We start from the raw sequence: 288,358 nt of genomic DNA, 5'->3' as shown, positions 1-288,358 counted from the left end.
TGGTAACTGTATCTACTGGTGAATTGGGAGAGCATGAGGTGATTGCAATCTAAGAGCCAAGATATTTTTTTTGCGGCTGTGCTGCTTGCCAGCATTAATCATCTCTGATTGAGATATTCAAGGGAATATCATTGTTAAGTAACGTAGCAGATGCAAAACATTGAATACTTAAACTCATGCGCTTCTAAATACATTTTGTAACTTTGTCCAAGAAGCATTTCACTGCAGGGCACTTAGACTATGTCCTACATCATATGAAGGAATGTGCCTAAGGGACACAGTGATTGGGAATTTCATTGTAAAACTTCTTTCTTTTGAAGAAAAGTGTAGAGCAGAGGGGCACAGAAGGAATACATCTAGATGGTATTCACTGTAATGTAAATGACATCTGTCTGTTTTCTTCCTTTGGAGACAGATTTGAAGTGCTCAGGGCAAGGTCTCCGTCCATTCAGCTGGTAATACTAAGAGACAGCAAGGTGAGTTCTACACGAGGCTTTGACTCTGGTCTAAGAATAAGCATCAGCAAGACATGATGAAAATATCTCTCAAATGGTACGTACATGGTATGCTGAAGGATATACATTACTCTCCGTATTTGTTAATTAAGACAGTGAAGCTTAAACTTTAATTGTGGCTCTATATTCAAGCTGTTTGGGATTTGGGATCTAATGTTTCATGTGACCTTTTCTTTGAGGGTATTTTCATACATATCTGTTTTTTATGTTTAGAAATGAAAGCACTTGTATCTAGTCCCCCCATTTGACGGTGTCATATTTGGGCAAATTCACTGATATTATATTAAAGTAGCCGAAAGTGTATTATTTGGAGCCATATTTCCAGCACGCAATGACTAGCTCAAGCTTAGAGTTGCAAAATTCCAGGAACTTTCAATAAAATCATTTCCTGATTATTCCCTCCTGATTCCAGGAATCCTCCAACCGGGATATCAGGAAAACCAGGGAATTTATTGAAAGTCACGCTTGTGACTCCACAAACATGTTGGATGCATTTGCAGTTTTGTTTTGGTTGTGTTTCAGATGATTTTGTGCCCAATAGAAATCCATGGTAAATAATGTAGTGTCATTTTGGAGTACCTTTTTTTTGTAAATAAGAATAGAATATGTTTTTGAACACTTGTACATTAATGTGGATGCTTCATTAATGGGGAAGGGGGTATGTTACTTATGCGTCAGTAACTTTCTCACTCATCATTATTGGGGCAGCAGGGAGCCTAGTGGTTAGAGCATTGCGCCAGTAACCAAAAGGTTGTTGGATCGACTCCCCGAGCTGACAAGGTAAAAATCTAATGTTCTGAACAAGGCAGTTAACCCACTGTTCCCCAGTAGGCTGTCATTGTAAATAAGAATTTGTTCTTAACTGACTTGCTTAGTTACATATATATTATATATTCACAAAACAAACAGCAAATGCATCCAACAAGTTTGTGGCGTCACAAGCTTGATGTAATCAATGCGTGCTAGGAATATGGGACTAAATACTGCTGGAGTATAGAGCCAAATGAAAGGTTTTAGCTACACTACCTCAATACATACGGAGGGGATTGTATAGCACTGATGAACAGTTGTAAAAGCATTATGCATTCTACCCAATGACATAGAATACTATGTGTATTTAAAATGAGACACACAATACACAGATCATAGCTCTAAAGGCTTCTAAACCACCATCACAATCAAACAGCGTTGTGGTAGAGGCTGGTACAGTAGTCCTTAGAGGAACGGCTGGGGCAGTAGTCGGTAGAGGAACGGCTGGGGCAGTAGCCGGTAGAGGAACGGCTGTGGCAGTAGTCGGTAGAGATACGGGTGGGGCAGTAGTCCTTAGAAGAACGGCTGGGGCAGTAGCCAGTAGAGGAACGGCTGTGGCAGTAGTCGGTAGAGGAACGGCTGGGGCAGTAGTCGGTAGAGGAATGGCTGGGGCAGTAGTCCTTAGAGGAACGGCTGGGGCAGTAGCCGGTAGAGGAACGGCTGGGGCAGTAGTTCTTAGAGGAACGGCTGAGGCAGTAGTCGGTAGAGGAACGGCTGGGGCAGTAGTCGGTAGAGGAATGGCTGGGGCAGTAGTTGTTAGAGGAATGGCTGTGGCAGTAGTCGGTAGAGGAATGGCTGGGGCAGTAGCCGGTAGAGGAACGGCTGGGGCAGTAGTTGTTAGAGGAACAGCTGAGGCAGTAGTTGGTAGAGGAATGGCTGTGGCAGTAGTCCGTAGAGGAACGGCTGGGGCAGTAGCCGGTAGAGGAATGGCTGTGGCAGTAGCCGGAAGAGGAATGGCTGTGGCAGTAGCCGGTAGAGGAATGGCTGGGGCAGTAGCCGGTAGAGGAACGGCTGGGGCAGTAGTCGGTAGAGGAACGGCTGGGCAGTAGCCGGTAGAGGATTGGCTGTGGCAGTAGCCGGTAGAGGAACGGCTGGGGCAGTAGTCGGTAGAGGAATGGCTGTGGCAGTAGTCGGTAGAGGAATGGCTGTGGCAGTAGTCCTTAGAGGAACGGCTGTGGCAGTAGCCAGTAGAGGAATGGCTGTGGCAGTAGTTTTTAGAGGAACGGCTGTGGCAGTTAGCCGGTAGAGCAATGGCTGTGGCAGTAGTTGGTAGAGGTATGGCTGGGGCAGTAGTTGGTAGAGGAATGGCTGTGGCAATAGCCGGTAGAGGAACGGCTGTGGCAGTAGCCGGTAGAGGAATGGCTGGGGCAGTAGCCGGTAGAGGAACGGCTGGGGCAGTAGCCGGTAGAGGAATGGCTGGGGCAGTAGTCGGTAGAGGAATGGCTGGGGCAGTAGCCGGTAGAGGAATGGCTGTGGCAATAGCCGGTAGAGGAATTGCTGTGGCAGTAGCCGGTACAGGAATGGCTGTGGCAGTAGCCGGTAGAGGAATGGCTGTGGCAATAGCCGGTAGAGGAACGGCTGTGGCAGTAGCCGGTAGAGGAATGGCTGGGGCAGTAGCCGGTAGAGGAACGGCTGGGGCAGTAGCCGGTAGAGGAACGGCTGTGGCAGTAGCCGGTAGAGGAATGGCTGGGGCAGTAGCCGGTAGAGGAACAGCTGTGGCAGTAGTCGGTAGAGGAAGGGCTGTGGCAGTAGTCGGTAGAGGAACGGCTGTGGCAGTAGTCCTTAGAGGAACGGCTGTGGCAGTAGCCAGTAGAGGAATGGCTGGGGCAGTAGTCGGTAGAGGAACGGCTGGGGCAGTAGCCGGTAGAGGAACGGCTGGGGCAGTAGTTGTTAGAGCAACTGCTGTGGCAGTAGCCGGTAGAGGAACGGCTGGGGCAGTAGTCGGTAGCCGGTAGAGGAACGGCTGGGGCAGTAGTCGGTAGAGGAACGGCTGGGGCAGTAGTCGGTAGAGGAACGGCTGGGGCAGTAGCCGGTAGAGGAACGGCTGGGGCAGTAGTCGGTAGAGCAACGGCTGGGGCAGTAGTCGGTAGCTGGTAAAGGTACGGCTGGTGCAGTAGTCGGTAGAGGAACGGCTGGGGCAGTAGTCGGTAGAGGAATGGCTGGGGCAGTAGTCGGTAGAGGAACGGCTGGGCAGTAGTCTGTAGCTGGTAGAGGTACGGCTGGGGCAGTAGTCGGTAGAGGAACGGCTGGGGCAGTAGTCGGTAGAGGAACGGCTGGGGCAGTAGTCGGTAGCTGGTAGAGGTACGGCTGGGGCAGTAGTCGGTAGAGGAATGGCTGGGGCAGTAGTCGGTAGAGGAACGGCTGGGGCAGTAGTCGGTAGAGGAACGGCTGGGGCAGTAGTCTGTAGCTGGTAGAGGTACGGCTGGGGCAGTAGTCGGTAGAGGAACGGCTGGGGCAGTAGTCGGTAGAGGAACGGCTGGGGCAGTAGTCGGTAGAGGAACGGCTGGGGCAGTAGTCGGTAGAGGAACGGCTGGGGCAGTAGTCGGTAGAGGTACGGCTGGGGCAGTAGTCGGTAGAGGAACGGCTGGGGCAGTAGTCATTAGAGGAATGGCTGGGGCAGTAGTCGGTAGAGGAACGGCTGGGGCAGTAGTCGGTAGAGGAACGGCTGGGGCAGTAGTCAGTAGAGGTACGGCTGGGGCAGTAGTCGGTAGAGGAATGGCTGGGGCAGTAGTCGGTAGAGGAATGGCTGGGGCAGTAGTCGGTAGAGGTACGGCTGGGGCAGTAGTCAGTAGAGGTACTGCTGAGGCAGTAGTCGGTAGAGGAACGGCTGGGGCAGTAGTCGTTAGAGGAATGGCTGGGGCAGTAGTTGTTAGAGGAACTGTCCCTTTTGTACACAGAGCGTGCAGAGTGCTCTGTATTTATGGAGAAAATCTAATTCTACAAACGATGCGGAGGCCCCTCGAACACCGCTGTAGCCTCCTTGTGAGTGCGGAGCGTGGTTGGCGAATACGGGAGGAACAGCTTGGCTGCATCCCACAGGAGCAGACCTGACGACTATCTGCAGCTGGTGCTGAGAATTGTAATTTTTAAATATTCACATATTTAATCAGCTGAAAGTGCTCTTATGAGAAACCCATTCTCAGAGGCAGAGGCAGCCCGCTGTCGCAGCCAGTAGCAACACAACCACAGCAAGACTGGGCTATGTTGAGAGGTTGATGTGTGTGTGTGTGTTTTGGGTGAAATTGTTCAATAGTCGTTCATAGTCTACATCCAACATCAGAATTAGAATGCTCATTAGAAATATTAGAGACATGCACTTGGTTGTAAATTTGCTGTAAATTGGATATAATAACTGCGTTGCTGTGAAACCATAAATGTGTGTATTTCTATATTACCATTCCAACCATAGTCATTCCACATTACTCAGTCCTGGTGGACAATTAACACTATAGTTTTAAAATATCACTGGAGGTAGCAATGATGGAATGGAGATAAACTAAGTGGACAAAAAATTAAGAACACCTGCTCTTTCTTTGACATAGACTGACTAGCTGAATCCAGGTGAAAGCTATGATCCCTTATTGATGTCACCTTCCACTATTGACGTCACCTTGTCACTAATTCCACTTCAATCGGTGTAGATGAAGGGGAGGAGATAGGTTAAAGAAGGATTTTTATACCTTGAGACAATTGAGACATATGTGTGCCATTCAGAGGGTGAATGGGAAGTCAAAGGATGTAAGTGCCTTTGAATAGAGTATGGTAGTAGATGCCAGGTGCACCGGTTTGTGTCAAGAACTGCAACGCTGCTGGGTATTTCATGCTCAACAGTTTCCCGTGTGTATCAAGAATGGTCCACCACCCAAAGGACATCCAGCCAACTTGGCAACTGTGGGAAGCATTGGAGTCAATATGGGCCAGCATTCCTGTGGAACACTTTTGAATTGAGGCTGTTCTGAAGGCAAAAGCGGGTGCAACTCAGTATTAGGAAGGTGTTCTTAATGTTTTGTGCACTCAATGTATAATGATCCTTGAGTGTGTACATCATTTGTATTTAGTTGTTGATAACTGTATGCATGCAAGACTGAGTCGCTTTGGGTAAAGTATCTGCTAAAGAGGTAAGAGATTGAGACATTTTGAGTGGGAAGTTTACCCTGGAGTATATCATTATGGGTAAACGTCCTTGGATGCCACAACTTTTGTAGATTTATTTTATAAATGTTTTATTGAACCTTTATTTAACTAGTCAAGTCAGTTCAGAACAAATTCTTATTTACAATGACGGCCTACCCAGGGCCAAACCCGGACGACGCTGGGCCAATTGTGCGCCGCCCTATGGGACTCCCTATGGGACGGCTGGATGTGATGCAGCCTGGATTCGAACCAGGGTCTGTAGTGATGCCTCTTGCAAAGATAAAATAAGAGCAAAAACAATGTTCAATGTACAGCCTTGCCAGCCAACACTAACAATCAGTATTGCTATTTAACAAAGTGTTTGCTTCTAGTGGAAGTAAAAAATCTTCTGTTTTGTTCTCCAAATCGCTTGTGCTAACAACAACAGCAGTGCACTGCAGCAAAACCGAAACATCTCAAAGCAAGTGACACAGCCCATGGAAAGAGGGATCATTTGCAAACTAATTTATGCTGTTATAAACTGAAAGTAAAATCACACTTCTAATCCAATGACATGCATATGTAATAACCTAAACGTGACAATACGCTGGTACTAAATGAACACACGTACAACCACAACCCTGACCTTTTTTTAATCGTTATCGCACAGGAATGAAGTGTGACAGGCAGACTGGATGAATCGTTATCGCACAGGAATGAAGTGTGGCAGGCAGACTGGATGAATCGTTATCGCACAGGAATGAAGTGTGGCAGGCAGACTGGATGAATCGTTATCGCACAGGAATGAAGTGTGGCAGGCAGACTGGATGAATCGTTATCGCACAGGAATGAAGTGTGGCAGGCAGACTGGATGAATCGTTATCGCACAGGAATGAAGTGTGGCAGGCAGACTGGATGAATCGTTATCGCACAGGAATGAAGTGTGGCAGGCAGACTGGATGAATCGTTATCGCACAGGAATGATGTGTGACAGGCAGACTGGATGAATCGTTATCGCACAGGCATGAAGTGTGGCAGGCAGACTGGATGAATCGTTATCGCACAGGAATGAAGTGTGGCAGGCAGACTGGATGAATCGTTATCGCACAGGAATGAAGTGTGGCAGGCAGACTGGATGAATCGTTATCGCACAGGCATGAAGTGTGGCAGGCAGACTGGATGAATCGTTATCGCACAGGAATGAAGTGTGGCAGGCAGACTGGATGAATCGTTATCGCACAGGAATGAAGTGTGGCAGGCAGACTGGATGAATCGTTATCGCACAGGCATGATGTGTGGCAGGCAGACTGGATGAATCGTTATCGCACAGGCATGAAGTGTGGCAGGCAGACTGGATGAAGCTGTGAGAACAACTGGAGCGGTTGTGTGTTCAGCCTCCCTCCCTATGGGAATAACATATGTGCATTAACGATATGGAACTTGAAAGATAAATATATAAATACAAATATTCCTGATACTGAGGTAGAGCTACCAAGCTACCGAGGCAACGTCAATTAGCTGGGTACGCTGTTTAAACCTGTCTACAGAATATCTGAGCTGGCTTTTATTACAGAGCACAGGGAGTGTGAGATTGAGGAGGCATCATATTTCATTATGCGCTGGTCGTTTGTTTTTTTGGGAGGGTGTTTTTTTTGGTGGCAGGGTAAAAATATGTCCCGGCTGCAGAAGCCATGCAGTCCCCAGACACCCAGCATGCTGTGTTGTGTACTGCAGATTAACAAAGGGAAGACAGAAGTCAAGACTGTGACACTGTGAGGTACAGGGAACAAGGTGCCACAATACCACAGATAGAAAACTATAAACAGCAGGAATACGAATAGAGGAGAAACACAATTGAACCCAACCAAATCATGTGGAAATAAAAAGATAATTATTTGACACATTGGAAAGAATTAACAAAAAAACAGAGCAAACTAGAATGCTACTTTGCACTAAACAGAGAATACACAGTGGCAGAATACCTGACCAGTGACTGACCAAAACTTAAGGAAAGCTTTGACTATGTATAGAATCAGTGAGCATAGACTTGCTATTGAGAAAGGCCGCCAACGGCAGACCTGGCTCTCAAGAGAAGACAGGCTATGTGCACACTGCCCACAAAATGAGGTGGAAACTGAGCTGCACTTCCTAACCTCCTACCAAATGTATGACCATATTAGAGACACATATTTCCCTCAGATCACACAGACCCACAAAAAATTAGAAAACAATGTTGATAAACTCCTAAACTCAGCAAAAAATGTTCTCTCACTGTCAACTGCATTTATTTTCAGCAAACTTAACATGTCTAAATATTTGTATGAACATAACAAGATTCAATTACTGAGACATAAACTGAACAAGTTCCACAGACATGTGACTAACATAAATGGAATAATGTGTCCCTGAACAAAGGGGAGGTCAAAATCAAAAGTAACAGTCAGTATCTGGTGTGGCCACCAGCTGCATTAAGTACTGCAGTGCATCTCCTCCTCATGGACTGCACCAGATTTGTCAGTTCTTGCTGTGAGATGTTACCCCACTCTGCACCAAGGCGCCTGCAAGTTCCCAGACATTTCTGGGGGGGAATGGCCCTAGCCCCCTCACCCTCCGATTCAACAGGTCCCAGACGTGCTCAATGGGATTGAGATCCGGGCTCTTCGCTGGCCATGACAGAACACTGACATTCCTGTCTTGCAGGAAATCACACACAGAACGAGTAGTATGGCTGGTGGCATTGTCATGCTGGAGGGTCATGTCAGGATGAGCCTGCAGGAAGGGTACCACATGAGGGAGGAGGGTGTCTTCCCTGTAACGCACAGTGTTGAGATTGCCTGCAATGACAACAAGCTCAGTCCGATGATGCTGTGACACACCGCCACAGAGCATGATGGACGCTTCACCTCCAAATCGATCCCGCGCCAGAGTACAGGCCTCGGTGTAACGCTCATTCCTTCGACAATAAACGTGAATCCGACCATCACCCCTGGTGAGACAAAACCGCGACTCGTCAGTGAAGAGCACTTTTTGCTAGTCCTGTCTGGTCCAGTGACGGTGGGTTTGTGCCCATAGGTGACGTTGTTGCCGGTGATGTCTGGTGAGGACCTACCTTACAACAGGCCTACAAGCCCTCAGTCCAGCCTCTCTCAGCCTATTGCGGACAGTCTGAGCACTGATGGAGGGATTGTGCGTTCCTGGTGTAACTCAGGCAGTTGTTGTGGCCATCCTGTACCTGTCCCGCAGGTGTGATGTTCGGATGTACCGATCCTGTGCAGGTGTTGTTACACATGGTCTGCCACTGCGAGGACGATCAGCTGTCCGTCCTGTCTCCCTGTAGCGCTGTCTTAGGCGTCTCACAGTACGTACATTGCAATTTATTGCCCTGGCCACATCTGCAGTCCTCATGCCTCCTTGCAGCATGCCTAAGGCACGTTCACGCAGATGAGCAGGAATCCTGGGCATCTTTCTTTTAGTGTTTTTCAGAGTCACTAGAAAGGCCTATTTAGCATCCTAAATTTTCATAACTGTGACATTAATTGCCTACCGTCTGTAAGCTGTTAGTGTCTTAACGACCGTTCCACATGTGCATGTTCATTAATTGTTTATGGTTCATTGAACAAGCATGGGAAATAGTGTTTAAACCCTTTACAGTGAAAATCTGTGAAGTTATTTGGATTTTTTACAAATTATCTTTGAAAGATAGGGTCCTGAAAAAGGGGCGTTTCTTTTTTTGCTGAGTTTATATTTACTGGGGGTAGACAGCAGAATCATCCAAGTGTTTATCAGAATCTGATCTCCATGACGTTGTCTCTCAGTGGAACCATTGCGAGAGAGACTGAGTTGGTCACATTAGGAAAAACTTTCTCTGAATCCTACTAAGAGTATAGCGATGCTTTAACAATGGAACACTAGTCACTTTAATAATGTTTACATATTTTGCATTACTCATCTCATATGTATATACTGTATTCTATCCTATTCTACTGTATCCTAGTCTATGCAGCTCCGACATTGCTATTCCAAATATTTATATATTCTTTATTCCATTCCTTTACTTAGATTTGTGTGTATTGTGTGTATTGCGTGTATTGTTGTGAAATTGTAGGATAGTACTTGTTAGATAATATTGAACTGTCATGACGTTGGCCTGTGGGTAAGGTTTATGACCCCCCCATAAATATCTTTCTCCCTTCTCTCTCTTGACTCTACTGAAGGACTCTTGAATAGCCTTTGTTAAACATAGAGAGTCTGGGAACATCAAACGGTGGGGGGAAAGGAACCATATTTCGGTAATCCAACCAGTTGAAAATATGCGTTGGTACTTAATGAATATGATGTCAGTTCCGTTGTCATCTGAGACATGACTGATGACAGGATAACATAAACTGTATCTGGGAAAGTCTACACATTCTAGTTATCAGATTCACATGGAATTGTTGTGTAATTTAAATGTTTAAATATAAAATTATTTGTGAAAAGATTAAATGTAATTTTAGCTTCCAAATGAGAGAATTGGGTTTTCATAAGGTTAGAGCGCTGCTCAATCAGTGGCCCGCCCCTGTGAAGAGACATGGGTTATAAACTATGAAACACACCCTTCTCTCCCTCAACTATATAAGCCCTTGACGAAAATGTAACCTTCTGTTCCGAGGATGATAGGACGACGGTCCATACGTTAAAAAGGACTAACATGTCAACTACAGAACTAAGCCAACCTCAGCGTGAGCTTTGCTTGTGAATGGTATGAACTTTGAACTCTTATTCACTAAAGACGTGAGATATCCTAGCCGTTGAGTTAGCAACAGCAGCTGTAAACGTGGGCTAGGAAAGGACGGATGAGGTAACCAGGCTAACACACAACGAAGATACTACAACGTATCCAATTTACCACCAGAGACATTCTTCCGAGGACAGCAAGATCTCTGTTGGGCAACACGACCAGCATCTACGACCAACCTACCGAAGCGCAGCTCAGAGTAAATATTTATTGCATTTCCCTTTTCCAAATGGGCGGTAATTTAGAATGCATAAGATAATGTATTTACGAAAGCTTAGCTTCTCCCTTTGTTCCTCAGTCTTCCCGCTCTTTCATTCAAGCCCAACCCCCTTTCCTTTGTGTAACCAGCCATGATACAGGTTCCGTCCACCAGGGACGTTTTCTGTATGACATAATTTGCATTCTGTGTATATGTAATTCTGTGTGATTAGTTAGGTATTTAGTAAATAAATAATTAAACCCAATTTTGTATTGCTGATTCAACTTGTTAGCCAGGGTTCGTGAAGATAACCAAGAATGTACAACTTTCAGATGAGATTGAAATAAGGTGACGATTAATATTGACTGCTGTTGATGTAAAATATGACTAGGTCTTTAAGAGTTTATTCAGAAGTTAACAGCTCTATAAACATTCTTTCATGATGCCCCAACTTTCTAGTTAATTACATTTACATGATTAGCTTAATCAGGTAATATTAATTACAGAGAAATGATTTTATAGTATAAATAGCATGGCATATCACTTAATCCGGCATAGCCAAAGACACGACAGAACTTTTGGAGATAGAAACACAAGCATTTCACTACACCCACAATAACATCTGCTAAATATGTGTATGTGACAAATAGAATGTGATTTGATTCGATGCTTGGTTAACCCTATCCTTTCAGACAGTTGAAAGGGTGATAGCCCATCAGTGATCTTTCAAGTCTACAATTAGTAATCGACTCACTGTTTAGACGTTCTAACTGTACATGATGTCAATAGTAATTAGGCAAAATGATTTTATATTCATTAAAATCAATAGTTGTAATTTCCTTCTTGCTATCTAAATAGAAGCATCCTACCTCGGTAAACACAGGACTAATGAAGCCCTAACGATACAGAAGTTGTCCGTCAACCAGGGTATGACCATACATGTCACATACACATGGGCCAATCACCACGCTGGACATGGAGCTGTTCTGTTTCTGATGAGAGAAATCAGCAACACATTTGAGACTACCGGTAATCATAAATGTCATGGTGATAAGAACGCATCTTTAGGATTACCGTACTTACTCTTATATTTTCCTATCTCCTAAAAACACCCTTCCACCGGAACACCCCACCAGGCCTCAAGCTGCCAGAGGATCAATCGGGCACAAGTGGTTGTCCAGCTGGTACCATGGAGAGGCCCGTGGATTACTCTATCATACCGCCATAGGGTGAGTGACATAGAAGGATGTCAGAGGATAAGTGATGATAAGAATACGGATGATGAAGGGCAGCTGAAACATTGTAGGGGAAGATTGGGAGGGATTCCATTCCGTTTGTTTACAATGTTTTGAGGGATCCGATCCACCACCTTGGAAGTCAACAAAACTCCTGATTGGAGAAATTGAGCTAGTTTTATAGTCAGTTGTAGTTTATGTTTTGACCACAAAACTCCACAGTATTGAAATCAGCCCACTTTTAGCTGTAATACCCTGGTATATCCACTATTAGCTCTAATACCCTGGTATATCCCAGTATTAGCTCTAATACCCTGGTATATCCCACTATTAGCTCTAATACCCTGGTATATCCCACTTTTAGCTCTAATACCCTGGTATATCCCACTTTTAGCTCTAATACCCTGGTATATCCACTATTAGCTCTAATACCCTGGTATATCCCACTATTAGCTCTAATACCCTGGTATATCCCACTATTAGCTCTAATACCCTGGTATATCCCACTATTAGCTCTAATACCCTGGTATATCCCACTATTAGCTCTAATACCCTGGTATATCCACTATTAGCTCTAATACCCTGGTATATCCACTATTAGCTCTAATACCCTGGTATATCCCACTATTATCTCTAATACCCTGGAATATCCTCTATTAGCTCTAATACCCTGGTATATCCCACTATTAGCCCTAATACCCTGGTATATCTACTATTAGCTCTAATACCCTGGTATATCCCACTATTAGCTCTAATACCCTGGTATATCCACTATTAGCTCTAATACCCTGGTATATCCCACTATTAGCTCTAATACCCTGGTATATCCACTATTAGCTCTAATACCCTGGTATATCCACTATTAGCTCTAATACCCTGGTATATCCCACTATTAGCTCTAATACCCTGGTATATCCACTATTAGCTCTAATACCCTGGTATATCCACTATTAGCTCTAATACCCTGGTATATCCCACTATTAGCTCTAATACCCTGGTATATCCCACTATTAGCTCTAATACCCTGGTATATCCACTATTAGCTCTAATACCCTGGTATATCCACTATTAGCTCTAATACCCTGGTATATCCACTATTAGCTCTAATACCCTGGTATATCCCACTATTAGCTCTAATACCCTGGTATATCCACTATTAGCTCTAATACCCTGGTATATCCACTATTAGCTCTAATACCCTGGTATATCCACTATTAGCTCTAATTCCCTGGTATATCCCACTATTAGCTCTAATACCCTGGTATATCCCACTTTTAGCTCTAATACCCTGGTATATCCACTATTAGCTCTAATACCCTGGTATATCCCACTTTTAGCTCTAATTCCCTGGTATATCCCACTTTTAGCTCTAATACCCTGGTATATCCACTATTAGCTCTAATACCCTGGTATATCCACTATTAGCTCTAATACCCTGGTATATCCCACTATTAGCTCTAATACCCTGGTATATCCCACTTTTAGCTCTAATACCCTGGTATATCCCACTATTAGCTCTAATACCCTGGTGTAGCCCACCATTAGCTCTGGTAATAATTCAGTATGAGCTCAGGCCAGACGATAGGGGGGGAGGAGACTAGGGCCAGACGATAGGGGGGGCGGAGACTAGGGTCAGACGATAGGGGGGAGGAGACTAGGGCCAGACGATAGGGGGGAGGAGACTAGGGCCAGACGATAGGGGGGGGAGACTAGGGCCAGACGGTAAGGGGGGAGGAGACTAGGGCCAGACGGTGGGGGGGAGGAGACTAGGGCCAGACGGTGGGGGGGGGGAGACTAGGGCCAGACGGTAGGGGGGGGAGGAGACTAGAGTCAGATGGTAGGGGGGAGGAGACTAGGGCCAGATGGTAGGGGGGGGAGACTAGGGCCAGACGGTAGGGGGGGAGGAGACTAGAGTCAGATGGTAGGGGGGAGGAGACTACAGTCAGATGGTAGGGGTGGAGGAGACTAGAGTCAGATGGTAGGAGGACGAGGAGACTAGGGCCAGACGGTGGGAGGAGGAGAGAGAAGACTAGGGCCAGACGGTAGGAGGAGAGAGGAGACTAGTGCCAAACAGATGGAACTGTAAGAGGATAGGGAGGAAGAGGAGGAGGAAGAGGATCAGGAGAAGGAAAGTATTAGGAATTGAACAAATCTGTGGTATTTATTGACATCAATCAAAATATGACCACAGATATACGAACACAGGTTTATGGATGAACTATGCAGTCGGGTCACACTTTACATTGTACATAGCATTGCTATTAGTGTCAGCACAAACCAGACATCTATCTGACAGTTGATGATGGTAAATCTACCCTACCCCATTTCCCTTCGAAGCTGAGGTTCCCACTGACCTGCAAGAGTCGAACAGAAAATTGCTTCTGATATTATCCAGGTGCATTTAGTGAGAAGAAAGCCCCCTAAACTGCTACCGTGCCGCAAAAAGAGTCCACCTGTTTGTTTTTTAAGAGGAGCTCACTGAACATAGAATTAGAGAACAAATCTATTTCTAAAAGAGACAAATCAATTTACATAATAGGTCAAAAATTGTGCTTTTGTGCTTACATGCTCTACATTACTGGCAACGCTTTGACTTAAAAGTAGGAGGGGAAGGAGGACAGTCAGTCACGATTCAAATGGCAGTTATTTCTCTCCAGAGGAGAAGAAAATAGAAGAAAATTCATTGTGTCACTCATAAGGCTCTCCTTTTAATTCACATCCAATCAGAATAAGAGATCTCACTGTTGAAATATTTATAATTGCCTTCGCTAATATGCTATGTCTGGTTTCCTTTCATAAGGAAAGCATTTGTCTAATGGCAGGAAGAGGTATTTAAGTCGACATAAACTCTCTGTCTTGTAAATGTGAACGAAAATACAGCTCAGTGAGAACTCTATGCAAATACAAGTGTAAACCTGTTCCGACTGTCACTTACACAGAGTGGTTAATCCCCCTCCCCCCGATAAACAGCTCTTACTCTGTTAGCTTTGTTTGACTCCTTCCTGTAACAGATATCCATCAGCTCAGGAGCATTCTTTATTTATATATCTATTTCATCTTTCATTTTATTTCTGAAGAGTTTTTAAATACCACCACGTCTGTCCTACCCTTCCTCCCTCGTCTCCTCGGCTCTCCGGTTGAGATTCCGCTAGTCCTACCCTTCCTCCCTCGTCTCCTCGGCTCTCCGGTTGAGATTCCGCTAGTCCTACCCTTCCTCCCTCGTCTCCTCGGCTCTCCGGTTGAGATTCCGCTAGTCCTACCCTTCCTCCCTCGTCTCCTCGGCTCTCCGGTTGAGATTCCGCTAGTCCTACCCTTCCTCCCTCGTCTCCTCGGCTCTCCGGTTGAGATTCCGCTAGGCACCACAGCACCGGCATGGCTGCTGACAGTTATTTACCTCTGTGATTCCTAGATCCAAACCCTGCACGTATTGTACATTTCTGTCTGTGTTCTAAATGGTGGGTTTGTAGGCAGCCAGTCTGACAGAGAGGTAAAGTACCCCAGACAGGGAGTTAAGCACCCCAGACAGGGAGTTAAGTACCCCAGACAGGGAGTTAAGCACCCCAGACAGGGAGTTAAGCACCCCAGACAGGGAGTTAAGCACCCCAGACAGGGAGTTAAGCACCCCAGACAGGGAGTTTAGCACCCCAGACAGGGAGTATAGCACCCCAGACAGGGAGTTAAGCACCCCAGACAGGGAGTTAAGTACCCCAGACAGGGAGTTAAGTACCCCAGACATGGAGTTAAGCACACCAGACAAGGAGTTAAGTACCCCAGACAGGGAGTTTAGCACCCCAGACAGGGAGTTAAGCACCCCAGACAGGGAGTTAAGTACCCCAGACAGGGAGTTAAGCACCCCAGACAGGGAATTAAGTACCCCAGACAGGGAGTTTAGCACCACAGACAGGGAGTTAAGCACCCCAGACAGGGAGTTTAGCACCCCAGACAGGGAGTTAAGCACACCAGACAGGGAGTTAAGCACCCCAGACAGGGAGTTAAGCACCCCAGACAGGGAGTTAAGCACACCAGACAAGGAGTTAAGTACCCCAGACAGGGAGTTAAGCACCCCAGACAGGGAGTTAAGTATCCCAGACAGGGAGTTTAGCACCCCAGACAGGGAGTTTAGCACCCCAGACAGGTAGTTAAGTACCCCAGACAGGGAGTTTAGCACCCCAGACAGGGAGTTAAGTATCCCAGACAGGGAGTTTAGCACCCCAGACAGGGAGTTAAGTACCCCAGACAGGGAGTTAAGCACCCCAGACAGGGAGTTAAGTACCCCAGACAGGGGGTTAAGCACCCCAGACAGGGAGTTAAGTACCCCAGACAGGGAGTTTAGCACCCCAGACAGGGAGTTAAGTACCCCAGACAGGGAGTTTAGCACCCCAGACAGGGAGTTAAGCACACCAGACAGGGAGTTAAGCACCCCAGACAGGGAGTTAAGCACCCCAGACAGGGAGTTAAGCACACCAGACAAGGAGTTAAGTACCCCAGACAGGGAGTTTAGCACCCCAGACAGGGAGTTTAGCACCCCAGACAGGGAGTTAAGTACCCCAGACAGGGAGTTTAGCACCCCAGACAGGGAGTTAAGTATCCCAGACAGGGAGTTTAGCACCCCAGACAGGGAGTTAAGTACCCCAGACAGGGAGTTTAGCACCCCAGACAGGGAGTTTAGCACCCCAGACAGGGAGTTTAGCACACCAGACAGGGAGTTAAGTACCCCAGACAGGGAGTTAAGTATCCCAGACAGGGAGTTAAGTACCCCAGACAGGGAGTTTAGCACCCCAGACAGGGAGTTTAGCACCCCAGACAGGGAGTTAAGCACACCAGACAAGGAGTTAAGTACCCCAGACAGGGAGTTAAGCACCCCAGACAGGGAGTTAAGTATCCCAGACAGGGAGTTTAGCACCCCAGACAGGGAGTTTAGCACCCCAGACAGGGAGTTAAGTACCCCAGACAGGGAGTTTAGCACCCCAGACAGGGAGTTAAGTATCCCAGACAGGGAGTTTAGCACCCCAGACAGGGAGTTAAGTACCCCAGACAGGGAGTTTAGCACCCCAGACAGGGAGTTAAGTACCCCAGACAGGGAGTTAAGCACCCCAGACAGGGAGTTAAGTACCCCAGACAGGGAGTTTAGCACCCCAGACAGGGAGTTAAGTATCCCAGACAGGGAGTTTAGCACCCCAGACAGGGAGTTAAGTACCCCAGACAGGGAGTTTAGCACCCCAGACAGGGAGTTTAGCACACCAGACAGGGAGTTAAGTACCCCAGACAGGGAGTTAAGTATCCCAGACAGGGAGTTAAGTACCCCAGACAGGGAGTTTAGCACCCCAGACAGGGAGTTTAGCACCCCAGACAGGGAGTTAAGCACACCAGACAAGGAGTTAAGTACCCCAGACAGGGAGTTAAGCACCCCAGACAGGCAGTTAAGTATCCCAGACAGGGAGTTTAGCACCCCAGACAGGGAGTTTAGCACCCCAGACAGGGAGTTAAGTACCCCAGACAGGGAGTTTAGCACCCCAGACAGGGAGTTAAGTATCCCAGACAGGGAGTTTAGCACCCCAGACAGGGAGTTAAGTACCCCAGACAGGGAGTTTAGCACCCCAGACAGGGAGTTTAGCACCCCAGACAGGGAGTTAAGCACCCCAGACAGGGAGTTAAGTACCCCAGACAGGGAGTTAAGCACCCCAGACAGGGAGTTAAGTACCCCAGACAGGGAGTTTAGCACCCCAGACAGGGAGTTAAGCACCCCAGACAGGGAGTTTAGCACCCCAGACAGGGAGTTAAGCACACCAGACAGGGAGTTAAGCACCCCAGACAGGGAGTTAAGCACCCCAGACAGGGAGTTAAGCACACCAGACAAGGAGTTAAGTACCCCAGACAGGGAGTTTAGCACCCCAGACAGGGAGTTTAGCACCCCAGACAGGGAGTTAAGTACCCCAGACAGGGAGTTTAGCACCCCAGACAGGGAGTTAAGTATCCCAGACAGGGAGTTTAGCACCCCAGACAGGGAGTTAAGTACCCCAGACAGGGAGTTTAGCACCCCAGACAGGGAGTTTAGCACACCAGACAGGGAGTTAAGTACCCCAGACAGGGAGTTAAGTATCCCAGACAGGGAGTTAAGTACCCCAGACAGGGAGTTTAGCACCCCAGACAGGGAGTTTAGCACCCCAGACAGGGAGTTAAGTACCCCAGACAGGGAGTTAAGTACCCCAGACAGGGAGTTAAGCACCCCAGACAGGGAGTTAAGCACCCCAGACAGGGAGTTTAGCACCCCAGACAGGGAGTTAAGCACACCAGACAGGGAGTTAAGCACCCCAGACAGAGAGTTAAGCACCCCAGACAGGGAGTTAAGCACCCCAGACAGGGAGTTAAGCACCCCAGACAGGGAGTTAAGCACCCCAGACAGGGAGTTAAGCACCCCAGACAGGGAGTTAAGCACCCCAGACAGGGAGTTAAGCACACCAGTTAAACTCTTAGAAGAGTATTGAAAAGGTTCTGATGTCTTTGAAAACTGCTCACACACTCATCCAAGTTAGACCGGCGCAATACGGCTTGCCAAGAATCAGAATTCATATTCAATCAAATCTCACACACAGACAGAGAAAATAATATCAGTTAACTGTTCATGTTTCGTGTGAAAAGAGCCATGAGATATGAGCCATGTTTTTACTGAGCCATGTTTTTATGAGCCATGTTTTTACTTTTCGGGTATTTTCGAACTGTTACAATAACAAACAGACACTCGAGTGTTTTTGTCCATAGCTGCACGTTATCGTGTCCCGACTCTGTCGCTAATCAAACAGCTCTGTTTTTGTTACCTTTTATTTCTTTCATATGGACATAATTCAGTTTTAGAGCCAGGTTTAGGAATAAAAGGAGGAAAAATAACTTTCTGAACAGGACACCCTAGACATCTAGGGTTGAAGCAAGGTTTTGCAGCATTGAGTGAACAGTGACAGATACCAGTCTTAATAGAAATTTCCCCCTTTCAAGAAAGGTGGAAAGAACATGGTTTATAGTTAGAAATACAGGTAGAGCAGAGAGGCCATGTCTGATTGGCAGAGGACTTAATACCCTGATTAGAAACAACTGGACTCCTAACTTGTGTTTCCTACAAATGTTGTTTCTGGTGTGACATTTGAACCTGCACACTTAAGAAGGTGAAAGCTTAAACGTCTGCGTATGTTACCTTCCTGATACAGTCAAAATAATACAATCCAAGTAAGCTTTACGTGACGTCTATAAAAAATGTTTAAAAATTACCTTTATTTAACTAGGCAAGTCAGTAAAGAACAAATTCTTATTTTCAATGACGGCCCAAGAACAGTGGGTTAACTGCCTTGTTCTGGGGCAGAACGACAGATTTTTACCTTGTCAGCTCGGGGATTTGATCTTGCAACCTTTCGGTTACCAGTCCAACGCTCTAACCACTGCCGCCCGGACCCATCTCAATTTGTTTTACTTATCTGAATTCCAGGGTTTTACGCACCAACCAAATTTCGGGGAGAGCGCGATAGTCCTCTTTTGATTGGTTTAGAGTTAAAGGCCTTTCTGGGTCCCAAGGTCATAATAAAAATGTCATAATTTCTCTACAAGGTGAACATAGTCACTGAATCATGTTCTATTTTATTGTGGTCATTTTAACAACAGACCCATTCAACAGATTCCTCAAATTGCAAGTGCACGTTAGATGTGTTTGACCGTTCATTTGCTTGACCGTCAAGAAAGACACTAGAAATAGTTGAGTACATTTACCAGAGTACCTATTTTACTCAACTCGAATCAGCCCCTATCAAACAGTAGGTGGTATTGATTATGATTCAAGAGACCACTATGACCTGCACAATGAAAGGCTCTCGGGTCAAAAGGGCTTGAAGGTTTTCAAAAGATAAAAAAACAGGAGATTAAATCGTTCTAAAGATGATGGAATAGAACAGAATGTAGAATTGTTAGAACACCTTGTTTTCAATCATTGTTCAATCATTTTGGATTGAAGAACAACAGGTATTTTGATCAACATTGTTGTGTGCTATTTAGTACACAACATTTATGACAGACCCCCTACCCTGTTAGTTGATGGGGTATTTTTTTCCCACTCTCATGCATTCTTGAACTGAAGTGAAACCATCCACAGCATCTTTAAAAAGTGCTTAGTTGACAGTTTGTGAGATGAATAAATAAAGTGACGCATTCTTTAATCCAGTGCTCTCTGTCCCTGCAGATCCGTCCCACAACAGCTGTGGGTTTTTAACTGTTACCCTCAAACAGAATTATTTTCAGTTCTGCTCTAGCCTGCTCATTACTATTGCATGGTCCACGGCCACTTCTACTCATCAAGAAGACCATTACATTATTTACTAACTGGTAACAACTGAGGGGGCCCCTGATATTACAGCACCAGAGATACCATGAAAAACCACTAAATGCTGACTAATGGATGAATACGTCATTTAGCCACATGCTGCATCTTTCCATACAGAAGGCCCCACCGTACCTCCCTCCTAACACTACGAAGGCCCCACCCACCCACCTCCCTCCTAACCTCCTAACGCACCTCCCTACGTTAAAGGTGTATTTTATAGAGGCAACGTCAGGTAGCCTAGTGGTTAGAGCGTTGGACTAGTAACCGAAAGGTTGCAAGATTGAATCCCCGAGCTGACAAGGTAAAAATGTGTCGTTCTGCCCCTGAACAAGGCAGTTAACCCACTGTTCTTGGGCCGTCATTGAAAATAAGAATTTGATCTTTACTGACTTGACTAGTTAGATAAAATAAAAATTAGTTTTAGAAGTAGAACGGGAGTAGACAGATCTAGGAGCGCATTCCGGTGCTCGGAGGGGAGTAGACAGATCTAGGAGCGCATTCAGGTGCTCGGAGGGGAGTAGACAGATCTAGGAGCGCATTCAGGTGCTCGGAGGGGAGTAGACAGATCTAGGAGCGCATTCAGGTGCTCGGAGGGGAGTAGACAGATCTAGGAGCGCATTCAGGTGCTCGGAGGGGAGTAGACAGATCTAGGAGCGCATTCAGGTGCTCGAAGGTGAGTAGACAGAACTAGGAGCGCATTCAGGTGCTCGAAGGTGAGTAGACAGATCTAGGAGCGCATTCCGGTGCTCGGAGGGGAGTAGACAGATCTAGGAGCGCATTCAGGTGCTCGGAGGGGAGTAGACAGATCTAGGAGCGCATTCAGGTGCTCGGAGGGGAGTAGACAGATCTAGGAGCGCATTCAGGTGCTCGAAGGTGAGTAGACAGAACTAGGAGCGCATTCAGGTGCTAGAAAGGGAGTAGACAGATCTAGGAGCGCATTCAGGTGCTCGAAGGTGAGTAGACAGAACTAGGAGCGCATTCAGGTGCTCGAAGGTGAGTAGACAGATCTAGGAGCGCATTCAGGTGCTCGAAGGTGAGTAGACAGAACTAGGAGCGCATTCCGGTGCTCGAAGGTGAGTAGACAGATCTAGGAGCGCATTCAGGTGCTCGAAGGTGAGTAGACAGAACTAGGAGCGCATTCAGGTGCTCGAAGGTGAGTAGACAGAACTAGGAGCGCATTCAGGTGCTAGAAAGGGAGTAGACAGATCTAGGAGCGCATTCAGGTGCTCGGCTTGGCTTCCCTGTGTTGGAGACACACACAGAGACACACAGACGTTAGGCAGACAGAAAGGAACTACGCAGCTCAAAGGCTGGAGGGTGAAGGATTTGTACGAGGGAGAATGTGTGGCTACAGGAGAGTTCAAAGAGGCACACAGAGACACAGAGCACGGACAGAGCTGAGCTGTACCTTGAACGTGGATTTCTATGCAGTGATTACAGGAGTAAACTGACTACAAGAGGTTACGGAAGTTTAACTTCCAGACAAGCAACTAGTCAAGGCTTAGTAAGCAAATGTTTTCTTTAGTAACAGTATGGTTTAGTTATTACTTTGATTTTCAGTTGATACCAAGCAACATAGGGTATGATAAGCTGTGAATCATGGTTCCCAGCACCAAACCCATGTAGGAAACATTGGTATGCTGAGGCAGATGTGTCTGGAGGTGGAATAAACCACCATCGCTTCAACACAAAATGATAGCAGAACTCAAGCATGCCCGACTTTGGCTCCTGACTTGATCGTTCAGCCAGTCACTGATGGCCCCCCTTCAACCCTACTTTCAACATCTCCCCTTCAGCCCTACTTTCAACCCCTCCCCTTCAATCATAATTTCAACCCCTCTCCTTCAAACCTCCTTTCAACCCCTCCCCTTCAATCATCATTTCAACCCCTCCCCTTCAAGCCTACTTTCAACCCCTCCCCTTCAATCATCATTTCAACCCCTCCCCTTCAATCATAATTTCAACCCCTCCCCTTCAAGTCTACTTTCAACCCCTCCCCTTCAAGCCTACTTTCAACCCCTCCCCTTCAAACCTACTTTCAACCCCTCCCCTTCAAGCCTACTTTCAACCCCTCTCCTTCAATCATAATTTCAACCCCTCCCCTTCAAGCCTACTTTCAACCCCTCCCCTTCAATCATCATTTCAACCCCTCCCCTTCAATCATAATTTCAACCCCTCCCCTTCAAACCTACTTTCAACCCCTCCCCTTCAACCCTACTTTCAACCCCTCCCCTTCAATCATCATTTCAACCCCTCCCCTTCAAACCTACTTTCAACCCCTCCCCTTCAATTCTACTTTCAACCCCTCCCCTTCAAGCCTACTTTCAACCCCTCCCCTTCATGCATACTTTCAACCCCTCCCCTTCAACCCTACTTTCAACCCGTGCCCATGTGTTCCCACTCCCATTTATGTGACAACTGGAGACATGTGCACTTCCTCTGATCTCCCCCATCAGATGGGATATGTGAATAGAAAGACAGCAACTGAACACCACCTAGAACTTTCTATGGATCATCCTGTAAATGGAATGGTGCCATTAAAGCATCACCACGCAACCAAAGTGACACGCCAGGGTCTGATCGGCAGTCAGGAATAAAAAAGATGCTGTGAAAGAGCACTTTGAGACAGCAGCCGTTTTATTTTCTGGCATTTTTCCGTCTTCTTTCTTTGTCATCAGTTAAAGTAACAGGTATCTTCCTTTAATGTGAACGTTTAAGATCCCTCGTGAAAAGAGCGTCCTTAATCATTTGGCAGTGTAAGCGGAGGAATCTTATATTCCAAGAGCTTTAAAATCATTCAAGTACGTCTAAACATCATTCAGGAACAAGAATAAGAACAAGCTCTATACAGTAATCCCCCTGCAGATTGTCAGCTTTCCCTCCATCACTCCCCGCTATGGATGGATGTTTATAAAAAGGAACGCCACTATGCCAAGAAAGCCTATTTGGAAACAGTGAATCACCTACTCTGGCATTGCATTTTGGGAAGCGTTCAAGAAATCTCCAAACTCTAATAGCTGTCTGATTCTGAATAAAACAGGAGGGAGAGGGAGAGAGAGAGAGAAAGAAGCTGGGAACTCAGGCCCCTCAGTCTTAAATCAAATCACGAACTGACAAATCAAATCATTCAGGTAAAAACACAACACACGCTTAGCTTTCAAGACAGAGCACTAAAGTGTGGTGTTGCTGACAATGTAAATCAAAGAGTAAGATGAATGTTTGTTCTCTTAGCTGTTAATTGTCAGCGAGCGAGGCTGTCATCTTTGAGCGGCGATGGTTTAAATGCTAACGAGCTTGTCATGGTGCTATTAACCCCAAGGGCCGAAAAACACTTGAGCTGTGTGAGAAGCTCTCATGCCCCCCCGAATACTGTGCTGTATGTGCAAATATGGCATAGAGAGGGAGTAATGTATGTGTTGGGGAGATTGTAAGGTTCCGTCTTTCGGATGGGATGTTAAACGGGTGCCCTGACTCTCTGTGGTCACTGAAGATCCCATGGGAATTATCATAAGAGTAGGGGTGTTAACCCTGGTGTCCCTGGTTAAATTCCCAATCTGACCCTCATACCATCATGGCCACCTAATCATCCCACCTGTAACTATTGTCCAGGTTGTTGCTGTAAATGAGAATGTGTTCTCAGTCAATTTACCTGGTAAAATAAGGGTAATAAAATGCAGAATGTTGGGGCGATGGTAATGTTGGGTAGTTGGTAATGTTGGGGACATGGTAATGTTGGGAAGATGGTAATGTTGGGGACATGGTAATGTTGGGGACATGGTAATGTTGGGTAGTTGGTAATGTTGGGGACATGGTAATGCTGGGAAGATGGTAATGTTGGGGACATGGTAATGTTGGGTAGTTGGTAATGTTGGGGACATGGTAATGTTGGGTAGTTGGTAATGTTGGGGACATGGTAATGTTGGGGACATGGTAATGTTGGGAAGATGGTAATGTTGGGGAGTTGGTAATGTTGGGGACATGGTAATGTTGGGTAGTTGGTAATGTTGGGGACATGGTAATGTTGGGTAGTTGGTAATGTTGGGGACATGGTAATGTTGGGGACATGGTAATCTTGGGGACATGTTAATGTTGGGTAGTTGGTAATGTTGGGGACATGGTAATGTCAGGGAGTTGGTAATGTGTCAAGCACTGTGAAATGTATTCCATACAACAAATGTCTCTGAGAGAATAGTACTGGAAAATAGCAAGCTTATATGGAATGAATATAAGGGAATGCAAGGCCTTAATGTTGTCTCTGTAACTCTGTAAAGTCATGTGTAACCATGACTGAGAATCCAGCCAGATGTGTGGTGGTCTCCATGTTCCCAGTCTCTCCACAGCGACACAACTTTATTCTCCATTTGATTTTATGATTCACGTCCAGTTATGATGTGAAGCGCTACATTTAGCATACCTCTCTCTCTCTCCCCGTGATGTGTGCATATCAAATGAGAGCAGCCCACAGCCGTGATTTAAAAGAGAAGAGACATGGGCTTCAACTCTGAACACAAAATCAGACATGAAGAATGTGATTTTCCTTCATGAAAGTGTCCTCTCCTGTCACAGCGAATAATAGCAGAGTAGTAATTACTGGAATGCCATTACGTCTCTCAAATAAAACACATTTTAGGAATGAAATTAGGCTTAAACACACACACACACACACACACACACACACACACACATGGTCAATATTAGCATGCCCCTTTCACACTACAGAACCATCTCTTGGCAGGCTTATAGTGACAATAAAACAGTCTGAATACAGTAGCCTACTAAAGCAACAGACTGGGGCACAGGGTGATAACCATGGAGAACAGCACTATTGAGGTACGTTTTTGAGGCACACGGGCTGGTTGCATGGCTGCTGGCTCGTGTGGATTGAGAGATCCCCTGGTCATCCAAGCGCTAGAGGACCTCTGCAGTCAGCACGGCAGCAGGCTAAGAGCCCAGGAAAGGAAAGGTAGAGCTGCACTGTGGAAGCTTTGTTGGTTAATTGCCATGCGACATCTTGGATGTGGGATCTGGAGGGAGGGAGGGACGCAGGGGAAGGGTAGGGGCCTCTGGGACGTCAGTAGTTCAAAGTGTGTGCGATGAGGGGGCAATTCAATCAAAGCACAAAGCAAAGGCACTTTGGCCTGCCCTAAAAAACAGATTGGAGGCAGACGAGTCATTAATTATAAATTTGTCACTTTTGACAAAAGGGGGTGGCAGGATTGCCTAGTGGTTAAAAGCGTTGTCCCAATAACTGAAAGGTCACTGGTTTGAATCGCAGAGCTGACTAGGTGAACAATCTGTCTGTGCCCTTGAGCAAGGCACTTAACACTAATTTCTCTGGATAAGAGTGTCTCCTAAAAAGGTCAATGTGAAATGTTTATATAAACACAACTCAGTTTCTGTCATTGTTTGTTGCGCAGGACTAGGTTGGCAGTAGGCCTACTAGGTAGTGTTGTGTATGAAATTAATTAAAAGGCTACTTCCTGATTTGACCTTGTTTACATTTTAAAAACACTAGCGGCCATGACTAAATTCAAACATGAGTTGGTTTCGGGGTGTGGTTTGATGTGTGTTTTCGCAGGTGGGAAGAGTTAGCCAATTAGCTTTAGTCTGCTGGTGTGGGACCATGGCAAAAATTGGTTTAACTTTGGATAGCCTATCTCCGGGCTAGTTAGGGACCATCAATAAATTATACAATGTAAATGAGACAATATTTTAATGTTACACGCCTTTTAGTTCTCATGAAATGCTTTCAATATTTGTATTTGAATTTCTAAAATGTATATTTGGTTTGAGGTTTTTGAAGTCATTGAAATTTAGAACTATTGAAGTTAACATATTGTCCCATGTACACTGTGTAATTTACCGATGGTCCCTAACTAGCCCCATAGGGATATCCAAAGTCAACCCAAATTTACCAAAGCCATTACAATCGGATCGGGTGGAGATGCACTCCTAATTGATGATTACTTGTGTGCTGCCAGCTATGGGCAGTGTTAAAACAAACTCAACCTTAATTTACTTTGTGATGCAGTCAGGAAGACAAGTCTTAAAACTCATTTTTGTATGAGACTGACTTTATGACCAAAATTCTCCTATTTACACTTTGTAGTAAATTCGGACTGGAGAATAAATGTTTAACCCATATCAAGATGCATAGTAGGACAGCAGGGAAGATAGCTTTATGTTGCTTTCAAAACCACTTTAATTTCCACGCAAAGAACATTGTAGAACAAATGTCAGTACTGAGACTTTGGTACTGGTGGGAATCCCATTATAAAAGGTACAGAGCTATACAAAACATACTCTGTGGACTATCTCTCCTCTGCTTTCCCCCAGACGTGTAGGGAGCAACCTCCTCACCACACATGACAAGATAACACCTGTTCCCATTTCCTCTACCCGTCCTCTCTGTGCCTCTTGGACCACTGAAGGACAGCTAGCCTACCCAGGAGCTCCTTGAGGGATGGGGGAAGAGGCCACCTTTCAAAACACTCCCCATCTATTTCCTGATGGGCACCACCTGTTCCTCCCCCCATCCCCCTCCACGCCACCCGTCTGAGTGAGGGATGGGAGGAGAGAACGCTGTCAATGTCACAGAGAGAGAGAGGGAGAGAGAGAATGCTGTCAATGTCACAGAGAGAGAGAGGGAGAGAGAGAGAACGCTGTCAATGTCACAGAGAGAGAGAGGGAGAGAGAGAGAACGCTGTCAATGTCACAGAGAGAGAGAGGGAGAGAGAGAATGCTGTCAATGTCACAGAGAGAGAGAGGGAGAGAGAGAGAACGCTGTCAATGTCACAGAGAGAGAGAGGGAGAGAGAGAGAGATAAGGGAGTGAGAATAGAGAGTGAGAGACAGAGTTGGGGAAGAGGGAGAAAGAGGGGAATGAGAGAAAGAGGCGGGGAGAGAGAGAAGGGTAGTCTCTGAGCTACCTGGTGGTTCCAGATGCCAGGCGTTTCAATGGTGCAATTATGTCTGTCTTATGACTCCCACTGGCCCTGGCTATGGCCTTATGGAAATTACACTGGCAGGGGTACACACCCACACACACGCTCAATTATGCATGTGCAAACTCATCCCATGTTGTATGTGAGGAGACATACAAGGCGGTGGGTACCATCTACAGGGATGATCCATGTCTTCCACATGCCAGGTGTGGGTACACTGCTCAGTGTGCTTAGTGAACAGTCCTCTCCATCATGACGACTTTAGTAGTACTTTCCCTGTTGTCCACTCCGGATCGCTGAAAGGGAGAGAAACCACCGATCGATCAAACAGCAAACTGTGTTAGATGTGTTTTCCTCCTCGGAGCGGCTGCCATCTGGCAGGGAAAGCTACCGGTCGTTAACATTACCCACTGCCAGGTGACAGAGGCTGCTACCGGTCGTTAACATTACCCACTGCCAGGTGACAGAGGCTGCTACCGGTCGTTAACATTACCCACTGCCAGGTGACAGAGGCTGCTACTGGTCGTTAACATTACCCACTGCCTGGTGACAGAGGCTGCTACCGGTCGTTAACATTACCCACTGCCAGGTGACAGAGGCTGCTACTGGTCGTTAACATTACCCACTGCCAGGTGACAGAGTCTGCTACCGGTCGTTAACATTACCCACTGCCTGGTGACAGAGGCTGCTACCGGTCGTTAACATTACCCACTGCCTGGGTGACAGAGGCTGCTACCGGTCGTTAGCATTACCCACTGCCTGGTGACAGAGGCTGCTACCGGTCGTTAACATTACCCACTGCCTGGGTGACAGAGGCTGCTACCGGTCGTTAACATTACCCACTGCCAGGTGACAGAGGCTGCTACCGGTCGTTAACATTACCCACTGCCTGGTGACAGAGGCTGCTACCGGTCGTTAACATTACCCACTGCCAGGTGACAGAGGCTGCTACTGGTCGTTAACATTACCCACTGCCTGGTGACAGAGGCTGCTACCGGTCGTTAACATTACCCACTGCCAGGTGACAGAGTCTGCTACCGGTCGTTAACATTACCCACTGCCTGGTGACAGAGGCTGCTACCGGTCGTTAACATTACCCACTGCCAGGTGACAGAGGCTGCTACTGGTCGTTAACATTACCCACTGCCTGGTGACAGAGGCTGCTACCGGTCGTTAACATTACCCACTGCCTGGGTGACAGAGGCTGCTACCGGTCGTTAACATTACCCACTGCCAGGTGACAGAGGCTGCTACCGGTCGTTAACATTACCCACTGCCTGGGTGACAGAGGCTGCTACCGGTCGTTAGCATTACCCACTGCCAGGTGACAGAGGCTGCTACCGGTCGTTAACATTACCCACTGCCTGGGTGACAGAGGCTGCTACCGGTCGTTAACATTATCCGCTGCCTGGGTGACAGAGGCTGCTACTGGTCGTTAACATTACCCACTGCCTGGTGACAGAGGCTGCTACCGGTCGTTAACATTACCCACTGCCAGGTGACAGAGGCTGCTACTGGTCGTTAACATTACCCACTGCCTGGTGACAGAGGCTGCTACCGGTCGTTAACATTACCCACTGCCTGGTGACAGAGGCTGCTACCGGTCGTTAACATTACCCGCTGCCTGGGTGACAGAGGCTGCTACCGGTCGTTAACATTACCCACTGCCTGGTGACAGAGGCTGCTACCGGTCGTTTACATTACCCACTGCCTGGTGACAGAGGCTGCTACCGGTCGTTAACATTACCCACTGCCTGGTGACAGAGGCTGCTACCGGTCGTTTACATTACCCACTGCCTGGTGACAGAGGCTGCTACCGGTCGTTAACATTACCCGCTGCCTGGGTGACAGAGGCTGCTACCGGTCGTTAACATTACCCACTGCCTGGTGACAGAGGCTGCTACCGGTCGTTTACATTACCCACTGCCTGGTGACAGAGGCTGCTACCGGTCGTTAACATTACCCACTGCCTGGTGACAGAGGCTGCTACTGGTCGTTAACATTACCCACTGCCTGGGTGACAGAGGCTGCTACCGGTCGTTAACATTACCCACTGCCAGGTGACAGAGGCTGCTACCGGTCGTTAACATTACCCGCTTGGCTGCAATTAAGACCAGTTTTTTGCCTAACCTAGCAGCCTGATGACTGGTGAGGTTGGAATGATGGAAAGGTATTGGAACATGACTGAGTATATGAACCAATGTGGGGACATTTGGGGAAACCTCACATTCATAGCAGATTAGTCAAATACACATTATGCAAACTTACCTAAACTATGTTCATAACTCCAAATGTCAAATGATTCTGTAGCCCTTTATTTTAATGTGTGCTTATACCTGTGTATTAATACTGTAATTATTACAGTAACAGCATTGTATTAATGTGTGCTTATACCTGTGTATTAATACTGTAATTATTACAGTAACAGCATTGTATTAATGTGTACTTATACATGTGTACTAACGCTGTTATTATTACAGCATCATTGTATTAACTCTAAATATTACAGTAACAGCATTGTATTAATGTGTGCTTATACCTGTATATTAATGCTGTAATTATTACAGTATCATTGTATTAATGTGTGCTTATACCTGTGTATTAATACTGTAATTATTACAGTAACAGCATTGTATTAATGTGTACTTATACATGTGTACTAACGCTGTTATTATTACAGCATCATTGTATTAACTCTAAATATTACAGTAACAGCATTGTATTAATGTGTGCTTATACCTGTGTATTAATACTGTAATTATTACAGTATCATTGTATTAATGCTGTAAATATTACAGTAACAGCATTGTATTAATGTGTGCTTATACCTGTATATTAATGCTGTAATTACAGTAACAGCCTTGTATTAATGTGTGCTTATACCTGTGTATTAATACTGTAATTATTACAGTAACAGCCTTGTATTAATGTGTGCTTATACCTGTGTACTAACACTAATTATTACAGTATCATTGTATTAATGCTGTAAATATTACAGTAACAGCATTGTATTAATGTGTGCTTATACCTGTATATTAATGCTGTAATTACAGTAACAGCCTTGTATTAATGTGTGCTTATACCTGTGTATTAATACTGTAATTATTACAGTAACAGCATTGTATTAATGTGTGCTTATACCTGTGTACTAACACTGTAATTATTACAGTAACAGCATTGTATTAATGTGTACTTATACATGTGTATTAATACTGTAATTACAGTAACAGCCTTGTATTAATGTGTGCTTATACCTGTGTATTAATACTGTAATTACAGTAACACCCTTGTATTAATGTGTGCTTATACCTGTGTATTAATACTGTAATTATTACAGTAACAGCATTGTATTAATGTGTGCTTATACCTGTGTACTAACACTGTAATTATTACAGTAACAGCATTGTATTAATGTGTACTTATACATGTGTATTAATACTGTAATTACAGTAACAGCCTTGTATTAATGTGTGCTTATACCTGTGTACTAACGCTGTAATTATTACAGTATCATTGTATTAATGCTGTAAATATTACAGTAACAGCATTGTATTAATGTGTGCTTATACCTGTATATTAATGCTGTAATTATTACAGTATCATTGTATTAATGTGTACTTATACCTGTATATTAATACTGTAATTATTACAGTAACAGCATTGTATTAATGTGTGCTTATACCTGTATATTAATGCTGTAATTATTACAGTATCATTGTATTAATGTGTGCTTATACCTGTATATTAATACTGTAATTATTACAGTAACAGCATTGTATTGACCTTGTCCTGGCTCAAAGTAGAGGAGAAATTGACTTTAGGGATGCATGATATAAATCGGTAAGCATATCGGAATCGGACGATATTAGCTAAAAATGCCAACATGGGCCCGATGTCAAGTTTAACCGCGATGTTCAAAACCAATGTCAAAGCTGACGTGCAAACCTATATTACGTAGGTATACGATGTAGTGATATTGCGCTACTAGTGCAACATAGCATTCCTAACCTAGCCCACAATGTCTGCTGTGTGGATCGAGTGGTCAGCAAGTCCAGCAGTCATTTGAAAGAGTAAGAAAATCTCAGCGAGACAACTCAAAGGCGAAATCCATTAAAACGCCAAGATAATGGAATTCATTGGCGAATCAACCGTTCTTGAGAATCAACCGTTCTCTGTCGTGGATGATGTTGGCTTTCGCCGACTGGTTGAGCCCCGCTACACATTACCAAGTAGGCGCTATTTTTCAGATGCTACTTTACCGGAGTTACACAGTATTATTGAAACGCACATTCATGAGCCACTTGCTATGGGCGTCACTGCTATTAGCTTCAGGACTGACATCTGGACCGGCGATGTCAGCCCCATGAGCATCCTGAGTCTGACAGCACAGTGGGTCGACAAGGATTTTGTACTGAGGAAAGCCGTATTGCATGCTCAAGAATGTGCTGGTTCTCATACCACTGCTGCCATTTCAATGGTATTTGTGAACATGTTTGAAACTTGGAAACATGAACACACTCCTAGCTCCATTCGAACAACTGACTGGAGAAATAAGCTCATCAACTGCGTCTGCAGTAGACGTGATACCCTCTGTCATGGCATTGAAACACCTGCTCAACAAAACTGCCCACACAGACCGTGGGGTTAAAACTTGGAAAAGTACTCTACTAGAGGCTGTGAACAAGTGATTCGGTGGCATCCTCTCTGAGCCTCTTTACTGTGTCGCCACCATGCTCGATGCTAGGTACAAGGACCACTACTTCGATGCAGACAAGAAACAGTGTTTACGTGAAATGTTAGACACAGCTGGACAAGATGGAAACGGACACAGTGACAGTGCGCACCGAGGAAGAGAGGCCACAGACAGACAGAGCTGAAACTTCCCTGCTAGACTTGTATGATGAAATCTTACAAGAATGAAACGACTGAACAAATGAACAACGAAACAGCACAGCAAGTAAGTGAAAGAATTAGGTTTTGATTGTTTTACTGCTAATGGGGACATATGTAAATATCAACAAAATAACTTTTTGGTCAGTGTGTGTGTGTGTTTCAACTATTTAACTGTATTAGAATGCTTAAACAGACGCTAAAATATCGGTATCAGCCAAAAATGGCATATCGGTGCATACCTAATTGACTTCATCGCTACTTGTATTTTTGAGAAGTATTGACATGTTGAATACACCAAGTCCAGAACAGACTATGGGAGACGCACAGTACTTCATAGAGCCATGACTACATGGAACTCTATTCCACATCAGGTAACTGATGAAGGCAGTAGAATCAGATTTTTAAAAAACAGGTAAAAATACACCTTATGGAACCGCGGGGACTGTGAAGCAACACAAACATAGGCACAGACACATGCATACAAACACACATACGATAACATACTCACTATACACACACGTAGACATGGATTTTGTGGTGTAGATATGTGGTAGTAGAGTAGGGGCCTGAGGGCACACACTTAACGTGTTGTGAAATGTAATGTTTTTATTTGTATATAAACTGCCTTAATGTTGCTGGACCCCAGTTAGAGCAGCTGCTGCCTTGGTAGGAACGAATGGGGATCCATAATAAATACACGGTTGTTACTACAGCAAGCAAAACTTTACTACACCTATAGGACCATCTTTATGTAAAGCATAACAAACAAGTCTTTCATTCAGAGGAGGAGGCCTGTCACCAAAGCAGTCCCTTCAACTAACGGAGCTAATTGAAGTTTAGGCACAGCTAACGCATGATGGATGGTAGAGGAGCCTGGTGGTGTGGTGGGGTGTCTATGGATGGTAGAGGAGCCTGGTGGTGTGGTGTCTATGGATGGTAGAGGAGCCTGGTGGTGAGGTGGGGTGTCTATGGATGGTAGACGAGCCTGGTGGTGTGGTGTGGTGGGATGTCTATGGATGGTAGAGGAGCCTGGTGGTGAGGTGGGGTGTCTATGGATGGTAGAGGAGCCTGGTGGTGTGTCTATGGATGGTAGAGGAGCTTGGTGGTGTGGTGGGGTGTCTATGGAGGGTAGAGGAGCCTGGTGGTGTGGTGTCTATGGATGGTAGAGGGGCCTGGTGGTGTGGTGGGGTGTCTATGGATGGTAGAGGAGCCTGGTGGTGTGTCTATGGATGGTAGAGGAGCTTGGTGGTGTGGTGGGGTGTCTATGGATGGTAGAGGAGCTTGGTGGTGTGGTGTGGTGGGGTGTCTATGGATGGTAGAGGAGCCTGATTGTGTGGTGGGGTGTCTATGGATGGTAGAGGAGCCTGGTGGTGTGGTGTCTATGGATGGTAGAGGAGCCTGTTGGTGTGGTGTCTATGGATGGTAGAGGAGCCTGGTGGTGAGGTGGGGTGTCTATGGATGGTAGAGGAGCCTTGTGGTGTGGTGGGGTGTCTATGGATGGTAGAGGAGCCTGGTGGTGTGGTGGGGTGTCTATGGATGGTAGAGGGGCCTGGTGGTGTGGTGGGGTGTCTATGGATGGCAGAGGAGCCTGGTGGTGAGGTGGGGTGTCTATGGATGGTAGAGGAGCCTGGTGGTGTGGTGTCTCGGGACTGGCTGGCATGAGATCACAAGCATCAATAGAGCTGAAACTTTCACTCTGCCAGTCTGCCTGCCGCTGAAAGACATCTGTTGCCAGCAGGTATCCCCCTCCATCCTTCAGCTCCATCATGCCCAGACCAGGCTGACCCACCACCTCCTGCCCTGTCATGTTCTTTTAAAGAAAGTATTCAGCGCCCCTTGACCTTTGTCCATATTCTGTTGTGTAACAGCCTGAATTTGAAATTTATTAAATTGAGATACATTTTTGTTACTTCCTTACACACAATGTCAAAGTAGAAATAACTCAAGCCTAAATAAGTTCATCATTGAAAATTTGCTTAACAAATCACATACTAAATAACTTGCATGGACTCACTTTGTGTGCAATAATAGTGTTTAACGTGGTATGTGCTTAACATGACCACACATTCTACAATTATCTGTAAGTTCCCTCAGACGAGCAGTGAATTTCAAAGACCAGGGAGCTTTTCCAATGCCTCGCAAAGAAGGGCACCTATTGGTAGATGGGTAAAAAAAAAAATATATATATATATCCCTTTGAACATGGTGAAGTTATTAATTACACTTTGGATAGTGGATCAATACACCCAGTCACTACAAAGATACTGGCATCCTTCCTAATTCAGTTGCCCGAGAGGAAGGAAACCGCTCAGGGATTTCACCATGAGGCTAAAAATGCCTTTTAATCAGTTACAGAGTTTAACGGCTGTGATAGGAGAAAACTGAGGATGGATCAATAACGTTGTAGTTACTCCACAATACTTAACTTAATGACAGAGTGAAAAGAAGGAAGTCTGCACAGAAATAAAATATTCCAAAACATGCATCCTGTTTGCAACAAGGCACTAAAGTAATACTGCAAAAAATGTGGCAACGCAATTAACCTTTTGTCCTGAATACAAAGTGTTATGTTTGGGGCAAATCCAATACAACACATTACTGAGTACCACTCTCCATATTTTCAAGCATATCGATTGCTGCATCATGTTATGGGTATGCTTGTAATCGTTAAGTACTGGGGAGTTTTTCAGGATAAAAAGAAACAGAACGGAGCTAAGCACAGGTAAAGTCCTAAAGGAAAACCTGGTTCAGTCTGCTTTCCACCAGACACTGGGAGATGAATTTACCTTCCAGCAGGGCAATAACCTAAAAGACAAGGCCAAATCTACACCGGAGTTACTTACCAAGAAGACAGTGAATGTACCGGAGTGGCCGAGTTACAGTTTTGACTTAAATCTGCTTGAAAATCTATGGCAAGACCTGAAAATGGTTGTCTAGCAATGATCAACAACCAATTTGACAGAGGTTGAAGAATTTTGAAAATAATAAAGGGCAGATATTGTACAATCCACATGTGCAAAGCTCTTAGAGACTTACCCAGAAAGATGCACAGCTGTAATTGCAGCCAAAGGTGACTAACATGTATTGACTCGGGGTGTGAATAATTAAGTAAATTTACAAACATTTCTAAAAACATGCTTTCAGTTTTTCATTATGTGATAGTGTGTAGATGGGTGAGAGAAAAAAATCTATTGAATCCATTTTGAATTCAGGCTGTAAAAGAAAGAAATGTGGAATAAGTCAGTGGGTATTTCTGAAGCCACTGTATACTGTATGTAGGCTGGCTAATTTGAGCGGTCTTCATCATGCCGGTTTGCTGGTGACAAATGGGTGCGGCACGCAACGCGGCAGATGGCCCGGCCTCCTCATCAATCTGAGGAGCCAGGCGGGTGATGGATGTTTCCTCGGGTGTAAACAGTCTTTAACTAAGAACCATACAGAGAAGGAATTTGCTCAGAGACAAGCACCTTTTGTCATAAAGGCTGGTATATCGGTGCAGGAAAGAAATGGCGTAAGCAAGGATTGAGAGCATGTAGGTTTGCTTCTATGACTGAATGTTTTTGGCTGAACAGTGAAGGACATTTTTCTTGGTTTCAGTTCAGTTTAAATTCAATGGGAAAAATAGTCTAAGAGTCTTATTGAGTTGTTTTCCTGAGATGTGCTTTTGGAACAATCGCCGAAACATGTAACAGGCAAATGTCATCTTTCCATCACTACACTCAAATCAGTGTTTTTGGAGAGTAAACAAAATAACAGTGAGTAAAAGTATTGGTATTCCGAACTGGGGCTGAGAACTTATTCCTAATACTGACTGCTATAGGTCACATCAATGTCACACAGACACCCCTGGAAACAACAATCACTAACTGCAAGACTGTGACACTGTGTCACATTGAGACGTCATCAGCTCTATGCCTACGACTTCACTTACAGAAAATAAAAGTTAAACTTCATTCCAAAAAAAAAACATTTTGGATACAGATAACAGGGAGGGAGTGAGAGAGAAGAACAACTGGAGGAATCTCACTTTGCGACCACCAGTGTCTGCTATGAATAAATCTTAAAGGCTCAGCATTGCGGGCAGAGAGAGAGAGAGAGAGAGATCGAAAACATTGGTGCATCTTTTACCTCAGAAGCCTGGAGAGGCCCGTCAGAGACTGCAGATAAATATACTTCACCTCCTCATCACCATGCGAACTGTGTAAGAGCTGATCTGAGGTCCAAACCTGACACCATTACCCCCCCCACCTCCTCATCACCATGCAGACTGTGTAAGAGCTGATCTGAGGTCCAAACCTGACACCATTACCCCCCCCACCACCTCCTCATCACCATGCAGACTGTGTAAGAGCTGATCTGAGGTCCAAACCTGACACCATTACCCCCCCCCCCACCTCCTCATCACCATGCAGACTGTGTAAGAGCTGATCTGAGGTCCAAACCTGACACCATTACCCCCCCCCCCCCCCCCACCTCCTCATCACCATGCAGACTGTGTAAGAGCTGATCTCCTACTCATCACTCCTCCAGGATGGCTCCCTCTTGTCATCTTCTGCCTTCCAACTCCCTCTTTCCCCTACTCCTATACACTTCCTACTCCTTGTACTCCTTGAACTCCCACAGCCACTACACTGGTCCCACCCTTCTGGAAAGGGGACTATTTATTTTGCAGCTTTTGAGAACCAAATTAAGTCCACAGTTTTAGATTGTATTTCTAAATCAATCAAAAACAGCACATTTTCACAGAACGGCAAGGCAGTACAGCCCTCCGGACCTCGATGAGGACCGAATGTGTCCACCGGAGCAAAATGCCACCACTACTCTGATCAGTAGGAATAAAACAGGGAAACAAAGTTCAGGCAATGGCCTGAGAAAGTTCTCTCCCGTTTCATACCGACTGAACATGACCCAGAAGTCATCCAGTGCATCACAACAGAAGTCTTAGATCATGTATGTGTGGAAAGCGCAGACTTCTCCCCAAACAGCTCAATTTGTACTTCAAACACACGGATGATTGACAAGTAAAAGAGTGGTAATTTGAGTGTTTGAGAAAGTACTGTCAGAAAATGAGGAAGGAGCTTCTTTGTTTTAATTTATTATAGAACGAGAAGTCTTTATTTGGCCCTTCAGTCAATACTATACAAGAATTAGGCTGATCTTCACACAGGCAGCCCCATTTTTATATTTTGTTTTCCACTGGTATATTGACCAATCACGTCAGATCTTTTCACATCAGATATTTTTCAGAGCTGATCTGATAAAAATACCAATTAGTGGGGGGAGGGGGATCAGAATTAGGCTGCCTGTGTGAATACAGATGGTGGCTGGGCGCCTCACGGTTAAGAGCTTTGGGCCAGGAACCAAAAGGTTCCTGGTTTGAATCCATGAGCCGACTAGGTGAAAAAGCTGTTGATATATTCTTGAGCAAGACACTAAATCCTAATTGGTCCTGTACGTCACTCTGGATAAAAGCATCTGCTAAATGAAAGACCAACGGCTGAACGCAGCGGGTGGCCACCGTGTGTTAGTGATCACCTGCTCAACATGTAGAATCGTTGGGAAATTAACTGAAACTGGACAGCCAACGTTCTGTGGTCAGAGGCGATAAAGTAGAACAAGCCACTGATTTTAAAGTACACTGGTCCGTTGGTTGCTCTGGTGTTTCCTCTAAAACACTGGAAACAAATAGAAAAAAAATGTATTACCACAGACTCGGAATATAGTTTTTATTTATAATTTATACAAAAACTTCAACTGTATCCAAAGTGTGCAATAAATCACTACCGTTTATTTTTCAAAAGAAAAGAAAATGTAAACTGAAGTTGTTTTTTCCTAATAAAAGGACTTACTAATAGCTACTAATGATATTTACATTGACTAAAACTGTTTACAAATCTACTTTGTTCTCCCAAGATGATAAAAGTCATTGTGTGTACATACTTCAAAATGGCGACATTCTCTTTCCCCATAGTTTAATACAAGAAAGGCAATATCATGTTCATGAAGTAACACAAATGTGTAAAACACACACAAAAAAAAAATATATATATTTTTTTTAATTGTACCAAAAGATGTCCATGATAGGAGCGAGGATAAACAAGATGGGGATAAAAACAGGTATTTACCAAATCATTGTAAACAATCACCTTCATTTGCAGAGATGCGCAAACAAACAAACAATATAAAATGGGTGAAGCTTGTTCGCTAACTGCTAAACAACTTATGAATTCAAAAATGCTTCAGCAGTTTGAACAAGCGTCAACCCCTAAAACTCACACATAAGAAGGCAATGACACAGAGTGATAATGAACAAAACAAATCACGGGCTACTGAAGTATCATAATAACGTCTCAGTGAGTGTTTAGCCAACTGGGGATCTGTTTGTCTGGCTCTGCCACACAATACATCAGGGTTCATACAGACAGTGGTAAGTCAAAATCAAGGACCTAAGTACTTTTTCAAGCACCAATATTTTTTTCAAGGGCCATCAATTTGTAATAGTTCCTTTTATGCAATTGCTTCTAGTCACCACCAGATGGCAGTATATCACCACAACCTCATGGAAAAAAACAACTTACTATTTCATCACTACCTTACAAATTCTACTCAATAATACATTATTTCTCTACTTATTTATTACATACATGAACGGTAAGTCAGTACTGATGTTGTAATTTGTGTAGTGATGAGCAGAGTTTTGGGCAATTCCTAATGGTGAACGCATTTCCTAGTCACATTACTACACGATTCCAGCTTTAGGACTACTGTGTTTTTATTGGGCATCTACTACTTAATAGCTACGCAAAAGCGTCTTGTTTCCGAATGGCAGCTCTAGAGTCGCGGGTCGGGAGAAGGTTGGGTGGGCTGTGTGAGGAAAACGGCACCTGAATGGCCACCAGAATGGCAGGAGCACGGCTGCCGCTTAATAAAGCGTAATTTCGCTGGCGATGCGTGAATGAGGCGGTTGGTAAAAAACAAAGCTCTGGAAGTTGTTGCAGAGAAAAAGTCACGATGTAGAACTGGTGCCAGAGCAGGATGCAGCGTTGTCTTCCCCCCTTCATGTCGCTCTTCAGGGCCGATTCACCCATGCTCGCCATGTCAAAGTCTGAAGCATTGTTTGCACCTTACACGGTGTGGCTTGATTGGGTCCAGTGATGTAGTGATAAAACTTTTTTTTTTTAAAAGGTGGGTAAACTACACTGATCAAAAATATATAACCCAACATGTAAAGTGTTGGTCCCATATTTCATGAGCTCAAACAAAAGAACCCAGAAATGTTCCATATTCACAAAAGGCAGGATTTAATCTACATTTGACCAGCGTTTTAGCTATCGACGTGACGTTTGGCGGCGCATAATCAGTCAGTTCTGCACCAGCCTGGCTGAGTGGCTGGTGTGGTCGCCTGGCAGCCAGAGCGCCAAACGTGAGGAAATAACACTCTGTAGTCTGCCTGGAATTTAATATGCAAGACCAATACATTTTTTTGCAATATTTTTCTTAAACATATTTGATCAAGTACTTTTCATGTACCAACTGGAGAAATTGTCTGATTTTCAAGGTATTCCAGTACTTCAATTTCAGAGTGTCAAATTCAATTACTTTAAGCACCTCAAGCACTTTGTGCGGACCCTGAATAAAATAAAAAAATACAACTAAGCGTACATTCGTCAAACAATTAAACATTTTCATTTCACATTTGTTTTCTTCAATTCAATGTTCCACATTCTAGTCATCGTTGTTCCTTGATAACCTAACAACAGTCTTAGATATGACACTGGTGTCTTACCCTTTGTATCCCATAGACATAACAAAATTCAGTTAATTTCATTAACAGGTACCCCACCTGTGTGTGCTCTGGAGAAATCATACGTTGGACTGTGTGTTGTGACATTTTTTAATGCTGTCATTCCAGGGACAATATCAGTAAGGGGAAACAATGGAGATTTACCAGCCAACAGTACAGTGAAGAACCGTGCCCAGAAATGTGGCTTTATCTTCAAGCAAGTGGAGATCTCTGTCTTATATGAAGCAAAATATTTTACCTTGCTAAAACATGCATACAGCCATTCCCTTGGTATAACCTCTCACACAGCCATTTCCCTGGAACAAACACCCTACTAGTCCCCAAAATGACAGCTGAATGTCACAAGTCACAGGAAATAAAACAAATATTCAAAACTCCATTGCACACAGAACACCCAGCTGGTGATATAACTGAGTAGAACAATCCTTCTACACCAGACTGACAACATTACCTACATCCTTCATTCTTATACATTTCAAAGCAATAAAAATGCCAACAAATCTTTATGCAACACTTTTGAAAACGTGCGGACAACGTCTGATCTTATCTACCCTCTGCTATCCGGGTGTCATGGTAACCACCGTAGATACCAACAGATCATTACTACCTAGGTCTAGACTATACATATCTACCAGCCTACCAAAGTAGTCAGAGATCCTTTTAACATACGTAAAACTTTGATTCCTTGTCAAAGTATCTGTTCAGAAATCACTTGCATAGCATACCGAGTATTATTTTCTCCCTTTTGTTCTGATGCAAACAGCCCAGCCAGACTGTGAATATGTAGGTTAACATTGACAATAAGCATGACAGTGGATCCATTTTAAAATTGTCAAACTGGAAAACTGCCATGAAGTCGAGAGTATGACATCACTCATGCAAGTCATTGGGCAAACTTCCCACAAAAGCCTCAATCTCATTCTCCATGGAGCAGGACATTACTGCACTGGGAGGGAATTCTGTCACGTACATCTCCTCTCTCCCACTCTCCTTGCGACCTCCCAAATATGATGAAGGGGCTCCAATATTCATCTGTTCTGGCTTCCCCCCTCAAACGCCTCAACCTAAGCAGCCCCATTTTTGAGATTCCTTCTCACAAGGTTTCCTTAAAATGTGTTTAGTGATAAATGTTGCTGTAGAAATGAAAATGTGACTTTCCCTTTTTACAGTCGATACTCCTGTCCCGTGTACTGAGTAGGCCCAAGTTTCTACAGCGTCTGACCGTTCAAACACCCTTCATGCACACAGAGCTAAGCATACTGCACTGAACATGGCACTTAAATTGATCCTAGGGCAGCCTTTTCTGACACTCCTAATAGAGAAGCAGTTAAATGTTTATCTTCAGGTTAATTACTTACTGATATTTGCCTTTAAAAAGCGATGATATTGATGCATGCTTATTAAGTTGAAGTGCATGGCGACATAGAAACCATCCTGTCTCTTTCCTAATAGTACCATTATAGTGGGAGAGAGAAAGTTGTCTACATGCACCCACATACAGCTTACACTTCTTATTAGCAGTTGTCATTAACCAACTTGATGGATGACAAATAAGGTTGAATTAACCCTGTTTAAGAACTCAGAAATTAAGAGGATAAAATTGTTTATGCCAAAAAAAATTAAATAAAAAAAAGTGTTTGTCAAAAGATCCGCCCCACCGCGTTTAGAGTTGTTGGAGATCTTTCAAATAAATTGCCAAATGAAGCATAAAACAAATCTGACTGGATATGCATTTCATTACGGTTTCACTTAAAAGCTGGCTTGGGTTTGACATCTTAAAAGGCTGCAGTGAATTAAATGAAATGTATATTTTTAAATCTGTAAATTTCAGTCAGAAGGCAAAATATTGACATTATTCAGAAGGCTGAACTTGCCATTCTAGCGTTTACAGTTTTCTACAGCAACTGGGGAGAAATATTGATCTTTAGATCTCACTGCTGATAAATGTTGTTAGCTGTAACTTAGTCACGCCGCATACTTCCTGACAGATTCTATGATATGTCACTCTGGAGGCGTGGCCGCAATGACTTAACCCTTTATCTGATAAATGGATATTCTATTATACGTCTCTGGAGACTTGGCCACAATGACTTAACCATAACTGAGAAATGGAGGACTGGACACTAACAAAAATAACCAAGGGGTAATCTGAAATGACACCCTATACAGTACACTACTTTAAGCGAGTGCTCTGGGCAAAAGTAGTGCACTACATACAGAATAGGGTTCCATTTCAAACATCCCTGGACACAAACAAAGAGCCAATGGAACCCAATCGATCGTCTCCGAACTACGAATGTCTGTAAACCTTTGTTGAATCTCTTAAACTGAACACAAAAGTGCAAGCTGCTAACGTCGTCTGTCCCATCTCACGTCTGTGTCAACTGAGTCAGTAGTGCTTCTCTTGCAGGTAGTCTTTCATCTTGTTGGGCAAAGGCAGGTTCTGAATTAGGTCAATCCTGGTATACTGTCTGATCACAAACCGACACAGGTACTGCAGGGAGCGCACGTGCATAAACCGAGACACGGGATTGGTCAGCCTGACGGGGTAGGTGGCGGACCCAGGTAAGCGAGATCTAGAATAACAGAAGGCTCCGTTCTCAGAGTCTTTGACGGAGAATTCTATCAGGTCCACCATGGACGTGTGTCCCTCCACATCAGGCTGCTCATAGAAGCTGAAGCGTCCGTTGGAGTGTTCAATGCGGGTGTGGAGGGTCTTGGTCTGGGAGCGGAAACTCAGGCTGAGGAGGTACCTGTCGTCCGAGCTGTCCCTGACCAGAAACGAGCCGTCAGGCAGGTTGACCAGCTTCTCCTCGGCCTCCCAGCGTGTGATAGGTCCCCAGTACCAACCCTGCCTGGCTAGCTTCTTCAGCTCCTCAGTCAGGCTGGTTACCACCATTGGTCCACTGCTCCGGACTGAGTCATACAGTCGACTCACCCCTGGAGCAGAGTCAAGGTCAAAGTTCAGATGTTGCCTCACCCGGGCCGCCACGTGGCCGTCTGCCCCGCCGAACCTGGAGTAAGTCCTGGGGATGTTGTTGCTGGGTAGCGCGGGCAGGAGAGGGGAGCGCTGGGGAGGAGCGGGGTGTTGTTGAGCGTTGACCCTGTCCCTGCAGCTATGGAGCATCACACCGTTAGAGCCGATGAAGAGGCCGTTCACCGACTGTGACTCCATGAAGAGGTCCGCTGGAAGGTTCCGGTTCAGACTCACCAGATCCATGTCCTCCTGACTCTGGTGGTCGGCGTGGAGAGAGCTACTGTCCACCTCCGTCACCACCTCCATGGGCGAGGACCTGTCCAGGCAGAAGGAGTGAGAGACAGAGTGGGACCCCTCTGGGTACATTCCCTCATCTAAAGGCATGGTGTACTGGATGTAGTCCTGCGGCGTGAGGCCCAGGACTACAGGCACGTGTTTGTCAATGTTCAAGTCTCCGTTCTGCGGCTGCTGGAGGTTCTTCAGGGACTCGGCCTGCTCCTGGAAGATGTTCTCCATCTGAAAGTCATGGTGGTGGAACTCCTTCCGCACGCCATTCAGGTTTGGGCTGGGGGAATGGACCATGGCTTTAACCTTCACCTCCATTTTGATGCAGGCCTCATCTGAAGCGACAGGCCGCAGGGGCCAGGGAGATGGGCTGTAATGGTGGCTACGGAGCGACGCGGATCGTAACGGACGCTGGGCCTTGACCTCGTTGAAGCTGATTGGGACCGAGGAGGAGGAGAAGGTGTCATCATCGTCAGCCGACCCCATGGCTAATGAGCCACCTTTGACCTTGGCCTTCTGCTTGGCCGACAGCCTCCTCTTCAGAGAACCCATCAGGCTCTCGCTCTTAGACCGGCCCTTGTTGTGTCCCGCCTTCTCCTCTCCCACATCACCAATTCCCAGGTTGCAGCCCGCAAGATCTTTAGTGTAGCAGCCCCCAAAGAGCGAGTCCTCCTTGGAGAAGTCGGCCGCTAGCGAGGGCTGCTGGAGCATGACAAAGTCCCCCCCTCCTTCCTCCTTGACCTTGATGTTGAGGGACTTGCGGATGGTCTTAAGGCTGATTTTCTTCATTCTGAACGGCCCTCCTTGGCAGGGGCGGCTACTCTCCTCCTGGAGTCCTGAAGACGGTGCTGCTATCCACAGAGTCCTCCCATCAGGCTGGAGACAGCTGGTCATATACACTGCAGAGCGCTCATCCCCTTAGAAAACACAAATAAATAAATAAAAAAATCACTACAGTTCCACTTTATTTTTTCCTTCATAATACAGTAATTTAAGTGTTTCTCATACCAAATAATGTGTTTCTATAATTCTTGGATGGGCCAACATTAGGCCTACAGTTCCTCTACCTACATTATATTAGTAATCACTACCCTCATTCAATGCAGATAATCCTGGTACAACACAGGCACGCCTCTACAGACGTTTCAAGACACACCCTGATGTTTACTGATACGCTGATCCTTTTATTAGTGCACAGTGTACAAAGTGATTACTCACCATTGCATGACGAGAATTGGTGACTCAGTTGGACTAACGTTCCATCAGCTTTCCCTTGGTCTAGAAATAAAAAAATGTGATCATGTTGAATCTGATAGCAATATTGTGGGGATTGAAAAAAAATAGACCTACATTTGTTTTGTAGGTAAAACTATGAATGTCACCAACCATAGTGACATAGCAGAAACATTTTCAAGAAAATGATTCAGCAATCGTTCACCTGGTGTCTTTACACGTCCCTTTTACAGTGTTCATAAAGCTATTGTTGGCTAAATATTATTTACAGACTGTTTCAAAATGAAATGGTGTTGTTAGCTAGCCAGCTAAAATATGAACAGAATGAATGCCCATAGCTAGGTAACGGTAGCTAGGTAGCTTAGGCCCTCGTCATTGCTAAAAAGTCAGGTAGTTTATTGATTACGTTTCTAGCCTCAAAAAGCTCATGTTTTGACAACACATACAGTAGTTGCATGTTAAGTGCTGGTCCCATGTCTCATGAGCTGAAATAAGAGATCCCAGAAATGTTCCAGATGCACAAAAAGCTTATTTCCCTCAAATGTTGTGCACATCTTTGTTTACATTTCTGTTAGTGAGCATTTCTCCTTTTCCAAGATAATCCATCCACCTGACAGGTGTAGCATATCAGGACGCTGATTAAACAGCATGATCATTACACAGGTGCACCTTGTCCAAGGCATCTCTAAAATATGCAGTTGTCATAGAACACAATGCCACAGACGTCTCAAGTTGAGGGAGCGTGCAATTGGCATGCTGACTGCAGGAATGTCCAACAGAGCTGTTGCCAGAGAATTGAGTGTTCATTTCTTTACCATAAACTGCCTCCAACTTCATTTTAGAGAATTTGGCAGTATGTCCAACCGGCCTCACAACCACGTGTATTGTCGTGTGGGCGAGCAGTTTGCTGATGTCAAAGTTGTGAACAGAGTGCCCCATGGTGGGGTTATGGTATGGGCAGGCATAAATTACGGACAACGAACACAATTTAATTTTATAATAGGCAATTTGAATTCACAGAAATACGGTGACAATCCTAAAGTCAACTGTATTCCCAGTCATGTGAAATCCATAGATTAGGGCCTAATGCACTTATTTTAATTGACTGATTTCCTCATGTAAACTAAGTCAGCAAAATATTTGAAATTGTTGCATTTTTGTTCAGTTTCCTTGCATTGCTATTAAATAATTTGCCAAGTTGGCCGTGGCGCTAAACTGCATGGTCTTGTCTGTGCCAGCTGCCAAATTAACAATGTTAGCTCATTCGTTAGCTACGAAGCTAATAGCTAGTTAGCCATCTGGGCCTACCACAGCCTTTAGTTCTGCTAGCCATCTAGCTAACTAGCAATGTTTACATTGTTAAAACGTTAAGAGAACTGTAACATGAACGGTCTAAATGAATCATAGTTAGTTATCCCAAATACGACATCAGTTTCACCTTGACAGCTGAATATCAATGTAGTTGACAAATGTTAATATTGTGTTGACACGTAATACTGCATTTAGCTGTCTGGTCAACCAAGTTAGCTCACCTAGCCAAATAACGTTACTATAGCTAGCTAACTTGGCTGCCTAGCTACATTCATTAGCTATGAGTTTATTAAACGATCTGTATAATGTATATTTGGGTACTTACTTCGTTAGATGAACATCTGCATACGTGGTAATGTACACTTGAATTGTGGTTTTCCCGAAATCTGAAAATGGAGCTAACGTTAGCTATTTTAGGCCGGAACCGAGCTGAGCTAACTTGCTAGCTACTTAGTTTAGCCAGTCGGCTAGCTTAGCAGTCGAACACATTTCGTGAAAGCAACTGTATCTCGCTAGCTATAAAAAAAATAATAAAACCAAAGTGTGTTGCAATAGTTCCCCGTTTTAGCTTTGGTTGTTTATGTTGTATTGCAATACTTCAACAACAATCTATTTATTTATTTAAATACTTTCTGTCGCCCTCTACTTCTCTCCTTCTGGTGCCTGTTGAATTGTGGGAGAGAGCAAGCTGATAAATACAGCGAATCACATCCAGCCTCCAGGCTGCTGATGTATGAAACCATTTCTGAAATTCCTTCCAGACATAGCTGGAGAATGGGTCACAGAATGGTGTGTGTGTGTAATACAAATAATGTTATTCTATTTGCCTACACATGCCCCAGACCAATGAATAAAGAACACACACACACACACAATGGGGAAAAGAAAGCAATGAACATGTCAAATAGTATTTTTTTTTTTATTATGGTTGACTGTTTTGGTTCTATTACCTGTTGTGCTCACCATACCATTCTGTTTGGCTCTCAGAATGCACATCCTACGCCCATTCAAATGCCAAGCCCTGAAGGATGTTACAACTAGTAATAATATTTTCCATATCAATATTATGAGTCCATTTTCTGTCACCCGCAAAATTGACTCTATTGCTTTTCCCCAAAGCAGTGTTACTTAGAGAATTATGCAAGTAAGCGCATCCTAATTTGTATTCTGAAACATATCATATTGGGCTGTCCAATTTTTCCAAACTGTTTTTCTGAGTTACCTCATATCAGAGCTACCAGCTCAAACGTGATCTAATTAGTGGACTAATTAGTGTCAGTTTTGTTTTAAAGGGGCTCTAATTGTGTTTACTGCTGCTGGCCTAATTTGGGCCATACACTGTTGGTCATTATTATATTTTGTCTGGCTGTTAAACTGTCAAGCTCATACAAGGCATACCATGGCAGACTTGCTTAGAGGTGCAGACAGGCCCTATGCAAACACAGTAATTACTGAACCCTATTAGGGCTGATCAAGCTGCCTAAACTTGATATGGGCAGAGAGGGAGGTGGTGTTTGTGTGGGTGTGTGTGTGCGCGCGTACATGCGTGTGTGTTGGGTAGGACAGGGAGAATTTATGCGGTTTCATAGGGCACAAGCACCACGGACACCGCCAGTAGCGAACCAGAGTGCCATGGTTTGACATGTCAAATTAGACCTGACAAACAAAGTGTTTCTCTAGTGATGGGCTATTTACTCCCTGGCAGAATGAGTAAACATGTTGCTATTAGCAAAAAAGTGGTGTTACATTTATTTGAGCGAAATCAAGCAGTTTTTGTAAATTTATATTATAACTGGGTTAAAAGGTATTATTTTGTATCAAATGAATTCTGAAGATTTCAATAGACTATCATAATTTGATGAGAGATTAAATATTATTATTGGCTGAATAGCACTGCAATGTAGAAGGTAAATGGGATTTAGGGAGCATTTATGTCTATGACAAGAGATACAAGATCAATATTTCTACGGAATTTGAATGTATGTATAAGCACAGGAAGCTAAAAAGAAAATGTAAAGTCAGAACAACAACCAGGGAAACCTGTCTTTCAATGAGATACCTCTACACAGGGGGCACATTCTTCTTCCTTTGTCTCCTCTTAATTCCAAATGAAAGCTGCATCAGCCATAAATTATTTGCTCAATAGGTCTGCGGCATCCTTCAACTTGACTCAGATCCATAGACTTGACTGCTCTGCCGAGGGGGTTTGTCGGGGGTCCCAAGGTGCCCACCCTCATATCCTCAACACTTGCAGCGGAGCGGAGGACGTCTGCAGCAGGCATGTCAAGCAGAGACGGCGCCGCTGGGACCACTTGGGTTTTTTGTTTCAGGAATTACTAAGGAATAACACAGGGGGGTGTGTGACTCTGCACCATGCCAGTGCCCGCCCTCATGCCGCTTGCTCCCTCTCTCAATGCAGGCAGCTAGGGACATGTATTGAATGGATCGTGTTTACCTCTTCAGGCCTACTACTAGGTTTTGTTCTATAGAACCTTTTATGTTTTTTCCAGCCGACGAGAGCAGTTCTGCTGGTTATTTAGGATTCAGAGGTCGACCCTGTGCTAAATCAGTCCTTCAAGTCGCCCCAGCTCTCCTACGGGAGAGGTTGTAAGAGGTCTTGGAGGATTGGGCATTAATTACATTTACAACAGTTGTATCCACACTGAATGTAATGAGTCAGCTATAGTAAGACATGAGATGAATGCAAATACTGTATGTTCTGTGAAGGAAAAGGGCAAAGAAGATATCATCCATGTTTGCTTAAAAGGATCGGTGGGTCCCCCGCGGGACAGTTGAGCTAATGTAGGCCTTCCCTGTGGCTCAGTTGGTATAGCATGGTGTTTGCAACAACAGCATGGTGTGTGCAATGCCAGGGTTGTGGGTTCGATTCCCACGGGGGGCCAGTACAATTTTTTTTTAAATGAAATGTATGCATTCACTACTGTAAGTCGCTCTGGATAAGAGCGTCTGCTAAATGACTAAAATGTAAATGTAGGCTAATGTGATTAGCATGAGGTTGTAAGTAACAAGAACATTTCCCAGGATGTAGACATATCTAATATTGGCAGAAAGCTTCAATTCTTGTTCATCTAAATGCACTGTCCAATTTACAGTAGCTATTACAGTGAAATAATACCATGCTATTGTTTGAGGAGAGTGCACAGTTATGAACTTGAAAATGTATTAATAAACCAATTAGGCACATTTGGGCAGTCTTGATACAACATTTTGAAAAGAAATGCAATGGTTCATTGGTTCCTACATTAATTTCACATTTCCACAAACTTCAAAGAGTATGCATATCCCTGCTTCAGGTGCTGAGCTAGGCAGTTAGGTTTGGGTATGAACGTAAGCGGGTTTTTTTATGCGTTTTTTTTATGGGAAATGCCTTCTCAAACGTGAAATTTAATGTGCCTTAATAACAAACTTGTATGCCATCTGTGAATATGAATAAACTTGTTTAATTACGAGCCTAGTTGGTTTAGCCAAAGGAAAAATCAGCAACCTTCCTGCTAGCCATGATTGGCTAAGACAATGAGTGGGCTGGACATGCCGAGAGATGAGTTTGGATTGGTCTGCCATGTATCATCATTCTGTCTATTTGAGCTGGTCAGTATGTCTAGGTAATCCTATCTAACACTGCTATTTAAAAACATGTATTGTGTCTTAGAAGTGCAAAAGTGTTGCTCTCCACTTTCTGAGTTTTGAAATCAGTGGAATTAGAGTATGATAGTTAAGGAGATGGAGAAAACACCTGTCTCCGGATTACATCTTCAAACTAAGGGCAACCATGGCATCCGACAGCAGACGCGTCCAACCATGAATGATGTATACAGGTAAGATAGTCTAGCTAGCTACATTTTCAGATATTACACGGTTCTAATTTTGACAGAAAGAGCTTGGCTAGCTACAGCCTAACCTGGTTGGTTAGCTACCTGCCGATTCATGCAGTGTAGTAACGTCATGAGTTATGATTACAGTTCATTGTTTACCTAGCTAGCTAGCTAACGTTATGTGTATGACCTTATTATTCGTATCTCAGAGCCATTTGCTTAGCTAGCTATAGCCTAATGTTAGCTAACATTGAACCTGGTTGGTTAGCTACCTGCAGATTCATGCCGGGTAGTAACGTCATGAGTTGGGATTATGGTTCATTGTTTACCTAGATAGCTACATGTCTTAACAAGACTCCACCATGCAAGTAACCATTTTGGGTATGTTTGTAAATTCAGTCTGGCCATCTACTCCAATTTCAGAGCACTCTCGTCTGAGTGCCAGAGCGAGCAGAGTAACTAATGAATTTACGAATGCTCAACACCCATTGAATATGGCCGGTGTCAGAAAACGTAGGCAAAAAAGCATAATAAAATTGTTGCCAGCAGCACAGTTACAGTCACCAATGCTCTGGATAATATGAAAATAGCCTAACCATCTCTGCTAGTAAAATGATCAGAGAGGGGTGTTCTCTCATTGTGTGTCTGGAAGTAGCTTGCAAGCTAGCCAATGTTAGCCAGTTAGCTTGGGTGCTTGACTGCCGTTGTAAGGTCAGAAAGTACAGCTCAACCCTACTCATCGGCCAGAGCTTCCGATGTGCGTTCTGAACGCTCCGAGAGGGACACGTTTTGAATTTACGAACGGACAATCTGACAGAACAGTTGCAGTCACCAACGCTCTGGATAACTTAACAGCCTAACCAGCTCTGCTAGGGCGAGTAATGTTCAGTGAGCTATTCTCTCATTTGTGTCTGGAAGTAGCTAGCAAGTTAGCTTGGGTGCTTGACTTCTGTTGTGAGTACAGACTGCTTGGATCAACCTTTAAAGAGATGGGTGGGGCTAAAGCTTAAGAGGGTGTGAACGATGCTGAATGGGTGTAGACAAAGGGCTCTCCAATAGTACTACCAAAACATTCAAAGGCCATTTTCTTAAAAGTTAGTTTACAAGTTTATCATCTTTCAAAGCAAAAATACTTTCCCATTGTTCCTCAACTGTAGTGTATGATTTACCATTTTGTAGCTCTGAGTCTCCACTTTTATCCAAACGTAAGTTTTCAAATTTTTCTACATAAGACCGATTTAAGCTGGTTGGTCACACATATCATTCACAGGTGATAGGCTAATATTGTCACACATCACACTTTTCTTGATTTAATCTTGTCTTTACATATAATAAATAATATATGTGTTAAATTAATTTTGATTGAGAATGGACCATTAACATGCTCTCGAAACAAGGGCAGGGGGAAAAATAGATGTAATCTATGCACATAGCGAATGGTGGAAACTTTTCCTGTGGTTCATTTTCATGCCAGCCAGGTAGGCTATACCCCTGTTGTAAAGATAAACTGCACTTAATATTAGGAAAGTTGAGAAATAAATATAGTAGGCCTAGCCTATAGAAAGCTGATGGATCCTCATCTTTTTAATAGAGGCCATCACTGTTTTCTCACGCAATTGCATAGCCTATGGAAATGTTGCGCAACGTGAGCTCATGGGCTCTCATCAAGTGTTTGATTCGATTTTCAATTACATTTGCATTGATGTCAGAATGATTAGGGTGCGGTCACGAGCCATCATGACTCATGACCGCTGGTGTGGTGGTAAAGCTGTCACCATAACAGCCCTAGATGGGCCTTCCCCTAAGAGAGTCAGATGAAAGCTTTGGCTCAAGCAAACAAATGATGTCAGCAACATTTTCTTTCTACATGTGGAAATGGTCACGGAAATTGTTTTCATCAAAATCATTCACTGGTTTTGCTCCTGTCTATAACCACTCTTCTGTCAGGTCTTGGTGGTGCTCTTTGATCATCATTATCATCATTGAAATAGTCCAGGTTATCCATTCACCTCCATTTCCAAAGTCAACCTGGGGGCCTTTGTCTTGCATTTCAAAGATGGTATTATCTTTTACCATATCTAATGTGTTAAATTCTCCTACATTCATTTCACATTTCCACAAACTTCAAAGTGTTTCATTTCAAATGGTATCAAGAATATGCATATCCTTGTTTCAGGTCCTGAGCTACAGGCAGTTAGATTTGGGTATGTCATTTTAGGTGAAAATTGAAAAAGAAGGGGCGGATCCTTATTAAGAGGTTTTAATCTTATAGTCAGGGTGAGATATGTCTTGAACTATGACTGCCACAACATATCATGAATTCTGGACCTTAAACTTGGTCTCCTGTTGCCATATGTTCAATTACAATGATTTTAAGAAGATGATTTAATACAGGCCCAACCAAGCATTACACCATTTGCCTTCATACTCAAAACACCCCAAAACACAATAGTCCCCCAACATACTGTATTCACTTTCAGCATGTGTACAGCATGTACTCTTGATGTCGGCCTATGTGTTACTGTATGTATGTATGTATGTATGTATGTATGTATGTATGTATGTATGTATGTATGTATGTATGTATGTATGTATGTATGTATGTATGTATGTATGTATGTATGTATGCCCGGTGCTACATGTAATCACAAAACAAACGTGTTTACCTTTTCATCACACCGACTTCACAACTATGATGTTTATGGTCAGGGCTTCAGATGATACCGACACCAGATTGGACGAGGAGTTTAACATCAAAGGGTTACCACGACAATGAGGCCTGTATATGACATCACATAACCATAGCCTGGTGTTCTGGAGCTTTACTATGTGCAGGGATAATATTAGTTTGTGCTGTATAATAAAGGTGAAGGAAATCAACCTACTATTGATAATGTGAACAGTGCACCTAAGTCAGACAGACAACCATGGAAAAACTGAACAAACAAATCATTGCGGTTGTCTCAAGGTTGGCATCCGCTCAGAGCCAAATGCGAAGGATTCAACATCAGGCTTGGGGGGGAATGAGTCGGCAGACTTTGGACCAAAAGGAGGGTGATTACAACAACGATGAGGCTCAGCGAGAGACAAGGGCAGAGGACTCACAACAGCACTGTTGTCATTTATTTGAAGTGAAGTTTTGCTCCCTGCACACTACTGACATGAATGACTGATCCAACAGACACACTGACTGGCTGCTAAACAGGAAAGGGCGTAAGGCGAAACATTTAACAGACCAGCCTCAGTCATCACAGACCACACACAGTCTGACTTTTCAGTAAGGTATTTTACATCCAGATAAAGGGACCCCCCCCCCCTCCTCTCTTCTGGGTGAAGAATCTCCCTCAAAATGACACCACTCGAATGTCCTTTCAATTCCATCAGAGCTGAGGTTGTGTTCTTGTTGGACATCAGTGAAGTGGAAACGTGTTTTATTGCTGTTCTCTCAACATGCCCAGCCTCTATGCTCTCAACAAGCCTCTTTCAACATATATATATATTTTTTAACTAGGCACGTCAGTTAAGAAGAAATTCATATTTACAATGACAGCCTAAGAACAGTGGGTTAACTGCCTTGTTCAGGGCCAGAACAACATATTTTTACCTTGTCAGCTCGGAGATTCAATCTAGCAACCTTTATGGTTACTGGCTCAACACTCTAACCACTAGGCTACCTGCCACCCCAAAATATTGAGAGGGACTGAAGAGACTAATTGTTGAGAGTGTCTAGGTTTCCAGGAGGAACCATAGGTGAATTGGATTGTAAGAACAGTTTTGCGCAACAGAAAAATCCACTTCAGAGAGGAGGAGGCTTGGAAATCAAAACTGGAGACGCTTCAGCCAAGTCAAAAAAAGGAAGTAGGGTCTTCGGTGTGGGAAGAAAATAAACTTTACATCAAAACTCAAATAAACTTTCAGAAGTATGCAACACCCTGCAGGTTTCTCAAGTACTGTGTGATTATTTTATTTTTCATGTCAAATTATCATCTTGTTAAGTTTTTTTAAATTATAATCCTCCTGATTGATCAAATATCTGCATCCTCTCTTAAGAGTGAGATCTCAAGTAGTTGCATTATTACAGACCACAGGAGGCTACTGAGGGGAGATAATCAAATTGTATTTGTCACATGCACCCCAAATACAACAGGACCTTACCGTTACCGTACCTTACCGCTTACTTACAAGCCCTTAACCAACAATGCAGTTCAAGAAATAGAGTATAGAACATATTTACTGAATTAACTAAAGTAAAAGAATCTCATCAAAAAGTAACACAAGAAAATTACATAACAATAACAAGGCTATATACAGGGGGTACCGGTACCGAGTCAATGTGCGGGGGTACAGGTTAGTCCAGGTTATTTGTACATGTATGTAGGGGTAAAGTGACTATGCATAGATAACAAACTGCGAGTAGCAGCAGTGTAAAAACAAAGGCAGGGGGGTTCAATGTAAATTGTCCGGGTAGCCATTTGATTAATTGTTCAGCGTTCTTATGGCTTGCAGGTAGAAGCTGTTAAGGAGTCTTGGCTCTAGACTTGACGCTCCGGTACTGCTTGCCATGCGGTTTCAGAGAGTGACTGGAGTCTGACCATTTTTGGGGCCTCTGACACCACCTAGTATATAGGTCCTAATAAATGGTCAGAATGGAACGGCATTAAACATATGGAAATCATGTGTTTGATGTATTTGATACCATTCCACTAATGCCGCTCCAGCCATTAGCGCAAGCCCATTCTCCCCAATTAAGTCGCCGCCAATCTCCTGTGGTACAGACAGAGTGGCTATGAAAACAAATGAGGCCTATACTTTTTTTGGAAAGGCTGTATAACATCCACTCCGATTCTTTGGCAAACTAATGATTTTTTTTTTATATATATCAGATGAGTTGAATGACAAGATCATTTGGGTGCTCTCAAAACTTCACTCGATCTGTCATGAATGAATAAGGTTCCCTGATTTTGAAATGCTTCTTTAAATATTGACCATCCCTAGTCAGAGGACTCTCTTTACATTTCAAGACTGTTTACATTTCTAAAGCCATGAGAGAAAAGATATGACCCACATTAAGGTGCCATTGGATTATTGATAAAATGGACAGTTACATTTTGATCTGGTGTAAGACCTGTGTAGAAATGCCGCTCGTCAAACATTTACCAGAAAGGATGAGATAAGGACAGCTCTCATTTTAAATTTATGAAATAATGACCAATTCCTAACCCTATGCATGAAAGCCATAATTCATAATTGAACAGACCTGATTGCCAGCATTCGACTGAAGTGTGAATTCAACCTACGATGACAGTTTTGCTATTTGAATTAATCAATACACCGTTTTTGCTGTGTATGCAAACACTACATCTGCTTGGTCATCAGCTTGGTCATGGAAAATGTGGTCACACACTGACAAGTTATATGATCCCTTCAATCATTCCAGACGGGATATTTATAATTGAGCTTGACTTGAGAAGCACAGGATAGCTGTTCAGACTTACCGTGGGCTAACCTTTCTTGATAGCTGGTTGGATTTCCAAGATGCAAAGAGGACATTCAGAGGAACCTGAATTAAGAGCTTCTGTACTGTTCTAAACAAGTAAAAACCAATGCATTTCGGTCCTTGGCCTTAAATCAGAGTTAACAGACTGAAAAATATAATAATGTTTAATTATCACGTTTTAGGGATGACCCAGATGCAGACAGTGTTGAAGTAACAAAAGTTTATTACTAGAACAGGGGGCAGGCAAAATGAAAGGTCAAGGGCAGGCAGAGGTCAGTAATCCAGATCAGAGTCCAAAAGGTACAGAACAGCAGGCAGTCTCAGGGTCAGGGCAGGCAGAGGTCAATAATCCAGTGTGGTGTGACAAGGTACAGAACGGCAGGCAGGGTCAGGGCAGGCAGAATGGTCAAAACCGGGACAACTAGAAACAGACAGGAGCAAGGGGAAAACCGCTGGTAGGCTTGACGAACAAAACTAACTGGAAACAGACAAACAGAGAACACAGGTATAAATACACTGGGGATAATGGGGAAGATGGGCTACACTTAGAAGGGGGTGGAGACAAGCACAAAGACAGGTGAAATATCAGGGCGTGACATTAATATACATTTCAGAATCGGCCTCCTATGGGTTCAGGGACCAATCACAACGGGATTATAAAACAGCAAGATTTGATTTATTAAATAAATTGGAGATTTAATCAATAACATCATGCTTTCGTTTGTACTTGCATTGTCATTGGTCCCTGAGCCCATAATAGGTAATTCTGAAATATATGTATATATTTAAAAAAGTTACTCATGTAACCACGGTTCTATGAGTGGAGTGAAGCCCCATAGGAGAGCTCTTAACCCCATAACCTGAGGCTTCTTCAACTGAGAAATGAGTTAAGCATGCACCTGTAGCCAGTGAGAGTACAAGAGCCCCTATATAATGGGGTGCAACCTCTCAATCTGTCTCCTGAATATTATCTTCAGCAAGACAACTGAGGTCCGCAGGGCTCATAGTCCTATGGGGCTTCGCTCCACTCAGAGAACCATGGTTACGCGAGTAACCTTTGTTCTAACTTGTGGAGCTCGCCCCCGTAGGAGGGCTAGCTCCTATTGGTATAGGGCGTAGCTCCACGAGCCAAAAATGTACTCCCTGCCAAACCAAACACTTCCCGCATAATGAAAAGGTCCGATCCAACTAAGGCCAAGACTTAGAGTCAACAGTGAGTAAAAAACAAGTGCCTCAATCACTGTGTTCCCTGGTCAATATACCACAACCAGTCAATAACTGGGGGACCGAAAAAAATCATTGATCAGAAAAATTGTACCTGCAGTCCATAACCATGAAAAATGCCCCTCTCTGTTTGTCCCCCATGGAGAGGGCTGTATCAAATACATATTTCTAACAGCCCATAACCCACACTCCGCGCTTACATCCTCTCAACAGCAACACTGAGTAGAGACTGTGCGAAAGAGCTTGAGGACACATCCAATAAATAATAGCGGATGAAAGGTGAAGCTACGACCACATCGCTACCATACAAATATCCTCCACTCCCACACCACAGAGACCGCCATTCCACGTGGCACACAAATGACTGGGGCGATGACCTGGCTCAGCAGCTCCCGAGTGGCTCAGCGGTCTAAGGCACTGCATCTCAGTGCTAGACGCGTCACTACAGACATCCTTGTTCGAATCCAGCTGTATCACAACTGGCCGTGATTGTGAGTCCTATAGGGCGGCGCACAATTGGCCCAGCATTGTCTGTGTTTGGCCGGTGTAGGCCGTCATTGTAAATAAGAATTTGTTCTTAAGTGACTTGCCTAGTTAAATAAAGCTAAAGAAATATATATATTTTTTTTAACTAATTGTCGCCGTGCATTCCACATAGCATTACCAAAGCACGCACTGGACACAGGTTATGAAGCCGTTTCTCTCATTCCTCATTGTGAGGAGCGAGTGAGAGAAAGCCTGCAATTCCAAGATCTGTGAGCTCTTAATAATCTTAAACAAAAAAGATGTATTAGGACATAACCCCGCTCTGCTCAAATCACCATTGATGGCAAGGCAGTCAGGTGAAGTGCTCTGCTCCCCCCGGGTTTCTAACTGCTCCCCCCAGGTTTCTAACTGCTCCATCTGGTATCTAACTGCTCCCCCTGGTATCTAACTGCTCGCCGTGGGGTCTAACTGCTCCCCCTGGTATCTAACTGCTCCCCCTGGTATCTAACTGCTCCCCGTGGGGTCTAACTGCTCCCCCTGGTATCTAACTGCTCCCCGTGGGGTCTAACTGCTCGCCCTGGTATCTAACTGCTCCCCCTGGTATCTAACTGCTCCCCGTGGTGTCTAACTGCTCCCCGTGGGGTCTAACTGCTCCCCCCAGGTTTCTAACTGCTCCCCCTGGTATCTAACTGCTCCCCCTGGTATCTAACTGCTCCCCTGGTATCTAACTGCTCCCCCTGGTATCTAACTGCTCGCCGTGGGGTCTAACTGCTCCCCCTGGTATCTAACTGCTCCCCCTGGTATCTAACTGCTCCCCCTGGTATCTATCTGCTCCCCCTGGTATCTAACTGCTCCCCCTGGTATCTAACTGCTCCCCCTGGTATCTAACTGCTCGCCGTGGGGTCTAACTGCTCCCCCTGGTATCTAACTGCTCCCCCTGGTATCTAACTGCTCGCCGTGGGGTCTAACTGCTCCCCCTGGTATCTAACTGCTCCCCCTGGTATCTAACTGCTCGCCGTGGGGTCTAACTGCTCCCCGTGGGGTCTAACTGCTCCCCGTGGGGTCTAACTGCTCCCCCTGGTATCTAACTGCTCCCAGTGGTGTCCAGACTAGCAGGTAATGTTGATGTTCCACCACAGAGGATAGCAAGTATGTTGGACTCACCTGGTTCTGTAGTGGGCAATAATAATATTTTATATGTGTACATACAGTAAATATGCTCCACTTGCAACTCACAATAAGACTAAAATTATTATTTTTTTTATTATAAGAAAACGAGTATACAGATTTGACGATATTCTTGCAGAAAAATGTAATGTGAATGTGAATGTCTCCTTCACGATTTGCCCAAATGTACCTGGGTGACTTCACACTAAATGTCATGTAGTTTGCTCATACTTCAAGTTATCCGTCTGAAACTTTGCACATACACTGCTGCCATCTTGTGGACACCATCGGAATTACAACCAGAGTGATGGCTAGATGTGGGACCTTTCTGTTGCATTTCAAAGACGGTGGTGAAAAAAAATGGTTGGTTTTTTCATTGTATTTTCTTCTACAAGATCTATTGTGTTACATTTTCCTACATTCATTTCACATTTTCTCAAACTTCAAAGTGTTTCCTTTCAAATGGTATCAAGAATATGCATATCCTTGCTTCAGGGCCTGAGCTACAGGCAGTTAGATTTGGGTATGTCATTTTAGGCAAAAATTGAAAAAACTGGGCTTTTTTATTTAACTAGGCAAGTCAGTTATTGAACAAGCTCTTATCTACAATGAGGGCCTACCTCGGCCAAACCCTAACCCGGACGACGCTGGGCAAATTGTGTGCTGCCCTATGGGACTCCCAATCACAGCAGGTTGTGATACAGCCTGGAATTGAACCAGGGTCTGTAGTGACGCCTCTAGCACTGAGATGCAGTATACTGTATTTCATTGATTCTCCACGTTCTGATGTCATCTATTTGACAGTGAGTAAATCTGTGCGATGCTTGACGTTTTCTATGTTTCCAAGGTTGGCAGACAGACAGACAGACAGACAGTATACTGTCATCCAATGAGAGGTGGGTGACACTAAAGTGTAGACATTTTTGTCTCATTTCAGCATTTTTCTCTTTTGTGGAACTATATTTAAGTCAGTGGGATGAGCATCTGTCCTTTTCAGTGTCCGCTATGCTTATACAGCTCTCTGAGATGCAACAACCGCAACCAGGTGTTGATCACGTGAGCTCCTATGTGACGTCACCATGCTAAATTTCCCAGCTGAAGTCTTTGTCCAGCGGCCCAGTATTATACTACTGTATAAAATCACATATATAGTTAGAAAGAACACTCAGTTCTTCTGTCCTTTCTACCATAGAGCCAACAATCAGTTACTACCCCTGGCCAAGGCCCACGACAGGGTCAATAGAAGCAATTAGAAGGATTGAATCACTGGGATTTAGAGCCGTGACATCATTAGCTAGCGACAGATAATAACTCAATTCCAAGTGGCCTTTTATTTAGTGTGTGGTTTTATGTACGGCTCCTATATCACCCAGTTGTTTCTGGGCCTTGAGCAGGAAATGTGCAATGGCTACTGTCACTCTTCATTAAGGGTTATAAACCGGACTATTTGTCATTGCTGTCCTCTGGTATGACGTCATGGAAGGATAGCATCTGAATGCCTCCAGGATCAACCTAAAACCTAAAACCGGACTCTAACCAATAGGGTTAAAACCACTAAAACTGATCTTAGATCATTGTTTAAGTGACAACTTCATACAACTCCCTTTGAAACCTAGTTACTGTCTTGACCATTCCCACACTGAACCTTCCTAATGGAAGTTTGACCATAGTACTGGTTCTAATTCTCTGATTTCTCCTGTGTTCCAGAACCTTCTGGCGAGAGTGAGGCAGGCTGCCTGTGACTGCAGGCAGTAGCCTGTCTACAGCAGCTGTGTGTGGGGCTGAGGAGCAGACTACTACCACAGAGACCCCAGCTTCTTCTCAGCAAACCAAGGTTGGATTACATCTGGATTATTATTGAATGGTCATTTAATCAGGAAGTATAAAAGAGATAAGAATTTCATTGTTCAAGGCTGAGATGACCTCATAGGTATTACACCTATGTGGGCTTAATGTTTGCTACTTGGCAAAGATTTTACATACCGGCTTTGCATAGCATTGTATGAATTTTCTATTTTGTTTGAAAGACAACGCCTAAGCTTGATCACACTGATATTAGTTTCATTTTGATATTAGTCATGCAACTTCCTCAGCATATTGAATTACTATTGATAAGTTGAGTATATGATATGCAGTTGATGTACCAATTATTACTTGGGACCCATGTGTCTGAGTGCATCTTAGTTCACAGTACGTCTCACTTATTAAGAACTATCTTGATTGTTATTTTCAGGATCCATATCTAACTTCATGGAGCCAGTTCCTAAATTTAGTCCAAGTCTCTTTGCTCAGTCAGACCTAATCCTGTCCTATAGACTCCATGGCACGTATCTCAAGAGTAGAGGTGTTCAACTCTGGTGTCTCTGACCAAATTATTGTTCAATAAAGGCAAATTCTAGGGAACTAATGATGATAATTCTCTCTCTTTCGCTTTCTCTCCCTCCCTTCATCTTTCCCTCTTCCCCATGGACCCAGTGTTCTAGAACTCGTCTCTGTCCTACTCCCAGGAGGTGTGTGGAGGAGGAGGGCAGCGCTCCTTGGTCTCGTCCTCAAGGGAGTGCTCTCCTCGGCCCTCTGTGGTGGGGCGCACCGGCCAGAGACCCAGAGGGGACGAACAAGATGGGAATGCTGCCTCCAACCGGTCTGTATCTGTTGGTGTGGTTTGTCAGTGTTGTTATTCTTAAAATTACTAATTTCTAACTTACACTCTTAGAAAACAAGGTTCCATCTAGAGTCCAAAAGGGTTCTTTGGCTGTCCCCATAGGAGAACCCTTTAAATATTTTTGGGGGGTTCCAAGTAGAATCCTTTTGAGTTCCTGGAACCAAAAAGGCTTATCCTATGGGGACAGCCAAAGAACCCTTTTGGAACTCTTTTTTCTCAGAGTGTACTATAATTTTTACCGCTTGCCTGTGATCTCATCAGCAGTATCTGATGGTGTCCTCTCTCTCTCTCTCTCTCTATCTCTCTTCCTCTCATTCTCTCATACAGTGTGGTATGTCCTGTCGTGATATTCGGTAGCTATAAAGGATGCCACTGAAGTGTCTCTAACCACATCAGATGGTGTCACCCCCTGACTATAGAGAGCCTTTTTATTCTCTATTTTGGTTAGGTCGAGGTGTGACTAGGGTGGGTAATCTAGGTTGTTTATTTCTATGTTGGTCTGGTTCCCAATCAGAGGCAGCTGTTTTTCGTTGTCTCTGATTGGGGATCATATTTAGGCAGCCATTTCCCCACTGTGTTTTGTGGGATCTTGTTTTTGTGTAGTTGCCTGTGAGCACTTTATTTGCTTCACGTTTCGTTCATTCTTTATTGTTTTTGTGCATTTCACTTAATAAACATGTGGAACCCATATCACGCTGCACTTTGGTCCGAATGTTCTTACGATGATCATGACAGAAGATCCCACCACACCAGGACCAATGCTGCGTGCCCAGGAGGGGAAGGTATCCTGGGCTTGGGAGGAGATCAAGGAGGAGAATATATCCTGGACATGGGAGGAAATCATGGAGGGACACAAAAGCCTTCCTTGGAAGCAGACGCAAGGTGATAAGGGCGGTCAGCGATGACGCTGGGGTTCGCGGTCACAACGAAAGCCCAAAAAACAGCCCCCAAATGTTTCTGGGGGAGGGCACATGGCGTGGTCGGCGGAGCCGAGGAATGAACCAGAGACCGTCAGTGAGTTGATGGAGAAGTTGGAGAGAGAAAGGAGAGTTGTTGTGTTGGTGTATGATGCACGACATTCGCCCTAAGGAGCGTGTTATCAGTTTATTGCCACCTGAGTCAGCTCTCCGTACTCGTCCTGAGGAGTGTGCTATCAGTCTGGTAAAATCTGTGCCGGCTCCACGCACCAGGTCTCCAGTACGCCTCCCCAGCCTTGTACGTCCTGTGCCAGCTCTCCGCACTCGCCTTGAGGAGCGTGTCATCGTGCCGGTACAATGTGTGCCGGCTCTACGCACCAGGTCTCCAGTGCGCCTCCACAGCCCAGTACGTCCTGTGCCAGTCCTCACACTCGCCCTGAAGAGCGTGTCACCAGTCCGGTGCAACCTGTGCCGGTCCCACGCATCAGGCTTCCAGTGCGCCTCCTCAGTCCGGTACGTCCTGTGCCTGCTCCACGCACTCGTCCTGAAGTGCGTGTCACCAGTCCGTTGCCCCCTGCACCGGCTCCACGCACTCGGCCTCCAGTGCGCATTCACAGTCCAGAGCTTCCGGAGACGGTTCATAGTCCAGACCTTCCGGCGACGGTCCCCAGTCCGGAGCATCAGGCGACGGTCCCCAGTCCGGAGCTTCCGGCGACGGTCCCCAGTCCGGAGCTTCCGGCGACGGTCCCCAGTCTGGAACCTCCTGTGATGGTCCACGGTCCGGAACCTCCTGCGATGGTCCACGGTCTGGAACCTCCTGCGATGGTCCACGGTCCGGGACCTCCAGTGACGGTCAACGGTCTCGAAACCTCTAGCTCAATGGCTGGAGCCTTCCCCTGCGCCGATGCCCAGTCTGAGCACGGCGTTCAGTCCAGTTCCAAGGCCAAAGTCTTCTTCTGCACCGATGCCCAGTCCAGGCACGGTGTCCAGTCCAGCTCCAAGGCCGGAGCCTTGCTCTGCGACGGTGCCCAGCCCAGGCACGGTGTCCAGTCCAGCTCCATGGCCAGAGCCTTCTTCTGCGCCGAGGCCCAGTCCAGGCATGGCGTCCAACCCCGCTCCATGGCCGGAGCCTTCCTCTGCGCTGGTGCCCAGTCCAGGCACGGCGTCCAACCCAGCTCCATGGCCGGAGTCTTATTCTGCGCCGGTGCCCAGTCCAGGCATGACGTTCAGCCTGGCGCCATGGCCGGATCCGGGGTCTGGGCGGGGGTTACGACCTGTACCAGAGCCGCCACCGACGCTAGATGCCCACCCGGACCCTCCCCTATAGAGTCAGGTTTTGCGGCCGGAGTCCGCACCTTTTGGGGAGGGCTAATGTCACGCCCTGACCATAGAGAGCCTTTTTATTCTCTATTTTGGTTAGGTCAGGGTGTGACTAGGGTGGGTAATCTAGGTTGTTTATTTCTATGTTGGCCTGTTATGGTTCCCAATCAGAGGCAGCTGTTTTTCGTTGTCTCTGATTGGGGATCATATTTAGGCAGCCATTTCCCCACTGTGTTTTGTGGGATCTTGTTTATGTGTAGTTGCCTGTGAGCACTTCATTTGCTTCACGTTTCGTTCATTCTTTATTGTTTTTGTGCGTTTCACTTAATAAACATGTGGAACCCATATCACAGTGCACTTTGGTCCGAATGTTCTTACAACGATCGTGACAGATGGTGTGAAGTTGTTCCAGCTTTCTCGCTCTCTCTGTCTCTGTCTCTCTCGCTCTCTCTCTCACAGTGCAGTATGTTCTAGCGTGATATTCAGTAGCTATAAAGGATGCCAATGAAGTGTCTCTACCCACATCAGATGGTGTGAAGTTGCTCCAGCTCTCTCTCTCTTTCTCTCTCTCTCAAAGGTTTTCCAGACAACATTATAAATGAACTAAAATGTTATTCTCTCTCCCTCTCTTCTTCCTCCCGCTCTCCTTTCTCCCTCTCTCTTTCTTCCCTCTCTCCTTCCTCCCTCTCTCCTTCCTCCCTCTCCTTCCTCCCTCCCTCTCTTCTTCCTCCCTCTCCCCTCCCTCCCTCTCTCCTTCCTTCTTCCCTCTCCTTCCTCCCTCTCTCCTTTCTCCCTCTCCTTCCTCCCTCTCCCCTCCCTCTCCTTCCTCCCTCTCCTTCCTCCCTCTCCTCTCCCTCTCTCCTTCCTCCCTCTCTTCTTCCTCCCTCTCCCCTCCTTCCCTCTCTTCTTCCTCCCTCTCCCCTCCCTCCCTCCCTCCCTCCCTCCCTCCCTCCCTCCCTCTCTTCTTCCTCCCTCTCCCCTCCCTCCCTCCCTCTCTTCTTCCTCCCTCTCCTTCCTCCCTCTCCCCTTCCTCTCTCCTCCTCCCTCTCTTCTTCCTCCCTCTCCCCTCCCTCTCTTCTTCCTCCCTCTCCCTCTCTCCCTCTCCCCCCTGGACAGTTAGCGTGTATTCCGGGGTTTGTGTGAGCTGCAGTGTGAGGCAGTGCTCCTGCTCAGAGACACTGGTCTGGGACGAAACCAGCCTGGTGAGGATGGAGCCAGTACATCACAACACCCCTCAATAGGAACATCTATATGAATATTTACTGATCCACCGACACAGGTAGAAGACACAGGTAGCAGACACAGGTAGCAGACACAGGTAGCAGACACAGGTAGCAGACACAGGTAGAAGACACAGGTAGAAGACACAGCTAACAGACACAGCTAACAGACACAGCTAGCAGACACAGCTAGCAGACACAGCTAACAGACACAGCTAACAGACACAGCTAACAGACACAGCTAACAGACACAGGTAGAAGACACAGCTAACAGACACAGCTAACAGACACAGGTAGCAGACACAAGGTGAAGACAAACGGACACAGACACAGGTAGAAGACGCAGGTAGAAGACACAGGTAGCAGACACAGGTAGCATCAGCAGTTACAGATACCCAGCCTAAAACCCAAAGAGCAAGCAATGCTGATGTAGAAGCCAGTCTGTCATTCTGCAACATCCACGATAATACTGCTCTCTCTGTGTGTGTGTGTGTGTGTGTGTGTGCGTGCGTGCTGTGGGGTCACACGACACACTCATACACCGATTGTGACATGTAGAGTCATTTGTCATGAGTATCCTGTTCATTCAGAGGGCCGGTTTCTCTGTAGGGACTGTACTCTTGTCAAGCCAAGACCCTCCTGCAGTAGCAGGTTAATACACGCCCTGAGCATCGCATCGCTCCAAACTGTTCTGTCATCTTTAACTAGCTTGCTGTGCCACTGCCAGGCTTCTTCAAAACTCTCCTGTAAGACCGTATTTGGTCTAGCCTGTCAATGGGAGGGGTATCTGCTGCCCTCTGGTGGTAAATGGGTCCTATTGTCTGCTTGTGTTTTAGAGAGAGGGGTTCATCGTTGATGATTGGTGTTTGTGGGTTTTATTCGGGGGTTGGAAGCCGCAGGTCTGGATGGAGACATTGGCTGACATCATGACCTATCACAAAAGCTGTTCCTCAGACTTTCCTGAGAGCTCAATTGGTCCGCCACAGACTGGCCTACGGAGACATCGCCATATTCACCATCAGACTGCTGCAGACCATCCTGCCCCTGGAGAAGGTGTGTGTTTGCCTCTCCAGGTCAGTGATAATCTCCCTATGATTAAATGGATGACTAACCTTAACCAAACACTTCTCCTCTCCAGGTCAGTGATAGTCTCTGTGTCTGGACCGGCCCTTCAACCTGGCCTATCTCAGCATGGAGGAGGCTGCCATGGCCTACCTGGAGAAGGTGAACCCTCTACAGAGGCCAGCAGCTGTCTGGATGGAGTCTACCGGTCTGTCAAGCAGACACAGCAACAGGTACACAGCTATGCACACATGTAGGCACTCACACACTATTGGGCAGTTTCACAGACATAGATTAAGCCTAATCCTAGACTAAATTGCACTTTTAAACTAGATTAACTGAAATGGCATTTCTCAGACATGGTTTAAAACAGTCTCAGATTTGCCCTAATCTAGATGTAAAAACAAGATTAAATCAAGAATAGTCTGATGGGTGACACTATTAGCCTATCGCTTGTGAATTATATATGTGACCGACCAGCTCAAATCGTTCTTATGTAGAAAAATGTGAAAACTTACGTTGGATAAAAGTAGACTCAGAGCTACAAAATGGTGTATCATACACTACAGTTGAGGAACAATGAGAAAATATTTTTGCTTTGAAAGTTGATAAAATTGTAAACGGCCTTTGAATCTTTTGGTAGTACTATTGGAGAGCCCTTTGTCTACACCCATTCAGCATCGTTCACACCCTCTTAAGCTTTAGCCCCACCCATCTCTTTAAAGGTTGATCCGAGCAGTCTGTACTCACAACAGAAGTCAAGCACCCAAGCTAACTTGCTAGCTACTCCTAGACACAAATGAGAGAATAGCTCACTGAACATTACTCGCCCTAGCAGAGCTGGTTAGGCTGTTAAGTTATCCAGAGCGTTGGTGACTGCAACTGTTCTGTCAGATTGTCCGTTCGTAAATTCAAAACGTGTCCCTCTCGGAGCGTTCAGAACGCATGAGTAGGGTTGAGCTGTACTTTCTGACCTTACAACGGCAGTCAAGCACCCAAGCTAACTGGCTAACATTGGCTAGCTTGCAAGCTACTTCCAGACACACAATGAGAGAACACCCCACTCTGACCATTTTACTCACCTAAGCAGAGATGGTAAGGCTATATTCATGTATTCCAGAGCGTTGGTGACTGTAACTGTGCTGCTGCTGGCAACATTTTTAATTATGCTTTTTTGTCAACGTTTTCTGACACCGGCCATATTCAACGGGTGTTGAGCGTTCATAAATTCATCAGTTATTCTGCACTCTCTGGCACACTCAGACGAGAGTGCTCTGAAGTTGGAGTAGATGGCCAGACTGAATTTACGAACATACCCGAAATGGTTACTTACATGGTGGAGTCTTTTGTTAAGACATGTAGCTATCTAGGTAAACAATGAACCCTAATCCCAACTCATGATGTTACTACCCTGCATGAATCTGCAGGTAGCTAACCAACCAGGTTCAATGTTAGCTAACATTAGGTTATAGCTAGTCAAGCAAATGGCACTTTCTGTTAAAATTAGAAACATGTAATATCTGAAAATGTAGCTAGCTAGACTGTCTTACCCGTATAAATCATTCATGATTGGATGCGTCTCCTGTCAGATGCCATGGTTGCCCTTAGTTTGAAGATGTAATCCGGAGACAGGTGTTTTCTCCATCTCTTTAGCTATCATACTCAAATTCCACTGATTTCAAAACTCAGTCCTCCAGAAAGTGGAGAGCAACACTTATGCAGTTTTAATACACAATAAAAAAAATTAAATAGCAGTGTTAGACAGGATTACCTAGACATACTGACCAGCTCAAATAGACAGAATGATGATGTATGGCAGACCAATCTAAACTCATCTTTCGGCATGTCCAGCCCACTCATTATCTCAGCCAATCATGGCTAACGGGAAGGTTGCTGACTTTTTCTGTGGATAAACCAAATAGGCTTGTAATTTAACAATTTTATTCATATTTACAGATGGCATACAAGTTTGTTATTAAGACAGATGAAAGTTCACATGTTTGATAATACATTTCTGTCAAAACAGGCATTTTGATAATAAAAAAACCCCACTTACATTCAAACATCTCTCCCGTGAAGTAGTGGCCCGCGACATACACCTAGTTTCCTGAAACGAGTCACATATTATCACTTGTGAATGATGGCCAGCTTAATAAGGGTTGACCCTTTTTTTCTAATTTCAACCAAAAATGACATATCTAAGTCTAACTGCCTGTAGCTCAGGACCTGAAGCAAGGATATGCATATTATTGATACCATTTGAAAGGAAACACTTTGAAGAATGGTGTTTTCCTGATAATTGAACATTTATGCTTATATCCTATTGCCATGTGTGCATTGCTGCGCTTAAAATAGCATAATAGTTTATCAACATTTTCAGCAAAATGTTCTCTTCTGTTGCATCAGACACATTGCTTAAAACAGATTTTTTTATGCTAGTGGTTGTATTAATTTGGCATCTATCACATCCCACAACTGTCCCAGACAGTTGTGGGAATAAAATAGAATATGTCAACTTTTGTACCATGGGGGATAGTAGATTGACATAGGCTAGTGCTTTTGCTGTTCATTAGGCCTACTCATCTTGTTATCTGACGAAAAGTTAATGTGGACAGTTCTTTCATTAACCTCTCTAGGGTAGGTGGCACCAAATCGTCCCACCTACGTAACAGCCAGTGGAATCCTGTGGCGCGTTATTCAAATACCTTAGAAATGCTATTACTTCAATTTCTCAAACATATGACTATTTTACAGCATTTTAAAGACAAGACTCTCATTAATCTAACCACACTGTCCGATTTCAAAAAGGCTTTACAACGAAAGCAAAACATTAGATTATGTCAGCAGAGTACGCAGCCAGAAATAATCAGACACCCATTTTTCAAGCTAGCATATAATGTCACATAAACCCAGAAGACAGCTAAATGCAGCACTAACCTTTGATGATCTTCATCAGATGACAACCCTAGGACATTATGTTATACAATACATGCATGTTTTGTTCAATCAAGTTCATATTTATATCAAAAACCAGCTTTTTACATTAGCATGTGACGTTCAGAACTAGCATACCCCCCGCAAACTTCCGCCGAATTTACTAACAATTTACTAAATTACTCACGATAAACGTTCACAAAAACCATGACAATTATTTTAAGAATTATAGATACAGAACTCCTCTATGCACTCAATATGTCCAATTTTAAAATAGCTTTTTGGTGAAAGCACATTTTGCAATATTCTAAGTAGATAGCCCGGCATCACAGGGCTAGCTATTTAGACACCCAGCAAGTTTAGCATTCACCAAACTCCGATTTACTATTAGAAAAGTTTGATTACCTTTGGTGTTCTTCGTCAGAATGCACTCCCAGGACTTCTACTTCAATAACAAATGTTGGTTTGGTCCCAAATAATCCATAGTTATGTTCAAACAGCGGCGTTTTGTTCGTGCGTTCAAGACACTATCCGAATGGTAAATAAGGGTTACGAGCACGGCGCATTTCGTGACAAAACAAATCTAAATATTCCATTACCGTACTTCGAAGCATGTCAACCGCTGTTTAAAATCAATTTTTATGCCATTTTTCTCGTAAAAAAAGCGATAATATTCCGACCGGGAATCTGCAATTAGGTAAACAGACGAAAGAAAATAAAGCATGGGGTCGACTCGGGCACTAAGCCCTTTGTCCTCTGATCGGCCACTTGTCAAAAGCGATAATGTGTTTCAGCCTGGGGCTGCCTCGATATCGTTCAGCTTTTTCCCGGGCTCTGAGAGCCTATGGGAGCCGTAGGAAGTGTCACGTTACAGCAAAGATCCTCAGTCTTCAATAAACAGAGGCAAGAAGACCAACAACTTGTCAGACAGGCCACTTCCTGCATGAAATCTTCTCAGGTTTTTGCCTGCCATATGAGTTCTGTTATACTCACAGACACCATTCAAACAGTTTTAGAAACTTTAGGGTGTTTTCTATCCAAAGCCAATAATTATATGCATATTCTAGTTACTGGGCAGGAGTAGTAACCAGATTAAATCGGGTACGTTTTTTATCCGGCCGTGTAAATACTGCCCCCTAGCCCTAACAGGATATCTTCAATATGCACCTTGGAATTTGATAAGGACTTGACCAATTGCGTCCCCAATATGTCTGTCTTCACTTGTAGCCTGTGAGAAAGATCTGATCACGTGACAGAGAGCCATGTGAGTAGAGGTGCTTCGAAGGGAATTATAAATATGATTTTCACCCCAAGGGCACAACACCCACTGGCCGCAAAAGTTTTTAGGGGGCATTACGGCCACTTTAAGGGGATCTAGCTGTGAAATTCGAGGCATTATTAAGTGCTTGTTAAATTGTGAATGAGAGACTGATGAAGTATGTACAGCCTGCAAAAATACAAAGCAGAGCTCATGCTTTTCATGGGACTGTCACGGTTGCCGTCGGTGAAGGAGGACCAAAACGCAGCAGGTATGTGCAGGCTCATCTTGACTTTTATTAACTATCAAAATGAACACCCAAAATAACAAACAGAATTACGATCGACAAAAAACAGTCTGGTAAGGCACAAGGCTAAACCCAGAACATAAACTAAAAACCCCAGAAATACTAAATCAAACACCCCTTTAACAAACACACCACCCTGAACCACATAAAACAAATACCCTCTGCCACGTCCTGACCAAACTACAATACTAATTAACCCTTATACTGGCCAGGACGTGACAGGGACTTTTTTCAAATCATCATTAGAGTCGCATCATGCAGCCTTAGAATGTATTAAAAATCAAACCATATAGCCTGACATTTGTATCATAACTAAAGTTACATGAATAACTCTAAATTAAGCATACAGGAGTACCTGTTTCTTTGATAACCACTCAACACAGAATAGCTGCATGTGAGCAGTCCCTCTACTTATTTGGAGAAAATATCCTTTCTATTTTATTCAGCTATGTTCATTTTATTCTTCATACTATAAAATAATATGAAATAATGCCACACAATTCTAAGCAAATCTTGTCTGCTAAATGAACTAATGTAGCCCACAGCCATATGGCATAGCCACATCAGAGGCTAACATAAGGACAACTCAGAGAATGCTATTCTATTAATCTGAAATAGACTACATTTTCTTCATATCATGTTTCTTTAGACCTGTGTAAAATAAATCATGGATTTATTGTGATGGTGTAGTCTATATTACATGGATTTATTAGACTTTTAAAAATGTAAATGTTCCAAAGGTCTGCGTTAGTGGCTTGTAGGCTATGTGGAAACCAGGAGATGCAAAATGTGTTTGTTAATTAACGGTCAATTACAGTGAGACCGGCAGATACAAATTCAAGTTGCATGACTGCCACAGCCCTAGGCCCATCCCAAGTGCTGATCACTTTGAGATTTTTTTTTCATCTGGAACTTTCCATCGAGAAACAAGAGATTAATGTTGTTGTTAGTGAACTGACTGTATGCAGAATAGTCCACAATGTCTGCAATGCTATATGTGAACTGAAAGACAATTACATCAAGTTCCCTGATGCTTTCTGCCCAAACCAACTATAAGGTAGACTTCTATGAATATGGATACTTCCCTGGAGTCATTGGCTGTATAGAGGGATGGCATATTCCCATCAAGTGTCCCTCTACAGCAGATGCTGAGGTATGCAGGAATCGTAAAAAATGGGTTATTTGCAGATCTCCAACATTGTTGTACGTTAGAAAGGTGCAACTCATGACTCAAGAATTTTCCAAAACTCCTCTTTGTATGCCCAGCTTGAAGAAGGACAACATAGTGGAATCATACTTGGTGACAGTGGGTATGCACAGACCAACTTCTTGTTCACCCTCTATCTTCATGCAATAGGACCTGAGCAACAACGATACAACAACAATCAGTGGTGTAGTAGAGCGCATGTTTGGTGTATGGAAGGCGTCCAGTGTCTCAGAAACACATTGCTCTTTCAACCAAAAAGATGCTGCATTGCAACAGCAGTTCTTCACAATGACTTCAAACAGCATGGCTGCTCAGCGCTTCACAATGACCTCAAACAGCATGGCTGCCCAATGCTTCACAAGGACCTCAAACAGCATGGCTGCCCAATGCTTCACAATGCCCTCAAACAGCATGGCTGCCCAGTGCTTCACCATGACCTCAAACAGCATGGCTACCCAGTGCTTCACAATGACCTCAAACAGAATGGCTGCAAGGGGTTCACAATGACCTCAAACCGCATGGCTGCCCAGATCCTCACATTGAAGATGAGGACGACCCAGATGTTCCCACAGTTGAGGCAGACAATCACAGAAATGAACAAGCCTGTAGAGACACCTTCACTATGCAACACTTCTCACAACAAAGATGTCTCAAGTAATTGAAGCAAACAATAGCCATGCACTGGACTACTACCAGGCCTCACTGTGTGGTGTCAAACAAAAAAACTAACATTACAAAATTACTTGGATTTGTAAAAGTGGCCCAACAATAGTATCATACCTGAAGTTGTTTTAGCTTCCTTCGGTTTACTTTTTAATTTGAGTTGAATTCATTACAGATGGTAGTCCAGGCGTTCTTTCATTACAGTTGGTAGTCCAGGCGTTCTTTCATTACAGATGGTAGTCCAGGCGTTCTTTCATTACAGATGGTAGTCCAGGCATTCTTTCATTACAGATGGTAGTCCAGGTGTTCATTCATTACAGATGGTAGTCCAGGCTTTCTTTCATTACAGATGGTAGTCCAGGCTTTCTTTCATTACAGATGGTAGTCCAGGCTTTCTTTCATTACAGATGGTAGTCCAGGCGTTCTTTCATTACAGATGGTAGTCCAGGCGTTCTTTCATTACAGATGGTAGTCCAGGTGTTCTTTCATTACAGATGGTAGTCCAGACATTCTTTCATTACAGATGGTAGTCCAGGCGTTCTTTCATTACAGATGGTAGTCCAGGCGTTCTTTCATTACAGATGGTAGTCCAGGCGTTCTTTCATTACAGATGGTAGTCCAGGCGTTCTTTCATTACAGATGGTGGTCCAGGCGTTCTTTCATTACAGATGGTAGTCCAGACGTTCTTTCATTACAGATGGTAGTCCAGGCGTTCTTTCATTACAGATGGTGGTCCAGGCTTTCTTTGTTGTTTTCTGTTGGTGAATCATGCTGTTTGTTCTCCATAATTGGGTGGTTTGACACAATTTGCTTCAAGAGGATTTTTTCACTCACGGAAATTCTTTGAACATTTTCTTTTACCTCTGTCCATTGTTTGGTTTAGGTGACTGAGGTGACTCGCTCCAATTCCACACAATGCTTATATATAAGTGTCCCATCCCTGTTTTTTTTGTGTACATTGTTAATCTAATCAGGCTTCACAGAGATGAAATGGTTAGTCCTTACTTACCTTAATACTCCCTAGTCTATAACTAATTCTTAATTTTTTATCTGGATTAATTTAATTTAAGTAGAATTAGTCTTGACTCTGTCCGGGAAACTGCCCCTATGAGAGTTAGAGGAGGGTAGTTTGAAGATTCCTTTTGTAAGAAGAATAATATCTATAAATCGAATTGTTGTTGCTTGTAGATATCATGGTACTTGTTTTACTGTTGCACGTGAGTACAGGTTTAAGGACTTGTCTCTATTCCTGTCTCCAGGGAGAGAATAACTGGTTTGAGTTATTGGAGCTGACAGACCAAGCCATAGATGACCTTCCATAGCGCCAACACCTGCCTGTCATCAAGGAATGCTCCTACTTGTATGATATCCATACAAGTAGGAGCATGTATTAATTAACACATTGACTTATTGGTGGTTGTATCGTCAGGTGGAAGTTTGAGCAGGCCAGTCCACTGCTTCAGACAGAGATCCAGAAGATCTTATTGAGGCTCCTGTCCCATCCCCTCCTCCCTGTCAAGACAGAGACCTACACCTGCCCTCTCAATGTAGTCAAGGTAACGTCAACCCTTTAGAGCACTGTCTGATATCGGTAATACTGTAATTCTGTCTGTAATGCTGATACTGGCAGGACACAATGTCATAACAGTACTAATGCTTTTGACCTTTCAACTCTTTATGTGAGGTCATCCGGTAAGCCTGTTGTTAACCTTTGACCATTCCAGGAGTGTCTGGGGGTTCAGAACATGGCCAAGCCTGTGTCGTCAGTCTGTGGTGGGGTTCACTTCGTCCTTCACCACAAATTCCTCTACCAGATCAGCACCTTCGTACTTCAGGACCCAGCTGGGGAGGTAGTGTGTGTGTGTGTGTAGAGTTACACAGGCACAGAGGATGCGATGGGAAACTGTGTTCTGATGACAAGTGAGGTGAACCAGACTTACCATGTGTTTCCAAACCGAGAGCTGCAGTACGACTACTCCTTGGTAAACAGCAGGTGTGTGTGTGTATTCTGTAGATATGGTTCCATATATACAAAACCTTAGGAACACCTTCCCTCAGAACAGCCTCAATTCATCGAGCATGGACTATACATGGTGTCGAAAGCGTTCCACAGGGATGCTAGCCCATGTTGTGTCAAGTTGGCTGGATGTCCTTTGGGTGGTGGACCATTCTTGATACACGCGGGAAACTGTTGAGCGTGAAAAACCCAGCAGCGTTGCTGTTCTTGACACAAACCGGTGCGCCTGGCACCTACTACCATGCTGCGTTCAAACGTATCTAAATCTTTTGTCTTGCCAATTCACCCTCTGAATGGCACACACACACAATCCATGTCTCAAGGCTTAACAATCCTTCTCCTCCCCTTCATCTACACTGACTGAAGTGGATTTAACAAGTGACATCAATAATGGATCATAGCTTTCACCTGGATTCACCTGGTCAGTCTGTCATGGAAATGTTTTGCATACTCACCCACTTTTAAATTATCATTATTGTAAAACAACATGTCTTCTAAATGGTTTACGTGGCTAAATAACGTCTAAATCGTCAATAAACAGTTGATCGGGTTGTGAAAGAGATGTGGGTTGATCTGAAGATGAACTCTGCAGCCAAGATATTCTGCTGTTCCTGCTGAAAGGCTCATTAACGATGACAGCCTCAACATGGGACAGGTTCAACCAGGCACTTTAATCTGTACACACACACACACACACACACACAAAGTTTACCATACAGTTAACATAGCGAGCTCATGAAGTGGAATCAAAATGTTACCTTTCATTTTAGTACTTCAGGGGGAAAATGTCTTAGTGGAATTGTGTTTTTTATTTTCTAAACAATTTCTGCATCCTATTGAGCCACTGCCAAGCAATATTGTGTACTCTGCTCATTTGCATATTCTGTGATATTGTTTAAAAAAAAGAGCTTTTTATTAAACGTTGTGGTTTGAACCAACAGAAATCCAGACAATTGAACATGAATATGCATGCCATCTTGACAATGTCGTGCAGCTTGATGAAATTTGCCGAGGCCATTCATCTCTACTCCTGTCACGTCGATAGAAACACAGTGAAACATCACAATGAGTCATGTTTATTTACTGCTGTGCTCAGACCTTATTGTGTGTGTTTAGTTTGTGTTTAGTTTTTTTTAAACTATCCTTGTGGGTACCAGAAGTCCTCACAAGGATAGTAAAACAAGAACAATTCTGACAAGTGGGGATAAACCTAACCCCTAAACCTAAAAATGATATTTTAGGTTTAGTGGTTAGGTTGTACTATTGTAAAGTGGTTGTTCCACTGGATATCATAAGGTGAATGCACCAATTTGTAAGTCGCTCTGGATAAGAGCCTCTGCTAAATGACGTAAATGTAAATGTTTAGGGTTACAATTAGGTTAGGGTTAGAATTAAGGTTAGAAGTTAGAGTCAGGGGTAGGTTTAGAGTCAGGGGTAGGTTTAGAGTCAGGGGTTAGGAGTCGGGGTTAGGAGTCGGGGTTAGGGTTAGGATTTAGGGTTAGGGTAGGATTAGAGTCAGGAGTAGGAGTCAGGGGTAAGAGTCAGTGTTAGGAGTCAGGGATAGGAGTCAGGGGTAGGAGTCAGGGTTAGGAGTCAGGGGTAGGAATCAGGGTTAGGAGTTAGGGGTAGGATTAGAGTCAGGAGTAGGAGTCAGGGGTGGGAGTCAGTGTTAGGAGTCAGGGGTAGGTTTAGAGTTAGAAGTCAGGGTTAGGAGTCAGGGTTAGGAGTCAGGGGTAGGAGTCAGGGGTAGGAATCAGGGTTAGGAGTTAGGGGTAGGATTAGAGTCAGGAGTAGGAGTCAGGGCTGTGTGGTAAAGGTTACAAAATACAAAAGTGTGTGTGCGTGTGTGTGTGTAGAGTTGCGCAGGCACAGAGGATGCGACGGGAAACTGTGTTCTGATGACAAGTGAGGTGAACCAGACTTACCATGTGTTTCCAAACCGAGAGCTGCACTTTGACTACTCCTTACTAAACAGCAGGTGTGTGTGACAGAGAAAGAGATAGATAAAAGGGTGAATTTGTCTGAGTGTGTGTCTGTATGTTTTGAAGCTGTCGGCTGAATTTGACATTGACTCTCTCTGAGTGTTTAGGTATTCTGCTCTCCGACACTGTGTGATGTCGATGGACATATTACCTCTGTCACTTTTGATCAACTGTAAGTCTCTGGCTGGGGGCTCTTTGTGATGGTTATGGAAGACAGCTGTCTGTCTATACTGATGACGTATCTTCAAAGGAGGTGACACTCTTGACCCAAATTGCTACAGACCTATATCCATCCTACCCTGCCTTTCTAAGGTCTTCGAAAGCCAAGTCAACAAACAGATTACCAACTATTTCGAATCCCACCGCACCCTCTCCGCTATGCAATCTGGTTTCAGAGCTGGTCATGGGTGCACCTCAGCCACGCTCAAGGTCCTAAACGACATCGTAACCGCCATCGATAAGAAACAATACTGTGCTGCCGTATTCATTGACCTGGCCAAAGCTTTTGACTCTGTTAATCACCACATCCTCATCGGCAGACTTAGTAGCCTTGGTTTCTCAAACGATTGCGTCGCCTGGTTCACCAACTACTTCTCTGACAGAGTTCAGTGTGTCAAATCGGAGGGCCTACTGTCTGGACCTCTGGCAGTCTCTATGGGGGTACCACAGGGTTCAATTCTTGGGCCAACTCTTTTCTCTGTATACATAAATGATGTCGCTCTTGCTGCTGGTGAATCTCTGATCCACCTCTACGCAGACGACACCATTCTGTATACTTCTGGCCCTTCTTTGGACACTGTGTTAACAACCCTCCAGACGAGCTTCAATGCCATTCAACTCTCCTTCCGTGGCCTCCAACTGCTCCTAAACACAAGTAAAACTAAATGCATGCTCTTCAACCGATCGCTGCCTGCACCTGCCCGCCCATCCAGCATAACTTCTCTGGACGGTTCTAACTTAGAATTTGTGGACAACTACAAATACCTAGGTGTCTGGTTAGACTGTAAACTTTCCTTCCAGACTCACATCAATCATCTCCAATCCAAAGTGAAATCTAGAATTGGCTTCCTATTTCGCAACAAAGCATCCTTCACTCATGCTGCCAAACATACCCTCGTAAAACTGACCATCCTACCAATCCTCGACTTCGGCGATGTCATTTACAAAATAGCCTCCAATACCCTACTCAACAAGCTGGATGCAGTCTATCACAGTGCCATCCGTTTTGTCACCAAAGCCCCATATACAACCCACCACTGCGATCTGTATGCTCTCGTTGGCTGGCCTTCACTTCATAATCGTCGCCAAACACATTGGCTCCAGGTCATCTACAAGACCCTGCTAGGTAAAGTCCCCCCTTATCTCCGCTCACTGGTCACCATAGCAGCACCCACCTGTAGCACGCGCTCCAGCAGGTATATCTCTCTGGTCACCCCTAAAGCCAACTCCTCCTTTGGTCGTCTCTCCTTCCAGTTCTCTGCTGCCAACGACTGGAACGAACTACAAAAATCTCTGAAATTGGAAACACTTATCTCCCTCACTAGCTTTAAGCACCAGCTGTCAGAGCAGCTCACAGATCACTGCACCTGTACATAGCCCATCTATAATTTAGCCCAAACTACTACCTCTTCCCCTACTGTATTTATTTATTTTATTTATTTTGCTCATTTGCACCATATTATTTATATTTGAACTTTGAACTTTCTTCAAACTACAAATCTACCATTCCAGTGTTTTTCTTGCTATACTTTATTTACTTTGCCACCATGGCATTTTTTTGCTTTTACCTCCCTTATCTCACATCATTTGCTCACATTGTATATAGTCTTATTTTTATTTTTTTTCTACTGTATTTTTGACTGTATGTTGTTCACTCCATGTGTAACTCTGTGTTGTTGTATGTTGTCGAACTGCTTTGCTTTATCTTGGCCAGGTCGCAATTGTAAATGAGAACTTGTTCTCAACTTGCCTACCTGGTTAAATAAAGGTGAAATAAATAAATAAAAATAAATCAATATGTACATCCCCTCTCCACTGTGTATCAGGGTGTTGTGTGTGTGTGTATATAGGATGTATGTGTTGTATAGGAAAGTCCTGTATATTTGACTGATCTGCAGACAGGCAGACGAGCAGACAGGCGGACAGACAGAACAGAAAAGACAGATTAAATGATTGATATATGCAGCACGAACACCTTTTACCCCACGAGACTAACCCCAGAGGATCCTGTTTTAATGTGAAATTAATATGGTTGATTTTTAAGGTTTAGGAGAAGTGCAGTGAATAGTGTCACTTTTTAGGATGTCAATGTAAGGTCATGTATTTATGGTTGTTTGTAATTTTGTGTTGCCTTTTAATCATTATATGTGTTATTGTTTTTACCATCGTGGGCCACTTTGGAAACAAGCGTTTTAATTAACACTTTCAAGTGATATCCTCTGGGTCCACATTGTACATTTTGTTGAATATGTCTGCTATCAAAAATAAATTAAATTCAAAAAAGTACAGTTGAAGTCGGACGTTTACATACACCTTAGCCAAATACATTTAAACTCTGTTTTTCACAATTCCTGACATTTAATCCTAGTAACAATTCCCTGTCTTAGGTCAGTTAGGATCACCACTTTATTTTAAGAATGTGAAATGTCAGAATAATAGTAGAGAGAATTATTTATTTCAGCTTTTATTTCTTTCATCACATTCACAGTAGGTCAGATGTTTACAAATACTTTTTCAATTAGCATTTGGTAGCATTTCCTTTAAATTGTTTAACTTGGGTCAAATGTTTCAGGTAGCCTTCCACAAGCTTCCCACAATAAGTTGGGTGAATTTTGGCCCATTCCTCCAGACAGAGCTGGTGTAACTGAGTCAGGTTTGTAGGCCTCCTTGCTCACACACGCTTTTTCAGTTCTGCCCACAAATTTTCTATGGGATTGAGGTCAGGGCTTTGTGATGGCCACTCCAATACCATGGCTTTGTTGTCCTTAAGCCATTTTGTCACAACTTTGCCACAGTCAGGCAGTATGCTTGGGGTCATTGTCCATTTGGAAGACCCATTTGCGACCAAGCTTTAACTTCCTGACTGATGTCTTGAGATGTAGCTTCAATATATCCACATAAGTTTCCTGCCTCATGATGCCATCTATTTTTTGAAGAGCACCAGTCCCTCCTGCAGCAAAACACCCCCACAACATGATGCTGCCACCCCCGTGCTTCACGGTTGGGATGGTGTTCTTCGGCTTGCAAGCGTCCCCCTTTTTCCTCCAAACATAATGATGGTCATTATGGCCAAACAGTTCTATTTTTGTTTCATCAGATCAGAGGACATTTCTCAGAAAAGTACGATCTTTGTCCCCATGTGCAGTTGCAAACCGTAGTCTGGCTTCTTTTATGGCGGGTTTAGAGCAGCGGCTTCTTCCTTGCTGAGCAACCTTTCAGATTATGTCGATATCAGACTCGTTTTACTGTGGATATAGATACTTTTGTACCTGTTTCCTCCAGCATCTTCATACGGTCCTTTGCTGTTGTTCTGGGATTGATTTGCACTTTTCACACCAAAGTACATTCATCTCTAGGAGACAGAACACGTCTCCTTCCTGAGCGGTATGACAGCTGCGTGGTCCAATGGATGGTGTTTATACTTGCGTACTATTGTTTGTACAGATGAACGTGGTAACTTCAGGCATTTGGAAATTGCTCCCAAGGATGAATCAGACTTGTGGAGGTCTACATTTTTTTTCTGACATCTTGGCTGATTTCCTTTGATTTTTTCATGATGTCAAGCAAAGTTGGAAGGTAGGCCTTGAAGTACATCCACAGGTACACCTCGAATTGACTCAAATTATGTCAATTAGCCTATCAGAAGCTTCTAAAGCCATGACATCATTTTCTGGAATTTTCCAAGCTGTTTAAAGGCACAGTCAACTTAGTGTATGTAAACTTCTGACCCACTGAAATTGTGATACAGCGAATTATAGGTGAAATAATCTGTCCGTAAACAATTATTGGAAAAATTCCATGTGTCACCTACAAAGTAGCTGTCCTAACCGACTTGCCAAAACTATAGTTTGTTAACAAGACATTTGAGGAGTGGTTGAAAAACAATTTTTAATGACTCCAGTCTAAGTGTATGTAAACTTCCAACTTCAACTGTACTACCTCAATCAGCCCGACTAACCGGTGCCTGTATATAGCCTCACTACTGTTATATCCTCGCTAATGTATATAGCCTCGCTACTGTTATTTTTCACTGTCTTTTTACTGTTGTTTTTATTTCTTTACTTACCTATTGTCCACCTAATACCTTTTTGCACTATTGGTTAGAGCCTGTAAGTAAGCATTTCACTGTAAGGTCTTCACCTGTTGTATTCAGCGCACGTGACAAATACACTTTGATTTGATTGATAGTGCATAGATAAAAAGGGAATGTCAGCTCACTGTTTTACTCCTGTCAGACGTGATATTTTAATAAAGCTTTGGTGATTAAGATTGATTTCCAAGCGGTCTCAGAACCCAAATCCCTTTATCGACAGTCTTAAATCCTTTGCGATTGCGTTGGAGGCGAGGCTATGCTTGGTTTTTAATCAAATAAAACTAAATGGGGAAAAAAACATTTGTTATTTATGTTTCTAAATACAAAGTATCCGGGCACCAAAACCACATTAGGCTAGGCTCTTGTTCCATGCGCATACGGGCAGTGTGCGTCACGGCTGGATAGTCTTGGGTTTCTTCTGTCGAAATTCATGTCATAACCAATTGTGTTACCGCTAAAATCAGCTTTTGGTTGTTCTTAAATATCCCTATCAGCGCTGCCTGAAATTACCTCAAATATTTCCACACCGCTTATCTGTGCAAGTGAGCTGATATAAGACAGGTAAATTGCCGAGCCTGCCGTTAGGGCTGGAAAATGCCAGTGCACCAGTTTTTACATGACGAAATTGCTAACCAATGTGCGTTTGACACTAGCGGCATCTTAACGCTAGCGGGAAATAGAGCCCATAATGATTACTAGTGATAGGCCTTTTGTTAATGTATCACAGAAACAGCAATGAACCCAGTTTAGAAACGTCTCGGTGTAATATATATTGTGACAATGTCAATGGCAACATGACGGTGACAGACCTCACGGATCATCATTCTTATGAATGTGTTCTCTCTGTGTGTGTGTGTTCACTGTGTGTGTATGCAAACCCCTCCCTGAGTCATGTCTGGCTGAGAAGACTCCCCCTCAGCACACTGCTCAGGGTTACGTTCACAAGTTCACAACACAACTAATTTCATAGCACAACACTATCCCACTGCTCTGAGCGGACGTTCACAACACAACTAATTCACTCACACACAGCTTAACTCATTACGTTGCACAGCTGAGGGGTACGTTCACGTGACAACTAATTTAGTAACGTTTAAACAGTTTAACACTATCACACTGCCCTGGGGTTCATTCACAACACAACTAATTTAGTAACGTTTAAACAGTTTAACACTATCACACTGCCCTGGGGTTCATTCACAACACAACTAATTTAGTAACGTTTAAACAGTTTAACACTATCACACTGCCCTGGGGTTCATTCACAACACAACTAATTTAGTAACGTTTAAACAGTTTAACACTATCACACTGCCCTGGAGTTCATTCACAACACAACTAATTCAATAAATAAATTAAGTTTAGAGGTACAGTACGGTCACAGGACCTCAACGTTCACATTGGTAAACACATTGTGTTGTGCCACTCAAAGGCCTTCACAGGGTTAAACAATCACACAGCTAAACCCTCATGTCACGCCCTGACCTGAGAGAGATGGTTTTTCTCTGTTTGGTTAGGTCAGGGTGTGACATGGGGTGGGCATTCTATGTGTTGTAATTCTATGTTGGTTTTTCCTTTGATTGGCCTAGTATGGTTTCCAATCAGAGGCAGCTGTCTATCGTTGTCTCTGATTGGGAATCATACTTAGGCAGGCCTTTTTCCCCACAGTCAGTTGTGAGATCTTGTCTTTGTTTGGTTGCATGTATTTTTGCACTACGAAGCTTTTCGGTCATTGTGTTGTTTATTGTTGGTCCACCTTTAAAATAAAAGATGAACTCAACTCACGCTGTGCCTTGGTCTACCTTGAACGACGGGTGTTACACCTCACTGTAAATCAACTTACTGCTCCGAGATTTGTTTACAAACACAGTCATGAAGTTGAGGGGTACATTCACAACCATTAATCGCTCAATGTGTTCTAATTGTTAGTTTACCCTGTTAGTTTCATTCTTTGTGTTGATGTGTCTGCGGCTTTTTGATGAGATTGCCACAGAACTCTTCTTCCCTCATCTCTTTCTTTGGCTTTTTTTGTTAACTGAATTCATTTGTATTTTATATTTTCTACAGAGCAAAGAGGTTGTTTTTAAATCATTTTATTGTTTTACCTAATCAAGTCAGAGAGAACCAGCTCTGACGTGGCTCCCTCACCATTCTCACTCCCTGTGTCAGTCATACAAGGGTAATGAAGCACGCGTATGTGTGTCCTGTCTTATTGGTGCATTTGAATTGAGTTTCTTGGCTGCATCTGTTTGTCTATTCCTGCAATAACCCTTCACCTATCACCATGAAATTATAACAAAAGCATACATTTCAGTTTACAGCCTGAACGAAATTACCAAGGGCTCTAATGTTGACAAAGCCTGTGAAATTAGTGTCTTATAGTTGACAGAACCTGTGTCACCTTGTCTTAAATGAGGTAGTGAGAAACACAGTTCAACCTGTGATTGACAGAGGGCATCATTAAGTGTGTGTGTGTGACTCTCGTTCGTTCCATACAGGAGACCATCTCACTGCTGGACCTGCTGCTTGGTGCGGAGTTGCAGGCACACGCTGTGAGTCAGGGAGAGACAGAAACAGGGCCCAGCTCAGCAAGAGACTACAGAGAGAACTGACAGGGTTCCTCAACACTTTACTGCACCGCCTCTCACACACACCAACGACAGGTATTGCAACTACACACGCACACATACTGTCTGTCTCTCTGACGGGTACCGTCTGCTATTGCCAGACCCTGTAGCGCTGTGCCTCTGCTGGTTATTTGGGAGAGTATGAAGTCATTTGTATGCAAACCATGTTCCCTATTGCTTGTGAAAATTGCCTGTAGGCAGTTACACACACACACACACACACACCAAAATACATGTTCAACATAGAGCCACAAGACTGTGACTAAGAAAGAGGAAATACTAAAGCATCTCATCAAACTGAGTTGTTTATATGACTCATCAGACTGTGTTGTTGTCTATAGTGTATATGACTCTTCAAACTGGGCTGTTCATGACTGATGCTGTTCTGTACAGAACCAGCTCATCCTGGTGTGGTGAGCTATGCTGCTAATTTAACACGGTGCAGTTGAAATCCTGTACAGTTCTCTCATCCCTCAGTCAGAAATGCCTAGGTACATTGAAGCAACATCACTGACATTTCACCACTAACTACGGTTGTAGACTTTTTCCTTGATGTTAATCTGATTATAGATGTAAGCTTGATTATTATCCTTGATGTTAATCTGATTATAGATGGTAATATTTCTGGACTTTTTCCTTGATGTCAACTTGATTATAGATGGTCATATTGCTGGACTTTTTTCCTTGATAACCTGATTATAGATGGTCATAATTGCTCCTGTCCACCTTCCTCATTCTTACACACTCTCTCCCTCCCTCTTATTTTCTGTTTTCCCTCCTACTCCTCTCTCTTCCTCCTCCTCCCTCCCTCCCTGCATCTCTTCTCTCTCCTACCCTCCAGGTTATGCTTGGTGTTGGCAGGGCTCTTTGAAAGCCAGCTGGCGGTGCGGTTGCCCCAGTGCCTGCCGGTGTGAGCAGGTGCCCACACTTCTATGGTCTCCCCAGCCTAGAAAGGACTCTGCTGGGCATGATCAGCCTCACTGCCCATCCCGGCTGGAGCTCACACTGCCCTAGCATGGAGCCCCAGTCTCTCTGCACCCAGGATCTCAGCAGACTGATGGAGGTATGTGTTCTTCCCAAAGCTCTCTCCTCTCCTTGCAGTTTGGGCCAGATGGAGTCTGCAGCCTCCAGAAATGAGTCAAAGTGAGAAAAAAATACCTGCAGAATTAATTACATGTATTGAATTATCAGCCCTCTAGAAATTATGAGGAAAAACAATACCTGTGCAATTAATTAAATCAAACCACAATCTCCTACAAAACATGAATAAATGCAGTTGGTTATTGATTTAGTAATATGTAGACAGCAACATGGTAAGGTGTTGATAAGATGTCCTCCCAGCTGGTTCCATCTGGATCTAGCCATAGCCAACAGCAGAGCGCTGTTTTGTTCAGCTAAGCAAAGTAGTGCTCAGTGTAGCTTAGTTCAGCATGAGAAAACAGAGCACAGCAAACCTAGTCTGGCATAGCCTGGGACAGTCTGGAGAAACAGCACTGCTCACACTAGGATATACCTTGCATTTCCCCAGTACAACCTAACTTAATACAGAAGAGTAGGGTCTGGTCTTAATGGCCGTGGACTCTCATAATCTCCACCAGGCACAGCCAGAAGAGGACTGGCCACCCCTCAGAACCTGGTTTCTCTCTAGGTGTATTCCTAGGATCCTGTCTTTCTAGGGAGTTTTTCCTAGCCACTGTGCTTCTACATATGCATTGCTTGCTCTTTGTGGTTTTAGGCTGGGTTTCTATATAAGCACTTTGTGACAACTGCTGATGTAAAAAGGGCTTTATAAAATAAATTGGATTGATTGATTGATGAGCCCAAGCTTTGGCCTCTCACCCCCTGTCTCCCCCGTCCCTCACCTGTGTCTCCCCCGTCCCTCGCCTGTGTCTCCCCCGTCCCTCGCCTGTGTCTCCCCCGTCCCTCGCCTGTGTCTCCCCCGTCCCTCGCCTGTGTCTCCCTTGTCCCTCGCCTGTGTCTCCCTCGCCTGTGTCTCCCTTGTCCCTCGCCTGTGTCTCCCCGTCCCTCGCCTGTGTCTCCCCCGTCCCTCGCCTGTGTCTCCCCCGTCCTTCGCCTGTGTCTCCCTCGCCTGTGTCTCCCTTGTCCCTCGCCTGTGTCTCCCTCGCCTGTGTCTTCCCTTGTCCCTCGCCTGTGTCTCCCTCGCCTGTGTCTTCCCTTGTCCCTCGCCTGTGTCTCCCTCGCCTGTGTCTTCCCTTGTCCCTCGCCTGTGTCTCCCTCGCCTGTGTCTTCCCTTGTCCCTTGCCTGTGTCTCCCTCGCCTGTGTCTCCCCCGTCCCTCGCCTGTGTCTCCCCCGTCCCTCGCCTGTGTCTCCCCTGTCCTGGAGCGGAATAGTTTGAATGGTATCAGATACATCAAACACATGGTTTCTATATGGCACTTTATTTAGGGAGGACGGGCTCGTGGTAATGGCTGGAGTGGAATGGTATCAGATACATCAAACACATGGTTTCTATATGGAGGAGGTTGGTGGCACTTTATTTAGGGAGGACGGGCTCGTGGTAATGGCTGGAGTGGAATCAGTGGAATGGTATCAGATACATCAAACACATGGTTTCTATATGGTTGATGCCGTTCCATTTCCTCCGCTCCAGACATTATTATGAGCTGTCCTCCCCTCAGCAGCCTCCACTGGTTTCACCACTGGCCTCAGTGCCCTTCCAGTCCCTAGCAGGGTTAGGCTCATGAGGAAAATTGGAATGTCTAATTACTTTCTGAATTAACTGAATTAGTTATTAAAATCAAATGTATTTGTCACATGCTTCATAAACAACAGGTGTAGACTAACAGTAAAATTCTCACTTATTGGTCCTTCCCAACAATGCAGAGAAAGAAAATGGAGAAATAATAGAAAAGTAAAACAATAAAAGTAATAATAAATACAGAATGAGTAACGATAACTTGTCTATAAACACGGGGTACCAGTAGAGTTGATGTGCAGGGGTATGAGGTAATAACATGGCTATAAACACGGGGTACCAGTAGAGTTGATGTGCAGGGGTATGAGGTAATAACATGGCTATAAACACAGGGTACGAGTAGAGTTGATGATAACTTGGCTATAAACACGGGGTACCAGTAGAGTTGATGATAACTTGGCTATAAACACGGGGTACCAGTAGAGTTGATGATAACTTGGCTATAAACACGGGGTACCAGTAGAGTTGATGTGCAGGGGTATGAGGTAATAACTTGGCTATAAACACGGGGTACCAGTAGAGTCAATGTGCAGGGGTACGAGGTAATAACTTGGCTATGAACACAGGGTACCAGTAGAGTTGATGATAACTTGGCTATGAACACGGGGTACCAGTAGAGTTGATGATAACTTGGCTATGAACACGGGGTACCAGTAGAGTTGATGTGCAGGGGTATGAGGTAATAACTTGGCTATGAACACAGGGTACCAGTAGAGTTGATGTGCAGGGGTATGAGGTAATAACTTGGCTATGAACACAGGGTACCAGTAGAGTTGATGATAACTTGGCTATGAACACGGGGTACCAGTAGAGTTGATGATAACTTGGCTATGAACACAGGGTACCAGTAGAGTTGATGTGCAGGGGTATGAGGTAATAACTTGGCTATGAACACAGGGTACCAGTAGAGTTGATGATAACTTGGCTATGAACACAGGGTACCAGTAGAGTTGATGTGCAGGGGTATGAGGTAATAACTTGGCTATGAACACAGGGTACCAGTAGAGTTGATGTGCAGGGGTACGAGGTAATAACTTGGCTATAAACACGGGGTACCAGTAGAGTCAATGTGCAGGGGTACGAGGTAATAACTTGGCTATAAACACAGGGTACCAGTAGAGAGTTGATGTGCAGGGGTATGAGGTAATAACTTGGCTATAAACACTGGGTACCAGTAGAGTCAATGTGCAGGGGTACGAGGTAATAACTTGGCTATGAACACAGGGTACCAGTAGAGTCAATGTGCAGGGGTACGAGGTAATAACTTGGCTATGAACACAGGGTACCAGTAGAGTTGATATGCAGGGGTACGAGGTAATAACTTGGCTATAAACACGGGGTACCAGTAGAGTCAATGTGCAGGGGTATGAGGTAATAACTTGGCTATGAACACAGGGTACCAGTAGAGTCAATGTGCAGGGGTATGAGGTAATAACTTGGCTATAAACACGGGGTACCAGTAGTGAGTCAATATGCAGGGGTACGAGGTAATAACTTGGCTATAAACACGGGGTACCAGTAGAATCAATGTGCAGGGGTATGAGGTAATAACTTGGCTATAAACACGGGGTACCAGTAGAGTTGATATGCAGGGGTACGAGGTAATAACTAGGCTATATACAAAGGGTTCCAATACTGAGTCAATGATAACTAGGCTATATACACAGGGTACCAGTACTGAGTCAATGATAACTAGGCTATATACACAGGGTACCAGTACTGAGTAACAATAACTAGGCTATATACACAGGGTACCAGTACTGAGTCAATGATAACTAGGCTATATACACAGGGTACCAGTACTGAGTCAATGATAACTAGGCTATATACACAGGGTACCAGTACTGAGTCAATGATAACTAGGCTATATACACAGGGTACCAGTACTGAGTCGATGATAACTAGGCTATATACACAGGGTAACAGTACTGAGTAATGATAACTAGGCTATATACACAGGGTACCAGTAGAGTGGATGTGCAGGGGTACGAGGTAATTGAGGTAGATATGTACATATAACTAGGAATAAAGTGACAGATTGTAAACAGTAACAGCAGTGTGTGTGCTGAGTCGAAAATGTTAGTGCAAAAAGGGTCAATGCAGGTAGCTATTTGGTTAACTATTTAGCAGTTTAATATCTTGGGAGTAGAAGCTGTTCAGGGTCATGTTGGTTTGGAATCCACAGCTCTGAATAGGTTTCATATTGGGAATAATATTGACCCTTGTTGTCGTCCTCCAGGTGATCTCGTCGTTCTACGTAACTTTATGTCCTTTATGGGGAAAGGAGTCATCAAGAACACTGTCATCTGTCTGCTTCACCTGTCCCACAAGATGATGGCCCAGATCAGGTCAGCAACCCAGCCAGAACAGCACTGATTGCAGTTCTACACTACAGATTTTTCATTGTGAAACGTAGTAGAGATAGATGAGGAAATAAGTTTAGTGTGTGTGCCTTGCTTGGACATTTTTCTCCTTTTTGTTGGTGCATCAGTCTGGATATCTGAAGATATTTGTGTTTGCAGTGGTGTAAAGTAATTAAGTAAAAATAATTGGAAGTACTACTTAAGTAGTTTTTGGGGACATCTTTACTTTACTATTTATATTTGACAACTTTTACTTCACTACATTCCTAAAGTAAATAATGTACTTTTTACTCCACACCCTGACACACAAGAGTACTCGTTACATTTTGAATGTTTAATAGGACAGGAAATTGTCAAATTCAGGCACTAATGAAAGCATCTCTGGTCATCCTTGCTGCCTCTGATCTGGCGGACTCACTAAACACAAATGCTTTGTTTGTAAATGATATCCGTAAATAAAAAAACAATAGAATTGTTGGATGGTTTGCTTAATAACGATTTTTGAAAATGATTTGTACCTTTTACTTTTGATACTTAAGTATATTTTCACTCATTTTTCCTTCACTCATGCTGCCAAACTTACCCTCGTAAAACTGACCATCCTACCAATCCTCGACTTCGGCGATGTCATTTACAAAATAGCCTCCAATACCCTACTCAACAAGCTGGATGCAGTCTATCACAGTGCCATCCGTTTTGTCACCAAAGCCCCATATACTACCCACCACTGCGACCTGTACGCTCTCGTTGGCTGGCCTTCGCTTCATAATCGTCGCCAAATACATTGGCTCCAGGTCATCTACAAGACCCTGCTAGGTAAAGTCCCCCCTTATCTCCGCTCACTGGTCACCATAGCAGCACCCACCTGTAGCACGCGCTCCAGCAGGTATATCTCTCTGGTCACCCCTAAAGCCAACTCCTCCTTTGGTCGTCTCTCCTTCCAGTTCCCTGCTGCCAATGACTGGAACGAACTACAAAAATCTCTGAAACTGGAAACACTTATCTCCCTCACTAGCTTTAAGCACCAGCTATCAGAGCAGCTCCCAGATCACTGCACCTGCACATAGCCCATCTATAATTTAGCCCAAACTACTACCTCTTCCCCTACTGTATTTATTTATTTTATTTATTTTGCTCCTTTGCACCATATTATTTATATTTTAACTTTGAACTTTCTTCAAATAACAAATCTACTGTTCCAGTGTTTTACTTGCTATACTTTATTTACTCTGCCACCATGGCCTTTTTTGCCTTTACCTCCCTTATCTCACATCATTTGCTCACATTGTATATAGTCTTGTTTTTTTCTACTGTATCATTGATTGTATGTTGTTTTACTCCATGTGTAACTCTGTGTTTTTGTATGTTGCCGAACTACTTTGCTTTATCTTGGCCAGGTCGCAGTTGTAAATGAGATCTTGTTCTCAACTTGCCTACCTGGTTAAATAAAGGACTTGTTCTCAACTAGCCTACCTGGTTAAATAAAGGTGAAATAAAAATAAAATAAAAAGTCAATGAATATCATTCTCACATAGGTGTTCCTTTTGTCCAGTATGTCATCACTGTTGAGTCGCTTGATTAATTCCAGTCAATAACTTGGGATTGAAAAGGTCTGGGAAGTCTAACCAGCCGAAGTGTGAGTATAAACCACATTTGATCACGTTCACATTTTCTCAGAACACAAATATATGGGCCTATTTATGAAAACATGACGTTATGTTTCCCCTCGCCCAGATGTTATCAGTAGGCTTCTCTAGGCTTCCTGCAGCTGTGGTTGTTATCTGTAGGCTTCTCTGGGCTTCCAGCAGCTGTGGTTGTTATCTGTAGGCTTCTCTAGGCTTCCTGCAGCTGTGGTTGTCATCAGTAGGCTTCTCTAGGCTTCCTGCAGCTGTGGTTGTTATCAGTAGGCTTCTCTAGGCTTCCAGCAGCTGTGGTTGTTATCAGTAGTCTTCTCTAGGCTTCCTGCAGCTGTGGTTGTTATCAGTAGGCTTCTCTAGGCTTCCAGCAGCTGTGGTTGTTATCAGTAGGCTTCTCTAGGCTTCCAGCAGCTGTGGTTATCATCAGTAGACTTCTCTAGGCTTCCTTCAGCTGTGGTTATCATCAGTAGGCTTCCAGCAGCTGTGGTTGTTATCAGTAGGCTTCTCTAGGCTTCCAGCAGCTGTGGTTATCATCAGTAGGCTTCTCTAGGCTTCCTGCAGCTGTGGTTGTTATCAGTAGGCTTCTCTAGGCTTCCAGCAGCTGTGGTTATCATCAGTAGGCTTCCAGCAGCTGTGGTTGTTATCAGTAGGCTTCTCTAGGCTTCCTGCAGCTGTGGTTGTTATCAGTATCAGACTAAAGCACAGATTAATTGTGCACGTTGACAAATCATGAGGTTTTTTTTTGGTGGTGGTGGGTATGAGCTTCCATATAAAACAGCTCATCGAGGTAAATTCACTTAATTTGTTTTCAGTACCAGTTAGCTGTTACCACTTGCAATGATTTGCATGACACTGAATAAAATGAAGCCTGGTTTGTTGTAATGTTGTAAGTCCTACTGTACTTTATATTCATGTGAGAGAGTTAACGTTCATTTCTGATAGGACAACATTACGTGATGAAGAAATGCTGTCGTAACAATTAACTCTGTGCTTTTGTCTAAAATGTAATGAATGTAGACTACAGACGACAAAATAAAGAATTTAATTGTCTGCACATACATTATTGTGAATTGTTGCATTATTCAAGAGTGTAATATGTTTTAGAAGAAACGTTTATGTCATTGTTAAATAGTTTGTGCTGACTGGCTAGCGGCTACTATGATATTTACGGTCAATTTGAGCTGTGGACCAAGAATGTTGCATTGCCAGCCACAACGAAAGCTAAGGCAAGGATGTAACGTGAATTGAAAAGTAGGATTGTCTTTTGCCACCCCGCTCCTCAGACTCTCCTATCTCGTTATGGGAATAGGGCCAAAGAGAGCAGAGGGTGTGAGTACGACAGTAAATAGATTATACTTGCCTGACATTCCTGCTATTTGCACTGTCACTCTGACATTTGCTGTGATCAACGTAGAGAAAGATCCTGCTTGTCAAGGGACTTTTTCACATTCAATTATAGAGACGGAGAGAGCTAGAGACAGACAGAGAGAGAAAGAGAAGGAACGAGAGAAAGAAACTGCCATTTGCTTTTCATTGTCAGTTCTTGTGATCTCAAGCACACGAGTTATAGTTCATGGTGTCCCTCAGAATGTCGAGTCCAGAAAGAAGTACTGGTTTAATAAGAAACTTTGGAGCAGAGAAAAGCAATATGAACTTTTGACTGAATGTCTCTCCACTATTCCAGTCAGCATTTGACAAACTCTGTCCATGAAATAATAACTTTTACTTCTTACTCTCCCTTTCCCCATGTTCTGATATTGTGCATCAGCTATGGGTCTCTGTTCACACAAAGCGGCATGAGCCAGGCTGGACCCAGCTGAGACCCACTGGGCTCATCAGACACTGCCTCCTGACCCAAAGACCACTGGGAAATGAAGTCCTGGACTAGATGAACACAAATACATGGTGGTGGAAAAAGTACTAAATTCTCATACTTGAGTAAAGATCCCTTAATAGAAAATGACTCAAGTAAAAGTGAGTCACCCAGTAAAATACTACTAGAGTAAAAGTACTTAAGTATTAAAAGTAAATGTATTTGCTAAAATATCTTTATTTATTTCACCTTTATTTAACCAGGTAGGCTAGTTGAGAAGAAGTTCTCATTTGCAACTGCGACCTGGCCAAGATAAAGCAATTCGACACATACAACAACACAGAGTTACACATGGAATAAACAAAACATACAGTCAATAATACAGTAGAACAAAAGAAAACAAAAATTCTATAAACATTGAGTGCAAATGAGAAGTTAAGACAATAAATAGGCCATGGTGGCGAAGTAATTACAATATAGCAATTAAACACTGGAATGGTAGATGTGCAGAAGATGAACGTGCAAGTAGAGATACTGGGGTGCAAAGATGGGGTGCAAAGATAAATAAATAAATACAGTATGGGGATGAAGTAGGTAGATAGATGGGCTGTTTACTGCTCTCTGTTATTATCTATGCATAGCCGCTTTAATAACTCTACCTACATGTACATAATTACCTAAATTACCTCGACACCGGTAGCCCCTGTATAAAGCCCCGCTATTGTTATTTACTGCTGCTCTTTAATTATTTGTTATTCTTATCTCTTACTTTTTAGGGATTTTCTTAAAACTGTATTGTTGGTTAAGGGCTTGTAAGTAAGCATTGCTGTAAGGTCTACACCTGTTGTATTTGGCTCATTTGACAAATAACATTTGGTTTTATACTGTACGAGTATATTTTTAATGACAAATGCAAAGTCTTGTAATATGCATCCTTGCAGACAGCCAGCTCAGCCCTGTCAGTTTTTGTCCAATCACAGTTGTCCCTTTGTCTGTGTAAAGGTTTAATGTTTTCATCCTCCCCAGGGCCAGGAGTTTTTCCAGGGCATCTGACGGGTGAGTGTTGTGCACTACCCCCAGAGGGGCATATTGACCAATAACAGTCCACAGAATTTACAGCGAATTAACTTGAAAAACAGTGTAGGAAAACTTTACTCCATCATGACTGGAACAACTGTAAAGGTCCAATGCAGCTGTTTTATCTCAATATCAAATTATTTCTGGGTAACAATTAAGTACCTTACTGTGATTGTTTTCAATTAAAATGGTAAAAATGAAATAATTGCTTCTTAGCAAAGAGCAATTTCTCTAGCAAGAATGTAGCTAAGACTGTCTGGGACTGGTCTGAGTGGGGAGGAGAAAACTGAAAACTAGCTGTTATTGGCAGAGAGGTTTGGAACTCTCTTTCTTATTGGTCTATTAACAAATTTACCGCCTGGTGGTGTCAACAGGCAGGCTAAAACACAGCTCTTACACTAAAAGTGCAATATCATAATTTTCACAATTTCATAGTATAATTCCAACCTTATTGTGTGGAAAGCTATTCAAAAGATAGGCAAATCAGGTTTTTGACTTCAGTGGGCATTTAAAGTCATGTCCATGTAGTAATAGCTAAGCACAGCTAGATGGCAATGTTGTTGATGTTCTTGTCATCCTCTCTGTGTTTCTAAAGGCAGCATTTTCCTCCGCAATCTACTGGTGTTGCCCATTGCCTGCCACTGCAGACCAGGTCAAAGACTGGCACTTTCACTTGTGTTTTGTCTATCCACCTCCAGCACTCCAGGATTGGTGCCCCAGGACCCTTTCATAGACTGTATATTGACACTCAGTCCTGGCCACTAGAAACAGTGATTATGATTGAATCTGATTCTTATATTTTTGTGTTCATAATAATTGTTTTGTCTTCAACATATCTCACCAGGCGGCTCAGGGTGTCAATTCCCTGTTCCAACATCCCTCAACGCTACTGCAATAGATACACCGGCTAGCAGACTGATGGCTCAAGGTCTGCCTGTCTGTCTGTCTGTCTGTCTGTCTGTCTGTCTGTCTGTCTGTCTGTCTGTCTGTCTGTCTGTCTGTCTGTCTGTCTGCCTGCCTGCCTGCCTGCCTGCCTGCCTGCCTGCCTGTCTGTCTGTCTGTCTGTCTGTCTGTCTGTCTGTCTGTCTGCCTGCCTGCCTGCCTGTCTGTCTGTCTGTCTGCCTGTCTGCCTGCCTGCCTGCCTGTCTGTCTGTCTGTCTGTCTGTCTGTCTGTCTGTCTGTCTGTCTGTCTGCCTGCCTGCCTGCCTGCCAGCCAGCCAGCCAGTCAGTCAGTCAGTCAGTGATGGCATATTTATGTGTCCCTAGCAACAAATAGGGACACATCTAAATAAAGCTACATTTGAACAGATTTTATTTACAAATCTCATGTAGCACCTAACAGTGGCCGAGTTAAGGGAACCATCTCATGCACAGTTCTTCAAATAAAGAGTAACCATGATGACAGTACATTTCTGTATGATAACTATGCCTCTACAAAAAAAAACATTGTTGGTATGGTATATGTCCCATCTTATGTTTCAACCCCTCTCTGACCACTCAATCTCCTCTTCCCTGTATTATAGACAACCATTTTACTATATTCTCCCCAATTCCATTCTGTTTTATTCTTTTCTGTTCTGTTCTACATGTCTGAGTGACACATTTACCAATGTCTCTAGACTGATGGACCCTGCTCTTGATCCCTCCTGTGTCATCGTGACCCCTAACCTTTTATCAGCCCTCTATGACCTCCCCGGGCCAACCTGTTAGCCTTTCTACCAGAGTTCAGCCTCTCAGCCCTCACGCACAGTCAGTTCCTCCAATCATAAGCCAGGTCAGAAGTCAAATACATGCGATTGTAACAGTATAGCTTCCGTCTCTCTCCTCGCCCCTACCTGGCCTCGAACCGGGGACCCTCTGCACACATCAACAACTGACACCCACGAAGCATCGTTACCCATCGCGCCACAAAAGCCGCAGCCCTTGCAGAGCAAGGGGAACAACTACTTCAAGGTCGCAGAGCGAGTGACGTCACCGATTGAAACGCTATTAGCGCGCACCACCGCTAGCTAGCTAGCCATTTCACATCGGTTACACACTAGTCACACAGAGTCTTTGGAGCATTGGGCATCCACAATCCTACATACCCAGGGGTTGGAACCAAAAGTTTTTTCCAATAGTTCCATTCCAAAATAGAACCTCTGTTTTATTTATTTCGTTTTAGTGTGGAACTGGTTTAAACCCCTAAAAAGTAATGGTTCATATATAGTTCCTTCTCATTATTTTGTTAACCTGTGAAATCAACAAAGTTTTTACAAAATAGCTCATTCATTTACTCGACCCATTTGAACAGATAGAGAAGGTTACTATGGAACGCGTCAGCTCGTTGTTTACATGTTAGATTGTCAGATAAGTAGATGTGTGAGATGCAACTGTAACTTGACAGCTGGGGAAATAGTGAGAGAGAGGGGGAGGGTGTTGAACATCATGACATGATGTGAACTGTGTGTTTAGGCAATTACTAGTATTAGAAATTCACCAAATTCCGGAATTATATACTAAATATTAGGAATAGTTTTGGAACTAAAAATACAATACAATACATTATACTGTTCTCCAAGATTTGAAAATAACTGTTCTGTTCTGGAACACTAGAGATCACTTTCATTCCCCGTTCTGTTTCCGTTCTTTAAAAAAAAAATGTTTTTTTTTCATTCTGTTCCCTGAACAGGTTTCAACCCCTGCTAGAGCTGAAATGGTCCTGTCTAAAGTGGAGGACTTTAACCCTGTTTCTGTTTCCTCTCTGAAGTGGTGGACTTTAAAACTTCTTAGGGCTAGGGGGCAGTATTGAGAATTTTGAAAAAAATATGTGCCCATTTTTAACTGCCTCCTACACCAACTCAGAAGCTAGGATATGCATATTATTGTTCAGGTTTGGATAGAAAACACTCTGAATTTTCTAAAACTGTTTGAATGGTGTCTGTAAGTATAACAGAACTCATATGGCAGTCAAAACCCTGAGACAAATTCTGACAGGAAGTGGATACCTGATGTGTTGAATTACCTTTAAGCCTATGCCATTGAAACACACAGGGGCTTATTCAACGTTGAGCACTTCCTATGGCTTCCACTAGATGTCACCAGTCTTTACAAAGTGTTTTGAGTCTTATACTGTGAGATCTGACCGAACAAGAGCCTTGGAACGGTGGTGGCCGATTAGACTCTGGCGCGCGAGTTCATGTTGGGTACTCTCGTTCCAATACGTTTTAATAGAGAATGCAATCGTCCGCCTCAAATATTATTCATGTTCTGGTTAAAAAAGTCACTAATGATTTATGCTATACAACGTTTGACATGTTTGAACGAACGTAAATATATTTTTTCCCCTCGTTCATGAAGTGAAGTCCGGCGGGCATAGATCATGTGCTAACAACACAGAGCTTTTTGGACATAAATGATGAGCTTTTTCGAACAAAACTACATTCGTTATGGACCTGGGATTCCTGGAAGTGACATCTGATGAAGAGAATCAAAGGTAATGGATTATTTACATAGTATTTTCGATTTTAGATCTCTCCAACATGGCGGTTAGTCTGTATCGCAAAGCATATTTTTCTGGGCGCAGTGCTCAGATTATTGCAAAGTGTGATTTCCCAGTAAGGTTATTTTTAAATCTGGCAAGCCGGTTGCGTTCACGAGATGTAAATCTATAATTCTTTGAATGACAATATAATATTTTACCAATGTTTTCGAATAGTAATTATTTAATTTGTTGTGCTGATTTGACTGGCGGTTATTGGAGGGAAACGATTTCCTGAACATCAACGCCATAGTAAAACGCTGTTTTTGGATATAAATATGAACTTGATAGAACTAAAAATGCCTGTATTGTCTAACATAATGTCCTAGGAGTGTCATCTGATGGAGATTGTCAAAGGTTAGTGCATAATTTTAGCTGATTTTATGGTTTTGGTGACGCCTGTCTTTGAATTGACAAAACATTACACACAGCTATTGTCAATGTACTCTCCTAACATAATCTAACTTTATGCTTTCGCCGTAAAGCCTTTTTGAAATCGGACAACGTGGTTACATTAAGGAAATGTTTATCTTTCAAAGGGTGTAAGATAGTTGTATGTTTGAGAAATTTGAATTATGACATTTAATTGTTTTCAAATTTGGCGCTCTTGATATTTCACCTGTTGTTGATAGGGTGTACCAGGGGTGGAATGCTTGCGTCCCACAGCCCCTAGAGGTTAACCCTGTTTCTGTTTCCTCTCTGAAGTGGTGGACTTTAACCGTGTTTCTGTTTCCTGTCTAAAGTGGTGGACTTTAACCCTGTTTCTAATCCTGTCTGAATTTGTGGAATTTAACCCTGTTTCTGTTTCCTGTCTAAAATGATGGACTTTAACCCTGTTTCTGATCCTGTCTGAAGTGGAAATACTTTAACCCTGTTTCTGTTTCCTGTCTAAAATGATGGACTTTAACCCTGTTTCTGTTTCCTGTCTAAAGTGGTGGACTTAACCCTGTTTCTGTTTCCTGTCTAAAGTGGTGGACTTTAACCCTGTTTCTGATCCTGTCTGAAGTGGAAAGACTTTAACACTGTTTCAGTTTCCTTGCTTTTAAGTGATGGACTTCAACCCTGTTTCTGTTTCCTGTTTGAAATGGTGGTCTTAACCCTGTTTCTGTTTCCTGTCTAAAGTGGTGGACTTAACCCTGTTTCTGTTTCCTGTCTAAAGTGATGGACTTTAACCCTGTTTCTGTTTCCTGTTTGAAGTGGTGGACTCTAACCCTGTTTCTGTTTCCTGTGAGCTGAACACTTCAAACACACTACCGGAAGACCAGGAGGTAACTGGAGAGAGACATGCCAGTTAGTACCAACGTAAGACAGTATCAGTCCTCTGCTGTATGTTGGTGTAATGAGTATCAGTCCTCTGCTGTATGTTGGTGTAATGAGTATCAGTCCTCTGCTGTATGTTGGTGTAATGAGTATCAGTCCTCTGCTGTATGTTGGTGTAATGAGTATCAGTCCTCTGCTGTATGTTGGTGTAATGAGTATCAGTCCTCTGCTGTATGTTGGTGTAATGAGTATCAGTCCTCTGCTGTATGTTGGTATAATGAGTATCAGTCCTCTGCTGTATGTTGGTGTAATGAGTATCAGTCCTCTGCTGTATGTTGGTGTAATGAGTATCAGTCCTCTGCTGTATGTTGGTGTAATGAGTATCAGTCCTCTGCTGTATGTTGGTGTAATGAGTATCAGTCCTCTGCTGTATGTTGGTGTAATGAGTATCAGTCCTCTGCTGTATGTTGGTGTAATGAGTATCAGTCCTCTGCTGTATGTTGGTGTAATGAGAGCTTGTTTGAAGAAAGCAGGTTGTGTAGAAGGGTTTTGGCCCATGAGAAACCCATGTCCTGTGGTTGAATCAAATGTCTACCCAGACTATTTGCCTTGCCCCCCCCCCCCCCCCCTTTTACGCTGCTACTACTCTCTGTTATTATCTATGCATAGTCACTTTAATAACTCTACCTACATGTACATAATTACCTCAATTACCTCGATTAACCGGTGCCCACGCACATTGACTCTGTACCGGTACCACCTGTATATAGCCTCGCTTGTTATTTTACTGCTGCTCTTTAATTATTTGTTACATTTGTTTCTTATTTTTTGTAGGTATTTTTCTTAAAACTGCACTGTTGGTTAAGGGCTTGTAAGTAAGCATTTCAATGTAAGGTCTACACCTGTTATATTCGGGAACATTTGACAAATAACATTTGATTTGATTTGGGATACTAGAGGGATAAGAAGGGTTCGATTTCATGCCTTCACTTTGGAGTAAAATATGTTGTTTTCACATCTACCCACTGATTGCTCTACCTTAAAGATAACATCTGTACGTATCAATGAGTGCACCTGTGTGTAGCTTTGCGTGTGTGTGTCGTCCCCTAAGTCCTGACTCTGTTACAGTTCTGTCTTCACGCTTGATACCAAAGACTTGGGTCATGTTAGGCCTATAGGATTCTCAACAGACCTAACCAATAGACAACATAATGTCTCCATGGACTGGAGGTTATCGGTTACAACAGGATTGTGTCATTATTAGGGGCAGCCATTATATGGCGTTAAAAGTCAGGCAGCTTTCCAGCTCTGCATCACAGTGTTAGCTGTGCCACTGGAGATTCTGGGTTCGAGTCCAGGCTCTGTCGCAGCCGGCCGCGACTGGGAGACCCATGGGGCGGCGCACAATTGGCCCAGCATCATCCGGGTTAGGGGAGGGTTTGACTGGCAGGGATGTCCTTGTCCCATCGTGCACTAGCGACTCCTGTGGCGGGCCTGGCGCAGTGCAAACTGACACACGGTGTTTCCTCCGACACATTGGTGCGGCTGGCTTCCGGGTTAAGTGGGCATTGTGTCAAGAAGCAGTGCGGCTTGGATGGGTTGTGTTTCGGAGGACGCACGGCTCTCGACATTCGCCTCTCCTGAGTCCGTACAGGAGTTGCAGCGATGAGACAAGACTGTAACTACCAATTGGATACCACAGAATTGGGGAGAAAAAGGGGTAAAATAAAAAATGTAATATAAAATGTAAAAAAAACATTCCAGCTGAATGAATCATAATGAAGTGCTGTTCAGTGTTCTGTCCTCATCTGAAGACATCATTAAAAGTGTGTTCAGATCCTCAATTTAAGCTCATTAAAGATATTCACACCAGTCCTCTCTATGTCTTGTTTAAGCTCCTCAGCTTGTACATAGATTTACACTGTAGTGTGTGTGTGTGTGTGTGTGTGTGTGTTCTCTGGGTCTCTCTTGTGGTACACACACTGTGGTACCGTGCGTGTGTGTGTGTGCTGGACAGACATGTTGATGTTGCTGGCTACTGTGGTGAGGAAGGATGTCTTTGCAACCTACCCATCTGTCTCTGCAACCTACCCATCTGTCTCTGCAACCTACCCATCTGTCTCTGCAACCTACCCATCTGTCTCTGCAACCTACCCATCTGTCTCTGCAACCTACCCATCTGTCTCTGCAACCTACCCATCTGTCTCTGCAACCTACCCATCTGTCTCTGCAACCTACCCATCTGTCTCTGCAACCTACCCATCTGTCTCTGCAACCTACCCATCTGTCTCTGCAACCTACCCATCTGGCTCTGCAACCTACCCATCTGGCTCTGCAACCTACCCATCTGGCTCTGCAACCTACCCATCTGTATCCGCAACCTACCCATCTGTCTCTGCAACCTACCCATCTGTCTCTGCAACCTACCTATCTGTCTCTGCAACCTACCCATCTGTCTCTGCAACCTACCCATCTGTATCCGCAACCTACCCATCTGTATCCGCAACCTACCCATCTGTCTCTGCAACCTACCCATCTGTCTCTGCAGCCAACCCATATGTCTCTGCAGCCTACCCATCTGTCTCTGCAACCTACCCATCTGTCTCTGCAACCTACCCATCTGTCTCTGCAACCTACCCATCTGTCTCTGCAACCTACCCAACTGTCTCTGCAACCTACCCATCTGTCTCTGCAACCTACCCATCTGTCTCTGCAACCTACCCATCTGTATCCGCAACCTACCCATCTGGCTCTGCAGCCAACCCATCTGGCTCTGCAACCTACCCATGTGGCTCTGCAGCCTACCCATGTGGCTCTGCAACACTGGGGAGACGCTGCAAAACATTCACAGGTGTGTCTTGGAATTGTTCTATGAACTCAGGGAGCATGCAGTATGTCCGTCCCTCCCTCCTCCTCCTCCCTCTTTCTCATTTTCCCTCTTTCTCCTCTTTTCTCCTTCTCCTCCTCCTCCTGCCCCCTCCTCCCTCTTCCTCCTCCTTCTCCTCTCTTCCTCCTCCCCCTCTCTTCTTCCTCCTTCTCCTCCTCTCTTCTTCCTCTTCTTCCTCCTCCTCTCTTCTTCTTCATCCCTCCTCCTTCTCCTCCTCCTCCTCCTTTCTACTTCCTCCTTCCTTCTCCACCTCCTCGTTTTCCTCTCTTTGTCTAATGGGGCTGCAGGGAAATCTGATTAGCCCTGTGAAAGATTAATGCTGAGCTGTGTGTGATTGATGACAGTATGTGTTTTGTAGACAGAAGTGCCTGAGGTGTGAACAAGTCTCAAGCAGTCTGCTTTAAGGGATTTAAGGATTTGGTTTTACAGGGCTGCACGATGTTGATTCATTCATTTAAATGTAAACATCCACTAATCATTCACTCTTTCCCTCCTGTTATCCTGCTTTGTGTGTGTGTGTGTGTGTGTGTGTGTGCACGCGCGGTGGTGGAAAAAGTACCCAACTATCATACTTGAGTAAAAGTAAAGATACCTTAATAGAAAATGACTCAAGTAAAAGTCAACCAGTAAAATCCACTTGAGTAAAGTCTAAAAGTATTTGTTTTTAAATATACTTAAGTGTCAAAAGCAAAAGTATGAATCATTTCAAATTCCTTATATTAAGCAAAACAGATGACACCATTTTCTTGATTTTTTTTATTTATTTACGGAAAGCCACAGGGACACTCCAACACTCAGACATTATTTACAAACGAAGCATGTGAGTTTAGTGAGTCCACCAGATCAGAGGCAGTAGAGATGACCAGGGATGTTCTCTTGAGAAGTGTGTGAATTTGACTTTCCTGTCCTGCTAAGCATTCAAAAAACAAACGAGTACTTTTGGGTGTCAAGGAAAATGTATGGAGTAAAAAATACAATATTTTCTTAAGGAATGTAGTGAAGTCAAAGTTGTAAATAATATAAATAGTAAAGTACACATACCCAAAAAACTACTTAAGTAGTACTTTAAAGTATTTTTACTTAAGTACTTTACACCACTGTGTGTGTGTGTGTGTGTGTGTGTGTGTGCGCTCATCCGATGCATGTGTTAATCTGTGTGTCTCTGTGTCTACCTCCAGCCACGTTGTCAGTGAGTGTGGACCAGACATGCAGTGACCCTCCCCTCGACACTGCAGCACTACAGTTTCCGTGTGTCATCCTGTCTGAGGCCAAGAGACGAACCATAGAGGTCACCACCCTGACCCCTAGCTGACCCCTCTGTCCGAGGCCCTGAACAGCACTTCCAGTCAACAGCTCTGTGAACTACTGCTGCAGGTAACATAGCTCTAGACACACTTTGATTGGTCTAGAGCTCTGGGATATTGGATAGGGGAAAATGCTGTCAATACTCTATAAAAGTGGATGTCACGTTCTGCATCACCTGTTGCATTGTCTTTGTGTTTGGAGAAGCGTGTCTTTCAGGTGTTGTGGAAATTCAGTACTGAGAAAGATTTAGTCATTTCTTCAAACAATCATCTTTATTTAATATCGATTCATTATTGCAATAATGAGGCTGGTCGACCCCCCCACCCTTGAGTGTTGTACCGAGTAACCTAACCTTTACACAAATGCAGAGTACTATATACAGCTGACACTAGCAATAGTCAAGTCATGGTTGGTTCAACACCCTCATGAAGACCAAGGAGCATCATAAGCCACTCTGTGTTCATCCTGTTGTTATCTGCACATGGGTTGTTTTCTTAACACCCCCCTGGCTTAGTTTCCCAGATGCAAGGATGATTTTCAGACAATGAGGAATCGTTCTAAACTCCTCCTGGCTATCTCTATCTCGGTTACACCCACCACATCTTGTCTATGTAATGCAGTCTTTAACTCATTTGTCAGCTCAAGCCATCTCCAGTGACCATATGCCCAGGTTAGCTGCAGTGAACTAGAGTGGAGAACATAAAAACACACTAATAGGACAGAAATATCCTTCTATTTCTTAAGTATCAATTGCTAACTATTAATATCAAACAAATCAGGTAAATTAGATATTTTTCTATCACACAGGACCCCTTGAAGAAGAAGACAGCTAAAGCACTAAAATCTCAGCAAGCATACAGCCCGACTGCTCAGAACCACGCTGCTGAAGGTACTGGAACACACTGCTCAGAACCACGCTGTTAAAGGTACTGGAACACGCTGCTCAGAACCACACTGTTAAAGGTACTGGAACACACTGCTCAGAACCATGCTGCTGAAGGTACTGGAACACACTGCTCAGAACCACGCTGTTGAAGGTACTGGAACACACTGCTCAGAACCACACTGCTGAAGGTACTGGAACACACTGCTCAGAACCATGCTGTTAAAGGTACTGGAACACACTGCTCATCAGAGCTCATTTATCAGTAGAGTGGGAATTCTACTACAACCTCCCTGTTTTGTACCGAAGCATGGCTTCTGCCAATAGGTCTGTAGTTTGATGGAACAGAAGGTAGTGCCCAAACAAGTCCTGCTCTGTCTACAGTAACGTCTAGCAGTTCTCTCTGTCTCTCTCTGTTTCTCTCTGTCTCTCTCTGTCTCTCCCTGTCAATCTGTGTCTCTGTCTTGCTGTCTCTCTGAGTCTCTGTCTGTCTGTCTGTCTGTCTGTCTGTCTGTCTGTCTGTCTGTCTGTCTGTCTGTCTGTCTGTCTGTCTGTCTGTCTGTCTGTCTGTCTGTCTGTCTGTCTGTCTGTCTGTCTGTCTGTCTGTGTGTCTGTCTGTCTGTCTGTCTGTGTCTCTGTGATTAGCTCTACAGTACCGTCTAGGAGTTCTCTCTGTGTCTCTGTGATTAGCTCTACAGTACCGTCTAGGAGTTCTCTCTGTGTCTCTGTGATTAGCTCTACAGTACCGTCTAGGAGTTCTCTCTGTGTCTCTATATGCATGAGTCTCTGTGTCTCAGTCTCTATGTGTCTCTCTGTCTGTGTCTCTCTGTGTCTCTCTGTGTCTCTCTGTGTCTCTGTCTCTCTGTGTCTCTGTCTGTCTGTGTCTCTCTGTCTGTGTCTCTCTGTGTCTCTCTGTCTCTCTGTCTCTCTGTGTCTCTCTGTGTCTCTGTCTCTCTGTGTCTCTGTCTGTCTGTGTCTCTCTGTGTCTCTGTCTGTCTGTGTCTCTGTCTGTCTGTGTCTCTGTGTCTCTGTCTCTCTGTGTCTCTGTGTGTAGCTGTAACTAGACAGTACAGTCCAGGAGTTCTCTCTGTCTCTCTATGTCTTTGTCTCTCTGTGTTTCTGTGTTTAGGTCTACAGTAACGTCTAGGAGTTATCTCTGAGTCTCTGTGTCTCTGAGTCGTCTCTGTGTCTACGTCTCTCTGTGTCTCTCTGTGTCTCTGTGCCTCTATGTTTCTGTCTCTCTGTGTCTCTGTGTCTCTGTGTGTTCTGTAGCTTGACAGCTGTGTGGAGCAGATATAACAGGTCCACAGACACCTCCACATGGAGTCAGTCAGACGTGGCAGAGGGAGGAAGGTGAGCCTTTACACACCAAACAACACCATAACAAATGTGTTCTTTGTCTCAGCCTTCAGATTATGTTTGCTGTGTTGATGTACAGTAGGCTAATGGATGATCTAGTCTAAAGAGATGGGGACTGATTCCTTCCTTATTATTCGTCATCGTAACGGCCATCGATAAGAAACAATACTGTGCTGCCGTATTCATTGACCTGGCCAAAGCTTTTGACTCTGTTAATCACCACATCCTCATCGGCAGACTCAGTAGCCTTGGTTTCTCAAACGATTGCGTCGCCTGGTTCACCAACTACTTCTCTGATAGAGTTCAGTGTGTCAAATCGGAGGGCCTGCTGTCCGGACCTCTGGCAGTCTCTATGGGGGTACCACAGGGTTCAATTCTTGGGCCAACTCTTTTCTCTGTATACATCAATGATGTCGCTCTTGCTGCTGGTGAATCTCTGATCCACCTCTACGCAGACGACACCATTCTGTATACTTCTGGCCCTTCTTTGGACACTGTGTTAACAACCCTCCAGACGAGCTTCAATGCCATACAATTCTCCTTCCGTGGTCTCCAACTGCTCCTAAATACAAGTAAAACTAAATGCATGCTCTTCAACCGATCGCTGCCTGCACCTGCCCGCCTGTCCAGCATAACTTCTCTGGACGGTTCTGACTTAGAATATGTGGACAACTGCAAATACCTAGGTGTCTGGTTAGACTGTAAACTCTCCTTTCAGACTCACATCAATCATCTCCAATCCAAAGTTAAATCTAGAATTGGTTTCCTATTTCGCAACAAAGCATCCTTCACTCATGCTGCCAAACATACCCTCGTAAAACTGACCATCCTACCAATCCTCGACTTCGGCGATGTCATTTACAAAATAGCCTCCAATACCCTACTCAACAAGCTGGATGCAGTCTATCACAGTGCCATCCGTTTTGTCTCCAAAGCCCCATATACTACCCACCACTGCGACCTGTACGCTCTCATTGGCTGGCCTTCGCTTCGTAATCGTCGCCAAACACATTGGCTCCAGGTCATCTACAAGACCCTGCTAGGTAAAGTCCCCCCTTATCTCCGCTCACTGGTCACCATAGCAGCACCCACCTGTAGCACGCGCTCCAGCAGGTATATAGCTCTGGTCACCCCTAAAGCCAAGTCCTCCTTCGGTCGTCTCTCCTTCCAGTTCTCTGCTGTCAATGACTGGAACAAACTACAAAAATCTCTGAAACTGGAAACACTTATCTCCCTCACTAGCTTTAAGCACCAGCTATCAGAGCAGCTCCCAGATCACTGCACCTGTACATAGCCCATCTATAATTTAGCCCAAACTACTACCTCTTCCCCTACTGTATTTATTTATTTTATTTATTATTTTGCTCCTTTGCACCATATTATTTATATTTTAACTTTGAACTTTCTTCAAATTACAAATCTACCATTCCAGTGTTTTACTTGCTATACTTTATTTACTTTGCCACCATGGCCTTATTTGCCTTTACCTCCCTTATCTCACATCATTTGCTCACATTGTATATAGTCTTATTTTTGTCTACTGTATCATTGATTGTATGTTGTTTTACTCCATGTGTAACTCTGTGTTTTTGTATGTTGTCGAACTGCTTTGCTTTATCTTGGCCAGGTCGCAATTGTAAATGAGAACTTGTTCTCAACTTGCCTACCTGGTTAAATAAAGGTGAAATAAAATAAATAAATAAATAAATTGTTCCCAAAACTAGAAATATTTTTCTTCCCCACCAGTAGGACATCTACATGAAGATACCTATCTTCTACCCAACCAGGAGGACATCTACATGAAGATACCTATCTTCTACCCAACCAGGAGGACATCTACATGAAGATACCTATCTTCTACCCAACCAGGAGGACAGCTACATGAAGGAACCTATCTTCTCCCCCACCAGGAGGACTACATGGAGGTACCTATCTTCTCCCCCACCAGGAGGACAGCTACATGAAGGTACCTATCTTCTCCCCCACCAGGAGGACAGCTACATGAAGGTACCCATCTTCTCCCCCACCAGGAGGACAGCTACATGAAGGTACCTATCTTCTCCCCCACCAGGAGGACTACATGGAGGTACCTATCTTCTCCCCCACCAGGAGGACAGCTACATGAAGGAACCTATCTTCTCCCCCACCAGGAGGACAGCTAAATGAAAGAACCTACTACATACTACACACATAAAGTGGTGCTACAAACAAAAATGACCAGTAGATAAATAGATCTTGGTAATTACTAGTAAACAGATTTCAATAAGCCACTGCAAAACACAGCACCTCTGTGTAGTAGCCTAATAGCATAAGCTAGCAGGACTGAGCTTGCCATCCACTGCATCACTTACCCTGTACAAAAACTGTCCCTCTGTGTAGAATGAGCCTACCATGGGTTAGCATAAAGTGTCCCTCTGTGTAAAATGAGCTAACCATGGGTTAGCATAAAGTGTGTCCCCCTGGCCCCCTCCCAGGGACAAAAGTGTATGACTGTATCCTAAATGCCACTCTATTCCCTATATCATGCACTACTTTTGACCAGAGCCCTGGGGTGCCATTTGGGACATAGTAGAGAGAGAGAGAGAGAGAGAGAGAGAGAGAGAGAGAGAGAGAGAGAGAGAGAGAGAGAGAGAGAGAGAGAGAGAGAGAGAGAGAGAGAGAGAGAGAGAGAGAGAGAGAGAGAGAGAGAGAGAGAGAGAGAGAGAGGAGAGAGAGAGAGAGAGAGAGAGAGAGAGAGAGAGAGAGAGAGAGAGAGAGAGAGAGTCAGTCAGTCAGTCAGTCAGTCAGTCAGTCAGTCAGTCAGTCAGTCAGTCAGTCAGTCAGTCAGTCAGTCAGTCAGTCCCTGGTGCCTCTCATCTCATCAATGCAGCTTCCGTTGTGCCTCAGAGAGCCAAGATGGCTGTACAAAAGGACCACTGGTACGACAGGGCACTCCTCATCCTTCTCTCCAGTCTCACAGGTATGGTTGTTTTAACATTGAATGTTGATCAGGGAAATATAACTTTTTTTTTTTTTTTTTTTTTTTAATGGGGTGGCTCAGCTTAATATTGCGGAAAGATTGTTGCTTCCATCAATGTAATTGTAAATATATATCTGTATGCATAGATATACATACTTTTTTTTAGAATATACCTTTGTTATTCCCCGCAAACCCCACCACCCTTCCCCCAATTGGAGTAAACTAATAAACACTTAGGCTTCTACCTTCAGTTTATACATCTTATACACATTTTACAGACACAATCTATTTTACAATAGTTATATTTTGTTTGTTTTTAGTCCTTCCGCTATTTCTGATGTCCATCCAGTTTGATTTATATTTGTAACTGTGCTATTTCACCACATTTCTGAACCTATATACATGTAACTGTGCTATTTCACCACATTTCTGAACCTATATACATGTAGCACTTGTTTGAGTACTTGTATATAATGGATTATAAAGAAGAGGACTTGAAAGTGGTTGATTTAGGTAGAAGTTTATTTTAGGCTATTTGTTGTCTTACATTTGGAAAAATGTAAGTTCACTGCTGTTAAAAGTCTCTAAACATGGCATATTATTGCTGACATGTTCACCCAGTTGTGTTTTAGTATTTACTAAACCGACCAGCTCTTTTCGGTCTTATGTAGCAAAATTTGAAATTGTGTTTTTTTAAACTGGATAAAAGCAGAGACTCAGAGCTAGAACATTGTATATCATGCATTACACAATGGGACAGTAATTCTGCTTTAAAAGTTGATAAACTTGTAACCCCACTTTTGAGAAAATTAGTTGCTTGAAGATTGCTTACCGTGAGATATTTGATTACAACTTTAAACGCGGTTTCTCTCTGAAACAGCATTTATTATCATTGAATGTTTCCATAACAACCAGACTGTATTCAGACATTCTGTCTTTCTTCAACACTTAATTAGAACAGGGTTTTCCAAACTCGGTCTGGGGCCGAGTTTGGAAAAGTTGGTGCACATTTGGTGCACATTTTGTTTCTACCCTAGCACTGCATAGCTGATTTTAATAATCAAAACTTGATGATGAGTTAGTTGTTTTAATCAGCTGTGTAGTACTAGGGCAAAAAACCAAAATGTGTACCCAGAGGGGCCCCAGGACCAAGTTGGTGGAAACCCTGAATTACAAGACTGTAGGAACACCAATTATCTCATCATATTTCTTTAACTGTGAATTAGAAGACTCAGACACAGACTATTAATGAGTTAGTCTTTAGATGGGCTGTGGGTAACATTCCCCTTTTATTCTGACAGGACTAATACTGTGAGAAAGACACACTTCTTCTGTCAGCATAGCTACCTCTCTAGAGGATTGTTGTTTTTGATAGGTTCTCCAGATGGAGGTCTGATTGAAGACCAACCTGTTTGATCATCAGCTATGGTCATTTCTGTTGATTTGTGTGTGGGCTCATATTTTCCTAATTAGTGATACCCAGGGGAGAGACTCAAAAGAGAGAATTGAAGGTGATGACTGCTTCATCTTCCATCGGAGCATCCGACTCAGAACTCCGTGATGAGGGCTCTTCCTATGTTCTTTTCATTCTGCTTTTTGCATATTCTCCATGTCATAATTCCAGTGGTTAACTATATACTGACTGCTTAAACTCCATATTCATTCCATTACAGAGTTAAAACTAAGCCGGAGATTATCTTAGGTCACAAAATTACGTTTATCGGGAATTACTCACATTCCTGAGGAACTGACCAGGTAAAATGTAATAAATATACGACTGTGCACATGTATAAAAAGATGTCCTCCGACCTGTCCAGTTTCTGTGCAGCAGACAGATGGTGTAACCACGGTGAAGCTGGAGGAGGGGATGGTTCTAGTGTGTGTGTGTCCGTGGGAAGGGAAGCTCACCATGGTCTCCTAGTCCAAACGGATCCGATTTGACAAGGTCCCTATAGCCGTGTACCACCCTGAGTACGGAGTGTCCATTTCCCAGTCCTACCAGACCAGGATCCAGTTCCTGAAGTCCACACCCATGGACGGCAGTATCGCCATCACTAACGTCACCCAGGAGGACACTGGGGTTTACCACTGCTCTGTTCAAACCTTCCCCAGAGGATCCTGGACTAGAGATATGTTGGTGGAGGAGGATGACGCAGGTAACTAACTGTACACGACTTCTTGTCTATTTTCATTTAGAATATGTTGTTTTCACTTGAAATAATGGAATGCAGTTTGTGACTAGCTCGTACCAAATGCTTTGACTGGTAATGGTGGTTGTTTTCATTATTTTTACAACTTAACCATATAATTTCTCTGTATTTTCTCTAACTTTGTTTAGTCTGTTCACAGATGAAGATCAAGAAGAAACGGACATCCACACCAGAGAACCAGAACCTAGCCCAGGTGAGAGGTCAGAGTTTAAACATGATTAGGTCAGTTAGACATATGATGTTGTACTTAGTTACTAATACAGTGAAACATGTATTTAGTTGTGCAGTGACATTGTGACCTTGAAATCCTGGGTAGAAAAGTCTTATTTTCCATGATAATAATGATCTAGACTGAGATGGTACACACAGTGAGAGACTAAAGTGACACAGGATGTGGTGCAAGCTGTTGGTTTGCAAAACAGAAGTATTTATATTCTACAATCTTTACATGCGTGGTGGTGTGTGGGGAGAGGGGATGTGGTTGGCCACCTATTTTGTGCAATGATTACCTAATGTTTTTGGAGTTCTTGTAACCCACCAAGTCGACAAAAACAATGTTTCTACCCAGCCTACCCTCTTTAAGCCACACCTAAAAAGGAATTAACTGTGACCCACTCACCATTTTGAAAACAGGATTAGATACAAGTATCTAATGTGCTCTTTTCTCCCTCCGTTCTCCCTTCCTCCCTCCGTTCTCCCTTCCTCCCTCCGTTCTCCCTTCCTCCCTCCGTTCTCCCTTCCTCCCTCCGTTCTCTCTTTTCTCCCTCCGTTCATCTTTTCTCCCTCCATTCATCTTTTCTCCGTTTGTTCTCTCTTTTCTCCCTCCGTTCTCTCGTTTCTCTCTCCGTTCTCAGTTGATTTCAGCCTCTCTGAGTATCTGTTTTACATCTATGTTGGTGGAGGAGTAGGAGGCCTGTTAATCCTGCTCTCTGTCATTCCAATACTGGTCATTTGGCAGAGGTAAGAGTTGACTTCCCCTACTTCTTCTTCATGCAGGGACAATATACAGCTATTTTTACTCTAGTTTAGTCTAGGTAAACTTCAAAAACATATTCTGTGAACTCACATTGATGAATGCATGAATTGAGGAAGGTCCCTTTCTACACATTGCCTTTTCACAGTCAAGCTTTATTTGGATATGTGATCTGTATGTGATAAATAGAAAAGTTCCACATATTCTTACAAGTAAAATACCTCTCCCAGACTACGCATTAGTCATCCCAGTTAAAGGTAAATACCTCTCCAAGACTATACATTAGTCATCCCAGTTAAAGGTAAATACCTCTCCAAGACTATACATTAGTCATCCCAGTTAAAGGTAAATACCTCTCCAAGACTATACATTAGTCATCCCAGTTAAAGGTAAATAGGCTACTGGGAGTACTGCAGGTACTCATTTGTTAGGGAATAAACTTTTTGCTGTGAAATTCTATTTCTTCCATCCATCCCTCCCTTCCCCCGCACCATATGTCTAAGATAGTTTTGCTCAAATAGTGCACTTTCATTTTGCTGTCACAGCGAAAAGGTTAAAGTGTAGGTGTTGTACTTACAATAGAGTGTGGGCTAGGATAATGTCTGTCTGTCTGTCTGTCTGTCTGTCTGTCTGTCTGTCTGTCTGTCTGTCTGTCTGTCTGTCTGTCTGTCTGTCTGTCTCTCTCTGACTCTCTGTGTGTCTTTCCCTCTCTCTCTCTCTGACTCTGTCTCTCTTTCTGTCATTCTGTCTCTCTGACTCTCTGTGCCTCTCTCTCTCTCTCTGACTCTCTCTCTGACTCTGTCTCTCTCTGACTCTCAGTCTCTTTCTCTGACTCTGTGCTTCTCTCTCTCTGACTCTTTCTCTGTCTCTCTCTCTCTCTCTCTCTGAATATCTCTCTCTCTCTCTGACTCTGTCTCTCTCTCTGACTCTCTCTCTCTGTTTCAGGATCTCTCTCTGACTCTGTCTTACTATCTGTCTATGTCTGTCTCTCCAGAAAGAAGAAGAGGAGAGAAGAGTACAGGATCAAATTGCCTCCAGCTCAGAGACAGGTAAAAATATAACATCTCTCATCATTTCATCCAGCTCAGAGACAGGTAAAAATATAACATTATCTCTAATTTCATCCAGCTCAGAGACAGGTAAAAATATAACATTATCTCTAATTTCATCCAGCTCAGAGACAGGTAAAAATATAACATTATCTCTAATTTCATCCAGCTCAGAGACAGGTAAAAATATAACATTATCTCTCATTTCATCCAACTCAGAGACAGGTCAAAATATAACATTATCTCTCATTTCATATAGCTCAGAGACAGGTAAAAATATAACATTATCTCTCATTTCATCCAGCTCAGAGACAGGTAAAAATATAACATTATCTCTCATTTCATCCAGCTCAGAGACAGGTACAAATATAACATTATCTCTCATTTCATCCTGCTCAGAGACAGGTAAAAATATAACATTATCTCTCAATTCATCCAGCTCAGAGACAGGTCAAAATATAACATTATCTCTCATTTCATCCAGCTCAGAGACAGGTAAAAATATAACATTATCTCTCGTCATTTCATCCAGCTCAGAGAGAGGTACAAATATAACATTATCTCTCATTTCATCCAGCTCAGAGACAGGTACAAATAAAACATTATCTCTCATTTCATCCAGCTCAGAGACAGGTAAAAATATAACATTATCTCTCGTCATTTCCTGATCATGTGGGTTCATCATAGAGTATCCTCTTGTTTCCATGAATCAGCCTGTGGCACATCTCTAATATATATATATAATCTCTCATTTCTAATGTCTTTATATTCCTGCAACGACTATCAGAACGTGCCTGTGCATGACAGGATGAGGAAGGGGACCAATCAGAGGGGAGATATGCCAGTGTAGGCCAAAATGCACACAATACGTCCACACACTAAGAGGACGAGATAGGGAGCAGTGCTGTGTTACACACCCCTGTCTGACCTCTGACCTCAGTGCTGTGTTACAGACCCCCCGTCTGACCTAAAGATGTATCGTTAAAGGCTTCACATGCAGAACTCAGTAACTCCCTAAGCAAACTGTCATTTAAAGCGTTCACCATTATAAACTATCACATTCTCTATTCAAATCCTCACAGTCGTCTCTAACTCAATTGTGTGACAAAGAACAAAGCAATCATCCTCAGGGAATGCTGTATTTCCTGGTTGTTATTATGCAAATGGGGTCCTGTGGGTTCTCATGGAATGTTGTCATGGAATTTCTCTGATGTAAAATGATGGTCATCAGATGAAACAGTGGATGTTCCTTGCATCTAAGCCATAGATCAAATATGAATTCTCATTCTAACTGTAGAATCTACACTGAGTGTACAAAACATTAAGAACACCTGCTCTTTCCATGACATAGACCGACCAGGTGAATCCATGTGAAAGCTACAGTCCCTTATTGATGTCACCTGTTAAATCCACTTCAATCGGTGAAGATGAAGGGGAGGAGACAGGTTGAAGAAGAATGTTGAAGCCTTGAGACAATTGAGACATGGATTGTGCATGTGTGCCATTCAGAGGGTGAATGGACAAGACAAAAATGTAAGTGCCTTTGAGCGGGGTCTGATAGTAGGTGCCAAGTACACAGGTTTGCGTCAAGAACTGCAACGTTGCTGTTTTTCACACTCAACAGTGTCCTGCGTGTATCAAAAATGGGGGTTAGGGTGGGGGGGTGCAACTCAATATTAGGAATGTGTTCTTAATGTTTTGTACACTCAGTATATGTGAATACTGTGATTAGAAATCATTCTGACCGTGTTAGACAAAATGTAATTCTGTTCATAGCTAAGAATAACATGGAGGTATTAGGAAGGTGTTCTTAATGTTTTGTAAACTCAGTGTATATGAATGCTGCGATTAGACAAAATTAAAATGATATTCATAGCTAAGAATAACATGGAGGTATTAGGAAGGTGTTCTTAATGTTTCGTAAACTCAGTGTATATGAATGCTGCGATTAGACAAAATTAAAATGATATTCATAGCTAAGAACATAACGGAGGTCTTGGGAATGAAAGACATTTTTGGGCTCTCAGCAGGAACAGGAAGAAGAATGGACAATGTGGGAATATAGGGTTTTAGTCTTGTCAATAATGTATTAAGCGTACAATAGGTGCTGATACAGTCTGTTTCTCTGTGACTTTAATGACTTCATGTGAACTAAATAAAAACTAACCGTGACATCAATTGGTATTTTCTAGGAGTGTTAGACCGGGTTTAAATCAAAAGGTGTGTTCTAAACAAACGCATTGCACTTAACTGTTAAAGGTCATATACGCTCAGCTGACATCCGCAGCGCTTGCCATGAACGCGATCTTCGCGAATGTCTGCAAAATCGACTTTTAAAGCACATTGCAATGTGCTTTTGATTGAATCTCTGCCCTAGTTACTTCATCACTAACCGGCTTATCAGGTAGCCTAATGCAACTGTATTTAGCCCTGTTACACATTGGATAAATCAACTGAGAAATGTATCGTCATCAGACAAAGAAGACACAGAAGAAATACAAAAAGAACAAATGTTATACCTTGACAGCATGTACATTCAATTTATTCTCTTACCTCATCGGAAAAAAACATATTACATACAGTATATACATTGAGTGAGTGAATAAAGTAATCCTACACTCAATGTATTAAAAGTGCTATTAACAAAGTAAAAAAAAAAACACACAAACGCATATAGTGTGTGACTATTTAGACATTAACATCAAACTAACATTGTGGTGGTAGGAACATTACCAATGTGTAGTGTAGTGCCGGACAGAAAACCTCCAGTGTTTTCCTCAACTTTATTAAAACAAGATGGCTGACATAAACAACAGGAGAAGGAAATGTAACGTGGAAAACAGCAAATGACGAATGTCACAGGACAACGTGGAAGTACTTTCTCTCCTTACCATAGTCGTATAAATACTCCAAACTAACTGGAACTGATTCCTCCCTTTCCAGTTTTACAGTTAACATCGTAACAAATAGATAATGAGAACCTTTTGTAGAAGGGCACTTTCTTTGTTAATCCAACCAACGTTGAGGTTAAATTGATTCACATATGTGTTAAGTAGAACTAAACAAACAGCTAATTTTGTGATCTAAATACATGATATTCATGGTTATTATTTTATACTGTGCCTTGGACGTTTTTGGGATTCCATATAAACATATCTACTGCTATGAAAATAAATAATCAAACTTTGACAAAATAATTAATAGGACAAACAGTTTTGGACAAATATGCTAATCTGCGTACCTCAATAAACAGATTGTCTTTTCTTGTGAACATTGACTTCGTGTTCTTGGAAACTGTGAATTGGTGGAAACTGTATCATTTCTCAGATAATGACAAGACTGAAAAAAATGTAATACAAATTGACAAGACTATTTTTTAGAATGTCTTGCTCCAGAGATGTACCGTAATCATCGCTAACAATGACAGACACAGACCCAGAGACAGAGGCCTGTGTCTGGTACAGTAGTGTCACACTGCAGTCTGCATGCATCACAAGGCACTTCATTCTGTGGCTGGAGGACAAGGTGCAAGGTCTGTGAAACACCAGTAGTCAGAACAGTTCTGAGGGCTCCACACAGAAGGCAACAAACCGTTTGTTAACAATATATACAGTGGCAAGAAAAAGTATGTGAACCCTTTGGAATTACCTGGATTTCTGCATAAATTGGTCATCACATTTGATCTGATCTTCATCTAAGTCACAACAATTGACAAACAAAAGTGTGCTTAAATTAATAACACACAAATAATTGTATTTTTCTTGTCTATATTGAATACATAATTTAAACATTCACAGTGTAGGTTGGAGAAAGTATCGAATGACTTCTCCAAAAGCTAATTGGAGTTAGGAGTCAGCTAACCTGGAGTCCAATCAATGAGACGAGATTGGAGATGTTGGTTAGAGCTGCCCTGCCCTATAAAAAAACACTCACACAATGTGAGTTTGCTATTCACAAGAAGAATTGCCTGATGTGAAACATGCCTCGAACAAAAGAGATCTCAGAAGACCTAAGTTTAAGAATTGTTGACTTGTATAAAGCTGGAAAGGGTTACAAAAGTATCTCTAAAAGCCTTGTTGTTCATCAGTCCACGGTAAGACCAAGCGTCTATAAATGGAGAAAGTTCAGCACTGTTGCTACTCTCCCTAGGAGTGGCCATCCCGCAAAGATGACTGCAAGAGCACAGTGCAGAATTCTCAATGAGGTTCTCTAATTCTCTCTTTCTTTCTTTCTGTCTCTCGGAGGACCTGAGCCCTAGGACCATGCCTCAGGACTACCTGGCATGATGACTCTTTGCTGTCCCCAGTCCACCTGGCCGTGCTGCTGCTCCAGTTTCAACTGTTCTGCCTGTAGCTATGGAACCCTGACCTGTTCACTGTGATTACTACTATGCTGGTCATTTATGAACATTTGAACATCTTGGCCATGTTCTGTTATAATCTCCACCCGGCACAGCCAGAAGAGGACTGGCCACCCCTCATAGCCTGGTTCCTCTCTAGGTTTCTTCCTAGGTTTTGGCCTTTCTAGGGAGTTTTTCCTAGCCACCGTGCTTCTACACCTGCATTGCTTGCTGTTTGGGGTTTTAGGCTGGGTTTCTGTACAGCACTTTGATATATCAGCTGATGTAAGAAGGGCTATATAAATACATTTGATTTGGTTAAGAAGAATCCTTGTGTCAGCTAAAGACTTGCAGAAATCTCTGGAACATGCTAACATCTCTGTTGACGAGTGTACAATACGTAACACACTAAACAAGAATGGTGGTCATGGGAGGACGCCACGGAATAAGCCACTGCTGTCCAAAAAAAAACATTGCTGCATGTCTAAAGTTTTCAAGTGCACCTGGAGTTCCACAGCGCTACTGGCAAAATATTCTGTGGACAGAGTTAAACTACAGTCGAGTTGTTTGGAAGGAACACACAACAATATCTGTGGAGAAAAAAAAGTACAGCACACCAACCATCAAAACCTCATCCCAACTGTAAAGTATGGTGGAGGGAACATCATGGTTTGGGGCTGCTTTGCTGCCTCAGGGCCTGGACAGCTTCCTATCATCGACAAAAAAATGAATTCGGAAGTTTATCAAGACATTTTACAGGCGAACGTTAGGCTATCTGTCCGCCAATTGAAGCTCAACAGAAGTTGGGTGATGCAACAGAGCAATGACACAAAACACAGAAGTAAATCAACAACAGAATCGCTTCAACAGAAGAAAATTCGCCTTCTAGAGTGGCCCAGTCAGTGTCCTGACCTCAACCCGTTTGAGATGCTGTGGCATGACCTCAAGAGAGCAGTTCACACCAGACATCCAAAGAATATTGCTGAACTGAAACAGTTTTGTAAAGAGGAATGGTCCAAAATTCCTCCTGACCGTTGTGCAGGTCTGATCCGCAACTGCAGAAAACGTTTGGTTGAGGTTAATACTGCCAAAGGAGGGTCAACCAGTTATTAAGTCCAAGGGTTCACATACTTTTTCCACCCTGCACTGTGAATGTTTACATTGTGTTCAATAAAGACATGAAAACATAATTCTTTGTGTATTATTCGTTTAAGAAGAATGTGAAGATGAGATCAAATTGTATTACCAATTTATGCAGAAATCCAGGTATTTCCAAAGGGTTCACATACTTTTTCTTGACACTGTATTTTAAATGTAATTTAACAAGGCAAGTCTGTTAAGAATTAATTCTTATTTTACAATGACGGCCTACACCAGCCAACTCTGGGCCAATTGTGCACTGCCCTATGGGACTCCCAATCACAGCCGGTTGTGATACAGTCTGGATTTGAACCAGGGTGTCTGTAGTGACATCTGAAGCATGGAGATGCAGTGCCTTAGACCACTGCGCCACTCGGGAGCCCAGAAGGGTCAGAGTTAGAAATTCTAAGCCTACAGTCCTACTTCTCAGACTTTGCTAATATTTTCATCGTATGTATTTGTTCATGCCTTTTGAAGTTGGGATGATTGTACACATACTACATGTACAGACCTGTACTCTTGAACAAGCAGACCATTTTCAAATGGAAGGATGTGGTGCTTGTTGCAGGTGAACAGACTGAAACGGCCACAAACATTACAGAAAGGTAGAACAGATCTCCCTAATGAATGGGACCCAGCAGGTGTCCCCCAATAATCCTTTCATAAGTATATATATATAGATATCTATATCTATATATATATATATAATGTACCTGTCTACAATTAACACTATCATCATAATATATTAAGATAAAATGATATCATACATGTTCCTATACATATTTCTACAGGCTTTCTAAAGTGTTGGAATGTCCAGTTTTGTTCTGAAGGTACTTGTCATTGGAGCGTCACCTGGCTGCAGTTTGAGCCGTAGCCACTGGAGGGGGATAGTGCCTCTTCCTGGCGCTGTGAGGACTGCTCTTCTTCTGTCTTTCCAGAGAGGAAGCTGGGGAAGGTCTGTGCTCGGGTCATCAGGGTCATCGTCAGGCTAGTACCTGGAAACAACAGAAGGTCCGTGGTGAGGAAAAGGACCGTCTCTCTGGCTACACTACATCCCAATGCCCATACTAGTACATACCACAGGAGGTTGGTGGCACTTTAACTGGGGAAGACGGGCTCGTTCTAATGGCTGGAGAGGAAGGGGTGGAATGGTATCAGATACATCAAACACACGGTTTCTATGGTTTCCATTTCTATGTGTTTGATGCAATTCTATTCATTCCTTTCCAGCCATTGCTATGAGCCGTCCTCCCCTCAACAGCCTCCTGTGGTACATACTTTACATTGTTTCATTCTACAAACAGCTAACTCTAGTCAAAACAGAGCCATAAGATGTTCCCTTAGAGTGCATAAGCTTGCCCCAAGCCTTGCTATTCAAGGAGACATGGGATGGGAGCCCGGTGAAATAAGGCAGAATGGTAAAATGTTTATGGAACCGTCTTATCAATATGCAAGAGGACAGAATAACAAATACTATTTCAACTGGGATAAAACGCACAACTACCCCTGGACAATAGAACTCAATTACATATTTAAGGAAGATGATCTAGAAAACATATTTAGATACCAGTTACGAGGCAATGTCAATCTAACACAAGTTAACCCTTAACCTACAAAGACAAAATGGTTCAACTGATATATGGCTAAAACAAAAACACATAACTTACAACTAGATGAAAAACAGCTATGATCCAGAACCCTATGTCACATGTCACTCTAACAACAAATCAAAGGTCCTTGTTGAGAACCGAGATACTGCCTCTGGCTATTGAAGTAGGATATGTTCAATGTCATCGTTGAAGATGAGCGGCAATGTACTGTCTGTGATTTAGGGGAGATAGAGAATGAACTGCACTTTTTATTTCACTGTCCTTTTATATGAGGATTTAAGATTGACCTTGTTTGAAAAAATGCAACAACAGAAACCAGATCTATTCTGGAGCACTGACGAAGAAAGACTTGAATGGCTATTCAGAACATAAGTATTCCTGGTTGCAATTTTTATTTGCAAAGCTTGGAAGACGAGACAAGATAGGTTGTATAACTTAAAGGTATTTGTTTTGGGTTTTAATAATTTTGCGTTTCAGTAGGAGTGCAAATGTGTATCACAGGCGGCTGTTGGAAGCTTAATTGGGGAGGATGGGCTTGTGGTAATGGCTGGAGAGGAATCTGTGGAATGGCATTAAATACATCAAATATATTTCCATGTGTTTGATATCATTCCATTTACACCATTCCAGCCATTATGATGAGCTGTCTTCCCTTCAGCAGCCTCCTGTGATGTGTATGTATGTAATTACATACGTAGGTATGGTACTAGGTGCGTACTTACCTACGTAGGTAGGTAGATAGGTACGTGCTAGGTAGGTAGGTATGTACCACAGAAGATTGGTGGAACCTTAATTGAGGAGAACGGGCTCATGGTTATGACTGGAGCGGAATGAATGGAATAGTATCAAATACATGAAACACATGGTTTCTATGGTTTCCAAGTGTTTGATGACATTCCATTTATGCTGTTCCAGCCATTATTACAAGCTGTCATCCCCTTCAGCAGCCTACTGTGATGTACAGTTCCCAGTGTTTGCTTTGTTGTACTGTACAGCCCTAAACATTTAACATGTTTCTCTGCACAACAAAACAACCTTAATAAAAACTCCTCTCTTTCTTAATTCAAATGAATTATCAAAATTGCTTCAGACTTCCTGTTATTGAATATCTGTGGAAACAGGGATGTAAATAGATACTGGGTGGTGATTTTCACTGAGACTGGTCTTAATAATGGATACTGGGTGGTGTTTTTCACTGAGACTGGTGTTAATAATGGATACTGGGTGGTGTTATTCACTGAGACTGGTCTTAATAATGGATACTGGGTGGTGTTATTCATTGAGACTGGTCTTAATAATGGATACTGGGTGGTGTTTATCACTGAGACTGGTCTTAATAATGGATACTGGGTGGTGTTATTCATTGAGACTGGTCTTAATAATGGATACTGGGTGGTGTTTATCACTGAGCCTGGTCTTAATAATGGATACTGGGTGTTGTTTTTCACTGAGACTGGTCTTAATAATGGATACTGGGTGGTGTTTTTCACTGAGACTGGTCTTAATAATGGATACTGGGTGTTGTTTTTCACTGAGACTGGTCTTAATAATGGATACTGGGTGGTGTTATTCATTGAGAGATCTTAATGACAGTCAAAATTTCATGAGGTCAAGAACACTAGACTATCCAATCTAACAGGCCAAAGCAAAGCAATTATAGTACACAGGGTTTGGGGCAGGCAACTTTTGAGATGAACTGAAACTGAATTAATTAATTGCAAATCATCAGTTATGTTCTATACTGCAGGTGTTCTATACTGCAGGTGTTCTGCACTGCAGGTGTTCCATACTGCAGGTGTTCTATACTGCAGGTGTTCCATACTGCAGGTGTTATATACTGCAGGTGTTCCATACTGCAGGTGTTTTATACTGCAGGTGTTCTATGGTGCAGGTGTTCTATACTGCAGGTGTTCTATACTGCAGGTGTTCTATACTGCAGGTGTTCTATGGTGCAGGTGTTCTATACTGCAGGTGTTCTATACTGCAGGTGTTCTATACTGCAGGTGTTCTATGGTGCAGGTGTTCTATACTGCAGGTGTTCTATACTGCAGGTGTTCCATACTGCAGGTGTTCTATACTGCAGGTGTTCCATACTGCAGGTGTTCTATACTGCAGGTGTTCTATACTGCAGGTGTTCCATACTGCAGGTGTTCCAAACTGCAGGTGTTCTATACTGCAGGTGTTCCATACTGCAGGTGTTCCATACTGCAGGTGTTCCATACTGCAGGTGTTCTATACTGCAGGTGTTCTATGGTGGAGGTGTTCTATGGTGCAGGTGTTCTATACTGCAGGTGTTCTATGGTGGAGGTGTTCTATGGTGCAGGTGTTCTATGGTGGAGGTGTTCTATGGTGCAGGTGTTCTATACTGCAGGTGTTCTATGGTGGAGGTGTTCTTTGGTGCAGGTGTTCTATACTGCAGGTGTTCTATGGTGGAGGTGTTCTATGGTGCAGGTGTTCTATACTGCAGGTGTTATATACTGCAGGTGTTCTATACTGCAGGTGTTCTATACTGCAGGTGTTCTATACTGCAGGTGTTCCATACTGCAGGTGTTCTATAGTGCAGGTGTTCTATACTGCAGGTGTTCCATACTGCAGGTGTTCCATACTGCAGGTGTTCCATACTGCAGGTGTTCTATACTGCAGGTGTTATATGGTGCAGGTGTTCCATACTGCAGGTGTTCTATACTGCAGGTGTTCTATACTGCAGGTGTTCCATACTGCAGGTGTTCCATACTGCAGGTGTTCCATACTGCAGGTGTTCTATGGTGCAGGTGTTCTATGGTGCAGGTGTTCTATACTGCAGGTGTTCTATACTGCAGGTGTTCTATACTGCAGGTGTTCTATACTGCAGGTGATCTATACTGCAGGTGATCTATACTGCAGGTGTTCTATACTGCAGGTGATCTATACTGCAGGTGTTCTATGGTGGAGGTGTTCTATGGTGCAGGTGTTCTATACTGCAGGTGTTCTATGGTGGAGGTGTTCTATACTGCAGGTGTTCTGTACTGCAGGTGTTCTATACTGCAGGTGATCTATACTGCAGGTGTTCTATGGTGGAGGTGTTCTATGGTGCAGGTGTTCTATACTGCAGGTGTTCTATGGTGCAGGTGTTATATGGTGCAGGTGTTCTATACTGCAGGTGTTCTATGGTGGAGGTGTTCCATACTGCAGGTGTTCTATACTGCAGGTGTTCCATACTGCAGGTGTTCCATACTGCAGGTGTTCTATACTGCAGGTGTTCTATACTGCAGGTGTTCTATACTGCAGGTGTTCCATACTGCAGGTGTTCCATACTGCAGGTGTTCCATACTGCAGGTGTTCTATACTGCAGGTGTTCTATGGTGCAGGTGTTCTATGGTGCAGGTGTTCTATGGTGCAGGTGTTCTATACTGCAGGTGTTCTATACTGCAGGTGTTATATGGTGCAGGTGTTCCATACTGCAGGTGTTCCATACTGCAGGTGTTCTATGGTGCAGGTGTTCTATACTGCAGGTGTTCCATACTGCAGGTGTTCCATACTGCTGGTGTTCCATACTGCAGGTGTTCCACACTGTGGTGCCTGTGTGTATGACTGCCTGTGTGTGTCTGCCTGTGTGTCTGCCTGTGTGTCTGCTTGTGTGTCTCTCTGTCTGTCTGCCTTTGTGTCTGTCTGCTTGTCTGTCTGTCTGCTTACCAGTGACTCTTCCACATAAACCATGGGCGTGGAAGCAGGGGCAGAGAGAGGATGAGGACTATTTGATTACAGAGGGAGCTAAAGGGGGTGGGGAAAGAGAGCGAGAGAAGGCAGTGTGATGTGAAATGGGTGATGTGAAGCCAATCACAGCAGTGGGTTTCATACAGGTGGAGTGAGTCACACACACAAATCAAATTATCCACTTCAAAATGTTCCCAGTACAGATCCTCCACTGTTCACTCCTATCATCACTTTTGAAAATCACTGAGACCGCAAACAGGGGAAAGAGGGACACTTATCTTTTTTATCCTTATTAGATTTGTGAAACAGCTGGAGTGCAGCCAACCACAGCCCTCTCTTCTGTCTCTGCCAAGGGAATCCCTTTCTCTACCCACCGCAATGTAGGCTGGAAAGTGACAGTCCAGCTCAAAGTGAGAAAATACAACGGATCTGTTCATCTGCTGGACCATAAACAGCAGGGTTTGTGTGACTGAGGGCGTGGGTGGGTTTGTGTGACTGAGGGCGTGGGTGGGTTTGTGTGACTGAGGGCGTCGGTGGGTTTGTGTGACTGAGGGCGTTGGTGGGTTTGTGTGACTGAGGGCGTGGGTGGGTTTGTGTGACTGAGGGCGCGGGTGGGTTTGTGTGACTGAGGGCGCGGGTGGGTTTGTGTGACTGAGGGCGCGGGTGGGTTTGTGTGACTGAGGGAGTGGGTGGGTTTGTGTGACTGAGGGCGTGGGTGGGTTTGTGTGACTGAGGGCGTGGGTGGGTTTGTGTGACTGAGGGCGTTGGTGGGTTTGTGTGACTGAGGGCGTGGGTGGGTTTGTGTGACTGAGGGCGCGGGTGGGTTTGTGTGACTGAGGGCGCGGGTGGGTTTGTGTGACTGAGGGAGTGGGTGGGTTTGTGTGGGTGGGTTTGTCAAGATCCAAGCTCTGGACGAAAATACCCCGTGTGGAGCATAGCACACACACACACACACACAATGGACTGCAGCAGCCCCCCCCCCCACCTCCCTTACTCTCCCCCAGTGAGAAACAGACTGTGATTTGTCAGAGCCTTTTCATTACAAGGGAAGGTCATGTCATCCTATCTGGCCTGGTGGCAGCTGCTGGGTTGGTGTGGTGGTGGGGTGGCAGCTGCTGGGGTGATGGGATGGTGCACAGGGAGGACAAGGGGACACAGAGAGAGAGAGAGAGAGATACAGAAGCATTCCTCCATTAACAGAAAAAACACACACACAACCCTTCTGTACCTGGTCGTCCCCTGCTGGCCTCCTAGTTACACCGGTGACAGCTACTAGGTACCTTCCCAAAAGACTGTGCTGCTATAAGACTAGACTGTCTCCTTAAACCAATATAGATGAGACTAGTCTACTCTCTCTACTTAAACCAATATAGATGAGACTAGTCTACTCTCTCTACTTAAACCAATATAGATGAGACTAGTCTACTCTCTCTACTTAAACCAATATAGATGAGACTAGTCTACTGTCTCTCCTTAAACCAACATAGATGAGACTAGTCTACTCTCTCTACTTAAACCAATATAGATGAGACTAGTCTACTCTCTCTACTTAAACCAATATAGATGAGACTAGTCTACTGTCTCTCCTTAAACCAACATAGATGAGACTAGTCTACTCTCTCTACTTAAACCAATATAGATGAGACTAGTCTACGCTCTCTACTTAAACCAATATAGATGAGACTAGTCTACTGTCTCTCCTTAAACCAACATAGATGAGACTAGTCTACTCTGTCTCCTTCAAAACCAATATATGCATTGTACTAACCTCATAACTAAGGCTCAATTGCTTCCCACAGAGAGAGAGAGAGAGGCGGCTGGGGATGAGATAGTGCTGCATAAGACATCCCAATTGTACAGTACATGTATTATCTGCAAGTTATCCCGTATTTAATCTATGCCTGTTGCAACAGAGATAGTTCTATCATCATATTCTCTCTCCTATCCTCATGCCTTGTCCTTACAGACTTCCTATCCTCCTTTGAGTAAAAATCCCTTTCATCACTCTGAAAGGATCAAATCAGAACACTGCTATTAGAATTGCTAATGCTGCTGCAGATAGGCTGATAACTGTTGAACACTTCGCGTTGCAGAGAGGGAGAGAGAAGGAGAGTGTGTACGGGAGAGGCAGAAAAGGAGAGAAAGACAGATAGACAAAGAGAGAGGCTGGGGAAGAGAGAGAGGGAGGCAAGCACCAGGGAGAGAGAAGTAGAGAGGGAGGAGGATAGAGAGAAGACAACCAGTTAAACCAGCCATTCCCTTCCAATTGCTGTCTTTGGGGTGTTTCAGACAGTCGTTGGGGCGTTTCAGACAGTCGTTGGGCCGTTTCAGACAGTCGTTGGGGAGTTTTTGGGCATTTCAGACAGTCGTTGGGGAGTTTTTGGGCATTTCAGACAGTCATTGGGGTTTTTCAGACAGTCGTTGGGGCGTTTTTGGGCATTTCAAACAGTCGTTGGGGCGTTTCAGACAGTCGCTGGGGCGTTTCAGACAGTCGTTGGGGCGTTTCAGACAGTCGTTGGGGCGTTTCAGACAGTCGTTGGGGCATTTCAGACAGTCGTTGGGGCGTTTCAGACAGTCGTTGAGGCGTTTCAGATAATCGTTGGGGCATTTCAGACAGTCGTTGGGGCGTTTCAGACAGTCGTTGGGGCATTTCAGACAGTCGTTGGGGCGTTTCAGACAGTCGTTGAGGCGTTTCAGATAATCGTTGGGGCATTTCAGACAGTTTTTGGGGCGTTTCAGACAGTCGCTGGGGTATTTCAGACAATCGTTTGGGCATTTCAGACAGTCGTTGGGGCATTTCAGACAGTCGTTGGGGCGTTTCAGACAGTCGTTGGGGCGTTTCAGACAGTCGTTGGGGCGTTTCAGACAGTTGTTGGGGCGTTTCAGACAGTCGTTGGGGCATTTCAGACAGTCGTTGGGGCGTTTCAGACAGTCGTTGAGGCGTTTCAGATAATCGTTGGGGCATTTCAGACAGTTTTTGGGGCGTTTCAGACAGTCGCTGGGGTATTTCAGACAATCGTTTGGGCGTTTCAGACAATCGTTGGGGCATTTTTCGGCATTTTAGACAGTCGTTGGGGCGTTTTGGGGCGTTTCAGACAGTCTTTGGGGCGTTTCAGACAGTCTTTGGGGCGTTTCAGACAGTCGTTGGGGCTTTTCAGACAGTCGCTGGGGCGTTTCAGACAGTCGCTGGGGCGTTTCAGACAGTCGCTGGGGCGTTTCAGACAGTCGCTGGGGCGTTTCAGACAGACGTTGGGGCGTTTTGGGGCGTTTCAGACAGTCGTTGGGGCGTTTCAGACAGTCGTTGCGGAGTTTCAGACAGTCTTTGGGGCATTTCAGACAGTCGTTGGGGCGTTTCAGACAGTCTTTGGGGCATTTCAGACAGTCGTTGGGGCGTTTCAGACAGTCGTTGGGGCGTTTCAGACAGTCGTTGGGGCGTTTCAGACAGTCGTTGGGGCGTTTCAGACAGTCGTTGGGGCGTTTCAGACAGTCGTTGGGGCGTTTCAGGCAGTTGTTGGGGCGTGTGTTTTTCTCTTGCCTTTAAAACTTTAAAGTGTACATATTATTTCTATGCATCAACAATCTCTCAGTGGAAAACACAGAGCACCATTATCCTCTTGCAAAATCTCCATACTATTAAAAAGTATGCTGGAGCGTTAGTGAGGATATCAAAAGCCAGTCATTCTGTCTCATGGTTATTGCTAAGACTTTTACGTAGAGAGGAACTGTAACTGCTATCTTCTTTGACTAAGGGGAAGTTGTTTTCTATATATTTACTGATTAAAGTGTCAAGTATATCAGAGAAAACAGAAATAACAAAAGCTTTAATTGAAGATGAAACATGGTTTTGAGCTATCATATATGCTTTGCACATGTCACCAAAACATGGAATATTGAGCGAAATGTACCATCTCAAAATATTACAAATGCCACTTTGTGTTCTTCAATTATGAGATTATATTATACAGTAGTGTCAACCTGTCACTTTTGATATGAACACTCAAAACTGGATCTACACGTAAAGGTGCATTAATGCCGTGTGTAGCTAACCTTTACTGAAAGGGTTCAAATAAGTGTATGGATTCTATTCATACAGTTACCCCTGCTACCTTACCTATACCCATTTTATTTCCAAGCAAACCAAACTATTCATAAAGTCTCTGACATTTCCCCCCAGTGACAAAGTCTAATCGAAACAAAAACTTTCACACACATAAATAAAGCAACTAATTTACTTCTGGTTTTCTGATTAACTGAATGAGAGAGTAAAAATAAAGAAATAAACATATAGCGAAACAACAGAGCTGGATGGGACAAGAAGAAGTGTTCCTTCATTATTCCAGGGTGCTTGTGGGTAATTAACACAACTCAGCCAATTGAGCATGCTGATTGCAAAATCATCACGGCACAGTGACACACAGGGGGCTAGTCCAACACTTTCCACTCACACCCAAATCAGACCATATTCAGTATTAAAATACTAACTGTATTGTTATTATACACTGAGTGTACAAAACATTAATACATTAATAATATTGAGTTGCACCCCCCCTTCACCCCCTCAATTCGTCGGGGCATGGACTCCACAAGGTGGCGAAAGAGTTCTACAGGGATGCTGGCCCATGTTGACTCCAATGCTTTCCACAGTTGTGTCAAGTTGGCTGGATGTTCTTTGGGTGGTGGACCATTCTTGATACACACGGGAAACTGTTGAGTGTGAAAAACCCAGCAGCGTTGCAGTTCTTGACACAAACCAGTGTGCCTGGCACCTACTACCATACCCCGTTCAAAGGCACTTAAATATTTGGTCTTTCCCATTCACCCTCTGAATGGCACACATGCACAATCCATGTCTCAATTGTCTCAAGGCTTAAACATCCTTCTTTAACCTGTCTCCTCCCCTTCATCTACACTGATTGAAGTACATTTTACAGGTGACATCAATTAGGGATCACAGCTTTCAACTGGATTCACCCAGTCAGGGGTCTAGTCTGGTCCACAGGGTGGCTAGTCTGGTCCCGGGGGGATTAGTCTGGTCCACAGGGGACTAGTCTGGTTCATGGAGGGCTAGTCTGGTCCACAGGGGGCTAGTCTGGTTCACAGGGGATTCGTCTGGTCCACAGGGCACTAGTCTGGTCCACAGGGGACTAGTCTGGTCCAAAGGGGACTAGTCTGGTCCACAGGGGATTAGTCTGGTCCACAGGGGACTAGTCTGGTCCACAGGGGGCTAGTCTGGTCCACAGGGTGGCTAGTCTGGTCCACAGGGTGGCTAGTCTGGTCCACAGGATGGCTAGTCTGGTCCACAGGGGGCTAGTCTGGTCCACAGGGGGCTAGTCTGGTCCACAGGGTGGCTAGTCTGGTCCACAGGACGGCTAGTCTGGTCCACAGGGGGCTAGTCTGGTCCACAGGGGATTAGTCTGGTCCACAGGGGACTAGTCTGGTCCACAGGGGGCTAGTCTGGTCCACAGGGGATTAGTCTGGTCCACAGGGTGGCTAGTCTGGTCCACAGGACGGCTAGTCTGGTCCACAGGGGGCTAGTCTGGTCCACAGGGGGCTAGTCTGGTCCACAGGGTGGCTAGTCTGGTCCACAGGACGGCTAGTCTGGTCCACAGGGGGCTAGTCTGGTCCACAGGGGACTAGTCTGGTCCACAGGGGGCTAGTCTAGTCCACAGGGCGGCTAGTCTGGTCCACAGGACGGCTAGTCTGGTCCACAGGGGGCTAGTCTGGTCCACAGGGCGCTAGTCTGGTCCACAGGGGACTAGTCTGGTCCAAAGGGGACTAGTCTGGTCCACAGGGGATTAGTCTGGTCCACAGGGGACTAGTCTGGTCCACAGGGGACTAGTCTGGTCCACAGGGGGCTAGTCTGGTCCACAGGGGACTAGTCTGGTCCACAGGGTGGCTAGTCTGGTCCACAGGACGGCTAGTCTGGTCCACAGGGGGCTAGTCTGGTCCATAGGGTGGCTAGTCTGGTCCACAGGATGGCTAGTCTGGTCCACAGGGGACTAGTCTGGTCCACAGGGGACTAGTCTGGTCCACAGGGCGGCTAGTCTGGTCCACAGGTTCTCTCACATCCACTCACACCCAAATCAGCACATACTCAGTTAAAGGAAAAATCCACCCAAAACCACACATTCCTTTAATTTTCAGTGTTAAGGAGATGTTTATCTTTCAAAGGGTGTAAGATAGTTGTATGTTTGAGAAATTTGAATTATGACATTTAATTGTTTTCAAATTTGGCGCTCTTGATATTTCACCTGTTGTTGATAGGGTGTACCAGGGGTGGCACGCTTGCGTCCCACATAGCCCCTAGAGGTTAAATAACACTAATAAGTGAGAATAATATTTTTGGTGAATAAATGTTTCATTTTGGCTTCATAAATCTTCTTTGGGATCGGTGTCCCTTCCACGGGACGGTTGAGCTAACGTAGGCTAATGCGATTAGCATGAGGTTGTAAGTTACAAGAACATTTTCCAGAACATTGACGTATCTGATATTGGCAGAAAGCTTAAATTCTTATTAATCTAACTGCACTGTCCAATTTACAGTAGTTATTACAGTGAAGGAATACCATGCTATTGTTTGAGAAGAGTGCACAATTTGGAACATGAAAAGTTAATAATAAACAAATTAGGTACATTTGGGCAGTCTTGATACAACATTTTGAACAGAAATGCAATGGTTAATTGGATCAGTCTAAAACTTTGCACATACATTGCTGCCATCTAGTGGCCAAAATCTAAATTGCACCTGGGCTGGAATAATACATTATGGCCTTTCTCTTGCATTTCAAAGATGATGGTACAAAAAAATACAAAAAAGAACGGTTGTTTTTTTCTTTGTATTATCTTTAAGCAGATATATTGTGTTATATTCTCCTACATTCCTTTCACGTTTCCACAAACGTCAAAGTGTTTCCTTTCAAATGGTATCAATAATATGCATATCCTTGCTTCAGGGCCTGAGCTACAGGCAGTTAGATTTGGCTGTGTTATTTTAGACAAAAATTGAAAAAAAGGGGTGGATCCTTAAGAGGTTTTTTTAAGGTTGGTAGCAACATGGAAAATCGTTGTGGAAATGTATTGCAACTCAGTTGACTACAAAATCCACAATGCAATGCTCTCTTTACGGGCTGGCTGGCTAGCTACACACAATAATATCAAAGATAATATCAGCATTTGAAGTAGCTAGCTAGTTGTAAAATCACCTAAACAAACTGCACTATCAATTTAGGAGTCTACAATCTCACCATGTTCAACCTGCAGATCGATGTGCCTCACAGAGTACTGTAGTCTGACATTCGCAACGACAGATATAAAGTTTTCAGGAGATGGGAAACCTTGCCCATGCTACGTCAATGGTCAGCGCAGTGCATTCTGGGTGATTCTGGGACAAGGAGCACTCTCCTTCAAGGACTGAATGGGAGTCTATTGGGCGCTACCTCAAAAACCCAACATTAGCACGAATTTCGTCAACAAGAACTACAACATTACAAATCTTTCCCGGGTTATGAGATAACTAACTTGCTATTTGTAATATCGTACAGCTTTGGAATCGTAACATTAGGCATGTTTCTTGACAGTTACACTGACTTTGAGAAAGGATTGCGTGACAATTAGCTTAGCAACCGCGTGACGCAGCAGGAAAAAGTGAACGCGATTGGTCAACAGTCTGCTGGGTAGAGCGTTATACGTTGACCCAGGGGAATCGATAGAATATCACTCAGAGATGCACAAAAAACAATACAAAAATCAAAATGGGTGAACCTTTCCTTTAATCTACAGTATTAATATAGTCATAATCATGTTATTAAGTGGTTATCATAGGCTTACTATATTATATGATCATTATGGGCCCACTGAAACACAAGGGGCTGGTGTGTTCCATTTATTCCATCTTACATCTCTCACCTCGTTATCCATTACAATACGGTTATTTCACTGCTTTATCCCATTATAGATTTATCAATGGCAAAGTGAGAACCAGGGAATCTGGTCCAAATGCGCCAGTACTCCACTGATACAATAATTGTGTGTTTACTTGTATGTGTACGTATGTTTGTGTAGATATGTGTGTGTAGATATGTGTGTGTAGATATGTGTGTGTAGATATGTGTGTGTAGATATGTGTGTGTAGATATGTGTGTGTAGGTATGCGTGTGTAGATATGTGTGTAGATATGTGTGTGTAGATATGCGTGTGTAGATATGTGTGTGTGTAGATATGCGTCTGTGTTTAGTGATCTCATGTTATGTGCATAGAGTCATCCAAGAGGATGTTGAACTACACGGGTATAGAATACTACTGGCAACTGGTAGTGCGTGCGTGCGCGCGTGTGTGTACGCACGTTCACCTAATATTTTCTGTTGAGCTGTCTAGCTGAGCTCTGCTGTGCGTACCTTGGTTGCTTGTGTGTACCTTGGTAGTTTGTACGTATCTTGGTAGCTTGTGTGTACCTAGGTTAGCTTTTATTTACCTTGGTAGCTTGTGTGTACCTTGGTTGCTTGTGTGTACCTAGGTAGCTTGTACTTACCTTGGTAGCTTGTGTGTACCTAGGTTAGCTTTTATTTACCTTGGTAGCTTGTGCGTACCTTGGTAGCTTGTGTGTACCTTGGTAGCTTGTGTGTAGCTTGTATTTACCTTGGTAGCTTGTACGTACCTTGGTAGCTTGTGTGTACCTAGGTAGCTTGTACTTACCTTGGTCATTTTTACGTACCTTGGTAGTAAACTTCAATTAGTGCTAAACACAGCTACTAGAATCTTGACTAGAACCAAAAAAATATATTTTATTGCTCCAGTGCTAGCCTCTCTACAGTGGTTTCCTGTTAAGGCTATGGCTGATTTCAAGGTTTTACTGCTAACCTGCAAAGCATTACATGGGCTTGCTCCTACCTATCTTTCTGATTTGGTCCTGCCGTACATACCTACAAGTACGCTACGGTCACAAGACGCAGGCCTCCTTACTGTCCCTAGTATCTCTAAGCAAACAACTGGAGGCAGGGCTTTCTCCTATAGAGCAACATTTTTATGGAATGGTCTGCTTATCCATGTGAGAGATGCAGACTCGGTCTCAACTTTTAAGTCTTTACTGAAGACACATCTCTTCAGTAGGTCCTATGATTGAGTGCAGTCTGGCCCAGGAGTGTAAAGGTGAACAGAAAGGCACTGGAGCAACGAACCGCCCTTGCTGTCTCTGCCTGGCTGGTTCCCCTCTCTCCACTGGGATTCTCTGCCTCAAACCCTATTACGGGGGCTGAGCCACTGGCTTACTGGTGCTCTTCCATGACGTCCCTTGGAGGGGTGCGTCACTTGAGTGGGTTGAGTCACTGACATGATCTTCCTGTCCAAGTTGGCGCAACCCCCCTTCGGTTTGTGCCGTGGGGGAGATCTTCGTGGGCTATACTCTGCCTTTTCTCAGGATAGTAAGTTGTTGGTTGAAGATATCCCTCTATTGGTGTGGGTGCTGTGCTTTGGCAAAGTGGGTGGAGTTATATCCTGCCTGTTTGGCCATGTCCGGGGGTATCGTTGGACGGGGCCACAATGTCTCCTGACCCCTACTGTCTCAGCCTCCAGTATTTATGCTGCAGTAGTTTATGTGTCGGGGGGCTAGGGTCAGTCTGTTATATCTGGAGTATTTCTCCTGTCTTATCCAGTGTCCTGTGTGAATTTAAGTATGCTCTCTCTAATTCTTTCTTTCTTTCTCTCTCTCTCTCGGAGGACCTGAGCCGTAGGACCATGCCTCAGGACTACCTGGCCTGATGACTCCTTGCTATCCCCAGTCCACCTGCCGTGCTGCTGCTCCAGTTTCAACTGTTCTGCCTTCGGCTATGGGTGCTGTTTTCAACTCTCTAAAGACAGCAGGAGCAGTTGAGATACTCTGAATGATCGGCTATGAAAAGTCAACTGACATTTACTCCTGAGGTGCTGACCTGTTGCTCCCTCTACAACCACTGTGATTATTATTATTTGACCCTGCTCATCATCTATGAACATTTGAACATCTTGGCCATGTTCTGTTATAATCTCCACCCGGCACAGCCAGAAGAGGACTGGCCACCCTTCAGAGCCTGGTTCCTCTCTAGGGTTCTTCCTAGGTTCCGGCCTTTCTCGGGAGTTTTTCCCAGCCACCGTGCTTCTACATCTGCATTGCTTGCTGTTTGGGGTTTTAGGCTGGGTTTTTGTACAGCACTTTGTGACATCAGCTGATGTAAGAAGGGATTAATAAATACATTTGATTTGATTTGACTAGCTTGTGCGTACCTTGGTAGCTGTAGATGTCTCCAACACTGTTCTGACGCATTATGTGATGCCAGTAGGCACTGCGAGGCAGGGAGATGGACTTGGTTAACGTTGTCTGGTTGGAGTGGGTCTGAAACAGAGACAACAACATCTTCTTCAGTACGTGGATATGTGTCCAAAATGGCACCCAATTTTCAAGAAAGTGTACAGATTTTGGTCAAAAATAGTGCACTATATAGGGAATAGGGTGCAATTTGGGCTCCAAATGTTATCTCTGGGTTTAGTCACCTCAAGGGACAGTTACAGAGTGAGAAAGTTACAGGCACAAATATCATACCCCCCCAAAAATGCTAACCTCCCCTGTTATTGTAATGGTGAGAGGTTAGCATGTCTTGGGGATATGATATTTGGGCATCTGTAACTTTCTCACTCATCATTATTCACAATTCATTCAGGACTATCTGTAATCATGGTATCATCCACATTAATGTAGAAGTGTTTAGAAACATACTCTATTGTGATTTACAATAAAAGTGACTTTAAAATGACACAATACATTGTTTACCATTAATTTCTGTTAGGGACCAAATAATCTCAAACACAACCAAAACAAACAACAAATGCATCCAACAAGTTTGTAGAGTCACAAGCTTAATGTAATCATTGCGTGCTATAAATATGGGACAAAATACTAAACTTTTGACTACTTTAATACACATATAAGTGCATTTGTCACTATAAATGGGGGGGACTATGTACAAAAAGTGCTGTAATTTATAGGTATTGTATCATTTCAAATCCAAAGTGCTGGAGTACAGAACCTAAACAAGTACTGGAGTACAGAACCTAAACAAGTACTGGAGTACAGAACCTAAACAAGTACTGGAGTACAGAACCTAAACAAGTGCTGGAGTACAGAACCTAAACAAGTCCTGGAGTACAGAACCTAAACAAGTGCTGGAGTACAGAACCTAAACAAGTGCTGGAGTACAGAACCTAAACAAGTGCTGGAGTACAGAACCTAAACAAGTGCTGGAGTACAGAACCTAAACAAGTGCTGGAATACAGAACCTAAACAAGTGCTGGAGTACAGAACCTAAACAAGTGCTGGAGTACAGAACCTAAACAAGTGCTGGAGTACAGAACCTAAACAAGTCCTGGAGTACAGAACCTAAACAAGTACTGGAGTACAGAACCTAAACAAGTGCTGGAGTACAGAACCTAAACAAGTGCTGGAGTACAGAACCTAAACAAGTGCTGGAGTACAGAACCTAAACAAGTACTGGAGTACAGAACCTAAACAAGTGCTGGAGTACAGAACCTAAACAAGTGCTGGAGTACAGAACCTAAACAAGTACTGGAGTACAGAACCTAAACAAGTACTGGAGTACAGAACCTAAACAAGTGCTGGAGTACAGAACCTAAACAAGTGCTGGAGTACAGAACCTAAACAAGTACTGGAGTACAGAACCTAAACAAGTGCTGGAGTACAGAACCTAAACAAGTCCTGGAGTACAGAACCTAAACAAGTGCTGGAGTACAGAACCTAAACAAGTACTGGAGTACAGAACCTAAACAAGTACTGGAGTACAGAACCTAAACAAGTACTGGAGTACAGAACCTAAACAAGTGCTGGAGCACAGAACCTAAACAAGTGCTGGAGTACAGAACCTAAACAAGTACTGGAGTACAGAACCTAAACAAGTACTGGAGTACAGAACCTAAACAAGTACTGGAGTACAGAACCTAAACAAGTGCTGGAGTACAGCACCTAAACAAGTGCTGGAGTACAGAACCTAAACAAGTCCTGGAGTACAGAACCTAAACAAGTGCTGGAGTACAGAACCTAAACAAGTGCTGGAGTACAGAACCTAAACAAGTCCTGGAGTACAGAACCTAAACAAGTACTGGAGTACAGAACCTAAACAAGTGCTGGAGTACAGAACCTAAACAAGTACTGGAGTACAGAACCTAAACAAGTGCTGGAGTACAGAACCTAAACAAGTGCTGGAGTACAGAACCTAAACAAGTGCTGGAGTACAGAACCTAAACAAGTGCTGGAGTACAGAACCTAAACAAGTGCTGGAGTACAGAACCTAAACAAGTACTGGAGTACAGAACCTAAACAAGTGCTGGAGTACAGAACCTAAACAAGTGCTGGAGTACAGAACCTAAACAAGTGCTGGAGTACAGAACCTAAACAAGTACTGGAGTACAGAACCTAAACAAGTGCTGGAGTACAGAACCTAAACAAGTGCTGGAGTACAGCACCTAAACAAGTACTGGAGTACAGAACCTAAACAAGTACTGGAGTACAGAACCTAAACAAGTGCTGGAGTACAGAACCTAAACAAGTGCTGGAGTACAGCACCTAAACAAGTGCTGGAGTACAGAACCTAAACAAGTCCTGGAGTACAGAACCTAAACAAGTGCTGGAGTACAGAACCTAAACAAGTCCTGGAGTACAGAACCTAAACAAGTACTGGAGTACAGAACCTAAACAAGTACTGGAGTACAGAACCTAAACAAGTGCTGGAGTACAGAACCTAAACAAGTACTGGAGTACAGAACCTAAACAAGTGCTGGAGTACAGAACCTAAACAAGTACTGGAGTACAGAACCTAAACAAGTGCTGGAGTACAGAACCTAAACAAGTGCTGGAGTACAGAACCTAAACAAGTGCTGGAGTACAGAACCTAAACAAGTACTGGAGTACAGAACCTAAACAAGTGCTGGAGTACAGAACCTAAACAAGTGCTGGAGTACAGAACCTAAACAAGTGCTGGAGTACAGAACCTAAACAAGTACTGGAGTACAGAACCTAAACAAGTGCTGGAGTACAGAACCTAAACAAGTGCTGGAGTACAGAACCTAAACAAGTACTGGAGTACAGAACCTAAACAAGTGCTGGAGTACAGAACCTAAACAAGTACTGGAGTACAGAACCTAAACAAGTGCTGGAGTACAGAACCTAAACAAGTACTGGAGTACAGAACCTAAACAAGTGCTGGAGTACAGAACCTAAACAAGTACTGGAGTACAGAACCTAAACAAGTGCTGGAGTACAGAACCTAAACAAGTACTGGAGTACAGAACCTAAACAAGTGCTGGAGTACAGAACCTAAACAAGTGCTGGAGTACAGAACCTAAACAAGTGCTGGAGTACAGAACCTAAACAAGTGCTGGAGTACAGAACCTAAACAAGTGCTGGAGTACAGAACCTAAACAACTGCTGGAGTACAGAACCTAAACAAGTACTGGAGTACAGAACCTAAACAAGTACTGGAGTACAGAACCTAAACAAGTGCTGGAGTACAGAACCTAAACAAGTACTGGAGTACAGAACCTAAACAACAACAAAAACTGTCTGAATACTTTTGGAACTCAATGTCTGTTTAGTGTGTGTAGTGTGTGTGCATATGTGTGTATTGTCTGTGTGTGTGTAGTGTGTGTTGTGTGTGTGTGTGTAGTGTGTGTGGTGTGTTTCTGTAGTGTGTGTGCATATGTGTGTATTGTGCATGTGTGTTGTGTATTGTGTGTCTGTAGTGTGTAATGTGTATTGTGTGTGTGTGTGTCTTGTGTGTGTGTGTGTAGATGTGTGTGTGTATGCTATGTGTAAGCTGTGTGTTTGTGTGTGTCTGTTGTGAGTGTGTATTGAATGTGTGTGTTGTGTGTGTTTTGTGTGTGTGTGTGTGTCTCTTGTGTGTGTGTGTGTGTTGTGTTTGTCTGTTGTGTGTGTGGGTGTGTGTGTGTGGTGTGTGTGTCTGTCAAGAGTGTGTGTGGGTGTATTGTATGTGTGTGTTGTGTAGTGTGTGTGTTGTGTGTGTGTTTTGTGTGTATATGTATGTAGTGTGTGTGTGTTTGTAGTGTGTGTGCATATGTGTGATTTGTCTATGTGTGTTGTGTATTGTGTGTGTGTAGTGTGTATTGTGTGTGTGTGGTGTGTTTCTTTAGTGTGTGTGCATATGTGTGTATTGTGCATGTGTGTTGTGTATTGTGTATTGTGTGTCTGTAGTGTGTGTAGTGTGTATTGTGTGTGTGTGTAGTGTGTGTTGTGTGTGTGTGTTGTGGGTGTTGAATGTGTGTGTGTAGATGTGTGTATGTGTGTGTGTGTGTAGTGTATGTATTGTGTAAATGTGTGTACTGTGTGTGTGTGTGTGTGTGGTAAGTGTGTGTGTGTGTTTGTGTGTGTGTGTAGTGTGTGTGGCGTGTGTGTCTGTTATGTGTGTGTATTGAGTGTGTGTGTTGTGTGTGTGTGTCTCGTGTGTGTGTGTGTTGTGTTTGTCTGGTGTGTGTGTGTGTGTGTGTCTGTGGGGAGTGTGTGTGGGTGTATTGTATGTGTGTGTTGTGTGTGTGTGTAGTGTGTGTGCGTGTGTGTGTGTGGTGCGTGTGTGTTGTGTTGTGTGTGTGTTGTGTATATTGTGTGTGTGTGTGTTTGTGTGTAGTGTGTGTGTGTGTGTATTGTATGTGTGTGTTGTGTGTGTACAGTCGTGGCCAAAAGTTTTGAGCATGACACAAACATTAATTTTCACAAAGTCTGCTTCCTCAGTTTGGATGATGGCAATTTGCATATAATCCAGAATGTTATGAAGAGTGATCAGATTAATTGCAATTAACTGCAAAGTCCCTCTTTGCCATGCAAATGAACTGAATCCCCTAAAAGCATTTCCACAGCATTTCAGTCCTGCCACAAAAGGACCAGTTGACATCATGTCAGTGATTCTCTCGTTAACACAGGTGTGAGTGTTGACGAGGACAAGGCTGGAGATCACTCTGTTATGCTGATTGAGTTCGAATAACAGACTGGAAGCTTCAAAAGGAGGGTGGTGCTTGGAATCATTGTTCTTCCTCTGTCAACCATAGTTACCTGCAAGGAAACACGTGTCGTCATCATTGCTTTGCACAAAAAGGGCTTCACAGGCAAGGATATTGCTGCCAGTAAGATTGCACCTAAATCAACCATTTATCGGATCATTAAGAACTTGAAGGAGAGCGGTTCAATTGTTGTGAAGAAGGCTTCAGGGTGCCCAAGAAAGTACAGGAAGCGCCAGGACTGTATCCTAAAGTTGATTCAGCTGCGGGATCAGGGCACCACCAGTACAGAACTTGCTCAGGAATGGCAGCAGGCAGGTGTGAGTCCATCTGCACGCACAGTGAGGTGAAGACTTTTGGTGGATGGTCTGGTGTCAAGAAGGGCAGCAAAGAATCCACTTCTCTCCAGGAAAAACATCAGGGACAGACTGATATTCTGCAAAAGGTACAGGGATCGGACTGCTGAGGACTGGGGTCAAGTCATTTTCTCTGATGAATCCCCTTTCCGATTGTTTGAGGCATCTGGAAAAAAGCTTGTCCGGAGAAGACAAGGTGAGCACTACCATCAGTCCTGTGTCATGCCAACAGTAAAGCATCCTGAGACCGTTCATGTGTGGGGTTGCTTCTCAGCCAAGGGAGTGGGCTCACTCACAATTTTGCCTAAGAACACAGCCATGAATAAAGAATGGTAACAACACATCCTCCGAGAGCAACTTCTCACAACCATCCAGGAACAGTTTGGTGACGAACAATGCCTTTTCCTGCATGATGGAGCACCTTGCCATAAGGAAAAAGTGATAACTAAGTGGCTCGGGGAACAAAACATTGATATTTTGGGTCCATAGCCAGGAAACTCCCCAGACCTTAATCCCATTGAGAACTTGTGGTCAATCCTCAAGAGGCAGGTGGACAAACAAAAAACCACAAATTCTGACAAACTCCAAGCATTGATTATGCAAGAATGGGCTGCCATCAGTCACGATGTGGCCCAGAAGTTAATTGACAGCATGCCAGGGCGGATTGCAGACGTCTTGAAAAAGAAGGGTCAACACTGCAAATATTGACTCTTTGAATTAACTTCATGTAATTGTCAATAAAAGCCTTTGGCACTTATGAATTGCTTGTAATTATACATGATTATTATTATTTGACCCTGCTGGTCATCTATGAACATTTGAACATCTTGGCCATGTTCTGTTATAATCTCCACCCGGCACAGCCAGAAGAGGACTGGCCACCCCTCAGAGCCTAGTTCCTCTCTAGGGTTCTTCCTAGGTTCCGGCCTTTCTCGGGAGTTTTTCCTAGCCACCGTACTTCTACACCTGCATTGCTTGTTGTTTAGGGTTTTAGGCTGGGTTTCTGTACAGCACTTTGTGACATTTGATTTGATTTGTGTAGTGTGTGTGTTATGTTTGTGTGTGTTGTGTGTGTTACCTGTGAAGTCTTCTCCTCCATCATCCTCTCATGTTGCTGTGCGATGGACAGTGTGGCTGAGTGGACTCTCTGGTACATCATCTCTCCCTCCCGCGTCTGGAACGTAAACAGACCCTCCCCCGTGTCACACATCCTAGAGAGAGTGTAGGGTTAGAGAGAAGGGGGAGAGAGAGAGATGGGGAAGAGAGAAGTGGGAGAGAGAGAGAGAAGGGGGAGAGAGAGAGATGGGGAAGAGAGAAGTGGGAGAGAGAGAGAGAGATGGGGTAGAAAGAGAGATGAGTGAGTGGGGGAGAGAAAGAGAGGGGGGAGGGAGTGAGTTTTCTTACAGATAAATCATCACTAACACACAGGTTACAACACAGAGAAACAATGAGATCCAGATATACTGTACGCAGGCAGGAGCAGATACACCTGGCATCTCATAGCATGGAGGGGTGTGGCCTGGAGGGATTTGCCTGGAGGGGTGTGGCTTGGAGAAGTATGGTCTGGAGGGGTGTGGCCTGGAGGGGTGTGGCTTGGAGAAGTATGGTCTGGAGGGGTGTGGCCTGGAGAGATTTGCCTGGAAGGGTGTGGCCTGGAGGGGTGTGGCCTGGAGAGATTTTCCTGGAGGGGTGTGGCCTGGAGGGGTGTGCCCTGGAGGGATTTGCCTGGAGGGGTGTGGCTTGGAGAAGTAAGGTCTGGAGGGGTGTGGCCTGGAGAGATTTTCCTGGAGGGGTGTGGCCTGGAAGGGTGTGGCCTGGAGGGGTGTGGCTTGGAGAAGTAAGGTCTGGAGGGGTGTGGCTTGGAAGGGTGTGGCCTGGAGGGGTGTGGCTTGGAGAAGTATGGTCTGGAGGGGTGTGGCCTGGAGAGATTTTCCTGGAGGGGTGTGGCCTGGAAGGGTGTGGCCTGGAGGGGTGTGGCTTGGAGAAGTAAGGTCTGGAGGGGTGTGGCCTGGAGAGATTTTCCTGGAGGGGTGTGGCCTGGAGGGGTGTGGCCTGGAGGGGTGTGGCTTGGAGAAGTATGGTCTGGAGGGGTGTGGCCTGGAGAGATTTTCCTGGAGGGGTGTGGCCTGGAAGGGTGTGGCCTGGAGGGGTGTGTCTTGGATATGCTGGGATGTTTAGAGTTGTTCAAACTTCCTCTGTGTGTGTATATGTGTGTGTGTGCATGGGTGTGTGTGTGTTGTTTATCAGGACCCATGGGAACAGTTTTCCTCTACTGCTTCCAAACCAATCCCAGATCCAGGAGACATGTGAAGGGGTTAGGGTCTGATCCAAGAGACATATGAATGGGTTAGGGTTAGATCCAAGAGACATGTGAAGGAGTTAGAGTTAGGGTCTGATCCAAGAGACATATGAATGGGTTAGGGTCAGATCCAAGAGACATGTGATGGGATTAGGGTCAGATCCAAGAGACATGTGAAGGGATTAGGGTCAGATCCAAGAGACATGTGAAGGGGTTAGGGTTAGGGTCAGATCCAAGAGACATGTGAAGGGATTAGGGTCAGATCCAAGAGACATGTGAAGGGGTTAGGGTCAGATCCAAGAGACATGTGAAGGGGTTAGGGTCAGATCCAAGAGACATGTGAAGGGGTTAGGGTCAGATTCAAGAGACATGTGAAGGAGTTAGAGTTAGGGTCAGATCCAAGAGACATGTGAATGGGTTAGGTTCAGATCCAAGAGACATGTGAAGGGGTTAGGGTCAGATCCAAGAGACATGTGAACGGCTAGGGTTAGGGTCAGATCCAAGAGACATGTGAAGGGGTTAGGGTCAGATCCAAGAGACATGTGAACGGCTAGGGTTAGGGTCAGATCCAAGAGACATGTGAAGGGGTTAGGGTTAGATCCAAGAGACATGTGAAGGGGTTAGGGTTAGGGTCAGATCCAAGAGACATGTGAAGGGATTAGGGTCAGATCCAAGAGACATGTGAAGGGATTAGGGTCAGATCCAAGAGACATGTGAAGGGGTTAGGGTTAGGGTCAGATCCAAGAGACATGTGAAGGGATTAGGGTCAGATCCAAGAGACATGTGAATGGGTTAGGGTCAGATCCAAGAGACATGTGAAGGGGTTAGGGTCAGATCCAAGAGACATGTGAAGGGGTTAGGGTCAGATTCAAGAGACATGTGAAGGAGTTAGAGTTAGGGTCAGATCCAAGAGACATGTGAATGGGTTAGGTTCAGATCCAAGAGACATGTGAAGGGGTTAGGGTCAGATCCAAGAGACATGTGAACGGCTAGGGTTAGGGTCAGATCCAAGAGACATGTGAAGGGGTTAGGGTCAGATCCAAGAGACATGTGAACGGCTAGGGTTAGGGTCAGATCCAAGAGACATGTGAAGGGATTAGGGTCAGATCCAAGAGACATGTGAAGGGATTAGGGTCAGATCCAAGAGACATGTGAAGGGGTTAGGGTTAGGGTCAGATCCAAGAGACATGTGAAGGGATTAGGGTCAGATCCAAGAGACATGTGAAGGGGTTAGGGTCAGATCCAAGAGACATGTGAAGGGGTTAGGGTCAGATCCAAGAGACATGTGAAGGGGTTAGGGTCAGATCCAAGAGACATGTGAAGGAGTTAGAGTTAGGGTCTGATCCAAGAGAAATATGAATGGGTTAGGGTCAGATCCAAGATACATGTGAAGGGGTTAGGTTCAGATCCAAGAGACATGTGAAGGGATTAGGGTCAGATCCAAGAGACATGTGAAGGGATTAGGGTCAGATCCAAGAGACATGTGAAGGGGTTAAGGTCAGATCCAAGAGACATGTGAATGGGTTAGGGTCAGATCCAAGAGACATGTGAATGGGTTATGGTCAGATCCAAGAGACATGTGAATGGGTTATGGTCAGATCCAAGAGACATGTGAAGGGGTTAGGGTCAGATCCAAGAGACATGTGAAGGGGTTAGGGTCAGATCCAAGAGACATGTGAAGGGGTTAGGGTCAGATCCAAGAGACATGTGAATGGGTTATGGTCAGATCCAAGAGACATGTGAATGGGTTATGGTCAGATCCAAGAGACATGTGAAGGGGTTAGGGTCAGATCCAAGAGACATGTGAAGGGGTTAGAGTTAGGGTCATATCCAAGAGCCATGTGAAGGGGTTAGGGTCAGATCCAAGAGACATGGGAAGGGGTTAGAGTTAGGGTCAGATCCAGGAGACATGTGAAGGGATTAGGGTCAGATCCAGGAGACATGTGAATGGGTTAGGGTCAGATCCAAGAGACATGTGAAGGGGTTAGGGTCAGATCCAAGAGACATGTGAAGGGGTTAGGGTCAGATCCAAGAGACATGTGAAGGGGTTAGGGTCAGATCCAGGAGACATGTGAAGGGGTTAGGGTCAGATCCAAGAGACATGTGAATGGGTTATGGTCGGATCCAACAGACAAGTGAAGGGGTTAGGGTCAGATCCAACAGACATGTGAAGGGGTTAGGGTCAGATCCAGGAGACATGTGAAGGGGTTAGGGTCAGATCCAACAGACATGTGAAGGGGTTAGGGTCAGATCCAGGAGACATGTGAATGAGACTCCTTTGAAACAGATACGCAGGCAGGTGACTGTGTGTCACTGTGACCGCACCTTTCTGCCTCATAGGTGAACCAGATGGATTCTCTCTCACACACACACACACACACACACACACACACACACACACACACACACACACACACACACACACACACACACACACACACACACACACACACACACACACACACACATACCTTCCTGACTCGAAGGTGAACCAGGTGGAGTCTCGTCCGTATCTCCTCAGTGAGTTGAGGGGCCACATAACCAGTTTGACGCGGGCATTGTGGATATCCCACAAGTAGATGTTCTCATGGGTGATCTGCATCGTACACTCCCCATAGATGTCCAGGTTAGGAGTGGGCATCAGGTACACGTTGAACCGCTCTGGAACAAAACGTTTTTTTGCTTTTTTTGACCGAATACAGATTTTGACTGACAAGTAAGAAATAAAACATGGCAATTTTACAAACAGAAAATATGTTTGAAATGGCAGAATAACACGGTAGCATTGTTACAACAGTAAGAATTTGACATTTGGATAGAATCTATTCCAGTCCTAATTTTGGCTGTTTTTAATCACTTTTCAAGCTTTTCAGTAAAAGCGAAGGCTGCAAATCAAAATCAAATCAAATGTTATTGGTCACATACATTAGCAGATCACACACATTAGCAGATGTTAATGCGAGTGTAGCGAAATGCTTGTGCTTCTAGTTCCGACAGTGCAGTAATATCTAACAAGTAACCTAACAATTCCCCAACAACTACCTAATACACACAAATCTAAAGGGGTGAATGAGAATATGTACATATAAATATATGGATGAGCGATGGCTGAGCAGCATAGGCAAGGTGCAGTAGATGGTATAAAATACAGTTCATACATGTGATATGAGTAATGTAAGATATGTAAACATTATTAAAGTGTTCAGTGATTGGGTCTCAATACAGTTTATACATGTGATATGAGTAATGTAAGAAATGTAAACATGATTAAAGTGGCATTATTTAGAGACATTGTTTAACGTGACTATTGTTCCATTTATTAAAGTGTCCAGTGATCGGATCTCAATGTGGGCAGCAGCCTCTCTGTGTTAGTGATGGCTGTTTAGCAGTCTGATGGACTTGAGATAGAAGCTGTTTTTCAGTCTCTCGGTCCCAGCTTTGATGCACCTGTACTGACCTTGCCTTCTGGATGGTAGCGGGGTGAACAGGCAGTGTCTCGGGTGTTTGTTGTTCTTGATTATCTTTTTGGCCTTCCTGTGTCATCGGGTGCTGTAGGTGTCATGGAGGGCAGATAGTTTGCTCCTGGTGATGCGTTGTGCAGACCGCACCACACTCTGGAGAGCCTTGCGGTTGAGGACGGTGCAGTTGCCATACCAGGTGGTGATACAGACCGACAGGATGCTCTCGTTTGTGCATCTATTAAAGTTTGTCATGGTTTTGCGTGACAAGCCACATTTCTTCTGCCTCCTGAGGTTGAAGAGGCGCTGTTGCGCCTTCTTCACCACACTGTCTGTGTGGAGGACCATTTCAGTTTGTCTGTGATGTCTACGCCGAGGAACTTTCCACCTTCTCCTCTCCTGGAGGGGGTGCTCCTTCTGCTGTTTCCTGAAGTCCACGATCATCTCCTTTGTTTTGTTGACGTTGAGTGAGAGGTTGTTTTCCTGACACCACACTCCGAGTGCCCTCACCTCCTCCCTGTAGGCTGTCTCATCATTGTTAGTAATCAAGCCTACTACTCTTGTGTCGTCTGCAAACATGATGATTGAGTTGGAGGCGTGCATGGCCACGCAGTCGTGGGTGAACAGGGAGTACAGGAGGGGCCTGAGCACGCACCCTTGTGGGGCCCCAGTGTTGAAAGTCAGCGAAGTGGAGATGTTGTTTCCTACCTTCACTACCTGGGGGCGGCCCGTCAGAAAGTCCAGGACCCAATTGCACAGGGCAGGGTTGAGGCCCAGGGCCTCCAGCTTGATGATGAGCTTGGAGGGTACTATGGTGTTGAATACTGAGGTGTAGTCAATTAACTGAGTTCTTCCATAGGTATTCCTCTTGTCCAGATGGGATCGGGCAGTGTGCAGTGTGATGGCGATAGCATCGTCTCTGGAGCTATTGGGGCGGTATGCAAACTGAAGTGTTCTGTGAAGGGAGTAGTACACAGCGTTGTATGAGATCTTCAGTTTCTTGGAAATGTCTTGCATGGAATAGCCTTCATTTCTCAGAACAAGAATAGACTGACAAGTTTCAGAAGAAAGCTCTGTTTCTGGCCATTTTGAGCCTATAATCAAACCCACAAATGCTGATGCTCCAGAAACTGAACTAGTCTAAAGAAGGCCAGTTTTATTGCTTCTTTAATCAGGACAACAGTTTTCAGCTGTGCTGTCACGTCCTGACCAGCAGAGGGAGTAATTGTATTATCATTTGGTCAGGACGTGGCAGAAGGGTATTTGTTTTGTATGGTTGGGGTTGTGTATATTATTAAAGGGGTGTTTGGTTTATGTAGTCTGGGGTTTGAGTATATGTTCCAGTGTTGGTTTTCTAGTCTGTCTATTTCTGTGTGGTTTGTGTGGCTCCCGATCAGGAACAGCTGTATGTCGTTGTTTCTGATTGGGAGTCATATATTAGATGCTTGTTTTCACCTGGGGATTTTGTGGGTAGTTACCTTTAGCACTGCTGTTACTTTAGCCTGTTAAACTGTCTTCTGTCATTCTTCGTTTTTGTTGTTCACTTTATTTAATAAATAATCAAGATGAGCATCCACATTCCTGCTGCGTTTGGGTCGTCTCTACCCAACGACACCCGTGACAGAACTACCCACCACAAAAACACCAAGCAGCGGAGGAAGGAGAAAAGGGAATTTGAGTTGGACCAATGGGAGAAATGGACATGGGAGGAAATTATGGCCGGAGAGGGTCCATGGAGAAAGTGAAGCGAAGACCGGGAACGCTACAGGGGAACACGACTGGCGTTTAAGTCGGAGAGGCACCCCGAATAATTTTTTTGCGCCTCCTAGGACCAGGCTACCCTACGCCCGCTCTACGCACGGCAACCATCAGGCCCCTGCACAGTCCAGTTCGCCCTGTACCAGCACCCCGCTCGTACAGGGCTACTAGTTCCATCCAGCCAGGACGGGTTGTGCAGGAGGTGCGATCAAGACCGCCTGTGCATCTCCATGGCCCAGTATTTCCAGTTCCTGCCTCTCGTGCTGACCCGGAAGTGCGAACCCCTAGTCTGGCACGTCCAGTACCAGCACCACGCATCAAGCTTCCAGTGAGTCAGCCTAGTCCTACTCAGCCTGTTCCCGCTCCTCGCACTAGCCATGAGGTGCGTGTTCCCAAACTGGCATTTCCAGTACCAGCACCACGCATCAGGCTTCCAGTGCGTAATATTAGTTCCACTCGGCCGGTTCCTGCTTCCCGCTAGCCCTGAGGTGCGTGTCCCCAGGCTGGTACCTCTACTACCAGTCCCACGCATCAGGCTTCCAGTGCGTCAGCCCAGCCTCGAGTGTCCGGAAACAGTGCCCTGTCCAGAGTATCCGATGACAGTGCCCCGTCCAGAGTATCTGACAACAGTGCCCCGTCCAGAGTATCCGATGACAGTGCCCCGTCCAGAGTATCCGACGACAGTGCCCTGTCCAGAGTGTCCGACGACAGTGCCCCATGCAGAGTGTCCGACGACAGTGCCCCGTCCAGAGTATCCGACGACAGTGCCCCGTCCAGAGTATCCGACGACAGTGCCCCGTCCAGAGTATCCGACGACAGTGCCCCGTCCAGAGTATCCGACAACAGTACCCCGTCATGAGTATCCGGTAAGAGTGTTAAGCCCGGAACCGAGTGAGACGGCCTACAGTTCGGAACCAAGGGAGACGGCCCACTGTGCAGAACCGAGTGAGACGGTCCACAGTTCGGATAGGGGTGAATGGGTCTACAGTCCGGAACCGAGTGAGTCTGCATGCAGTCCGGAACCGAGTGAGTCTGCCTGCGATCCGGAACCGAGTGAGTCTGCCTGCGATCCGAAACCGAGTGAGTCTGACTATAACTTTGAACTATGTGAGTCTGCCTACAGCTCGGAACCGAGTGAATCTGCCTACGGTCCGGAGCCAAGAGAGTCTGCCTACAGTCTGGAGGGCAGTAGGCCAGAACCTGAGCCACCTCCAGTATAGGTGGGTTGGGGAGGGGGGGGTGTAGCACAGGTGCCGTCGTTGACGGCAGCCACCCTCCCTTCCCTCCCTTTAGTTAGGGGTTTCCTGACCAGCAGAGGGAGTAATTGTATTATAATTTGGTCAGGACGTGGCAGAAGGGTATTTGTTTTGTATGGTTGGGGTTGTCTGTATTATTAAAGGGGTGTTTGGTTTATGTAGTCTGGGGTTTGAGTATATGTTCTAGTGTTGGTTTTCTATGGTTTTCTAGTCTGTCTATTTCTGTGTGGTTTGTGTGGCTCCCGATCAGGAACAGCTGTACGTCGTTGTTTCGGATTGGGAGTCATATATTAGATGCTTGTTTTCACCTGGGGATTTTGTGGGTAGTTACCTTTAGCACTGCTGTTACTTTAGCCTGTTAAACTGTCTTCTGTCATTCTTCGTTTTTGTTGTTTTTGGTGTTCACTTTATTTAATAAATAATCAAGATGAGCATCCACATTCCTGCTGCGTTTTGGTCGTCTCTACCCAACGACACCCGTGACATGTGCTGACATAATTGAAAAAGGGTTTTTCTAATTAGCCTTTTAAAATTATAAACTTGGATTAGCTAACACAACATGCCATTGGAACACAGGAGTGATGGTTGCTGATAATGGGCCTCTGTACGCCTATGTAGATATTCCATAAAAAATCTGCTGTTTCCAGCTACAATAGTCATTTACAACATTAACACTGTATTTCTAATCAATTTGATGTTATTTTAATGGACAAACAATGTGCTTTTATTTCAAAAAGGACATTTCTAAGTTACCCCAAATTTTTCAACGGTACTGTATAAATCATTGTGCCTGACAGATGGACAGACGGACGGACAGAATGAAAGGTCTCATCTGTTTGACAGAAGCCATTAGTGAACTGAGAAGGCTCATACAGTGTCAAAAACGGACTAAATCAACCCAGTATCAGCAGTTTCAGAGTTCGGCTTTTGCATACTTCTGGCCCATGAAATAAGTTTCTCCACTTGATCACTAGCATTTGAGTCCATGCTGTTGTACAGCCGACTTAAAATCCAGAATTAACATTCAAACCACCTTGCATGAAGATGAAATCCATGTACTGAAAGGATAACAAAGACAGCTCCTAACACAATATTATACTGAACAAAAATATAAACACATGTTTCATGAGCTGAAATAAAAGATCCTAGAAATGTTCCATACGCACAAAAAGCTTATTTCTCTCAACTTTTTGTCATTGAGCATTTCCCCTTTGTCAAGATAATACATCCACCTGACAGGAGTGTCATATCAAGAAGCTGATTAAACAGCATGATCCTTACACAGGTGCACCTTGTACTGGTGACAATAAAAGGCCACTCTAAAATGTGCAGTTTTGTCACCAACACAATGACACAGATGTCTCAAGTTTTGAGGGAGCGTGCAATTGGCATGCTGACTACAGGAATGTCCATCAGAGTTGCCAGAAAAATGAATGTTGATTTCTCCACCATAAGTCACCTCCAACGTCGTTTTAGAGAATTTGGCAGTACGTCAAACCGGCCTCACAACCGCAGACCACGTGTAACCACGATCGTCTGAGACCAGCCACCCAGACAGCTGATGAAACGAAGGAGTATTTCTATCTGTAATAAAGCCCTTTTGTGTGGGAAAACTCAATCTGATTGGCTGGGCCTAGCTCTCCAGTGGGTGGGCCTAGCTCTCCAGTGGGTGGGCATGGCTCCCAAGTGGGTGGGCGGCCTATGCACTCCCAAGCCCACCCATGGCTGCACCAACCCTGCCCAGTCATGTGAAATCCATAGACTAGGGCCTAATGTATTTATTTTAATTGATTGATATCCTTATATGAATTGTAACTATGTCAAATCATTGAAATGGTTGCATGATCTTGTTTATATTTTTGTTCAGTATAACTTCATTCAAATGATGAAAAAAATAGGAGGCAGACATAAAAAGTAATAAGAACATTAAAATGTAGTAGTTCTCAACGTTAAATGGACGTTATGTAACAGACTGATAAAGACTAAAGACAAAACACTCGTCCTTATCAAGGACTCTTTTATTTTCCTCTTTCCTTGAGAGAAAGAAGATGAAGAAGGAGGCAGAGAGAGAGAGCAAGAGAGAAAGAGAGAGACAGAAGGATGAGCATTGTGAAGGTCAGCGTCCAGTTGCTAAGGAGTGTTGAAATGAAGTCTCAATAGATTTAAAATATGTCCTCCCGTTTCATCTTCTTCGCTTCATCAAAACGGACTCAAACTAACAAGTGGTAGCAAATCTCCCTCATTACACTATTGTTAGGAGCAGCAAGAAAATTAACTTTGATTTAATTATCGGCCCCTGTAGTTTGGAGATCACTAACTGAAGTCTAACTGCTGAGTGTGGAGCTGTCTACGATATACTTCAGTACACCCCCCCACTCCCCCCCCCCACACCCTCCCCCCCCCACACACACCACATCGATGTTGTGAATATGCAGTGCCTTCGGAAAGTATTCAGACCCATTGATTTCTTCCACGTGTTAGTTAACAGCCTATAACAGCCTTAACACAATATGCCATAACGACCAAGCAAAAACATTTTTTTCGAAATTTTTGCTAAATTATTTGAAATAAAATACAGAAATATCACATTTACAAAAGTATACCAGGACCCTTTACTCAGTACTTTGTTGAAGCACATTTGGCAGCGATTATAGCCTCGAGTCTTCTTGGGTATGACACTACAAGCTTGGCAAACCTGTATTTGGGGAGTTTCTCTAATTCTTCTCTGCAGATCCACTCAAGCTCTGTCAGGTTGGATGGGGAGCGTTGTTGCACAGCTATTTTAAGGTCTCTCCAGAGATGTTCGATCAGGTTCAAGTCTGGGTTCTGGCTGGGCCTCTCAAGGACATTCAGAGACTTGTCCTGAAGCCACTCCTGCGTTGTCTTAGCTGTGTGCTTAGGGTCGTTGTCCTGTTGGAAGGTGAACCTTCAGCCCAGTCTGAGGTCCTGAGCACTCTGGAGCAGCTCTGGAGTTTCATTAAGGATCACTCTGTACCTTGCTCTGTTCTTCTTTCCCTCGATCCTGACTCGTCTCCCAGTCCCTGCCGCTGAAAAATATCCCTATAGCATGATGCTGCCACCACCATGATTCACCGTAGGGATGGTCCCAGGTTTTCTCCAGAGATGACGCTTGGCATTCAGGCCAAAGAGTTCAATCTTGGTTTCACCAGACCAGAGAATCTTGTTTCTCATGGTCTGAGAATCCTTTAGGTGCCTTTTGGCAAACTCCAAGTGGGCTGTCATGTGCTTTTTACTGAGGAGTGGCTTCCGTCTGGCCACTCTACCATAAAGGCTTGATTAGTGGAGTGCTGAAGAGCTGGTTGTCCTTCTCGAAGGTTCTCCCATCTCCACAAAGACAATCTAGAGCTCTGTCAGAGTGATCATAGAGTTCTTGGTCACCTCCCTGGCCAAGACCCTTTCCCCCGTTTGCTCAGTTTGACCAGGTGGCCAGCTGTAGGAAGAATCTTGGTGGTTCCAAACTTCTTCCATTGATGGAGGCCACTGTGTTCTTGGGGACCTTCAATGCTGCAGAAATGTTTTGATACCCTTCCCCAGATCTGTGCCTTGACACAATACTGTCTCAGAGCTCTATGGACAATTCCTTGACCTCATGGCTTGGTTTTTGCTCAGACATGCACTGTCAACTGTGGGCCCTTATATAGACAGGTGTGTGCCTTTCCAAATCATGTCCAATCAATTGAATTTACCACAGGTGGACTCCAATCAAGTTGTAGAAACATCTCAAGGATGATGAATGGAAACAGGATGCACCTGAGTTCAATTTCGAGTCTCATATCAACCGTTCTGAATACTTATGTAAATTAGTTATTTCAGCTTTTGCTTTGTCATTGTGGGGTATTGTGATGTCATTATGGGGTATTGTGATGTCATTGTGGGGTATTGTGATGTCATTGTGGGGTATTGTGTGTCGATTGATGAGGATTGTATTTAAATCCATTTTAGAATAAGGTTGTAACTTAACAAAATGTGGAAAAAGTCAAGGGGTTGGAATATTTTCCGAATTCCCTGTCGTTTTACATGGAAGCTGCGAGAGGGAAGATAAAGGTTATTACTGTTCATTGGACTAGATGGGCTGTTCAGATTCATTAAAAGACGGATTCATATAAATAAACAAGAAACAAGGGCAGGGCAAAAAGTTATGAAAGCTTTAAGAGGTTGTTAGGGGAATCAAAATGAAACCTTGGCCCAGATCATTTTCAGTTGCACTCTTTACCATTCAGTTATACCACCTCTTTACCATTCAGAACAGTTTTTTTATTATTTGATTTCCAAAGTCTACAAATTACACACACACACACACACACACATTGCAATCATTTCCACAGCTAGTCTAGGTATAACAAAACAGCTATACCTTTCCTCTTCTTTATGTATTTCTCTCTTTTCTCCATTTTCTCCTTTTCTATTTACTGGATAGGGGAATGTGTGGGAAGCACAGTGATTTCACACAGCTCCAGCCTCTATCATCTCATCCATCTCTGTGACAAGCTTCATTATGAGGAGAGGCAGTGATGCACAGCACCTCTCATTAGGCCAGGAAGACACATGTACACACACACACACACCCACTCAAAAACACGTACACACACACACTCAAAAACACATACACATGCACAACACACATAAACAAATACATAAATACACACACACACACCCACTCAAAAACACGTACACACACACACACTCAAAAACACATACACATGCACAACACACATAAACAAATACACACAGAACACACACACACATGCGCAACACACATGCACAACACACATAAACAAATACATAAATACACACACACACACACACACACACCCACTCAAAAACACGTACACACACACACACTCAAAAACACATACACAACACACACATGCACAACACACATAAACAAATACACACACAACACACACACACATGCACAACACACATGCACAACACACATAAACAAATACATACATAAATACACACACACACACACACACACACACACACACACACACACACACACACACACACACACACACACACACACACACACACAGAGAGAGAGAGACCTCTATTGCACAGGGCTTGTAGGCAGTTTCATTACTGGCCCCAAAATGTGCCAGTAATGAAACTGCCTACAAGTCCTGTGCTGGTTGGGGGGGTAGAGATGGACCCGAAATGGCCTCTATTGGCAGGAGCTAATAGTGGACTCACCATTCCCTTCTCACAAACCTCTAAGGACTCAGTTGCACTAACACATAAAGGCCAGTCAAGTAAACTGCTAACCAGTTCGGGGCAGGATTGACATTAGCTAGTGTTCTAATTGGGGACTCACCGTTCTGCTCCCGCTGCACCCCCGCTGCTAACAGGTCTGGTTCTCCAAGACTGATGTCGTTCAGACAGCTTCCTAGACACTCCACACACAGTAGCTTCCACCACTCCTCTGCATCCAGCTCTACAAAGAGTTAAAACAAGAGTTAAACACACACACACACACACACACACAAACACACAGCAGCTTCCACCACTTCTCTGCATCTAGATCACACAAAGTTAGAAAAGTCCACACACACACAGATGAATCATACAGTACTTCGGATAAATAAAATCCCTCCTACGTGAGTACCGGTAACGGTAACTGGGGGAAAATGTATCTGATGGATTCCCTCCTGATGAAAAGAGGCAAGCAGTTCATGAACACAAAACACCAGATGAATGCTGAATATCCTCTCTCTCCTCTCCCATCCCTCTCTCTCCTCTCCCATCCCTCTCTCTTCCCTCTCTTCCCCTAACCCTCTCTGTTCCCTCTCTTCCCCTAACCCTCTCTGTTCCCTCTCTTCCCCTAACCCTCTCTCTTCCATCTCTTCCCCTAACCCTCTCTCTCTTCCATCTCTTCCCCTAACCCTCTCTGTCTTCCCTCTCTTCCCCTAACCCTCTCTCTCTTCCCTCTCTTCCCCTAACCCTCTCTCTGTTCCTGCCCTCACCCTAACTCTCTCTGTTCCCTCTCTTCCCCTAACCCTCTCTCTCTTCCCTCTCTTCCCTTAACCCTCTCTCTGTTCCTGCCCTCACCCTAACCCTCTCTGTTCCCTCTCTTCCCTTAACCCTCTCTGTTCCCTCTCTTCCCTTAACCCTCTCTGTTCCCTCTCTTCCCCTAACCCTCTCTCTGTTCCCTCTCTTCCCCTAACCCTCTCTGTTCCCTCTCTTCCCCTAACCCTCTCTCTGTTCCTGCCCTCACCCTAACCCTCTCTGTTCCCTCTCTTCCCCTAACCCTCTCTGTTCCCTCTCTTCCCTTAACCCTCTCTCTGTTCCTGCCCTCACCCTAACCCTCTCTCTGTTCCCTCTCTTCCCCTAACCCTCTCTCTCTTCCCTCTCTCCCCTCCCTCCCCCTAACCCTCTCTCTCTCCCCCCCTCCTCCCCTCCTCCCCTATACAGGACAATAAATCTGGACTTGACCACGAGATCCCAGATATAACTAGGCATCACTTTTTCCTTTGTATCACACAATATTTTATATACAGCAGGTTTTTAAAGTGCCATAGAGTTCTGTCTGCTTCGTGTTTTCTAGTTGGCTATGAAAAATCATGGTATCGTCAGTATCGTGGTATCGTGACAACCCTAATCTGTACTGTCCTTCTAAAGCACATCCATGACAGATCTGGGATCAGGCCATAAACAATTTTTTTCATGGATAGATTTGGTCCACAAGCGGAGCACAAGGGGATCAAGTGATGTTATCACCAGAAACAGCAGAAAATCAATAGCCTATTATCAAAATCGGGTGATATAATTAACTGGTGGAAAGCCTGAGTATACAAAACAATTAACAGGATAGATATGAGGAAATTGTGAGATGCATCCTAGATTCATTATCTCAAAGTATCTCTCTCTCTCACTGACACAGACACTCACACGCAAACACACAAACACATACAGTAACTTTGGAAAGAACTCAGACCCCCTGACTTTTCCCACATTTTGTTACATTACAGCCTCGTTCTAAAATGGATTTTTAAAAAAGGTGACCAAGAACCCAATGGTCACTCTGACAGAGCTCCCTTCTCCTCTGTGGAGATGGGAGAACCTTCCAGAAGGACAACCATCTCTGTAGAACTCCACCAATCAGGTGTTTATGGTAGAGTGGCCAGACGGAAGGCACTCCTCAGTAAAAGGCACATGACAGCCTGCTTGGAGTTTGCCAAAAGGCACTTAAAGACTCTCAGACCATGAGAAACACAATTCTCTGGTCTGATGAAACCAAGATTGAACTCTTTGGCCTGAATGCCAAGCGTCACGTCTAATCAATTTTAGAATAAGGTTGTAACATAACAAAATGTGGAAAAAGTCAAGGGATCTGAATACATTCCAAAGGCACTGTATATCCTGATGCCTAGTCACCTTACCCCAATACAGACAGTATCGACCTCCATCACTCCAGTATCCCTGCACATTATAAATATGGTATTGGAACAGACCCTGAATATAGCTACTGACCCTGGAACAGACCCTGTATATAGCTACTGACCCTGTATATAGCTACTGACCCTGTATATAGCTACTGACCCTGGAACTGACCCTGTATATAGCTACTGACCCTGTATATAGCTACTGACCCTGGAACTGACCCTGTATATAGCTACTGACCCTGGAACAGACCTTGTATATAGCTACTGACCCTGGAACAGACCCTGTATATAGCTACTGACCCTGGAACAGACCCTGTATATAGCTACTGACCCTGGAACTGACCCTGTATATAGCTACTGACCCTGTATATAGCTACTGACCCTGGAACAGACCCTGTATATAGCTACTGACCCTGGAACTGACCCTGTATATAGCTACTGACCCTGGAACAGACCCTGTATATAGCACACTGACCCTGGAACAGACCCTGTATATAGCTGCTGACCCTGGAACTGACCATGTATATAGCTACTGACCCTGGAACTGACCCTGTATATAGCTACTGACCCTGGAACAGACCCTGTATATAGCTACTGACCCTGGAACTGACCCTGTATATAGCTACTGACCCTGTATATAGCTACTGACCCTGTATATAGCTACTGACCCTGGAACTGTCCCTGTATATAGCTACTGACCCTGGAACAGACCCTGTATATAGCTACTGACCCTGTATATAGCTACTGACCCTGTATATAGCTACTGACCCTGGAACAGACCCTGTATATAGCTACTGACCCTGTATATAGCTACTGACCCTGGAACAGACCCTGTATATAGCTACTGACCCTGTATATAGCTACTGACCCTGGAACAGACCCTGTATATAGCTACTGTCCCTGTATATAGCTACTGTCCCTGTATATAGCTACTGACCCTGTATATAGCTACTGACCCTGTATATAGCTTACTTACTTCTGGTGTTCTTCTTTTTTCTTATATGTATTTTTTGTGTGTTTTTGTTCTACCTTGTTATTTCTAGTGCTACACTACAGTCATGGCCAAAAGTTTTGAGAATGACACAAATATTATTTTTCACAAAGTCTGCTGCCTCAGTTTGTATGATGGCAAATGGCATATACTCCAGAATGTTATGAAGAGTGATCAGATGAATTGCAATTAATTGCAAAGTCCCTCTTTGCCATGCAAATGAACTGAATCCCCCAAAAACATTTCCACTGCATTTCAGCCCTGCCACAAAAGGACCAGCTGACATCATGTCAGTGATTTTCTCGTTAACACAGGTGTGAGTGTTGACGAGGACAAGGCTGAAGATCACTCTGTCATGCTGATTGAGTTCGAATAACAGACTGTAAGCTTCAAAAGGAGGGTGGTGCTTGGAATCATTGTTCTTCCTCTGTCAACCATGGTTACCTGCAAGGAAACACGTGTCGTCATCATTGCTTTGCACAAAAAGGGCTTCACAGGCAAGGATATTGCTGCCAGTTAGATTGCACCAAAATCAACCATTTATCGGTGTCACGGTCGTTGTTGTAAGAATCGGACCAAAATGCAGCGTGATTTGGGTTCATCATCTTTATTACGTGAACCGGCAAAAAAACAATAAAGAACAAAACGAACGTGAAGCTATGCAGTGCTCAAGGCAACTATACACAAACAAGATCCCACAGCCAACAGGTGGGAAAAAGCTGCCCAAATATGATCCCCAATCAGAGACAACGATAGACAGCTGCCTCTGATTGGGAACCATACCAAGCCAACCTAGAAATAAAGAAACTAGAATGCCCACTCCCAAGAAAGTCCAGCAAGTGCCAGGACTGTCTCCTACAGTTGATTCAGCTGCAGGATCGGGGCACCACCAGTACAGAGCTTGCTCAGGAATTGCAGCAGGCAGGTGTGAGTGCATCTGAAGAGTGCATCTAAAGAATGGTACCAACACATCCTCCGAGAACAACTTCTCCCAACCATCCAGGAACAGTTTGGTGACGAACAATGCCTTTTCCAGCATGATGGAGCACCTTGCCATAAGGCAAAAGTGGCTCGGGGAACAAAACATCGATATTTTGGGTCAATGGCCAGGAAACTCCCCAGACCTTAATCCCATTGAGAACTTGTGGTCAATCCTCAAGAGGCAGGTGGACAAACAAAACCCCCCAAATTCTGACAAACTCCAAGCATTGATTATGCAAGAATGGGCTGCCACGAGTCATGATGTGGCCCAGAAGTTAATTGACAGCATGCCAGGGTGGATTGCAGAGGTCCTAAAAAGAACGGTCAACACTGCAAATATTGACTCTTTGCATCAACTTCATGTAATTGTCAATGAAAGCCATTGACACTTATGAAATGCTTGTAATTATACTTCAGTTTTCCACAGTAACATCTAACAAAAATATCTAAAGACACTGAAGCAGCAAACTTTGTGGAAATTAATATTTGTGTCATTCTCAAAACTTCTGGCCACGACTGTACATTGATATTGATTAGTGCGCTGTTGGGTTTGGGAGAAAGGCATTTCTGTCACGACTCCTCCTAAAGGTGGCTCCCCTTCCTGCTCAGGTGGTGCTCGGCGGTCGGCGTCACCGGCCTACTAGCTGCCACTGATTCCCTTTTTTCCCCTTTCTGTTTATTGGTTTCACCTGTTTTGTGTTGGGCTGATTAGTCTGGTTATTTTAGCCAGTAGGCCCGCCTGCTCTGTGTGTGGGATTGTTTGTGTGTTGCATCTGTGCACGCTTGTGTCTGACGTGTTTTCTGTCGTGGGTTTTTCTCCGGACTGTTTCAGTCCCCAGTGTTTGGGGCATTTGTTTTGTGTGCGCCCTGTATTTTCGTGAGGTGGCTTATGTTCGCCGTGTGTGCAAATAAAGCACTACCCTGTACTCTCTGCTTCCTGCGCCTGACTTCACACCCACTACACCCAGAGCCTTACAATTTCACTGTACTTGACAACTTTCATCTTGGCAGTGGTGGGAGAAGAGGAGGGAGAATTGGTGATAATTATTCAATTGTTTAATTGGAGGCTGATAGTTTCAATGAATCAAAGTATCACTTCCTCACAGGGCAGATAGATACAGTAGACAGTTGTTGGTGAATACCGACGTCTTCCTTTAAAGATGACAACAGGCTCTGTTTACAATATCTGTAAGACTACAGGTAGAGTTTGGGTAAGAGTTACTGAGCTATGAAATGAGTGACTAAGGTCTTTATCTCCTTCTCTGTTGTCTATGTTATCTCCCTGGTCTCTGTAATTGCCCTGGTCTCTGTAATCGCCATGGTCTCTGTAATCTCCCTGGTCTCTGTAATCTCCCTGGTCTCTGTAATGTCCCTGGTCTCTGTAATCGCTCTGGTCTCTGTAATCTCCCTGGTCTCTGTAATCGCTCTGGTCTCTGTAATCTCCCTGGTCTCTGTAATCGCTCTGGTCTCTGTAATCGCTCTGGTCTCTGTAATCGCTCTGGTCTCTGTTTGTGTGTGTGTGTGTGTGTGTGTGTGTGTGTGTGTGTGTGTGTGTGTGTGTGTGTGTGTGTGTGTGTGTGTGCGTGTGTATGTGCGTGCGTGTGTATGTGCGTGTGTGTTTCAAGTGGAACTAACAGCATTTGAACTACTTTGCATAATATCAGTCAAAAAGATAAAATTCCCAGTTCATGCTACAAAACCAACTTCATCAGAGGTTTTAAAAATAGGTTCTATTTGACTCAACATTCCATGACGAACACTAAGGCATTGTTGGCAGAATAGATGGATGCAGTTCAATGCATGATTAATAGAATTCACCAATACATTTCTTGGTAGTCCCAAACATGTTGCTATCAGGTTGTATATCACAGCTGACCTGGTACATTGTTTGCTGCCTCCATTTGGGATTTACTGTTTTAGTTTCAATGACTCCATATTTTGGACAAAAACGAATGAATGTAACTAAGACTGTAGTGACATTCCCAGCCTATCTAGCGAGGGCAGTGATCACAAGTCAGTCATAACGTGGCTAATAGACTAGCATATCTATTGATGTAGCAAGCTAAAAATACAGAGCTTAACGTTAGCTAGATAGCTAGCTGCTAGGAGGATGTGATGTCATACCATTGGAGGAGGACCCTAACGTTATCTAGCTAGCTGCTAGGAGGATGTGATGTCATACCATTGGAGGAGGACCCTAACGTTATCTAGCTAGCTGCTAGGAGGATGTGATGTCATAACATTGGAGGAGGACCCTAACGTTATCTAGCTAGCTGCTAGGAGGATGTGATGTCATAACATTGGAGGAGGACCCTAACGTTAGCTAGCTAGCTGCTAGGAGGATGTGATGTCATAACATTGGAGGAGGACCCTAACGTTAGCTAGCTAGCTGCTAGGAGGATGTGATGTCATAACATTGGAGGAGGACCCTAACGTTATCTAGCTAGCTGCTAGGAGGATGTGATGTCATACCATTGGAGGAGGACCCTAACGTTATCTAGCTAGCTGCTAGGAGGATGTGATGTCATAACATTGGAGGAGGACCCTAACGTTAGCTAGCTAGCTGCTAGGAGGATGTCATGTCATTGGAGGAGCAGGTGAGGGACTGACATTTTCTCCTTATATAGTTTTCGGTGGCTATACACAACTAGAGATGCAGGTGTCATTTGGTTAGCTAGCAAGAACTTGAACGACTATTATCCAGTTAGCATATCTCTTGCGTTCGAAAATTCATTCCGGCTATCTACCCCGACTTCAGAGCACTCTCGTCTGAGTGAGCCAGAGCGCAGAATAACTGATGACTTTACAAACGTGCATCAACCCACTAGACATGACCGGTGTCAGAAAACGTAGGCAAAAAAAATAATAGTTAGTCACGGACGCTCTAGATAACACGTAAACAGCCTAACCCGCTCTGCTATGGCGGGTGAAATGGTTAGAGTGAGGTGTTCTCTAATCTGTGTCTGGAAGTTGGTAGCTAGCAAGCTAGCCAACTTTAGCCAGTTAGCTTGGGTGCTTGGTTGGTACAACAATGAATGACGAGGAGGCTACAATTCCCCAACTAGCTGAAAAAGTTTGAAAGGGTTTATCTAATGTTCCTTGGTTCGATTTGAGCTAATCTTGCTCTGGCTAGCATTAGTTGTTGATCTTGTTGTTGTCGATGTGCATAACTGAGGGAGAGAGAGCCTACCTTTCCATAGTTGTTTAATCAATAGGACTGTAAAGTTCCCAAATGTAAGAGGACTCCCGTGGTATTTACATATTTACAGAAATCCATTCAGGTGTATTTTGTGGCTTTTGGCGAATGTGTTCTAATGACTGTGTGACCAGGGAGATTACAGAGACCAGGGCGATTACAGAGACCAGGGAGATTACAGAGACCAGGGAGATTACAGAGACCAGGGAGATTACAGAGACCAGGGCGATAACAGAGACCAGGGAGATTACAGAGACCAGGGCGATAACAGAGACCAGGGAGATTACAGAGACCAGGGAGATTACAGAGACCAGGGAGATTACAGAGACCAGGGAGATTACAGAGACCAGGGCGATAACAGAGACCAGGGAGATTACAGAGACCAGGGAGATAACAGAGACCAGGGAGATTACAGAGACCAGGGAGATTACAGAGACCAGGGAGATTACAGAGACCAGGGAGATTACAGAGACCAGGGAGATTACAGAGACCAGGGAGATTACAGAGACCAGAGCAATAACAGAGACCAGAGCGATTACAGAGACCAGAGCGATAACAGAAACCAGAGAAGTAATTAAAGTCACGCTGTTGTAACTGCCTGTCAACACACAGTCCAGTTCATAGTGAATGATGGCAGGTCCTACTGCCTGTAAACACACAGTCCAGTTCATAGTGAATGATGGCAGGTCCTACTGCCTGTCAACACACAGTCCAGTTCATAGTGAATGATGTCAGGGCCTACTGCCTGTAAACACACAGTCCAGTTCATAGTGAATGATGACAGGTCCTACTGCCTGTAAACACACAGTCCAGTTCATAGTGAATGATGTCAGGTCCTACTGCCTGTAAACACACAGTTTGCTTGCTGTTTTCCAAACCTATTGTCTGAAAGGATAGGAGATGTAGGTTCTGAAGGGTAAAACGTTACCACACACACACACACACACACACACACACACACACACACACACACACACACACACACACACACACACACACACACACACACACACACACAAACACACACACACAACTCTGTACTTAAGAGCCTGTGTTTGTCCATTTCCTCCCTCGCTGAGCCTGTGTTCTCTGAGTGTATGTGAAGTCTAAACTCACAGAGACTATTAGAGCTGCTGAGTGGAAAATCACAAACACAAACACTTCATCAGTGTGCCACCCTGCATCCCACTGCTGGCTTGCCTCTGAAGCTAAGCAGGGCTGGTCCTGGTCAGTCCCTGGATGGGAGAACAGATGTGGCACAGAGAAGAAAGAGAGGAGTAGCTGTATACTGGAACAGTACCACAGACAGTAGCTGTATACTGGAACAGTACCACAGAGAGGAGGAGCTTATACTGGAACAGTACCACAGAGAGGAGGAGCTGATACTGGAACAGTACCACAGAGAGGAGTAGCTGATACTGGAACAGTACCACAAAGAGGAGTAGCTGATACTGGAACAGTACCACAGAGAGGAGGAGCTGATACTGGAACAGTACCACAGAGAGGAGTAGCTGATACTGGAACAGTACCACAGACAGTAGCTGATACTGGAACAGTACCACAGAGAGGAGTAGCTGATACTGGAACAGTACCACAGAGAGGAGTAGCTGATACTGGAACAGTACCACAGACAGTAGCTGATACTGGAACAGTACCACAGAGAGGAGGAGCTGATACTGGAACAGTACCACAGAGAGGAGTAGCTGATACTGGAACAGTACCACAGACAGTAGCTGATACTGGAACAGTACCACAGACAGTAGCTGATACTGGAACAGTACCACAGAGAGGAGGAGCTGATACTGGAACAGTACCACAGACAGTAGCTGTACACTGGAACAGTACCACAGAGAGGAGGAGCTGATACTGGAACAGTACCACAGAGAGGAGTAGCTGATACTGGAACAGTACCACAAAGAGGAGTAGCTGATACTGGAACAGTACCACAGAGAGTAGCTGATACTGGAACAGTACCACAGAGAGGAGGAGCTGATACTGGAACAGTACCACAAAGAGGAGTAGCTGATACTGGAACAGTACCACAGACAGTAGCTGATACTGGAACAGTACCACAGAGAGGAGGAGCTGATACTGGAACAGTACCACAGAGAGGAGTAGCTGATACTGGAACAGTACCACAAAGAGGAGTAGCTGATACTGGAACAGTACCACAGAGAGGAGTAGCTGATACTGGAACAGTACCACAGACAGTAGCTGATACTGGAACAGTACCACAGAGAGGAGGAGCTGATACTGTAACGGTACCACAGACAGTAGCTGATACTGGAACAGTACCACAGAGAGGAGGAGCTGATACTGGAACAGTACCACAGAGAGGAGGAGCTGATACTGAACAGTACCACAGAGAGGAGGAGCTGATACTGGAACAGTACCACAGAGAGGAGGAGCGATACGGAACAGTACCACAGAGAGGAGGAGCTGATACTGGAACAGTACCACAGAGAGGAGGAGCTGATACTGGAACAGTACCACAGAGAGGAGGAGCTGATACTGGGAACAGTACCACAGGACAGTAGCTGATACTGGAACAGTACCACAGAGAGGTGAGCTGATACTGGAACAGACCACAGAGCGAGGAGCTGATACTGGAACCAGTACCACAGACAGTAGCTGATACTGGAACAGTACCACAGAGAGGAGGAGCTGATACTGGAACAGTACCACAGAGAGGAGGAGCTGATACTGGAACAGTACCACAGAGAGGAGGAGCTGATACTGGAAACAGTACCACAGAGAGGAGAGCTGATACTGGAACAGTACCACAGAGAGGAGGAGCTGATACTGGAACAGTACCACAGAGAGCAGTAGCTGATACTGGAACAGTACCACAGAGAGGAGGAGCTGATACTGGAACAGTACCACAGAGAGGAGGAGCTGATACTGGAACAGTACCACAGAGAGGAGGAGCTGATACTGGAACAGTACCACAGAGAGGAGGAGCTGATACTGGAACAGTACCACAGAGAGGAGGAGCTGATACTGGAACAGTACCACAGAGAGGAGGAGCTGATACTGGAACAGTACCACAGAGAGGAGGAGCTGATACTGGAACAGTACCACAGAGAGGAGGAGCTGATACTGGAACAGTACCACAGAGAGGAGGAGCTGATACTGGAACAGTACCACAGAGAGGAGGAGCTGATACTGGAACAGTACCACAGAGAGGAGGAGCTGATACTGGAACAGTACCACAGAGAGGAGGAGCTGATACTGGAACAGTACCACAGAGAGGAGGAGCTGATACTGGAACAGTACCACAGAGAGGAGGAGCTGATACTGGAACAGTACCACAGAGAGCAGGAGCTGATACTGGAACAGTACCACAGAGAGGAGTAGCTGATACTGGAACAGTACCACAGAGAGGAGGTAGCTGATACTGGAACAGTACCACAGAGAGGAGGAGCTGATACTGGAACAGTACCACAGAGAGGAGGAGCTGATACTGGAACAGTACCACAGAGAGGAGGAGCTGATACTGGAACAGTACCACAGAGAGGAGGAGCTGATACTGGAACAGTACCACAGAGAGGAGTAGCTGATACTGGAACAGTACCACAGAGAGGAGGAGCTGATACTGGAACAGTACCACAGAGAGGAGGAGCTGCTACTGGAACAGTACCACAGAGAGGAGTAGCTGATACTGGAACAGTACCACAGAGCAGTAGCTGATACTGGAACAGTACCACAGAGAGGAGGAGCTGATACTGGAACAGTACCACAGAGAGGAGGAGCTGATACTGGAACAGTACCACAGAGAGGAGGAGCTGATACTGGAACAGTACCACAGAGAGGAGGAGCTGATACTGGAACAGTACCACAGAGAGGAGGAGCTGATACTGGAACAGTACCACAGACAGTAGCTGATACTGGAACAGTACCACAGAGAGGAGGAGCTGATACTGGAACAGTACCACAGAGAGGAGGAGCTGATACTGGAACAGTACCACAGAGAGGAGGAGCTGATACTGGAACAGTACCACAGACAGTAGCTGATACTGGAACAGTACCACAGAGAGGAGGAGCTGATACTGGAACAGTACCACAGAGAGGAGGAGCTGATACTGGAACAGTACCACAGAGAGGAGGAGCTGATACTGGAACAGTACCACAGACAGTAGCTGATACTGGAACAGTACCACAGAGAGGAGGAGCTGATACTGGAACAGTACCACAGAGAGGAGGAGCTGATACTGGAACAGTACCACAGAGAGGAGGAGCTGATACTGGAACAGTACCACAGAGAGGAGGAGCTGATACTGGAACAGTACCACAGAGAGGAGGAGCTGATACTGGAACAGTACCACAGAGAGGAGTAGCTGATACTGGAACAGCACCACAGACAGTAGCTGATACTGGAACAGTACCACAGAGAGGAGGAGCTGATACTGGAACAGTACCACAGAGAGGAGGAGCTGATACTGGAACAGTACCACAGAGAGGAGTAGCTGATACTGGAACAGTACCACAGAGAGGAGGAGCTGATACTGGAACAGTACCACAGAGAGGAGGAGCTGATACTGGAACAGTACCACAGAGAGGAGGAGCTGATACTGGAACAGTACCACAGAGAGGAGTAGCTGATACTGGAACAGTACCACAGAGAGGAGGAGCTGATACTGGAACAGTACCACAGACAGTAGCTGATACTGGAACAGTACCACAGACAGTAGCTGATACTGGAACAGTACCACAGACAGTAGCTGATACTGGAACAGTACCACAGAGAGGAGGAGCTGATACTGGAACAGTACCACAGAGAGGAGGAGCTGATACTGGAACAGTACCACAGACAGTAGCTGATACTGGAACAGTACCACAGAGAGGAGGAGCTGATACTGGAACAGTACCACAGAGAGGAGGAGCTGATACTGGAACAGTACCACAGAGAGGAGGAGCTGATACTGGAACAGTACCACAGAGAGGAGTAGCTGATACTGGAACAGTACCACAGAGAGGAGGAGCTGATACTGGAACAGTACCACAGAGAGGAGGAGCTGATACTGGAACAGTACCACAGAGAGGAGGAGCTGATACTGGAACAGTACCACAGAGAGGAGGAGCTGATACTGGAACAGTACCACAGAGAGGAGGAGCTGATACTGGAACAGTACCACAGAGAGGAGGAGCTGATACTGGAACAGTACCACAGAGAGGAGGAGCTGATACTGGAACAGTACCACAGAGAGGAGTAGCTGATACTGGAACAGTACCACAGAGAGGAGGAGCTGATACTGGAACAGTACCACAGAGAGGAGTAGCTGATACTGGAACAGTACCACAGAGAGGAGTAGCTGATACTGGAACAGTACCACAGAGAGGAGGAGCTGATACTGGAACAGTACCACAGAGAGGAGGAGCTGATACTGGAACAGTTCCACAGAGAGGAGGAGCTGATACTGGAACAGTACCACAGAGAGGAGTAGCTGATACTGGAACAGTACCACAGAGAGGAGGAGCTGATACTGGAACAGTACCACAGACAGTAGCTGATACTGGAACAGTACCACAGACAGTAGCTGATACTGGAACAGTACCACAGACAGTAGCTGATACTGGAACAGTACCACAGAGAGGAGGAGCTGATACTGGAACAGTACCACAGAGAGGAGGAGCTGATACTGGAACAGTACCACAGACAGTAGCTGATACTGGAACAGTACCACAGAGACGAGGAGCTGATACTGGAACAGTACCACAGAGAGGAGGAGCTGATACTGGAACAGTACCACAGACAGTAGCTGATACTGGAACAGTACCACAGAGAGGAGGAGCTGATACTGGAACAGTACCACAGACAGTAGCTGATACTGGAACAGTACCACAGACAGTAGCTGATACTGGAACAGTACCACAGAGAGGAGGAGCTGATACTGTAACAGTACCACAGACAGTAGCTGACACTGGAACAGTACCACAGACAGTAGCTGATACTGGAACAGTACCACAGAGAGGAGGAGCTGATACTGGAACAGTACCACAGACAGTAGCTGATACTGGAACAGTACCACAGAGAGGAGGAGCTGATACTGGAACAGTACCACAGAGAGGAGGAGCTGATACTGGAACAGTACCACAGAGAGGAGGAGCTGATACTGGAACAGTACCACAGAGAGGAGGAGCTGATACTGGAACAGTACCACAGAGAGGAGGAGCTGATACTGGAACAGTACCACAGACAGTAGCTGATACTGGAACAGTACCACAGAGAGGAGGAGCTGATACTGGAACAGTACCACAGAGAGGAGGAGCTGATACTGGAACAGTACCACAGACAGTAGCTGATACTGGAACAGTACCACAGACAGTAGCTGATACTGGAACAGTACCACAGAGAGGAGGAGCTGATACTGGAACAGTACCACAGAGAGGAGGAGCTGATACTGGAACAGTACCACAGAGAGGAGGAGCTGATACTGGAACAGTACCACAGAGAGGAGGAGCTGATACTGGAACAGTACCACAGAGAGGAGGAGCTGATACTGGAACAGTACCACAGAGAGGAGTAGCTGATACTGGAACAGCACCACAGACAGTAGCTGATACTGGAACAGTACCACAGAGAGGAGGAGCTGATACTGGAACAGTACCACAGAGAGGAGGAGCTGATACTGGAACAGTACCACAGAGAGGAGTAGCTGATACTGGAACAGTACCACAGAGAGGAGGAGCTGATACTGGAACAGTACCACAGAGAGGAGGAGCTGATACTGGAACAGTACCACAGAGAGGAGGAGCTGATACTGGAACAGTACCACAGAGAGGAGTAGCTGATACTGGAACAGTACCACAGAGAGGAGGAGCTGATACTGGAACAGTACCACAGACAGTAGCTGATACTGGAACAGTACCACAGACAGTAGCTGATACTGGAACAGTACCACAGACAGTAGCTGATACTGGAACAGTACCACAGAGAGGAGGAGCTGATACTGGAACAGTACCACAGAGAGGAGGAGCTGATACTGGAACAGTACCACAGACAGTAGCTGATACTGGAACAGTACCACAGAGAGGAGGAGCTGATACTGGAACAGTACCACAGAGAGGAGGAGCTGATACTGGAACAGTACCACAGAGAGGAGGAGCTGATACTGGAACAGTACCACAGAGAGGAGGAGCTGATACTGGAACAGTACCACAGAGAGGAGGAGCTGATACTGGAACAGTACCACAGAGAGGAGGAGCTGATACTGGAACAGTACCACAGAGAGGAGGAGCTGATACTGGAACAGTACCACAGAGAGGAGTAGCTGATACTGGAACAGTACCACAGAGAGGAGTAGCTGATACTGGAACAGTACCACAGAGAGGAGGAGCTGATACTGGAACAGTACCACAGAGAGGAGTAGCTGATACTGGAACAGTACCACAGAGAGGAGTAGCTGATACTGGAACAGTACCACAGAGAGGAGGAGCTGATACTGGAACAGTACCACAGAGAGGAGGAGCTGATACTGGAACAGTTCCACAGAGAGGAGGAGCTGATACTGGAACAGTACCACAGAGAGGAGTAGCTGATACTGGAACAGTACCACAGAGAGGAGGAGCTGATACTGGAACAGTACCACAGACAGTAGCTGATACTGGAACAGTACCACAGACAGTAGCTGATACTGGAACAGTACCACAGACAGTAGCTGATACTGGAACAGTACCACAGAAAGGAGGAGCTGATACTGGAACAGTACCACAGAGAGGAGGAGCTGATACTGGAACAGTACCACAGACAGTAGCTGATACTGGAACAGTACCACAGAGACGAGGAGCTGATACTGGAACAGTACCACAGAGAGGAGGAGCTGATACTGGAACAGTACCACAGAGAGGAGGAGCTGATACTGGAACAGTACCACAGAGAGGAGGAGCTGATACTGGAACAGTACCACAGAGAGGAGGAGCTGATACTGGAACAGTACCACAGAGAGGAGGAGCTGATACTGGAACAGTACCACAGAGAGGAGGAGCTGATACTGGAACAGTACCACAGAGAGGAGGAGCTGATACTGGAACAGTACCACAGAGAGGAGGAGCTGATACTGGAACAGTACCACAGAGAGGAGGAGCTGATACTGGAACAGTACCACAGAGAGGAGGAGCTGATACTGGAACAGTACCACAGAGAGGAGGAGCTGATACTGGAACAGTACCACAGAGAGGAGTAGCTGATACTGGAACAGTACCACAGAGAGGAGTAGCTGATACTGGAACAGTACCACAGAGAGGAGGAGCTGATACTGGAACAGTACCACAGAGAGGAGGAGCTGATACTGGAACAGTACCACAGACAGTAGCTGATACTGGAACAGTACCACAGAGAGGAGGAGCTGATACTGGAACAGTACCACAGAGAGGAGGAGCAGATACTGGAACAGTACCACAGAGAGGAGTAGCTGATACTGGAACAGTACCACAGACAGTAGCTGATACTGGAACAGTACCACAGAGAGGAGGAGCTGATACTGGAACAGTACCACAGAGAGGAGGAGCTGATACTGGAACAGTACCACAGAGAGGAGGAGCTGATACTGGAACAGTACCAAAAAGAGGAGGAGCTGATACTGGAACAGTACCACAGAGAGGAGGAGCTGATACTGGAACAGTACCACAGAGAGGAGGAGCTGATACTGGAACAGTACCACAAAGAGGAGGAGCTGATACTGGAACAGTACCACAGAGAGGAGGAGCTGATACTGGAACAGTACCACAGAGAGGAGGAGCTGATACTGGAACAGTACCACAGACAGTAGCTGATACTGGAACAGTACCACAGAGAGGAGGAGCTGATACTGGAACAGTACCACTGACAGTAGCTGATACTGGAACAGTACCACAGAGAGGAGGAGCTGATACTGGAACAGTACCACAGACAGTAGCTGATACTGGAACAGTACCACAGACAGTAGCTGATACTGGAACAGTACCACAGAGAGGAGGAGCTGATACTAGAACAGTACCACAAAGAGGAGGAGCTGATACTGGAACAGTACCACAGAGAGGAGGAGCTGATACTGGAACAGTACCACAGAGAGGAGGAGCTGATACTGGAACAGTACCACAGACAGTAGCTGATACTGGAACAGTACCACAGAGAGGAGTAGCTGATACTGGAACAGTACCACAGAGAGGAGGAGCTGATACTGGAACAGTACCACAGAGAGGAGGAGCTGATACTGGAACAGTACCACAGACAGTAGCTGATACTGGAACAGTACCACAGAGAGGAGGAGCTGATACTGGAACAGTACCACAGACAGTAGCTGATACTGGAACAGTACCACAGAGAGGAGGAGCTGATACTGGAACAGTACCACAGAGAGGAGGAGCTGATACTGGAACAGTACCACAGAGAGGAGGAGCTGATACTGGAACAGTACCACAGAGAGGAGGAGCTGATACTGGAACAGTACCACAGACAGTAGCTGATACTGGAACAGTACCACAGACAGTAGCTGATACTGGAACAGTACCACAGAGAGGAGGAGCTGATACTGGAACAGTACCACAGACAGTAGCTGATACTGGAACAGTACCACAGACAGTAGCTGATACTGGAACAGTACCACAGAGAGGAGGAGCTGATACTGGAACAGTACCACAGAGAGGAGGAGCTGATACTGGAACAGTACCACAGACAGTAGCTGATACTGGAACAGTACCACAGACAGTAGCTGATACTGGAACAGTACCACAAAGAGGAGGAGCTGATACTGGAACAGTACCACAAAGAGGAGTAGCTGATACTGGAACAGTACCACAAAGAGGAGTAGCTGATACTGGAACAGTACCACAGAGAGGAGTAGCTGATACTGGAACAGTACCACAAAGAGGAGTAGCTGATACTGGAACAGTACCACAAAGAGGAGTAGCTGATACTGGAACAGTACCACAGAGAGGAGTAGCTGATACTGGAACAGTACCACAGACAGTAGGAGCTGATACTGGAACAGTACCACAGAGAGGAGGAGCTGATACTGGAACAGTACCACAGAGAGGAGGAGCTGATACTGGAACAGTACCACAGAGAGGAGGAGCTGATACTGGAACAGTACCACAGAGAGGAGGAGCTGATACTGGAACAGTACCACAGAGAGGAGGAGCTGATACTGGAACAGTACCACAGAGAGGAGGAGCTGATACTGGAACAGTACCACAGAGAGGAGGAGCTGATACTAGAACAGTACCACAGAGAGGAGGAGCTGATACTGGAACAGTACCACAGAGAGGAGGAGCTGATACTGGAACAGTACCACAGAGAGGAGGAGCTGATACTGGAACAGTACCACAGAGAGGAGGAGCTGATACTGGAACAGTACCACAGAGAGGAGTAGCTGATACTGGAACAGTACCACAGAGAGGAGGAGCTGATACTGGAACAGTACCACAGAGAGGAGGAGCTGATACTGGAACAGTACCACAGAGAGGAGGAGCTGATACTGGAACAGTACCACAGACAGTAGCTGATACTGGAACAGTACCACAGACAGTAGCTGATACTGGAACAGTACCACAGAGAGGAGGAGCTGATACTGGAACAGTACCACAGACAGTAGCTGATACTGGAACAGTACCACAGACAGTAGCTGATACTGGAACAGTACCACAGAGAGGAGGAGCTGATACTGGAACAGTACCACAGAGAGGAGGAGCTGATACTGGAACAGTACCACAGACAGTAGCTGATACTGGAACAGTACCACAGACAGTAGCTGATACTGGAACAGTACCACAAAGAGGAGGAGCTGATACTGGAACAGTACCACAAAGAGGAGTAGCTGATACTGGAACAGTACCACAAAGAGGAGTAGCTGATACTGGAACAGTACCACAGAGAGGAGTAGCTGATACTGGAACAGTACCACAAAGAGGAGTAGCTGATACTGGAACAGTACCACAGAGAGGAGTAGAGCTGATACTGGAACAGTACCACAGACGGTAGGAGCTGATACTGGAACAGTACCACAGAGAGGAGGAGCTGATACTGGAACAGTACCACAGAGAGGAGGAGCTGATACTGGAACAGTACCACAGAGAGGAGGAGCTGATACTGGAACAGTACCACAGAGAGGAGGAGCTGATACTGGAACAGTACCACAGAGAGGAGGAGCTGATACTGGAACAGTACCACAGAGAGGAGGAGCTGATACTGGAACAGTACCACAGAGAGGAGGAGCTGATACTGGAACAGTACCACAGAGAGGAGGAGCTGATACTGGAACAGTACCACAGAGAGGAGGAGCTGATACTGGAACAGTACCACAGAGAGGAGGAGCTGATACTGGAACAGTACCACAGAGAGGAGGAGCTGATACTGGAACAGTACCACAGAGAGGAGTAGCTGATACTGGAACAGTACCACAGAGAGGAGGAGCTGATACTGGAACAGTACCACAGAGAGGAGTAGCTGATACTGGAACAGTACCACAGAGAGGAGGAGGAAGGGAAGGACATGCAGGTTAGCCTCCTGCGTAGGGTGGACATGCGTGTGTGTGTGTGTGTGTGTGTGTGTGTGTGTGTGTGTGTGTGTGTGTGTGTGTGTGTGTGTGTGTGTGTGTGTGTGTGTGTGTGTGTGTGTGTGTGTGTGTGTGAGGGTAGGAAGTGAATGACCCTGTGGTGGACACGGAGGACACAGCCCTCCATATGGCAAGGGACTCAGCCGTGGGCGTGTAACTGCTGAGCCGTGTGTCTGAGAGAGAGAGAGAGAGAGAGAGAGAGAGAGAGAGAGAGAGAGAGAGAGAGAGAGAGAGAGAGAGAGAGAGAGAGAGAGAGAGAGAGAGAGAGAGAGAGGACGACGACGGAGATAGAATTCACTGCACCCCATAAGGCACATAATCTCTCCTCTGAGATCCACTGCTACAGCTCACATCAGCACATCTCACACACACACACATACACACACACACACACACAAAAATCACCTACAACCTGAAATCACCTACAACCTGTAACTAGAGGAGAGGAGAAGAAAAGAGGAGAGGAGAGGAGAAGAGAGGAGGAGAGGAGAAGAGAAGAGAGGAGGAGAGGCGAAGAGAGGAGAGGAGAGGAGAGGAGAGGAGAAGAGAGGAGGAGAGGAGAAGAGAGGAGAAGAGAGGAGAGGAGAGGAGAAGAGAGGAGAGGAGAAGAGAGGAGGAGAGGAGAAGAGAGGAGAGGAGAAGAGAGGAGGAGAGGAGAAATATATATATATCTCATCCCCACTTTCTCTCTCTCTCTCGTTCTCTTTCAATGTCCCCACCTTTCTCTCTCTTTTTCCCTACCCATCCCTATGAATCCAATATCCATCCATCCTCTGTTTCTCCTGAGTTTTCTATAAAGACTCTAACACTATTAACTAAGCCAATCCCTGCAGCAGAATTCATTACAACCTATCAGATCACAGCATCCCTTCTGCTCTACCAGGATCCAGAGGGTTTGCAACAATATATTGTTACAATGTACAATTGGTCTGAATCACAAACAAAGTAATGACTAAGTCCCTTCAATAACAGAACCCCACCCCCCACCCCCTGCCACAATAACACACACCCTTCTAGCTAATACAATACAGATTCAAATGACTGGTGCTTAGGACATCTTCAGTACTCATCTTTCTCCCTCAAACTCTGGAACCTTCTCTCTTTCCTTCTCTCTCTTCTCCTGTTTTCTCCATTTCCTGTGTACTCTTCATCCCACTGTCCCTCCTTCTCTGCTTCCCTCGTTCCGTTCCCCAGGGTTGCATTGCTTACCTGACTCACAGGCAAATGTCTTGGACGTCTCGTCGTAAAAGACGATTGCCACGGCATGTTTCTTGGTCTCCCTCGGCATCCGTGTAATGTTCTTGATACTGCGGAGCTCTGTGATCTAAGACAGACAGAACAACAAAACAATAGCCAAATTCAACAGGACGACAGCTGAGGGGAAATCCATGGGAACACATCGTCTAGTTAAGTTAGGTTCAGAGATGTAATCCACCTTGTAAATTGGTTGTTCGGCTGGTTCCCTTAACAGCTAATTCATCATCTTAAATGACTGTTGGTGATGTTCTGTACATCCAGAAGTACAAAACAAAAATACATTTAATCATATATCAAATACATATCATATTTATTTGAACAGAGCTCTGTGAGACCTGTTGAAATTAGCTATATGAATGAAATTCATTACCACTACTATCATTTTATCAGGGAAATCAATGTAAATTGTATCAAGTAGGCCATTTAAATTGGATCAACTCAGTCTCCTAAATGAGAGTATGGATTTCCGTAGCTCTGGCCCGATCTAAAAACACAACAGGAGCCATGGTGAACCTCCTTCACTTTGCAAATGAATCACTACAGATCCAATCGATACTCAGGAGCAGAATCAAAAAGCTACCACACGATGTTAACTCTGAGAGTGATGGAATAAAACAAAGAGACAAGGTCGTGTTTCATTGAATATCTTGTTTATTTACTGTGCTGCTTTATTCAACGATCTCCGTTCGCTGCTGGACAGATAAGAGACATTAGTGTAAAGCTCAGAGCAAACTGTGGACACAATGCCAGCCTGTTGGGAATTTATTAGGTAGGCTCGCTGCCCATATACTGTAGAATAATGTGCGTGCGTGTGTGTGTGTGTGTGTGTGTGTGTGTGTGTGTGTGTGTGTGTGTGTGTGTGTGTGTGTGTGTGTGTGTGTGTGTGTGTGTGTGTGTGTGTGTGTGTGTGTGTGTGTGTGTGTGTGTGTGTGTGCGTGCGTGCACATGTGGGTGTGTGTGTGAGACCTGACAGTACTTACATATCACATGCAGAATGTTTATATTTCTTAAGATGTTTCGGGAACAGCATTTTACATGGTCAAGACTGTTGTGAAACTGCGTAACAGGGCATTGTGAAGGTGAGGTTGTTCAAATCTGGAATTCGATTCCATTTTTCAGTTAAGCTATAGAATTCATTATCCAGAAAATAGCATTGATTCCATCTGTCTGCCTTTTCTATGATAGGAAGTGAATATGAAGAGAAAATGGTTCCTATCTTCCTCCAGAAAGATGATTATAACACATAACTGCCAACCGAGACCACATCAGCATTGTAGCTTTCTGGACATGTGTGGTAAGGCAGCCCTCCTCTCCTCTCCTCTCCTCTCCTCTCCTCTCCTCTCCACCCCTGTCCTCCCTTCCCCAATTCCTCTCCTCTCCCCATCGCTCTCCTCTCCCCATCCCTCTCCTCTCCTCTCCTCTCCTCTCCTCTCTTCTCCTCTATCCTCTTCTCTCCTTGTCCCCATCCCTTTCCTCTCCCTCTCCTCCTCTCTCCTTTCCTCTCCCCATCCCTCTCTCCTCTCCTCTCCTCTTCTCTCCTCTCAGAACAGAGCTGTTGTAAAAGAACATATACAGGTGAAGTCGGAAGTTTACAAACACATTAGCTAAACACATTTAAACTCAGTTTTTCACAATTCCTGACATTTAATCCTAGTAAGAATTCACTGTCTTAGGTCAGTTAGGATCACCACTTTAATTTAAGAATGTGAAATGTCCGTATAATATAAGAGAGCATGATTTATTTCAGCTTTTTATTTCTTTCATCACATTCCCAGTTTATTTTATTTTTATTTGACCTTTATTTAACCAGGTAGGCAAGTTGAGAACAAGTTCTCATTTACAACTGCGACCTGTGCAAGATAAAGCAAAGAAGTTTGACACATACAACAACACAGAGTTACACATGGAGTAAACAAACATACGGTCAATAATACGATAGAGAAATTCTATATACAGTGTGTGCAAATGAGGTAGGATAGGGAAGGTAAGGCAATAAATAGACCATAGTGGCAAAGTAATTACAATATAGCAATTAACACTGGAATGGTAGATGTGCAGAAGATGAATGTGCAAGTAGAGACACTGAGGTGCAAAGAAGCAAAATAAATAAATAAATAAATACAGAATTGGGATGAGGTAGTTGTTTGGGCTATTTACAGATGGGCTACGTACATGTGCAGTGATCTGCGAGCTGCTCTGACAGCTGTGCTTAAATCGTGATGGATTAGTAGGGTACCGAGTAGCAGAGGTGTCTAAGTCCAATTGGCAAAATAGGTATAGTGGCCCAAAAAATTGGCCGATGGATCTATTCAGCGAACCGGTTCCCAGTCCGGAGCTTCCGGCGACGGTTCACAGACCGGAGCTGCCGGCGACGGTTCCCAGTCCGGAGCTTACGGCGACGGTCCACAGTCCGGAGCTTCCGGCGACTGTCTACAGTCCGGAACCTCCGGCGAAGGTCCACAGTCCGGAACCTCCGGCGACGGTCCACAGTTGCGGAACCTCCGGCGACGGTCAACAGTCCGGAACCTCCGGCGACGGTCCACAGTCCGGAACCTCCGGCGACGGTCCACAGTCCGGAACCTCCGGCGACGGTCCACAGTCCGGAACCTCCGGCAACGGTCCACTGTCCGGAACCTCCTGCGACGGTCCACTGTCCGGAACCTCCTGCGACGTTCCACAGACCGGAACCTCCTGCGACGGTCCACTGTCCGGAACCTCCTGCGACGGTACACAGTCCGGAATCTCCTGCGACGGTCCACAGTCCGGAACCTCCTGCGACGGTCCACAGTCCGAAACCTCCTGCGACGGTCCACAGTCCGGAACCTCCTGCGACGGTCCACAGTCCGGAACCTCCGGCGACGGTCCACAGTCCGGAACCTCCGGCGACGGTCCACAGTCCGGAACCTCCGGCGACGGTCCACTGTCCGGAACCTCCTGCGACGGTCCACTGTCCGGAACCTCCTGCGACGGTCCACAGACCGGAACCTCCTGCGACGGTCCACTGTCCGGAACCTCCTGCGACGGTCCACAGTCCGGAACCTCCTGCGACGGTCCACAGTCCGGAACCTCCTGCGACGGTCCACAGTCCGAAACCTCCTGCGACGGTCCACAGTCCGGAACCTCCTGCGACGGTCCACAGTCCGGAACCTCCGGCGACGGTCCACAGTCCGGAACCTCCGGCGACGGTCCACAGTCCGGAACCTCCGGCGACGGTCCACTGTCCGGAACCTCCTGCAACGGTCCACTGTCCGGAACCTCCTGCGACGGTCCACAGACCGGAACCTCCTGCGACGGTCCACTGTCCGGAACCTCCTGCGACGGTCCACAGTCCGGAACCTCCTGCGACGGTCCACAGTCCGGAACCTCCTGCGACGGTACACAGTCCGGAACCTCCTGCGACGGTCCACTGTCCGGAACCTCCTGCGAAGGTCCACAGTCCGGAACCTCCTGCGACGGTCCACAGTCCGGAACCTCCTGCGACGGTCCACAGTCCGGAACCTCCTGCGAAGGTCCACAGTCCGGAACCTCCTGCGACGGTCCACCGCCCGGAACCTCCGGCGACGGTCCACTGTCCGGAACCTCCTGCGACAGTCCATGCACCGATGCCCAGTCCAAGCATGGTGTCCAGTCCTGCTCCATGGCCGGAGTCTTCTTCTGCGCCGGTGCCCAGTCCAGGCACGGCGTCCAGTCCAGCTCCAGGGCAGGAGCCTTCCTCTGCGCCGATGCCCAGTCCAGGCACGGTATCCAGTCCTGCTCCATGGCCGGAGTCTTCTTCTGCGCCGGTGCCCAGTCCAGGCACGGCGGCCAACCCAGCTCCATGGCCGGAGCCCTCCTTTGCGCCGGTGCCCAGTCCAGGCACGGCGTCCAGTCCCGCTCCAAGGCCGGAGCCATCCCCTGCGCCGGTGCCCAGTCCAGGCACGGCGTCCAACCCAGCGCCGGATCCCCCCCCCCACCCCCCTACCCTCCCCGTGTGGTTTCAGGTTTTGCGGCCGGAGTCTGCACCTTTGGGGGGGTACTGTCACACCTGACCATAGAGAGCCCTTGGTAGGAAAGAGGCACTGAGTTTGAAGGTAGGCCTTGAAATACATCCACAGGTACACCTCCAATTGACTCAAATGATGTCAATTAGCCTATAAGAAGCTTCTAAAGCCATGACATAATTTTCTGGAATTTTCCAAGCTGTTTAAAGGCACAGTCAACTTAGTCTATGTAAACTTCTGACCCACTGGAATTGTGATACAGTGAATTATAAGTTAAATAAGTCGCTCTGGATAAGAGCGTCTGCTAAATGACTTAAATGTAAATGTAAATGTAAATAATCTGTCTGTAAACAATTGTTGGAAAAATTACTTGTGTCAGGCACAAAATAGATGTCCTAACCAACTTCCCAAAACTATAGTTTGTTAACAAGAATTTTGTGGAGTGGTTGGAAAACAAGTTTTAATGACTCCAACCTAAGTGTATGTAAACTTCTGACTTCAACTGTAGCCCCAGAAACATAAACTCTGTAAAGGTCACTGCTCTGCACTCCACTGCTTATTTACACTCTATGGACATATTTATGCACAAAACCATTGGCTCCATTATTTAACTGCCTTTGTCAAGAGCTCCCGACCTAGACACATCCAAAACAGTAAGCCAGGGAGATATTTAGAGTGGCTCCTGTTCATGATATAAAGAACACGCAGCACCTTTCAAAACACAAAAACAAATCCACTATTGTTGTTTTTATTTGTTGTTTATGAATCAGTGAAAGTGTCTGTTTTCTCTGCAGCACTCTTCTGAGGCCCCTCAGATGGAACCTTTGATAGTACATTCCTTGGTAGCGAGCCGTGTCGGTGGCACTGTATTATCCTCAAAGCGGGCAAAGGTGTTTAGTTTGTCTGGAAGCAAGACGTCGGTGTCCGTGACGTGGCTGGTTTTCCTTTTTGTAGTCCGTGATTGCCTGTAGACCCTGCCACATACGTCTCTTGTCTGAGCTGTTGAATTGCGACTCTACTTTGTCCCTATACCGACATTTCGCTTGTTTGATTGCCTTGTGGAGGGAATAACAACACTGTTTGTATTCGACCATAATGCCAGTTATCTTTCCACGGTTAAAAGCAGTGGTTCGCTCTTTCAGTTTTGCGCGAATGCTGCCGCCTATCCACGGTTTCTAGTTAGGGTAGGTTGATGGTATGGTGTAGTAGAAACTGGTGTTCCAAAGTGATACTTGGACTATTCCATGAGTTCTCTGTAGCCTATGTTGGCTCACATAGACAGATGTTGTACTCTCCTAAATGTTCTGCATCCTAACCCTATAAGCATGACACGTGAGGTTACTGTGTATCAACAGTAGCTTGAAATTGATGCAAACAAAACAACACAACGCAGTGGAAGATTTCCTCAAAAGTATCAGTTACATACGCCTACTGCAGCGACCTTAAATCAGCATAGGCCTCCAGTCAGTCCACCCCTTGATGAGGTGGCCACGTGTCTGATAATTAATGATAGTGTTTTAGACAGCATGTTACAGAGCATTAAAGAGCCCCTCTCACAATACAGCCACACATTAAAAAGCCCCTCTCACAATACATTAAGGAGCCTCTCTCACAATACAGCCACACATTAAAGAGCCCCTCTCACAATACAGCCACACATTAAAGAGCCCCTCTCACAATACATTAAGGAGCCTCTCTCACAATACAGCCACACATTAAACAGCCCCTCTCACAATACAGCCACACATTAAAGAGCCCCTCTCACAATACAGCCACACATTAAAGAGCCCCTCTCACAATACAGCCACACATTAAAGAGCCCCTCTCACAATGCAGCCACACATTAAAGAGCCCCTCTCACAATACATTAAGGAGCCTCTCTCACAATACAGCCACACATTAAGGAGCCCCTCTCACAATACAGCCACACATTAAAGAGCCCCTCTCACAATACAGCCACACATTAAAGAGCCCCTCTCACAATACAGCCACACATTAAAGAGCCCCTCTCACAATACAGCCACACATTAAAGAGCCCCTCTCACAATACAGCCACACATTAAAGAGCCCCTCTCACAATACATTAAGGAGCCTCTCTCACAATACAGCCACACATTAAGGAGCCTCTCTCACAATACAGCCACACATTAAAGAGCCCCTCTAACAATACAGCCACACATTAAAGAGCCCCTCTCACAATACAGCCACACATTAAAGAACCCCTCTCACAATACATTAAGGAGCCTTTCTCACAATACAGCCACACATTAAAGAGCCCCTCTCACAATACAGCCACACATTAAAGAGCCCCTCTCACAATACAGCCACACATTAAAGAGCCCCTCTCACAATACAGCCACACATTAAAGAGCCCCTCTCACAATACAGCCACACATTAAAGAGCCCCTCTCACAATACAGCCACACATTAAAGAGCCCCTCTCACAATACATTAAGGAGCCTTTCTCACAATACAGCCACACATTAAAGAGCCCCTCTCACAATACAGCCACACATTAAAAATCCCAGCCACATCAAAATGCTCTGGTGTCCCGGCCAGCTAGTCCCTACATGAAGCTCCATCTCCTCTCCTCTCATTACTACAGCAGAGCCACATTACTCACTTAATATCGTCTTCCTAGCCACGGATAATGAGGCCTAATTGGGGTATTTTCAAAGGGTTTAAGAAACAGGCAAATAAATATTATAACCCAGATTATCCTCCTCAAAGGGAGAGAAAAGCCCCAGAAGAACGAGATAAAGAGTCAAAATGTGCCTTCTTAACAGCAACATGTACTCCATATGTAACACATAAAGAGAAAAACAAGATTGTTTGGTGTCGGTTTGTGTGTAATTTGATTTATTACGATTTATCTGTAATAAAAGAAGTGCTCTGCTATGCTATGCTTTCTGATGTGAAATGGTGGTTGGGGCTTGTTATTGGGTAAACTTCAAGGTTGTGGTTAAATTATGATGCGGCGGGCGGCGTTAAAAGGGTCAACAGACTCAGACAAATGAACATCTGTCTGTCTGGTCTCATGCTGCGCCTAAAAACTTCTCTGTCTACTGGGTGTATCCTTCATTTCCAGAGAACATATTATTTTGACATCCAATTAGGTGAATATATATATACAGTATAACTGAGCGGAGGAGAGGTTTGATGGATATTTCACAGTAAAAAACAGTGACAGTATATAAAGTGATGTTTAATGTTTACCTTGTGAAAGCTTCGGAAGTATGCTGCCTTCTCGTCTGGGTATTTCTCTAACCGCCTTGGGCCTTTACTGGACGCTTTCTTAAACATCAGCCAACACCTCCTGAAGATCTATAGAGAACACATGGAGAACAGCACCATCAGAACCTTTAGGTCCATCAGAACCCCCAGCAGAAGAACCCCAAACCATGGAAAACACATGGTTATCATAACACAATGAAAGGTATTCATTTACAAGTGTATAAAACAACAACAAAAAACTCAAACAAATTGAATACATTAATAACCATCTTCACTGATTAATTTGTCCAGCTCCTTTCCAAGTGTTCCAGCCAGCATCTCTCATTATTTATCTGTATTGATATTAATCCATACTCAATGAGATGCTCACCGGTGCATCAACACATGAATATCTCACAGAGCAAATGCCTTCCTCTCGGTCAGTTTAATCTGGGCTGTTTGTGCAGTCATCTATTTATCAAGCCAGACCTATTTGTTTGGGTACACTGCTAATGCACAGTAACAGGCACACATATACACACACTAGGACACACCGTGTGCCAAAGGGCCACAACAAGGTCAAGATTAAAAATAGGACACACACACACATGTAAAAACTCACACACACACACACACACACACACACACACACACACACACACACACACACACACACACACACACACACACACACACACACACACACAGAAAGAGAGAGAGAGAGAGAGAGCGAGAGAGAGAGAGAGAGAAAGAGAAAGAGAAAGAAAGAGAGTGTCATCACAGCAGCAAGATTTGTGACCTGTTGCTGCAAGAAAAGGGCAACCAGTGAAGAACAAACACCATTGTAAATACAACCCATATTTATGTTTATTTATTTTCCCTTTTGTACTTTAACTATTTGCAGATAATATGACATTTGAAATGGCTTTATTCTTTTGGAACTTTTGTTTACTGTACATTTTTTTTTAAATTTCACTTTAGTTTATTATCTATTTCACATGCTTTGGCAATGTAAATATATGTTTCCCATGCCAATAAAGCCTTTAAATTGAAATTGAATTGAGAGAGAGAGAGAGAGAGAGAGAGAGAGAGAGAGAGAGAGAGAGAGAGAGAGAGAGAGAGAGAGACAGAGAGAGCACCTCAGACAGGAGCAACAGAGCAACAGCCACCCCGCCAAGACCAGCGAGACACCCTTCCAGACATGCAAGACCCCCTCCCGAAGGACCTGCACCGAGAGAAGCTACGACAAGGGGACCTATACTCAGCCAACAGCTTCACCAGCTACATCCCAACAAGCTAAGACCATCCCAAACAAACCCTGGACACGCTCTATATAGGCCCCCCATATCATACCTATGCCCCTACCAAACAACAATTAGGCAACAACAAATGAAATCCCTTTTAGACAACTTCCTGGACAAAACATTTCACTGTAATAGTGAAGGTCTAAACTTGGCTGTAGAAAACCGAAACAGTATATTTGACCTCTCAGCTTCCCTATCAAATCTAAACATTTCATGCAGAAAACAGAAGAAAATTAATAACAATGACAAATGGTTTGATGAAGATTGCAAAAACGTAAGAAAGAAATTGAGAAACCTATCCAACCAAAAACATAGAGACCCAGAAAACCAGAGTCTACGCCTTCACTATAGTGAATCACTAAAACAATACAGAAATACACTACGGAAAAAGAAGGAACAGCATGTCAGAAATCACTTCTCCAATCTTTTTGTCCCTATAACAAAGAACAAACAGAAAAAACATATACACGATAAATTACAAATCTTAGATTCAACTATTAAAGACTACCATAACCCACTGGATTCTCCAATTACATTGAATGAACTCCGGGACAAAATAAAAACCCTACAACCCAAAACGGCCTGTGGTGTTGATGGTATCCTACATGAAATGATAAAATATCCAGACCACAAATTCCAATTGGCTATACATAAACTCTTTAACATCATCCTCAGCTCTGGCATCTTCTCCAATATTTGGAACCAAGGACTGATCACCCCAATCCACAAAGTGGAGACAAATTTGACCCCAATAACTACTGTGGGATATGCGTCAACAGCAAGTCTTCTTGTTGACGTCAAAAAAGCTTTTCACTCAATTTGGCCTGAGGGTCTGCTATACAAATTCATTGAAAGTGGTGTTGGGGGAAAATATACGGCATTATAAAATCCATGTACACAAAAAACAAGTGTGAGGTTAAAATTGGCAAAAAACACACATTTCTTTCCACAGGGCCGTGGGGTGAGACAAGGATGCAGCTTAAGCCCCATCCTCTTCAACATATATATCAATGAATTGGCGATGGCACTAGAACATTCTGCAGCACCCGGCCTCACTCTACTAAAATCTGAAGTTAAATGTCTACTGTTTGCTGATGATCTGGTGCTTCTGTCCCCAACCAAGGAGGATCTACAGAAGCACCAAGATCTTCTGAACTGATTCAGTCAGACCTGGGCCCTGACAAAAGACACAAATAATGACCACAAATACAAATTCCATCTAGACACCGTTGCCCTAGAGCATACTAAAAACTATATGTACCTCTGCAAAAATGTCCTCCGTGTACATCGTAAAACACCAAATAATGCATGCAGAGCAGAATTAGACCGATACCCGCTAATCGTAAAAATCCAGAAAAGAGCTATTAAATTCCCAAACCTTCCATAACAAAGCCATCACCTACAGAGAAATGAACCTGTAGAAGAGTCCCTTAAACAAGCTGGTCCTGAGGCTCAGACCCCCACAAGTTTCAAAAGAATAGAGACATTTCAAATGTTACAGTATGTCTATTTACAGTGTTGTAATGATGTGCAAACAGTTAAAGTACATAAGGGAAAATAAATAAATATGGCTTGTATTTACAATGGTGTTTGTTCTTCACTGGTTGCCATTTTCAAATCTTGCTGCTGTGATGGCACACTGGTATTTCAACAAATAGTTATGGGAGTTTATCAAAAAAAAAATGTATATATATATTCTTTGTGGGTCTGTGTAACCTGAGGGAAATATGTGTCTCTAATATGGTGATACATTTGTCAGGATGTTAGGAAGTGCAGCTCAGTTTCCACCTCATTGTGCGGACAGTGTGTACATAGCCTGTCTTCTCTTGAGAGCCAGGTCTGCCTATGGCAGCCTTTCTCAATTTTATTTTATTTTTATTTAACCAGGAAAAGCCCATTGAGACGCAGTCTTTTTCCAAGGGAGACCAGCAACAATCAATACATTACATCATTAAAACATACAACAACAACAGAGTCTCCCGTCAATATTTTACATTCATTCAGTTGCACTAACATATCTAGATGAAGCATGGATTGTAGACTATTCCATGCCTCTGGTGCACAAGAAGTGAAGGCAGTCTTGCCTAATACTGTGAATGTCCTGGAGACTCAATAGCCAGGCTACGCTCACTGAGTCTGTACATAGTCAAAGATTTCCTTAATGTTGGGTCAGTCACAGTGGTCAGGTATTCTGCCACTGTGTACTCTCCATCTTCCCCTCTCTCCTCTACTGCTCTCTCGCACTTTCATGAAAGATACATTCAATCCGAGCAGAATTATCAACATGTGAACATCTTATTCTTTGTAGTAAAGTATTTTCCTAGTCTAGTAGTACATCCACATCAGTTGATCAGTGGTTTGTTACTTGTCATGTTTCGTGTTTTTTTTTGTGGGAAGAGTAGCAGCTGCTTCTGCAAAAGCTACTGGGGATCCAGATAAACCAATCACCTATATCATCCATAACAGACCAGACACTGACAGTGTAAATCCTTAACCTTTCACATCATTATATTATTCTGTGTGATTTACTCTGAGATGTCAGCCCTTAAAGATGTCTGTGTTCATTGACTGATTTATAGCTGATGAGTTTGGCTCACAGACTTCCTGGCTCCACTTTACTATCTTAATATATAATACCTTAATGGCATCTGTAAAGGCGGGGAAGCAAAAATGTTGTCCTCCACCCTTAACAGTCTGTAAATGCATAAAGCATCTTTCCATCTGGAACAGAGTGATCTAAACCAAATACAAGCCTACAGCCCAGTCCTGATAAATAGCTTGGTATTATTTATAGAATGGCCCAGTCCTCTGATTGTTGTGATGTTGTGTAGAATGGCCCAGTCCTCTGATTGTTGTGATGTTGTGTAGAATGGCCCAGTCCCCTGAATGTTGTGATATTGTGTAGAATGGCCCAGTCCCCTGAATGTTGTGATATTGTGTAGAATGGCCCAGTCCTCTGATTGTTGTGATGTTGTGTAGAATGGCCCAGTCCTCTGATTGTTGTGATGTTGTGTAGAATGGCCCAGTCCTCTGATTGTTGTGATATTGTGTAGAATGGCCCAGTCCTCTGATTGTTGTGATGTTGTGTAGAATGGCCCAGTCCTCTGATTGTTGTGATATTGTGTAGAATGGCCCAGTCCTCTGATTGTTGTGATATTGTGTAGAATGGCCCAGTCCTCTGATTGTTGTGATATTGTGTAGAATGGCCCAGTCCTCTGATTGTTGTGATGTTGTGTAGAATGGCCCAGTCCTCTGATTGTTGTGATGTTGTGTAGAATGGCCCAGTCCTCTGATTGTTGTGATATTGTGTAGAATGGCCCAGTCCTCTGATTGTTGTGATATTGTGTAGAATGGCCCAGTCCTCTGATTGTTGTGATATTGTGTATTTAAACAGAGCATCCGGTTATCAGTAGCAACTTTGGGAAGACTGAAACACTGTTGTGAAAACTGTAGTGCAATCCAACAAAGTATGCAGTTATCTGAAGTGCATTTATAAGGAGTCGACTAGAACTTATGAAAGCTATAACATGTCTTGGGGCTTCATCTTGTAAAATAGGATATTTGTATTTCCTGTCAGACATAGCTAGCTGATAATCATCTGTGTGAATATCAACTGAATTTCAATGATTATCTCTCTCTGCATCGTCGCCGTGGGGAGATTGTGTATCCAGGAATCATTTGTTTATTCGTCTGATGTGCTTAATAATAAAAGGAACACAGAGCCTGAACTTCACACTCCAGGTAATGGACTGGAGTGGATTCTTACCTGTTCTGATCCTTCTGATGAAGGGCCACTTAATGGAGGCTAACGCCTATTATACAGATAAAAACAATGGAGAGAGGAGGAGAGAGGGAGAGAGAGACAGGAGGAGAGACAGAGAGCGAGAGAGAGAAAGGAGGAGAGGGAGAGAAAGAGAGGAGGAGAGAGGGAGAGAGACAGGAGGAGAGGGAGAGAGAGAGAGATGAGAAAGAAAAAGAGAGATAGGGAGAGGGACAGAGAGAGCAAGAGAGTGGAGGAGAGAGAGAAATAAACAAAGAGGAGAAGAGAAAGAAAAAGAGAGAGAATGGGATAGAGAGAGCGAGCTGAGGAGAGAAAAAAAGAGAGAGGAGGCGAGACAGAGAGAGGAGAGAAAGAAAGAGTGAGAGCAAGCGAGCGAGAGACCGAAGGGGGGGAGAGAGAGAGAAAGAGAGAGAGAGAGAGAGAGGGAGAGAGAGAGAGAGAGTGAGAGCAAGCAAGCGAGAGACCGAAGGAGAGAGAGAGAGAGAGAGAGAGAGAGAGAGAGAGGTGCACAACAACGCTTTAACGTAGCATGGGACACTTAAGGTAATGGTGAGCTGTATCTAGAAAGTGCTATCACAAAAGAGTCCATAGTCAATAATAATAATAATACTTTTCTAATATTTTACCTAAGTATGAAAAACACATACCATTAAAGCCCAAAAGGCAAGAATGAGTTGTCTGGTCGTTGATCATGATCTATATCGCCAATAGTATGCCTGTCATTTAGAAACTGAATCCTGCTGCATCAAAACCATTCATTGCCTACCGTAGACAAAGTGATTCACGCGGCGAACGCGGAGAAGTCATTACGATGCAACAAAGCAAACTCAGAGAGATAGCTACAGTGTTTATGAGAACAAAAGGTACGAAGGAAAAGGCTTAATTTCACCTGTTCCACGGTTGTCAAATGCTTTGTAGTGAGTGCCGACTGTTGGCAGTGTTTCTGGGTCTTATTCAGGAAGACTTTAACACTGATTCTAATTACATTGAGGTGAATGAGACGCTGACGCTTCTAGAATGTGTGACTAATTAGAATGCCGGAACATTTTTCTATACAGAGAGAGGAGGAGAGAGAGATAGAGATGTGTGTGCGTGTTTGTGTGTGTGTGTGTGTGTGTGTGTGTGTGTGTGTGTGTGTGTGTGTGTGTGTCTGTGTGTGTGTGTGTGTGTGTGTGTGTGTGTGTGTGTGCGTGCGTGCGTGTGTGTGTGTGTTTGAACAAAGACAGCCTCATCTCCCAGAAAGACAAAATAATTCTAAAGAAGAAAGATGTTGTGAGGTTTCCATCAGTGTTTTTTCGTTGAGGTGTGATCTTATTAGCAGAAGATGAAAGCACATGGTTTCTACTATACTGGCCCTTACATTTATGTGGAGAACTACCCCCAGAGAATCCTACTGTAGCTACTTTTCCATTTGTCTACAAGAGCTTTTCAAAAAGAGTATTGTATTTTTCATGTTCCTTTAGTCCCTTATTGTATAACAAAGCAAAAGCTCTTAGAGGAGTTTGATGCCAGAAGTCCACAAGGTACACAACGATAACTACAGTATATTGATTTCAGTGTGGAAAGAAACCAATTGTACAAATCATGAACAATTGTGCTTCACAAAGACATATTATATTTATGGCCAAAAGAACAAATTAAATCAGTGTAGCTTGTCCGCTCTGCATTGGTGGCACAGTTCTCATAGGCACAGCTCTCGGAGGCACAGCTCTCGGAGGCACAGCTCTCATAGGCACAGCTCTCGGAGGCACAGCTCTCGGAGGCACAGCTCTCGGAGGCACAGCTCTCGGAGGCACAGCTCTCGGAGGCAGAGCTCTCGGAGGCAGATTGCACTGAAATCTCAATGGCAGTCACTGGCCTGTCCTGACCTGTCATTATGAGTGTTCTGAACAACACAGGCCTTCCAATTCGGTTTCCAATTCGGAACACTTATTACACACGTTCCACATCGGAACACTTTTTACACACGTTCCACATCGGAACACTTTTTACACACGTTCCAAATCGGAACACTTTTTACAGACGTTCCAAATCGGAACACTTTTTACACACGTTCCAAATCGGAACACTTTTTACAGACGTTCCAAATCGGAACACTTTTTACACACGTTCCAAATCGGAACACTTTTTACACATGTTCCAAATCGGAACACTTTTTACAGACGTTCCAAATCGGAAAACTTTTTAAACACGTTCCAAATCGGAACACTTTTTACACACGTTCCAAATCGGAACACTTTTTACAACACGTTCCAAATCGGAACACTTTTTACACACGTTCCAAATCAGAACACTTTTTACACACGTTCCAAATCAGAACACTTTTTACACACGTTCCAAATCGGAACACTTTTTACAGACGTTCCAAATCAGAACACTTTTTACACACGTTCCAAATCGGAACACTTTTTACACACGTTCCAAATCAGAACACTTTTTACACATGTTCCAAATCGGAACTCTTCTTTACAGATGTTTCAAATCAGAATACGATTCAATCCTCAGCACACAAACAGGTGAAAAAAAATATAAATATTTAGCAATGGCAGATATTGTACATAATGTTCATAAGTCAATGATATCCTATGTGGGTAGAAGGGCTGAGTATGTCTCCAGGATACAGTTCTCATAGAAATGCTAGAGGCAGAGGCACAGACAGTAAACTGCTTCATTAAAATGTTACATTGCAATCATTTTAGGTTTTATGAAGTTGATAACAGAGTCATTTTCTACATGTTTTTCTATAATCTCTTCACTGCTATGCTGGTTTAAATTCCGGTCCATATTTCGTTTTGTGTAGTGAAATCTTCCAGAGTATGATGTAGCCTGATCAAAACACAACAGAACACAGCTGCGGTAAATGGGCTCCTTTAGAAGTGAAATGGTGAAATAACCTTTTAATACTGGTAATGAGTCACATTTGAAACCTCTGTAATTTCCTGTAAGTGGACCCTGATGATAAGTCCATCCGTTCAGAACATTGTGAAAGTTCTGCCAATATTGAAGATGTGTCTGGTCTCTCAATAAAAGTGAACTGCCCCTGAAGGCACATTACTTACCTGCTGAACGGGCTGAGACACCATCTACATGATTTCCAATGACAGCTAGCTTCATGTATATGACTAATCTCACGTCAGGTAAAAATAGCAAAGTCTCTCTGAAGTTCTGTTCAGGAACGAGTGTGGTGCTCACAGTAACAACATCCATTATATCTCAGGTGCTGGGTAAGAAACAGGACACATCTAATGTTGAGAGGAGACCAGAACTCTGATCTATGTTCCCAGAAAGGGAAGTTTGATATGGAATCAAGCAGCATGGATGGATGACAATTTTTTGACCATTGCCTGGGGTAACATTTTCTTATTCATCCCTAGACTATTTCAGCTGATATTTCCCAGGTACTCAAAGGATTCTGTTTTTGAACTTCAAGGAATTCCACCTGATACCAAATGGTACATAGCGGTGCTGGTTTTAAGGAATCCCAAAGACACTCAAGTACAATAATTAGCTAATTACCATATCACTGATGTCACCTCACTTCACATAAAAAAGCCTAATAAAGAGTAACCAATATGGACGTAGCTACAGTACCCCCCCCCCACAACTACACCCCCCCCCCACAACTACACCCCCCCACAACTACAGTACCCCTCCACAACTACACCCCCCCCACAACTACAGTACCCCCCCACAACTACAGTACCCCCCCTACAACTACAGCACCCCCCCCCCACAACTACAGTACCCCCCCTACAACTACAGCACCCCCCCTACAGATACAGTACCCCCCTACAACTACAGCACCCCCCCACAACTACAGTACCCCCCTACAGATACAGTACCCCCCCTACAGATACAGTACCCCCCTACAACTACAGCACCCCCCCCCCACAACTACAGTACCCCCCCACAACTACAGTACCCCCCTACAGATACAGTACCCCCCCCTACAGATACAGCACCCCCCACAACTACAGTACCCCCCCTACAGATACAGCACCCCCCCTACAACTACAGTACCCCCCTACAGATACAGTACCCCCCCTTCAACTACAGTACCCCCCCCTACAGATACAGTACCCCCCTACAGATACAGTACCCCCCCTACAACTACAGCACCCCCCCCCCCACAACTACAGCACCCGCCCTACAGCTGTCAGACCAGGCCCTGCAACAGTCACTGCTTTTGGCAATCTGCAATCAATTTCAGACAGGCAGGCCAGCGGCGGCCCAGTACCACGGTGGCCATCTTTATCATTTGATTTGTTAAAAAAATATATCGGACAGTTGGTACAGCAATCATAGCAGTCATCATTTCCCTCACCCATCTCTCTCTTTCTGTTGGGATCTCTTTCTCTTTCTTTCTCTCTCTCCTTCTTCCCTCTTAACTGCATCCATGTCTTTCTCTCTTTACCTCTTCATCCCTCTTCTTACCGCCCCCCTCTTTCCCTGTGTATGGCTATAGCTCCTCATCAAACATTCATGGGCCAAACTAGTCCATTAATGTAATATCCATGTCTTAATGTCCTAATGGGGTAGAGTGGAGACATGATAACTCTGTAATACACTATGATAACTCTGTAATACACTATGATAACTCTGTAATACACTATGTCCTAATGGGATAGAGTGGAGACATGATAACTCTGTAATACACTATGATAACTCTGTAATACACTATGATAACTCTGTAATACACTATGATACCTCTGCAATACACTATGATAACTCTGTAATACACTTTGTCCTAATGGGATAGAGTGGAGACATGATAACTCTGTAATACACTATGATAACTCTGTAATACACTATGATAACTCTGTAATACACTATGTCCTATTGGGATAGAGTGGAGACATGATAACTCTGTAATACACTATGATAACTCTGTAATACACTATGATAACTCTGTAATACACTATGTCCTAATGGGATAGAGTGGAGACATGATAACTCTGTAATACACTATGATAACTCTGTAATACACTATGATAACTTTGCAATACACTATGTCCTATTGGGATAGAGTGGAGACATGATAACTCTGTAATACACTATGATAACTCTGTAATACACTATGATAACTCTGCAATACACTTTGTCCTAATGGGATAGAGTGGAGACATAACTCTGTAATACACTATGATAACTCTGTAACACACTATGATAACTCTGTAATACACTATGATAACTCTGTAATACACTATGATAACTCTGTAATACACTATGATAACTCTGTAATACACTATGATAACTCTGCAATACACTATGTCCTAATGGGATAGAGTGGAGACATGATAACTCTGTAATACACTATGATAACTCTGTAATACACTATGATAACTCTGTAATACACTATGATAACTCTGTAATACACTATGTCCTAATGGGATAGAGTGGAGACATGATAACTCTGTAACACACTATGGCTGTGCTACCCTGTTATATAACATGACACCAGATGTAGAGGATAGTGTGGCTCTCAGCCAAAACACAGACTCTGCAGTCACTTTGACACAAGCAACAAGGGGCTCCTGAGTGGCGTGGCAGTCTAAGGCACTGCATCTCACTACAGACCCTGGTTCAATCCTGGGCTGTTTCACAACTGGCTGTGATTGTGAGTCCCATATGGTGGTGTACAATTGGTCCAGTGTTGTCTGGGTTAGGGGAGCGTTTGGCCAGGGTAGGTTGTCATTGTAAAATAAGAATTTGTTCCTAACTGACTTGCCTAGTTAAATAAAGGTTTAAAAATTAAAAATTAAAAAGAAAGAGAAAAAAAGAAAGAGAGAAAGAGAGAAAGAGAGAAAGAGAGAAAGAGAGCTGTTGAGAAGCCTGCTATGATGTAGTGCTGGTCTTCATCAGGATAGATGAGCTGTTTAAAAAGGACTTCCAGACTGTGAATAGACTATAATGCAACAGAGAAACACTGTAGCTGTTGCTCTTCAGCAGTAGATTTCCTATTTCAGACAACACTATTATACTATCTCGTGCTACGTCAATAAGCCAACAGGCTCTGTTTCCGAAACACACTCCATTCTCATGCAAATATTCCTGTCAAGCACAGGCAACCAAGGCAGTGCTTGTCTCTGTGTTTTCTTATTACACTGGGGATGCCTGGCCTTTGTTGACCACTGTAGCGTGGAACGAGGAACATTAGGTAGAATGTCAAACACAGCAGCGGATTCAGTCATCACACCTCACAGAGCATTCTTAATAAAAAAACAGGACCGAAATAGGAGCAAAATTATTCTCAAGGAGATATAGGTCAATATTGAAGTTTCTCCTTTCTCAAGTGTGGGGGAGTGGAGGGTACGGGGGAATATTTCCTGGATATTTCCTAGCACAGTGTATTGCTCATGTCACTGCATACACTGACACACATACAGTATATGTACAATACAAACACACACACACACATAAACACACACACGGTTGCTTGAGTTCTGGAGTCTTGGGCCTAGCCGGCCTGCCCTGGCTGTTACATAATACATGATTGACTGTCAAAGGTTTCCTACAGAAGTAGCACTGGCCATAGGTTGACAACATTGATTAGTTTTTTTTATAAATGAACCTGATTACAGCACAGTACCCTGTAATCACAATCACATCAGTTCCAGAACATGTCCTGCGCTGGTTAAAATGTGCGTTCCAAGATGGTTTATACGTGTAGGGTTGGCACAATTACTGTATAACCATGTAACCAACGGTTATGGATGTAGACCGTCATGAAAATAAAATAAGTCCCCCCCCCCAAAAAATCATAATCCCCCCCCCCAAAAAATAAAAATAAATGCTATGCTCATGCAATGGAATGTATTTTTTGTAATGTGTACTGAGTTGAATCAACAAATAACAGCACATATTTTAGCAGATATTTTACTTCCTGCTTTGCACCTCCCATTGTCTGCCAGTCCACCTGTTATGACATCATTGACCTGAATGGGGACGGACGTTCTATCCATTCTATTTCTATGGCAACACACGCAGTCAGGACCTGAGAGGAGAGGAGAAAATGTGTGTCCAAATGGTTACTACGGTGACAGCGGTCATTTGGCTAGATAATTCCCGTCACCCAACATTCCATGACTGTCACAGTCCTATGTACTGTTTGATGTTATTGGTTTAAAATATTGAAACAAGTAACATTTTTTTGAATACATTGTATTGTACATTTCTGTCCTCGTGGGATTTCTGATTCCAGTTTATAAACTGGGTGGTTGGAACCCTGAATGCTGATTGGCTAACAGCCGTGGTTCATCAGACCGTATACCACAGGTATGACAGAACACTTATTGTTACTGCTCTAATTACATTGGTAAACAGTTTATAATAGCAATAAGGCACTGCGGGAGTTTGTGGTTCATGGCTTTGCGTTGCTTTACGTCGTGCTTAAGTACAGCCCTTAACTGTGGAATATTTGCCATATAGCACAATCCCTGCGGTGCCTTATTGCTATTTTAAACTGTTTACCAATGTAATGACTGGTGTGTATCTGTGATATTTGATGTGAGCAGGATGTACCTACTATGGACGTCACAGGAGGCTGCTGAGGGGAGGATGGCTCATTATAATGTCAGGAATGGAGTAAATGTAATGGTATCAAACACATGGAAAACATGTGTTTGATACCATTCCATTGATTCCATTCCAGACATTACGATGAGCAAGTCCTCCCCAATTAAGGTTCCACTAGCCGCCTGTGACGGACGTACGGTGCATTTTAAAATTGTCACGTCCTGACCATAGTAAGATGTTATTTTCTATGGTAGAGTAGGTCAGGGTGTGACAAGGGGTGTTTTGTGTTTTTTTATGTTTTGTATTTCTATGTTTAAGTTCTAGTTTTTCTATTTCTATGTTGTTCTTTTTTGGGATGATCTCCAATTAGAGGCAGCTGGTCCTCGTTGTCTCTAATTGGAGATCATACTTAAGTAGGGTTTTTTTCCACCTGTGTTTGTGGGTAGTTGTATTTTCTGTTTAGTTAGTCTGTGTACCTGACAGAACTGTGAGCTGATCGTTTTCGCTTTTGTTATTTTCTTTAGTGTTCTGTGTTAAAATAAATTTCATCATGAGCACTCAACACGCTGCGCTTTGGTCCCCTCTCTACGACAGTTGTTACAGAACCACCCACCACAACTGGATCAAGCAGCGTGCCCGGGAGGAGATGGATACCTGGTCTCTGGAGGAGTTGCGAGAGAGGATAGACTGGACTTGGGGGCAAGTACTGGACAGATATAGAAGCCTGCCGGGGAAGCACGAGAGGCAGCCCCCAAACATTTTTTTGGGGGGGACACACGGGTAGATTGGCGGAGTCAGGGGTGAGACCTGAGCCAACTCCCCGTGCTTATTGTGGTAAGCATATGCCTGCTCCTCGCACTCTCCCTCCAGTGCGCCTCCACAGCCCAGTACGTCCTGTGCCTGCTCCTCGCACTCTCCCTTCAGTGAGCCTCCATGGCCCAGTATACCCTGTGCCAGCTCTGCACACCCTCACCCCAGTCCGGTGAGACCTGTTCCAGCTCCACGAAAGAAGCCTCCAGTGATGATCCATGGCACAAAGCCTGTAGAGATGATCCATGGCACAAAGCCTGTAGAGATGATCCATGGCACAAAGCCTCCAGTGATGATCCATGGCACAAAGCCTCCAGTGATGATCCATGGCACAAAGCCTCCAGTGATGATCCATGGCACAAAGCCTCCAGTGATGATCCATGGCACAAAGCCTCCAGTGATGATCCATGGCACAAAGCCTCCAGTGATGATCCATGGCACAAAGCCTCCAGTGATGATCCATGGCACAAAGCCTCCAGTGATGATCCATGGCACAAAGCCTCCAGTGATGATCCATGGCCCGGAGTCTGTAGTGATGATCCATGGCACGGAACCTGTAGTGATGATCCATGGCACGGAGCCTCCAGCGACGCTCCCCAGTCCAGAGCCTCCAGCGACGCTCCCCAGTCTGGAGCCTCCAGCGACGCTTCCCAGTCTGGAGCCTCCAGCGACGCTCCCCAGTCCGGAGCCTCCAGTGACGGCCTGCAGCCCAGAGTCTTCAGCGACGATCTACAGTCCGGTTGCTTCGACGATCCACAGTCCGGTGGTACTAAAGCAGAGGGATCAGCGGTTGGAGCGGGGGTTACGCCCCAAACCGGAGCCGCCTCCTCTGCTGGAGGTTAAGGCTATGTGGACTGCACTAGAGCCGCCATAGATAGGAGTTACCCACCCTACCCTCCTTTTTTGTTTTTGTGTTTAGGGGCATTCGGAGTCTGCACCTTTGGAGGGGGGGGGGTACTGTCACGTCCTGACCATAGTATGATGTTATTTTCTATGGTAGAGTAGGTCAGGGGGTGTTTTGTGTTTTTCTATGTTTTGTATTTCTATGTTTAAGTTCTAGTTTTTCTATTTCAATGTTGTTTTTTTGGGGTGGATGATCTCCAATTAGAGGCAACTGGTCCTCGTTGTCTCTAATTGGAGATCATACTTAAGTAGGGTTTTTTTCCACCTGTGTTTGTGGGTAGTTGTATTTTCTGTTTAGTTAGTCTGTGTACCTGACAGGACTGTGAGCTGATCGTTTTCGCTTTTGTTATTTTCTTTAGTGTTCTGTGTTAAAATAAATTTCATCATGAGCACTCAACATGCTGCGCTTTGCTCCCCTCTCTACGACAGTCGTTACAAACATACTCTGGCAATTGATTCACAGTGGAAAGATTCTGTTCTCAGTCATCATTATGACAATTGCCTGCTCTTTAAAACATCCCTTATTCCAATGCCTCTCAGTATTACAGCTTCCGTCAGCAATCCCTCTGCAGCCAGAGAGCAATTTCCATTTAATCTATCTACAAGGCTGAAGCTGCTTGCCACTAGCTGTGTTCACGGACAATAACACCAAAACAAAAAGGGATTTGACTATATAAGAATAACCCTTCTCCCTCCCTCCATCCGTCTGTCTGACGACAACGTTTTCAGCCCAGCACAAACAGAGACAAACAGAACAGGCCACGGCAATCTTCTTCTGAGTGTACTAGTCAATCTATTATTGTGTATGAGAATGGCTGTCTGAGTGTGGTCCTACATTCACTAGTATTGTATTCATTCTGTCTCAGCATGGGAAACAGATGGCGTAACCCCTCACAACACACAAACATATACATTTAACCCCAGCTCATAATAGCCATGTTGTGGGAAGAAGGTAGCCTAGCGGTTAGAGCATTTGGCCAGTAATCGAAAGGTTGTTAGTTTGAATCCCAGAGCCGACAAGGTGAAAAATATGCTGATGTGCCTTTGAGCTAGGCACTTAACCCTAATTGCGCCAGGGTTGCTATTGATAATGGTGGACCCTGGCTGTGACCTGACTCTCCAAGGGTGTCTCAGGGGCAGAAGGGATATGCAAAAAACACTGGACAAATATAAGCACCCACCAAATTATTATTGTAGGGATTTACGTTTGTAGCCTAGACATTAGCATGCTACATTAGTGTCATTGCATTAGGCTAACCATTAGCCTGGTCTCAGATTTCTATGGCAATGATAGTTAGTATATAATAATTATACTACAGGTATATAAACTAGTCACACAGGTGTTGGCTGTGTGGGGAGACCAAATGGAAGCTAGCTAGCCTGTGAAGGTGCTGGCTGTTGTGTGGAGAGACGAGCAATGTCAGAGTGGCGTAGAATACAGTATGAGATGAGTAATGCAAGATATTTAAACATTATTAAAGTGACTAGTGTTCCACTTATTAAAGTGACCAGTGATTTCAAGTCTATGTATATAGGCAGCTGCCTCTCTGAGTTAGTGATGGCTATTTAACAGTCTGATGGCCTTGAGATAAAAACTGTTTTTCAGTCTCTCGGTCCCAGCTTTGATGCCCCTGCACTGACCTCGCCTTCTGGATGATAGCGGGTTGAACAGACACGCACAGATATGAGCGAGTTTGATGCTGTGATATCATCAGAGGACTTAAGAATGGTAATCCTAGCCCCGTGGTTGAGATACACCATGAGGATTGCTCCTAAAGTAGTACAGTTGGCTGAATACTCACTGATGTTTTGGCTCCTAAAGTAGTACTGATGTTTAGTCTCCCAAAGCAGTACTGATGTGTTGGCTCCTAAAGAAGTAGTACTGACGTGTTGGCTCCTAAAGTAGTACTGGTGTTTTGGCTCCTAAAGTAGTACTGATGTTTATGCTGCTAAGGTAGAACTGTCGTTTTGGCTCCTAAAGTAGTACTGGTGTTTTGGCTCCTAAAGTAGTACTGATGTTTTGGCTCCTAAAGTAGTACTGATGTTTTGGCTCCTAAAGTAGTACTGATGTTTTGGCTCCTAAAGTAGTACTGATGTTTTGGCTCCTAAAGTAGTACTGGTGTTTGGCTCCTAAAGTAGTACTGATGTTTAGGCTCCTAAAGTAGTACTGATGTTTTGGCTCCTAAAGTAGTACTGATGTTTTGGCTCCTAAAGTAGTACTGATGTTTTGGCTCCTAAAGTAGTACTGATGTTTTGGCTCCTAAAGTAGTACTGAAGTTTAGGCTCCTAAAGTAGTACTGACGTTTTGGCTCCTAAAGAAGTAGTACTGATGTCTTGGCTCCTAAAGCAGTACTGATGTTTAGGCTGGCTCACTCATGCAGTAGCTACTGTACATCTGCAATGTGTTATTCTTTACAACCAGAGGATATGGGGTATCCATACATGAATACTGAAGCAATGTTTTGGCTGGTTCAATGATGCATTGAACAGGGACTGGGCTGTACATAGACTAGGTTCTATATCTAGATTATAACTGTAGTTTCACCACGACTACTAGAAGCAACAGGGATCTCTTGCATATTCTAACTGTAACTAACTTGATTTAGCCACCAGCTCCGAATAACAGTTTCCAAATCTAATTACACGCTGTAAAATAAACACGTGTTTTGTTAGAGAGGAAGAGGGGTGGAAAAAAAGCCTTTTAGCTCATAGTAGACGTCAAAGGAAGGGCAGCGATGGAGTTTGTCATGTTGTTTTTGTCTAAAGAACACACTCTGTTGGAATAAACGGGCAGTGATTCAGCGTGACTGTGCGTATTCTCAGCATGGAGCCATTATGGAATGCAATTATCACTTTAGCTAAGACTTTTCATCAGAATGAGAGAGAAAGGTGGGGGGGATACACAGTCAAGTTGTACAACTGAATGCCTTCAACTGAAATGTGTCTGATCTAAATGCTTGCTGCTGAGTACTTCTAACAGTCTTTTGTCAAATCAGTTCAATATTTTCTTCTTGCACATAGAACATACCATACATTCTGCCCAGGGGTCAAAAGTTCAACCACTCAACCACTCTGACCTACACATGTTGTATAGGCTACATCACAGACATTTACCATCCAGAAAACTGTCCAAGACCTTCTGGTTTTCTATTTCTTTTCTCCGTTATGGCCCCATGAAGTGGTGATACCAGGCTGCTGTTGTACTACAAGCAAGCATTTAGTTAAATAAAGGTTCCATTAAAAAAAATATATATATATTACATGTAGTACTTCCTTTGGCAGCCCTTCCCCCAAATTCATTCCTCAAGCAATAACTCTTGAGGAAACATTAGCAGCTGTCTTAATAGAAAGTGGATCATACTGCGGCCAGATGAGACAGCACTCCAGGTTTCTCTGTAACACTGAAACTCATTAGAAACCAGTATATTTTAAGCAGGCAGATACAGTAATCCAGGAGCTGCGATAAGGAAGCTGTTTTACATTATAGTACTCAGCAGGACAGACAAGTAGCTTACTGCCACCCCATATGGGGAGAAAAATTAACTGTTAACTTCTTACTATTAAAAGAACACCCCTGAGAGGGTGACAGAGAGACAGAGAGAGAGAGAGAGAGAGGGAGAGAGAGATAGAGAGGGAGACAGAGAGAGAGAGATGAAACAGAGAGAGAGAGAGATGGTTCTGGGGCTCTCTTCACAAACACAATCAGACCCCACAGAGCCCCAGGACAGCAACACAGTTAGACCCAACCAAATTATGAGAAAGCAAATAGATAACTATTTGACACACTGGAAAGATTCAACAAAAAAAATGGAGACAATTGGAATGCTATTTGGCCCTAAACAGAGAGTACATAGTAGCAGAATACCTGACCATTGTGACTGACCCAAAATTAAGAAAATCCTTGACTATGTACAGACTCAGCGAGCTAAGCCCTGTTATTGAGAGAGGCCACCATAGGCAGACCTGGCTCTCCAGAGATGACAGGCTATGTACACACTGCTCACAAAATGAGGTGGAAACTGAGCTGCACTTCCTAACCTCCTGACAAATGTATCACCATATTAGAGACACATATTTTCCTCAGATCCACAAATAATTTGAAAACAAATCAAACATTGATAAACTCCCATATCTGTTAGGCGGAATACCGCAGTGTGCAATCACAGCAGCAAGATTTGTGGCCCGTTGCCACAAGAAAAGGGCAACCAGTGAAGCACAAACAACATTGTAAATACCACCAATATTTAACTGTTTATTTATCTTTCCCTACCATTTGTCCTACAACTATTTGCACGTTGCTAAAACACTGTACATAGCTGATAATATAACACTTGAAATGTCTTTATCTTATTGAAACCTTTGTGCAATGTTTACTGTTCATTTCTAATAGTTGTATGTTGATATTGTTTGGTCTTCTCACTTTTGTTTCTTTATTTCACTGTTTCTGGTTTAATTCACTTGCTTTGGCAATATAAATACATTTCCCATGCCAATAAAGCCCCTTTGAATTGAGAGAGAGAGAGATCAGGGGATAAAGAAAGAGAGAGATAGAGAGCGAGAGAGTGTGAGAGAGACAAGCAGAGAGAGATGGTGAGAGAGGCAGAGAGAGGCAGAGAGAGAGACAAGCAGAGAGAGATGGTGAGAGAGGCAGAGAGAGAGGCAGAGAGAGAGAGAGAGAGAGGCAGAGAGAGAGAGAGAGAGAGAGAGAGGCAAAGAGAGAGCGAGTCAAAGAGAGAGGCAAAGAGAGAGAGAGAGAGAGAGAGAGAGAGAGAGACTCATCTCTGAAGACATAGAAGTAAGCATCACCACTTTGCTGAGTGTTGTGAGAGATGCTAGCTGTCAAAACTTTATCAACAAAATTGCCCAAGTTAACTCTCTCATATTACACTCATTCCCAAATAATAATAATAATAATAATAGGTGTTATTAAAGTAAATATTGTTTCTTAGGCTGAAGGTTCATTTTGAAAATGATTTTGTCTTCTGGAGTTCTTCATAATGCAGTAGTCTTTGTATTAAAAAGTCTGATGTTTCTCTCATTAAAACAAGAGAAGAACGTTTCCTTCTGTAACACTTGTCTGTGTGCAACGTATATAGGTTAAGAACCTTTTAGAAAGAGCACCGTTTGAAAGATATGGCAAATAGAAATCAAACTGGATGGACATCAGAAATATATGGGAGAAGTTGAGGGTTGAGGAAGGACAAGAGTAAAAACAAACAAAATAAAACTATTGCAAAATAGACTGTGACCATAAAATGTATATAGTATGTATAAGCAGGAAATACAGGCCTAAGTGTTGTTGTTTACTAGTTTGCTCCAATTGGGGGAGGGGTTGTAGGGTTAGAGGGTAATAAAGGACATTTTAAAGATATGTATGTATGTATGTATGTATGTATGTATGTATGTATGTATGTATGTATGTATGTATGTATGTATGTATGTATGTGTGTGTGTGTGTGTGTGTGTGTGTGTGTGTGTGTGTGTGTGTGTGTGTGTGTGTGTGTGTGTGTGTGTGTGTGTATGTATGTATGTATGTATGTATGTATGTATGTATGTATGTATGTATATGGGTGATTGGAAGTGATGCAGACAATTACATTGATGGAAGTTACGATCTAACTGCAACATTAAAGATGATCTACCCCTTAAATTTGTTTTTAAATATATAAAAATAAAAATATATACCCCCCCAAAATAAAACGTAGCGTCTGCGGACACACACACACACACACACACACACACACACACACACACACACACACACACACACACACACACACACACACACACACAATCCAAACACACACACAGTGCAAACACACACACAATCCAAACACACAAACACACACACACACAGTACAAACACACACACAATCCAAACACACACACAGTACAAACACACACACAATTCAAACACACACACAGTACAAACACACACACATTCCAAACACACACACACAGTACAAACACACACAAAATCCAAACACACACACAGTAAAAACACACACACAATCCAAACACACACACAGTACAAACACACACACAATCCACACACACACAGTACAAACACACACACAATCCAAACACACACACAGTACAAACACACACACAATCCAGACACACACACAGTACAAACACACACATAGTACAAACACACACAATCACACAGTACAAACACACACACAGTACAAAAACACACACAGTACAAACACACACAATCACACACAAACAAACACACACACAGTACAAACACACACACAGTACAAACACACAATCACACACAAACAAACACACACACACACAGTACAAACACACACACAGAGTACAAACACACACACAGTACAAACACACATAATCACACACAAACAAACACACACACACACACACACACACAAACAAACACACACACAGTACAAACACACACACAGTACAAACACACACACAGACTGCCAAGACTAGGCTATTTCCGGCTGGTAATGGGGACCACCAACTCCTTTACAGCTCCCTGATGAAAGCTAGCATAGAGATATTAATCAGATAACAAGTCATTAGATGTCTAATTCTAAGACAAAAAAATCATACTGCTTCCTGAGAAAAGCCTGAATACCGTACGGACCAGTACATCGCTGGTGCTAAGCTGCCTGCCATCCAGGACCTCTACACCAGGCGGTGTCAGAGGAAGGCCCTAAAAATGGTCAAAGACCCCAGCCACCCAAGTCATAGACTGTTCTCTCTACTACCGCATGGCAAGCGGTACCGGAGTGCCAAGTCTAGGACAAAAAGGCTTCTCAACAGTTTTACCCCGAAGCCATAAGACTCCTGAACAGGTAATCAAATGGCTACCCGGACTATTTGCATTATGTGCCCCTCCCCCCAACCCCTCTTTTACGCTGCTGCTACTCTCTGTTTATCATATATGCATAGTCACTTTAACTATACATTCATGTACATACTACCTCAATTGGGCCGACCAACCAGTGCTCCCGCACATTGGCTAACCAGGCTATCTGCATTGTCCCACCACCCGCCAACCCCTATTTTACGCTACTGCTACTCTCTGTTCATCATATCTGCATAGTCACTTTAACCATATCTACATGTACATACTACCTCAATCAGCCTGACTGACCGGTGTCTGTATGTAGCCTCGCTGCTTTTATAGCCTCACTACTGTATATAGCCTGTCTTTTTACTGTTGTTTTATTTCTTTACCTACCTATTGTTCAGCTAATATCTTTTTTGCAATATTGGTTAGAGCCTGTAAGTAAGCATTTCACTGTAAGGTCTTCACCTGTTGTATTCAGAGCACGTGACAAATAAACTTTGATTTGATTTGTGAGCCCAGAGGGATGGAGTGATGATTAATGAAGGAGAAAGAACAGAAGGGGGAGATTGAGACAGTGTTAAAGGAGCTATGATAGAGACCTCCAGCATTAAGAGACAGTGTTAAAGGAGCTATGATAGAGACCTCCAGCATTAAGAGACAGTGTTAAAGGAGCTATGATAGAGACCTCCAGCATTAAGAGACAGTGTTAAAGGAGCTATGATAGAGACCTCCAGCATTAAGAGACAGTGTTAAAGGAGCTATGATAGAGACCTCCAGCATTAAGAGACAGTGTTAAAGGAGCTATGATAGAGACCTCCAGCATTAAGAGACAGTGTTAAAGGAGCTATGATAGAGACCTCCAGCATTAAGAGACAGTGTTAAAGGAGCTATGATAGAGACCTCCAGCATTAAGAGACAGTGTTAAAGGAGCTATGATAGAGACCTCCAGCATTAAGAGACAGTGTTAAAGGAGCTATGATAGAGACCTCCAGCATTAAGAGACAGTGTTAAAGGAGCTATGATAGAGACCTCCAGCATTAAGAGACAGTGTTAAAGGAGCTATGATAGAGACCTCCAGCATTAAGAGACAGTGTTAAAGGAGCTATGATAGAGACCTCCAGCATTAAGAGACAGTGTTTAAGGAGCTATGATAGAGACCTCCAGCATTAAGAGACAGTGTTTAAGGAGCTATGATAGAGACCTCCAGCATTAAGAGACAGTGTTAAAGGAGCTATGATAGAGACCTCCAGCATTAAGAGACAGTGTTAAAGGAGCTATGATAGAGACCTCCAGCATTAAGAGACAGTGTTAAAGGAGCTATGATAGAGACCTCCAGCATTAAGAGACAGTGTTAAAGGAGCTATGATAGAGACCTCCAGCATTAAGAGACAGTGTTAAAGGAGCTATGATAGAGACCTCCAGCATTAAGAGACAGTGTTTAAGGAGCTATGATAGTTACCTCCAGCATTAAGAGACAGTGTTAAAGGAGCTATGATAGAGACCTCCAGCATTAAGAGACAGTGTTAAAGAGCTATGAAAGAGACCTCCAGCATTAAGAGACAGTGTTAAAGGAGCTATGATAGTTACCTCCAGCATTAAGAGACAGTGTTAAAGGAGCTATGATACTGTACCTCCAGCATTAAGAGACAGTGTTATGATACTGTACCTCCAGCATTAAGAGACAGTGTTAAAGAGCTATGATAGAGACCTCCAGCATTAAGAGACAGTGTTAAAGAGCTATGATGGAGACCTCCAGCATTAAGAGACAGTGTTAAAGGAGCTATGATAGAGACCTCCAGCATTAAGAGACAGTGTTAAAGGAGCTATGATAGAGACCTCCAGCATTAAGAGACAGTGTTAAAGGAGCTATGATAGAGACCTCCAGCATTAAGAGACAGTGTTTAAGGAGCTATGATAGAGACCTCCAGCATTAAGAGACAGTGTTAAAGGAGCTATGATAGAGACCTCCAGCATTAAGAGACAGTGTTAAAGGAGCTATGATAGAGACCTCCAGCATTAAGAGACAGTGTTAAAGGAGCTATGATAGAGACCTCCAGCATTAAGAGACAGTGTTAAAGGAGCTATGATAGAGACCTCCAGCATTAAGAGACAGTGTTTAAGGAGCTATGATAGTTACCTCCAGCATTAAGAGACAGTGTTAAAGGAGCTATGATAGAGACCTCCAGCATTAAGAGACAGTGTTAAAGGAGCTATGATACTGTACCTCCAGCATTAAGAGACAGTGTTAAAGGAGCTATGATAGAGACCTCCAGCATTAAGAGACAGTGTTAAAGGAGCTATGATAGAGACCTCCAGCATTAAGAGACAGTGTTAAAGGAGCTATGACAGAGACCTCCAGCATTAAGAGACAGTGTTAAAGAGCTATGATAGAGACCTCCAGCATCGGGATTTTATAGCTGAATCTCTAGTGTCTGTAGAACACAATAACACCATGGAGAATCCTAAAAGCCACAGCAATGGTAAACGGTATATCATGAAATATCATGAAATCTGTCTAAACTATAACAGGGAAACGCTTCAAATCACCTCAATCTTGTATTTAGCCTTTGAGAAATGAATTATTTTAATAATATTGCTGTATATACAGTATGCTATGTTATATTTTGGAATTGTTTGTTATATCAGTCAAAATGTTTGATGTACAGCACCAGTCGAAAGTTTGGACACACCTACTCATTCAAGGGTTTTTCTTTATTTTTACTATTTTCTACATTGTAGAATAATAGTGAAGACATCAAAACTATGAAATAACACGTGGAATTATTTGGTAAGCAAAAAAGTGTTAAACAATTGAAAATATATTTTTTATTTTATATTCTTCAAAGTAGACACCCTTTGCCTTGATGACAGCTTTGCACACTCTTGTCATTCTCTCAACCACCTTCACCCGGAATGCTTTTCCAACAGTCTTGAAGGAGTTCCCACATATGCTGAGAACTTGTTAGCTGCTTTTCCTTCACTCTGCAGTGCAACTAATCCCAAACCATCTGAATTGGGTTGAGGTAGGGTGATTGTATATATAGTGTATATGGTGGATATAATATACATAGTGTTTATATAGTGTATATATAATGAATATAGTATACATAGTAAATATAGTGTATATAATGTATATATGATATATATGGTATATATAGGGTATTATAGTATATATATATATATATATATATATATATATATATATATATATATATATATATAGGGTATTTAGTGTATATAGTATATATAGTGTATATATTATATATAGTGTATATAGTATATACGGTATATATAGTGTATATAGTGATATACTGTACAGTCGTGGCCAAAGGTTTTGAGAATGACACAAATATACATTTTCACAGTTTGCTGCTTCATTGTCTTTAGATATTTTTGTCAGATGTTACTATGGAAAACTGAAGTATAATTAAAAGCATTTCATAAGTGTCAAAGGCTTTTATTGACAATTACATGAAGTTGATGCAAAGAGTCAATATTTTGACCCTTCTTTTTCAAGACCTCTGCAATCCGCCCTGGCATGCTGTCAATTAACTTCTGGGCTACATCCTGACTGATGGCAGCCCATTCTTGCATAATCAATGCTTGGAGTTTGTGGCGGTTTGTTTGTCCACCCGCCTCTTGAGGATTGACCACAAGTTCTCAATGGGATTAAGGTCTGGGGAGTTTCCTGGCCATGGACCCAAAATATCGATGTTATGTTCCCCGAGCCACTTAGTTATCACTTTTGCCTAATGGCAAGGTGCTCCATCATGCAGGAAAAGGCATTGTTCGTCACCAAACTGTTCCTGGATAGTTGGGAGAAGTTGCTCTCAGAGGATGTGTTGGTAGCATTCTTTATTCATGGCTGTGTTCTTAGGCAAAATTGTGAGTGAGCCCACTCCCTTGGCTGAAAAGCAACCCTACACATGAATGGTCTCAGGATGCTTTACTGTTGGCATGACACAGCACTGATGGTAGCGCTCACCTTGTCTTCTCCGGACAAGCTTTTTTCCGGATGCCCCAAACAATCGGAAAGGGGTTTCATCATAGAAAATGACTTTACCCCAGTCCTCAGCAGTCCAACCCCGGTACTTTTTGCAGAATATCAGTCTGTCCCTGATGTTTAACCTGGAGCGAAGTGGCTTCTTTGCTGCCCTTCTTGACACCAGGCCATCCTCCAAAAGTCTTCGCCTCACTGTGCGTGCAGATGCACTCACACCTGCCTGCTGCCATTTTTGAGCAAGCTCTGTACTGGTGGTGCCCCGATCCCACACCTTAATCAACTTTAGGAGACGGTCCTGGCGCTTGCTGGACTTTCTTGGATGCCCTGAAGCCTTCTTCACAACAATTGAACCGCTCTCCTTGAAATTCTTGATGAGCCGATAAATGGTTGATTTAGGTGCAATCTTACTGGCAGCAATATCCTTGCCTGTGAAGCCCTTTTTGTGCAAAGCAATGATGACAGCACATGTTTCCTTGCAGGTAACCATGGTTGACAGAGGAAGAACAATGATTCCAAGCACCACCCTCCTTTAGAAGCTTCCAGTCTGTTGTTCGAACTCAATCAGCATGACAGAGTGATCTCCAGCCTTATCCTCATCAACACACCTGTGTTAACCAGAGAATCACTGACATGATGTCAGCTGGTCCTTTTGTGGCAGGGCCGAAATGCAGTGGAAATGGTTTTTTTTGATGGCAAAGAGGGACTTTGCAATTAATTGCATTTCATCTGATCACTCTTCATAACATTCATGAGTATATGCAAATTGCCATTGTCGTGCCTTTGGCTATGCCGGATTAAGTGATATGACATGCTAACCTATAAAATGATTTCTCTGTAATTAATATTACCTGATTAAGCTAATCATGTAAATGTAATTAACTAGAAAGTCGGGGCACCACGGAAGAACGTTTATAGAGCCGTTATCTTCCGAATAAACTCTTAAAATACTTACTAATATTTTACATCGATAGCAGTCAATATTAACCCTTGTCTAATTTTCAGTCTCATAATGAAAGTTGTAAATTCTTGGTTATCTTCACGAACCCTGGCTAACAAGTTGAATCAGCAATACAAAATTGGGTTTAATTATTTATTTACTAAATACCTAAACTAATCACACAGAATTACAAATACACCGAATACAAATGATGTCATACATGATGGCTGGTTACACAAAGGAAAGGGGGTTGGGCTTGAATGAAAGAGCGGGAAGACTTAGGAACAAACAAACAGCAGCTATGCTATCGTAAATACATTATCTTATGCATTCTAAATTACCGCCCATTTGGAAATGAAAATGCAATAAATATTTACTCTGAGCTGCGCTTCGGTAGATTGGTCGTAGATGCTGGCCGGGTTGGCCAACAGATCTTCCTGTACTCGGAAGAATGTCTCTGGTGGTAAACTGGATACGTGGTGGTATCTTCGTCCGTCTGTTAGACTGGATCCGTCGTCCATCCTTTCCTAGCCCACGTCTACAGCGGCCGCTGCTAACTCAACGGCTAGGAAGTATCACTTCTGTAGTGAATAAGCTCAAAGTTCATACCATTCGCCACCAAAGCTCATGCCGAGGTTGGCTTAGTTCTGTACTTGACATGTGTGTCCTTCTAACGTAGAGGCTGCAGACCTCACGTACTGGAACAAACGTGGTTATCTTTTCGTCAAAGGCTTATATAGTGGAGAGGGGGGAAGGATGTGTTTCATCGTTTATAACCACTCCTCTTCACAGGGGTGGGCCACTGATCAAGCAGGGCACTTTCCTTATGAAAACCCAAATCTCTCATTTGGAAGCTAAAATTACATTTAATCTCCTAACAAACAATTTCAATATCAAACATTTCTATTGCATAACAATTCCATGTGACTCTGATAACTAGAGGGTGTATACTTTCCCAGGTACAGTTTATGTCGTCCTGTCATCAGTCATAATGTCTCAGATGACAACCGAACTGACATCCATACTCATTACGTTCCAAAGCATATGTCCAACTGATTTTATTACCAAAATATGGTTCCTTTCCCTATTTGTTTGATGTTCCCAGACTCTCTATATTTAACACAGGCTATTCAAGTCCTTCAGTAGGGTCAGAGAGAGAGGGGAAGGGAGAAAGGTATTTATGGGGGGGTCATACACCTTACCCACAGGCCAACGTCATGACACCATCATACAAACTAAGGCAGCAGACTCACCTCAGCCACGCTCAAGGTACTAAACGATATCATACTAAAGGTACTAAACGAAGACAATACTGTGCAGCCGTTTTCATCGACCTGGCCAAGGCTTTCGACTCTGTCAATCACCGTATTCTTATCGGAAGACTCAACAGCCTTGGTTTCTCAAACTTGGTTCACCAACTACTTCTCAGACAGAGTTCAGTGTGTCAAATCGGGGGGGGGGGGGGGGGGCTGTTGTCCAGACAACTGGCAGTCTCTATGGGGGTACCACAGGGTTCAATTCTCGGGCCGACTCTTTTCTCTGTATACATCAACGATGTCGCTCTTGCTGCTGGTGATTCCCTGATCCACCTCTATGCAGACGACACCTGAATACATCTGGCCCTTCTTTGGACACTGTGTTAACTAACCTCCAAACGAGCTTCAATGCCATACAACACTCCTTCCGTGGCCTCCAACTGCTCTTAAAAGCTAGTAAACCAAATGCATGCTTTTCAACCGTTCACTGCCCGCGCCCGCCCGACTAGCATCACAACTCTGGACGGTTCTGACTTAGAATATGTGGACAACTACAAATACCTAGGTGTCTGGCTAGACTGTAAACTCTCCTTCCAGACTCATATTAAACATCTCCAATCCAAAATTAAATCTAGAATCGGCTTCCTATCTCGCAACAAAGCCTCCTTCACTCACACCGCCAAATATACCCTCGTAAAACTGACTATCCTACCGATCCTCGACTTCAGCGATGTCATTAACAAAATAGCTTCCAATACTCTACTCAGCAAACTGGATGCAGTCTATCACAGTGCCACCCGTTTTGTCATCAAAGCCCCTTATACCACCCACCACTGCGACCTGTATGCTCTAGTCGGCTGGCCCTCGCTACATATTTGTCCCCAGACTCACTGACTCCAGGTCATCTATAAGTCTATGCTAGGTAAATCTCCGCCTTATCTCAGCTCACTGGTCACGATAACAACACCCACCCGTAGCACATGCTCCAGCAGGGATATCTCACTGGTCATCCCCAAAGCCAACACCTCCTTTGGCCGCCTTTCCTTCCAGTTCACTGCTGCCAATGACTGGAACGAATTGCAAAAACCGCTGAAGCTGGAGACTTATATTTCCCTCACTAACTTTAAACACCCTCTGAACTGGAGGTCGACCGATTCATCGAAATGGCCGATTAATTAGGGCCGATTTCAAGTGTTCATAACAATCAGTAATCGGCGTTTTTGGAGACCGATTGTGGCCGAATTAAAAAAATAAAAATGTTTAACCTTGATTTAACTAGGCAAGTCAGTTAAGAACGCATTCTTATTTTCAATGACGGCCTAGGAACAGTGGGTTAAATGCCTTGTTCAGGGGCAGAACGACAGATTTTTACCTTGTCAGCTCGGGGATTCGATCTTGCAACCTTCCGGTTACTAGGCCAACGCTCTAACCACCTGCTGTCACGTCCTGACCAGTATAGAGTATATTTGGTTATTGTAGTTTGGTCAGGACGTGGCAGAGGGTAGTTGATGTATGTATTATGGGGTTTGTCACTGGTCTATGTCTGTGTTTCTATGTCTAGTTGATTGGGGTTGGACTCTCAATTGAAGGCAGGTGTGTTGAGTTGCCTTTGATTGGGAGTCCTATATAGTAGGGTGTGTTTGTCTTTGTTTTTCGTGAGTAGTTGTTTGAGAGCACTGCTTTTTGTTGAGCCTGCTTTCACTGTTTCATGTCGTTAGTTTGTTTATTGTTTTCTTCCGTGGTGTTCGCATTATTTTATAAATAAATATGTTGAGCACGAAACCCGCTGCGCATTGGTCCCTTTCTCTCTACGACGACAAGTGTGACACCTGCCTTACATTGCACTCCACGAGGAGCCTGCGTGAGTTGCTAGCTAGCATTAAACATCTTATAAAAAACAATCAACCTTAACATAATCACTAGTTAACTACACATGGTTGATGATATTACTAGTTTATCTAGCGTGTCCTTCGCTGCATATAATCGATGCAGTGCCTGTTCATTTATCATCGAATCACAGCCTACTTCTCCAAACGGGTGATGATTTAACCTCTTACATCTAGGGGGCAGTAATTTCACGGCTGGATAAAAAACGTACCCGATTTAATCTGATTATTAGTCCTGCCCAGAAACTGGAATATGCATATAATTATTAGCTTTGGAGAGAAAACACTCCAAAGTTTCTGAAACTGTTTGAATGGTGTCTGTGAGTATAACAGAACTCCTATGGCAGGCAAAAACCTGAGATGCTTCTGTTCAGGAAGTACCCTGTCTGAACATTTCTTGCCCTTCTTGATTCTCTCTATCGTTTACAAAGGATCTCTGCTCTTACGTGACACTTCTCACGTCAACAATGGAGTCTCACAGCCCGGGAAAAACAGGAATGATGTCATTCAAAGCCCTGGCTGAAGCACACGAGAGCAAAAGCTGAGTGGTCAGTCAATGGACTAAGCCTTAGGCGCGTGACACGCCCCGCCCCCGGCTTTCGGTTTTTTCCTCAGTTTACAGACAGGCAGATTCCCGGTCGGAATATTATCGCTTCTCTACGAGATAAATTGCATAAATATTGGTTTTAAACAGCGGTTGACATGCTTCGAAGTACGGTAATGGAATATTTCGAAATTTTTTGTCATATTTTGCGTCATGCTCGTGGCCGAGATTTAGCGTTGGGATAGTGTCTAGAACGCACGAACAAAACGTCGCTGTTTGGATATAACGATGGATTATTTGGGACCAAACCTACATTTGTTATTGAAGTAGAAGTCCTGGCAGTGTATTCTGATGAAGAACAAGCAAGGTAAGAACATTTTTCTTATAGGAAATGTGATTTTGGTGAAGGCTACACTGGGTGGGTGTCTAAATAGCTAGCCCTGTAACGCCGGGCTATGTACTTACATTATTGCAAAATGTGCTTCATCCGAAAAGCTATTTTAAAATCGGACATATCGAGTGCATAGAGGAGTTCTGTATCTATAATTCTTAAAATAATTGTTATGCTTTTTGTGAACGTTTATCGTGAGTAATTTAGTAAAATCACCGGAAGTGTTCGGTGGGAATGCTAGTTCTGAACGTCACATGCTAATGTAAAAAGCTGGTTTTTGATATAAATATGAACTTGATTGAACAGACATGCATGTATTGTATAACACAATGTCCTAGGTGTGTCATCTGATGAAGATCATCAAAGGTTAGTGCTGCATTTAGATATGGTTTGGGTTTATGTGACATGATATGCTAGCTTGAAAAATGGCTGTGTGATTATTCCTGGCTGGGTACTCTGCTGACATAATCTAATGTTTTGCTTTCGCTGTAAAGCCTTTTTGAAATCGGACAGTTTGGTTAGATAAAGGAGAGTCTTGTCTTTAAATAGCTGTAACATAGTCATATGTTTGAAAAGTGTAAGTTTTCGGATTTAGAGGAGTTTGAATTTCGCGCCCCGCCCATCATTGGATATTGGAGCAGACGTTCCGCTAGCGGAACGTGTAGATGTAAGAGGTTTTAACAAGCGCATTCACAAAAAAAAGCACTGTCGTTGCACCAATATGTACCTGACCATAAACGTCAATGCCTTTCTTTAAAATCAATACACAAGTATATATTTTTAAACCTGCATATTTAGTTAATATTGCCTGCTAACATGACTTTCTTTTAACTAGGGAAATTGTGTCACTTCTCTTGCGTTCCATGCAAGCAGTCAGGGTATATGCAGCAGTTTGGGCCGCCTGGCTCGTTGCGAACTGTGTGTGAAGACCATTTATTCCTAACAAAGACCGTAATTCATTTGCCAGAATTGTACATAATTATGACATAACATTGAAGGTTGTACAATGTAATAGCAATATTTAGACTTAGGGATGCCACCAGTTAGATAAAATACGGAACGGTTCCGTATTTCACTGAAAGAATGAACGTTTTGTTTTGAAATTATAGTTTCCGGATTTGACCATATGAATGACCTAAGGCTCGTATTTCTGTGTGTTATTATGTTATAATTAAGTCTATGATTTGATATTTGATAGAGCAGTCTGACTGAGCGGTGGTAGGCAGCAGCAGGCTCGTAAGCATTCCTTCAAATAGCACTTTCGTGAGTTTGCCAGCAGCTCTTCATTGTCATTATTACAAATAAATAAAAATCAGCCGATTAATCGGCATCAGCTTTTTTGGTCATCCAATAATCGGTATCGGTATCGGCAGCGGCGCTGCAAAATCATAATCGGTCGACCTCTAATCTTAACAGCTAACCGATCGCTGCAGCTGTACATAGCCCATCTGTAAATAGCCCACCCAATCTACCTACCTCATCCCCATATTGTTTTTATTTACTTTTCTGCTCTTTTGCAAACCAGTATTTCTACTTGCACATCCCCATCTACTCATCTATCACTCCAGTGTTAATTTTCTAAATTGTTGTTTTGCACACACTGTATATAGACTTTCTTTTTTTCCTATTGTGTTATTGACTGTACGCTTGTTTATTCCATGTGTAACTCTGTGTTGTTGTTTGTGTCGCACTGTTATGCTTTTATCTTGGCCAGGTCGCAGTTGTAAATGAGAACTTGTTCTCAACTAGCTTACCTGGTTAAATAAAGGTGAAATAAAAAAATACAATAAAAAAAACCTATGCATAATGTACCTTCTTCCATATGTTTGGGGACTCTCCCACATGCCTTTTGGCAAACACCAAATGTGTTTGCTTATTTTTTTCTTTAAGCAATGGCTTTTTTTCTGGCCACTCTTCCGTAAAGCCCAGCTATGTGGAGTGTACGGCTTAAAGTGGTCCTATGGACAGATACTCCAATCTCAACTGTGGAGCTTTGCACTTCCTTCAGGGTTATCTTTGGTCTCTTTGTTGCCTCTGATTAATGCCCTCCTTGCCTGGTCCGTGTGTTTTGGTGGGTGGCCTTCTCTTGGCAGGTTTGTTGTGGTGCCATATTCTTAGATTTAATGGTGCTCCGTGGTATGTTCAAAGTTTCTGATATTTTTTTATAACTCAACCCTGATCTGTACTTCTCCACAACTCTGTCCCTGACCTGTTTGGACAGCTCCTTGGTCTTCATGGTGCTGCTTGCTTGTTGTTGTACTTGCGTAGTGGTGTTGCAGACTCTGGGGCCTTTCAGAACAGGTGTATATATACTGAGATCATGTGACAGATCATGTGACACTTAAATTGCACACAGGTGGACTTCATTTAACTAATTATGTGACTTCTGAACGTAATTGGTTGCACCAGATCTTATTTAGGGGCTTCATAGCAAAGGGGGTGAATACATACACTTTTCAGGGTTTTTCTTTTTTGAATTTTTTAAAACAAGTCATTTTTTAATTTCACTTCACCAATTTGGACTATTTTGTGTATGTCCATTACATGAAATCCAAATAAAAATCAATTTAAATTACAGGTTGTAATGCAACAAAATAGGAAAAACACCAAGGGGGATGAATAATTTTGCAAGGCACTGTATTGTATGTAGAATATAGTGTATATAGAGTAAATATAGTGTACATAGTTTATATAGTGTATAAAATGTTTGTAGTGAATAAAGTGATTATAGTGTACAAAGTGTTTATGGTGTATATAGTATATCTAGTGTTTATGGTGTTTATAGTGTTTATGGTGTTTATAATGTTAATAGTGTATATAGTGTAAATATAGTCGATATAGTATATAGTGTAAATATAGTGTAAATATAGTGTATATAGTTTATATAGTGTATATGGTGTGTATAGAGTTTATAGTGTATATAGTATATAGTGTATATAGTTTATATAGTGTGTATAGTGTATATAGTGTATATAGTGTATTTAGTTTATATGGTGTATATGGTGTATATGGTGTATATAGTGTTTATAGTGTATATAGTATATAGTGTATATAGTGCATATATAGGGTATACAGTGTATATAGTGTATATTATATTTAGTATATACAGTGTATATAGTGTAAATTGTATATATAGTGTACATAATGTATATTATATAAATATATACTATATATACTATATAAATATATATAGCATATATAGTATATATAGTGTATACAGTGTATATTGTGTATATTGTATATATAGTGTATATACAGTGTGTCACGTCCTGACCATAGAAAGCTGTTATTTTCTACGGTAAAGTAGGTCAGGGCGTGACGGGGTTTTCTAGTTTAATTTTTCTATGTTATGTTCTAGTTTTGTATTTCTATGTTGGGTTTTGTTTGGGATGATCTCCAATTAGAGGCAGCTGGTCCTCGTTGTCTCTAATTGGAGATCATAATTAAGTAGGTCTTTTTCCCACCTGGGTTTGTGGGAGATTGTCTTTGAATTAGTGCATGTTTCACCTCTGTGTCACGGTTTGTTGTTTTATTATTCAGTTTATTTTATGTATTGCATAGTTTCACAGTGAAAATAAAATGTGATACGACACACACGCTGCACTTTGGTCCGCTCCTTCCTACGACAGCCGTGACACAGTGAGGGAAAAAAGTATTTGATCCCCTGCTGATTTTGTACGTTTGGCCACTGACAAAGAAATGATGAGTCTATAATTTTATTGGTAGGTTTATTTGAACAGTGAGAGACAGAATAACAACAAAAAAATCCAGAAAAACGCATGTCAAAAATTTTATAAATTGATTTGCATTTTAATGAGGGAAATAAGTATTTGACCCCCTCTCAATCAGAAAGATTTCTGGCTCCCAGGTGTCTTTTATACAGTTAACGAGCTGAGATTAGGAGCACACTCTTAAAGGGAGTGTGTTACCTGTAAAAAAGACACCTGTCCACAGAAGCAATCAATCAATCAGATTCCAAACTCTCCACCATGGACAAGATTGTAGACCTACACAAGGCTGGAATGGGCTACAAGACCATCGCCAAGCAGCTTGGTGAGAAGGTGACAACATTTGGTGCGATTATTCGCAAATGGAAGAAACACAAAAGAACTGTCAATCTCCCTCGGCCTGGGGCTCTATGCAAGATCTCACCTCGTGGAGTTGCAATGATCATGAGAACGGTGAGGAATCAGCCCAGAACTACACGGGAGGATCTTGTCAATGATCTCAATGCAGCTGGGACCATAGTCACCAAGAAAACAATTGGTAACACACTACGCCGTGAAGGACTGAAATCCTGCAGCACCCACAAGGTCCCCCTGCTCAAGAAAGCACATATACATGCCCGTCTGAAGTTTGCCAATGAACATCTGAATGATTCAGAGGACAGCTGGGTGAAAGTGTTGTGGTCAGATGAGACCAAACTGGAGCTCTTTGGCATCAACTCAACTCACCGTGTTTGGAGGAGGAGGAATGCTGCCTATGACCCCAAGAATACCATCCCCACCGTCAAACATGGAGGTGGAAACATTATGCTTTGGGGGTGTTTTTCTGCTAAGGGGACAGGACAACTTCACCGCATCAAAGGGACGATGGACGGGGCTATGTACCATCAAATCTTGGGTGAGAACCTCCTTCCCTCAGCCAGAGCATTGATAATGGGTCGTGGATGGGTATTCCAGCATGACAATGACCCAAAACACACAGCCAAGGCAACAAAGGAGAGGCTCAAGAAGAAGCACATTAAGGTCCTGGAGTGGCCTAGCCAGTCTCCAGACCTTAATCCCATAGAAAATCTGTGGAGGGAGCTGAAGGTTCGAGTTGCCAAACGTCAGCCTCGAAACCTTAATGACTTGGAGAAGATCTGCAAAGAGGAGTGGGACAAAATCCCTCCTGAGATGTGTGCAAACCTGGTGGCCAACTACAAGAAATGTCTGACCTCTGTGATTGCCAACAAGGGTTTTGCCACCAAGTACTGTCATGTTTTGCAGAGGGGTCAAATACTTATTTCCCTTATTAAAATGCAAATCATTTAATAACATTTTTGACATGCGTTTTTCTGGATTTTTTTGTTGTTATTCTGTCTCTCACTGTTCAAATAAACCTACTGTCACGATTGTCATCGAAGGAGGACCAAGGCGCAGCGGGATTGTGGACACTCATGTTTATTACTGATAAAAAACATGTAAAGTATCCACTTGAGAAAAAACAAAACAAACAATACTCACAATGTGACGTGTGGCAGGCTAAACCAAACAAAGCAGTGCTCACAACAATTCCCCACAAACACACAGACAAACACACCCAACTAATATAGGACTTCCAATCAAAGGCAACACCACACAGCTGCCTTCAATTGGAAGTCCACCCCAATTACCTCTACATAGAAACACCCAACCTAGACAGAACAAAGAAAACCCAACTTCTTCTGCCACGCCCTGACCAACACTTAACACCTACTCCACCTGCTGGTCAGGACGTGACATTACCCCCCCCTAAAGGTGCAGACCCCGAATGCACCTTCAAAAGAAAAAACACAAAACACCCAAAACAACCCGAAAATTTCCCCCTAACTACAGGGAGGGAAGGGAGGGTGGCTGCCGTCAACGACGGCACTGTGCTACACCCCCCCTCCCCAACCCACCTATGTTGGAGGCGGCTCAGGTTCTGGCCGTTCCAGGCAGTCTGGGCAGTCCGGCAACTCGGGACAGTCCGGGCAGTCCGGCAACTCGGGACAGTCTGGCAGCTCGGGACAGTCCGGGCAGTCTGGCAGCTCGGGACAGTCCGGGCAGTCTGGCAGCTCGGGACAGTCTGGCAACTCGGGGCAGTCTGGCAACTCGGGGCAGTCTGGGCAGTCTGGCAGCTCGGGGCAGTCTGGCAACTCGGGGCAGTCTGGGCAGTCTGGCAACTCGGGACAGTCTGGGCAGTCTGGCAACTCGGGACAGTCTGGGCAGTCTGGCAACTCGGGACAGTCTGGGCAGTCTGGCAACTCGGGACAGTCTGGGCAGTCTGGCCACTCCGGCAGTTCAGGGCAGTCTGGCCACTCCGGCAGTTCAGGGCAGTCTGGCCACTCCGGCAGTTCAGGGCAGTCTGGCCACTCCGGCAGTTCAGGGCAGTCTGGCCACTCCGGCAGTTCAGCGCAGTCTGGCCACTCCGGCAGTTCAGCGCAGTCTGGCCACTCCGGCAGTTCAGCGCAGTCTGGCCACTCCGGCAGTTCAGCGCAGTCTGGCCACTCCGGCAGTTCAGCGCAGTCTGGCCACTCCGGCAGTTCAGCGCAGTCTGGCCACTCCGGCAGTTCAGCGCAGTCTGACCTCTCTGGCGACTGTTGACTGGCGGGCAGCTCTGACGACTGTTGACTGGCGGGCAGCTCTGACGACTGTTGACTGGCGGGCAGCTCTGGTGATGGTTGACTGGCGGGCAGCTCTGACGACTGTTGACTGGCGGGCAGCTCTGACGACTGTTGACTGGCGGGCAGCTCTGGCGACTGTTGACTGGCGGGCAGCTCTGGCGACTGTTGACTGGTGGGCAGCTCCGACGACTGTTGACTGGCGGGCAGCTCCGTCACACAGCCCTTGTGCCCCCCCCTAAAAAATTCTTGGGGGTGCATCTCGGTCTCCCAGTCCTTGCCAGCCTTCTTCCGCTGCTTGGTCCTGTGTTGGTGGGGAATTCTGTCACGGTTTTCTTCAGGGAAATAGGACCAAGGCGCAGCGGAAGTGTGGATACTCATATTTTTAATGTTAAAAAAAAGGAGTAGAGCATCCACTTGAAACATACAAAATAACAAACAATACTCACAATGTGCCGTGTGGCAGGCTAAACCAAACAAAGCAGTGCTCACAACAATTCCCCACAAACACACAGACAAACACACCCAACTAATATAGGACTTCCAATCAAAGGCAACACCACACAGCTGCCTTCAATTGGAAGTCCACCCCAATTACCTCTACATAGAAACACCCAACCTAGACAGAACAAAGAAAACCCAACTTCTTCTGCCACGCCCTGACCAACACTTAACACCTACTCCACCTGCTGGTCAGGACGTGACACCTACCATTAAAATGATAGACTGATCACTTCTTTTTTCAGTGGGCAAACGTACAAAATCAGCAGGGGATCAAATACTTTTTTCCCTCACTGTAGTGTATATAGTATTTATACTGTTTATAGTCTATATAGTATATAATGTATATAGTGTAAATAGTCTACATAGCGTGTATATAGTGTATATATAGTGAATATAGTATATAGTGTATATTGTATATATAGTGTATATAGTATATGTAGTGTATATAGTATAAATAGTATATAGTGTATATAGTATATATAGTGTATATAGTATATGTAGTGTATATAGTATATACAGTTGAAGTCGGAAGTTTACATACACTTAGGTTTGAGTCATTAAAACTCGTTTTTCAACCACAATTTCTTGTTATTAACAAACTACTATTTGTGGAGTGGTTTTAATGACTCCAACCAAAGTGTATGTAAACTTCAGAAACTAATTTCACACATGTAACAACAGATGAGATAAATTACAGTTAAAGTCGGAAGTTTACATACACTTAGGTTATAGTCATTAAAACTCATTTTTCAACCAATCCACAAATTTCTTGTTAACAAACTATAGTTTTGGCAAGTCGGTTAGGACATCTACTTTGTGCATGATGATTTTCCAACAATTGTTTACAGACAGATTATTTCACTTATAATTCACTGTATCACAATTCCAGTGGGTCAGAAATGTACATACACTAAGTTGACTGACTTTAAACAGCGTGGAAAATTCCAGAAAATGATGTCATGGCTTTAGAAGCTTCTGATAGGCTAATTGACATCATTTGAGTCAATTGGAGGTGTACCTGTGGATGTATTTTAAGGCCTACCTTCAAACTCAGTGCCTCTTTGCTTGACATCATAGGAAAATCAAAAGAAATCCTCATAAAAAAAACTGTAGACCTCCACAAGTCTGGTTCATCCTTGAACAATTTCCAAACGCCTGAAGGTACCACGTTCATCTGTACAAACAATAGTATTTAAGTATAAACACCATGGGACCACGCAGCCGTCATACTGCTCAGGAGACGCGTTCTGTCTCCTAGAGATGAACGTACTTTGTTGCGAAAAGTGCAAATCAATCCCAGAACAACAGCAAAGGACCCTGTGAAGATGCTGGAGGAAACAGGTACAAAAGTATCTATATCCACAGTAAAACGAGTTATATATCGACATAACCTGAAATGCCGCTCAGCAAGGAAGAAGCCACTGCTCCAAAACTGCCATAAAAAAGACAGACAACAGTTTGCAACTGCACATGGGGACAAAGATTGTGCTTTTTGGAGAAATGTCCTCTGGTCTGATGAAACAAAAATAGAACTGTTTGGCCATAATGACCATCATTATGTTTGGAGGAAAAAGGGGGAGGCTTGCAAGCCGAAGAACCCCATCCCAACCGTGAAGCACAGGAGTGGCAGCATCATGTTGTGGGGGTGCTTTGCTGCAGGAGGGACTGGTGCACTTCACAAAATAGATGGCATCATGAGGAACGAAGATTATCTGGATATATTGAAGCAACATCTCAAGACATCAGTCAGGAAGTTAAAGCTTGGTCGCAAATGGGTCTTCCAAATGAACAATGACCCCAAGCATACTTCCAAAGTTGTGGCAAAATGGCTTAAGGACAACAAAGTCAAGGTATTGAAGTGGCCATCACAAAGCCCTGACCTCAATCCCATAGAAAATTTGTTGGCAGAACTGAAAAAGCGTGTGCGAGCAAGGAGGCCTACAAACCTGACTCAGCTACACCAGCTCTGTTAGGAGGAATGGGCCAAAATTCACCCAACGTATTGTGGGAAGCTTGTGGAAGGCTACCCAAAACATTTGACCCAAGTTAAACAATTTAAAGGCAATGCTACCAAATACTAATTGAGTGTATGTAAACTTCTGACCCACTGGGAATGTGGTGAAAGAAACAAAAGCTGAAATAAATAATTCTCTCTACTATTTTTCTGACATTTCACATTCTTAAATTAAAGTGGTGATCCTAACTGACATAAGATAAGGAATTTTTACTAGGATTAAATGTCAGGAATTGTGAAAAACTGAGTTTAAATGTATTTGGCTAAGGTGTATGTAAACTTCCGACTTCGACTGTATATAGTCTATATAGTGTATATAGTGTATATAGTGTAAATACTATATATAGTATATATAGCATAATGTATATTGCATATAGTGTATATAGTATATATAGTGTATATAGTCTATATAGTGTATATAGTATATACAGTGTATATAGTATAGTGTATATTGTATATAGTGTATATAGTATATATAGTGTATATAGTCTATATAGTGTATATACTATATACAGTGTATATAGTATAGTGTATATTGCATATAGTGTATATAGTATATATAGTGTATATAGTATATATAGTGTATATAGTGTATATAGTATATATAGTATATATAGTATATATAGTGTATATAGTAGGCCTTTTGTGATTTGGTCTTTTTAAATGTGGTGCCAGAGCATTAGGGTATAAGGGTCTGCAGGGATTGATTTGGGAGATTAAATTGACGTGTTAGGGAGTCCTCTCCTCCCTCCGTCCGCGCTGAGCTGTGACTTCTCCCCTCCTCCCTCCATTCTTCCCTCTCTCCCTCCCTGCCCTCCCTGTGTGTGGATTAGTGAACTCTGCAGTTTACAGAGCAGTTCATCACAAACACACAGAAAACACAAAGCTGTTGTTGGGATTGCCAGGACAGACGGCTTGATGTTACATGTATTAGTGAGAGGATTTAAGAGAGCGAGAGTGAGAGAGGGAGACGGAAAGAGAAAGGGAAAAGACAGAAAGACAGAGTACACATAGAAAGACAGGAAGTGAAAGAAGGAGACAGAATGAGAGAGAAGGTTAGGACCTCCCGGGCATTGTCAAGAGAGAATGGCAGAGAGGAGGAGGAGAGCAGAGGAGAAGAAAGTGTATTGATGCACACAATGCCCCATTGTGAGCACCGGCCCTTCTGTGTGACACATTATTTCATCAATTGGGCCTTAGACATCCCCAACTTCTAATAGCAACATTTGTCCCTGTTTGGAGTAAAAAGCTCTTTTGATAATTAAAAGCAGCGGGGATCAATGATGTGAAATGTTCAAGCACTGTCTGAAGGCAGAGATTTATTTATAATAGTAGCACTTTTTTCACAGTCAATAATGTTGGCTGTGTTGTTTCTCATATCCTGTGAGACACCATTCATCAGGACCAATAAGAGCCAGCCATTTGTCTTCAGCTCCTTTGTGTCTGATAGGAGCTGCTGAAAACAGAAAAACCAATTGGCCCGAACGAACGAAGCCATGCCAATGCCTGGCCTTGCATATCTGTGAATTAATACACTGGGTTTCAACAACATCTATCACTGAGTAAACAGTAGTTAGGCTTTTTACACGACAATACTCCCTCTGAAAGTGTACTTGAAACTATGTAAGAGGGAAGCTCAGTTGACAATAGTTAAGAACGACCAACTGCCCATTCCAGAATCTCACCACTACCTACAGTTGTACAGTAGATACAGTCAGTCAGTGACGGTGACTTAGCTAGTAAACATCTCCTTTACCAATCATTTTAGATCAACTACTTCACATTTACAAAAATTGAAAACAAAAAGTTTATGTTTATAGAAATGGGAAGTTCACTGCAACCGCATGCCTCTTAACAGAATCTCACCACTAGGAACAAGAAGCTAACGTTTGAGAGAGTTGCCTCGTCAGTTAGCCTAGCTGTTGCAAATCTTGTGATACCCTGTATCCAGGCCAGCCTGTCATGGTTTAGAGTGACAATACACAGTGTGAGGAGAATCTCTCCCACAATAAAACCATTGTTCTCCTCCGTTACTGGCCTGTTGTGTCAATGGTGCGCTCTGCGTTCAACCAACTTAGTTAGGGGGAAACAACTTAGTTAGGGGGAAACAACTTAGTTAGGAGGAAACAACTTAGTTAGGGGGAAACAACTTAGTTAGGAGGAAACAACTTAGTTAGGAGGAAACTACTTAGTTAGGAGGAAACTACTTAGTTAGGAGGAAACTACTTAGTTAGGAGGAAACTACTTAGTTAGGAGGAAACAACTTAGTTAGGGGGAAACAACTTAGTTAGGAGGAAACAACTTAGTTAGGGGGAAACAACTTAGTTAGGGGGAAACAACTTAGTTAGGAGGAAACTACTTAGTTAGGAGGAAACTACTTAGTTAGGAGGAAACTACTTAGTTAGGGGGAAACAACTTAGTTAGGGGGAAACAACTTAGTTAGGAGGAAACTACTTAGTTAGGGGGAAACAACTTAGTTAGGAGGAAACTACTTAGTTAGGAGGAAACAACTTAGTTAGGAGGAAACAACTTAGGAATAAACAACTTAGTTAGGAGGAAACAGGTTAGTTAGGGGGTGAAACAACTTAGTTAGGGGGAAACAATTTAGGAGGAAACAACTTAGTTAGGAGGAAACTACTTAGTTAGGGGAAAACAGGTTAGTTAGGGGGGGAAACAACTTAGTTAGGGGGAAACAACTTAGGAATAAACAACTTAGTTAGGGGAAAATAGGTTAGTTAGGGGGGGAAACTACTTAGTTAGGGGGAAACCAACATGGTGCAGGGGGGGAACAACTTAGTTAGGAGGAAACAACTTAGTTAGGGGGAAACAACTTAGTTAGGGGGAAACAACTTAGTTAGGGGGAAACAACTTAGTTAGGGGGAAACTACTTAGTTAGGAGGAAACTACTTAGTTAGGAGGAAACTACTTAGTTAGGGGGAAACAACTTAGTTAGGGGGAAACAACTTAGTTAGGAGGAAACTACTTAGTTAGGAGGAAACAACTTAGTTAGGAGGAAACAACTTAGTTAGGGGGAAACAACTTAGTTAGGAGGAAACAACTTAGTTAGGAGGAAACTACTTAGTTAGGAGGAAACTACTTAGTTAGGGGGAAACAACTTAGTTAGGGGGAAACAACTTAGTTAGGAGGAAACAACTTAGTTAGGAGGAAACTACTTAGTTAAGGGGAACAACTTAGTTAGGGGAAAACAGGTTAGTTAGGGGGGGAAACAACTTAGTTAGGGGGAAACAACTTAGGAATAAACAACTTAGTTAGGGGGAAACTACTTAGTTAGGGGAAAATAGGTTAGTTAGGGGGGGAAACTACTTAGTTAGGGGGAACAACTTAGTTAGGAGGAAACAACTTAGTTAGGGGGAAACAACTTAGTTAGGGGGAAACAACTTAGTTAGGGGGAAACAACTTAGTTAGGAGGAAACTACTTAGTTAGGAGGAAACTACTTAGTTAGGGGGAAACAACTTAGTTAGGAGGAAACAACTTAGTTAGGGGGAAACCAACATGGTGCAGGGGGGGAAACAACTTAGTTAGGAGGAAACAACTTAGTTAGGGGGAAACAACTTAGTTAGGAGGAAACTACTTAGTTAGGAGGAAACTACTTAGTTAGGGGGAACAACTTAGTTAGGGGAAAACAGGTTAGTTAGGGGGGAAACAACTTAGTTAGGGGGAAACAACTTAGCGAATAAACAACTTAGTTAAGGGGAAACTACTTAGTTAGGGGGAAACAACTTAGTTAGGGGGAAACAACTAGGTTAGGGGGAAACAACTTAGTTAGGGGGAAACAAATTAGTTAAGAGGAAACTACTTAGTTAGGGGCAAACAACTTAGTTAGGAGGAAACAACTTAGTTAGGAGGAAACAACTTAGGAATAAACAACTTAGTTAGGAGGAAACCAACTTAGTTAGGAGGAAATAACTTAGTTAGGAGGAAACCAACATGGTGCAGGTGGGGAAACAACTTAGGAATAAACAACTTAGTTAGGAGGAAACCAACTTAGTTAGGAGGAAACCAACATGGTGCAGTGGGGGAAATAACTTAGGGGGAAACAACTTAGTTAAGGGGAAACAAATTAGTTAGGCAGAAACAACTTAGTTCGGGGGAAACAACATAGTTAGGGGGAAACAACTTAGTTAAGGGGAAACAACTTAGTTAAGGGGAAACAACTTAGTTAGGGGGAAACAACTTAGTTAGGGGGAAACAACTTAGTTAGGAGGAAACTACTTAGTTAGGAGGAAACAACTTAGTTAGGAGGAAACTACTTAGTTAGGGGGAAACAACTTAGTTAAGGGGAACAACTTAGTTAGGGGGAAACAACTTAGTTAGGGGGAAACAACTTAGTTAGGGGGGGGAAACAACTTAGTTAGGAGGAAACAACTTAGTCAGGGAGAAACAACTTAGGGGGAAACAACATGTTGCAGGGGGCAAAACAATTTAGGGGGAAAATGGTACACATGGGTCTTCCTACTGATCTCGATGTAGCTACTCACCTTAAACAGGGAAAATAATTAAAAGGGCTCAAACAAGATTAATGCTCAATCAAAAACAAATACATAAAAATCAGGGTCAGATTAAATCAAGATGCTCTCACTTTCCATTTCTCTCAATAGCGCTCTTTTGAAAAAAATATCAACAATTCTCTCTCCCTCTGTTATATCTGGTGTAATTCTCCTCTCTTATCTGGTGTCCTGTGTGAATTTAAGTATTCTCCCTCTAATTCTCTCTCTCTTTTTCTCTCTCTCTCTCTCTCTGTCTCTTTCTCTCGGAGGACCTGAGCCATAGGACTACCTGGCCTGATGACTCCTGGCTGTGCCCAGTCCACCTGGTCTTGCTGCTGCTCGAGCTTCAACTGTTCTGCCTGCGGCTATGAAACCCTGACCTGTTCACCAGACGTGCTACCTTGTCCTGGAGCTGCTGTTTTCATCTCTCTCTGTCTCTCTCTCGCACTCTCTCACACACTCTCTTCTCCCTATCTCCCTCCCGCACTCCCTCATGGCACATTTACAGTGTGTGAACATTTAGAGGAATGTGATTTTTGAATGGCAGCCTGATTCACAGCCAGAAGACTGTAAAGTGGTTAGATGGTGCTTCCTATATCCACTAGTTATGACTAAGATAGAGACATGAGAGAAAACCTTTCCCGTCTCCAGCACTAACCTCAACCTGAGGAACATGGAGCTGCCTTCCACGTCTCCATCACTAACCTCAACCTGAGGAGCATGGAGCTGCCTTCCCGTCTCCATCACTAACCTCAACCTGAGGAACATGGAGCTGCCTTCCACGTCTCCATCACTAACCTCAACCTGAGGAACATGGAGCTGCCTTCCCGTCTCCATCACTAACCTCAACCTGAGGAACATGGAGCTGCCTTCCCGTCTCCATCACTAACCTCAACCTGAGGAGCATGGAGCTGCCTTCCCGTCTCCATCACTAACCTCAACCTGAGGAACATGGAGCTGCCTTCCCGTCTCCATCACTAACCTCAACCTGAGGAGCATGGAGCTGCCTTCCCGTCTCCAGCACTAACCTCAACCTGAGGAACATGGAGCTGCCTTCCCGTCTCCAGCATTAACCTCAACCTGAGGAACATGGAGCTGCCTTCAGGCAATTACATAAATGACTAAAAGGTCATGTTTTGCTCCCTTCCCAAGACAGTCTATCCCACCGATTATGTCTGCCGTTTCTCAAAAAAAGGGACAGGATATGGGGACAACGGCAATATCCTCTGCCATCGCAGCTATTCCTTACACAGCGGTAGGTAGATAAATCTGTTATTACAGATACATCGACCTGCGCTTCACCACCAGTTTACCACCATTTAATTTGGGTCTGTGTGTCTGTCTGTCTGTCTGTCAGTCTGTCTCCCGAGCAGATTAACTGAGCAGAGAAAACAAGTAATAGCTTATGGTACAAAGGCAGACTAGATCTAACTGAAGAACCACAGACTCTGATTAGATCTAACTGAAGAACCACATACTCTGGCAACAGATTGTTTGCTTGTTTGTTTGTGTGGGACTTTGTGCCAATTCCTCCGTGTTGGACCAGTGTGCGCAGCCGTGCGCAGCCGTACGTTTTGTGTGTGTGTGTGTGTGTGTGTGTGTGTGTGTGTGTGTGTGTGTGTGTGTGTGTGTGTGTGTGTGTGTGTGTGTGTGTGTGTGTGTGTGTGTGTGTGTATGTTGAGGTTGAGGTTGAGGTTAGGCAGAGGGTGCAGTGTGGGCGCTGAATAGAGAAATGCCATTCCACTCAGTCTCAGCTGTCTGACACATTACAGAGAGGGAGAGAGACAGAGATAGAGAGACAGAGATAGAGAGACAGAGATAGAGAGACAGAGGGAGAGAGACAGAGGGAGAGAGACAGAGGGAGAGAGACAGAGGGAGAGAGACAGAGGGAGAGAGACAGAGGGAGAGAGACAGAGATAGAGAGACAGAGGGAGAGAGACAGAGATAGAGAGACAGAGGGAGAGAGACAGAGATAGAGAGACAGAGGGAGAGAGACAGAGATAGAGAGACAGAGGGAGAGAGACAGAGATAGAGAGACAGAGGGAGAGAGACAGAGATAGAGAGACAGAGGGAGAGAGACAGAGATAGAGAGACAGAGGGAGAGAGAGAGAGAGAGACAAAAAGGGAAAAACACCAAAGAGAGACTGCATGCAGAATTCTGCAAAAATATCCTCCATGTACAGTCGTGGCCTAAAGTTTTGAGAATGACACACATATTACTTTTTCCAAAGTCTGCTGCCTCAGTTTGTATGATGGCAATTTGCATATATTCCAGAATGTTATGAAGGGTGATCAGATGAATTGCAATTAATTGCAAAGTCCCTCTTTGCCATGCAAATGAACTGAATCCTGAAAAAACTATTTTCTCTGATAAATCCCTTTCCGATTGTTTGGGGCATCCGGAAAAAAAGCTTGTCTGGAGAAGACAAGGTGTGCGCTACCATCAGTCCTGTGTCATGCCAACAGTAAAGCATCATGAGACCATTCATGTGTGGGGGTGCTTCTCAGCCAAGGGAGTTGGCTCACTCACAATTTTGCCTAAGAACACAGCCATGAATAAAGAATGGTACCAACACATCCTCCGAGAACAACTTCTCCCAACCATCCAGGAACAGTTTGGTGACGAACAATGCCTTTTCCAGCATGATGGAGCACCTTGCCATAATGCAAAAGTGATAACTAAGTGGCTCGGGGAACAAAACATTGATATTTTGGGTCCATGGCCAGGAAACTCCCCAGACCTTAATCCCATTGAGAACTTGTGGTCAATCCTCAAGAGGCAGGTGGACAAATGAAAACCTACAAATTCTGACAAACTCCAAGCATTGATTATGCAAAAATGGGCTGCCATCAGTCAGGATGTGGCCCAGAAGTTAATTGACAGTATGCCAGGGCGGATTGCAGAGGTCTTGAAAAAGAAGGATCAAACACTGAAAATATTGACTCTTTGCATCAACTTCATGTAATTTTCAATAAAAGCCTTTGACACTTATGAAATGCTTGTCATTATACTTCAGTATTCCATAGTAACATCTGACAAAAATATCTAAAGACATTGAAGCAGCAAACTTTGTGGAAATTAATATTTGTGTCAAAAGACTGTTTCAAGGACAGCTTTTTTCCATCTACGTAACATTGCAAAAATCAGAAACTTTCTGTCCAAAAATGACGCAGAAAAATGTATCCATGCCTTTGTTACTTCTAGGTTGGACTACTGCAATCTTCTACTTTCCCGCTACCCGGATAAAGCACTAAATAAACTTCAGTTAGTGCTAAATACGGCTGCTAGAATCCTGACTAGAACCAAAAAATGTGATCATATTACTCCAGTGCTAGCCTCCCTACACTGGCTTCCTGTTAAGGCAAGGGCTGATTTCAAGGTTTTACTGCTAACCTACAAAGCATTACATGGGCTTGCTTCTACCTATCTTTCCGATTTGGTCCTGCCGTACATACCTACACGTACACTACGGTCACAAGATGCGGGCCTCCTAATTGTTCCTAGAATTTCTAAGCAAACAGCTGGAGGCAGGGCTTTCTCCTATAGAGCTCCATTTTTATGGAATAGTCTGCCTACCCATGTGAGAGACGCAGACTCAGTCTCAACCTTTAAGTCTTTACTGAAGACACATCTCTTCAGTAGGTCCTATGATTAAGTGTAGTCTGGCCCAGGGGTGTGAAGGTGAACGGAAAGGCTGGAGCAACGAACCGCCCTTGCTGTCTCTGCCTGGCCGGTTTCCCCTCTTTCCACTGGGATTCTCTGCCTCTACCCCTATTACGGGGGCTGAGTCACTGGCTTACTGCTGTTCTTCCATGCCGTCCCTGGGAGGGGTGCATCACTTGAGTGGGTTGAGTCACTGACGTGGTCTTCCTGTCTTGGTTGGCACCCCCCCTTGGGCTGTGCCGTGGCGGAGATCTTTGTGGGCTATACTCGGCCTTGTCCCGGAATGGTATGTTGGTGGTTGGAGATATCCCTCCAGTGGTGTGGAGGCTGTGCTTTGGCAAAGTGGGTGGGGTTATATCCTACCTGTTTGGCCCTGTCCGGGGGTTTCATCGGATGGGGCCACAGTGTCTCCTGACCCCTCCTGTCTCAGCCTCCAGTATTTATGCTGCAGTAGTTTATGTGTCGGGGGGCTAGGGTCAGTCTGTCACATCTGGAGTATTTCTCTTGTCTTTTCCGGTGTCCTGTGTGAATTTAAATATGCTCTCTCTAATTCTCTCTTTCTCTTTCTTTCTTTCTCTCTCTCGGAGGACCTGAGCCCTAGGACCATGCCTCAGGTCTACCTGGCTTGATGACTCCTTGCTGTCCCCAGTTCACCTGGCCGTGCTGCTGCTCCAGTTCCAACTGTTCTGCCTGCAGCTATGGAACCCTGACCTGTTCACCGGACGTGCTACCTGTCCCAGACCTGTTGTCCCAGACCTGCTGGAACCCTGACCTATTCACAGGACATGCTATCTGTCCCAGACCTGCTGTTTTCAACTCTCTAGAGACAGCAGGAGCGGTAGAGATACTCTCAAAGATCGGCTATGAAAAAGCCAACTGACACTTACTCTTGTGTTACTGACTTGTTGCACCCTCGACAACTACTATGATTATTATTATTTGACAATGCTGGTAATTTATGAACATTTGAACATCTAGGCCATGTGCTGTTATAATCTCCACCCGGCACAGCCAGAAGAGGACTGGCCACCCCTCATAGCCTGGTTCCTCTCTAGGTTTCTTCCTAGGTTTTGGCCTTTCTAGGGAGTTTTTCCTAGCCACCATGCTTCTACACCTGCATTGCTTGCTGTTTGGGGTTTTAGGCTGGGTTTCTGTACAGCACTTTGAGATATCAGCTGATGTAAGAAGGGGTATATAAATACATTTGATTTGATTTGAAAACACCAAATAATGCATGCAGAGCAGAATTAGGCCAATACCCGCTAATTAACAAAACCCAGAAAAGAGACGTTACATTCTACAACCACCTAAAAGGAACCAATTCCCAAACCTTCCATAACAAAGCCATCACCTACAGAGAGATGAACCTGGAGAAGAGTCCCCTAAGCAAGCTGGTCCTGGGGCTCTGTTCACAAACACAAACAGACCCCACAGAGCCCCAGGACAGCAACACAATTTGACCCAACCAAATCATGAGAAAACAAAAAACAGAACAAACTAGAATTATATTTGGCCCTAAACAGAGAGTACACAGTGGCAGAATACCTGACCCTTGTGACTGACCCAAACTTAAGGACAGCTTTGACTATGTACAGACTCAGTGAGCATAGCCTTGCTATTGAGAACGGCCGCCGTAGGCAGACCTGGCACTCAAGAGAAGACAGGCTATGTGCACACTGCCAACAAAATTAGGTGGAAACTGAGCTGCACTTCCTAAACTCCTGCAAAATATATGACCATGTTAGAGACACATATTTCCCTCAGATTACACAGATCCACAAAGAATTCGAAAAACAAACCGATTTTGATAAACTCCCACTCCCACTGGGTGAAATACCACAGTGTGCCATCACTGCAGCAAGATTTGTGACCTGTTGTCACAAGAAAAGGTCAACCAGTGAAGAACAAACACTATTGTAAATACAACCCATATTCATGCTTATTTATTTTCCTTTTTGTACTTTAACCATTTGTACATCGTTACAACACTGTACAGTATATATACATAATATGACATTTGTAATGTCTTTATTTTTTTGGAACTTCTGTGAGTGTAATGTTTACAGGGGGAGAGGTGAGGGGAAGGAGATGAGAGAGGGAGGAGATGAGAGAGGGAGGAGATGAGAGAGGGAGAAACAAGAGAGAGGGAGGAGATGAGAAAGGGAGAGGTGAGAAAGGGAGGAGTTGAGAGAGGGAGGAGTAGAGAGAGGGAGGAGACGAGAGAGGGAGGAGGTGAGAGAGGGAGGAGATGAGAGAGGGAGAAACAATAGAGAGGGAGGAGATGAGAGAGGGAGAGACAAGAGAGAGGGAGGAGATGAGAAAGGGAGAGGTGAGAAAGGGAGGAGTTGAGAGAGGGAGGAGGTGTGAGAGGGAGGAGATGAGAGAGGGAGAAACAATAGAGAGGGAGGAGATGAGAGAGGGAGAGACAAGAGAGAGGGAGGAGATGAGAGAGGGAGAGACAAGAGAGAGGGAGGAGATGAGAAAGGGAGAGGTGAGAAAGGGAGGAGTTGAGAGAGGGAGAAGGTGTAAGAGGGAGGAGATGAGAGAGGGAGAGACAAGAGAGAGGGAGGACAGCCATAGTGATATTGAGGGAAAGATACAGATGGCACAGTAAGGTTTACAGTAAGATCCGCTTTGTGTATTACCCCCTAATGGTTTTTGGTTAAGGTATGGTTCAACGCAGAAACAGTCAAGCACCAAGGCTGGAGAGACTGGAGAACAAACGGCCAGTATCAGACCGTTATCCTCGTGTCTCAGTCTGTCAGTCAGTCACCACATGCTTTATCAGAGGTGAAACACGACCATCACAGTATGGTTTCATAACTGGGATTCAAACAACAAGCTGGGGGAGGTTAACAGAGTGAAACAAATAACAACCACCATGATGAAGGGGAGCTGGCCTGGCATAGCCACCTCCACAACAGCCTTGGGACTATTAGGTTCAATCTGACATTTTGGTCAAAAATGAGTTATTCACATAGAGTTGATCTTTAGAAAGTCCTCCACATGTGCAATGTGTCCGATTTGTGAAAAAGTCAATTTAAGATGGAAAAAAATCAATTAAGAATCAGAAAGCAGACAACTTTGAACTTGGTGCTGTGAGGTTCAATCTGCTAACCAAGCACACAATGCTGGGTTGTCATTAAAAATGATTGGATGGAGTGTCATGAAAGAGGAAGACATAACAAAACAGTTCTGAGATCTGGAACTTTAAAAAAAGAAAAGGACTCTGATTGAACCTTAGTCCCAAGTCCTTGATAATTGATATAGGTTCTGGTCCTCTTTTGCAATTATATTGAACAAAAATATAAACACAACATGCAACAATTTCAAAGATTTTACTGAGTTACAGTTCTTAGAAGAAAATCTGTCAATTTAAAGAAATTCATTTGGCCCATAATCTATGGATTTCACATGACTGAGCAGGGGCACAGATATAGGTGGGCCTGGGAAAGCATAGGCCCACCCACTTGGGAGCCAGGTCCACCGACTGGGGAGCCAGGCCCATCCAATCAGAATGAGTTATTCCCCACAAAAGGGCTTTATTACAGACAGAATTATTCCTCGGCATTCACCCCCCTCCCGCAGACGATCCAGCACAGCAGGTGAAGAAGCCGGATGTGGAAGTCCTGGCCTGCGGTTGTGAGGCCGGTTGGACGTACTGCCAAATTCTCTAAAACGACGTGGCGGCTTATGGTAGGGAAATTAAGATTCAATTCTCTGGCAACATCTCTGCTGAACATTCCTATGCCAATTGAACGCCCCCTTCGAAGCTTGAGAAATCTGTGGCATTCTGTTTTGTGACAAAACTGCACATTTTAGATTGGCCTTTTATTGTCCCCAGCACAAATTGCAACTGTGTAAAGATCATGCTGTTTAATCAGCTTCTTGATATGCCACACCTGTCACGTGGATGGATTTTCTTGTCAAATGAGAAATGCTCACTAACAGGGATAGAAACAAATTTGTGCACAAAATTTGAGAGAAATAAGCTTTTTGTGTGTATGGAACATTTCTGGGATTTTTATTTCAGTTCATGAAAAATGGGACCAACACTTTACATGTTGCGTTTATATTTATGTTCAATATACTTGGATTTTTTCTTACCACTTTTTCAGAAGAATGTCCTTCACTTAAGCTCTTTATGATAAAAAAAAACGGTATATGCAGGTGCCTTAGAGAGCATGTTTAAGCTTATAGTCTTAAAGTCACTGAATTAATATTGAATTATCTAACTGACAGTTGCAGCGAAGGACTGTGCCAGATCACACTATACACACTATACACACTATACACACTATACACACACAAATATGAATAGCAATGTAACTAGAGTGCTTTAAAATGGAAGTAGAGGATAAGGTGTGTGGTTTTTCTCTTTTGTTTCATCATAGAAAAATGAATTACAAAAGTCTTATTCTGAAATCTTAACGCATGAAGACAATGTCGTGATGAGGCGGGGGCGGTGAGAGTGGAAGCAGACATCATTAGCCAGCATCACCCATCATGGTCAGAGGGACATGTTTCTGCTCTACAGTCATCCTGGAATGTAACGGTGATGTAAAAATACACCCGCTGTCTTTATGACTCAGGGAACATCAGGCAGAGACACTGTGGGTGACAGAGTGTACCATTATCATTACCAGGTACTATTGGTAACCTGCTGTCCAGTCGGTGGTACAGATCACTGTAGCCTATGTCGTGTAAAGTGCTTTCAGCACATAGACAAGTGTTATAAACATAATCCATTGCTATTATTATTATTATAAGTGTATTAAATCAAATCAAATATATATTGTATTGGTTACATACACGCGTTTAGCAGATGGTATAGCGGGTGTAGCAAAATGCTAGTGTTATTACCGTGTTATAACTTAGTTAACGTTTCAGTGCTTCGCGGTCAATACAACTCTGACCAGAGCTATAGCAACCTAGGCAACCTAACCTAACCTCCACATAGCCTGTCTCTCACACCCACTCGGATACTATCCAATCTTTATCAAATACACAATCTATATCCATCAAAGCCTTGCATGGAGTACTATAAATATAATATAATACAATACAAACAGCTGTTGTCAATGATAGAGTTCACTCTGTGATCTGGCACTTAGCCTAAATTATAACTTTTGACAACATAATTATCGATGTGGTGATAAAGAATATATATAAAAAGAGTCCCATTTATTGCAAGATAATAATATACGTGAATCTTCAACAAATTGAAACATTGTTATTGCCATCATGTTCTGTTAAACATATCTTACATATCTTACATATCTTACATATCTTACATATCTTACATATCTTACATTCTAACCAAACAAATCTTAACTAAATGCAACCCCTGAAGGAAAGTTAATCATGTTGTTTTTGCTCATCTGTTATTTTCTTCTGTAAAGCTCACAGCAGTACAGCTGCCTACGGAGCAACTAAACCTCTTCTAATCCAGCTCTCAGTGCCCCTGCCTCCCTGCCTTCCTCCCTTGCTGCCCTGACGGCAAATAACTCTACGTAGAAGCCGCTCCTCCTATACAGCAAAGTGTCACTCACCCCTAGTTTCTTACTCCGTATCCGCACGTATCCCTGTTTCACTATATCATTGAAGTTGGAGGCCATGGTCAGCGTGGTCCGCCACTGCCCCAGAAAAGTAACCTCCTTTTCGGCCACAAAAAAAAGTCTACCACCGCGGAATCAGTCCGACATCCACAACATAAAAGCAACACGGGCAACCTGCTGCGGTGTCAACGCTCGGGCAACAGCCGGCTTCGGCGCAGCGGCGCGTTCCATCAAGCAGTAGGGAGATACTATTCGTCAGCTGATTTCATTCAGTCTATGGATAGAGAGGGTGGGTGGGGGGGCTCTTCCTGGAACGCACCATCACCTCTTCTGCAGGGGAGCAGCAGGCAGTGCGCGTAAAACAGAAGGCTTCGCTATGCACAATGGTCTCTCTTCTCAAATCAAATCACATTTTTTTTGCCACATGCGATGAATACAACTGACGTAGACTTTACGGTCAAATGCTTGTTTACGAGCACTTCCTAACAATCAAGAGTTAAAAAAAACGTTTTTTTCTAACACAAGAGGAATAAAATTGTAACACAACAGGAATAAAATTGAATACACAAGAATGGAGGATAGATAATAATAAGGTATTTTAGGTAGATATGTACATGAAGGCAGGGTAAAGTGACTAGACATCAGGATAGATAATAATAAGATATTTGAGGTAGATATGTACATGGAGGCAGGGTAAAGTGTCTAGGCATCAGGATAGATAATAATAAGGTATTTGAGGTAGATATGTACATGAAGGCAGGGTAAAGTGACTAGGCATCAGGATAGATAATAATAAGGTATTTTAGGTAGATATGTACATGAAGGCAGGGTAAAGTGACTAGGCATCAGGATAGATAATAATAAGAGTAAAATAAAGAACAGAGTAGCAGCAGCAAATGATGAGTGTAAAATCAAATCAAATGTAATTTTCCACATGTGCCGAATACATCAAGTGTAGACCTTACCGTGAAATACTTACTTACAAGCCCTTAACCAACAATACAGTTTTAAGAAAAATATTTACTAAATAAACTAATGTAAAAAAAATAAAAGAGCAACAATAAAATAACAATAACGAGGCTTTATACAGGGGGTACCAGAACTGAGTCAATGTGTAGGCTTTATACAGGGGGTACCAGAACTGAGTCAATGTGGAGGCTTTATACAGGGGGTACCAGAACTGAGTCAATGTGGAGGCTTTATACAGGGGGTACCAGAACTGAGTCAATGTGGAGGCTTTATACAGGGGTACCAGAACTGAGTCAATGTGGAGGCTTTATACAGGGGGTACCAGAACTGAGTCAATGTGGAGGCTATATACAGGGGTACCAGAACTGAGTCAATGTGGAGGCTTTATACAGGGGGTACCGGAACTGAGTCAATGTGGAGGCTTTATACAGGGGGTACCGGAACTGAGTCAATGTGGAGGCTTTATACAGGTGGTACCAGAACAGAGTCAATGTGGAGGCTATATACAGGGGGTACCAGAACAGAGTCAATGTGGAGGCTATATACAGGGGGTACCAGAACTGAGTCAATGTGGAGGCTTTATACAGGGGGTACCAGAACTGAGTCAATGTGGAGGCTTTATCCAGGGGGTACCAGTACTGAGTCAATGTGGAGGCTATATACAGGGGGTACCAGAACTGAGTCAATGTGGAGGCTTTATCCAGGGGGTACCAGAACTGAGTCAATGTGGAGGCTTTATACAGGGGTACCAGAACTGAGTCAATGTGGAGGCTTTATCCAGGGGGTACCAGAACTGAGTCAATGTGGAGGCTTTATACAGGGGGTACCAGAACTGAGTCAATGTGGAGGCTTTATACAGGGGGTACCAGAACTGAGTCAATGTGGAGGCTTTATCCAGGGGTTACCAGAACTGAGTCAATGTGGAGGCTTTATACAGGGGGTACCAGAACTGAGTCAATGTGGAGGCTTTATACAGGGGGTACCAGAACAGAGTCAATGTGGAGGCTTTATACAGGGGGTACCAGAACTGAGTCAATGTGGAGGCTTTATACAGGTGGTACCAGAACAGAGTCAATGTGGAGGCTTTATACAGGGGGTACCAGAACAGAGTCAATGTGGAGGCTTTATACAGGGGTACCAGAACTGAGTCAATGTGGAGGCTTTATACAGGGGGTACCAGAACTGAGTCAATGTGGAGGCTTTATACAGGGGTACCAGTATTGAGTCAATGTGGAAGCTTTATACAGGGGGTACCAGAACTGAGTCAATGTGGAGGCTTTATACAGGGGGTACCAGAACTGAGTCAATGTGGAGGCTTTATACAGGGGGTACCAGTACTGAGTCAATGTGGAGGCTTTATACAGGGGGTACCAGAACTGAGTCAATGTGGAGGCTTTATACAGGGGTACCAGAACTGAGTCAATGTGGAGGCTTTATACAGGGGGTACCAGAACTGAGTCAATGTGGAGGCTTTATACAGGGGGGTACCAGAACTGAGTCAATGTGGAGGCTTTATACAGGGGGTACCAGAACTGAGTCAATGTGGAGGCTTTATACAGGGGGTACCAGAACTGAGTCAATGTGGAGGCTTTATACAGGGGGTACCAGAACTGAGTCAATGTGGAGGCTTTATACAGGGGGTACCAGAACTGAGTCAATGTGGAGGCTTTATACAGGGGGTACCAGAACTGAGTCAATGTGGAGGCTTTATACAGGGGGTACCAGAACTGAGTCAATGTGGAGGCTTTATACAGGGGGTACCAGAACTGAGTCAATGTGGAGGCTTTAGACAGGGGGTACCAGAACTGAGTCAATGTGGAGGCTTTATACAGGGGTACCAGAACTGAGTCAATGAGGAGGCTTTATACAGGGGGTACCAGAACTGAGTCAATGTGGAGGCTTTATACAGGGGGTACCAGAACTGAGTCAATGTGGAGGCTTTAGACAGGGGGTACCAGAACTGAGTCAATGTGGAGGCTTTAGACAGGGGGTACCGGTACTGAGTCAATGAGGAGGCTTTATACAGGGGGTACCAGAGCTGAGTCAATGTGGAGGCTTTATACAGGGGGTACCAGAGCTGAGTCAATGTGGAGGCTTTATACAGGGGGTACCAGAACTGAGTCAATGTGGAGGCTTTAGACAGGGGGTACCAGAACTGAGTCAATGTGGAGGCTTTATACAGGGGGTACCAGAACTGAGTCAATGTGGAGGCTTTATACAGGGGGTACCAGAACTGAGTCAATGTGGAGGCTTTATACAGGGGGTACCAGAACTGAGTCAATGTGGAGGCTTTATACACGGGGTACCAGAACTGAGTCAATGTGGAGGCTTTATACAGGGGGTACCAGAACAGAGTCAATGTGGAGGCTTTATACAGGGGGTACCAGAACTGAGTCAATGTGGAGGCTTTATACAGGTGGTACCAGAACAGAGTCAATGTGGAGGCTTTATACAGGGGGTACCAGAACAGAGTCAATGTGGAGGCTTTATACAGGGGTACCAGAACTGAGTCAATGTGGAGGCTTTATACAGGGGGTACCAGAACTGAGTCAATGTGGAGGCTTTATACAGGGGTACCAGTATTGAGTCAATGTGGAAGCTTTATACAGGGGGTACCAGAACTGAGTCAATGTGGAGGCTTTATACAGGGGGTACAAGAACTGAGTCAATGTGGAGGCTTTATACAGGGGGTACCAGTACTGAGTCAATGTGGAGGCTTTATACAGGGGGTACCAGAACTGAGTCAATGTGGAGGCTTTATACAGGGGTACCAGAACTGAGTCAATGTGGAGGCTTTATACAGGGGGTACCAGAACTGAGTCAATGTGGAGGCTTTATACAGGGGGTACCAGAACTGAGTCAATGTGGAGGCTTTATACAGGGGGTACCAGAACTGAGTCAATGTGGAGGCTTTATACAGGGGGTACCAGAACTGAGTCAATGTGGAGGCTTTATACAGGGGGTACCAGAACTGAGTCAATGTGGAGGCTTTATACAGGGGGTACCAGAACTGAGTCAATGTGGAGGCTTTATACAGGGGGTACCAGAACTGAGTCAATGTGGAGGCTTTATACAGGGGGTACCAGAACTGAGTCAATGTGGAGGCTTTATACAGGGGGTACCAGAACTGAGTCAATGTGGAGGCTTTAGACAGGGGGTACCAGAACTGAGTCAATGTGGAGGCTTTATACAGGGGTACCAGAACTGAGTCAATGAGGAGGCTTTATACAGGGGGTACCAGAACTGAGTCAATGTGGAGGCTTTATACAGGGGGTACCAGAACTGAGTCAATGTGGAGGCTTTAGACAGGGGGTACCAGAACTGAGTCAATGTGGAGGCTTTAGACAGGGGGTACCGGTACTGAGTCAATGAGGAGGCTTTATACAGGGGGTACCAGAGCTGAGTCAATGTGGAGGCTTTATACAGGGGGTACCAGAGCTGAGTCAATGTGGAGGCTTTATACAGGGGGTACCAGAACTGAGTCAATGTGGAGGCTTTAGACAGGGGGTACCAGAACAGAGTCAATGTGGAGGCTTTATACAGGGGGTACCAGAACTGAGTCAATGTGGAGGCTTTATACAGGGGGTACCAGAACTGAGTCAATGTGGAGGCTTTATACAGGGGGTACCAGAACTGAGTCAATGTGGAGGCTTTATACACGGGGTACCAGAACTGAGTCAATGTGGAGGCTTTATACAGGGGGTACCAGAACTGAGTCAATGTGGAGGCTTTATACAGCAAGTACCAGAACTGAGTCAATGTGGAGGCTTTATACAGCAAGTACCAGTACTGAGTCAATGTGAAGGCTTTATACAGGGGGTACCAGAACTGAGTCAATGTGGAGGCTTTATACATGGGGTACCAGAACTGAGTCAATGTGGAGGCTTTATACAGGGTGTACCAGAACTGAGTCAATGTGTGGGGGTACAGGTTAGTCGAGGTCATTGAAGTAATATGTACATGAAGGTAGGGGTAAAGTAACGATGCATAGATAATAGATAATAAACAGAGAGCAGCAGCAGATAAAAAGGGGGGGGGATTCAATGCAAATAGGCTGGGTAGTCATTTGATTAGCTGTTCAGCAGGCTTGGGGGTAGAAGCTTTTAAGAAGCCTTTTGGACCTAGACTAGGCGCTCCGGTACCGCTTGCCGTGTGGTAGAAGAGAGAACAGTCTATGACTAGGGTGGCTGGAGTCTTTGGCAATTTTTAGGGCCTTCCTCTTACACCGCCTGGTATAGAGTTACTGGCTGGCAGAGACCTTTGCCCCAGTGATGTACTGGGATGTACGCACTTCCCTCTGTAGTGCCTTGTGGTCGGAGGCCGAGCAGTTGCCATACCAAGTGGTGATGCAACCAGTCAGGATGCTCTCGATGGTTGTCGTGCCCTCTTCACAACTGTCTTGGTGTGTTTCGACCATGATTTGGGGCAGCAGGTAGCCTAGTGGTTAGAGCGTTGAGCCAGTTACTGAAAGGTTGCTGTATCGAATCCCAGAGCTGACAAGGTAAAAATGTGTCATTCTGCCCCTGAACAAAGCAGGAAACCCACTATCCCTGGTTGGCTGTCATTGTAAATAATAATTTGTTCTTAACTGACATGCCTAGTTTAAATAAAGGTTAATGAAAAAATGGATAGTTTGTTGGTGGTGGACACCAAGGAAATGGAGGTGTGTGTGGTGTGGGATTGTCAATGTAGTGTGAGTGTGTATATACTGTATAGTCTAGTGAGTGTGTGTAGGGTCAATGCAAGATAGAGTCAGTTCAGATAGTTTGTGTACCTTTAATTGACTATTTAGCAGTCTGGCTATTTAGCAGTCTTATGGCTTGGGGGTAGAAGCTCTCTGGGAGCCTGTTGGTCCGAGAGCCAATGCTCCAGTACCGTTTGTCAGATGGTAACAGAATTAACAGTCTTTGGCCTGGGTGGCTGGAGTTTTTTGTGCCTTCCTCTGACCCCGCCTAAAATAGAGGTCCTGGATGGCAGGGAGCTCAGACCCAGTGACGTACTGGGCTGTCCACACCGCCCTCTGTAAAGCTTTGTGGTCAAGGGTGGTGCATACCAGGCGGGGATGCAGCCTGTCAAGATTCTCTCGATGGTGCAGCTGTAGAACTTTTTGAGGATCCGAGGACCCATGCCAAATCTTTTCAGCCTCCTGAAGAGGAAGAGGCACTGCCATGGCCTCTTCACGATGACCATGTTCAAATCAAATCAAATCAAATCTTTAGTCCTTAGGGATGTGGACTCCAAAGAACTTGTGTGTGGACCATGTTAAGACCTTTGTGATGTGGACGCCAAGGAAGTTGAAGCTCTCGACCCACTTCAGAACAGCCCCTATCCCACTGCTCCCAGCCCACGATGCTGTATGGATGCGTTTTTTATGTTCAGATTTGGAGCAAGCCTAGGCCTGTTATAGATCATTGGGATATGATTGTCTGATTTATTTAATTATATACAGTACCAGTCAAAACTTTGGACACACCTACTCATTCAAGGGTTTTTCTTTATTTTACTATTTTTATACATTGTAGAATAATAGTGAAGACATCAAAACTATGAAATAACACATATGGAATCGTGTAGTAACTAAAAAGGTGTTAAACAAATCTAAATATATTTTCAATTTGAGATTCTTCAAATTAGCCACCCTTTGCCTTGATGACAGCTTTGCACAGTCTTGGTATTCTCTCAACCAACTTCATGAGGTAGTCACCTGGAATGCATTTCAATTAACAGGTGTGCCTTGTTAAACGTTAATTTGTGGAATTTCTTTCCATCTTAATGCGTTTGAGCCAACCAGTTGTGTTGTGACAAGGTAGGGGTGGTATACAGAAGATTTGGTAAAATACCAAGTCCATATTATGGCAAGAACAGCTCAAATAAGCAAAGAGAAACAACAATCCTGAAAATTACAAGAACTTTTGAAGTTTCTTCACGTGCAGTCGCAAAACCATGTCATGTTCCTTTTACTGAGGAGCGCTTCCGTCTGGCCACTCTACCATAACGGCCTAATTAGTGGAGTGATGCAGAGATGGTTATCCTTCTGGAAGGTTCTCTAATCTCCACCGAAGAACTCTGGAGCTCTGTCAGAGTGACCATCGGGTTCTTGGTCACCTCCTTGACCAAGGCCCTTCTCTCCCGATTGCTCAGTTTGGACTGAGCGGCCAGCTCTAGGAAGAGTCTTCGTGGTTCCAAACTTCTTCCATTTAAGAATGATGGAGGCCACTGTGTTCTTTCAATGTTGCATAAATGTTTCGGTAGCCTTCCCCAGATCTGTGCGTTGACACAATCCTGTCTCGGAGCTCTATGGACAATTGCTTTCACCTCATGGCTTGGTGTTTGCTCTGACATGCATTGTCAACTGTGGGACCTATATATTGTGCCTTTCCAAATCATATCCAATCAATTGAATTTACCACAGATGGACTCATATCAAGTTTTAGAAACATCTCAAGGATGATCAATGGAAACAGGATGCACCTGAGCTCAATTTAGAGTCTCATAGCAAATGGTCTGAATACTTACAGTGTGTATCAGATGCTCAGCATGCTCTGCTCACACCTACTGTAATGGTCCGAGCCTAAACCACACGAAAACAACACTGGACACTTTGAAACACAAAGCTTTTACAATCTCATCCGAGAATATTCAAGGTCTGAGGTCATCTGCATTTGGCCTAAAGAGCAGGAATGTAGACTTCATCAAAGAAATTGGAAATACAGACATTTTCATCCAACAAGAATCATGGTACATAGGAGATGGACCCACTGGTTGCCCTCTAGGTTATAGAGAGATGGAAGTCCCATCCACCAAACTACCAGGTATTACACAGCGAAGAGACTCCTGGTGTATGCAAATTTGGGATAGATCAGACTTAACCCACTCCATTAAATGAATCAAAACAGGAACATTTTACACTTTGCTAGAAATTAAAAAGGAAATAATTTCAACAGAGAAATATATCCTTCTGAGTGCTACCTATTTCCCCCCCACTAGAATCCCCATACTTTAATGATGACAGCTTCTCCATCCTACCTATATCCCCCCACTAGAATCCCCATACTTTAATGAAGACAGCTTCTCCATCCTACCTATATCCCCCCACTAGAATCCCCATACTTTAATGAAGACAGCTTCTCCATCCTACCTATATCCCCCCACTAGAATCCCCATACTTTAATGAAGACAGCTTCTCCATCCTGGAGGGGAAAATCAATCATTTCCAGGCCCAGGGATATGTACTAGTCTGTGGTGACCTAAATGCCAGAACTGGACAAGAACCTGACACTCTCAGCACACAGGGGGACAAACACCTACCTGGAGGTGACAGCATTTCCTCCCAGATAGGTCCTACTAGACACATCTACAACAACAAAAAAACAACAGAAATGGGTCACAACTCTTGCAGCTCTGTCGCACGCTGGGTATGTACATAGTCAATGGTAGGCTTCAAGGGGACTCCTACGGAAGGTACACCTACAGCTCATCCCTTGGCAGTAGTACTGTAGACTGCTTTATGACTGACCTCAACCTAGAGTCTCTCAGAGTGTTCACAGCCAGCCAACTAACACCCCTGTCAGACCACAGCAAAATCACAATCTACTTGAACAGAGCAATACTCAACCATGATGTATCGAAAACAAACAAACTGCATGTTATTCATTCTTAGGGCTAGGGTCCTTTTTTCAGAATTTCCGCCTGACTGACGTGCCCAAAGTAAACTGCCTGTTACTCAGGCCCAGAAGCCAGGATATGCATATAATTTGTACCATTGGATAGAAAACACTTTGTAGAAATGTTTAAATAATGTATGAGACTATAACACAATTGATATGGTAGCCAAAAAGCCAAAGAAAAAAAAACTGATGTTTTTTGTTGTTGTTGAGATCCCATGCTCTTTCAATGGAAATCTATGGGTCCTATGCAATTCCAGCTCCCAGATTGCAATTCCTATGGCTTCCACTAGATGTCAACAGTATTTTTCAAGGATTCAGGCTTGTTTCTTCTAAAACGAGGAAGAATTTTGAGTTTTGATACAAGGAGTCACAGTTTGAAATCAGTCTGTGGGCACGCGAAGAAGAGGACGGGCACTTGCTAATTTTACTTTTCTATTGAACATACCTTTTTTCGTATGAAATATTATAGTTTAATTAAATTTTAGGGTACCTGAGGATTAAATAGAAATGTAGTTTGACTTGTTTTAACCTCTCTAGGGTATGTGGGCCGAAATCGTCCCACCTACTCAACAGCCAGTGGAATCCCATGGCGCGTTATTCAAATACCTTAGAAATGCTATTACTTCAATTTCTCAAACATATGACTATTTTACACCATTTTAAAGACAAGACTCTCGTTAATCTAACCACACTGTCCGATTTCAAAAAGGCTTTACAACGAAAGCAAAACATTAGATTATGTCAGCAGAGTACCCAGCCAGAAATAATCAGACACCCATTTTTCAAGCTAGCATATAATGTCACATAAACCCAAACCACAGCTAAATGCAGCACTAACCTTTGATGATCTTCATCAGATGACACTCCTAGGACATTATGTTATACAATACATGCATGTTTTGTTCAATCAAGTTCATATTTATATCAAAAAACAGCTTTTTACATTAGCATGTGACGTTCAGAACTAGCATACCCACCCTAAACTTCCGGTGAATTTACTAAATTACTCACGATAAACGTTCACAAAAAACATAACAATTATTTTAAGATTTATAGATACAGACCTCCTTTATGCAATCGCTATGTCCGATTTTAAAATAGCTTTTCGGCTAAAGCACATTTTGCAATATTCTGAGTACATAGCTCGCCATCACGGCTAGCTATTTTGACACCCACCAAGTTTGGCCCTCACCAAACTCCGATTTACTATAAGAAAAATTGGATTACCTTTGCTGTTCTTCGTCAGAATGCACTCCCAGGACTTCTACTTCAATAACAAATGTTGGTTTGGTTCAAAATAATCCATAGTTATGTTCAAATATCCTCTGTTTTGTTCGTGCGTTCAAGACACTATCCGAAGGGTGACGAAGGGTTACGCGCCCGACGCGTTTCGTGACAAAACATTTCTAAATATTCCATTACCGTACTTCGAAGCATGTCAACCGCTGTTTAAAATCAATTTTTATGCGATTTTTCTCGTAAAAAAGCGATAATATTCCGACCGGGAAACCCTGTTTTTGTTCAAAGACGAAAAAATAAAAACATGGTGTCGGCTCGTGCACGCGCCCCGAGTCTCATTGTTCGCTGATCGACCACTATCCAAATGCGCTACTGTTTTTCAGCCTGGGCCAGCAAAGGCATCATTCCCCGTTCTGCCGCCTTCTGAGAGCCTATGGGAGCCGTAGGAAGTGTCACGTTACAGCAGAGATCCTCAGTTTTCAATAAAGAGAGTGTAGAAGGCCAAGGAATGGTCAGAGAGGGCACTTCCTGTACAGAATCTTCTCAGGTTTTTGCCTGCCATATGAGTTCTGTTATACTCACAGACACCATTCAAACAGTTTTAGAAACTTTAGGGTGTTTTCTATCCAAATCAAACAATTATATGCATATTCTAGTTTCTGGGCAGTAGTAATAACCAGATTAAATCGGGTACGTTTTTTATCCGGCCGTGCAAATACTGCCCCCTATCCCCAACAGGTTAACAAAGTTTAGCGGTAGCTTTTTGGATTCCTTTGTCTGCATGTTGAACGAGTGGATCACTGAAATCGATGGAGTCAACTAAACTGACTTTTTGGGATATAAAGAAGGATTTTAACAAAACAACAATGCATGTTGTAGCTGGGACCCTTGGGATTGCAAACAGAGGAAGATTTTCAAAAAGTAAGTGATTATTTAATCGCTATTTGTGATTTTATGAATCCTGTGCTGGTTGAAAAATATGTTGATGTGGGGCGCCGCCCTCAAACAATCGCATGGTATGCTTTCGCCGTAAAGCCTATTGTAAATCAGACAATGTAGTTAGATTAACAAGAATTTAAGCTTTTAACCGATATAAGATACTTGTATGTTCATAAATATTTAAGATTATTTATTTGAATTGCGCTCCCTCCAATTTCACCGGATGTTGTCAACAGGTGTCCCACTGACGGGATGCCTAACCCTAATAAGTGAAATGCTATGGATGGAAGGAGGGTAGTGCAGAAACCTATCAAAAAACTATTCACTAACAGCAAATCCAATCGATCCTAGACAAATGTTTCCCTGCAATAGTGAAGGTGTAAACTTAGCATTAGGAAGCCTGACCTATCAGCTAAACAGTTACCCCCAGGGGTACGCCAAACAAAAATGTGATTCACATTTTTTAAAATGTTTTAATTATTTATAAAAATCTTCACATTTTCAAACAGTCCATTTAGTAAGGCCTACGTCCATAGACACATACCAGCTCTACTGGTAGTACTGCTACTACCAGCAGTACAACACCTGCACCTGTCTACGACACAAGTTGTTCTGCTTCCATGAGCACATCCAATGCTAGCATCAGTAATTCCGCATTTGTTGTTAGCCCAGCTAGCATGGACACTGCCAGTTGTGAATCTGATGCAGCCGAAGAGCTACTGCAGACAGGGACGTTGGAACATCGAAGAGGCGCAAATGTAATGAGAACTACATTGATTTGGGGTCAATTTATAGTGGGATTAGTGCCTTTCCTCAGCCACAGTGTGGCTTCACTCTTACGTAGGCATTTAGAAACAAAACATGCTAATTTGAAAAATAAGCCACAGGAGTTTTTTGAGCGAGAATTAAGATGACTTTCGAGTAGTAAGACATGTATGAAAGCAACAGAAACCATTAATAAGAAGGGGATAGAAGCGTCTTATATGGTGAGCTACCGAGTGGCTAGGACAGGTAAGCCTCATACTATTGTGGAGGACTTAATTCTTTCTGCTGCTGCGGATACAGCTGGGACAATGCTGGGGGAAAAGGCCAAAAAAACTACAGACAATGTGTTCATCAAACAACACTGTTTCACGACGCATTAGTGACATGGCAGGAGAGGTTTTGAAACAATTATTGCTTCGCATACAAGCTAGTAAATTCTATGCATTACTGCTGGATGAGTCAACAGACGTGGCAGGCCTGGCACAGCTCCTGGTATATGTCCGTTACGTTTATGGGGGGTCAATTAAGGAAAACATCCTCTTCTGCAAACTACTGGAAACCAGGACAACAGGAGAGGATATTTTAAAAATACTGGACAGCTGTGTGACATCAAATGGACTTTGCTGGTCAAGATGTGTTGGTATCTGTACTGACGGCGCAAAAGCCATAACAGGGAGACATAGTGGAGTGGTAACGCGTGCAAGCAGTTGCTTCCGATGTTACTTGTGTACACTGCAGCATCCACAGAGAGGCTCTTGCTGCCAAGGGAATGCCTGACAGCTTGAAAGACGTTTTGGACACCATAGTGAAAATGGTTAACTTTGTTAAAGCAAGGCCCCTGAACTCTCGTGTATTTTATGCAGTATGCAATGATATGGGCAGCACTATGCAATGATATGGCTTTTACTATGTAAAGCTTTTACAACATACAGAAGTGCGCTGGTTATCAAGGGACAAGGTATTGACACGTTTTTTTAATTGAGAGACGAGCTTAAAGTTTTCTTTACTGACCTTAATTTTCGCTTGTCTGACCGCTTGCATGATGAGTTTCTCACACGACTGGCCTATCTGGGTGATGTTTTTTCTGGCCTGAATGATCTGAATCTAAGATTACAGGGACTCTCCACAACTATATACAATGTGAAGGACAAAATTGAGGCTATGATTAAGAAGTTGGAGCACTACTCTGTCTGCATTAACAAGGACAATACACAGGTCTTTGCATCATGGTATGATTTTTTGTGTAAATGAACTCAAGCTGACGGAAAATGTCAAATGTGATACAGCGAAGCACCTGAGTGAGTTGGGTGAGCAATTACGCAGGTACTTTCCCAAAACCGATGACACAAACAACTGGATTCATTATCCCTTTCATTCCCCTGTCTCCAGTCCACTTACCAATATCTGAACAAGAGAGCCACATCGAAATTGCAATAAGCGGTTCTATGAAAATTAAATTTAATCAGAAGCCACTGCCAGATTTCTGGAATGGGCTGTGCTCAGAGTATCCTGCCTTGGCAAATCGCGCTGTTAATTAAGACACTGACGCCCTTTGCAACCACGTACCTATGTGAGAGTGGATTCTCAGCCCTTACTAGCATGAAAACTAAATACAGGCACAGACTGTGTGTGGAAAATGATTTAAGACGGAGACTCTCTCCAATACAACCCAACATTGCAGAGTTATGAGCACACCCTTCTCATTAACCTGTGGTGAGTTATTCACAATTTTCGATGAACAAATAAGGTTTTATATGTAAGATGGTTTAATAAAGAGCAAAAGTATTGATTATTATTCTTTTATTATTTGTGCCCACTGATGCCCTTTGCAACCACGTACCTATGTAAGACGGCTAAATAAAATTATTGATTATTATTATATTATTATTATTTGTGCCCTGGTCCTATAAAGCTCTTTGTCACTTCCCACGAGCCGGGTTGTGACAAAAACTCACAATCATTCTTATGTTTAAAAAATGTATCGTATAGTGTGTGTGTGACAGGCTTACAATGATGGCAAAAAAACGGCATTTGAGAGTGCACTGACCCTGGTGCTAGAGGGAGTACGCAGCTGGATGTTGAATGTTTGAAGGGGTACGGGACTATCAGACCAATGTAATTGAAGAATTCATAGAATCTAGTCACTTCTGGGAAAATTGAAATACACAAAAAAAACAATACGAAGAGTTGTCTATCCAAAATGGAGATGTATGGATAAATCACCTCTCCAAACTTTTCGGGCATATTACAAAGGACCAAGAGTATGTATACTGTACATTATAATTGAGCTCAGGTGCATCCTGTTTCCATTGATCATCCTTGAGATGTTTCTACAACTTGATTGGGGTCCACCTGTGGTCAATTGAATTGATTGGACATGATTTGGAAAGGCACACACCTGTCTATATAAGGTCCCACAGTTGACAGTGCATGTCAGAGCAAAAACCAAGCCATGATGTCAAAGGAATTGTCCGTAGAGCTCCGAGACAGGATTGTGTCAAGGCACAGATCTGGGTAAAGGGACCAAAACATTTCTGCAGCATTGAAGGTCCCCAAGAACACAGTGGCCTCCATAATTCTTAAATGGAAGACATTTGGAAACACCAAGACTCTCCCTAGAGCTGGTGATGGAGAAGGGCCTTTGTCAGAAAGGTGACCAAGAACCCAATGATCATTCTGACAGTTCAAGAGTTCCTCTGTGGAGATTGGAGAACCTTCCAGAAGGACAGCCATCTCTGAATCACTCCACCAATCAGTAAAATCACTCCACCAATCAGCCACTCCTCAGTAAAAGACACATGACAGACCGCTTGGAGTTTGTCAAAAGGCACCTAAAGGACACACAGACCATGAGAAACAAAATTCTCTGGTCTGATGAAACCAAGATTGATCTTGGCCTGAATGCCAATCATCACGTCTGGAGGAAACCTGGCACCATACCTACATTGAAGCATCGTGGTGGCAGCATCATGCTGTGGGGATGTTTTTCAGCGGCAGGGGCTGGGAGACTAGTCAGGATCAAGGGAAAGATGAGCGGAGCAAAGTACAGAGACATCCTTGATGAAAACCTGCCACAGACCGATCCGGACCTCAGACTGGGGGCGAAGGTTCACCTTCCACAAGGACAACGACCCTAAGCACACAGTCAAGACAACACAGGAGTGGATTCGGGACAAGTCTCTGAATTTCCTTGAGTGGCCCAGCCAGAACCCAGACTTGAACCCGATCTGGAGAGACTTGGAAATAACTGTGCATCGATTCTCCCATCCAACCTGACAGAGCTTGAGAGGATCTGCAGAGAAGAATGGGAGAAACTCCCCAAATACAGGTGTGCCAAGCTTGTAGCTTCATACCCAAGAAGACTCGAGGCTGTAATTACTGCTAAAGGTGCTTCAACAAAGTACTGAGTAAAGGATTTGAATACTTATGTACATTTGATATTTACGTTTTTTACTTTCAATACATTTGCAAAGGGTTTTTGCTTTGTCATTGTGTAATATATTGGGTATAGATTGATGAGGGAAAACCCTATTTAATCAATTTTAGAACAAGTCTAGCATAAGAAAATGTGGAAAAAGTCAAGTGGTTTGAATACTTGCTGAATGCACTGTATATCAATGAACTGGCAAGCGCTCTAAAACAGTCTGCAGCCTAACCTTACTAGAATCTGAAGTCAAATGTCTATTGTTTGCAGATGATCTGGTGCTTCTGTCCCCAACCAAGGAGGGCCTACTGCAGCACCTAGATCTTCTGCACAGATTCTGTTAGACCTGGGCCCTGACAGTAAATCTCAGTAAGACAAAAATAATGGTGTTCCAAAAAAAAGTCCAGTTGCCAGGACAACTAATACAAATTCCATCTAGACACAGCTGCCCTAGAGCGCACAAATAATTATACCTACCTCGGCCTAAACATCAACATCACAGGTAATTTCCGCAAGGCTGTGAACGATCTAAGAGAAAAGGCAAGAAGGGCTTTCTATGCCATCATAAGGAACATAAAAATCGACACCCCAACTAGGATGTGGTTAAAAATACTTAAATCAGTTATAGAACACATTGCTCTCTATGGTTGTGAGGTCTGGGGTCCACTCACCAAACAAGAATTCACAAAATGGGACAAACCCCCAAATTCAGACTCTGCATGTAGAATTCTGCAAAAATATGCTTCATGTACAACGTAAAACCCCAAACAATTCATGCAGAGCATAATTAGGACTCCAAACTCCAGAAAATAGCTGTTCAATTCTACAACCACCTAAATGGAAGTGATGCCCACACATTCCACCACAAAGCCCTCACCTACAGAGAGATTAACCTAGAGAAGAACCCCCCCTTTTATCTGTTTTAGCTTCTCACTTTTGTTTATTGTTTAATTCATTAAACATATGTTTCCCATGCCAATAAAGCCCCTTTGAATTGACAATTGAGAGAGAGATTGATGGATGGATAGATAGATAAATAGAGAGAGAAAATTTGAATTGGTAATGTTGAATAGAATTGTGAGCTGCAGAGAGGAGGGGGGCTTATGTAAGAAAAGTTGTGTAAACAAAGTGATTAAGGAAATATCAAGGCCTTTTTTTACGTCAGTAAACACTCTTTTACATATCAACCCGCCTCTCCGCTTTGAAATCTGAAAATGGTCCTCTCGCATTCGCTTGTTTAGAGTGAACCTCTCAGAGGAGGACATCGTAAATTAATACCGCTTGTTTCACAGAATAGATTTTTTGTTATAAACTGACTACAGCATTTCAACCAGCCACTTCCCTGCCACCACAATCCCCTTAATGTTGCTATTAATATATGTATTTCTCCCCTGAAAAAAAATAATCTATATTCTACCCTCAATGGGGGGGGGGTGATTGATGCTTTGAGCATTGCTACTGGTTAAGTGTCAGCTTTTCAGAGTCGCAGTAAAACACAATGCATTTGTTTTCTGTTGTATTTGTTGTGTTCGCAGGGCTCACACCAAGATCCCCCACCAACAAACAGCTAGGCTTTGATAGTCTTCTCCCCTCTCAGGGGTTTGCCCTCAAATGTCAGATTTGTCAAAGTTGTTTAGTCCTCATGATCGTGTTGTTACATGCCCCTACTTTAATCCCAAAACGTGTCACTCTCTTCTCCCTCTTTCAAAAACATATTGACAGAAACAAACATTGCCTTTTTTATTTGACTTAAATATGAGACTTGTGTCATTAAAAAGCTGTCCTACTTTTTTTTGAGGGGGGGGCAATAATTGCAAGAAGAGATACAGCAACAACAACATGAATAAAATGTTAGTGTACTGTAGGTAGGCCTACGCTGTAACAGAAAACTGTAATATATACTGTCATTTTTTGTTATTATCAACAGAAAAAAAACTCTGAAACAATTTACTGCAGCACCCTGTAAATTATGGTGCATTGTGGGAAAATTGCTGTATTTCGAGTACAGTACCATAATGGTACTGGTTCATTAACATATTGAGGCGTGCCTTGTAAGAGTCTATATTTGTTGCACTTGTGAGTGAGAATGTTGTACCAATTGAACTACTATGTGGTTATAGTGCCCAATCAATTTAAATTGTATAGGGGACAGGTTGGAATGGCAGCAGGTCCTAAACCTTAAATGGTTGAGTATTTTTCCATGTCCTATTGGAAATAGTTGTTTTCTGTAACGAGGAACTGAAGAATAATGGGTCAGGGACATGGGAGGAATTTCAGTCCAGGACTCATAGCATGTTCTCATTGGTCCGAATTGTCAATACATTGAGCCTGAAATGTGATACTTGTTATTTGGCCATTGGCCCAATTTTACTGCAAGGAATTGTAATTGGTCAACCATAGGTTAGGCCTAGGTATAAACTACATCCTGTCAATTTGTTTTGTGGAGAAAACACTGAGGACAGGGAAGAATGGCCATCTGCCATCTACTTTCCAGCATAGCAACTATGATTTGTTCTCTTTGAATGAATATATTTTTGCTCGGGGTCTGTGTTATTGAAGAATAGCATCAACTGCTAACACCATGATACTCAGTTGATTTATGCGTAGTCAGGACGGCTGAGCGGTCTAAGGCACTGCGTTTAGGTTGCTGTCTCCCCTAGAAGTGAAGGTTTTAATCCCACTTCAAACACTTGTTTAGTGCCTCTCACAGAGGAGTCATGCTGCTTTGTAGTAGTAATAAGATTACGTTATTGTACTGTGTCATTACACAGTGCTTGCTTTGATACCGTATTTATATTACAGTAGGCACACTGTAATATTAAAAAAACATAAGTTTACTTGTCAGCGAGCTGCCTGTAAATTACTGTCAAATTCATGACAATCCATTTACAGTGTACAGTGTACTGTATACAGCACCTTCAGAAAGTATTCACACCCCTTGATTTTTTCCACATTTTGTTGTGTTACAGCCTGAATTTAGAATTGATTAAATGTTGATTTTGTGTAACTGGCCTGCACACAATACACCATAATGTCAAAGTGGAATTCTGTTTTAAAAAATGTGTACAATTGAATTTAAAATAAAAAGCTGAGCATTTGGCGCAAAGCTGATCAGTTGCATCTTTTTGAGCTCCGCTATAAATTTGAAATAAGTTCACCCTTAAGCTTAACTACCAGGAAACATTTTACATTTTAGTCATTTAGCAGACGCTCTTACCCAGAGCGACTTACAGTAGTGAATGCATACATTTCATACAATTTCATACATTTTTTTTTTTTTCTGTGCTGGCCCCCCGTGGGAATCGAACCCACAACCCTGGTGTTGCAAACACCATGCTCTACCAACTGAGCTACAGGGAAGGCTAGGCAGTAATAGATTATTAGCTTCCGAAACCCACAATACCGACAAAGAAAAGTAACACCAAAAAACCAGACTTAACAAGTGAAAGTTTCGAGTCTGAGGACGAAGGCGCCGTGCTAGCTTCATGTGCTAGTGGTGGAAGCAGGACTGAGGCGATAAACACGTACAGTGCCGTTAGCTCCGAAGATATCCTCAAGGCCATCAAAGATACAGAATTCTCTATCAAATTCGAAAATGTACTGTCTGCAGTGGACAACGTTAAAAGGAAATCAAAGAATGTGCAGGGCAAATCTCTCAGGCTGTGGTACGTGTCTCTGGAACCAAAGACATTATAACCCTGCAGGCAACGACCACCGCTCTTGAGGAAAAGGTTGAATCGCTTACCTCTAAACTAGTTGATTTGGAGGGCTGCAGCAGGAGATCGAAGTTGAGACTAGTACATCTCCCCGAAAGCGCCTAGGGGAGCGATTCTTGCTCATTCCTAGAGAGGTGGCTTCCCGAGGCTCTGGAGATGGAGCCGCTCTCCTTTGATCATTGAGAGAGCTCATCAGATTTCTGGCCCACGATCTGCCCCCAACACACCCCTGAGGGCTCTGATAATGAAGTTCTTAAACTATAAAGATAAGATGCGCATGGTGAATGTAGCCAGGGTGAAAGGGAGAGAACTCTACAAGAATCGACAAGTTATGTTCTTCCCAGATCTCTCGATGGAAGTCCACAAGCAGCAGAAACACTTTGACAGTGTCAAGCGGCGGCTACGGCTAAGGCTATCCGGTATGGAATCATCTTTCCAGTGCGCCTGAGCGTCTCCCACGGCGATTGTTCCTACATTTTTGAAACACCAGCCGTTTCTTAAAAAGCTAGGCAGAGGTGTGGAACCAGATGCAACACTGAAGAAGAGGCAATAGCCTCTTGGGCTTCCGAGTGGCGCAGCGGTCTTTGTGCTAGAGGCATCACTACAGACACCCTGGTTCAAATCACGGCTGTATCACAACCAGCCGTGATTGGGAGTTCCACAGGGTGGCGCACAATTGGTCCAGTGTCATCTGGGTTTGGCCGATGTAGGCCGTCATTGTAAATAAGAATTTGTTCTTAACTGACTTGCCTGGTTAAATAAAGGTTAAATAAAAAAAATAGCAACGTAAAGTTACATTTTAACCAATTGTTTTGACATTTTTCGAACTGTTGCTTTCGGTTTTGTCTAAGCAGGTATTTAAAGTTTGAGCCAGTTCACCATGTTATAATTTATCTAGTAACATGGTAGCACTGTCTATTGAAATAAAGTAACATGGCAAATTTACAAGTAGGCCAAGCCTTATTATAATTTTATGTACCATGAAACCTTGCTTTTATGCATCGAAACATCCTGGTGCGGGTTTGTTTTATTTAGGCCTATATGAGGCTAGATCACGCTGGTCTTATATTCTGGCTCACTCCTGGTCTTTTGTTTGGTTCTTTGTTACATGGTGAGCACAATATTGTGTAATGACAAGTGGCGGGGCAGAAGGTGTACAGAGGGGGAAAAAACGCAGAGGCGGCTCCTCACATGTGTGTGGATCTGTTGAGCACGTTATACGGAATGTCACTGAGAGGGGGAGGGGGGACGTCTGTTAGACACTTTTGGGTAAGAGGGTTAATCACACGTTCGTGGTTGATTGTTAGGCATGTGTTTTTGTGCAATGACGTGCTTTAAAGCATGCTTTGTGGGTGTTTTTTAATGGTGGTAACGGAGGACTATTGGCATATTAGGCTGATCCAATGTGCTCTTATGGGGGCAATGTTTTAGTTCAAGTGTCCCTGGTAAATTCGATGACTCATAGTGTTAAGGTTACATTTACATCCTGGAACTGTAAGGGATTACATCAAATCACCAAAATTAAACAGCTAATAAGTAGATTAAAACAACTTCAGGCGAAGATCATATTTTTGCAAGAATCACATCTATTATCTGGCGAACATTCCTAAGATACGCGAGAGGTGGCCTGGGCAGGTCATTGCAGCCTCATTTAGTTCCCATGCATGGGGAGTTATTATTCTTATCCATTAATCCATTCCATATCAGATATTGCAAACAATGTGTGATCCCGCCGACAGATATATTATTATATGGGGTACCTTGCTGTCCGAGCAGTTAAATTTAATTAATGTGTATGGTCCCAACGAAGATGACTCTAAATTCTTTAATGATTTGTTTTTAAACCTTTCCACACTTCCAGGTAATTATATTGTTGCAGGAGACTTTAATTGCACTTTAGATCCTGTTAAAGATCGCACCTTGGGTTCAAACTACTCCCACACCTAATCTAGGAAAACCATACCAAATCAAATCAAATCAAAGTGTCTTTGTGACGTGCGCCGAATACAACAGTGAAATGCTTACTTACAGGCTCTAACCAATAGTGCGAAAAAGGTATTAGGTGAACAATAGGTAGGTAAAGAAATAAAACAACAGTAATAAGACAGGCTATATACAGTAGCGAGGCTATAAAAGCAGCGAGGCTACATACAGACACCGGTTAGTCGGGCTGATTGAGGTAGTATGTACATGTAGATATGGTTAAAGTGACTATGCAGATATGATGAACAGAGAGTAGCAGTAGCGTAAAAGAGGGGTTGGCGGGTGGTGGGTGGCGGGACACAATGCAGATAGCCCGGTTAGCCAATGTGCGGGAGCACTGGTTGGTCGGCCCAATTGAGGTAGTATGTACATGAATGTCTAGTTAAAGTGACTATGCATATATGATAAACAGAGAGTAGCAGCAGCATAAAAATAGCATTTTATGAAGGATTTCAACTTAATAGAGATTTAGAGAGAAATGAAACTCTAGCACTCACCAGACCTATTCCTGAATCAACTATTTATTTTATCTCAGCAGCATTTCGCTCTAAAATTGAAGATTGTTTTTGTGATAACATTGTCATCTATGACATGCTCCAGCATCTCTTATATATTTTGAATTCTAATCTAGTAGGTGACCCACCTAAATGGAGCTTCCAACCTAAATGATTGCAAGATACAAGTTTTACAGAATATATTGAACAGGAATCAATTAATACGACACAGACTTCATCTTGTACTAGATGGGAAGCCTTTAAAGCTTCGTAAGGGGTCAAATTATACATTTCACCAGCTCCAAGTCAAAAAATACTATTAAAAAAATGACATGACTTGAAACCAAAATTAAAATGCTGGAGAGAGAAATGGTCCTCACTAATTCCACAGGTGCACACAAGGAGTTTCTCTTGCTCAGGGCTCAATATAACAGAATTTCTGCGGGTAGAGCTGCAGCAAGCTTATTGAGACTAAACTAATCATATTATGACCAGGGTGAAAAAGCTGGGAAGCTGTTGGCCTGGCAAATCAAACAGCAGCAAGCAGAGAGAGCAATAAATTAAATTCAGGATGCAGAGGGAGCTGTGATGGTAGACCCTCGGGAGATAAACAATACCTTTAAATCCTTTTATTAAAAATGATATGCACCGGAGTTTCCTCCTGAAACTGATACCCAGGCTAGCTTTTTAGGTAGATTGGATTTTCCCAATATTTCAGATGAATCTAAGGATATTCTTAATGCTGAGCTGACTGTGGAGGAAATGTCCAATGCAATTGATAGTATGAGGGCGGGGAGGGCATCTGGCCCTGATGGGCTGCCCATTGACATCTACAAGAGATTACTCCCCTCCTGGAGATGTTTTTGGAATCTTACGAAAATGGTCTCCTGCCCCCTTCTTTGAGAGGAGCTCTGATCACTCAAATGTGATTCCTATCATGCTATTTCACTTTTAAATTCTAACACTAAGGTTCTTTGTAAAGCACTTGCGAGGAGGTTGGAGGGTTTTCTGCCGGATGTGGTGGGTAGAGACCAAAATGACTTTATTCAAGGTCGTGAAGGATTTCAGAATGTTAGGAAAGTTCTAAGTGTTCTACATGCTAGAATTGGGTCGTCAGACACGGCGATCCTGTCGTTGGACGCAGAGAAGGCCTTTGACAGGGCTGACAGACACTGCGATCCTGTCGTTGGACCAGAGAAGGCCTTCGACAGGGCTGACAGACACTGCGATCCTGTCGTTGGACCAGAGAAGGCCTTCGACAGGGCTGACAGACACTGCGATCCTGTCGTTGGACGCAGAGAAGGCCTTCGACAGGGCTGACAGACGCTGCGATCCTGTCGTTGGATGCAGAGAAGGCCTTCGACAGGGCTGACAGACGCTGCGATCTTGTCGTTGGACCAGAGAAGGCCTTCGACAGGGTTCAGTGGTCCTACCTCTTTGAAGCGTTAACTCGTTTTGGTTGTGGTGAGAGCTTTTGTAAATGGATAAAGATACTATATACAAATCCCACTGCAGAGATCCTTACTACTAATACTGTATCTAAACCTTTTGACATCTGCAGGGGTTCTAGGCAGGGCTGCTCTCTTTCTCCTCTCCTGTTTATCCTAGCAATTGAGCCTCTAGCCATAGCTGTTAGATCCCACCCCAATATTTCAGGTATCAGAATAGATCAGTTGGAACATCGAATTGCTCTTTATGCAGACAATGTAATTTTGTTTCTTACAGACTTGTGCAATTCCATACCCGCAATTCTGGACTGAATCAAGAGTTTGGGGTGTTCTCGGGATACAAAATAAATAATGCTAAATCCTCAATTATGATGCTAAAGGAGGAGGAAAGACGTAGACCTACACCTCTGACTTCTTTTTTGAATGCAACGGAATGCTTTACATATCTCGGCATTCGTATTGTGGCAGAGATTGACCGCATAGTCTCAACTAACTATGACCCTGTCATAGATTCAGTAACTTAATCGATAGATAGATGGTCATCTTTACCTATATCTATAATTGGCCGGATTAACATTCTGAAAATGAATGTCCTCTCAAAACTTTTGTATCTATTTCAGAACATTCCCTTGCTGCCGCCACCATCCCTCTTTACAAGGCTTAAAAAGATGTTCACTATATTTATCTGTAATAACAGACATCCCAGAGTTCACTTGTCCTTATTGTACCTACCGTATGACAGAGGGGGGCTCCATTTGCTTAATATCCAGTGGAACTACTGGGTAGCTCAGGTTCACACTGCTATGTACTATTTTACCCCAGAGTCTCTCCCTTTGAGGATGGAGATTGAAATGTCTTCAGTTGTACCCAAATTACCCCTTAATCTCTACATTTACTCAGCTGATATCAAGACAATTTTTTTATATAATAATCCCTTTGTTTTTAATATGATCAACGTTTGGTATGAGGTGCGGAAGTTCCTTGATGAAACGCATTCTTTGTCATGTTTTAGACCTATCTGGGGAAAACACAGTTTCATTCCTGGGAGAGCTGATCTGGATTTCCAACTATGGGCCATCAAGGGTTTAAGGAAAGGTCTTTTTATGTAATTTGAAGAACTCGCAACTAGCAAAATGTGACATTCCTAGATTTAAGAAATATATATATATTTACAGCTAAGGAGCTTCCTCACCGCTGCCCAAAACCTAACAGAACCCATTCTGTCCACTTTAGAAAATGTGATCTCAACCCATTGTGATGGTAGGGGTCGAATTCCAGCTCTATACAATATGCTAGAGTCTGGCTCAACCAAATCCTTTCCACACAAACTGAACTCTTGGAAAGAAGATATTCGGGAGGACATAGTCTTGGACGAATGGAGTAGTATATGTACTAAGGCTCAGACACAGACTATGAAATCTCGGCTACAACTATTGCGATACAATTGGTTGATGCGAACATATGTAACCCCTGCTAAGTTAAATAACTGCAATAGTACAATTCCAGATATATGCTATAAGTGCAATCACTTTAAAGGGACTCTGTTTTTAGTCTGTGGGATTGTGAGAAAATTCAAGATTTTTGGAAGGGGGTATCACATATGATATCCCAAATAGTATCAGTAGTATTTATCCTGGGGTTGTACCCAATCAATCCTCATCTAAAGAACCAAGTACAAACACTTATAAATATGTGCTTGTTGCAAGCATAACGCTTGATAGCTCTTGCCTGGAAAAGTGTGAACAGGCCTAGTATTGCACAATGGCTTGGGGAAATGCCGTCTTGCCTAACAATGGAAAATAAAACATATACGGTTAAAACCTCTTCGGGCTAGGGGGCGGTATTTTCACGTCCGGATGAAAAGCGTGCCCAAAGTAAACTGCCTGCTACTCAGACCCAGAGCTAGGATATGCATGTAATTGGTAGATTTGGATAGAAAATACTCTAAAGTTTCTAAAACTGTTAAAATGATGTCTGTGAGTATATCAGAACTTATTTGGCAGGCGAAACCCCAAAGACAAACCATCCAGGATTTTTTTTTTCTTGAGGTGAATGTGTTTTCAATTGGTTTTCTATGTGAATCTAGATTTCTGAGGCATCTGGTTGCAGTTCATATGGCTTCCACTAGATGTCCACAGTCTTTAGAAATTGGTTGATGTTTTTCCTTTGAGAAATTAAGAAGTAGCCCTTTCCTTTCTGGGTGTATAGCCAAGTGGACTGTTTTGTTTGGGGCGTGTGACCTGGAGCTTGCTCCACTTTCATTTTATCCGCTATTGAACACAGTTTATCCCGTCTTAAATTTGATCGATTATTTAAAATAGCTAAAGTTGCATTAGGAAAGTTGTTTGAAATGTTTGGACAAAGTTTACAGGTAACTTATTAGATATTTTGTAGTCATGTTGGGCGAGTTGGAACCGGTGTTTTTCTGAATCAAACGCGCCAAATAAATGGACATTTTTGGGGATAAAACGACGAAATGTATCGAACAAAAGGACCATTTGTGATGTTTATGGGACATTTTCGAGTGCCAACGGAAGAAGATCTTCAAAGGTAAGGCATGAATTATATTGTTATTTCTGAGTTTTGTGTCGCGCCTGGCGGGTTGAAATATGATTGTCATGGGTTTGTTTGATGGAGTGTTGTCCTCAGATAATCGCATGGTTTGCTTTCGCCGTAAAGCCTTTTTGAAATCTGACATGGTGGCTAGATTAACAAGAAGTTAAGCTTTAATTTGGTGTATAGCACTTGTGAATGTATGAAAGTTAAATATTTCTAATAAATGTTTTTGAATTTCGCGCTCTGCAGTTTCACCGGATGTTGTGGAAACGTTCCACTAGCAGAACCCCCAGCCGTAACAGGTTTTAAGGGCAAACAAGACACCTTTGAAAAGGTTTGGGGATCATTTTTGTATTTTGTTGAGCAGAGTGATGTGGGTGAAATATTGGCTAACGAAGGAAACTCTGGGTAGTGTACTATGCTTTGTGTGCATTTGGGGTGGTGGTGAGAGATATCCGATTGACTTGTGGCGCTGTGTTTCATCTGAAATTTGTCCTAAATATGTTCTATCCTATTGGATCAGATCACTGTAAAATGTAACTTCGTTACATTTTTGTTTTGTTGCTGTTACCTTTTGATGTGGTTTTTGCTGTTCTTTTTTTTCAAGTAATATTTCTGCTTATATATGTCTTGTTAAAGAAGGAAAATCAAGAAACATTTTGTTTGAAAAAATGCTGAAATGTATTGAGTCAATAAGTATTCAACTTCTTTCTTATGGCATGCATAAATAAGTTCAGGAGTAAACATTTAATTAACAAGCACCTAATAAGTTGCATGGACTCACTCTGTGTGAAATAATAGTGTTTAACATGATTTTGGAATGACTACCTCATCTCTGTACCCCACACATACAATTATCTGTAAGGTCCCTCAATCGAGCACTGAATTTCAAACACAGATTCAACCACAAAGATCAGGGAGGTTTTCCAATGCCTCACAAAGGAGGGCCCCTTAAAAGCAGACATTGAATATCCCTTCGCGCACAGTGAAGTTATCAATTACACTTTGGATGGTGTATTAATACACCCAGTCACCATAAAGATGCAGGTGTCCTTCCTAACTCAGTTGCCGGAGAGGACGGAAACCTCTCAGGGATTTCACCATGAGGCCAAAACAATTTGAAAACTTTAAAACAATTACAGAGTTTAATGGCTGTGATAGGAGAAAACTGAGGATGGATCAACAACATTGTCGTTACTACACAATATTAAGTTAAATGAAGGAAAAATATTCCAAAACATGCATCCTGTTTACAATGAGGCACTAAGTCAAAACATTTGGCAAAGTAATTAACTTTATGTCCTGAATACAAAGCATTATGTTTGGGGCAAAACCAACACAACCCATCATCAATACCAGTGTTGTGTATTCATGGATGCCAAGTGAAGCCAGGCTTCCCCCAAAAAATATAAAACATATTATATCATCTTTTGTCTCTCTGTGTTTCATAATTTCCTTTCTAATTCGTAAGTAGATGAATGTGTCTCCCTGGAGAAAGCATTCGAGTGAGCGAAACAGTGCCCCTCTGTCTCTGTGTGTGAAGGCCATCTATCTGATGCTGTCTGGTCAAACATAGAATGACATTGTTGCAGCACGTAGCATTGAATATAAAGGAAGCCATTGAGCATTTGGCCTCCCTTGGTAAAAAAAGTATAAAATAATAGCCAATCAGCATTGATTTCAACTGAGTGAGCTCAACTGTGGATGGCCCTGGCGCACCAATAAAAAGTGTCAAGGGAAGCCAGTTTGGATTTGGCTTCCTTCCAATCACATCACATTGAGAGCAGTACGTCATTGACAGAAACAACTTTGATTGTTTCATCTTGTTGTGCTTGTTGTCCTCCAGTGGCTAGCTAGCTAGCTAAAATTGGCATTTTCCTAAATTAGCCATGGATGGAGATAAGGATTTGGACTTGTGGTTTTACTTAATTATCTTTACTGGCCAATGATTATATTAGCAATTCTGATCCAACCATAAATTCATACATTGTGAACCCTGGCCTGAGAGAATGGGAGTTCAATATGAACCATGGACAGCCACATCATATTTAGCTTATATTCACTGGACTAAATAGTTTTTGGTATATTTTAGTTGTCACTGTATTAGACGGAGCATAGGTGAATTGATGAAATGTTGAAGTTGAAATGGTGCAGGAATAATGGAGGCAGCTCCTGTTTTCTTTGCGACTTGCGGTAACTCTCCGTCGTTCTAAATCAACAGTTTAGTGGTCCGAAAATGTTGGAAACACTAACTTGCTTGACCATGCTGTAGGTCATGTAACTGTTTGTTACATTCAATATGCTTTGTGAACTTCACGGAACAGAGGTTGTTCTCCGGTTTTTGTGATTTAACAAAAGTGAGGTTGAATTTATTCTGCCACTGTGTCTTCTTATTGTCTCAGCTTTTAGGCCTATATATCACAGTCGCAAGGCATATGAACTAACAGGTTATAAAGAACACAAGGCAATTATCACAACACATAGGTTGTAATATGGCTTTTTTTCCTGGCTTGGCATCCTCAGTGATTTTACCCACACACCGCTACTGCTGAGTAACCACTCTTTATTTTCAAGCATGGTGGTGGCTACATCATGTTATGGGTATGCTTATCATCAACAAGGACTAGCGAGTTTTTTAGGATTAAAAAAATCCTAGAGGAAAATCTGGTTCAGTCTAAATTACCAACAGAAACTGGGAGACATTCCCCATTCAGCAGGACAATAACCTAAAACAAAAGGCCAAATCTACACTGGAGTTGCTTACCAAGACAACTTTGAATGTTCCTGAGTGGCCTAGTTTCAGTTTGGACTTAAAATCAGCTTCAACATTTATGGCAAGACTTGAAAATTGCTTTCTAGCAATGATCAACAACCAACTTGACAGAACTTCAAGAATTTTTTTAAAGAATAATGTATAAAAAATATTGTACAATCCAGGTGTGCAAAGCTCTTAGAGACTTACCCAGAAAGACTCACGGCTGTAATCACTGCCAAATATGATTCTAACATACATTGACTCAGGGGTGTGAACACTTGAGATATTTCTTTATTTAAAGTTCAATACATTTGCAAGAATTTCATTTTTTTTCTCACTTTATCATTATGGGGTATAGTGTGTAGATGGGCGAGAGAAAAAAATCTATTTAATCCATTTTGAAATCAGGCTGTAACACAATAAAACATGGAATACGTCAAGCTGTGTGACTACTTTCTGAAGGCAGTGTCAAATAGAAAATCACCGTATGGGTCTGTCATACACAAACGGCTAACATTTGGGTCAATACAGTATGTGTGAAGACAGAAGCTCAAGAACAGAAAGACCTTGACCAAGGTCAAGTCCAACAACCCACAGAGTTCTGCTGAGCTATGGGAAATATGACAGTTCCTCCAATCTTGCAATTCATCAGCTATTGACCCCATAAATCATGACCATTTTTCATAGGTGTTCCGCATCAGGAGTGCAAGGCCCAGATGATTCATACAGGTAAAGTCAGAGTAGCTCTCCAAGAAAGCCCAGCATTGATTACATCACTAAGCATTTCTCTCTAACATCCCACAAAATGTGATTATTTAGTAGCCTACAGTACACTTGCCTCATTCAGTAGCCTACAGTACACTGCCTTATTTAGTAGCTAAATAAGGCATTGTACTGTAGGCTACTGAATAAGGCAAGTGTACTGTAGGCTACTAAATAAGGCAGTGTACTGTAGGCTACTGAATGAGGCAAGTGTACTGTAGGCTACTGAATAAGGCAGTGTACTGTAGGCTACTGAATGAGGCAAGTGTACTGTAGGCTACTAAATAATCACATTCTGTGGGATGTTAGAGAGAAATGCTTAGTGATGTAATTTGCCTTATTTAGTAGCCTACAGTACACTTGCCTTATTCAGAAGCCTAAAGTACACTTGCCTTTGTGAAATCACAAAAAGCTAATGATTTTAATGTAATGCATGGATGAAAGCAGTCAGAGTGCTTTTCGCACTTTCAAGACCACTGTGTTGTTTGGCTAATGTTCATGAACATGAAACAGCTAAATAATTGAGAGAGAGAGAGAGAGAGAGAGAGAGAGAGAGAGAGAGAGAGAGAGAGAGAACATCGGCCCCCATAGCCACTGGTAACCTCTACAAAGCTGAGAGACGAGGCAAGGGCCTTAATGCCATCGTTAAAGTATGGGGATTCTATTGGGGGATGTAGCACACATGAGGACATTTTTCTCTGTTGAGATCATTTTCTCATTAATTTCCAGACAGATGTAAACTGTTCCTGTTTTGACTAACTTAATAGAGTGGGTTAGGGACTTTGCCTCAAAACCTAATGTCTACCTGGCCCACCACACCACCATGGACTTGAACAGCCTTTACGACCAGGTCCACCTCCACAAGACAGCAATCCCAACTTCTGCAAGAACCCTGAAGGACACCACCCTCAACCGTAGCCCCAGCACCTCACACAGGAGCAACAGAGCAAGGGACACCCCGCCAAGACCAGCGAGACACCCTCCCAGACCTGCCCTCCAGGTTACAGAGAGCTGGTAGTCCCATCCACCAAACTACCAGGTGTGAAACAGGGAAGGGACTCAGGGGGTATGCTAATTTGGTATAGAGCAGACCTAACCCACTCTATTAAATTAATCAAAACAGGAACATTTTACATCTGGCTAGAAATGAATAAGGAAATGAATGTCCTCATGTGTGCTACCTATATCCCCCCAATAGAATCCCCATACTTTAACGATGACAGCTTCTCCATCCTAGAGGGATGCAATTTCTAGACCTAGGGACATGTAATATCTGTGGCGACCAAAATGCCAGAACTGGACAAGAACCTGACACCCTCAGCACACAGGGGGACAAATACCTACCTGGAGGTGACAAAATTCCCTCCCCCATATGCCCCCCTAGGCACAACTATGACAACATAACCAACAAAAACAGGTCACAAGTCCTGCGGCTCTGTCGGCCGCTGGGTATGTGGATAGTCAATGGTAGGCTTCAAGAGGACTCCTACGGTAGGTATATAGACTACTTTATCAATGACCTCAACCCAGAGTCTTTTTAGAGCTTTCACAGTCAGTCCACTATCAGATCACAGAAACATCACACTCTACTTGAACAGAGCTTTGCTCAATCATGAGGCATCAAAACCAAAGGAGCTGAATAAAATTAAGAAATGGTATAGATAGAAGGAACGCAGTGTGGAAATCTACCAAATAACTATTAGGAAGGAACTAATTGTTGCTCAGTTGGTACAGCATGGTGTTTGCAACGCTAGGGTTGGGGGTTCGATTCCCACGGGGGACCAGTACAAAGAAGAAAAAAAAATGTATGATATGTATGCATTCACTACTGTAAGTCGCTCTGGATAAGAGTGTCTGCTAAATGACTAAAATGTAAATGTAACTAATTCAATCCCTTCTAGACAATTTCCTGGACAAAATTTTCCACTGTAATAGTGAAGGGGTAAATTTGGCAGTAGAAAATCTTAACAGTATATTTGACCTCTCAGCTTCCCTCTCAAATCTAAAAAATTCAAGCAGACAACCTAAGAAAATGAACAACAATTACCAAATGGTTTGATGAAGAATGCAAAAACCTAAGAAAGAAATTGAGAAACCTATCTAACCAAAAACATAGAGATCCAGAAAATCTGAGCCTATGCCTTCACTATGGTGAATCACTAAAACAATAGAGAAATACACTATGGAGAAAGTCAGTAATTAGCGCAATGTAATTGAAGAATCCATAGAATCTAACCACTTCTGTAAAAATTGGAAAACTCTAAACAAACAACATGAAGAGTTATCTATCCAAAACAGAGATCTATGGATAAACTACTTCTCACATGTTTTTGCTCTATAACAAAGAACAAACAGCAAAAACATATACAGTATATGTTCAAATACAAATCTTAGAATCAACTATTAAAGATTACTAAAACGCACTGGATTCTCCAATTACATTGTCATAGTCGTGTGTGTAGGTGGCAGGGAAGAAGGGCGCAGGAGAAACCAACTTGGTTAAACTGGAGTAGTTTTATTAACAAAAACGAACATAATCTAATGTTTTCCTTTCACTGTAAAGCCTTCTTGAAATCGGACAATGTGGTTACATCAAGGAGAAGTGTATCTTTAAAATGGTGTAAAATAGTTGTATGTTTGGGAAAGTTGAATTATGACATTTTGTTGTTTTGAATTTGCCGTCCTGATATTTCACTGGCTGTGTCCCGCAGGTGGGACGCTAGCGTCCCACGTAGCCCATAGAAGTTAAATACACAACATGTAATGAATGGGATTGGAACCAGGTGTGTAAGAAGACAAGACAAAACCAATGGAAAATGAAAAACTGTTCAATGATGGCTTGAAGACCGGTGACACCGACCGCCAAGCACCACCCGAACAAGGACGGGCATCGACATCGGCAGAAGTCGTGACATACATTGAATGAACTACAGGACAAAATACAAACCCTCCAACCCAAAAAGGACTGTGTGTCACGTCCTGACCAGTGAGAGAGGTCATTTGCCGTAGTAGAGTGGTCAGGGCGTGGCAGGGGGGTTTGTTTTGTAGGTATTTTGGGTTTTCTGTTACTATGTGGGTTTGTTCTAGTTATCATTTTCTATGTGTTGGTTTTCATGTTCGGCCGGGTATGGTTTCCAATCAGAGGCAGGTGTCTTTCGTTGTCTCTGATTGGAAGCCATACTTAGGCAGCCTGTTTTTCTTTTGGGGTTGTGGGTAGTTGTTTTCCATTTTAGTCTTTGTACCTGACAGGACTGTGTTGGTCGTTTGTTATTTTGTCAAGTGTGTTCATTAAAAAGTCTGAAATTGAGCACTATCCACACTGCGTCTTGGTCTCCATTTTACAACCCCTGTGACACTGTGGGGTTGATGGTATCCTAAGTGAAATGACAAATTATACAGACCACAAATTCCAATTGGCTATACTTAAACTCTTTAACATCACCCTCAGCTCTGGCATATTCCCCAATATTTGGAACCAAGGACTGATCACCCCAATCCACAAAAGTGGAGACAAATTTGACCGCAATAACTACCGTGGGATATGCGTTAACAGCAACCTTGGGAAAATCCTCAGCATTATCATTAACAGCAGACTCGTACATTTCCTCAGCAAACAATGTACTGAGCAAATGTCAAATTGGCTTTTACTAAATTACCATACAACAGACCACGTATTCACCCTGCACACCCTAACTGACAAACAAACAAACCTAAACAAAGGCAAAGTCTTCTCATGCTTTGTTGATTTAAAAAAAACCTTTCAACTCAATTTGGAAAGAGGGCCAGCTATAGAAACTGATGCAAAGTAGTGTTGGGGAAAAAACATCCGACATAATAAAATCCATGTACACAAAAAACAAATGTGCGGTTAAAATTGGCAAGAAACACAGACATTTCTTTCCACAGGTCCGGGGGCTGAGACAGGGATGCAGCTTAAGCCCCATCCTCTTCAACATATATATCAATGATTTGGCGAGGGCACTAAAACAGTCTGCAGCACCCGGCCTCACCCTACTAGAATCTGAAGTCAAATGTCTACTGTCTACTGTTCCCCAACCAAGGAGGACCTACAGCAGCACTCAGATCTTCTGCACAGATTCTGTCAGACTTGGGCCCTGACAGTAAGTTTCAGTAAGACAAAAATAATGGTGTTCCAAAAAAGGTCAAGTTGACCTTGACACACATTGGAAATAATATACAAAAAAACAGACCAAACTAGAATGCTATTTGGCCCTAAACAGAGAGTACACAGTGGCAGAATACCTGACCACTGTGACTGACCCAAAATTAAGGAAATCTTCACTATGTACAGAGTCAGTGAGCATAGCCTTGCTATTGAGAATGGCTGCCATAGGCAGACCTGGCTCTCAAGAGAAGACAGACTATGTGCACACTACCCACAAAATGAGTTGTAAACTGAGCTGCACTTCCTAACCTCCTGCCAAATGTATGACCATGTTAGAGACACATATATCCCTCAGATTATACAGACCCACAAAGAATTCAAATAAACAAATCTAATTTTGATAAACTCCCATATCTATTGGGTGAAATACCATAGTGTACAATCACATCAGCAAGATTTGCGACCTGTTGCCACAAGAAAATGTCTTCCAGTGAAGAACAAACACCAGTGTAAATACAACCTATATTTATGTTTATTTATTTTGTACTTTAACTACTTTAACTACTTTAACTATTTGCACATCATTACAACACTGTATGTAGACATCATATGACATTTGAACTTTTGTAAGTGTAATGTTTACTGTTAATTTATTGTTTGTTTCACTAAGTGTTTATTATCTATTTCACTTGATTTGACAATGTAAACATTTGTTTCCCATGCCAATAAAGCCCTTAAATTGAAATGTAATTGAATTGAGAGAAAGTGAGAGAGAGAGAGCGAGAGAGAGTGAGAGAGAGAGAAGAAGAAGGAGAGAGAGCGAGAGAGAGAGAGGAGAAAGAGAGAGAGGGAGCGAGAGAGAGGAGACAGAGAGAGAGAGAGAAAGAGAAGAGAGAGAGAGAGAGAGAGCAGAGACAGAGAAAAATCTCAAAGCTTAACGTTTTGCCTTGTAAGCACTTATCAGTGTAGGTGGGGGGTGAGGGAGGGAGTGAAGAGAGGAGAGAGATCGTTCTGGCAGAGTTCTGGTAATGTCCTGGTCCGGATTTCTCTGGTCTGACTTTTTAAAGCATCCCACATTCAGCCCTGGTATGTTAATAAGCACTGTGGGATTTGGGTTTGATTAAATGTCAAATACACACTCAGCTCACAGTATAACTGAGCAGACTGTGTTGGGCTGATGCCTGTTTCTTGGGTCCTCTGCCCTGTGCGTAGGCCATTATATGTATGTGCGTGTGTGTTGTGTGTTGTGTGAGTATCACATTGTGGTGGTGCAGAGATGTTCCCTGAGGATGCCGCTGTGTCACATTTGTGATTTACTCCATAACAGTTCAACTGAGAATGGTTGGAAGGCCTCTGTGTCCTTCACTCGAAGGGTAGCAATGGAAGCAGAGACTGCAGAGAGAGGTTTCTGGATAACCCAATGACTGACTGATGATTGTAGCTTTATTCAGACCCCCATTAGCCGAAGCAGCAGCTATTCTTCCTGGGGGCCACCCAAAAACATAAAACACGACAAGTAAGAAAACACTGATACACTGACAGACAAGGACAGTCACACAAATGTAACATACAACGATATACAAACAATCCAACTAAATAATAATGTTTGTGTAGAATGTGTGTGTTAGAGTGTAATAGAGTATTTGTGTGTATGTCACTTCACAGTCCCTGTTGTGCTCTGAGATGTTGTTTTATCCATGCTACAACCCAGTGAGTCAGAGCTCTAAGGTGTTTTTCATAGTCTCAATAATACAGGAAGTCTGTTGAGAATACCTTTCGTATACAACATGCAATCTGATATGCTTGAAAGCTAAAGATTATTATAGGGGTTGATACAGCCAGTCAAATCAAATCAATCAAACGTTTGTTTGTCACATGCTTCGTAAACAACAGATGTAGACTAACAGTGAAATGCTTCCTGATGGGTCCTTCCCAACAATGCAGAGAGAAAGAAAATAGAGAATTAATAGAAAAGTAAAACACATAATAATAAAAGTAATAATAAATACAGAATGAGTAACGATAACTAGGCTATAAACACGGGGTACCAGTAGAGTTGATGATAACTAGGCTATAAACACATGGTACCAGTAGAGTCAATGTGCAGGGGTACTAGATAATAACTTGGCTATAAACACAGGGTACCAGTAGAGTTGATGTGCAGGGGTACGAGGTAATAACTAGGCTATAAACACAGGGTACCAGTAGAGTTGATGTGCAGGGGTATGAGGTAATAACTAGGCTATAAACACAGGGTACCAGTAGAGTTGATGTGCAGGGGTACGAGGTAATAACTAGGCTATAAACACAGGGTACCAGTAGAGTCAATGTGCAGGGTCACGAGGTAATAACTTGGCTATAAACACGGGGTACCAGTAGAGTTGATGTGCAGGGGTACGAGGTAATAACTAGGCTATAAACACAGGGTACCAGTAGAGTCAATGTGCAGGGTCACGAGGTAATAACTTGGCTATAAACACGGGGTACCAGTAGAGTTGATGTGCAGGGGTACGAGGTAATAACTAGGCTATAAACACAGGGTACCAGTAGAGTCAATGTGCAGGGTCACGAGGTAATAACTTGGCTATAAACACGGGGTACCAGTAGAGTTGATGTGCAGGGGTACGAGGTAATAACTAGGCTATAAACACAGGGTACCAGTAGAGTTGATGTGCAGGGGTACGAGGTAATAACTTGTCTATAAACACAGGGTACCAGTAGAGTTGATGTGCAGGGGTACGAGGTAATAACTAGGCTATAAACACAGGGTACCAGTAGAGTTGATGTGCAGGGGTACTAGATAATAACTTGGCTATAAACACAGGGTACCAGTAGAGTTGATGTGCAGGGGTACGAGGTAATAACTAGGCTATAAACACAGGGTACCAGTAGAGTTGATGTGCAGGGGTACGAGGTAATAACTAGGCTATAAACACAGGGTACCAGTAGAGTTGATGTGCAGGGGTACGAGGTAATAACTAGGCTATAAACACAGGGCACCAGTAGAGTTGATGTGCAGGGGTACGAGGTAATAACTAGGCTATAAACACAGGGTACCAGTAGAGTTGATGTGCAGAGGTACGAGGTAATAACTAGGCTATAAACACAGGGTACCAGTAGAGTTGATGTGCAGGGGTACGAGGTAATAACTAGGCTATAAACACGGGGTACCAGTAGAGTTGATGTGCAGGGGTACGAGGTAATAACTAGGCTATAAACACGGGGTACCAGTAGAGTTGATGTGCAGGGGTACGAGGTAATAACCTGGCAATATAAACGGGGTACCAGTAGAGTCTATGTGCAGGTGTACGAGGTAATTGAGGTAAATACAGTGGCTTTAGAAAGCATTCATACCCCTTTCACTTTTTCCATATTTTGTTACAGCCTGAATTTAAAATGAATTAAATGTAGATTTTGGTTCACTAATCTACACACAATACCCCATAGTGCCAATATGGAATTTTGTTAGAACAAAAAAAAACTATATAATAATAAAAAATGAAAAGCTAAAATGTCTGGAGTCAATAAGTATTCAACCCCTTTGTTATGGCAAACCTAAATTAATTAGAGGTCCTGGATGGCAGGGAGCTCGGCCCAATTAATGTACTGGGCCGTATGCATTACCGTCTGTATCGCCTTGCGGTCTGATGCCAAGCAGTTGCCATACCAAGCGGTGATGCAGCCAATCTAGATGCTCTCAATGGTGCAGCTGTAGAACTTTTTCAGGATCTGAGGGCCCAAGCCAAATCTTCTCAACCTCCTGGTGGGGAAGAGGTGTTGTCGTGCCCTCTATCCCGACTGTGTTGGTGTGACGTGATCACAGAGGAACTTGAAGCTCTCAACCCGCTCCACTACAGCCCCGCTGATGTGAATGGGGGCGTGCTCGGCCCCACGATCAGCTCCTTTGTCTTGCTGACATTGAGGGTGAGGTTATTGTCCTGGCACCACACTGCCAGGTCACTTACTTCCTCCCTATAGGCTATCTCAGCGTCGTCGGTGATCAGGCCTACCACCGTCGTGTCGTCAGCGAATTTAATGATGGTGTTGGAGCCGTGCGCGGCCATGCAGTCGTGGCTGAACTGGGAGTACAGGTGGGGACAAAACACACACCGCTGAGGGGCCCCTGTGTTGAGGGTCAGCGTGGCGGATGTGTTGTTGCGTACCCTCACCACATGGGGGTAGCCCATCAGGAAGTCCAGGATCCAGTTGCAGAGGGAGGTGTTTTGTCCCAGGGTCCTTAGCTTAATGATGAGCTTTGAGGGCACTATGGTGTTGAACGCTGAGCTGTAGTCAATGAACAGCATTCTCACATAGGTGTTCCTCTTGTCCAGGTGGGAGAGGGCATTGTGGAGCGCAATAGAGATTGCGTCATTTGTGGATCTGTTGGGGCGGTATGCGAATTGGAGTGGGTCCAGTGTGTCTGAGATGATGTTGTTGATATGAGCCATGACCAAATAATTGGGATGATGTTGTTGATATGAGCCTTCCAAATAATTTCATGGCCACAGATGTCAGTGCTACCGGGTGATAATCATTTAGACAGATGAGGAAGAAAGTGTTAGGGTTAGGGTTGTGGTTTAGGGTAAGGAAGGATTGAGCCAGGGACATGAATATGAAGAAAATGATGCGAGTTCTAATTTCCACCAGACCTTAAGGTTCTTTACATTGTAAGAGAACTCACCTCATCCACTATTATGTGTGATGCAGCTACTGCAGTTAGTCTTGTACCCAGTGGAACGGCTTCGCCACACGGAAGACATCAGTCCCAAGACACCTGACCACACATTGATCAGCCCGGAGGACAGGGTGAAGAGTTCAGAGGATAGTTCCAGACGATTACACCCAGGTTCAGTGATCTGGATCAGGGTTCATTTTGTTCATTTGTGAATGAACTCCCCTCAGCTCCCCTAGGACCAGCCTGACTGTTCTGTTGTTGTGGCTCCTCTCTTGTTCAGGAGGATGGGAAACTGGGTCCATTGAAGTATACAAAACCTTTTCAGAAAAGGAAAATGTGTGTTTTTTGTTATTAAAGGCAATGAAACCCGGGAGAGAGCCTCCAGGGGAAGCCGAAGGCTGTGTCTATAATGACACCCTACTTCCTGTTCTCTATATAGTGAGACTCTGGCCAAAGGTAGTGCCTAGGTAATAGGGTGTTATTACAGATACACCCTTAGTCTCTACAGCGTGAGATTAGACAGGGATGTACAGTAGGGATGTTGTATTACTTTGCATTGAGCATTCTTAAGAGTCTAAGCCAATGGAGGGGTGGACTAACATATGGAATTGTTTTAAGATGGTCAAACAGTGGATCATTTAGCTATTTCATTTTGAATTTTAGGACACTTTTATGTTTATAAAGCAAAGACAATCAAACAATAAATCATAAGGAATAAGGTTTTCAAGTGTCTGTCCTGTCTCTAAGAGATCTAAGAAAGCTCAGAAATATTTGTATTGTTTTTGACACATATTTAACCCCTTTTTTGGGTAGGCACAAAACTACTTTCATCCTTAAATGTTTTAACCGGTACTGGTTATCTTCAGATGACTTGGTCGTAGAGCAAAATGGAGATCATCATCATGTTCGTGAGAATCTCAGAATCTCAGTTTCAGACTCTACAAACAAAGTTGGCACATTGACGGTACTGACTTCAGATTGATTGGTTGATTGAGACTCAGCAACAACAACAAAAAACCCAGACATTTCCAGTTTAAATTGACAGATTTTGATGGGGATTACTTTATTATGTTTCTTAGATTGACGCATCGGTGCGTCAATAGACTCTAGGGGGATAAATTATTAACAATTCACATATTCTCAGTGCCCTGCCTTTTGCTGCTTGAGGAGAATGAGGAGAATGAGGCGAATGCATCCTGTGATTGACAACAATGTCCCCTAGATGGCAACATTGTCTTGCACATCTCAGTAGTACACAAGTGAGGGAATGCAATAGACTGGTTGTGAAGTAGACTTCCTTGTCTTGGTTGCACCAGCACATTGTCATGATTCCATCTATGCTGATGTACTGTTTAATTAAAATGGTGGATATGGAAAGAGACAGTATACGGGCAGTCGAAACTAGGCTATACTTCAAATCCAAGCATTGGTGTGAAGGACAAATCAAATCAAATCAAATATTATTAGTCACATGCGCCGAATACAACAGATGTAGGTAGACCTTACAGTGAAATGCTTACTTACAAGCCCCTAACCGACAGTGCAGTTTAAAAAAATGCAGATAAGAATAAGAGATAAAAATTTAAAAAAATTATAAATAAATAAAAATCACGGGGAAGCTCACCACCCTTGTTTATTTTATTTTTTTTCACGACCGGTAAGAAGGCCCTCGCTTCATACTCGTCGCCAAACCCACTGGCTCCAGGTCATCTACAAGACCCTGCTAGGTAAAGTCCCTCCTTATCTCAGCTCACTGGTCACCATAGCAGCACCCACCTGTAGCACACGCTCCAGCAGGTATATCTCTCTGGTCACCCCTAAAGCCAATTCCTCCTTTGGTCGTCTCTCCTTCCAGTTCTCTGCTGCCAATGACTGGAACGAACTACAAAAATCTCTGAACCTGGAAACACTTATCTCCCTCACCAGCTTTAAGCACCAGCTGTCAGAGCAGCTCACAGATTACTGCACCTGTACATAGCCCATCTATAATTTAGCCCAAACAACTACCCCTTCCCCTACTGTATTTATTTATTTATTTTGCTCCTTTGCACCCCATTATTTATATTTCTACTTTGCACTTTCTTCTACTACAAATCTACCATTCCAGTGTTTTACTTGCTATATTGTATTTACTTTGCCACCATGGCCTTTTTGCCTTTACCTCCCTTATCTCACCTCATTTGCTCACATTGTATATAGTCTTATTTTTTTCTACTGTATTATTGACTGTATGTTTGTTTTTACTCCATGTGTAACTCTGTGTTGTTGTATGTTGTCGAACTGCTTTGCTTTATCTTGGCCAGGTCGCAATTGTAAATGAGAACTTGTTCTCAACTTGCCTACCTGGTTAAATAAAGGTGAAATAAAATAAAATAAAAAAGGTCACAAGGTCACAAGAGGTCCTGGGTTCGAGCCAAATCAGGAGGAAGCGTTACTCGCTAAGCCAGCAACGTGACGTCCTTTACACAGGCAATGTGTGTATCTCCATCTTCATTAACATGTTAAAATACTTCTAGTTATAAATAGATGGATGAAGTCAACAAGGTGATACATTATATATACAAAAGGATGCCAGAAGAGCGCTACCTGTCCAAATGCATTGGGCCAACTGTAAAGTTTGGTGGAGGAGGAATAATGGTCTGGGGCTGTTTTTTATGGTTTGGGCTAGGCCCCTTAGTTCCAGTGAAGGGAAATCTTAACGCTACAGCATACAATGACATTCTAGACGATTCTTTGATTCAAACTTTGTGGCAAAAGTTTGGGGAAGGCCCTTTCCTATTTCAGCTTGGCAATGCCCCCGTGCACAAAATGAGGTCCATACAGAAATGGTTTGTCGAGATCGGTGTGGAAGAACTTGACTGGCCTGCACAGAGCCCTGACATCAACCCCATCGAACATCTTTGGGATGAATTGGAATGTCGACTGCAAGCCCGGCCTAATCGCTCAACATCAGTGCCCGACCTCACTAATTCTCTTGTTGCTGAGTGGAAGCAAGTCCCCGCAGCAATGTTCCAACAGCTAGTGGAAAGCCTTCCCAGAAGAGAGGAGGATGTTATAGCAGCAAAGGGGGAACCAACTCCATATTAATGTCCATGATTTTTGACGAGCAGGCGTCCACATACTTCCGGTCATGTGGTGTATATATGTCCCCATATAGTCCTTATAATTAGTCAATAGATTGAATCCTAAAACAAATGAATCCAACTGCCCGGAAACCAACTGGGCAAACAGCAGAAGCGCAGAATTTTGGAATGGCCACTAGTTAGCATCCTAGGGCTCCCAATGGTAGGAACAGAGTTACTCTAGAGACAGGCAGGTAGTGGATAGTCAGTGGTGTAAAGTATTTAAGTAAAAATACTTTAAAGTACTACTTAAGTAGTTTCTGGGGTATCTATACTTTACTTTACTATTTATATGTTGAAGTACTTTTACTTTTACTTCACTACATTCCTAAAGAAAAGTATATACTTTTTACTTCATACATTTTCCCTGACACCCAGAAGTACTTGTTATATTTTTAATACTTTGCAGGAAAGGAAAATGGTCCAATTCACGCACTTATCATCCCTACTGTTTCTGATCACTAAATGCAAATCCTTAGTGTTGGAGTGTGGTCCTGGCTATCCGTACATTTTTTAAAACATGAAAATGTTGCCGTCTGGTTTGCTTAATATAAGGAACTTGAAATGATTTATACTTTTACTTTTGATACTTAAGTATATTTTAGCAATTACATTTACTTTTGATACTTAAGTATATTTAAAACCAAAAACTTTTAGACTTTTACTCAAGTTGTATTTTACTGGGTGACTTTCACCTTTTCTTAAGTAATTTTCTATTATGGTGGTGGTCCTGTGTGGCTCAGTTGGTTGAGCATGGTGTTTGCAACGCCAGGGTTGTAGGTTCGGTTCCCAAGGGGGACCAGTACGGAGAAAAAAGATGTATGAAATGTATGCATTCACTACTGTAAGTCGCTCTGGACAAGAGCGTCTGCTAAATGACTAAAATGTTATGGTATCTTTACTTTCACTCATGTATGACCATTGTGTACTTTTTCCACCACTGTGGATAGTCTGGCTGACGCCAGCTCTCAAGTCCTCCTGAATCAGTGAGTCACAGCTCTTCCTCGCTGTGTAGTCACGTGGGTCGCGTTAGCCGGGCTACTCCAGGTAGTGGAAGGGACATGGCCTATATACCATCAGGATCTAAGTGCTGTGGAGGGATGTGGAGGGGAACTCTCAATGTACTTAAGTAGTAAATATATAAATATAAACATTTGGGGGGTCCTATACACTCTGCTCTGTCCACTGTTAAAACTCACTGGGATAGCCCCCTTTTTTCAATTTTCACCTAGATGACATACCTAAATCTAACTGCCTGTAGCTCAGGCCCTGAAGCAAGGATATGCATATTCTTGGCACCATTTGAAAGGAAACACTTTGAAGTTTGTGTAAATGTGAATTGAATATAGGAGAATATAACACCATAGATCTGGTAGAAGAAAATACAAAGAAAAAAAACAACTGGTGTTTTCTTACCACCATCTTTGAAATGCAAGTGAAAGGTCACTGTTAAAGCCATCACTCTGTTACATGTTACACACACAGACACTCAACCATGCAAACTGGCAGAGATATTATTTATCTGGACACATTATAGTCTTAAACTTATACAGACATCGTACACACTCTCACTATATCACATCCAGTATCATACACATCAACCTACTCAGATTTGCTACACACATAATATCTTGTCTCAATTTTCTAACATCTTGTGGTATTGGCTCACAGGCAAACAGGCAAGGGAATAAAACAAATATTGCTTGAACCTATTTCTTGAATTATAAATGTCAGACATTTGAAAGCTCTAATTTTGACCTTCATTATACCTCTTATTGCAGTAACTTTACAAGCTCTAATGACGGTCAATTTAGCCTGAGAATAGTATCTAGTTATGGTAAGAGGTGAAATAAGTATAGCCAGTTATAATTGTAACAGTTTAGCAGATAATAAAAAAAGAACATCAGTCTTTACATGGCTAAAAGAAAAGGAATATAACATATACTGTTTACAGGAAACTCACTCTACATCCTTAGATGAAGTTACGTGGAAAAGGGAATGGGGTGGTGAAATAATTTTCTGTCATGGACAAAGGAACTCAAAGGGTGTGATGATATAAATTAACAAGAAGTTCGATCTGAATGTGCAAATAGTCAGGAATGATTCACATGGAAGTTGGATCTTTTTGAATAAGAAAGTGGACGAAAAAGAGATTTGGCTCATTCATCTATATGGTCCAAATCAGGATGATACACACTTCTTCTAGAACATGTATACCAATTTATTGAACTTACAAGCAACAAATGATCTAATCATTATGGTAGGAGACTATAACACAGAGTTAAGTACCTCAAAGGACCATAAAGGTAATCACTCTACAAACTATCATCCTGTCACGTCCTGACCATAGAAAGATGTTATTTTCTATGGTAGAGTAGGTCAGGGCGTGACAGGGTTTTTTCCCTATGTTTTCTATTTCTATGGTTCTAGTTTTGTATATCTATGTTGGGATATTGTTTGGGATGATCTCCAATTAGAGGCAGCTGGTCCTTGTTGTCTGTAATTGGAGATCATACTTAAGTAGGGGTTTTTTTCCACCTGGGTTTGTGGGAGATTGTTTTTGACTAGTGTATGTTTCACCTCTGCGTCACGGTTTGTTGTTTTTGTTATTCAAGTTTATTTATATGTATTGCATAGTTTCACAGGGTAAATAAAATGTGGAACGACACACACGCTGCACTTTGGTCCGCTCCTCCTTTTGACAACCGTGACACATCCCCATGCCCTTAAGGAAATTACAAATATTATGGACACATTAGAAATAGTGGATATTTGGAGACTAAAAAACCCCGACCAAGTGAGATATACATGGAGGAGACTTAATCAAGCTAGTCGTCTTGACTACTTTCTTGTCTCTTTCTCTCTTGCATCAAAGGTTAAAAAAGTTTTAATAGGAGACAGAATGCGATCGGATCATCATCTAATTGGCATTCACATAACTCTTATACATTTTCCACGTGGACGGAGATATTGGAAATTTAATCACATTTTACTGGAGGACAACTTATTTTTAACTAAGACAAAATAATTTCTAACTGAATTTTTCCAGTATAATATAAGTTAAGCAAATCCCCTTATTGTTTGGGATACCTTTAAATGTACCTTCAGGGGTCATTCAATTCAATATTCATCAATAATAAAAAAAAGCAGTTTCTGGCTAGAGACAAGACTAACAAGGGAAATTATTGTTTGGGATACCTTTAAATGTACCTTCAGGGGTCATTCAATTCAATATTCATCAATAATAAAAAAGCAGTTTCTGGCTAGAGACAAGACTAACAAGGGAAATCCATGATCTAATAGTACAGGTAGATAGCAGTAAAAGCAATACTACAAAGATACAAAATAAGTTAGAGGAAAAACAAAAAAAAACTTGAACTTATTCAAGAACGATCTCATGTAATCTATTACAAAAATAAAGCTAACTAGATGGAATATGGAGAAAAATTCACAAAATTCTTCCTGAATCTCCAATACAGGAACGCTAACAAAAACTATTTGCAGAAACTCTTTACTGAAGATGTAGTCATCTATGATTCTCCGAATGATATTTTGAAAGAGGAAGGTAATTATTTTAGGCATCATCCTTTCCCACTGAATGAATATTATGGTAAGGAATTCTTTCCAAATAATATAAAAATGGAAAATTAACAAATGTACAGAAAGATCAGTGTGAAGGACAAATTACAGAGGAATAACTTTTTGAGGCTATTAAATACTTTCAGTCTGGAAAAATCCCAGGGCTTGATGGCATACCGGTAGAGCTATATCAAGTATTTTTTGATATACTAAAAGCTCCATTGTTAGATTGTTTTAACTACTCTTATAGAAATGGTAGTCTGTCAGGTATTCAGCAGGAAGGTCTGATTTCTCTATTATTAAAACAAGGCCCAGATGGCAAATATAAAGACCCAGTCTATCTAAAAGAAAACTGGATGCCCCTTACACTTCAATGTTGTGATGCAAAAATACTAACAAAATGCATAGCACTCAGAATTAAAAGGGCTTTACCAGGTATTGTTCATTCTGAGCAGACAGGTTTTTTTACATGGACGATACATTGGAGATAATATACGACAACTACCAGAAATAATATAAAATCATGAAACATATAAGAAGCCAGGAATGGTATTTATAGCGGATTTTGAAAAGGCATTTGCTAAAATACGACTGTATTTTATTTATAAATGCCTGGATTTTTTTGATTTTGGTAATTCTCTTATAAAATGGGTAAAAAATAATGTATAGCAACCCCAGGTGTAAAATAGTAAATAACAGCTACTTCTCAGAGAGTTTTGAATTGTCAAGAGGAGGTGAACAAGGGTGTCCGCTGTCACCATATCGCTGTCACCATATCTATTCGTTATGGCCATTGAAATGATAGCTATTAAATCAGATCCAATAACAACATTAGAGGATTAGAAATCTAAGGCTTAAAAACAAAGGTGTCCATGTATGCCGATGACTCAAGTTTTATATTAAGTCCTCAAGCTAGATCCCTGCAATGTCTCATTGAAGATCTAGATAACTTTTCTTTACTCTCTGGACCTAATTATGATAAGTGTACAATATTACGTATTGGAACCTTAAAAAATACAACTTTTATATTAACCTGCAGTTTACTTATAAAATGGGCTGATGGTGAAGTAGACATACTCAGTATTCATATCACAAAAGATATAAATAAGCTCTCCACAATGAATTTCAATAGACAACTTGTGAAAATAGACAAGATCCTGCAACCATGGAGAGGTAAATACCTGTCTATTTATGGAAAAATTGCCCTGATTAACCCCTTAGTCATATCTCAGTTTACTCACTTACTTATGGCGCTGCCTACTCCTGATGATTCGTTTTTCAAATCATATGACATTTTTCTTTTTGCTTTATCTGGGACGTTAAACCAGACAAAATAAAACATGCCTATCTATATAATAAATATGAATTGGGTGGGTTGAGATTATTAAATATAAAAGCACTAAACCTCTCTCTAAAAGCTTCGCTCATTCAAAAGTTTTATTTGAACCCTAAATGGTTCTCAAGTAGATTACTAAGTAAAGCTCATCCATTGTTTAAAAATTGCCTTTTTGCCTTTGTGCAGATTGCCATGTCTCATTTTCAATTAATTCAAAATGATACTTTTTTCAAAGTATCTCTCTTTTTCAATTTCATCCCACTGAAAGATAGAACAAATATTACAACAAATATTATGGCTGAACTCAAATGTGCTGGTTGATAAAACACCTGTGTTTATGGCAAAGATGTATGAAAAGGGTATTTTGTTCTGAAATGATATTGTAAATTGGAATGGTAGAGTTATGTCCTTCATGGAGATATCAGAATTGTACAGAAAGGTATGCTCAATCCAAGAGGACAACCAATTGATTACAGCATTACCCCAAAAAATGGAGGAGGCAGGTGGCCGCGGGAGGAGGTAGGGAACTGGTACAGTCTGCCCAATATAAAGGATCAAAACTGACGAAGGAATAAAAATAGCATAAATAGGAAAGTATACCAGTTTCATTTGAGGTCCAGGATGTTGACAACTGTGCCATACAGATTGCAAAATAGTTGGGAAGATATTTTTGATGTACTGATTCCATGGTACAGGGTGTATGAATTGATTCATAAAACATCGCAAGATTCAAGACTTCGTGCTTTTCAGTTAAAATTATTATATAGAATTCTTGCCACCAACGAAATGTTGAATATTTGGGGCATAAAATCATCTAAGCTCTGCAAATTTTGATGTGAGGACACAGAATCAATAGACCACTTATTTTGGTATTGCCCGCAGGTAGCCTGTTTCTGGTCTCAGGTTCAGGAATGGCTTAAAATGCATAGCATTGATCTAAAATTGACCCTAGAAATAGTACTGTTAGGAGATCTGGAGAGACCGGGTCAGTCAATTACTAATATACTAATACTCTCAGTAAAAGTATTTATCTTCAACTCGCAATCTGTGGATTCTATTTGATTAGATAGACTGAAATTGTACGTTAAACATCACAGCATAGTTGAAAGATATGTGTTGCGTTGAAACCCGAAGTGGGTGGCCAGCAGAGATAGATGGGATGGGCTGAGGGAAGCTGAGGGTTGGTATGTGGAAGTGGAGACAACTGGGAATGGAGTTGCTGTGTGGGAGATAGAATGATGGTCAAAGATAACAGTAAAAAAAATCAAAATAAAACATAATAAAAAGTTCATTTGAATGACACTAAGTGGCAGTGTTTTTACAACTAATGCCGGTTTGCCTGAGGCTGATGCCGTGCAGCTGTTTGTACACATGCACACACACACTTTCATTCAAATAAACACATACAAGAAAACACATACATGTAATATTGCCAGACATGCACACAAACATATACAGTAGGCGTTGCTGTCATGATTTTAGTTGTCCTTGATGTCCTTTGTTTTAAATGTATTATTTGAATTTTTTATTTTGCATTGTTGTTTGCTGTTTTCTTCTGTCTTTTCCTTTTTTCTCTTTAGTTCATTCTCTTGGTTGTTGGTGCATTGGGGGGTTCTTTGGGCTGGGGAATGGAATTCATTATATTTTTTATTTTTCTTCCTTGGGGGGACTGTGGGAGGGGTCTCGAATGGTTGAGGGACAACTATTGTGGAACTGTGGGGGGATCTTGGAGGGTTCGGATTCATGTTTTTTGTCCTGGTGGTAGATTGGTCAACATGCCCTGGAGCAGGGCATTGACCCTGGATGCTTCTGTGTGTCGCTCTGAATAGGAATCTGTTGGATGACTGGTATGATATAGTTGTTGAGCGGCTTCACTGCAAGTATATTGTATGTTTCGAATATTCAATAAATAAAAAAATTATAAAGAAATAAGCCATCACTCTGGTTGTAATTCCGATACTGTCCACAAGATGGCAGCAGTGAATGTGCAAAGTTTCAGATGGATAACTTGGAGTATGACTGATCCTCAAGACTTTTAGTGTGAAGTCCCCAGGTACATTTGGGCAAATCCTGAAGGAGACGTTCGCATTCATATTCCATTTTAATATTGTCAAATCTGTATACTTGGACTTTGATTTAGCTTTCCAAGTATTAGTAGCCATATTATAAGTTCAACATTTGCAAAACAACCAGTTTTCATAACTTGATAACTCTGAATATCCTTATAATTTTTGTCCAAAATGAAAAGGCATGCTGTCGTACAAAGTTAGAAGCTACATTTTATGACATATATATGGTTTCCGGATACTCCTGTAAAGCCCAGCTCATTGGCTATCTAGCTGGCTTTGTTTGACCCTGATTGGTGCTTATTTGACAAAGGTACAGTTGTTCAAGTGATGGCCGCCAGCGTCATCGGCGTGCCATGAAGGCGTCGCTCTCTGACCAAATATGGTGTCCTATAGGATATACTACACCCCTAATAAAATAGTGAAGTCTTGTTACCTTCTAGGATTGCTGAGGAATAGATATGAACGTGATTTGACTCGTTCAAACAAGTGTTAAGGGTGATATTTCACAGATTATTTTCTTTGCAAATTGAATGAGTGGAAATACAAAATTGATTGTGCGTGCTATATGGACCTTTTAAGGATATGAAAAAGGATTTTATCTAACAAAATGACACTTCATGTTATCTCTGGGATGCTTTGGATGATAAATCAGAGCAAGATTTCAGAATGTAAGTACACATTTCACCTTCAGAGGTGAATTTTTCGAACATATCGTGTTGTTGTTAGGAGCTCTCCTCAAACAATAGCATGGCATTTTTTTGCAGTAATAGCTACTGTAAATTGGACAGTGCAGTTATATTAACAATAAATTAAGCTTTCAGCCGATATAAGACACTTCTATGTACCGACATTTGTTGTTAATTTAAAATCTGCGATCTTGACATAACATGCTGCATGATTTACAACTGTCCCGTTGACGGAACACCGATCCTTAAGAAGTTTTAACGTGTCTCTGTCCGCTCTGTCCACTGTTATACCTCACTGTTAACATGTCTCTGTCTGCTCTGTCCACTGTTATACCTCACTGTTAACATGTCTGTCTGCTCTGTCCACTCTTATACCTCACTAATAAACACTCTGCAACATATCACCTCCTCTCTCTCCACTATCTGGCCACCTGAAACATGATGGATAAGCGGCTGCAGCATGTGATAGCTGACACTGTAAATATCCTGTCCTTCACTGAGCAGAGTGATCTCTCCTCTACAGCTGATCTCAACTGTAGGGAACTCTTCTGTTCTCTTCTGTTCTGTTCTCTTCTGTTCTGTTCTGGTCTCTTCTGTTCTGTTCTGGTCTCTTCTGTTCTCTTCTGTTCTGTTCTGGTCTCTTCTGTTCTGTTCTCTTCTGTTCTGTTCTGTTCTCATCTGTTCTCTTCTGTTCTGTTCTGTTCTGGTCTCTTCTGTTCTGTTCGGGTCTCTTCTGTTCTGTTCTGTTCTCTTCTGTTCTTTTCTGTTCTGTTCTGGTCTCTTCTGTTCTGGTCTCTTCTGTTCTGTTCTCTTCTGTTCTGTTCTGTTCTCATCTGTTCTCATCTGTTCTCTTCTGTTCTCTTCTGTTCTGGACGTCATGTTCCCTCTTTGAAGGGAGGGATGAGCGGTCTCCTGCACATGGCAACTTTTTCTAGCGCACCCTGTTAAATTGTGAATAAGAGCATTTCTAAAACTCTTTAAATGGTTAAACTAGTGACAAATATACTGCATGTGATTATTGTAAAACGATGTGAGTTTACTTCCTAAATTAAAATATTGAATTATTTAGCCATATTACTACAATACACAAGCTGACGTTTTGACCATTTGACCATTTGACCAAATTGGGGGGAATTACCCATCCTTTTGACCTGTTTCAATAAACAAAAACTGATATGAAAGATGGCATACTGACATCATAAAAACAAGAGATTTTACCTTGTATTCTTTTAGTGGTTCATTTAAAAAAGAAAGAATACTGTCTGTCACATCATTTAAAATAATGTTTTATAATGCAGTTTATAAGGTGCTTGTTTAAACACATATACAAATAATATGATTACTATTGTCCCACTGGGCAAAAACGGGTTGAATCAATGTTGTTTCCACGTCATTTCAACCCCAAAAATCCTATGTGATGATGTTGAATCAACGGGGGAAACTAATTGGATTTGCAAAAAGTCATCAACGTAAGGGCGATTAATCTTTATTCACGCAACTTTTAACCTAAATCCAATGACATTGTGAATTATACATGTTTCACATTGAATTCACATTAGTTGCCAAGTCAACCGAAGACTAGACGTTGAACTGACGTCTGTGCCCAGTGGGGTCGTACGTTTATGTGTAGGTAATGCATTTTATGTTAAGTTTTCAATATATCACAAACTGTTTCTCTATATTGATTTGGACACTTCAAAAACTGTGTTTTGACATTACCCACCGGGCACACACTGGTTGAATAAACATTGTTTCCACATAATTTCAATTAAGTTACGTTGAACCAATGTGCAATAGATGTTAAATTGACATCTGTGCCCGGTGGGTAGGCTGTTTATAAAAAGATCACACCAACAACAAGAAGCAGCAAAAGCATGCTTTAGGAAACAGTTTAGGAATGCTTTGGGAATAAAATGTAACTTTCAACATACTTTTCCAATAGTATTCTAATTAATCAGGTAAAAACTGCTGAATGAGTCCAAAAACGTGCTACAATGTATTTTTTCCAATTTATTACCAAACATTGTGGAAACAAGTTTGTTCTGTCTACTCTTAATGACCTGTTTATGGTGCAACAATACCCAAGAGACCTTTGGTGTCACGGTCGTCGTAGCGAATGGACCAAGGCGCAGCGGGTACATGAATGCTCATGTTTATTTACTAAACAACACAACAAACAGTCTTGCAGACAACAAACAGTCTTGCAGACAACAAACAGTCTTGCAGACAACAAACAGTCTTGCAGACAACAAACAACCTCCCACAATCCCCAAAACAAACATACTCCTAATTATAGGACCTTCAATCAGAGGCAACGATACACAGCTGCCTCCAATTGAAGGCCCCAATCCCAAATACCTAAACATAGAATTAAACACCCTAGAACAGACATAGAAAGATACAATATAGAACAATGACCAAAACCCCGGAATACATAAATCAAACATCCCTCTACATAAACACATACTCAAAACCATATAAAACAAATACCCCCTGCCACGTCCTGACCAAACTATAATAACAAATAACCCCTTTACTGGTCAGGATGTGACATTTGGGCCACAGCAGTAAATGTAATGACCGTCATTTGATCATTCACTATTTATTCAGGAACAGAGGTTGATCTTGGCGCATGTCAAAGTGGCTCTGGATGTGTCCCAGTTGGCCTTCTATTCCTTATAGGTCCAGGTCAAAAGTAGTGCACTATTTAGGGACTAGGTTGCCATTTCCCTGGTCAAAAAGTAGTGCACTATATAGGGACTAGGTTGCATTTCCCTGGTCAAAAGTAATACACTATTTTTTATATATTTGTTTTATTTACCCTTTATTTAACTAGGCAAGTCAGTTAAGAACAAATTATTATTTACAATGACAGCCTACCAAAAGACAAAAGGCCTCCTGCGGGGACGGGGGCCTGGGGATTAAATAAAATACAATATAAATATAGGACAAAACACACATCACAACAAGAGAGACAACACAACACTACATAAAGAGAAACTTAAGACAACAACATAACAAGGCAGCAACACATGACAACACAGAATGGTAGCAACACAACATGATAACAACATGGTAGCAACACAACATGGTAGCAGCACAAAAACATGGTCCAAACATTATTGGGCACAGACAACAGCACAAAGGTCAAGAAGGTAGAGACAACAACACATCACGCAAAGCAGCCACAACTGTCTGTAAGAGTGTCCATGATTGAGTCTTTGAATGAAGAGATTGAGATAAAACTGTCCAGTTTGAGTGTTTGTTGCAGCTCGTTCCAGTTGCTAGCTGCAGCGAACTGAAAAGACGAGTGACCCAGGGATGTGTGTGCTTTGGGGACCTTTAACAGAATGTGACTGGCAGAACGGGTGTTGTATGTGGAGAATGAGGGCAGCAGTAGATATCTCAGATAGGGGGGAGTGAGGCCTAAGAGGGTTTTAAAATAAGCATCAACTATGTAGAAAATAGATTGCCATTTCCCTGGTCAAAAGTAGTGCACTATATAGGGAATAGGTTGCCATTTCCCTGGTCAAAAGTAGTGCACTATATAGGGACTAGGTTGCCATTTCTCTGGTCAAAAGTAGTGCACTATATAGGGAATAGGTTACCATTTCCCTGGTCAAAAGTAGTGCACTATATAGGGAATAGGTTGCGATTTCTCTGGTCAAAAGTAGTGCACTGTGTAGGGAATAGGTTGCCATTTCCCTGGTCAAAAGTAGTGCACTGTGTAGGGAAAACTTTGCCATTTCCCTGGTCAAAAGTAGTGCACTATATAGGGACTAGGTTGCCATTTCCCTGGTCAAAAGTAGTGCACTATATAGGGAATAGATTGCCATTTACCTGGTCAAAAGTAGTGCACTATATAGGGAATAGATTGCCATTTACCTGGTCAAAAGTAGTGCACTGTGTAGGGACTAGATTGCCATTCCCCTGGTCAAAGTAATGCACTGTGTAGGAACTAGGGTTCCATTTTGGTACGCAACCTCTATGAATTACAGTAAAGAGGAGTGACGACCGTTCTGCTCAGACTGAGCGTTCTGTATCCCAGCAGGCATCAGTAGCCTCATCGCACTGGGCGATGGACAGGGTTAGTGCCCTAATGCCAGGACCCCTAGGCTGTGATCTGTCTCGTCACTTCAAAATATAATGCGCTCCACTTTCCTTATGAGACTTGTGTTCCATGCCAGTCCGTCCTAGCTGAAGTTCGAGCTCAGATAGAATATTCTAGCACCGCATAACTTGCTGAGAGCATAATAAATCAGAGCTCTTCTAGCACATATCATAGAGACTATGCAAAACATATTGCACTCATGTTGTTGGCTATGAGTCTAACCCTGCCATTTGATTTCAAATGTACTGGGGGTCTTTTAGAAGAGGCAGATTATTATTTTTCTGTAGCTGCCAGTCAAGTGTCACAGTAAAATGGTGTACATATAGGGGAGGTTTGTGTTGTACCACAGCATTGGTTGAATATTATAGTGTACTAACAGTGCTAGGGATTCTACCAGTCTGGTTGTATTGCCTCTCTTCCCCCCAGTAACAGCTGTGTGTCTTTCTTCCTGCAACTGCTGCACAGACCAGACAATGGGGATATATTAAATCAAAACTGATATCAGGGAGTTTGAAATGATCTCCAGTTGATACTACTTGATATTACACAGTGACTGAAAATGTTCTCCAAGATCTTCATTGGACCCTGAACAAACTGGGGACCGCGTACTTAAAGGCAGCGTTCATTATCGCGGGGGACTTTAACAAAAGTAATTTGAGGATTGTGCTCCCAAAATGACTATCAACACATTGACCGTCCATCTCACGGAAACTCCACGCTTGACCACTGCTACACGCCTGTTCGACATAGATATAAGGCCCTCTCCCGTCATCCTATTGGCATTTCTGACCACGATTCCATTTTGCTCTATCCCGCCTACGAACAAAGAGTCAAAAGGGAAGTTCCGGTGGTCAGGTCTGTATAACACTGTTCTGACCAATCAGAATCCAAGCTCCAAGACTGTTTTGATCACATGTACTGGAACATGTTCCGGATCGCCTCTGGGGATAACATCAATGATTATGTCAACTCTTCTTAAAAAAATGAATCGATTATGTGATACCGATAGTGTCTTTCAAAACTTACACGAGTCAAAAAATGTGGATTATTGGCAACCTTATCGGGAAACTAAAGGATATAAAAATGGCAAGGTGACCGGGGACAATTGTTAAACAGCACAAAAACGACCTACGCAGATCAATCAAGATTGCGAGACACAAGTATAGGGACAAAGTGGAGGAACAGGAACCTTACAGTGTTCTACAGGAGCACCATCGAGATCATACTGTTTGGCTGCATCACAAGGCTCTACAGAGGGTGGTATCAGGCTGCCGAATAGCCACCCATAGGTAGTTACATAATTGGAGAATCAGAGTTGATTTTATGGAGTTGTAACTGTGTGAGGCCATGCAGTCGTGGGTATACAGGGAGTACAGGAGGGGCGGCAGGAAGCCTAGTGGTTAGAGTGTTGGACTAGTAACCAAAAGGTTGCAAGATCAAATCCCCGAGCTGACAAGGTAAAAATATGTCGTTCTGCCCCTAAACAAGGCAGTTAACCCACTGTTCCTAGGCCTTCATTGTAAATACGAATTTGTTCTTAACTGACTTGCCTAGTTAAATAAAGGTACAATTTACAAAAAATATCCACAAAGCCTGAGGGACTGACCATAAAATCAGAATTTCACAGTTTTTATTCTAATTCCATGTGTTTCCCAGTGGAACCTTGGTTTATCTCAAAGGAGGCTGCACTTTTCAGACCTTTATTATTCAATAATAATAAACCTCGGTGTCCCATGAGCAAGATAATCCTCTGTGCCCTTTATCTAGGCAGAGTAAAAGGCTAACGCGGTTTCTAACCATTTTACTCAGGCCTAGTCGTGGGTTGTGGACCTGGGGTTTCAAGAAGGTAGAAAAACAGAACAATTCCCACCTGACAATGATTTTCTCCATAATGTTACTGTTGTGATCCAAGGCTGGGATAGAGGTCTAGCCTAGCATCTCTTGATTGGTCTAGCCTAGCGTCTCTTGATTGGTCTAGCCTAGCGTCTCTTGATTGGTCTAGCCTGGCGTCTCTTGACTGAATCCCTGTTGGTGTCTCTGTCAGTCCCATAAACTATACAAACATCAAGGACAAACATTTAGTCAAACATCAAGGATTAGCCTGCTGTAATTCCCTGGGTGGTTATGCTATTACTGCAATTCTGTCTTCTGCCCGTGAAGTAATATCACCAAGTATTATAGTAATAGAACAGAATTAAGGACCCATCCAAGCCCTCCGGCTGTAATATTTTTTAAATAACTTTTCATCCACATTACGGCGTTACTGTGGAAACTGATAGAACACTTGACAGCTGCTGTTGAAGAGGCAAGGTTACCATAGCAATGCGGACATCCCATTCCGCCATCCTGCTGTCTGTCGGAGAGCTGTCTCTGCATCCTTAACTCAGAGTTTACAGCTGCTCAACTCAGTGGAGTTCACCTCATCTCCTACCCTGCAGGCTGAGTGTCCGAGCTAGAGTGAGTGAGTGAGTGAGTGAGTGAGTGAGTGAGAGTCAGCTGTGTAAATACCGATGTGCTTTTCTGCTCTCTTCTCCTTCACTGCCAGTAAATTCAGTATTATGAGAACTAAGAGTGTCTCTGTCTGGATTGCAGTGACCTGGTTATGGGGTCAAAGTTCAGTGCATTAGTAAAGCATTCAACAAGCCAAGCTGAGATAGAAGTGCCAAAATGTAATTTGCATCCATAAACATTTTATCCTGACACAGATTAAAATGGCAGCCGTAATGTCAAATGTTAGCCGTAATAACTAACCAAAGATTGACCACAGCCTGTCATTACCAATGGGAGCAAATGAATCATAGTGTGCAGAAAAGGCAAGGAGGTGGGCAGAGCCGAGCATGAGCTAGCAAGATCCTATGGGCACGCAGTGTTGCCAACTCCTCAGTAAGGAAAGTAGCTATTGGCTGTCCTAAAAGTCGCTAGAAGTCGTTAAATGACGTCATCGCCTACTTTGCATAATTGGCCATGTGCATGTAATTGTGATGGACGCTGTAACGTCTTGGGAGAGACAAAAAGTGAGTAAAAAAAAACACCCTAAATGTGTTTAGAACTACAAATGAACTTTCTTCTGTCAATTCTTGTTTGTTTTTTTTATGTCACAATTCCAACCCTCCTCCTTTATCCGGGCTTGGGACCGGCAAAAGTGATTCAAAAGAGACACTCTGGCAGAGTTACTTAGTATTTTATTTTATTTTTTATTTTATTCGATTTTTTTGTTTATTGTTTTTTAGTTTAGTTTTCTTATTTGGTTTGGTTTTTAACCGTATGGTCCACTTAGGAGCCTACAACAATTCACAGTAAAACATGAACATTTTTAACCATAACATTTTTTACATTGTTTTGTATACAATCTACATTATTAACAATCTAAATGGACCAAAAAGAGACAATAGAAAAAACTGTCAATGGCAATGTGAGAAAATTATGGTAACTAGTCTGGCCTTAATTCAGGTTAATTGGTTTTTTTCCAGACCCCCCTCCACACACACACAGGCTGTGCTGGCTCACAGAAAGAGTGGGTCATCGTCATTTTGGTCAAGGCTCTCTATGGCAGGTTCAGCAACTGAGGGAGCTGACTTAAATGAGTAAGCAGCTGATGTGCCAAAAAGCTGCAAAACATTATCAGGCAGCTGGTGCTCATAGCAAGCCTCTCCAGACAGCTTCAGTCCATATCGATGTACAAGATGGAGTTCAGGGTCTGCAAGGACATCCAATTTCTAAGTTTGCTTTTTACCACAGTCATCTGGCTGAATACTCTCTCAACTTCAGCATTCGAGTGTGGCAAGGACAACACAGACACAGCAGCCATGGCAAGTTCTTGAAACGGGTTGATATCAGCTGCATCCCTGAACTTCCAAATCTCACTCCAGAAGCCCAGTGTGTTTTTTGTCTCATTCCATTTACTAAGATGGATGGCACACCATTGCTGGACAATCTTGTCTATGTCTGCAGGGGAGTAGCCAAGAAGCTTGGCTATTTTTTCTATTTCTCCAGGGCTCTCATTGTGTTTTAGAGTTTCCTCCAAAAACGGACATGTACTGCAATGCTTCAATGTTGTCCGGTAGTCTCACCCTCAACTCATTAGTGAGGGAGATGGTGAAGGCTACACATCGCTTTCAGACATTGTTTTCATCCTCAGGCGCAAGGTGGATCTCAGCTACCTTTGACTCAAAAAGGTAACCAAGGTATGGTTTGGGACTGATGTATCCATCTATTGGCCCTTTGAGTACATCAACATTTGCCAGTGGATTCAGCACCCTACTGCTCACAGACTTGATCAGGCTAACCAAGCTGTCAAGTACTTGCTCTCCCTCAAAAGCCTTGATGGCCAACTGTGCCTCACCCAGCACTGACTTCAAAAAAGTCAGATACAATATGTTTTCAGGATCACTGTACATGGAGTATAAAACCTCAGCCATGTAGCAGTGTTCACTGGACCTGGTCACTGCGAAATGCAACCTAAGTTCCTCCCACTGGTCAAAAATGCGTGAAACCGTGGGGTCAATGGAGAGCCAACGTGTGGCACACACCTTGGTTATCTGTAAAGGTTTCTCCCCACAGTTGATGCTCTCCTATATGTGTAAGGGTCCTGTGTGTAGCTGGTGTAGAGAGTCAGGCGCAGGACAGCAGATATGAGTAATTAACGTACTTTACTCAAAATACACATTTACAAAGTAACATCACGAGCCCACAAAGACAGACCGAATTACAATAAACAATCACTCACAAACACAACATGGGGAACAGAGGGTTAAATAATAAACAAATAATTGGTTGAGTGAAGCCAGGTGTGTAAGACAAAGACAGAACAAATGGAAAATGAAAAGTGGATCAGCGGTGGCTAGAAAGCCGGTGACGTCGACCGCCGAACGCCGCCCGAACAAGGAGAGGGACCGACTTCGGCAGAAGTCGTGACAATATGGCCTTGTAGGCCTCCCTGCGCTTTGGAGACACTGAAAACCAGTTATAAGTCTCTCGTACCAAGTACTCCACACTACGGGGGATGGTGTCATTGGAAGCATGACTTACAGCAAGCTGCAGAGAGTGGCACACACAGCGAATAAGACCCAGATATTTGAGGCCATACTCCTCCTTCAGCACTTTATGGACCCCATTGTTAATCCCCGTCATAACAGAGGCATTGTCAGTCCCTATCCCCAGGAGTTTCTCTTTTAAGACAACACTTCTCGAGGAAAGCCACAACAGCACGGACTATAGATTTGGCATCTCCTCCCTCCAACTCAACATGCCCCAGAAATGTTGATACAATTGTCTGCTTGGTGTCACTAAAGTACCTTATCACAACCCCCAGGTACTTAGAAACACTTACATCGTGGACTCATCAAGGAGGAGGCTGAAACGCTGGTCACCCACATCTGCGACCAACTTTTTCAGAAAGTATGGCACTAGAACACCATTAATCATTTCTGTGCACTTTGTGCTGTGCATTTTGAAGTGGGTAGCAGCAGTGGAGTCTGAGAAAGCAGCTCTACATGCTTCTCCAATGTGATCACATG

At 43.6% G+C, this 288,358-nt stretch overlaps 3 protein-coding genes across 3 annotated transcripts; 1 reads left to right on the top strand and 2 right to left on the bottom strand.

Moving 5' to 3' along the window:
* Window positions 1-37,556: 37,556 nt before the first annotated feature.
* On the bottom strand, window positions 37,557-46,197 carry LOC115195370 (suppressor of cytokine signaling 6). Its single transcript, XM_029755166.1, has 3 exons — window positions 45,780-46,197; window positions 44,129-44,188; window positions 37,557-43,827 (listed from the first exon to the last, which is right to left on the bottom strand). The coding sequence occupies exon 3, from the start codon at window positions 43,802-43,804 to the stop codon at window positions 42,038-42,040; it is 1,767 nt and encodes a 588-aa protein (XP_029611026.1). The 5' UTR covers window positions 43,805-43,827; window positions 44,129-44,188; window positions 45,780-46,197; the 3' UTR covers window positions 37,557-42,037.
* Window positions 46,198-105,812: 59,615 nt separating this feature from the next.
* LOC115195190 (CD226 antigen-like) lies at window positions 105,813-109,231 on the top strand. Its single transcript, XM_029754984.1, is given in 4 exon segments — window positions 105,813-105,929; window positions 107,747-108,085; window positions 108,279-108,332; window positions 108,994-109,231. Coding segments are annotated over 4 exon segments (567 nt in total). The 5' UTR covers window positions 105,813-105,865; the 3' UTR covers window positions 109,104-109,231.
* Window positions 109,232-116,363: 7,132 nt separating this feature from the next.
* Window positions 116,364-230,638, bottom strand: LOC115195369 (docking protein 6-like). Its single transcript, XM_029755164.1, has 8 exons — window positions 230,416-230,638; window positions 177,674-177,781; window positions 170,430-170,544; window positions 150,454-150,573; window positions 141,115-141,304; window positions 137,423-137,555; window positions 131,198-131,306; window positions 116,364-116,635 (listed from the first exon to the last, which is right to left on the bottom strand). The coding sequence occupies exons 1-8, from the start codon at window positions 230,479-230,481 to the stop codon at window positions 116,478-116,480; spliced, it is 999 nt and encodes a 332-aa protein (XP_029611024.1). The 5' UTR covers window positions 230,482-230,638; the 3' UTR covers window positions 116,364-116,477.
* Between the last annotated feature and the right edge of the window lie 57,720 nt (window positions 230,639-288,358).

Source organism: Salmo trutta, chromosome 6 (genome assembly GCF_901001165.1).
Source record: "Salmo trutta chromosome 6, fSalTru1.1, whole genome shotgun sequence".
Taxonomy (NCBI): domain Eukaryota; kingdom Metazoa; phylum Chordata; class Actinopteri; order Salmoniformes; family Salmonidae; genus Salmo; species Salmo trutta.
The sequence above is the reverse complement of the archived record's forward strand: the minus strand, read 5'-3'. Positions and strand labels throughout refer to the sequence as shown.

Coding starts and splice junctions, on each gene's coding strand:
- LOC115195370 (XM_029755166.1), bottom strand. CDS start 43,804: ATGACCAGCTGTCTCCAGCCTGATGGGAGGACTCTGTGGATAGCAGCA.
- LOC115195369 (XM_029755164.1), bottom strand. CDS start 230,481: ATGGCCTCCAACTTCAATGATATAGTGAAACAGGGATACGTGCGGATA. Junction 141,305..150,453: donor GGTGCAGCGGGAGCAGAACG/GTGAGTCCCCAA, acceptor GTTTTGTTCCAG/AGCGGTTCAACGTGTACCTG. Junction 137,556..141,114: donor TTCACCTTCGAGTCAGGAAG/GTATGTGTGTGT, acceptor CACTCTCTCTAG/GATGTGTGACACGGGGGAGG.